Consider the following 288,358-nt stretch of genomic DNA (forward strand, 5'->3'; position numbering starts at 1 on the left):
ATTTGTAGCTCTGTAGCCTTCCAGAGACGTGTTGAGGAGGCCCGCGTTCATATATAATGCTAAGGATGGTTAATGTTAGTATAGTATGGACTGCCTTCAAGTTGATTCTGACTTATGGCAACCCTATGAACAGGGTTTTCATGGTAAGTGGTATTCAGAGGTGGTTTACTATTGCCTTCCTCTGTGGCTGAGAGGCAGTGACTGGCCCAAGGCCACCCAGTGAGCTTCATGGCTGTGTGGGGATTTGAACCCTGGTCTCCCAGGTCATAGTCCAACACTCTAGCCACTATTTTTATAAACCAACTACAAACCTTGATAAATGAAACACTTTTAACCATAGTTAATAAACCATAGCTGAGCTACTAGGCTGGGTTCACACATAATGGTAAACTATAGTTTAATAAACCATTGTTTAATAAATGAACCAATATTTAGTTTTATGTGTAAGCCATGCCAGCCTCAGTGCTGATCATTACTCTGTGTGCTGGCCTGAGCTGAAAAATAATTCAAAATCTTCCATAACTGCCTGGTCACTTAGCATTTTAATTTGTTACATGGGTGGATCCCCTGTTAGAGTTTGTTGTTTGAACATTCCTGGACTAGTCGCTTTATGGATATACAAAAGTGACAAAGCAAATTATTTCTTGAAACATCATTTGGACTCTGCTTTGAAACAGTGAGATCAGAATGGCTTGACTACAACCCACCAGGTCAGAGTGTTTGAAAAATAAATTCAGGGAATGAAGTAATGCTACCCATCAGACTGTAGGTGACAGTATTTGACTGGTTTTTTTTACACCTTCCAGTCTCTTGTGGCCGTGTAGGATCTTGCATTTCCGATATAATTTGTTTTTAGCTTTACCTGCACTTGAATATGCTGCAAACTGGTGTAATATGTAAGACAAAAGAGTAGTAAATCACAGTATTTAGAGATCAAAATTTAGAGATTTTATTGTAAAGGGTATAAGCAAATGAAACAAGGGCATCATAAATATAGTAACTCTCTGATGAGATCAGGAAATAAAAATGCAGTGGAAAATGCAGTTGAGGAACAACATTCCCCAGTTTTCAGAGTGTACTGTGTATACCCGAAGTGGGTTTTTTCTGCCAGCAGAAACAGCAGCAGTCAGTGCCAGTTGAATGCCCACAGCAGAGTTTGAGCCTGGACTCTCAACCCTAGCAAATATGGAGTATCTGTGCTCATGTGCAGAAGACCTTTATGTACTAGGATTACGAGGTTCCTGGCCTGAGAGTGATTCTGTATCTTTAGGAGAAGAGAAACAAACACATACAAAGGTAGTAGAATAATTATTTTTATTCATAAGATAGCGATGGTGGTCTCTCCGCTGGTAAGGGTGGTGGGGAGGGAGGCTGAGGCCACTACTCAGATCTTTGCATGTCAAACAAAGTGCACCCCCTCCACACCACCCTTACCAGCGGAGAGACCACCATCGCTATCTTATGAATAAAAATAATTATTCTACTACCTCTGTATGTGTTTGTTTATTTTTAATGTTGTTTTAGGCTACTTAGAGGTGCAGCAGCCAAGGCCAGCACCTTGTAGGTGTTTTTTTCAAAGTAACTGAAATGTAATTGTAGTGATTACTTTGGAGGAAAAGTAAAGTAATCAGTTACTTTCAGAGCAGTTGTAATTGTAACGGTAATTACTACTTTTTGGGGCCATGTAACTGTAACTGTAATTTATTACTTTTAAAAAGTAATCTTCCAAGCTTTGGTTTTTCTCATTACAATGTTGCAAGAACACCTGCACTTGGCTGACTTTCTATTCTCCTAGACACAGGATCAGTCTCAGGCCCTGAGCCTGGCAACCCTATTATGTACCCGTTGAATAGCTACAAGGATCCACAACAAATCTGGGATTATGGCCCAAGCCAAGGGCTCTCATATTAAAAGGCAAGGCTGCACAAAACCTTGACCCTTCTGCTTTTGGAAAGTAGGGGCACTGGATGAAGTCGGCTCAAATTGCTACCATCATGGACTATGGAGCAGTAGTCCAGGGCCCGACTGAGCAGGTGGGCCCCCATATTCAGCAGTCCTGGCTTATCACATTTTAAGGTAAGTGAAGAAACACACACTCCCCTTTAAAGATTATAATAGCATAGATCACAAAGAGTATCACCAGGTGACATCAAGAGGATGTCTGTGTGGTTAAGGAGTAGAGTCAAAGAAGCCATTAGAAGCAAGGAGACTTCCTTTAGAAAAATGAAAGTCTTGTGCAAATGTGAACAAAAAGGAACACAAACTTTGGCAAAAGAAATGCAAGCAGACAACAAGAGATGCTAAAACAGAATTTGAGGAGCATGTTGCTAAAAACATAAAGACCAACAAAAACAAATCTTTAAATCTTTAAATATGTTAGTAGCAGGAGACTGGCTAGGGATGTGGTTTGATGACAAATGTCCTGCCTGAACTAGAAGAACTCAGACTCAGACACAGCTGTGGTTTTTTCTTTTATTGAAGTAAGAGAAAGTGTCACTTCAGTGAGCTTCATGAATCTACCTACAGCTTACTCAGAACTCAGCATCTCTCTAGGACTAGCTAGGCACAACTTCGCTGCACTAAGACGTTGACTCAGCAACTACTCCCCCCCCCACTTAGCTTAAGTAGGGCTGGGCACCATACTTGCCTGTGCTAACTGTCACCATTGGGAGCACACACACAGGTGAAGACTCTGCCTCAACTGTGCCTGTTGAATTTCCCACCGCATTCGCCTCCTGGCATGAGGCAAAGGCAGAGCCCCCATCACTGTCCCATCTTCCCCCTCAGAGGGAGGAGGGCTGCCTGTGGGTGATGCGGGTGTAGGGAGAAGGGAAGCATCTGGCTGGAAAACAACCGGCTGGTCAGGTTGACTCTCCACAGGGACATCCAGAGCTGCTGTGGTTGAGCTGTCAAAGTCCAGAGCTGGGGCGCCTTCTGAGTCCAACTCCCCGTTCGGCTCCTCACCGACTCAAGCATCCCACTCTAAGTCCTCCTCCTTCTTCACTTTGTTCTTGTCAGACCACCCCTCTCCAGCAGGCTCACAACATCATCCCCCCTCCATGCTGATCCTCCACCCACCACGGAGGCTTGGGTTTGCCAGGGTATCCTTCATGGAATTCTCTTATCAACTCTGGTGCATGGGCGTCTGATGCCACCTCCCAGGATCTTTCCTCCAGCCCGAAACCCCTCCAGTAGATCAAATACTGCAACTTTCCTTGGTTCCAACAGGAGTCAAAGTTCTGCTCCACCTCATATTCCTCTTGCCTGTCAAAGGTCACTGGAAGCGGTGGGGCATCGGGCACCCGGTAGGGATTTGGTGGCTCCTCCAGGATTAGCAACAAATGGTGGAACACTGGGTGACTCTTCAAAGAGGAGGGCAAGTGTAGATGGAATGCTACGGGATTGATCTGTGCCTCTACTTCGAAGGGCCCCACCCTCCTAGCCTCTAGTTTGTGGCAAGGCGCATTCATTGGCAAATAGCATGTAGATAGCCATACTTTATCTCCCACATGTATCTCTGGGCTGGGCTGATGGTGCTGGTTGGCAACTCTCTTGTAGGCAGCCTTAACCCTTGTCAGTTACTCTTGTAACAGCTGCTACATTGCCTGCAACTCTTGCACAAACTCTGTTGTCGCAGGAACTGCCAGAGTGGAGTTAGGAGTGGGGAAAGTGTGAGGGTGGTAGCCAAAATTGGCAAAGAAGAGAGTCTGCTGGGTAGAGGCATGTCATCATCATCATCATCCTTTATTACGATCACAGGATCAGCCAGAGAGAAAGATATTTAAAAGTATCAGAATACAATATAAAAGTATAAACGTGTATACATGTATCACTTGTCAGAGGTAATTATTAACAAAATTAAAATGATAAAATGAGTAATCTTATAAAATGTAATTTCTTCAAACATACTTATTAATCTTAATACAGCAAGCACGTTTAAATAACTATTGGTGTCTTTATCATAAGATTGTAGTTCATATGAAATCTCAAAGAGCCTTAATACTGCACAAAATTATTTTAGATAACTTTTCTCCAGTTTATTACAGCTAGGGAGTACTTAGCCACCATTAAGGTAGAGGCATGTACAGAATTATTGTAGGCAAACTCTGCCAGGGGCTATAATGACACCCAATTATCCTGTTGAAAATTCACATAACACCGGAGATACTGCTCCAGGGTGGCATTCACTTTCTCTGTCTGCCCATCCATCTGGGGGTGGTGTGATGAAGACAGCCGTATTTCAATCTGTAGCAGCTGTAATGAGGCACGCCAGAACCAGGCAGTGAATTGGGTCCCCCAATCTGAGACTAGTCTGGTTGGGAGCCCATGCACACAGAAAACATGTTGAATAAACAACTGTGCAATCTCTCAGGCTGTCGGTATGCCGGCACACAGAATGAAATGGGCCATCTTGCTGAAGGCATCCACAACCCCCAGAACAGTAGTTTTCCCTGAGAGGTGGGTAGGTCTATGATAAAGTCTAGGGTCAACATCTGCCAGAGTCCCTTGGGCGTGGAGAGTGGCTCCAGTAGTTTGGCTGGTCATCCAGGGGCATGTTTGTCCCTCACACATGTGGGGCAAGATTGAACATATCTCTCAACATTGTGCTTTATTCTTGGCCACCAGAAATCACATGTGATGGCCTGCAGCGTTTTGAACACCCCAAAATGCCCCATGGTCGGGATGTCATGGCATTGCTGTAGGACTTTGGCTTGGATTTCCCCGGGCAACATGTACAAGGCCTCATAATGGTAAAGCAACCCCCCCCGGGAGAGGCCCGGAATCCAGTCCTGAGGAGGCTGCTTTAGCACTCACACCTGCTCCTGAGTGAAAGGATCTTGTTCCTGAGCACTGCACAGCTCCTCGATCCATGGATCAGGACTGGTCACCACCACCAGCTTGTCTAGGGGTATGATATGGTATAGTGGGGGCTCAGGACAGGTTTCACTGTACTCAAGTTTACAGGAAAGTGTATTGGCCCTGCGGTTTTGAGCCTGGGGAATGTAGTTGATGTGGAAATGAAACCTAGTGAAAAACTGGGCCCACCGCACTTGCCATTGGTTCAGCTTATGGGCCGATTGTAGGCTCTCGAGGTTCTGATGGTTGGTGCGGGCCTCCACCTCATGCTGGGCTCCTTCCAAAAGGTGTCACCAGGTCTTGAACACATCTCAGATAGCTAATAGCTCCTTCTACAGACAGTATAGTTCTGCTCTGAACTAGTTAGTTTTCGGGATAAATAAATGCAGGGAAGCAGTCCACCCCCTTTCTTGCTTGGTTGTAACCACATAACTCTGATGGCCATGTCTGAGGCATCAGAGTCCACCACGAAAGGTTGGTGCCGGTTGGTGTGCTGCAATATCAGTTCTGAGGAGAATAACTCTTTCAGGCACTCAAAGGCCATCTGGACTGCCTCACACCACTGAAACAGCCCTTGAGGCAGTCCGTCAGGGGGGCTGTCAAGTTGGAGAAAGCTGCGATGAACTGTCTATAGTAGTTGGCGAACCCGAGGAACTGTTGCAAGTCCTTTTTAATCTTAGGAGGGTGCCATGAGAGGACACACCACACCTTTCCAGGGTCCATCTCCACCCCTGCTGGTGTGATACAATAGCCTGGAGTGTCCAAAGTAGTTAGGTCAAACCCACACTTCTCCAGCTTAGCATACAGGTGATGCTCCCTCAGCCTCTGCAGCGCTGCCCTCACGTGCATCTCATGCTGTGCAGGGAGTCCGAGTAAATGAGGATGTTATCTAGATAAACAATCATAAAGTGATCTAGGTAGTCCTGAAAGATGTCATTCATAAAATGCTGGAAGACCACTGGCATGTTCATTAGTCCGAAAGAAATGACCAGGTACTCAAAATGACCAAACCGAGTCTTAAAAGCTGTTTTCCACTCATCGCCTTCTGAGATCCAGACCAGGTTATAGGCTCCTTGAGCTTAGTGTAGATTTTGGCTATGTGCAGTCACTCTAGCACAGCCTTTCCCAACCAGTTTGCCTCCAGATGTTGTTGGACCACAACTCCCATCATCCTCAGCCAGCATTGCCAATGGCTGAGGCTGATGAGAGTTGTGGTCCAACAACATCTGGAGGCACACCGGTTGGGAAAGGCTGCTCTAGCACCTCGTTGATAAGGGGGAGGGGATAGCTGTTGGGGATAGTGATTTTATTCAGCTTCTGGTAGTCATGACAAGGGCAAAGTTCCCCACTTTTCTTCTTGACAACACTAAAGGAGCCCCAGCAGGGGACTCTGGGAGACGAATGAACTGTTGCCGCAGGTTGACATGCAGGAAGTCTCTTACAGAAGCCAACTCTGGCTTGGACAATGAATGTATGTGCCCAAATGGAACTTGAGCCCCCGGGAGCAAGTCTATGGCACAGTCGTAGGGCCTATGTGGTGGCCAGAGCTTGGAAGATTACTTTTAAAAAGTAATAAATTACAGTTACAGTTACATGGCCCAAAAAAGTAGTAATTACTGTTACAATTAAAATTGCTCTGAAAGTAACTGATTACTTTACTTTTCCTCCAAAGTAATCACTACAATTACATTTCAGTTACTTTAAATAAGCCGCCTACAAGGTGCTGGCCTTGGCTGCTACACATCTAAGTAGCCTAAAACAACATTAAAAATAAACAAACACATACAGAGGTAGCAGAATAATTATTTTTATTCATAAGATAGCAGTGGTGGTCTCTCCACTGGTAAGGGTGGTGTGGAGGGAGGCTGAGGCCAGTACTCAGATCTTTGCAGCCAAACCAAGTGCACCCCCCCCTCAGCCAGCCAGCATAATCTCTCTCACTTAACCACCTCCCAGACCCTGCCCTGCCACCAACTAAGGGACACTGACTCAAGCAAACATTTCCCCCTCAGATTCAAAAAAGTTAAAATACTGCAAATGCAGCACAGTAGCCAGAGAGGGTGGTGGAGGTCACTTTGTGTGCCAAGTGCAAACACAGTATTCACACACGTCGTCATCTTTCATCTCCATAGTTCTTTATCTCCATTCTGCTGCTGCCTCCTTCTCCTCCTTTATCCATGTTCTTGACCTCCAGATCCTTTTCCCCTCCACTGCATTCTTCACCACCACTATCTGTTTTTTTAAATAATTGTTTTCTCCACTCCACCCTGTCTCACTCTCTGCCTCCTCCCTCGTCACCTCCTGCCTATCCACAGAGCATGAGGAAAGAGCAACACTGCACAGAAGCCCAGTTTGAGGCACATGATTTTCATCCACAAATCAGAGGAGCAGAAGACTTCCCCTGCTCCCCCCCCAAGTAATGCCCAAAAGTAATTCTGGAAACGTTACAATTACTCCACAAAAGTAGTAAAATTACTCCTAGTTCTATTACAATCAAAATGTAAAGGAATTACCCTCTCGTTACTCAAAAAAGTAATGAATTACAAGTAATTCGTTACTTGTAACTAGTTACTTCCAAGCTCTGGTGGTGGCAACTGGTCAGCCTCCTTCTTGGCAAAGACGTCCCGATAATCTTGGTACTTCATGGGCAGTGGAGCCTCCTCAGGCGGAGGCAGGGCGGCCACTGCCACTGTTGCTGCTGCCTCAGTAGGCTGGCAGTGCTGTTTGCAATAGTCCAACTGGAACATCACAGTGGCTTCCCCCCAAGAGATTGTAGGATCATGTTGCATCAACCAGGTCATCCCCAGCACCACCGGGAATTTGGGCAGAGTGGCTAGGTAGAAGGACAGTCGCTCTACATGCCCAGGTAGCTCCACCTGCAACCCAGCAGTTGCCTGGGTGTCTGCTCCTGATGCAGGGGCCATCTGTCTATGGTTTCCACAGACAGGGGAGTCTTGAGCATGGTTATTGGGATGCTGTGTTGTTTTAGCAAAGTTCAAGTCCATAAAGTTACTGGATGCCCCCAAATTGACCATGGCAAACAATTGGTTGCTTTGGCCTGAGGGCAAACCTATCTGGATTGGCAGGTGTAAAGTGGACTTTGGTGGGATAGATCTGACTTGAGGTCCCTGGCTTACAGTCGATCCCAGCTCATGCAGCTCTACAAGAGCTGGGATTTGGAGTTTTCCTGCACCAGGGTCTTCTCTGACTTGGAGGGGCATGCCTTTGCGAGGTGTCCTGCATTCACACAGTAGAGACACGACCCCTCTCTGCGATGCTTCTCCTTCTCCGCCTCTGTCAGTTGCAGCCGCACCCCCCATCTGCATCAGGAGACGACGTGCAAGCCCTGGACTGCTGCCTGGATTCGGTGGTGGGCTGGATGAGGACCAATAAACTGAGTTTGAATCCTAGCAAGATGGACGCACTGTGGGTTGGTGATTTCCAAGTTCGGATAACTGGTCAGTTGCTTGCTTTGAATGGGGTCATACTCCCTCTGAAAGAGCAGGTCCATAGTCTGGGGGTGCTCCTAGATCCATCTTTGTTACTAGAGGCCCAAGTGACCTGAGTGGCTAGGAATGCCTTTTACCAGCTTTGGCTGATAAGAAAGCTGTGGCCGTTTCTGGACCGGGATAGCTTGACCACTGTTGTCCACACACTGGTAACCTCCAGGCTGGATTACTGTAATGTGCTCTATGTGGGGCTGCCCTTGAGGTTGGTCCAAAAGTTGCAGCTAGTGCAAAATGCGGTGGCGAGACTACTCACTGGGGCAGGTTATTGCCAACATGTCACCCTGCTGCTGAAAAAACCACACTGGCTGCCCATTTGCTACTGGGCTAAGTTCAAGGTTCTAGTTTTGGTGTACAAAGCCCTATACAGCTTGGGACCATGATACCTGAAAGACCATCTGACCCCTTATATACCCAGTCGATCACTGCACTCTACAGGTGAGGGCCCCCTGCAGATACCAACTTATCAGGAGGTTCGTTCTGCACAACATAGAAAACAGACCTTTCGTGTGGCAGCACCTACTCTGTGGAATTCTCTCCCCTTAAATATTAGACAGGCTCCATCTCTGCTATCTTTTCAGCACCTATTGAAGACTTTCCTCTTTCAACAAGCCTTTTAAGTTGAGACCTATCCCAGTCTGCGTCTGTGTTGGAATTGCTTTTTAATATGTTTTTTTAAAAAACCTTTCCCCCCTAAACAATATGTTTTTTTAACCCTTTTTATTTAAGATGTTTTTAAAGCTTTTAAAAAAAATGTTTTTAAAGTTGTTTTGTTTTAATGTATTTTAAGGTCTGTTTTTATGATATTTTAAAGTGTTTTTAGTGCTTTTGTTTGCCACCCTGGGCTCCTGCTGGGAGGAAGGGCAGGATATAAATCGAATAATAAATAAAATAAATAAATCACTGCATCAGCACACTGTACGCACATGCCTACCATTTTAGGTGATAGCAGGCATGCATGCATGCTGATACAAGAGGTGGCACAACCGGGTGTATTTAAGTGCATGCATGTTGGGGCAGGGGCTCATTGCGGTCTGGTGCCAGCCCTGATTGCAGTGAAGCTGAATGAATTCTTTGTAACTGTCTTCACTGTGAAAGATATAGGGCAGATAGATTCCTGTGTCTGAACTAACTGTCATGGAAAGGGAGGCTGAGGAACTGAGACAAAAAGTGGTGACAAGAGATGAAGTTCTAGGCCTTGACAAAATTAGTTACTGTAAACCACCCAGAGAGCTTCGGCTATGGGGCGGTAAATAAGAATAATAAATAAATAAATAAAAATAAAAACTGACAAATCACCAGGTTCAGATGGCATTCACCTAAGAGTTGTAAAGATGCGAAACTAAAATTGCTCATCTTAAAACAAAAATATTTAACTTTCCCCCAAGAAAAGCCTCCATACCTGAGGACCAGAAAAGGGCCAATGTAACATCAATTTTTAAAAAGGGATCCAGGGGGGATCTTGAAAATTAGAGGCCAATTAGCTTAACATCTGTTCTGGGCAAATTGGTGGAAAGCTTTATTAAAGATTATTACTAAGCATATAGAAAAATATGTTTTCCTAAAGTAGAACCAGAATGACCTCTGCAAGGGTAAATCCTGTCTCACTAACTTATTGGAGTTCTTTGAGAGTGTCACCAAGCATATAGCTAGAGGTGATCCAGTTGACATAGTATACTTGGGCCACCTACACATGTACCCACTTGTAGCACAAAAATATAGTTTTTCTCAATACAACACAGGCTGTGTACATACGACATTTTATTCTAGAATCAATAGAGACTAAGTAGTTGTTTTTTATTAGGGTTGCCATATTGCCCGGTTAGCCGGGTTTTACCCGGATTTGTTGCATGCCACCCGGTGCCCGGCTAGCCCCTTAGGTGGCCCGGATTCTCACCTTTAATTTTTTTTAAAAATTAAGTTTCTAGGTGGTCCGGTTCTCGAGATATACATAAAAACGTCAGCCGCCCCCCCGACTGTTAAATCTTTCTTTAAACAGTACTGTATACAGTACTATAGCACTTCATAGCTTTAACCCCGCCCGTTCAGCATTGCAGCCAATCAGAGAAGCCAGGATTGTTTCAGTTTCATTGACCTGAGGCAGTGTCTAGAAAACAAAATGGTGGTTCACCCCCCCCCCCCGTTTATCTGAAAATCTCATAAATTGGGTAAGTATATACATTTCAGTTTCTTTTCCTCTTGTGTGCAGGAGTCAGATCTTGGGCAGTGTTTTAAAAACCTTCCCAATACTTGCTTTTGTGGGGGTAAAAGCATTGCTAATCCCATATGCCCAGAGTAAATCCCATTGAATTCAATAGGACTTATTTTTGAGTAGACATGGTTATGAATGTGCTGAAAATCAATGGGACTTTGGAGTGAATGTAAAAAAGAATTGTGTTTGTGTTCTCTTTCTCCCCCCCCCCTTCCAGGCCTATTTTAAAGCAAGTAGGCAGGGCTTACTTAGGTATTACAGTTTTTATTCTGTAGGAAGGTAATACTGATTTTTTTAAAACTAATACTGATTTTTCTGCAATGACCAACTGGTTTGACAATAAACTATTATATGGGCTGTATGTATTTATACATCTGCAGTGTGTGTGTGTGTGTGTGTGTGTGTATGGAGTCTTTCCAACACCCCTGTGAGGTAGGGTTGGAAACCAAGGCAGCTCACAACAAGAAATAAAGCCATTTAAAATCCAATAACCATAAAAACAAGTATAAACAGTTGCAAAACAGCGTCAAGTGGCATGATTCAGAATTTTGGGTTGTGTGAATGAAGTTGCTTATCACTTGAGGTTGCATTTCTGTCCCTGTTTGAGTAAGCCCAACTGAATACACTGGGACTTGCTTCTGAATAAATAAACCTAGGATTGCACTATAAATATCTTTACAGTTTGTGTAAATAATAAATATATTTGATAGTCACGCTTATATAAATATTTCTTCATTTATCATATTTTTGGTTTTTGGTTAGGAATCCTGACTGGTTGTGAGATGCTTCATTTTCTGCCTTACTCATAGGAATCTTGTTGCGGTTGGTATGGTGTTGCATTTAAGAAATCATGGTACGAAATGGCCTGAATCAGTATAAGGCAGATTCCTTGGTTCCTAAAAGTGGGAAGAGACTCAAGGGCCACAGTGACTCCAACATTTATTTATTTTTATTTACAACATTTATATACCGGTTTATTGTAAAAAATGTCAAAGCAATTTACAGAAAGAATTAAAACAATAAAATTATTGGCAAAAGCGTTAAGGACAGATACTTAAAAACATTCAAAATAATAAAACGAACAATGAGTTAAAAACAGATTTAAAAACACAATAGCTTCCACATGCCTGGAGAGGCTTTCCTCAAGAAAACTGATTTTAGCAGGTGCTGAAAAAAGGCGTCTGCCTAATGTCAATAGGCAAGGAGTTCCAAAGTGTAGGTGCTGCCACTTAACAGAACTCATCTCTTACAAGAGCAGAACAAGTACTATGTGGCACCCATAACATGGAAAGCACAGCTTGAACCTGGCCTGGTAGCAAATCAGCAACCAATGCAGATTTCAGAGCAGAGGTATTATGTGCTGATAGGATCTCACTCATGTCAGCAATTGTGCTGCAGCATTCTGCATTAACTGCAGTCCCCAGGTCAGGTTGTGCTGCATGGGGATTTCTGTGACCTTGGCTGACTAGGATTTTTTTAGTTTGGGTTTTTGCTTATGAATCCTGACTGGTTGTGGGATGCTGAGTTTTCTGCCTTACTCATAGGAATCTTGTGGTTGGTATGGTATTACATTTAGGAAAGTGATACTGCCTTTTGTGTTGTTTTTTTCCTGTTTGCATTTCACTTATCTTTAACCTCACTCCTTTACAGCCATAGAAGCAACAGCAGCATATGCAAGATAATTAACTCCCATTAGTGATAAGAACAAGAATTTATAATTATTATTTCAATTAAAACAAGAGGCTTATCAATACTTTGAAGAGGACCAGATATTTATTTTCTTTCTGAGCCCAGGACTGGGTCTTTCATGATGCCCGGTGGGGGGGGGAGCAGGAGAGTAGTTGATAAGACAGACATCCTGGCATTGATAATCTAATTAGCAAGGTATGTGTGGGGTTGTTGCACACTTCCAGGCCCAGTTTCATTTTGAGTATGGAGGTGGAACCTGTGTAGATGTGGTTGATCAAAGGGAGAAGAAATTTTGAGTTAAGCAAAGCTCTGCTTTTATAAAACCTAAGAAACATACAGATACTTTGAATGTCGGAGTGCCTGCACCAGTGGAATACTGGAGGAACTTGTAAAACTTGCTGCGACAGTATTTAGAACTGAGCATGTGGTGTGAAAGACTCCTTTTCCTAACATTTTGGCTTCTTGTTTTTCTCCACCCACCACATCTTTGAAATATATCGTATATTGGTCCTAGCAATGGGAGCTATATATCCACACCTGCCCAATGTTATTGTGGGTATACCAAGACTGCAATTATAACTTCTTTCTTCATTCACCTGGAGTACATGCAGGGAGGAAAAGGCATGAATAACCTAATCAAATGTGCGGGCAGCAGGATCTAGCATCAATCTAGATTGAAAGGAGCATGTTGAGGACCAGCATGAAACAATCTGGACTGAGAAAAACCAATTTTTTGTGCTATAAACAGATTAGTGTATACACAATCTGGATTGATTGTAGATCCTGCTGTTTAGACATGTGGGTGTGGTTACTTGATATGTGTTTGAAAACCCTTCCTTTGATTAGTATATATTACATGTTGAAAGCCCTCCCCCTGTGATCTTGGCCATTGAGCAGGTGTGGATACACTCCCCGCCTCACTCCCATTGCTGGGACTGCTGCCTAGATCTGTTTTCAATTCAAATGGACACAGAACCAGTCTGCAATGAGCTTTTACTGTCAGAACGAAACCAGTTTGTCAAGAAACGCTTTTCAGAGACAATAAATATGCAATAGGCCTAGACTGTGTGTGGATTAGGCAGCAAAAAAGAAAGAAAGAAAGAACTCAGCCTTCATTCATTATGGAATAAAATGTTGTTAATAATAGTAACCATAATTCCAGAGTCTAAAATAACCTAACTGCACCACTGGCTCTTTCTCAGCATAACATAGTTAGCTATTAAATATTTAGTTCCTCTTCTTCCATGCAAACAAGAGGGAGTGTATACAAAAATGTTCTGGGACTCACAAGGAATAATAGCTTGCCTCTCCTACTCCAGAAAGGATCAGAGTTCTGGGAAGTGCAAAAGCTCAAAATGAACATTCTGTCTTCAGCAGGGCTATTCAGAAGGGGGAAATATTTTCCAGGGCATCTGTAATGGGATCTGTAAAGGGCTTGTCCACCCCTACTAAGCCCTATCTCAAGCTTTCTCAGCCCCATATCCAAAATCAGGCATTTAGCACTCCCAGGAACTCTTTGTATACGTGAAAGAGGGAGACTAGATGAAATCTTTGTCCTTTTATCTGGGCTGCAGGCCAGCCCGAAAATATCTCTTGTACCACATCCAAAAACAAGCGGAAAAAATAGAAAAGCCAATAATTGTTCTTGTTTCCTTAGCTTGTTCAAGGTGGATGTCAGTGTGATGACTTGTGCTCCTAGAGGGACTTACTTCTTTCAAAGGTTTCCACCTCATCTTGCAAACCTACAATCTTGGTAAGTGATGCTGAATTTTGACTAGAACTTCTACTCTAAATTGCCTATTTTTATCTAGAAAGTTCGAAAAAAACCTCCCCTCCCTCCCCACATCGTCTTGGAAGGACTCCTTTGACCCCAACTGCATCAGCCCATAAAGAGTAGAATGAAGTCAGTCTCAACAAATCAATTACCCATGAGATAAGGAAAGCCTGTTTTAACAGTATGAAGCCTTCATTTGGGAGCTCCACCTCAGTTCCTGCACTTCTTATATTCTTGTTTACATGCATGGGTCAGTCCAAAATTTCCCCAGGGTTCAAAATAGTAAGGAAAGTTTGTAACACACCAGTCCCTGCTCTCCAGTGTTGTATTTCAGATTTTGAGGGATTCTTCTGATTTTTCCTTCTGACTTCTTGTATTTGAGAGAAGCCTCACAGTGGCTTTTCCATTTGTTCTCCCGACTTCTGTCCCAAGCGATCTGCAATATGTTTGTGGTTATTAAAGATCCCAGTACCAGCTTGGGTGTGTTTGGCAGAGGGAACAGCTCAGCCTTCTCTACCCCATGTGCAGAGCTTGGAAAAGTTACTTTTTTGAACTACAACTCCCATCAGCCCCATCTAGTGGCCATACTGGCTGGGGCTGATGAGAGTTGTAGTTCAAAAAAGTAACTTTTCCAAGCTCTGTCAAGCTTTGAAGCAGACTTCCTCCAGTGAAACAGAAAAAAACCCTCCACTAATCTTTATAAGGCAACATCCCTGCTTCATACTGGATTATTTGATACCAGATGGAATTTGACTTAATTACGCTGTCTGAGCAATGAGAACATGGAACTAACTGAGAGAGCCCCTTTAAATGGAAGACTAGTTGAAAAACTCTATGAGAAATAGAATTCAGGCTACTGCTGCTTTTTTTAAAAAAGAAATTGCCCTTTATTTTTATTCCTGATTTATTTAGGATGAAAATTAGAACAGAGTTTGGGGGAGGAGGGAAAGGAGGAACAGGATTCTGTGTTTGTGAGAACCTCACAGTTGTTTGGCAGCAAAGCTGGAAATTCAGGTTCTTTGACAGAATGTGTCTCTTGTGATTTCTGCATAGGGAGAATTTATCTTCTCTCAGAATGAAGTCACGATTCCAAAGCAAAAAGATTCCATGGAACTTGTGTCCCAGGACCCCCACACATGTTGCTTTGGCCTCCCTTCTCTATAGTTCACAACCCTATTGCACATGGTTTCCAAAAGATGAAAAGATGTGTTGTTGTTTTTCCTGAAGTTTCCAAAGGCACTGACATAATGAAGAGCATTTAGAGGACCATACAGGGATATTCTCTGTAGCTTCACAATCATAGCATTTCGCCCCGAAGAGTGCACCTGCAAGTTCCTTGTCATGTGGGGAAAAAATATTTGTATTGGTACCTACTTATGAGTAACACAGAAGTGGACCCTGAACCACACCACAATATTTTGTATAGCCAAATATATCTAACTCATAGAAAGACACAACTGATACAAATCCTCCCCGTGGTTAATTTTCACCTTGAAAATAGTTTACAAAGCACTTCTATGAACAAAAAGTTCACATGTGGGAGGCAGGCCTAGGGACTCAATGAAATTTATTATTGAGTGCTGAGATAGTGGGAGCTACTGAAGGGGCATAGGAAGGATGAAATGCTGATACAGTATTCATTAAGCGTCAGGCTAATAGGCTGCAATCCTATACACACTTACCTGGAAATAAGTCTACTTGAAGTCAATGGACTGCATTACTCATGTCTGACGTAGCAGTCATGTGTGTGTGAGTGGGGGGTAACTAATGAGGCCAGAAATGCTCTCTCTTTTCTCCATGGTGCTGTCAGGACAGGAATTTGGGGCAGGCATTCAGGGGCCCTTCTGAGCAGGAGGGACCCCAAAATGCAGCAGGGTTGGCATACCACATTTTTATAGTAAATGAATGACCATCTAAAGCCCCCCCTCAATAAGACCATTAAGTCCAGAGTCTGCCCCATTAACAACTAACTAGGTAGAACAACTAACTAGATTAACAATTATCTCGATACGACTAACTAGTTTCCTAAGCATGCCAGTAATGGGGGGTTTCCAGAAAAAAATAATTAGGGTAATTTGCATTGGTAAATTTGCATCAGAATATTTTCTTGTGCCTAGAGAGTGGTCTTGTTTAGAATGCTTATTGTTGTGTGCCACCCCAGTCTCTGAATTGTGTGAGACTTCCAGGGGCTCCTGTGCTTGCCCAGGGTTTAGTTTCCTTGGAAAAAAGGTCAGTGGAGACTGCTGTCTTTTTGAGGTATGGTTTATTCATACATATTCACAACCTGAGCTTAAGATGAAGGGGTTCAAAGCATTAATAGTCCAATCAATCTTGCTTTTCCATCAGGTTTGTAGGGAGGCACTCCAAAGCCATGGTGCAGAGAGCAGACTTCTCTGTGTGTCTTCCTAGTCTGCAGCTTCTCCAGACAAGATTAAAAACACAAGCCTCTCTTTGGGTGGGGGGTGGAGAAAGGGCCTCTCTCCTGAAAAGAGTTCCAATAACAACAGGATCTCTCTGGCCCCCAAACCATTCACCTGTCGATGGGCACTTGACAGACCCATTAGGTCACTTGGCCACTCTATTAGATTAACAAATGAAACTAGTCTGACCAGTGGAGCAGGCTTCTTGCTTGCATATCCCAACTTCAGATACAAGATCACAAGCTAGAAGGGGACCCAAATAAATAATCTATCTCAACTCTCACTCCCGTAACATTATTTTACTTGCATTTAATAAATGGAGCGAAAAACCTTGAAATTGCCAAACTTGCCTAATATTATATTTGCAGTTGGTATCCATTCATCATTACCAGTGAATTTACGAAACAGAAATTTTTCCACAAAAAAATAAATCATTGGTAAAATTTTGTACCTCACATCACTGATGCATGCTCATGCACAATCTTGTACTTCTAACACTGCATCCTTCACCAACCTGATGCTCTCCAGATTGTTTTGATTACAAATCGCATCAGCTATGCTTGCTGGGGCTGATGAAAATTGTAGTCAGTGGTGGCTGGTGCCTATAAGACCTGATGGGCCCGCTAAGAGGTCACGGGGGCATGGCCAAGTTGTTCTGGTTTCCTCCCCATCCTTCTTTGCAAAGATACTGTAGACATTTAAGCATTGCTGTTTTACAAATAGCACCTAACTAAACTTAGTAATGTCTTGATTTGGTTCAGAAGGGGTCCCTGCTGTCACAGTTGCTTCTCTGTTGTGAAAAAGTGGATATTTAAACATTGCAGTTTTATTAATATTTAGCACCTAAGTGTCTTATCTTCATTGAGAAGGGGTCTTTGGTGTCACAATTTCTAGTGTGAACTCATGCCATAATAACTGTACATCAGAGGTAAGCCCTCACTGAATTCCCTGGTAAGTATGCACAGGATTGCAGCCTGAATTGGTTAGTCTGAAAGGTGCCACACAGGACAGTTAACTAGGGGCCCCATACATTTCCAGATCTGTGAGAAAATATTATCCCTTCCTACCAAGTTATTCATTTCTACATCTTTCCAGAATGTGAAATAAATTCAGGGAAATTAGGTAGACTAGGACCTGGGAGACCAGAGTTAATTAAAATCACCATTCAGCTATGGAACTCACTGTGTGACCTAGAGCTAGTCACTCAGCCTAACCTACCTCATAGGCTTCTCGTGAGGATAACAAGGGAGAAAAGAGATCCATGAATGCTACCTTGAGCTCCTTGCAAGAAAGGGGGAGTGGATATATATGTAACTCTGACAAATAAGGAATATATATATATATATCCAGCCTGCTTATCCCTGATTTTGAATTGGAGTAGGGGTAGGGATGCAGGTTTGGAATCATGAAAAAATCCAACCTAAAAAACAAGCCCTGGTACAGTTTCCAAAATTGGGTCTCCTTTCTCCTAAAAAACAAGCCCTGGTACAGTTTCCAAAACTGGGTCTCCTTTCTCCTACAAAGGAACACATGAAATAAGTCTTGTGCTGTTTTAAAGACTAACACATTTATTATGCTATAAGCTTTAATGGGCTACAGTTCACTTCCTGCCTTGGGCCAGTTACCAACTCTCAGCCTTACAGCTTCTTAAAAACACACAAAAAACCTCACTTACTCCGCATCCCAGTCCTTCAAGCAAAAGCTGTTGCAGCAAAGAACACACATAAGAGAGGCAGGCTGGCATTTCTCCTCTTAATTGTTTCCCCATCCATCCCCCAAAATAAATGCAAATAAATGTTTTTAAAAATAGTCTCATATTAATTATAGAAAGACAAGACTGAGACACTCACACTATTTCCAGTGTTTGACTCTCAAAACCAGTGTATGATTCTAATATAGGCTAAGTGGGCTGCTCTTGAAGCAGCCTGGTCTCCTTCCTGACTCCTCCTCAATTTGCTACAGTGGCTGTGTTGCAAAGGCTTCATAACAACAGATGGAGTAGGAGCCTTCCTAAAAGGGCTGACAAGAAGGCAGACCAAGGGGAGGGACCTCTTTGCCATAGCCAGTGGCGTACCAAGTGTGAAGTGGTGGGAGCAGTTTGCCCTGGGTGCGGGCAATAAGGGGGTGCATTGTCTGTAGAGAATTTAAAAACAATAATAAAATCGACTAAAAGTCAGTCTGCTTTTTATTATCACCATACGCCAGCAATTCTAAACAATGTCAGTGATAAAATACTCCTCCCCCCAAAAATCTTTTGTTGGTCTAAGTTCTAAACAATTGCTGCGGTCACTGTTGAGTTTTAATAATATACATGTAATGTTAAAATTGGCACATTTTTACTCCTTATCCTTTAATAAACATTGTATTACAAGTTAATTCAGAGAACTCCCAGTTATACAGTCGGCCCCTGACACACGCAGACTCAGCTACACGCATTCATTTCGAGAGTAAGGTCATAACGGTTCGGAATGATTCGAGCTCGCTTTGAGCACAGTTCAGTTTTTGTCCTGCAGGAACTTGGAGGAAGTTGAAGTTGTTTGCAGTATTGTTGTGAAACCAGCAACTGGTTCATAATTATTCTGATTTTCGTGAAGAAATTTGAAGTGGGGTACCCGTACCAACATGAAACAACATCGACCCAGTGGAGCTCAACAAAGAAAAATTAAAAAAGCAAAACAGGAGGCGATTTAAACAATGTCTGGATCTATTTTGAAATATGTAATGCCTTCAACATCGCTTATAGTTAATGAAAATTCTAAAGAAATGCAAGCTGGCGCACCCAAAGCACCTATACAAGAAACAACACAAGATTCAGATGACACAGGGCTGAATGACGACAATGAATCATCTTCTATAAGCACTGACAATGAGGAAGAGAAAGGAAATGTTAGCAAGAGTCAACACTAACAGGATTAAAAAAATGGAGAAGAAAGAGACGCTAGTAAAGACCAAGACCAAGAATTACATCAAAGAAAAAATAGTGGCGGATATTAAAAAAGCAAAATACTTTGGAATTCTGTTTTGATAGCACTCCCGATGTTTCACACACTGATCAAATGTGTGAAGTGATCAGATACGTCCATATTGAAGATGGTAAAGTTGAAATAAAAGAATAATCCTTGGGCTTCTTTCCTATTTCTGGGAAGACTGCTGCAGAACTCACAGAAGAGATCTTGAAACAACTGGATAGTGATGGACTGGACATAAACCTCTGTTGTGGTCAAGGATATGACAACGCTGCAACTACGGCCAGTAATCATGGTGGTGTTCATGCAAAAATCAAAGAAATTAATCCCAAATCCTTATTTGTGCCTTGTGCAAATCATTCTCTGAACCTTTGCGGAGTTCACTCTTTTGGAAAAATTTCTTCATGTATGACGTGTTTTGGAACTTTGGAGAAAAATTATTCGTTCTTTTCAGTCTCACCTCATCGATGGAAAATGCTGCAGAATGTAGCTATAAAAGACTTTCCCAGACAAGATGCACCGGTCATTATGAAGCTGTGCGCACAGTAAAGACAAATTTTGAAAAGTTAATCTCAACTTTTGGAGTATTGCACGATCGAAAAGAAAATCTGGACACAAGAGGATCAGCTCAGATTTTGCTCTCTGCTGTATGCAATTTTTCTTTCCTGAGTTATCTTTTTTTCTTGTGTGAAGTTTTAGATGAGGTTAATCAGAGACAAAAATATTTGCATCCAGCCGGAAGCAGCCTTGAACAATGTACAGTGAAACTCCAAGCTTTAAAATTGTTCCTTGAAGATCGGCGCACAGAAATTGTGGAGAAGGCAATTAACTATGCAACAACAAAATGCAAGGAAATGGACATTTACATAGAAAAAAGAACCAAATTTCAAAGAAGAATGCCAGGAGAAACGACAAAAGATGCTGGTCTTACATTGCCAGAAGAAATCAAAAGGGCAATGTTTGGATGCCTTGATCGCTTTCACCAAGAACTGGACACTCGTTCTAAAGCAATGGATCAAATAATGTCAATGTTTGCTATCATTCAGCCATTTTCTCTGATTTTTGCAGAAGAAGAAAAACTTCAGAAGTTTTTACCAAATATAATAGAAATTTATGATGAATTTCCTGGTGAAGATATTTTAGTGGAAATGTTTCGACTGCGGAGACATTTGAAAGCCGCTAGAATCGATCCCGAAGAAACAAAGACATGGACAGTATTGCAATTTCTGGAATTTATTGTGACATGGGATTTTTATGAATCTCTGCCAAACTTATCTTCATGTTTAAGACTTTTCCTAACTATTTGTATATCTGTTGCTTCATGTGAAAGAAACTTTTCAAAATTAAAATTAATAAAAAGTGTTCGTCGATCAACTATGAGCGAAGATAGATTGACAAATCTGGCTATACTGTCTATTGAACATGAATATGCGAAGAATATCAATTCTGATAAAGTCATTGCCAAATTTGCAGAAGTTAAGGCTTGAAAACAGAAACTGTAATGTTATTATTCATTACTGCAACAGACCAATGTGTAGGTATAAGTTTTTTCCCCTTTTTTCAAAAAATACATTAATGTAATTAAAAAGTATTAATCCATTACTTTTTTCCTTTTTTGTACTGTAATATTTTTTATTTTTTTTACTGGCATGATTATATATACAAAGTTCAATAGAATAAAATTTTCACTGTCTGCATTTCTTTTCTGGCCATTATTATTATTCGTTTCATTTCATGATTATTACTGAAAATAATTTTGTCATATAGAGGAGGAGGGGTGTTAAAAAATGATCCATTCTGGATGTCAAATACGCTAGGTACACCACAGGCCATAGCTACACTTTTAGGATTGGCTGACTGGTGCAGACAGCTGATCAGCCAGAGAGAAATAATTTGATTGGCCAGAGAACAGTAGATTGACAGAAATGTTTGCAGAGCTTTTCTGAGTTCAAATAGAAATATAAAATGTGTGTGGACAAGAAAGAGTGTTTATGAAAGGTTGTGAATGAGTTGTGTTACACGAGATTGACAGTAGGTGGTGATAATAGGGCCTTGTCCTGGCCTTGATTCACCATTAAACATCAGTTGAAGAAGAAGAGTGGTTTTGAGATTTTGGGAGATTTTTTTTAATTGCTTGACATTCTCATTGGGAGGGCTTTGCTCTAGTAGCCCCAATGGGCCAGCCTCCACTGGTTGTAGTCCAAAACATCAGGAGACCATGTTGGTGAAGGCTGACTTAATGCGAGGATCCTGCGGAAGGGAACAGAATGTTCTTTTGAGGAGCACTGAGGTAGTATTTGAACTTTACTCACCTTCTTTCTTATTGTTAATTACTATTTGCAAGTCTGTTCAGCATCTTCATTATATAGTTTCCATCCTATGCTGAAGATGCATCTCTTTACCCTGGCCTTTGACACCTCAAATGTTCATTTTAAGAATCCATTCTATTCCAATGACTGTGATTTGTTTTCAACTATTTTTAATATTGAATTTTAAACTGTTGTAACTCTATCCTGGGACATTATGCTGAAGGGTGGTTAATAAATCAAATAAATAATAAATAAATAAATAAATAACGGTGGTGATGTTATCCACTTTATGCTGCTGCCTATGCACTGGTAAGCAACAGCCAGTGTTTTTTGCTCAGTGGATGGGCACTGCATTTAAGGAAAATAGGAAAAAAGCTAGCCCTTTATATTACAGACCTGCCAAAAATGTCTGCAGTGCTGGATAAATGGCAAATGTTCTATTTAAGGACACATTCTAAAACCTAAAATCTTATTTTCATCAGGCAATTTGAAGACCAGTAAAAATGGACAACGATTTACAGTCCTGAGATGGATTGATTCCATAAAGGAATCCACAGACCTGAATTTACAAGATCTGAACAGGGTGGTTCATGACAGATGCTATTGAAGATCGCTGATTCATAGGGTCGCCATAAGTCATGATCAACTTGAAAGTACATAACAACAACAGCAACAACAATTTACAGACATACGCTGAGTTACATCTACTTCTTTTGCTAATCTAAGAACATTCCTATGGCTTGTCACTGATGAACATGCCAAATGGGTTTGTGAACTATGGATGCCAGGACTAAAAGAGAGAAATTTTGGGACACAAACTTAGTGGGAATGTTTGGAGTCAGTACTTCATTTTGAGGGATGTTTTATTCTCCCTCCTTCAAATCAACGGAGGACACATTATGTTCAAGAGCTCTTCATTCCAGCTTTGTTGTTAAACATTTGTGAGGTTATGACATGGAGACTTCATTAACAAAAGAACAAAGGAAGAGCTTGCTGGATCAGGCCAGTGGTCCATCCAGCATCCTGTTCTCACAGCGGCTAACAAGATGCTAGTGGGAAGCCCACAAGCAGGACCTGAGTGCAAGAGCACTCTCCCCTCCTGCAGCTACCAGTAACTGATTTTCAGAAGCATACTGCATCTGACTATGGTAGCAGATCACAGCCATCATGGCTAGTAGCCACTGATAGCCTTATCCTCCATGAATTTGTTTAATCCTCTTTTAAAGCCATCCAAGTTGGTGGCCATCACTGCCTCTTGTGGGAGTGAATTCCATAGTTTAACCATGTGCTTCATGAAGAAGTACTTTCTTTTGTCTGTCCTGAATCTTCCAACATTCAGCTTTATTGAATGCCCACAAGTTCTAGTGTTATGAGATAGGGAGAAAAACTTTTCTATATCTACATTTTCCATGCCATGCAAAATTTTATACGCTTCTAACCTGTCGCCTCTGACTCGCCTCTTCTCTAAACTAAAAAGCCCCGAATGCTGCAACCTTTTCTCATAATGGAGTCACTCCATCCCCTTGATCATTCTGGTTGCCATTTTCTGAATGTTTTCCAACTTTACTGTTTTTGAGTTGAGGCAACCAGAATTGTACCAAATGTGGTTACAACATAGATTTATACAACGGCATTATGATAGCAGTTTTATTTTCAATACCTTCTTTTCCTCCCTGAAACTCAGTTCTCGTTTCCATCCTAACTAACGAGAAAAGAAATAAGATTGAAAATCTTTTCAAAATCCGACTCCATGTATCAGCCTCATACCTGGTGTTGCTTGGAATTTCTGAAAAGCAAAAAATCTGTGCAGTTTTGAAATCAGTGGTTAAAATTAGTGCAGTTTTGAAAGGTTTAATTCATCACGTTGTTGTTATATGCCTTCAAGTCGATTACGACTTATAGACAAAAACTTGCCCCTTGATCTCAGGAACCATCATTGGGTTATGATATCTTAAGAGGTGTCCAAAAGCATGGCAAACAGACAAACAACTGTATAATATATAATAGATATTGGCAATCTCAAATCCCCATACAGTTTTTTACAAGCTCTCCAGCAACCACACCTAGCCACTGCCTTCCCCCTGTTCGTGGTTGGGCTTGCTGCCCTGTTCCTTATCATGGTGGCTCCAAAATTATGGAACTCCCTTCCAGTGGACTTACTCCTTGCCTCTTCAACTGTGGCATTTAGGTGGGCCTTCCTTTTCATAGCTTTCTTTAACTGATATCATAAATAGCTTGTGTCTCCAGGGCAGCTTCTCATATTAATCTGTACATCTGTTGTGCTGTGGCCATTTTTCTTCTCCCCCCTCATCCTGCCGACGCATTCCTAATGCATAACAAATACTCTTCTTTTATACTGTTTTTCTGTTGTGCCTTGTCTCTTGCTCTTTTGTAAGCTGCTTTGTGAGAAAGTAGCTCTGAAAAATGGCTTTCAATATTTTAAACAAGCAAACAAGCTGGATGAGATGGCAGCAAGCCTTGCCTCTTAAAATGCAGATCTGTTCCAGTCATGTAGAAAGCAGGGTAAGCTTCTATTCTAATTGGGGTGAGCATTGTGCGGCACCTGTTGAGTCCCATACCTCAGCAGCTCCTCCCACTACCAACCATCAGTCTTCCCTTGATGTAGCTTCTACTCACCATTGCCACCTCCTCTTTGTCACCCTCTCTATTCCTGTGGTTTAAAGCAGCCTTTCCAAACTGGTGTGCCTCCAGATGTTGTTGGACCACAACTCCCATCAGCCTCAGCCATTGGCTGATGGGAGTTGTGGTCCAACAACATCTGGAGGCACACTGGTTGGGAAAGGCTGGTTTAGAGGGAGAAGGCAAGAAAGGGATGGATGGAAATGAAATGAAAAGAAGGAGCAAGAGCTAGGCCTCTGGTGGGGATCAGGGCTCATGAGCTGGGCAGTTGTCCGGGGCTCCAACCTGAGAGGAGTGCCTTGCTGAGCTGAAGGATGCGGCGCTGAGGTCAGTGGCTGTTTTTTTTTAATGTACTCTGCAGTGAGCTAGGGTGGCAAAAAGGAAGTGTCTAACTTTTTCCCCAAGCTCTACAGGTTGTTTGGGTACTAACTACAAATATGATCTTCCTTCAGTTACCTTGAAAGTATGTTTCTTTTTTAATTTCCATGCTGATAAGGGGGACGGACGCAGCTTTACTTTGAGGCAATGTTACCAATCACTTAGCACTTCAAATACTATAAACACTATATATAATAATAATAAAATTAAGCTGAAAGCTGTAAGAGGTCAGCTGGATACCTTTTTCATTTAAAACTTTTCTTTAATGATAAAAATAATAGATATTCTACAATAAATAATTCTTACCAAAAGAAAGGAATTGTTACAAAAATATTAAAAGTAAAAACTGTAATAGTTGAAGAGGGAGTATTGGAGCTCAGGGAGGACAGCTTGCAGCAGGAGCCATTTTTTGTGTGTGTTGAACATAATACACAATATAGGCCTACAACTCCATGGGGCTTACAACACCATGAGAGTCATCCTCTCAACACCCACACCACATGACAGAGATTTCATTGGGATCCTAGAACTGGAGCAGGACTACAAAGCAAAGTAACAAGTAAGAGTTAGCTCACTTTGGGCCCCTTTCATAGGCATTGCTGGGGAAAACCATGGGAGCAGCAGGGTCTGTTACACTGCTATGTTTTGCAAGGGCCGTACAGCTTGTGGGGGGGACTGGGACAATTTGCCATAGGCTCCCACAAAACAAGATCCCCCACCTCAATTTCTTTGCATGCAATTGGTCCCTGCCCTGACATCAGCCTGCCACACTGTTCACCAGAATTCTTGGCATTTTGTTTAAAGTTTTCATAAAAATGAGAAATGATGTATTAGAGTGCAAGATGATTCACTAATAGGTAAAACAACCCTTGTGATTTAAGAACGTACCTATAGCCAACAGATATTTCTATCAAACTTTAAAAAGCAGGGAAATTGGGCAGCTATAGTGAATGCACCAGGGAAGCAGGAGACCTGACCTCCTCTCTGAGATATTGGACTGCCCTACAAATTTGTCAAAATGCAAACACAATTTGGGTTGGTCTTTCACAGTCCAATCCACTTCCTGTGTAGCTTGGAAGAATTTGATAACATGTGCCTCTGAGCACATGTGACATCACTCCTGCGCCTTTCCTTGTGCCACAGAAAATTACTCTCCAGTGACACCTTGTTTGGAACTGTTCTTTTCAGTGCCTGCTGAAGACCTTCCTGTTTCAACAAACCTTTTAGGTAGAGACCTTATCCCAGTCTGCATCTGTGTTGGAATTGCTTTTTAAGATTTTTAAAGCTTTTTAAAAAAAAGATGTTTCTAAAGATGTTTTGTTTAATATATTTCAATGTCTGTTTTTATGATGCTTTATAGTGTTTTTAGTGTTTTTGTTTGCCGCCCTGGGCTCCTACTGAGAGGAAGGGCGGGATATGAATTTAATAAATAATAATAATAAGAGCGGTCAGGCAGGCTTATGATTGGTCCAGGCCAAGTAGCACCGGTTACAGAGCTTGTTGTAAGGACAGAAGGAAGGATTTATGGAGTAATTCTGTGGCAGAGCAGACGGCCTGTTCTTGTCACAGAAAGAACTCCAGGCCGGGCAGAGAAAGAGTTGATGGAGTTCCAAGCAAGGTGCCACTGGAGAGTAATTTTCTGTGGCACAGGGAAAGGCACAGGAGTGATGTGAGGCACGGTGTTAAGGAGGAATCCTTTCTAAGTGAGTAGTGGAGAAGGTCAGGAGCAGACCAGAACCAAAAGACCTGTGAGACTGAGCCCCAGGAAGCACTAAGAAGCTCTGCCACTAGGGGTTTGGAATATTTGGAATTTGGAAGAGGTACTCAGGAGAAGCACAACCTGATTCCTATACCCTCATCCCCATGTAAGAAACAAATGAAGCACATCTATCATTCTGTTTGATCCCAGGGCAAGGAGGAGCTGCAGGTGAGAATTCTCACATGTAGTTTGTGCGTGCAATAATTCTCACATGTGACTTCCAGCTTTGTACACACATGCATGGGTCCTTGTAGGGGGCAGCTGCAGGGTCCCTGACATCACACCTGCCCCAGGCCCTATAAACCCTCTGGCTGGCCATGCAAAGCTGACCATAGTGGATTGGAGGCTCTGAAGGCACTCTTCTCGCAGGGTGCTGTTTATCCTAGGGCTGGCTCTGGTAGGGATTGGGAGTGGGCGAAAGAGTGAGTGAGTGAGTGAGTGGGTGATGGCAGTAAGGTGGAGGGAACCCCCTGAGGTCATCTTATCCAATGGACTCCTCATAATCTGGAGCTGATCTTCATTTTTTTAAGAATGGTCAGTGAGGTGTACTGAACCCTCCCTCCTCCCGTTGTCACTTTTTACTCAGGTTCAGTTCTTTCAGAACCGGGGTGGTGGAGGTGGAGGAGGAGGGAAGAATCTCAGGAGAAGAAAGGGCAGCAGATGTAAAGAGGATCGTGTACCCCCTCAACTGAACATCCCTTTCCCTTTTGCACCAATACCACCCCTCCCTTATATATGTGACAGTTCAGCCTGAGATACTTTAAGGAGATGGGTCTGTTCGTCGATGTCATGCCCTTTTGAAAAAAATGGAGAGAGGAAAATATTTGCTTTCTGGTTGCAGATTTTAGTTATCCTGCTTTAGCACAGTCTACCCTTTCTTTAGCAACCGGAGCCTCGAAATAAATACAGATCTCTCTGGCTCAGTTGAGCGGTCCATCTAGTTTAATCATCTGTCTAGAGAGGAAAACAATTAGAAGCATGATTTACTTAAGAGCTCTGCTGCTGCTGCTGCAGTGCCTACTGCCCGCCAATGACTGTGCTAGCAGGTCAGATGAGCCTGTTCTTCTTTACCGGTCCTGCTGTCTGCCAGGCGATTGTCTCAGGTTTCCTTCCCCCCCACCCTTCAGTGTCAACTTGTGGTTTTAGATTTAAGGGGTTTGTTTTCCACTTCTCCATCAAAGAAGGTCTCTGAGGCAGCTGGAAAGAGCCGGACAGCAGCCAACACACCACAGGCATTGCACAGAATGAGCTTTAATTCTCACTAGCACCCTTTTCTGGACACGGTTTTGGAAGCCTTCCAACAACCTAACATGTTTGTCGTGGCCTGTCACCTCTGTTTTCTGCAGTAACCGAAGGAAGAGGGGAGAAGCTGCTTCATAGAAGGGGAACTACAGGCAGCATCCAAGGGAAACTGTACAGGAATCTAGTGGGAGAAAGAAGCCTGCAGCTGCACTGGGCTGGCACACCACACTCCCTGCTGCATTTTGCTTCCTGACAACAGCGGCAAAACTGTCAGCTTAAACGCTGCTCATCAGGTAAGAGGAAAACCGTCCAAAGAGAGTCCCAGCGAAGGCTTCAGGCCAAGAAGGGACTGAGTGAGAGAGGAATGGATGGAGTAGAGAAAGATGTAACTGCAGAAGGAGTTGTGGTTCTTCTAATATTTAGGTTACTACTGACTCTAACCAGAAAATGCCAAGATCATTCTGCATGTTGACATCAAGGCTATGAACTTGGGGTTCATAGTTGAGTAAGACTTCTCCTATTTTTATATATGCATATCATCTCCCCCGCCCCGGAGAGTATCAGGGAGTAAGAGCCCTGAGGTCAGGAAGGAAAAACTGCCCTTCTCTCCCATATCGTCAGCTGCAGCCCTGGAAATGATCATAACTGTTTACTGTAGATTTGCCTAGGAAAAGGAAGGCTTGATGGATGAGTTTTGCTTAGATGCTAATTTTCTGCTTTGCATCTTAGCTGCAACAGCAACATTACTCCTTACTTATTTATTCATTTATTTCAATTAATTTACTAAAGTAATGCATTTCAAAAATAATATGTTATTTATTCATTTCTTTTCATTACACCCACCTAGGATACAGTTTCTTCCAAGGTGGCTTACAAGTGAAATCAAAACACAGTTTTAAAAACAGACAGGCAATAAAACAATATCAAAGCATACAAATACGACAGGCTCATTCCCACAGGCCATTGGTGTTTATGGAGAGTGGGGATTGGGGTGGTAGTCCAGCTGAAGCCTGCTCCCCCCCCTCTCTCTCCCTCCTTCCCACAGGGCAGTTGGTGGTAGATGGCCCTGTAAGGTAAAAGGGACAGTTGAGCTGAAGCAGCCTAGGGTGTCTTCTTCACCTGCCTCCCTTCCTCACGCGTTCCTACCCAATTCTTGTGGCATCTCTTTTACCTTTGCAGCTGAGATAGCTTGTTGACTTGAAACACCTGAGTGTCTTCCATATAAGTACTGTGGGCATGCTGCATCCTTCTTGCTTCTTCACTTTTTGCTTGTGACATACCACAGCCGGAGGGTGCTTCCAGACAGGTGTTTACTGTGGGATCAACGCTCCTCATACATGCAAGGTTTTCTTTAAACATGATGTCATTGGCATCAAAATGCCAGCCTGTATTTCTCCTGCCCCTGCTGCCTTTAATGTGGATTTACCCGTTTTGTGAAAAATCTGGTAAGTTTATTTAGAAAACCGTCTTGCCAACAACCTATTTATGATATCTGAACAACTCTTGCAATATTAAGCCCTGGTCTGGAAGCACACTAAATGATAGAGTTCTAAAGGAGCTTCTTATGGGCTCTTTCTGGGAGAAAGGGTAGGATATAAATGTGATGATGATGATGTGCTGTTTATGTGCTTGGCATAACTCCTAAAGCATTGTCCTCTATTGCAGGCATGAACTGGGTGGTCACTGCACTATTTATTCCAGCTTCTGAAGTGATTTTATCTTGTCCCCAGTGGCTAAAATTTGTAATTGTGGTGTGCTAAAATATTTGTTCACAGTTTTATTCGTATATAAAATGATTTTTCTAGCATTGTGTGTGTGAAAGTGATACCACATGTTATTGTTAGATCTCTATTTGCATTTTGTAATACACTTACAGCTGTTTAGATGATGGTGATACTACCTAACGTATGTGCTGCCAAATTGCGAAGCCCTTTACTGCAACAATGGTGCTGATTTTAACATAGAGCCTCTCCTCTTATTGTTGGCTTGTGAATCAAAGTACAATTCTGTCCCTAAAGCCATTGTGTGGAAAACATTGTTGTTATGTTGCATCTGGCCACATCAAATATAACTGGCTAGGACAGGGATGTGCAAGCAGATCTTTGCCTCCCTGCCTCTCTCTGTCTTATTGTTTATTTTGCAAAATCCCTGCATTGAGATGCAATAGCTTCATGATTTGTATTTCCCACATTTACACGCTTTTTCTGTGGGATGGGGATAATAGAAACCTGCAGCATATCATCCCCTAACAGTCAAGACCAGGTGCTGTGCTTACCGAAGTTTGGTTTCCTTTGGAACAAGGAGTCTTATTGGCATTGTGTAATATTTGCACTTATTTACAAATATACAGGTCAAGAATAGGCAGAGGCTCAGATTAAACAATCCACCACTGCTCCCACATCAGTTCTCTAAGGAGATGCTTACAAAGACAAGACGCAGCTATCTCCATTCACTTCCAGATGACCTGCTTATGAACATTCATTCTGATTTGTTTGCAGGGAGATTGGATAACGTTGGCTATTTAATGAGCTTTAATTCTTATTTGTTTGTGGCGAGGTTATATGATGTTGTGTCAACGCAAGTGTTATCCCACACTTTCCAGTACATTTTCCTGTTTCTTTTGTTATTGTGAAGAATCTGACCTTTTTCGGAAGCAGGTTTGTCACACAAGACCCCCCCAATCCACTAGAATTGCACAACTTGAGTTTGCCAGTATGTGACTGAATCCCACTCCAAAATAGCAACAGTCTGGAAGCACCCTTTGTCATAGGCTGCTTTCACACATGGGGCTAATAGCGCTAGTTTAACGGATTAAAAAGGTAGCGCTTCATTCCGGATTTCAAGAATCCCTTTCACACTGCAGGACCTGTTATACTGGCATTTTGCGCAACAGTCTTTCATACAGGTCTTCACCTACCCGTTTGAGGCCTGTTCTTTCGGTGCGTGGAGGGGGGTTTGAAGGAGGCACGATCACGATTGCGATCAGCTGAGAGGCGTAATCGCGATCAGCTGAGAGGCGCAGCAGTGCAGCAGCAGAGGCTCTGGTTAAGCAGCAGCAGCATAGGCTGCTCTCCAGGAGCAGCTGGGATCGGCTTGGAGGCGCAGCGGTGGCAGTTGGTAAGGGTGGGAACGCACTGCATGCTGGGATGGCTGTCACGTGTGCAGCGGCAGTAGCGCAAAACTCCCGCAATCTTCCAGGTTCCCAGCCTGCTATCGGAATTTTTCAGGTATCATTTATTGCGGAATTTAGTGCTAAACTTCCACTACATTCCACCAGAATTCCGGAGCTACCCGTTATATCATGTGAAAGCTCAAATTTTATGCGCAAATTAACAGGAAATAAATTGTCAGAATAACGGAATAAAGTGCAGTGTGAAAGCACCCTTACTCTGTCTCAGACTCAGACTGCCCTTTGTTTCCTTCAGAGATACCTAGATCAGTAGTTCCCAAACTTTTTCCCGGACAGACCACTTGAAAATTGCTGAGAGCCTTCACAGACCACTTAATGGTATTTCTGTCTCTTGTAGCAATGGTAGAGGACCACAGTTAGGGAACCCCTGACCTGGAGTAGAGCATCCTCAGTCAGAAGTGGAGGATGGCTATTTCCTAGTCATTGTGGCATTTCCCTAACAAAGGGCCAGGGCCATTAAAGCAATGCCTGAGTGTGTTTCTGGCTCCAGTTACATTCTTCTCACCAAACATCCAATCTTTCAACAATATACTTTCAAGGCAGAGCCAGACTATTGCAGGTTTTGCCAGTATGTTTTCACACATTAACGTACCTCAGACTTGTCATGCAAATTCAGAGATCAGGTCCCTGCATAGGTGTTAAGATGAAAGCTATCTGAAATGGAATGCAATTTAATATGCCTTTGGAGACCAATACTGATATTTTATTAAATTGAAATTGATACATCAGGCAGTACTAATGAGTTCAAGGTAAAGGAACATGGTAGTGTTCCTAAAATAGTCTGCTATTATAGGCCTCAAGATTCTGTAGCGTATGAAATTATAACTGTTAAGCTAATGATTTAGAACAGCTGGTATAGCACAGTGGGCAGGAGAGCTTGGCCATGAGTCCAGAGTCTGTGAGTTCAAATCCCCGCTCATGTCTCCTGGGTGTCAAGGGCCAGCTAAAGATCACCCCACAGTGAGTGGCTCAGGGGTTACGTGCCCTGCCACCTGTGCAGCCATGGGCAAGCTGCAGAGTCCCAAGGAGCCCAGTTGCCCCCCAGCTGGCTGTTGCGGACAAGGAAGGGACTGGCTTGTGCAGCTGTGGCAAGCTGAGCAGGCCCTAGCCAGCTGGGAAGGACTAGCCTCAGAGGAAGGCAATGGTAAACCCCCTCTGAATACTGCTTACCATGAAAACCCTATTCATAGGGTCGCCATAAGTTGGGATCGACTTGAAGGCAGTCCATTTCCATTTTTTTCCAATGATTTAGAGCTAGGCAGACATGATCTACCTGATGACGTCTACAAATGATCCAATAAAAATTGCCACAGGTACAGCAAGTTTAAAAGTGCTGAAAATAGACACATTCACTCTTTTTATTCCAATTTTTAAACAGCCATACCCTATATTTCTTTCCCTTGTGGTAAAAACCACTCATGTGTGTGATTCAGACTTATCAAGGAAAGCAATTGTTAATTGATTTGGCAAAGTTCAGAGTTGTGGTTCAAATGTTATTAAAGTTTTCCTGTCCCATTTAAATCTATATAAAACACAAAGCCAAAAATGCCGAAACCAATAATAAAGATGTGTATACAAGCCACAATTTATAAATGCAAGACACTCGGACAGTAGTAAGTACAAAAATGCAAAACACAGATACTTGTGAACAAAACAATGTATAAATACAAAAGAAATAGATGAAAAGTGAAACAGGAATCTAAAGTATATCAGTAACGAGCTCTCCAAGATTGCCAAATCGTTTCACGCTTTCTCAAACAACAGAGGATGTAAGTACAAGGAATATGTCAAATGGCAGCTATCAATCTCTCAATACCTTAGTTTTATTTTAAAGCAGAAAATATTACACTATGCTCCATGGAAAATATAATGGACAAATGGATTATTAAAAAATATGTTTATCTGTGGATTAATACTGTTATATGCAATAACAGAATATAGAAATACCTGGTGGATTCAATCAAATCGGTACAGATAGTTGCAGTAGAACAGTTAATTCCTCCAATTGGTGCAAAAATGCAAATAACAAATTATTATCTGAATATTGTGAATTAACATATGAATTTGAATATTAAAGTCAAAAATACACACCTATAATCTACCAGTCAAAGTAACACCTGGCCCAGTCAGGGTGAATGTTTGAAAGCTATTTAGTGACAAAAAAAAAATCAAACTGAAGTTTTATAGGGAGTGTGCCAATTAATGACCATACATAGCTGAGATGGGTGGCATCTCTAAAGAACATTTAAAGGAACAGACTCATATACAAGGAAAAAATACAAAACATTTATAAAAACACAGATAAATCAATTGTATTATTTAAACCTTCAGAAGACATGGTGTTTAAAGTGTGAATGCCTCTCATTGTGTGAGTAATAAGTGGAAGGACATTTTTTTGTATGGACAGGAATGGATCTTTTCAGTTGCACAAAATAAGAAGTCAGAAGGCTCATGTTTGTTCTCCAAACAATGCTTTGTTAAACCAATGGCAGCAACTACTGACAAGATCAGGTAATGCACCTGCAGTTCAATTCTGAAGCAAAAACTCTACCAGTTCACCAGTGTTTGCAGGAGCTAACTAGTGAGTGCTGTGTGCAATGTGTATTACTTTAGTTATGGAGAATGACAGTGTTGTACAGTTGTTAAACAAGGAGTTGACAGCCCTTTTGGACCCATGGACACATTGGGAAACCTGAGGAACTGTTGTTGGCACCCACCCATGCACATGCATCACAACTACACCACAACCACAACTGAGGTCATACACCTTAGCTCACAAATCTTTTCTGTTATGTAGCAATGATTGGGAGGGTGGAATTTCAAACAAAGTGGTGTGCTGGAAGAGGGTGCTTAACCCTTCCACCTATCACGTCTTCTTAAACTTCAGCACAATACCATCCAGTCAGTTTTATTCCCACCGAACGTCTCTCACAGCTCTGGGTGTTTTATTTATTTTGTTTATTGAATATATATCCCTCCCCTTTTCCCAGAAGAAGCCGTGGGGGGAAACAAAAATACAAAAAAACCACTCTAAAAAGCTTTAAAACAAAAGACTTTAAAACATATCAAAACAAAACATCTTTAAAAACATATTAAAACAAAACATCTTTAAAAACATATTTTAAAAAAAGCTTTAAAAACAGCTGAAGAAGTAATTGCCCTGGTCACCCTGCTTGATGACCTACCCTGGGCATCAGACAGGGGAAGTGCATCCCTGTTGGTGCTGCTGGACCTCTTGATGGCCTTTGATACCATCGATCATGGTATCCTTCTGAGCCGTCTTGCTGGGATGGGTCTAGGAGGCACTGTTTTACAGTGGCTCCGTTCCTACCTGATGGACAGGACCCAGAAAGTGGTGCTGGGAGACTACTGCTCGACCCCCTGGCCATTGGCCTATGGGGTACCGCATAGGCCAACGGCCATTCTGTCTCCCATGTTCTTTAACATTTATATGAAACCGCTGGGTGAGATCATCAGGAGATTTGGAGTGTATTGTCATCAATATGCTGATGACACTCAACTCTATCTCTCCCTTCCATTTGATGGCAGGGTGGGAGTGCTTGTCCTAAACAGGTGCCTGGAGGCTGTGAAAGGCTGGATGTGGGCTAACAAACTGAAATTTAATCCAGACAAGATGGAAGTGTTGCTGGTTAAGGGGAAAACTGCCCCAGGGATAGGGTTGCAAGCTGTTCTGGATGGGGTTGCACTCCCCTTGAAAGAGCAGGTCCGCATTTTGAGAGTTTTTCTGGATCCTGCCCTGCTGCTGGAATACCAGGTGGCTGCGGTAGCCAGGAGTGCTTTTGGCCATCTCAAAATGGTCTACCAACTGTATCCGTTCCTGGAAGCAGCTGACTTGGCCACAGTGACACATGCATTGGTGACATCGAGGCTTGATTAGTGTAACGCATTCTATGTGGGGCTGCCTTTGAAAATGATTCGGAAACTACAGTTGGTCCAAAATGTAGCAGCCAGAATGTTAACTGGAGCACAGCGCAGGGACCATATCACCCCTGTGCTTTATCAACTCCACTGGCTCCCAATTTGTTTCCGAGCCCAATTCAGAGTGCTGGTTTTGACCTTTAAAGCCCTAAACGGCCTTGGACCAGTGTACTTAAGGGACTGCTTACATCCATATATTCCTACCCTGGATTTAAGATCATCTGCCTCTGGTCTCCTCTGCATGCCTGGAATGAAAGAAGATAGATTGACAGGCATGCGGGAGAGTGCCTTTTCAATTGTGGCTCCCAGACTCTGAAATTCCCTGCCCCAAGAAGCCCGCTTTTGCTCCCTCCCTGATGTTCTTCCGGAAATTTGTAAAAACTATTTTGTTCCAGAGAGCCTTTGGTTGGGACTGACAGGTCAGCCTGTCATTGTTTAACGTTTTTTATCTTTTATTTTTATCTTTTAAGTTCTTTTATTCCCACTCTCTTATATGTGTATGCACATATATACATGTATGTATGTTTATATGTGTGTGTATGCATAATGGATTTTAAGCATTTTAATTTTCTGTAATGTTTGTGTTTTTATTGTGTATTTTACTATATACGTGTGCTATTTTATTGTAGCCGCCCAGAGTGCCCTATTGTAGGGTAGAAGGGTGGGGTAGAAATATTTTAAATAAATAAATAATTCCAACACAGACACAGACTGGGATAAGGTCCTTAGAGGAAGGTCTTCAGTAGGCACTGAAAAGATAACAAATATGGTGCCTGTCTAATATTTAAGGGTAGGGAATTCCAAAGGGTAGGCGCCACCACACTAAAGTCCGCTTCCTATGTTGTGCAGAACAGATCTCCTGATAAGATGGTATCTGCAGGAGGCCCTCACCTGCAGAGCACAGTGATTGACTGGGTATATAAGGGATAAGACGGTCTTTCAGGTATCCTGGTCCCAAGCAGTATAAGGCTTTATACACCAAAACTAGGACCTTGAACTTAACCTGGTAGCTAATAGGTAGCCAGTGCAATTCTTTCAGCAGCAGGGTGACATGTTGGTGATACTCTGAGCCAGTGAGCAGTCTCACCATTGCATTTTGCACCAGCTACAGCTTCCGGACCAACCTCAAGGGTAGCCCCACATAGAGTGCATCACAGTAATCCAGCCTGGAGGTTACCAGTGCATGGACAACAGTGTTCAGGCTATCCTGATTCCATTACCAGGCAAAGCTGTTAAAAGGCACTCCTAGCCACTGAGATCACCTGGGCATCTAGCAACAAAGATGGATCCAGGAGCACCCCCAGACTACGAACCTGCCCTTTCAGAAGGAGTATGACCCCATCCAAAGCAGGCGACTGATCAATTATCTGAATTTGTGAACTACCAACCCACAGTGCCTCCATCTTGCTAGGATTCAGACTCAGTTTATTGGCCCTCATCCAGCCCATCACCAGGTCCAGGCACCGATCCAGGGTTTGCTTGGCCTCTCCTGATTCAGATGTTACAGAGAAATAGAGCTGGGTATCATCAGCATACTGCTAACACCTCACCCCATATCTCCTGATGACCACTCCCAAGGGCTTCATAAAGATGTTAAACAGCATGGAGGACAAGATGGTTCCCTATGGCACCCCACAGCACAACTGCCAGGGAGCCAAAAGACAATTACCCAATGCTATTCTCTGAAAATGACACTGGAGGTAGGATCAGAACCACTGTAAAACAGTGCCTCTGATACCCATCTCACCAAATCGACACAGAAGCATATAATGGTCAATGATATCAAAAGCCACTGAGAGATCAAGTAAGAATAACAGGGTCACACCAGCCCTGTCTTTCTCCCAATAAAGGTCATTGATACAGTAATCTATCCATTTTCCAGTGCATTTCCCCATCACTTCCCTTACCACAAAAAGTCGGGGGGGGGTGGAGGCAGATGGGTTGTATGAGAATGCCAAGTCCATTTTAATTATGCAACCTGAGTTAGATCCCATCCACTTGGATCACATCCACATAACAGTAATAATCTGGAAATGGCCTTTGTCTCTCGCTCCTTAACAGGAAGTAATCTTTTCCTCTTAAGCTTCATTATGGGAAGGACCATAGATCAGTGGTAAAGCATCTGCCTTGCATTTAGAAGGTCCAGGATTCCATTCCTGATGTCTCCAGGCAGGGCTAGGAAAAGTTCCTGCCTAAAATCCTGGAGACCTGCTGCCAGCCGAAGTAGACAATATTGAGCCAGATGGACCAATGGTATGGCTGCTTTCACACTGCACTTTATTCTGTTATTCTGATGATTTCTTACCTGGTAATTTGCGCATTATATTTGATCTTTCACATGACGGACAAGCTAGCTCCGGAATTCTAGTGGAATGTAGTGGAAGTTTAGCGGAAATTTCCATGATAAATGATACCAGAAATAATCCATTAGCAAGGCTGGGAACCCAGAAGGTCGCATGAGTTTTTCGCTACCTGCAGCTGTTGGAGAATTTTGTATTTCTCCTGTCGGTTCTTTGCTGGGGGTCCCTTAAATAATTATCTCTGAGACAGGCTTAAAGCAAAAAAGTAGGCCTTTATTAAAAAAATAAAACAAGCATATGCAAGGTCAGTCCCCCAGAACACATCCAGGAAGTATCCAAGAGGGACTGCAAAGAGGCACTGTGTGCAAGCTCCTTTTATAAAGTACAATTTCAGCATGTGACAATCATTTAACCAATCCCCCAAATTCTTTTCTATGTACCATAACAGTTTCTTCCCTCTTGAAATATTTCCAACCAACCAGATAATTTTATTAAAATGAATACATGTATACATACCTCCCATCTCCCATTGTGTTCATTGATGTCAACCTGTCCCCTTTGCTGATATTACCACTATTCAACTGTCATATATTACTGATGATTCTGTACTATGCATTTCATTCCCATCATGGTTTTCTGATCAGCCAAGCTGGGCAGGAACGTCCACAGGACATAAGACATAACGGCATGTTCCTTTAGACCAGCCTTTCCCAACCAGTGTGCCTCCAGATGCTGTTGGACCACAACTCCCATCAGCCTCAGCCAGCATTGCCAATGGCCAGGACAGATAGGAGCTGTGGTCCAACAACATCTGGAGGCACACTGGTTGGGAAAGGCTGCTTTAGACAATACCATGATGCAAGGTCAATTTTGATTCCTCTTAAAGTGACTGGAAAAGTCTATATGAACATTCCGCTTATTACTACACTGCTATAGAGAGATTCATTTTATATCACCATACTATAACCAAAAGCCACATAATATAAAGAATATAATATAAAGAATGATTAGGGAACACAGAAAAAGAAAAGGGGTAAATCTGAGCCAGCCACTTCTCCATAAAACACAGTAAAATGCAGAAAGGCAGCCCATCTCAAAATACCCCTTACCTCAAGAACACACTTAATGATTTTATGGAATACATCATGCCATTATAAAATCAGTATCAAGCAAAAATTTCTGTCTACTTAGATTTTTCCTTTATAAAGATTTCTTTTAGCTAAAGCATTTTTCTTTTCAATAGAAGAGCTCAGAAACCCCGGTTTCCAAGATCAAATAGTAAAAGTATATTAATCTTAAACAATACTAAATTAATGATCTTCCATCACGCTTTTAGCCCTCCTTGGCATGGAAAGGTGCTTAGAAATTTTGCAGAGAGGTAAGCTTGACCTCTCTGCTTTTCCCTACACACAGGCTTTGCTTTTAATGCCTGCTGTGTGTGAATAAGGGGGAAAAATCCATTTTTCCTTAATCAATTTCAGGGGCCCTAATTGTTTCTGTTGCATGGAACTGGTTGCCCAGTATTGGAAAGCTTAGTCACATTGGCAGATGCATCTATCAGTTTCAGTAGGGTCCAGATATGTGACATAGATATGCAATAGAAAACATGAGCTCAGGAACCACTGACAAGGGCTGGACAGGATAAAAAGATTTTGCCACTGAAAGCACTATTTTTAAAGGATTATGTCAGTTATCACTAATGGTATTTATCACTCCATCATCTGACTACATTTGTATCTTTGTTTGAAATCCCTGGGGTAAAACTGCCTGCTGAAGTAATGCTTTGGTACTTCAGTGCAGCTAAAGTCAAGCTCTCTTTCCATCTCTGCTGAATCACATGGCTAATGTCCCCATAGGTATTGCTGTCTGCTTCCAGTAAAGATCATCATTAGGTAACACTTCAAGGTGCTTGATTACAGAATATGTTCCATCATATTTGGGACCTGCCAAACAATCTAGGTAAATTGGAATGCTATGGGACATGTGTTAGGGTAATGGGGACTGAAAAGTACTACTGTTGAAGGCTAATTTAGATGTAACATGTCTAACAGTCTCCTGACTCTTTTCTGAAAGTAAAAACAAACACTGCTGCAACCAGGGGCAGAGAAACAGTGGGAGAAACGGAGATCATTTTGAGTGGGAAAATAGCTTCAGGGGACACAGTTAAGCAGCTCCTCCCCTACCATTCCTCCACTCCCTATTGTAGCCTCCTGTGCTGCTTTTAGTTTAAAAAACACCTGTGACTGTCATCCTAGTTTGTCTATTGTTTGTGATGTGGTGGAGGCAGTGGCATCTTCCCAGCAGCAGTGGTGCTGAACTCATTGAGACAGGGACGGGGTGAGGCAGCAGTAGAATTCAGGATTTGGGGGTCCTCTCTCGGTCTCTGGGTGAGTCACCCTAATTTCCGGACTCTTAGCTTTCAATTAAAAAAAAATAGCTTCCTAGGTGGTCTGGTTCAAGAGATATACACCAAAATGTTACAAACTCCCTCCCCCCCCCACAATTTCTGTTTGGCTGCTTAATCCACACCCTTTCAGGTTTTTAGCCAATAAGTGCAGTCAGGGTTGTGATTGATGAGGGATTTATTGAACTCCAGGCAAAAGCTAAAATGCATTGCTGAAAACAGTTTCCTTTTCCTGCTTGTCTGCACATCTGGAATTCAGTAAATTTATAACTTTCAGCAACATCAAGAGTACTTTCTCTGTGCAGGAGATCTGACTATATTGGGACTTGCTCCTGAGTAAACATGCATAGGATTGCACTAGAACAGAAGATCACAGTAAACAATTTCAGTTTTGATTATAATAAAAGTGTGCATGCAGGTTTTTTAATTACTTGCAAAAAACAGCATATTATACATTTTATCTCTCAAATAATTTTTGAACAGAAATTTTAAAAAGTGTACGTGCTACAATGCCATTACAATATATAAGAGCAGAACAAATACTATGTGGCACCTATACCATGGAAAGCACACCTTGAACTTGGCCTGGTAGAAAATCAACAACCAGTACAGATTTCAGAGCAGATGTATTATGTGCTGATAGGATCTCATTCATGTCAACAATTGTGCCACAGCATTCCTCACTAACTGCAGCCCCCATGTCAGGTTTTGCTGCATAGGGATTTCTGTGAACTTGGCTGCCTGGCTACCAGGTAGTTTTGGTTTTGGTTTTTGGTCAGGAATCCTGACTGGTTGCAGGATGCTGAGCTTTCTGTCTTACTCATAGGAATCTTGTTGTAGTTGGCATGGTATTGCATTTAGGAAATCATCACTGTCTTTTCTTTTTGTTTTTCTATTTGCATTTCATTTACCTCTGACCTCACTCCCTTACATCCATAGAAGCAATAGTGGTACCATGTGCTCAGCTCAACCCCCTTAAACCCCCTGATGATGCACCTTATTGTTTGCATGATGGTTTGTTTCTTGCCCAATAGTGGTAAAAGAAAATGCATGTACTGGGAAGTGGAGCTGCAATTGTTGTTGTTCCCAAGCTGCTGCCTGTGAAGGTAGACCAAACCATGTGTGTTTTCTCTCTGTCAATTACTACTCAGTGGAATTGGGTTGGCTGTCAGTTTATAGCAGCCCACAGAGTAGGCAGGAAAGGGTAGAGAATCTTCTTACTCTTACTCTTACTCATTTCTCAAACGTCTCTCTGCAGTGAAGGGTCAAATCTGTAAAGAAGTTTGGAGCAGCCACGTTAAAAGGGAGCAGGGCATTCCAGGCAGGGAGTTGCCAATCCTGCTTTGATATGGATATTGTTACAGAAGATCTCTGGTCAAGCCTTACCAACAGCACAATCCTAACCATATCCCATCAGAAATAAGTCCTGTTGGTTTCTTTGGGGCTTAGTCCCTTAGTAAATATGTTTAGAATTGCAGCCTTCAGGGGCATCCATCTTTACTCCTGAATGCTCCCATCTAACATCTCCACAACACTAGGCTCACTTCTTCCCACAATTGTCTTCTAGTGACTGGCTTGGCCTGGTCCGGCCCGAGGGCACTTAAACCCTTCTTGCCAAAAGCAACTATGCTAGATTAAATGTTCCCTACTCAGGCTCCTTAAACAGGTGAGAAGGAATATCCTGTCACTTCAGCTGGACCTGGGAACATGCTTATTTAGCTAAGATTTCTATCTTAATTTGCAGTCAGAGATTTTTGTGTGTGTGAGTGGTATGCGCCAAGCAACTGTAGTTGATGCTTAACATATCCAGCCCCCATGACATCACCAGGGCCCACTCCTGAAGTCTCAAGGTTTGGGATGCTTCTCACCTGGTAACCCTAAGTCCCAGGGCAGGTTACAACAATATAAACATACAATTATTAAAATCAGTTAAAATAGTTTATATTTGGAAGAACAGGGTGGGTCCTGAACACATATCTCAGGTATCAAAGGCCAGAGTAAAGAGGTGCATCTTCAGTATATGATGAAAACTATACATTAAATGTGCCAGATGCACCTCTGTGGGGAGGGAATTCCACAGCTTTGGTGCTGCCACAGGGAAGGCCCTCTCGGACTGCTAGCCCTGAATGGCAGAACTACCATGAGGGCCTCCTCTGTCAATCTTAACACCTGAGAGGTGTGTTAGGAAGTGGTGGCTGTTCTGCCACAGAATCTCCTCCAACCCATAGGATTGCACTGCTTGTTAGTTTCCAACAAGTTGTCTAAATCCATTTCACATGGAGATCAGAACATTTGCCTGTCCAATCCCCTACTCAGAGGGTGGAAGTTGGACTAGCCCTTTTTCATAAAATTGAGCATTTTACAGATGGGAGCACATTATTGACCTCAATGATATGTGTGAAGCAATGATACACAGGAAAGGTGTTTTTGTATGTGTGTCGCATTCACCTAGGTGTGTCTTTTGCATAGATCCTTAGTTAATTGGTCACAATGAAAACAATATTGCTGTTAAAATGTAAAGGGTGACTCATACGTTTTTAGTTTAAAATAATAGGCAATTCTGTACAATTTTTTTTAAAAAAACTGTTCTGTGTAGGCTTTAGTTAGTTTACTAATCTCATTAGATTTTGCTAATCTTATTTTGTGAATTTGTTAGATGTTAGATGGTCTCACTGAGTAAATAACTGCAATTTAACGAATTATGTAGAAATTAACCGTTCATGTCTCTGCTTCATTATGTGAATCTTATGTTTAGCTTACATAGTAAAATGCATTCATTACAGCTGCTACCATTCTTTCATTTGATCCCTTTGCAAGCCTAGAATTAGTGATGTTGAAAGTGTAGGTATTAGTCTTTTTTTGTACTTCATAATGATCCGAAATAGTTCCTCTTAAGTACCTTGAATTTGTGAGCTTCAATTTGGTTCAACATGCTTCAGTTTTAATGCAGCTTTTGAGTGGAATTGCGCTTGATGATAGCTTGGAAGTTTCTGCTGGCAAAGAATGTGTTAGCCCAACTCCCCATAGGAGTGAGTCACTGGAAGCTCATTATGGCAGTGCTTCATCATCTTTATTAGTTCCATTAGCCTTCCAGGCACAATTCAAAACTAAAAAAAAAAAAAAGCCATAAATCCCTTAAAGCCTTTGATCCAACATATTTAAGGGACTACATGTCTTCTATGTTACATCATGACGGTCTGGAAAAGTCATTTTGAACTGACCATTCATGTAAGGGCCAGATTGGATCTCTTTGTGTTGTTGCATTCTTAGGACTATTCCTGATGTAATGCCCAACTGCAGGGTCACATACTGTCTCCTTATAGTATATCATTTCCTGGCTTTTGCACATGAATTCTCTAAGTGGCCTTAATCATAGTTGAGCATTACAGTGGCACCAATCTTAACCAGGGTTAATAGTGGCCAGCATTTTTGTTAAATAGCAAACTTTGGTTCATGTTAAGCATAGGTATGATGGAAGCAGATGGAAGCCAAAAACATAGTGTAGAGAGAGCTTGAGGAATATTTTTGTACAAGAGAAGAGAAACCTAGAGAAGGGAATGCACATAGTCTGCTCCTGAACTCTTAATCATTGTTAAAAGATTAACATCTGCCCAGGCCCTCAATGGCTGTCACATAAGTATGGAACTCTCTTCCCATATGGTAGGGATAGCCACTGTGGTGCTTTCCAGGTGTTGCTTGACTACAACTCGCATCATCCCTGAGCGTTGGCCAGCCTCACTGGGGCTGATAGGAGTTGAAGTCCAACAAGACATCCCCATCCCTGCCATAGAGTTTTGCCAAATCCCATTCTCTTTTATAGGCAATGCTTTCGAACCTTAATGATCGGGGTGCATTTTAGGTCACCAGTGATCCACTACAGCAGGGATGAGGAACCTGTGGCTCTCCAGATGTTGCTGGACTATAATTCACATGATCTCTGTCCTTTGACATGCTGGCTAGGGCTGACGGGAGTTGGAGACCAACAACATCTGAAAGGCCACAGGTTTTCCAGCCCTGCACTACAGAGTCTGTAGGTACTTTTAAAATTAACTTCTGTATACTTACCAGTTCACATATGCAAACACACATCTGATGCTTTACTGGAACAGCAGCCTTGATGCAAATCTCAAAGCAGAATGTTTTCTTTTAGGATATAGGCAACCCAATGCACATCTCCTCAAAGGGACATGTTGGTGCAAGCTCATTCTGCTCACCAGAAGAGAAGCTTTATTAAGAATAATTTTCTACAAAGAAATAACTTTCTGAGGATGTCACATACCCATCACACATGGTAGTGCACATGTAGTTTTCCTACAGTACACAAAAGTGATATTCTTGTAAGAAATGTGAATGTTTGCTGTAGTTCCAAGGTTTAAATTTTATATAAGCTAAACTCCTTTAGCTAATTAAGAAGTGCCTTTATATCCTTTGATTACTGTACATTTTTTACCAGCATCTGGCAGTATGAATTGACTTCATTTAAAAGCATTGGGTTTAAGGTGTGAGGAGAAATATCTGCAATGGCCCATTCACACATACAAGTCATCAATTGATGGCTGTAGCTATCAAGCGGTTAATATGAATGTGTGTACTAGGGCTTAGTTATTTCCTATGCATGCTGAAAGGTGGACTTTTTCAGTTTTATGCAATTATCTAAACACACTTAGCACAAAGATTGCACTAGAATCCCAATACCAGTCATTTTGTTCATTTTCATGGTGTTCCTCCTGCTCAAGTTGCAGGTTTTGGGTTCTCTTTTGCAAATAGAAGAGGAAGGGCAAAGCAGAAAAGAAGCTGTTCTTGCCCTGTTTATTGTCTGGCTGGAAACAGTGGGCATCTTGTTTGAGAGTCTGTCCTACAGTTATTTACATTCTCTATCCGGCAGTGCACATGGCACCACATCTGTTTATACCACTTAAGGGTCTCAGCCTCCAGATTGTTTAAATGTCTATTTTAGATGCTTTTCAGACGTTCATTAAGCTGTGTGAGTTTTGCACTTCACTCGTTCAAGTTTAGGCAGGGGATGCTTTTATTTATTTTATTTATTATTTAATTTGTATCCTACCCAGCAGGAGCGCAAGGTGGCAAACAAAGCGCTAAAAACACTTTAAAACATCATAAAAACAGATCTTAAAATACATTAAAACAAAACAGCATTAAAAACATTAAAAAACAACTTTAAAAAAGGGTTAAAACATTATTAAAAAACATATTAAGCAATTCTAACACAGACACAGACTGGGATAGGTCTCAACCTAAAAGGCTTGTTGAAAGAGGAAAGTCTTCAAAAGGCGCCGAAAAGATAGCAGCGCTGGTGCCTGCCTAATATTCAAAGGGAGGGAATTCCACAGAGATGTTAAAAAATGCACTCTGTATGGTCTACATATATGTCATTTCCACTGAAACATATGCAACTGCTTGAAGAAAGCTATCTTGACTACTTCCCAGTCTACTACGATAGCTCTAAATTCAAACGATAATCAGCTGACCCACACCCTGGGTCTGAAGCAATTTTGGTATTCAATATTAAAATAAACAATCATAATACATTATAGAAAAAGAAGCTTCTAATTAGATCAACATATAAACTGACACATTATCTGCAGGTGTAACTAGCAACTCTTATGTAAGATCATATTTCTTTTTCTGTCTATTTCTTCCATAAAGCTAAACATACTATTCTCCTAATTTAGGACATGTTTTGTTGTGACTGGCAAGAGAACTAGCAGATTTCTCATGAGCCAGCCATTTATGTTAGAATAATGGCCCCTGGAGGAAACAGCTTTCCATGTTCACTATTGCTCCATTCCCACCACCATGTCAGTCCCAGTTTGAAAGTGTGAACAAATTGTGAAGCCAACTGTAGGAAGGTCTATGAGGTATCTCTTTTTCACCACCTTTCAGAGATTGTCCCAGATAATTGCCGGTGAAAACAAAGCATGCAAATCTGCTGAAAACTGGTCCTGTATAGGTTCTCTTTAAATTAATTCTAAGGACAACAGTTTTGTGAATTGCACCTAGTTAAGGAAAAGAAAATTAAATTTTCTTAACTAAATCCGTAAATTGGATCATATTTGCACGTAAAGTCCATGGCATCATCAATGTTAGGATAAGCAGATGCTTGTATCTTGCAGCCCATATTGTTGTGCTTTGTTCAAATAAAAACTAACATCATCAGCACCTCAAGCAGTTTTTGAAGAAATGGGTCAAGACTTCAAGAAATGAAGTCAAGGGATGATACCAACTCTTGTTGCAAAGGAAAGGTAGAACAGTCCAGGAAGATTCTTTGAACTTCTTTAGCTTTTCTTCATTGCCTCTCCCCATACCTACCTACCTGAGCCCTAAGAGCATCTCCAGAGGCTCTTCTGTGAGTGCTCCAGCAAGCTGAGTGGCCAAATGAGAAAGGCCCTACTCAGCACTGGCCCCTTGGCTATAGAATGCTCTCACCACTCACCTGGCACATTCTTTTTTTTTGGCATCTTAATTTAGCCAGGCTTTTTAAACACTGTACTTATAATATCTGGTATTATGTTGTGGTTATTATAACTGTAGAGTTCTTCAGTCTATGATTTTTAGACTCTCTGATTCAAAAATATTGTCTTTCCTTTTACAATGTTTAAAGTACTACTATACAGAATTTTGTTTATGTGGAATGAATCGTTGTAAACTGCTTTTATTATTTTTGTATGCTGCCCAGAGAATGATTGTTATTGGGCAACTATTAAACAGAGAGTTGTATTCAACTAATGTTTACTCAGAATAGATCCATAAAAAATTAGTGGCCATGACTAACTTAGGTTAATTAATAGCAGTGGATCTACTCTGATTAAACGTTGGTTGAATACAACCCACAAAAAAGAAATAAACACAGTAAAAGTATATGAAACACACACACAGTCTTCTTTCTGCTCAGTCACAATGCTAGCTCACCCAGCACAATCTACTCTGACTGCAGCACCAGCATCTCAGGTAGAGGTCCTTCCCCGGTTCTGTTACTTAAGATTATTTTAACTGGAAATTTATTTATTTATTATTTCTTTTATTATTTGATTCATATCCTGCCCTTCCTCCCAGCAGGAGCCCAGGGCGGCAAACAAAAGCACTAAAACACTTTAAAACATCATAAAAACAGACCTTAAAATACATTAAAACAAAACAACTTTAAAAACATTTTTTTAAAAGCTTTAAAAACATCTTAAATAAAAAGGGTTAAAAATATGTTGTTTTAAAAAAAAGTTGTTTTTTTTTTTTTTTAAACATATTAAAAGACAATTCTAACACAGATGCAGACTGGGATTGGTCTCAACTTAAAAGGCTTGTTGAAAGAGGAAAGTCTTCAATAGGTGCTGAAAAGAGATGGCGCCTGACTAATATTTAAGGGGAGGGAATTCCATAGTGTAGGTGCCACAACACTAAAGGTCTGTTTCCTGTGTTGTGCAGAACGGACCTGCTGATAAAATGGTATCTGCAGGACGCCCTCACCTTCAGAGTGCATTGATCGACTGGGTATATAAGGGGTAAGATGGTCTTTCAGGTATCCTGGTCCCGAGCTGTATAAGGCTTTGTACTAAAACCTTGAACTTGGCCTGGTAGCAAATGGACAGCCAGTGCAATTTTTTCAGCAGCCGAGTGACATGTTGGCAATACCCTGCCTCAGTGAGCAGTCTCGCCGCCGCATTTTGCACCAGCTGCAACTTCTGGACCAAGCTCAAGGGCAACCATACATAGAGCACATTACAGTAATCCAGCCTGGAGATTACCAGTGCGTGGACAACAGTGGTCAGCAGGCTATCCCAGTCCAGAAATGGCTGCAGCTGTCTTATCAGCTGAAGCTGGTAAAAGGCACTCCTAGCCATGGAGGCCTGGGCCTCTAGTGACAATGATGGATCCAGGAGCACCCCCAGACTATGAACCTGCTTTTTCAGAGGGAGTACGACCCCATCCAAAGTAGGCAACTGACCAATTATCTGAACTTGGGAATCACCAACCCACAGTGCTTCCCTCTTGCTAGGATTCAGACTCAGTTTATTGGCCCTCATCCAGCCCACCACCAAATCCAGGCACTGGTCCAGGGCTTGCATGGTTACTGAGACATAGAGCTGGGTATCGTCAGCATATTGCTGACACCTTGCCCCAAATCTCCTGATGACCACTCCCAAGGGCTTCATATAGATGTTAAACAGCATGGGTGACAAGATGGTACCCTGCGGTACTCCACAGCACAACTGCCAGGGGGCCGAAGACAGTCACCCAATGCTATTCTCTGAGAGCGACCTTGCAGATAGGATCGGAACCACTGTAAAACAGTGCCTCCAATACCCATCTCACCAAGTCGGCCCAGAAGAATACCATGTTCAATGGTATCAAAAGCCGCTGAGAGATCAAGTAAGAATAACAGGGTCACACTCCCCCTGTTCTTCTCCCAATAAAGGTCATCTATGAAGGTAATCAAGGCCAATTCAGTCCCATAACCAGGCCTGAATCCATACTGGGATGGGTCAAGATAATCTGTTTCATCCAAGGGTACTTGTAATTGCTGTGCCACAACCTTCTCAATCACCTTCCCTAAAAAGGGAGCATTTGCAACCGGACGGTAGTTGTCACAAACCAATGGGTCCAGGGGGGCTTTTTCAGGAGTGGTCAGAATATCGCCTCTTTCAAGGTGGCTGGAACCACTCCCTCCCACAATGATGCGTTGACCACACCCTGGATCCACCCTCGGCAAGCTTTAATAAGTCAAGAAGGGCAAGGGTCGAGAGGACACATTGCTGGCCGCATCATCGCAAGCACCTTGTCTACGTCATCAGGCCACATCAACTGAAACTGTTCCCAAGAAGTTGCAGCAGACGTTGCACTGGACAACTCATTGGGGACTACAGTAGATGTGGAGGGGGCATCAAGACTGCTACGGAGACGAGCAACTTTACCCTCAAAGTGCCTTGCAAACAATTCACAGTGGGCCTCTGAAGGGTCTAAAACTCCATTTCCTGGAGCTGATGTCAACAGACTCCTGACAATATGGAAAAGCTCCACTGGACAGCTACTTGAGGATGCGACTGAAGTAGAGAAATGGGCCTTCTTCGCCGCCACACAGTAGGCACAGTTATGATGTTTTACTCATGCCCGATCAGCCACACAGCATGTCTTTCGCTACTTGCACTCTAGTTGTTGTCCAGCCTGTTTCATTGTCCTTAGCTCACTGGTGTACCAAGGTGCAAACGGGGCTCCACAATGCCAGAGAGGGTGCTCAGGAGCAACCATGTCAAGAGCCCAATGCGCCTCACAAGGGCTTTAACAGGGTCACCTGCTCTATCTACTGGGAACTCCCCCAGGGCATTCAGGAATCCTGTGGATTCCATTAGGCTAGGGACTGAGCCTAGGTCTTCAGCTGATGGACAGTAAAGCCAAAATACCACATAGGGCTCTTTGCAAGTGGTGCTTTGAAGTCCAAACTTTGGGACTTGAGAGTGCCCAATCACCTGATATCAAATCTGGCCTGTGAGGTGAGATCTGAAAAGAACTGACCTGCAGAGCCAAAAAGGTTCTCCACCCCTTCATTGGGGTATTATACTTTAACAAATTAGGGGAAGGCTTAGGAGTAAAGATGGGATCTGGCTGCTGCCAATCCACTGCAAATACACCTAGTGCTTGCCCACCCACCTCTGCACTACAGAAGAGGAGGAGGCAGAAGAGGAGGGCCTACCCAGAGAGAACTATAGAGCTGAGGCTGTGGCAAGAGCCTTCCCAAGCAGGGCCAGACCATGGAGGAAGAAGAGGAGGCAGCACCCTGCGGGGCAAAATACAGGCTGCAGGCTGGGATGAGTTAAAAATCCGCTAATTCCAACCATGGGGGGGGGCTCCTCTCCTGTCTCCCTCTTCTCCATGGTGCATGTGTGGGCGGGCACAAGGTGGATTGGTGGTAGCAGGTGGATCTCATCTCTGCTTCATAGACTCAACAGGGGATGAATATCTGCCTCTGACCTACCCTCTCCTGAAGTCCCATCATCTTGAGTAATGTTTAGTAAAAGAAACACATGATGTGACATCATTGCATTCACCATTTTCCTCCCTACACTCAAATTCATTGATTGCAAGCTGTTGTTTGATATGCTTGTTTCCCTAATGCAAAGTACATGTACTACATCAGAGATATACAATGAAGATACATGTACTCCTTTACCAAATATAGTAGGGAGACAAGGGAGTGGTGAAGGTCAGCAGCCTCAGCCATATGTCCTTCCATTACATGAAGGCCCCTTTAAAGGAAGGGCAGGACACAAACTCAATGTAATAAATAATATGTAAACACATACATACTTACTTGCATAGGACTGGCCTGAATTTTGAACAAAGCTTAAATTACTCAAGATTCCCCACGCCCACATTGTAGGGTCTACAAAATCATAACGTCAAACAACTCATTACTAAGAAAATGTCAATTATTATGACATTTCACAAGAAACATACATGTTATAGCAACTGGTATTACAGTATAATTTCCATTGAGTGGGAAACAAGCATATCAGAAGGAAAAAAGTTTCCTGGCTCTGCTGTTACTCTGGCATGCTATACATTGTGATAACTTGCAGGTGCCAGAAAGAGTTTTAGGAGAGTGTCCAGTATACCAGATGCAACCACGCCTTAAAGAGACATAAAAAGATGAGCTATAAACTCTGAGGCTTGACTCTTTGTGCTAATAAAGATCTCATGACATGTTATAATAGAGATGGGTGTTAGTTCATCAGGAATTCTGGTTTGTTTAGTTACCGTTCTGACCTCTGCAGTATCACTGGATCAAATGGCTTTATGTGGGCTGATTCTCACATTACACCTTAAAGATATAAACATACTGTTACAGGGCACACTCCAGTATGAAAATATCTGAGAATTGACAGTGAGAAGTACAAGAGGCCAAACTGTCTCTGAGGGCTACCTCAGGCATTACTTTTATCAGCTTACTTGTGCATTTAATTATTCACACAAGTGGTCTAATTCATGTCTGTTCACAAGAGAAGGGTAGCATGTTATAGCATGGTAGGCAATGTGGTGCTATCTAGACTGGGTTGCCAGGTCAGAAGCATCCCAAACCCTGAGATTTTGGGGGTGGGCCCAAGTGATGTCATGGGATGGGTCCAAGTGATGTTATGGGGTGGGTCCAAGTGATGTCACAGGGCAGGTCCAAATGATGTCATTAAGCATGACACATTAAGCATCAACCACAGTTGCTTGGCACATACAATTCATACAAAAACATTTCTCTGATTGGAAATTAAGATAGAAATCTTAGCTAAAAGATGGAGCCTGGGTAGGGAACATTGAATCTAGCCAATTCGCTTCTGGCAAAAAGGGTTCAAGTGCCCTCAGGCCAGGCCAGGCCAGTCACCAGAAGGCCGTTGTAGGAAGAAAGGAGCCTAGTGTTGTGGAGATCTTATATGGGATCACTCAGGAGTAAAGATGGATGCCCCTGAAGAGCTGCAATTCTAAACACACTTACTAAGGGACTAAGCCTCATAGAACTCAATAGGACTTACTTCTCAGTAAATATGGTTTGGATTGTGTTGTTGGTAAAGTTTGACTAGGGATCCTCTGCAAAGATATCCATATCTAAGTAGGGTTGGCAACCCCCTGCCTGGAATGCCCTGCCCCTACCTTTTAACATCCAAATTTCTTTACGGATTTGACCCTTCACTTCAGAAAGAGATCTGAGTAATGAGTAAGAAGATTCTCTACCTTTTTCTGTCTCCCCTGTGGGCTGCTATAAATTCACTTCATCAGCCAACCCAATTCCAGTGAATATAATTGACAGAGAGAAAGCACACATGATTTGGTCTACTTTCATAGGCAGCAGCTTAGGAACAACAACAATTGCAGTCACGCTGCCCAGTATGTAAATTATCTTTTACCACTATTGGACAAGAAACATAAAACAAGGTGCATCATCAGTGGGTTTAAGAAGGTTGAGCGGAGCACATGGAACCACTGTTGTTGCTTCTATGGATGAAAGGGAGTGAGGATAAAGGTAAATGAAATGCAAATAGAAAAAGAAAAAGAAAAGACAGCGATGATTTCTTAAATGCAATACCATACCAACCACAACAAGATTCCTACGAGTAAGGCAGAAAACTAAGCATCCCACAACCAGTCAAGATTCCTAACCAAAAATGTGAAAAATGAAGAAATATTTGTATAAGCATGACCAACAAATATGTTTATTTTTTACACAACCTGTAAAGATATTTATAGTGCAATCCTACGTTTATTTATTCAGAAGCAAGTCCCAAAGTATTCAGTGGGGGTTACTCAAACAGGGACAGAACTGCAACCTCAAGTGATAAGCAACTTCATTCATGCAACCCAAAATTTAGAATCATGCCACTTTAAGTTGTTTTGCAACTGTTTATACTTGTTTTTGTGGTTATTGAATTTTAAAGGGATTTATTTCTTATTGTGAGCTGCCTTGGTTTCCAGACTGCAACCTTATCTCACAGGGTTATTGGAAAGATTCCCATACACCCACACACACATTGGATATGTAAGAATATATACAGCCCATATAATAGTTTATTGTCAAAACCAGTTGATCATTGCAGAACATAAAAAGAGTATTAGTTTCCTACATAATAAAAACAGTGATACTTAAGTAAACCCTGCCTAATTGCTTTAAAAATAGGATTGGAGGGGGAGAGAAAGATATACAACACAAACACAATTCTTTCCTATGTTCACTCAAAAGTCCCATCAATTTACAGCACAAACCTAACCATGTCTACTCAAAAGGAAGTCCTATTGAATTCAATGGGATTTACTCTGGGTATGTCTACACTGGAAAAGCAAGTACTGAATTAAAGCTGCATATTGGGAAGTTTGCAAACACTGCCCTCTTCAAAATTTAAACCTGTCTGACTCCTACACACAAGAGAGAGAAAGACTGAAAGCTTACTTATTCAATCTGTGAGATGTTCAGAAAAGCAGGACAAACCACATTTTCTGAGCCTTGAGCCAGTTAATGCCTCTCAGCCACAAAGGAAGGCAATGGTAAACCACCTCTGAATACCGCTTACCATGAAAACCCTATTCATAGGGTTGCCATAAGTCAGAATTGACATGAAAGCAGTCAATTCAATTTCACTCTATAGTTTTTTTTTGTTCTATAATTCCTTGTCAATCACAACCCTGACTTCTTATTGGCTAAAAACCTGAAAGGGCAGTTATTAGAGCAGAACTTAGAGCAACTAAGAAGTTGGGGGCAGCTGATGTTTTGGTGTATATCTCTGGAACCAGACCACCTAGAAACTTAATTTTTAAAAAAATGAAAGCTGAAAGTCCAGAAATTAAGGCGAGTTACCCAGAGACCTGGAGGGGACCCCCAAAAACCTGAGTCTCCGGCTGAAAAATGGAGATCTGCTAACCCTAATTTAGATGGACTTGAACTCCCATCAGCTGTCCTCAGCATGGTCAATAGTCAGGAATGATGGGAGTATTAGTCCAAAATATGTGGAAGTCACCAGGTTGGGGAAGGCTGCGTCAGAAGGAAACAATGTCCATTAGCTACTGGGTGCTGGTTTTGGTGTACAAAACCCTATGCAGCTTAAGACCAGGATACATTAAAGATTGTCTTACCCCTTATATATCCAGTCGACCACTGTGCTGTGCAGATGAGGGCCTCCTGCACATATCATCTCATTAGGAAGTCTGTTCCTTGCAACAAAGGAATCAGGCCTTTAGTGTAGTGGCACTTATCCTTTGGAATTCACTCCCCTTAAATATTAGACAGGTGCTGTCTCTGTTGTCTTTTCAGCACCTACTGAAGGCCTGCCTCTTTCAACAAGGCTTTTAAGTAGAGACCTTACCCATTTTGCATCTGTTTGGAATTAAACATAAGAACATAAGAAGAGCCTGCTGGATCAGGCCAGTGGCCCATCTAGTCCAGCATCCTGTTCTCACAGTGGCCAACCAGGTGCCTGGGGGAAGCCCGCAAGCAGGACCTGAGTGCAAGAACACTCTCCCCTCCTGAGGCTTCCGGCAACTGGTTTTCAGAAGCATGCTGCCTCTGACTAGGGTGGCAGAGCACAGCCATCATGGCTAGTAGCCATTGATAGCCCTGTCCTCCATGAATTTGTCTAATCTTCTTTTAAAGCCATCCAAGCTGGTGGCCATTACTGCATCTTGTGGGAGCAAATTCCATAGTTTAACTATGCGCTGAGTAAAGAAGTACTTCCTTTTGTCTGTCCTGAATCTTCCAACATTCAGCTTCTTTGAATGTCCACGAGTTCTAGTATTATGAGAGAGGGAGAAGAACTTTTCTCTATCCACTTTCTCAATGCCATGCATAATTTTATACACTTCTATCATGTCTCCTCTGACCCGCCTTTTCTCTAAACTAAAAAGCCCCAAATGCTGCAACCTTTCCTCGTAAGGGAGTCGCTCCATCCCCTTGATCATTCTGGTTGCCCTCTTCTGAACCTTTTCCAACTCTATAATATCCTTTTTGAGATGAGGCGACCAGAACTGTACACAGTATTCAAAATGCGGCCGCACCATAGATTTATACAACGGCATGATGATATCGGCTGTTTTATTTTCAATACCTTTCCTAATTATCGCTAGCATGGAATTTGCCTTTTTCACAGCTGCCGCACACTGGGTCGACATTTTCATCGTGCTGTCCACTACAACCCCGAGGTCTCTCTCCTGGTCGGTCACCGCCAGTTCAGACCCCATGAGCGTATATGTGAAGTTAAGATTTTTTGCTCCAATATGCATAATTTTACACTTGTTTATATTGAATTGCATTTGCCATTTTTCCGCCCATTCACTCAGTTTGGAGAGATCTTTTTGGAGCTCTTCCAATCCCTTTTTGTTTTAACAACCCTGAACAATTTAGTGTCGTCAGCAAACTTGGCCACTTCACTGCTCACTCCTAATTCTAGGTCATTAATGAACAAGTTGAAAAGTACAGGTCCCAATACTGATCCTTGAGGGACTCCACTTTCTACAGCCCTCCATTGGGAGAACTGTCCGTTTATTCCTACTCTCTGCTTTCTGCTTCTTAACCAATTCCTTATCCACAAGAGGACCTCTCCTCTTATTCCATGACTGCTAAGCTTCCTCAGAAGTCTTTGGTGAGGTACCTTGTCAAACGCTTTTTGAAAGTCTAAGTACACTATGTCCACTGGATCACCTCTATCTATATGCTTGTTGACACTCTCAAAGAATTCTAATAGGTTACTGAGACAGGACTTTCCCTTGCAGAAGCCATGGTGGCTCTGCTTCAGCAAGGCTTGTTCTTCTATGTGCTTAGTTAATCTAGCTTTAATAATACTTTCTACCAGTTTTCCAGGGACAGAAGTTAAGCTAACTGGCCTGTAATTTCCGGGATCCCCTCTGGATCCCTTTTTGAAGATTGGCGTTACATTTGCCACTTTCCAGTCCTCAGGCACGGAGGAGGACCCGAGGGACAAGTTACATATTTTAGTTAGCAGATCAGCAATTTCACCTTTGAGTTCTTTGAGAACTCTCGGGTGGATGCCATCCGGGCCCGGTGATTTGTCAGTTTTTATATTGTCCATTAAGCCTAGAACTTCCTCTCTCGTTACCACTATTTGTCTCAGTTCCTCAGAATCCCTTCCTGCAAATGTTAGTTCAGGTTCAGGGATCTGCCCTATATCTTCCACTGTGAAGACAGATGCAAAGAATTCATTTAGCTTCTCTGCAATCTCCTTATCGTTCTTTAGTACACCTTTGACTCCCTTATCATCCAAGGGTCCAATCGCCTCCCTAGATGGTCTTCTGCTTTGAATGTATTTATAGATTTTTTTGTTGTTGGTTTTTATGTTCTTAGCAATGTGCTCCTCAAATTCTTTTTTAGCATCCCTTATTGTCTTCTTGCATTTCTTTTGCCAGAGTTTGTGTTCTTTTTTATTTTCTTCATTCGGACAAGACTTCCATTTTCTGAAGGAAGACTTTTTGCCTCCAAGAGCTTCCTTGACTTTGCTCGTTAACCATGCTGGCATCTTCTTGGCCCTGGCGGTACCTTTTCTGATCTGCGGTATGCACTCCAGTTGAGCTTCTAATATAGTGTTTTTAAACAACTTCCGAGCATTTTCGAGAGATGTGACCCTCTGGACTTTGTTTTTCAGCTTTCTTTTTACCAATCCCCTCATTTTTGTGAAGTTTCCTCTTTTGAAGTCAAATGTGACCGTGTTGGATTTTCTTGGCAATTGGCCATTTACATGTATGTTTAATTTAATAGCACTGTGGTCACTGCTATTTTTAAAGACATTTTAAAATCTTGTTTTTAAAGACATTTTAAAAGATTTAAAAAAATTTTTTTTTAAGATGTTCTGTTTTTTAAAACATTGTTAAAGATGTTTTAAAGATTTTTTTAGTGTTTTATTGCCTGTTTGCCACCCTGGGCACCTTCTGGAAGGAAGGGTGGGATATAAATTTAATAACAATAATAACCGCAACAACAATTGACAACATACGAATTACTTGAAAAATTGACTTTATTTGCAGTGTTCTGGAATAATATCATGCTAAGATCTTGCCTTTTTTATTCCTGTAACAACTTAGTATTATACATATATGTGCATCTTTATTTATATATAATGCTATAGCATATTCCTTTTTTGAAAAAGTTCTCAGTAGGCTGGTTGACTGGCTGCGTAGTAAGCTGGCTTGCACATCCTACTAGCAGCTTTAGCATGACACAAGGAATAAGAGTGCAATCCAACTGCTATTTGCTCTGGGCTGAGGGGAGTTCTATATGGCAGGGTCCCAGGTTAGCCGGGCTTTGTCAACAGAAGCCCCACATCCTGGCTCAGCCACAGCAGAGCCATGACCGTGCTGGCTCACCTGGGGGTCCACTGGGGAAGCCCAACCTGGTGGGAGTCAGCGGAAGTCTGTGTAAGGCCTGAAAAAGGGGTGCTATGGGGGCATGATGGAGGAGGGGCTGTGGGGGGGAATTAGGCCACATCTTACTCATGTTCTGAGCACTCCTGCAGGTCCCAATCCAGACCAAAGTTACACCAAGAAAAAGGTTGGTCTAAGACATGAAGCTCACTGGGTGACCTTGGGCCAGTCACTGCCTCTCAGCCTCAGAGGAAGGCAATGGTAAACCCCCTCTGAATACCGCTTACCATGAAAACCCTATTCATAGGGTCGCCATGAGTCGAAATTACAGTGGAAGTCTATGGAGAGCACTTACTCCCCAGTATCAGTGTTTGTGAGAGCCAGCTTTTACTTTCTGGTTCCCACATGCAGCTCCCAACTGAGCCATGTTCAGTCGTCCAGGAGGCTCCCAAATGACAATTGGATGCAGTGGATCTTCCCTCTGGCTTCCCATGAGTTGGATTGCTCTGTAAGTTGCTCAGACTGAGGAGCCAGGGCCAGGTGACCAAACCATTATTTGGCAGGTTCTGATGAAACCACAGACTATGGTTTCTCACACACTGGGACTGGAAATTTCCAATCTTGGCATGTGAGGAGTAAAGGGAAGGAGAATGAAAAGAGAAGGAACATGAGCTCAAGGCTCTTAACTGTTTATTCTCATAACTGAATAACCTCATAGTCATGTGAGTATAGTAGCTGTACTGTGTAAAGAATAAGGTAATAGGAATAATCTACATTTCCCCCCAAAATATAAACTGCCTAATATCCAGCCTAGAATCTAAAGCTTATAAAGTATATTCTGGTCTTCAGAATGTTGCAGTGCATTCTTGCCCTCTAACTGGAGTGTTCTTCAGAATTTGAGCCAGCAATAAGTTGTTAGGGGCCCAAGACAATTCACTTACCCCACCTGCACTTTTCCCACTGACACTCAACCATCATAGATGATATTGAGCATTCTCAGTTCTTATTGGGCTGTTTTGTTTTGCTCCTTTCCACTATTATTGGAGCTCAGTAGCTCTAAAGTAGAAAAAAGGTTGGCAGTTGGGGTGAGACAGTTATAGAGCTATTCTGTGGAGGTTGGAGGGAAAAGCTCATGGCAGAGGAGCTACCATTTCCTAAGCCTTGCCAGATTCATGCCATCCGAGGTGTGAAGCCAGTCGACTTCAAAGGGGGATCTCATGGGGAATTTTCATATATCCATATATGATTTCTATATAGCCATATATATAAGTTAGAAAATATATTTTAAGAAATATAATGAGTAGGTAACTTCTAACAAAACAACAGGCCTGTGGTGTTCTTGAACTTTCAGGCACCCTAACTTAAGCAGAACCAGGTCTGTATATGATTAACATTTGATAAATCGTTATGTTGCTTAAGGCACTAGATGTGTAGAATATGTTTCCATAACAACAGGTGTTCCGGGAAGGCTTGGCTGATCAGAAACAATGGAATATGCTATGTGCTGGGTATGCATGGAAGACCAACCATAATAGTATAATGTTGTGCTTCGTCGTAACTGGTTTTAACTGGCCTTGAAGAACATCAGTCAAGGGGACAGCAGAAACAATAGTAACATTAGTCCAGTAGACAGAATATTGGAATAGGAAATATGCTTACGTATGATGGAAGCTTACCTGTACATGTGTTCATGCAACTAGATATTAGTTACCTAATATTATCTGATTGGTTTAGAAATACTGTAGGAGGGTTTAACCTTTATGTAATGCTTTAAGGAAATTGTATAATTGGTGAAATGATGTCACATGCTGTGCTTAGTAATGTATAAAAGATCTATGCAGACAGTGCCATGTTGCAGTCTTCGCCAGATGCTCTAGGGAAGCTGTCCTTGCGTACACTTATATAGAATAAAGGCGTTCTTTTGCCTGAAGCCTGTGTTCTCTAAATTCTTCAAGGGCCCCCAGTCCAAGAACCCAAAATTGTCACAAACCAATGGATCCAGGGGGGCTTTTACAGGAGTGGTTGAATCACCGCCTCTTTCAAGGCGGCTGGAACCACTCCCTCCCTCAATGATGCGTTGACCACACCTTGGATCCACTCGGTCAGACCCCCTCGGCAAGCTTTAATAAGCCAAGAAGGGCAAGGGTCGAGAAGACACTTTGCTGGCCGCATCATCGCAAGCACCTTGTCCACGTCATCAGGCCGCATCAACTGAAACCATTCCCAAGAAATTGCAGCAGACGTTGCACTGGACACCTCATTGGGGACTACAGTATATGTAGAGGGGGCATCAAGACTGCTATGGAGGCGAGCAACTTTACCCTCAAAGTGCCTGGGAAACAATTCACAGTGGGCCTCCGAAGAGTCTAAGGCTCCATTTCCTGGAGTTGATGTCAACAGACTCCTGACAATATGGAAAAGCTCCAATGGATGGCTACTTGAGGATGCAATGGAGGCAGAGAAGTGGGCCTTCTTCACCGCCCTCACCACCACACAGTAGGCACAGTTATGATGTTTTACTCGTGCCTGATTAGCCTCACAGGACGTCTTTTGCCACTTGCACTCTAGCCGTCGTCCAGCCTGTTTCATTGCCCTGAGCTCACTAGTGTACCAAGGTGCAAGCCGGACTCCACAGTGCCGGAGAGGGTGCTCGGGAGCAACCGTATCGAGAGCCTGATGCGCCTCGCTGTTCAACAGCATGACAAGGGCTTCAACAGGGTCACCTGCTCTATCTACTGGGAACTCCAGAGCAGCTTTGTGTCAAGTTATACTCTGGGGCTTTCTGCATGCACCCATGTTCTCTGCCACTGAACTACTGTTCTGCAGTAGCTATCAAAGTTCCCATGTGGGGAGACAGGCCTTGCAGAAAGAATGGATGAGGCTAAGTAAAATAGAAATAGCATAAGTCTTTTTGTGGGGAGAGAGGTCAAAGTAAAACCAACTTAAGTCTATACGTCCTTGGTTGCAAACTACCATAATAATTAATTTGAAGCATTTCTCTTACGTAAGTTCATGTTTACTTAGAAGCGTCTTCCTGTAGAAATATTTGTGTGTCTTGGAAGAGATAGCAAAGCTTTAGTCAACTGTTGGCTAAGTGAAAGAGACCTCCAATGGCACTGCATAATGTAGCTCCTTCTGAGTGTCAGGAGTTACATTTGTGACTTCTTTAGTTTCCCTGAGTGGTATGTCCTGCATGTGGTTACTGATAATTAGGTCTGAAATTCTGAGCCTACCCTGTCAGTCTTCGAGAAGTTGCTTAGGAACACCAGCTTGCAGGACAACAACATAACCCTTTCAATATATAAATAGCTTGGAGGGAGCCCTTCTCTGATATGCTGCTGACCCCATTCTGCCAACTGTTTTCTCATATTGGAGAGATTGCTGATTCACATTATTAAACCAGTTCTCTTGATCTGTATATCTGCATACCATAGTTAGGAATCTCTGGTAGCTATCGTAGTTTATGGGGTTTAAAGGAAAATGTTGTTATGATATCCATGTGGTCAGGGTTAGACATCTTCTGTGTGTTCAGCATAGAACCCAGCTCTGGAATCTCAAAAATCTAACAAAGCCTTATCAAAATCATTCCTTCTATCCCTCCCTGGCATGTGGGTCTAGCCAGCACTTTCTCTGGTCAAAAAAATTAACCATGTGCTCTTTGCACTGCCAGCCTTCCGCTCCCCCAGTTGTAAGAAAGCCCAAATGTTTATTAACTAGAATAATTTTCTTATTTACATGATTTATTCCAAGCACAGGATTTGGGGTTCCACAGAGTTTGATTCAGCTATTTTCCCCACACAACATTGTTTAGGCCAGTTTAATTGTAATGAAAAGCCAGATTCAGAGACTAGGACCACATTTACCCCATGCATTTGTTCCACTTTAAACAGTCATGGCTTCTCCAAAAGTTTGCAAAATGTGTTGAGAGTTAGGAAACCAGTATTCCCCTCACAGAGCTGCAATTCCCAGAGTTCTCTGGGAAGAGGAACTGACCCTTAAACAGGGCCGGCTGCAGGCATGCCAGGCCCTTGGGCACCAGCCTGGGCCCCTCCGCTCCTCTTCCACGATCTGCAGGACAGGAGCGTCTGAGCCTCCCTCCACCCCCCTGCTTCACCTACCTTTCTCTCTGCTGTTTTTTGCGGCTGCACGCAGTGTGTGCGCAGGGTTGCCATCAATCAAGATGGTGGCCGAGGTTTCCCTAAGGGGCTGAAGCCTCTGCCGCCATCTTGGCCGGATATAAATCAAATGATCAATAAATAAATAAATTTATAAGCTAGATGTCCTGCCCAGAGTGAGAATCATCAAACGGAGGCGAGACTGGAATTAATTCCTGTTTTATTAGAGTAACATTGAAGGCAAGGCGTCTCATAGATTTTGCTAACTAGCTCACTGTAATCCCTAACTAGGCTGCTCAAGCTTACTCTGAAGCATGTAAGGGGAGTTGATTCAGCACCCTCATCAGGGGGGCGCAGGCTTAAGTAGGAAAGGTTTTTGCTCATAATCTCTGACTCCTGCGCGGAACCTCGCTCTGGCCAAGCCTCTTTTCTCGGTGGCGCACATGAGGTGACAGAGGGCGCGCACACGTCTGCTCATCGGACAGTCTCGACTCCTCAGGTGCCGGCTCCATTGAAGGGGAAGGAGACATTTCTGGCAGGGAGGCGTTTGAAGGGCCAGACAAGGAATCCTGGGGTGGAGTTGGCGCGTGTGCAAGGTCTTGCTGCAACGGCTCTCCTGGGGCGCTTGGTAAGGGAGGGGTCTCCATGTGAGTGGGCAAATTTCCCATGGGAATCAGAGAGTGGTTGGTCATGTCTCCTCCCCCCAGATCTTCAGGAGTACCCTCCACATCTGACAACTCTCCCATCTGCAAAGGTGGGGGTGCATCCTTGAAGAGCTCCCCCCCCCAGTCACTCTGCACTGGGAAGGGGCCCTGGGTGTCCTCCACCTCCTGATCCAGGCTCCCCTGGGTCACCTGGGGCTCGACACTAGAGTCTTAAGATCTGGCTTTTACTGCAGGGAAAGTAAAGGATGAAGGAAGGGTAAAAAGTTATATGCAAAGTAGTAGTTTTGCTGTCCATGAGAGCTAGAGGTGAGCAAGATTAGGAAAACACAGGTGGGAGAGAGATAAGGGGAATGAAGCACAATAGCAATCTGTCCCAGTGAGGTGGGAATAGAATGGATGCACTGAAACCAAACTTTTGGTGTTTCACTGTAAGTGCTGCGTTCACCCTCATGGCTAGTTAGGTTTAGAGGCAGGGCTCACATAAAACATTTTTTGCTGCTTAAGGTGAAGGGCAAGATATTAAACCTTTTCAAAGCTTTCTAAAAATGTTTTTAAAGTTCTTTTCTTTTAATGTATTTTAATGTCTGTTTTTATGATGTTTTAAAGTGTTTTTAGTGCTTTTGTTTGCCGCCCTGAGCTCCTGCTGGGAGGAAGGACGGGATATAAATAAATAAATAAATAAATAAATAAATAAATAAATAAATAAATAAATAAATAAATAAATAAATAAATAAGATGGTGCCCCCCCAAGTCTACGTATAGAAGCTGATTGGATAGGTGGTTGAATCTTATTTATGCCCTCCACTGTACACGAGGGCAGCAAACTAGCTCAGAGAATGCAAAGTGGATCATGTGGCATGCATAGCTGTTTGTTCTACCCCCTCAGCATCTGCTGTCTGAAAACATATGATACCTCTGTTTAAAAGGGTGGGGAGAGGTTGCATTCTGGCTAAGCTCCTGTGCATAGTTGTAAGTTAAAGCCTTCTAAGCCTTCTAAGTGTATACAGCATTGAGCAAGCTCCTCGAAAACGTTTGAAGGGAGGGAGCAGAGCTTGGAAGATTACTTTTAAAAAGTAATAAATTACAGTTACAATTACTTGGCCCAGAAAAGTAGTAATTACTGTTACAATTGCAATTGCTCTGCAAGTAACTGATTACTTTACTTTTTCTCAAAAGCAATCACTACAATTACGTTTCAGTTACTTTTTAAAAAAAACTCCTACAAGGTGCTGGCCTTGGCTGCTGCACATCTAAGAAGCCTAAAACAATATTAAAAATAAACACACACACACACAGGGGGTAGTAGAATAAAAAATTGTATCCATAAGATTAACATAATGGCATAACAGAATCTCACATCCCCCCAAGCAATGAAGATACCCCAACTCTTGAAATCAAATTTTACACTTGAAATGCTTTTATAATATGTTTCTGTTATGTCTCAAAAGAACAAGATGCTCAAAGAGCATGTCAGACAAGGAATGTCTTTTTACAGTCATTACGTTGCCACCAGTACTGAACAGGCGTTCTACTGCGGCGCTTGAAGGCATGGCTGTGTTGTGCTGCAAAAAACACCACAGCACACATGGAAAGCCATGGAGTGATGACACTTCCCTGCTGGGAGACCTCAGGTACCTCACCAGTTCCTCCTCAGCAGTGTCCACTGCTGACTTCTTGCCCTGGGGCAGAAAGTTAAAGAAGTCATCTTCTAAGTCATCTCCTTCCTGGTCTTTATCTGAAGACTGATCACTGTCCTCATTAAGTACACCCATCTTTATTTCAGCTTTCAACAAGGCTTCCATTGTGTATCTAAGAAAGAGAGAGGATATGTTAACACATATATGTTAGGAAACTATCATCTGCTCTTCATTTCCTGATGCTTGTCATGTCCCCTGGTTCAGGATCCAGCCTGAGCCTGTGGATGATGACATGGAAGGTAGGAAGGTGACCAAGTCACCACACTCATGGGGCAGCACAGCAGACCCTTAAGGATTACCTGCAGCAACCCAAGGTTGTGATGAGGAGCCCCAGGAAGAAAAGGCCCAGCCCCTGCCTACCACCTTAAGCCCTCTGATGCCTCACTTGAGACAACATTTCCCTTAGAGTAATCCACCCAAAGGGCTTCCCTAATGTTCTTACTTGTTGGTATGGGTGGTGGCCTGACACAATTCCAGTCGATCTAGTTTGAAGCGAGGGTGTACGCAGGCTGCCAGAAGAAGCAGATCCCTGCCAGATCCCCACCTCTCAAGGGTTGTCTGCTGCTGCTTCAGCATTTTGGGAGGAGGGGTGTCATGCATTGGTTCAGGAAGGCCACGTCTCCTTGCCTTTATTGCTTCTTCAATTGCTCTCAGCTTCTCAGGGTGTGCCCTCTGAGGAAGAAGAACAAAGCATGAATCCAAGAAAAAATGGAAGAGGAACTTCACAATTTAAACATAAATAGACAATGGACACTCTTTGAGGACCAGCATGACAAAGGCTTGCCTCAAAATGTTTCTTCACATTGGATGAGGAGGAAACAGCTGATCTCAGATTTTTGATCCTTGGAAGGCAGTAATTGCATCGTACAACAACATTTTTCCCACTCTGGCTCACAAATGTACAAGCTTTCTCAAAGCCAAACCATGGTACTTGCTGTTCTGCAGATGTGGCTGTGGGCAACTGGCACTGCTTCATGCCCTCCTCCTCCTCGTGCACAGGGCCTCCTTTCTGAACCTCACTTTCTAGTTTTGCCTCCTCAGGATCAACAAGCTGTGACTCAAGTGGCCGCACTAACTGACTGCTGCTCTCAGCAGCAAAACCTGCAACAGGCATCTCTGTAATAAACAAGAGATAATGCTCCTATATGGGTGAACTTCAGCTGTGATGTGCCCCCATCTCTTCCCCATGCTGCAAGATCCCCCAGTCAGAGTGGAAGTAAGCAGGTTGATAGCACAATTAAAAGAGATCCTATTTGCTCACTGAATAACCCTGCCTGGGCCAGTCTAACCTATTATCTCACAGGGTTGTTGTGAGAACAAAATGAGACTAGGGTTCAAATCCCCACATAGCCATGAAGCTCACTGAGTGACGTTGGGCCAGTCACTGCCTCTCAGCCTCATGAAAACCCTATTCATAGGGTCACCATAAGTTGGAATCAACTTGAAGGCGGTACATATATTTTTTATTTTGAATATGATGATTATGATAATAAATATGCAGCATTTCAAATTAATTCTGTATGAGAAGCATTCCATGCCAAGCTTGGAAAACCAAGGATGAGGTATAAAATGTAGACAAAAATACTTTTGACAAAATGCCGTTTATATTTTATATATATGAGCCTGGGTAGGGAACATTTAATCTAGCCTACTTGCTTTCAGCAAGAAGGGTTAAGTGCCTTCAGGCTGGGGCAGTCACCAGAAGGCCACAGCAGAGACAAAGGAGCCTAGTGTTGTGGAGATGTTAGATGGGAGCTTTGGGGAGTAAAGATGGATGCCCCTGAAGGCTGCAATTCTAAACACACTTACTAAGGGATTAAGCCCCATAGAACTCAACAGGACTGACTTCTAAGTAGATATAGTTTGGACTGTGCTGTTGGTAAACCTTGACTAGGGTTCTTCTGCAAAGACATCCATATCCAAGCAGGGTTGGCAACCCCCTGCCTGGAATACCCTGCCCTTATCTTTTAATGTGGCTGCTCCAAATGTTTTTACAGATTTGACCCTTTACTTCAGAAAGAGGTCTGAAAAATGAGTAAGAGTAAAAAGTATCTTTTAAAATTGTTCTTTTCAATTCACTCTTGAATGAACATCATACCTAGGGCAGATCCACACCATTCCTTTAAAGCACATTCAACACCCATTTGAAGCACATGAATCCCACCACAGAATCATGGGAACTGCAGTTTGTTAAGAGTGGTGAGAACTATAACTGTGAGGGGGAAATGACACTTCCCAGAATTCTTTAGGGGAAGTCATGCGCTTTAAATGCGAGTTGGATGTGCTTTACACATATTGTGTGAATCCGCTTAATAAATTTTGTCTGCATGTAAATTGTTTTAATTAATTTTTCAAAATGAAAATAAGCTATAAAATGTAGTGGGTGACCATGGACTACTCACCATTTCTCAGCCTATCTGCCCCTCAGGATGAAAACAATGGAGAACCATGACTACCCCAAGGCATATGTGATGCGTCCTTCCCTGGCTCTCCCTGTCAGGTTCCTACCTGCTCGTGGTTACTGCCTGTCTCTAGGCACCACCAGGGACTCCACCAGTCCGGACCGCACTCTCTTATGGTTTACCTATCCGCTCTAGCACAGATCTCAACAGATCCCCCTGCTAGGCAACCACCAGTAACGTCCCAATACTAGTATTCCCAGAGACTCTGAATACTGGTATTGTTATTCTCTTCACCGCTGCCACCATTTGTTACAGTTCCCCTTCAGCCTTGGTCATTACCTTACCCTCCCTTCTGGTCTGTGAAACCCCAGCCAAGGATCAGGCCTTTGGTAAACCAAATTAAGTATTTATTACAGATAACAAAGCTAACAAGATTAACAAGATTTCTTCTTAAGGCACATAAGCATATGGTTTTACTCAATACTAATCCGAACTCCACCTCCCTCCTGGTAAACAACTCTCTAAACCCCACCAAGCAATCCACTCAGTTCTCTTCTCCCCCCTGATTCCACTCTCACTCTTCCTTTTATACATTCAGCCATTTTAAACACTCAGCCAATCATCTCGCATTCTACTGCCCATTCACTCCCCCTCCTCTTTCACTCCACTTACCATGTATCTTCTAAAACAACAACACTTACCATATATACATTAATATAGGAACATCACAGCATACTTAAAATGTAAAGGAAGTATTGTACAACCATAGTATGCAATTGGATACTTATAGGGACACAGCATGACAAAACTGGGTGGAAGTAAAAGTTCTACACTTAGGAAAAGGAAACCAAATGCACAGTTATAAGATGGGGGATACTTGGCTCAGCAGTACGACATGCAAGAAGGAACTTGGAATTGTTGTTGATCACAAGCTGAATATGAGCCAACAGTGTGATGTGGCTACAAAAAAGGCAAATGCTATATCAGGCTGCATTAACAGAAGTATAGTTTCCAAATCATGTGAAGTATTAGTTCCCCTCTATCCAGCACTGGTTAGGCCTCATCTTGAGTGCTGTGTCCAGTTCTGGTCTCTGCACTTCAAGAAGGATGCAGACAAACTGGAACAGGTTCAAAAGAGGGCAACAAGGATGATCAGGGGACTGGAAACAACGCCCTATGAGGAGAGACTGAAGGAACTGGGCATATTTAACCTGGAGAAGAGAAGACTGAGGGGAGATATGATAGCACTCTTCAAGTATTTGAAAGGTTGCCACACAGAGGAGGGACGGGATCTCTTCTCAATGATCCCAGAGTGCAGGACACAGAATAATGGGCTCAAGTTGCAAGAAGCCAGATTTCGACTGGACATCAGGAAAAGCTTCCTAACTGTTAGAGCCATACAACAATGGAACTAATTACTAGAGAGGTAGTGGGATCTCCGACACTGGAGGCATTCAAGAGGCAGCTGGACAGCCATCTGTCGGGAATGCTTTGATTTGGATTCCTGCATTGAGCAGGGGGTTGGACTTGATGGCCTTATAGGCCCCTTCCAACTCTACTATTCTATGATTCTATGAAAATATTTATATAAGCATGACTATCAAATATGTTTATTTATATAACCTGTAAAGATATTTATAGTGCAATCCTATGTTTGTTTACTCAGAAGCAAGTCCCAATGTATTCAATGGGGCTTACTCAACCAGGGAAAACTGCAGCCTCAAGTGATAAGGAACTTGTTCTTTTAACAAGTCCTTTAAGTTGAGAGCTTATCCCAGTCTGCGTCTGTGTTGAAATTGCTTTTTAATATGTTTTTAAATTTTTTCTTAAAAAAAATGTTTTTAAAGCTTTTAAAAATGTTTTTAAAGATGTTTTGTTTTAATATATTTTAAAGTCTGTTTTTATGATTTTTAAAGTGTTTTTAGTGCTTTTGTTTGCTGCCCTGGGCTCCTACTGGGAGGAAGGGTGGGATATAAATAAAATAATAAAAATAAATAAATAAACTTCATTCATTTTTTTAAAAAAATGAGTATTAGTTTCCTACATAATAAAAACTGTGATAAACCCTGCCTAATTTCTTTAAAAATAGGGTTGGAGGGAGAGAGATTTACAACACAAACACAAGTCTGCACTTTACTCACAATCATGAAAGGGTGGGGTTGCAGCCAGAGCTTTGAAAAGTTACTTTAAACTACAACTCCCATCAGCCCCAGCCAGCATGGCCACTGGATTGGGCTGATGGGAGTTGTAGCTAGAGCATGATCTGTTTAAAAAAAAGTTGTGCAGGGGGGGTTTACGTTTTGGTGTATATCTCGGGAATTAGACCACCTAGAAACTTTTTTTTTAAATTGAAGCGGAGAGTCCAGAGAGTAAGGGGTGGTAGCCAGAGAGCCGGAGCCCCCCCCCAAAACCAGAGACTCCAGCCGAAAACACACACACTGGGGCACACACACACACAAATCATCGTCACTCACCTCCACAGCTCTTCGCCAGTCTGCCTTCCTTGCCCTGGCTTTTTCCTCCGGCGTCCATTTTTTCCTCTCAGAGTCAGACGTTAGCAGGCTCCCCCTGCCTATTCATCTCTTCTATCGTGCCTCCTAACACAGATCACGAGGGAAGAGAGAGTCTGCGCAGAGGTCCAATCAGTGTGAGGCACATGTCTTGTGTTAACCAATCACAGCCAGGAGCTGACTTCCCCTTGTTCCCGCCCCCAAGTAACGTCCAACCTAACGTGGAAACGTTAAAGTTGAAGCTGAAAAGTAGGGAAATTACTAGTCATTCCGTTACTTGCCAAATGTAATGGAATTACCCACTCGTTATTTAAAATTGTAACGAATTAAAAGTAACTCGTTAAAAATAACGAGTTACTTCCAAGCTCTGGGAGGGAGGAGGAAGGAGTATGATAAGAATTAACTTATAGCTTGCACAAATTGCTTGCGGCGATTGCACGGTGCTATAAATTCTGCCAGCCCTTGCTTATCTGAAAGACTCCCCAGTCAAAAGAATAATTAAGTCAGCCAAGATTGTACATGAATGACATGAAAGAATAAACTTCGGTGGGCTTAGAGTAAGAAGCAAGAAGGTTGTGTGACTCATAAACTGTTAAAAACCCATGAAACCCTCTTCGCATTGCTCTGGAAGCTGACCATGCTGGTAACCGAATGTCAATAGTCTAGTGCGGTAGCGGAGAATGAACGTACAGAGGCCCTGCAACTGCTTGACTATAACTTTCACTCGAACACCCTTGAAATTTAAGGCTGACTTCCAAGGGAACTTTAGAAGTAAAAGTTTTAGAGAAATGGTGTTAACAAGAAAGGAATATAGGGACTTGGGAATCCCCCTTTCTCAGGATGTTCCTTTAAATGGGAGTGGCAACCAGATGAAAATCACCCAGTTCCTCATTAAGACGATGACAAGGGAAGAGAATCTTACCAAAAAGGATTGCACAGGCCTAGACTGGTCTTTGGATACTAAGGGCATCTTGTTGTTGTTATGTGCCTTCAAGTCGATTATGACTTATGGCGACCCTATGAAATCAGTGACCTCCAAGAGCATCTGTCATGAACCACCCTGCTCAGATCTTGTAAGTTCAGGTCTGTGGCTTCCTTTATGGAATCAATCCATCTCTTGTTTGGCCTTCCTCTTTTTCGACTCTGTTCTGTTTTTTCCAGCATTATTTTCTTCTCTAGTGAATCACATCTTCTCATGATGTGTCCAAAGTATGATAACCTCAGTTTCATCATTTTAGCTTCTTATGATAGTTCTGGTTTAATTTGTTCAAACACCCGATTATTTGTCTTTTTCGCAGTCCATGGTATCCGCAAAGCTCTCCTCCAGCACCGCATTTCAAATGCGTTGATATTTCTCTTATCTACTTTTTTCGTTGTCCAACTTTCACATCCATACATAGAGATTGGGAATACCATGGTCTGAATGATCCTGACTTTGGTGTTCAGTGATACATCTTTGCATTTGAGGACCTTTTCTAAGTCTCTCACAGCTGCCCTCCCCAGTCCTAGCCTTCTTCTGATTTCTTGACTTTTGTCTCCATTTTGGTTAATGATTGTGCCAAGGTATTGATAATCCTTGACAAGTTCAATGCCCTCGTTATCAACTGACTGTAAAGTCAAGGATGCTATGGATAACGATGCCTACTTTAATCTAGCATGTGAACTTTCACTGGCTCAGGCCGTGAACCAACCCAATCCTCTCTGCTTATCGTCACAAGCTATTTTACACAATCAGGAAAATGATTTGTCCCCCTAGTCAGAGGCGATCTGCCATAAAGTCGAGATAAATACGCAAGAGCGTCCTGAGAAACTGGATACAGTGAACACAGAGGAATTTCCAATTGAAGGCTGGCTATTTCTGATCTCTCAAGATATCGAACTCATTAAATCTTTTTTAGACAAAAGTAATAGTCTGCTAACTTCTCTTATTGAAATGTTAACAGCTGTAAAAGCGAAACAGCTGAGAGAGGAGTTGGGCATATTGCCAAGTCAAAACAAGCCCCATGTCAACCCTTCAAAGGCATCCAACTTGAAACTAACTGAAACCTCTAGGAACAGGAGTTCCACAATTTTAAAAAAGAGTAAAAAGAGTAAAAATATGAAGAACTATAAGTTCCCGAGTTATAAGAAAATGGAATACGGGAAACTCTTTAGGCACCTAGAAACTGAGCCCAGCCAGAGAGTTGTGAAACGGAGTACTGTTCACCGTTGCACTAGGGAAAGTAGTAAGGGTAAAGTTTCTTCACAGCCGATTAATGTGCTTAGTCCTCACTTGCAGTTGGCTCCTCATAGACTAGTACCTCTGCAGGATTTAAACGTACAGGACTTTCCGGTCAACATCCTGTCTAATGATATAATAGCTGCAAGGTGAAGGATTTCAAGGCTAAGAGCTGGAATCTAGTTTTGAATCGCAAAAAAAATGATGCTGTGCAACTACCCTAAGCCAAGGGGTCCGTTAACTCAAACAGAGCAGAAATTGTACCTCTTACACATCCTGAAGGAAGTTCTTCCGGGCATGTTCTCTTTACATGATTTAGTCCGGGTTGAATATTTGTATGTTCTCTATGTTTAAAGGACAAACCATAAAGCTGGATCACCTTGTGCCAATAACTATTTCAGCCCAGCCTACCTCACAGAGTTAAGGATAAAAAGGGAGAACCATAAATGTATGATGTCTTGAAAGGTGGCTTATAAATGCAAAAACAAAACAAAATAAAAATCTGAGATGTTTCCCTAGAAAGATACAGAGAAAGCTCTGATTGAAGAGATAATATTTAACACAGTAACTCCTCAAAATTTCTCCATTACAGGCAGAATGTGCCAAAGTCAGTACATTCCAGCTGTGCTATGTACTAGTGAATGCAGTTGCCATTCCTTACCCTTTCTTCCCATAATACCTGAGCATTGTGAAAAACTGGGTGGGATCTTATCAAAACCGCCAGGTATTTGGAATTATTATTCCAACAAACCTGTTCCCTTTCCTTCAGCTATCTTGCAAGGCTTTCAACTTTACCTTGAGCACCCTCTGCTGGAGACCAGTTCATTTGCTGCCAACCAACACAAACCCATGACTATTTTAGGAATGACACAATCTCAATCTTCTATCTTCTACTCAGCTGAGTCCACATGAGCCTTTTGGTGTATCTATTTAGCTCAGTGTCTCCCCAAGCTTTTCTGATCCACAAAATAATGAATAGGGAACAACACGCTGTTATATGAAGGGGGGGAATCATTCAGACATGCATGTTTAGTGCTTGAAGAATGCAATATAGAGTGATAATTTGCGTGTGTGAATGAGCCATCAAAGATTGACACAGTTTTCATATCACTTGATGTCACTTAAGCACAACATTTTTCAATGGAAGGAAGCAGTTCACACATTGAGCTCCAAGTCATGAAGTAATCAGATAACAAGTGGTGTGTGAATCAGCCCTAAATTTGTGGTTCAAAAAATAAAACCTATTAGAATGCAGAGTGATGCTTTTCTTTTCTCTCATGCTTCATTTCCGAGGGTGCTTCCAGTTTGTCCCTATTTTTGGTTGGGATTCAATCACATGCAAGCAAATTCAGGTTGCGTAATTGAATGGAAGGCCTTGCACAACAACTTCCATAAAGATCAGACTTTATGTGCTAAGGAAAGTGATGGAAAAATGCATTGGAAAGTGTGAGATAACACTTGCTTTGATGCATCATAATTTAGCCTCCCCGTAAACATAGAGTGAATGCTCATTAAATAGTTGAAGTCATATAATCAGGATAAATGCTCAATAAACAGGTTGGCTAGAACAGCACTAAATTATTTTTAAAAAATTTGGCACACTGTTGGCACATTGCTCATTTCCATACTGTTTATAAGAGAAGAAACTCTTACAGCCAATTTACCCATGTTTATGGAACTCAGGTGCAAAATCTGCTCAAGTTAAATATCAAAACACATACAAATACAAGTTTAATTAAATGGACACATTTCCTTGCAAAATACACAGAAGCAACAACTGGGAAAGAATCAGGGTTCACTTCAATGTTTGTGGCAAGAAAATCCAGCTATTTAAATGTGCATGAGCCATTCACAATTGATGGTGCTCACTGTGCATATATCTTATCATTTAAATATGGACACCTTTTACATTTGAAAGTGTGAATTGTCCCTTAAACCCTGGCAGTGGGGGCATGAATCAATTCAGAATGGGATGAAGAGCCCAAGGTTTTCAGAAATACACATATAGGCGATATTAGTCACCAGAAGTTGATGCCTCAGCTGTTAAGAGCCTGTGTATTTGTTTGTTATAACTGATTTCTTGGCAAAACCCTCCAGATTGTGTACTTTTCCTGGGATTAAGACAGGTAGGTATGACCCCGAGTATCGTTACATTTTGCAATCAGTTACTTGCTGTGCATGAAATAGCTTGAGTTGCTTGACAATAAGATTAGGCATTTGGATGAGGCCTTGAAATGTAGAGGTTGCATTTTAATTCTGTTCTCTGTTTGGCAGTACAGACTTTTATTTGTGATCAAGCATTTTCACTGATGTACTATAGTGAAGGAAGTGTGCACTAAATTTCTTAGCTCAATTGATCAGAGCTTGGAAAAGTTACTTTTTTGAACTACAACTCCCATCAGCCCAATCCAGTGCATGCTGGCTGGGGCTGATGGAAGTTGTAGTTTAAAAAAGTAACTTTTCCAAGCTCTGCATTTGATAGCCAACTCTGAAATATCCCTGTTGGGTCTCCCAGGATCTGGGTTTGCCTAATGGACTGCCTTCAAGTTGATTCCAACTTATGGCGACCCTGTGAATACGGTTTTCATGGTAAGCGGTATTCAAGGGTTCCCGGGCCATAGTCCAACACCTTAACCACTACACCACACTGGCTTTCATCTGGGTTTACAATCTCTCATATGTTCCAGATTGCCCTCACAGAATCTAAAGCCTCATGGAAAGAGACAAAGATTCTATAACTGTATGTATGGTGCAAAGTTCAGGAGACATGGGATTTTGTTCAGTACATTTATCTTTCTTTCTGCTAGTAAAAGTAGGAACTTATGGACTTGCTGCATATTATATGCAGACATCTGTAAGTCCCCTTTAAAAGAAAAAATAGTTTCAGGGGGAATTCTGAGCAGAGAAATGGCTCAGGGAAAGGAGTACTTAATCATTTCCTTACAAACTATTTCTGTTTTTACCATTATGGCCTGTATGTGTGTATATGTATGTAAGTCTAACGTAGACTTGGTGAGACCGCTCCTAAAAAAATCCTCCTTGGACCCTGATAATTTGGACAACTATAGGCCAGTAGCAAATGTCCCATTCCTGGGCAAGGTTCTAGAGCGTGTGGTCGCTCGCCAACTCCAGGCTCTCTTGGATGAAACTGATTATCTAGACCCATTTCAATCAGGCTTTCGGCCGGGGTTTGGTACAGAAATGGCCTTGGTCGCCCTGTATGATGACCTCTGTCGGGAGAAAGACAGAGGGAGTGTAACTCTGTTGGTTCTCCTTGATCTCTCTGCGGCGTTTGATACCATCGACCATGGTATCCTTCTGGAGCGACTTACGGATTTAGGAGTGGGAGGCACTGCTTGGCGGTGGCTCTGCTCCTATCTCGGGAATCGTCTCCAGAAGGTGATGCTGGGGGAACATTACTCGAGTCCCTGGGTACTCCAATATGGGGTCCCGCAGGGTTCAGTTCTGTCCCCCATGCTTTTTAATATCTATATGAGGCCGCTGGGTGAGGTCATCAGGAGTTTTGGAGTGCGTTTCCAGCAATATGCTGATGATACGCAGCTCTACTACTCCTTTTCATCTTCGTCAGGTGGGGCTGTTGATGTACTAGACCGCTGCCTGGCCGCGATAATGGGCTGGATGAGAGCTAATAAACTGAAACTCAGTCCTAACAAGACTGAGATGCTGTTGGTGGGAGGACCCTCTGCCCAGATGGTTGACGTTCGACCTGTCCTAGATGGGGTTACACTCCCCCTAAAGGAACAGGTACGTAGTTTGGGGGTCTTATTAGATCCGCTCCTGTCACTTGAGGCTCAGGTAGCCTCGGTGGCACGGAATGCATTCTACCAGCTCCGGCTGGTAGCCCAACTACGACCCTATTTGAGCAAGGAGCATCTTGCCTCAGTTATCCATGCTATGGTAACCTCTAGATTGGACTACTGTAATGCACTCTACGTGGGGCTACCTATGAAGACGGTTCGGAAACTTCAGCTAGTGCAAAATGCTGCAGCCAGAGTTCTCACTGGGACAAAGAAATTTGACCATATAACACCTGTCCTGGCGCAGCTGCACTGGCTACCGATATGTTTCCGGGCCAGATTCAAAGTGTTGGTTCTTACCTATAAAGCCCTAAACGGCATTGGACTGCAATACCTGATGGAGCGCCTCTCTCGCTATGTACCTACCCGTTCACTACGCTCGACGTCGAAGGCCCTTCTCCGGGTCCCAACCCATAAAGAGGCCCGGAGATCAACAACTAGATCTAGGGCCTTCTCGGTGGTGGCCCCCGAACTATGGAATGCCCTCCCAGACGAGATACGCCTGGCGCCTTCTCTGTTATCTTTTCGGCGCCAGGTAAAAACTTACCTTTTCGCCCAGGCTTTTTAAATTTTGTAAATTTTTAAATATTTTAATTTAACATTCTAAACTTAATATGATCTTAATTTATAAATCTCAATGGCAATTTTATTAATGTTTTATAATTGTACTATATATATATATTTTTTTCCACACTTGCTCATATTTTAATTGTGATTTTATTTGTTGTACACCGCCCTGAGAGCTTTCTGCTATAGGGCGGTCTAGAAATGTAATTAAATAAATAAATAAAATAAATAGATATGGGGGAATAGAGCACAGCATATATTCATGGGAGCAGATTTCTATTCTCAGAATGGGCTCTTTCACAACTGAAAAAGTGTGTGTATTCACAGGTTTCAATTATAAAGGCACCCAGACTATTTTTTATTTTATTTTTTGAAGGAGGCGTGGGCTAAAAGTACTGGCGGTGCAAGCTTATAATTTTGTCCAGTGTCATAGTGCTGAGAACCCTTCATTTACTCCTTTTCTTTTGTGTGTGTGTTTATGTGTGTGTTTGGTCAAGAGGATCAGGGGAAGAGGGTCACTTGGGCTTCTAGGAAAAAACACCCAGTTCCATAACCAAGACCAAAACACCAGCATGTTTTAAAGCAGACCAGTAGAAGCTGTTGGTTTTTGTACTTAATGCAGTAGCAGTTATTGTAAACTTTGTTACTTTACCTCTCTTTGTTCAGGCACAGATTCCTCCCTTCCATAGATTAGCTTGCAGAGTATGACTGCTTCCTTCCCAAACTCCTCTTGAAATCCACACCAGCTGGGGGCGAAAACAGGCCATTGGCACAAGTGTGTGCCCAGAGTGGATAAGAATAGATGGGGAACTTAAAAAAAATAAATCAGATATTTAAAATTTAAATCAGATTTTTATTTCTTTGTTTTAAAAAACAAAAACAAAATATTGTTTCTTTTAAAGAATAATGTGATGAATATTAAATAATCTGGACACAGGCACTTTAGTGACACTCAAAGTCAATTTATTTATATACCACATTTTACACCAATACATTTGTGCTCAAAGTGGTTAACAGAAAATAAGCAGTCTACAATAATAACCATACGTATAAACTATAGTGATAGTATAACTTCTGTTAACAGTACATAATGGACACTATAATATCACTATGATACTATTGATACATTAGTACTATACAGTAGGGCCCCACTCATACGGCAGGTTAGGTTCCAGACCCTCGCTGAAAAGCGGATCAGCTGTAGCGTGGAGGTCTGGAACCTAACCCACTGATCGCACCAGAGGAGGAGAAAATCAGATCTTCACCTCCTCCGGCGCGATCAGCTCGAGCGGGGGCATCTGATTGCGCCAGTAGAGGAGAAGATCAGCCATAGCATGCTACAGCTGATCTTCCCCTCCTCCAGCGCAATCAGCTAGAGTGTGGGAGTCTGACCGCCCCAGAGGAGGAGGAGATTAGCTGCAGCACGATATAGCTGATCTTCCATTCCTCTGGCAAGATCAGCTGGAGGGCGGGAGTCTGACCACCCCAAGGAGGAGAAGATCAGCTGTAGCATGCCAGATATATTAAGGAGGCCTTTCTATGAAAAAAAGAAGTTTGATCATTTTGCAAATATTAATATTTACACTCTACCGACCACACATAAGCATTTCATTTTCACTTCATGAAAATAAAATGCTATCATCTGCCAGTTAAGCTAAGCAAAGACTCTGCTTTGATTTATCAGTCATGGGCATTTCATTTTTGTTTGCTACTTTGTTTTTGTAAGGTTGGGGAGGAGACAGGATGAAACAGAAAAGACCAGTACTGGGAAGAAGAGATTATACATGTTTCCATCATGCAAGTTTCTATATTCCCACAGTTAACTTCTCAAACTGTCGTGACCTCTGATTGTAAGAGATACTCTATATGGGAATATTTGAAAGACATTCCCTTTGCAGGTAAAAAAGGAAACTCTGCAAACTGAGCAAGACAAAGAGATGAAAGTCCTGGTTGTAAGAAGGAAACAGTAGTGCAAATTGTAGAATCATAGAATAGTAGAGTTGGAAGGGGCCTATATGGCCATTGAGTCCAACCCCCTGCTCAATGCAGGAATCCTATTTAGAGCATTCCTGACAGGTGGCTACCTGACAGGTAGCTGCCTCTTGAAGGTCTCCAGTGTTGGAGAGCCCACCGCCTCCCTAGGGAATTGGTTCAACTGTCATACTGCTCTAACAGTTAGGAAGGTTTTTTTAATGTTCAGCCAAAATCTGGCTTCTTGTAACTTGAGCCCATTATTCTATGTTTCACACTGTGGGGTGATCAAGAAGAGATCCTGGCCCTCTTCTGTGTGACAACCTTTCAAGTACTTGAACAGTGCTATCATATCTTCCCTCAGTCTTCTCTTCTCAAGGCTAAACATGCCCTGTTTATTTTTATTTTTTTTTAAATTAATTTAATTTAACTTAATTTAATCCCGCCCTTCCTCCCAGCAGGAGCCCAGTCTCTCCTCATAGAGCTTTGTTTCCAGTCCCCTGATCATCCTCATTGCCCTCTGTGATGTTCCTGCTTATAGTGTAAATATGGTAAGTGCTGTTTATATAGAAGACATATGGTAAGTGGAGTGAAAGAGGAGGGGGGAGTACATGAGCAGTAGAATGCTGGATGATTGGCTGAGCGTTTGAATGGCTGGGAGTATAAATGGAAGAATGACAGTTGAATCTGGGTGGATGTTGGGAGTGTGGAGAAAGAGGGAGTTGGAGTTCTGATTAATAATAAGTCAAGTACAAAACAGGAATAGATGAAACCATACGCTTGTGAAACATTCTAAAACTAATCTTGTTATTTCTGATATTTAATAAATACTTATTTGGTTTACCAAAGGCCTGATCCTTGGCTGAGGGATATACATACCAGAAGGGAGGGCAAGGTAATTACCAAGGCTGAACAGAAACAGTATCTAATGGTGGCAGCGGTGAAGGGAGGAATAATAACAATTCAAGTATCCAGAGCAACCCAGAGTTGTATGCGTTATCTATAAAGATACAAGGGGGTTGGGAACAGCATAAGCACGCAGTCACAAAAGTAACCAGCTAGAGAGAGACTCAGGCAAAGTCTCTGGGAGTATTGGTTATAGGACGTGACTGGTGGTTCTGCCTAGCAGGGGGATCTAGTGAGATCTGTGCTAGAGCGGAGTGAGAAACCATATAAAGGACGGTCTGGACTGGTGGTATCCCTGGTGGTGCCTAGTGAAAGGCAGTAGCCACAAGCAGGTGGGAACCTGACAGGGAGAACCAGGGAAGGACGTCACACCCTCCTCTGACCCTTACCAGTTTGTCTGCATCTTTCTTAAAGTGCGATGTCCAAAACTGGATGCAATACTCAAGGCGAGGCCTAACAAGTGCCAAACAGAGGGGAAATAGTACTTCATGTGATTTGGAGATTATACTTCTGTTAATGCAGCCTAAAATAGCATTTGCCTTTTTTGTAGCCACATCACACTATTGGCTCATATTCATCTTGTGATCAACAACAATTCCAAGATCCTTCTTGCATGTAGTATTGCTGAGCCAAGTATCCCCCATCTTATAACTGTACTTGGTTTCTTTTTACTAGGCATAGAACCTTGCACTTATCCCTGTTAAATGTCATTCTGTTGTTTTCAGCCCAATGCTTCAGCCTATCAAGACCATTTGAATTTTGTTTCTGTCCTCCAGATTAGCTATTCCTCCCAGTTTTGTATCATCTGCAAATTTAATAATCATTCCCTGCACATCCTCATCCGAGTCATTAATAAAAATGTTGAAGAGCACTCACTGAACCCTGTGGTACCCCGCTCATTAACTCTCCCCAGTTTGAGAAGGAACCATTAATAAGCACTCTTTGAGTATGATTCTGTAGCCAACCTGATAGTTCCATCCAGCCCACATGTAGCTATCTTGCTAATCAGAATATCATGGGGCACTTTGTCAAAAGCTTTGCTGAAGTTGAGATATATTATGTCCACGGCATTCCCACAGTCTACCAAGGAGGTTACCTGATAAAAAAAATGAGATAAGATTAGTCTGGCAGGCTTCTAGTAGTCACTGCATTGTTTTCAAGGTGCTTACAGACTGACAGCTTTATAATCTGCTCCAGAATTTTCTCCAAGATTGCACAAAGAATAGACAGCGGTTCTGAGTGTTCTTCAGCCAGATCCTTCAATTTTCCAGGATGCAGGGGGGTTGTTTTAATCCAATACAATTATTTTATTTAACAGACTTCTGGAGATTGTAGATGGATGCTGCAAAGTTCTTTCAGAGAGACAGCTTTTCCAGTTCAGAAATAGTCTTGTGGGGCCAATATGGATATTTTTCTTCGTCCAACCTGCTTTCAGGAAATGCATCCTGCAAATTATCCATTGTCATCTGGTCAAAAAGAAGCAAGTTTCTTAGCAAGTTTCTAAGCTTTCTCATACTTGACAATACATTCTTTAGAGGCTTGCATTTATTTATTTATTTATTTATATCCCGCCCTTCCTCCTAGAAGGAGCCCATAGGAGCGTATAGGCAGCAACACTCTTGTTTGCCTCTTGTTCCTGGGCATCTCTTTTAGCTGTTTGGGTATCCACAGGCTCAAGAACCTTGAGTCTTGAGATTTTTCTCAAATTCATCCACCATGCCAGCTTTGGCAATTGAAGTGTTGTAAGGATCCCAATCTATGGCTGGGACAGTCTCTGGCAAAGAAGAGTATCACTGCATCTTTTCAGGGCGTTGAACATGGGTTTCTGATTGCGAGGCACTCCCTCAGCACATGCTATCCAGTCTTGCTTTCAGAGTAGCTCTGCAGCAAGCCACTGTTACTTTCTTCAGCAACCCTTCACAGCTGCTAACATACAAATGCTGTTACCAAGGTGGCAGTTATAGAGCTTTGAGGATGGAATGCTCAGAGGGCCTCCAGGTTCAGGCCATGTGGTGCCAGTGTGTCCAGAGAGTATATCCAAAAGTTCTCCCTTTTAGTCAATTCTCCTGGATCTGTTGGCATCTCTATAGCTGTTATAGAAAAGTCCAACTGGAGGACAGTCCAAACGTTACTTAGCTTCTGCAAATGAAGCCCCTCTGAGCATTCCATCCTCAAAGCTCTACAACTGCCACCTTGGTAACAACATTTGTGTGTTAGCAGCTGATGAAGGTAGAAGCTGAAACATTTTGGTAATACAATAAAAACCTCTGTTTTGTTAATCACAATTACGTGCATATATTTTTAGGTGATTAATGGAATCATTATAGGGATCCAGCTTGGGTGATATAATATAATACATAATTAGCATCACAAAAGATGCATATGCTAATTTATATTTTAATATTTACAAAGCATAGCATTTGGGCTATAAAGGTATCCAACAGAGCCAGAAAGAAACATCTGCTCCCTCTTAGTCATCTATCTTTCCAAATAGTGGTATTCACAGAATTAAGTCTCCTACTTTCAAAATAATAAAAGATTCAAACTTGCATACCATCTTTAATTCAAGTAGTCACCTTTCCTAGACCAGTATTAAAACTGTCCATTGTGTTCATCCTTGGGAAAATGGCCTTTGGTCCCACCCACTTCATTTTTTGTCCCTCAAAGAATTGACCAGAGAATCTGGGCCTTGGGCTGAAAAAGGTTACCCACCTCTGGTATAACCAGTACTAGAAAAAAAGTATTTTCTATAAACAGTGGGGAGGAGAGCCTGGCTGGGAGTCCAGAGTCTGAGTTCAAATCCCCGCTCGTGTCTCCTGGGTGTCAAGGGCCAGCTAAAGATCACCCCCACGGTGAGTGGCTCAGGGATTACATGTCCTGCCACCTGTGTAGCTGTGGGCAAGCTGCATAGTCCCAAGGAGCCCAGTTGCCCCCCAGCTGGCTGTTGCGGACAAGGAAGGGGCTGGCTTGTGCAGCTGTGGCAAGCTGAGCAGGCCCTAGCCAGCTGGGGAGGACTAGCCTCAGAGGAAGGCAATGGTAAACCCCCTCTGAATACTGCTTACCATGAAAACCCTATTCATAGGTAGCCTTAAGTCGGGATCGACTTGAAGGCAGTCCATTTCCATTTTCAATCATCTTTTAATCATACCTAAATAATAGACTTTGAGAGATCAAGTCTGCTTGTCCACATACTCATTTATATCACGAAAAGGTAGTTTTTCTCAATACAGAATTGTTCGTGCCCACCCTCAACTTGTTGCTTTCAATCAAGATTGATTACAGATACTGTCATTCAGACAGGTAGGTGTTTGAAAATCCCCCCTTGATTAGATTACGTGTTTGAAAACCCTCACCCTCACCCTTAACATCACTGGGCAAGTGTGGACACACATACGCTCCCCATTGCTGGCACCATCTACATCTGTTTTCAAATGTACACATTGCAATTTGTCAAGAAATATTTTTCAGGGGCAAAAAATATGCATCTAGATTGTCTGTGGATTAAGTAGAAAAAAAGAGAACTCACTCTCTGCTGATTCTAGAATAAAATGTGTATATACAGCCCAATTTTTATTTCTCTGTTAAAGTTCATTGTTTAAACCTTACCAAACGCATGTTAATGTCCCCTGCATTGTGCATCAATGTTCTGCTAATGCACAACAGTTCTGAGTCAAAGACAAGCTGAGACTCATTTCCTTGGCATGCAGGCCTCTAGTGCCAGCCCTAAGTCATTTTGCCCCACAAAATGATTTTCAAGGCACCAAGTATTTGGGGAACACCAAGGACCAAGTCACACAGACCATTGGAGTGTAGGTTTTATATGTGGTGGGGTCATCGGGGCCAGTTCCTGTGCAAGTTTGTGTTCTGTAAATTTGCATTAGCTTTAATGGACATTTCAGTGGGGAAAGGCTCTAGAAGACATTTCAGCTGTTACACCAAATCATGTTTTTAAAAGCAAAACCATGATTTGCTCTTTACATATGAATCCAGATTGCTCCACTTGCACAAGGTGCTTTTGCCTAATTTTTGTCTCACCTCCTGCAGCCCCTCACACCACATCCAGGGCTTTCCTGAAGGTCCCCTAATCCTCAGGTGAGGTTTCTTGGGGTTCAGAGATCTTTAGTGGGGACAGGGTCAAAAAGCCCTGTTATGAGAACATACTTGTACTTGCATGAATATGGATACAATCTAATACTTTTGGGGGTTTAAAAAAAATTTTTTTTTAGGAGAATCACAGAATTTTTATATCTTTTTTAATATAGGTGTAATCATATTCAAAACTGGTTGCCATAGAAGTATACAGTATTATGGTGTTTAGGAATTAATTGGCAAAAGCTAAAAGGAAGAAAGAGGATATCTCAGGTCGTTTGTTTCATATTAGGGTTACCAGGTTCAGGGCCTGAGACTGATCCTGTATCTTTAGGAGAAGAGAAAGTCAGCCAAGTGCAGGTGTTCTTGCAACACTGTAATGGGAAAAACCACAAGGTGGAATTCTCCCTTCCTCCTGCACAACTTTTAAAGATACAGAAGACCTCTTGGAGGCTGCTTGGAGACTGGGGTGGCATGCAACAATATGTATGTTTTATTTTCAGTTTAAAATCAATGAAGTCTTTTATGAGTAACAAATAAATTTGTTAAATAACAAAGACGTGTTAAAGTCATGTATACACATTCATAGAAACCTAGCATTCTAATGTCAATTAATATCAATCATCATAGTACATCCCCCTCAAGCAATTTAGTCCCTGAGTTTAATTATATCCCAATTATAAAGCTTCTATCTAAGAGCCACATGCTTACAAATGGATCATGAGCATGTCTTTAACAATCCTGTGAAAGTTATTAGCTGTCAGACTCTGAGCAGACATTAGCTCTGATTCCACCTTATATATTTGAAAAAATGATAAAAATAATGATTGACATTGTGTTGGTTTTTGTGATCAACACTGTCCAGTTTGCAATGAACTTGAAATGTTATAATGGAAATATTATTGAAATGAATGGTTGTTTATTTAGAATTTTCCCCTCATTGCAATGGATGGATTTGCATTTTATGACTTCATTGTTTGGGTGTCTAAATTAATAAAGGATGGGGGAGGGGGAATGAAGGCTGCTATTTTATGCACACTTACATAGGAGTAAACCTCATCTAACATAGTGGGACTTTCTTCTGAGTAAACATCCACAGGATTGTTCTCTCACTGGGGAACACTGCTCAGTTGAAGGAGCCCTGCGGTACCCCTCTCATTACCTCCCCCTAGTTTGAGAAGGAACCATTGATAAGCACTCTTTAAGTACGATTCTGTAGCCAGCTGTGGATCCACCTGAGAGTTGTTCTATCCAGCCCACATTTAGCTAACTTGCTAAACAGAATATCATGGGGCACAATCTTACCGTGCAATTTATTATTTTGCACAGACTAGCTCTAAGAGTGGGGATGCAGACTATTTTGGGGGTGAACTTTATTTTTCTAGAGAAACTGATCTTTCTATCTTGGGAAATTTCTTGAAAAGTACTGCCAAACATTAAGCTTCTTGAGCTTTATTCTTGTTTTTGACCCTGATGGTACAATGTTGAAATTAGCACCCCAAATTAATAGCAATCAATAACAAGACAACTCTATCTTTTTTTGAAAAAACAAAAATGCTGTTTATTTTTTTAAAATCTGTTGTAAGTTGCCTAGTGATCAACAAATGAAATAAATACATACATAAATAAATAATTATCACCTTAAAACATATACTAAAATAACAAACCAACATTTCTTCTGGAGAACTAAAGGGAGGTGGACTGTTGCATGTCTTCTGCATGGTCATTCTGAAGCCTCAGGACTATTGCAGAAAACACCCTTTTGTCTCCAGTTAATCCAATTGCTTTCCTTGTCTGGACTCTCAGCAGGATTGTAATTGAACATATCAGGGAATCTACATACAGAGTACTGCTCTCTGAGACATGCAGGTACCACAATGTGTAGGGTTTTAAAGGCTGACACCAGCACTTCAGAAGTTCATTTAGTAGCCAGGATGTTTCTCACAAACCTATTTGAATATGCTACCACCTGCTCACACCTCTTAAGAAGCAATCAAGCAGCATTCTGCAGCGTGTGATGCTTCCCGAGTATCTTCAAATGCAGCCCCAAATAAGAGTGTATTGTGATAGTCGGCCACAGAACTTACAAATACATTGATGAGAAAGCAAAACACACATATGCAATGTGAGAAATGAAAAATAGCTCCATTGACTCTTCCAGAGTGAAACTAGTCAGTAAAAGGTATCTAAACATAAAGCAGCCCATGTTATAGATCTGTATGATTTTTAAAACTGGTCGGTCTCAGAAACAGAACCCAGGCCTGGATATTCCATTAGCCTGACTTTGTGTCTCAAGCTCTTGGAGGTCGCTGATTCATAGAGTCACCATAAGTCGTAGTCTACTTGGAGGCACATAACAACAACAACAAATTTGCACTATTACACAAATAGTGTCATGCCTTGTGATGGCTTTATGATGGTTTTATTATGCTTTTTGTGGTGGTCTATTTTTTTTCTTTTGTATTTTTTGGTATTGATTGTTTTTAGCTGAATTTTACTGTTTTAACTTAGTAAACTGCCCAGATGACCTTGTTGACTGGACAATATATAAATGCTACATATAAATAAAGTAACATGACACAACATAGTATTGGATGGAGCCTTTCTGCATGTACAGCAGCAAAATCCACAAGATGGAATGCATCCCAGAGTGTGTCAACTCCTGAGTTCAGTGGATGAGGCCTAAATATGAGTGGCTGGTCTGCTGACCACAAACAACTGGGCATTTATATTTTCAGGCCCCAAATACGCAAAAAATGAGACAGGAAAAGGGACAGAATGATGTCTATAAATGGCATAGTGAAATAAACGCATTAAATGCCTCGCCTTGGTCCAGGGGAGATTTGTTGTTTCTGCTTTGGTCTATTTTTCTGACATATGGAGCAGGAGGAAATGGCTAACTACTTCTGTAGGAGGTGGTTCAGGACAGGATCTTTCTGCTAAGGAAGCCACACCTGCAGAAAGACACCAAACAAACCTGAGCTGTATTGTTTTTGTGGTCTGACATTTAGGCCTGTGTCATACAGAAAAAAAGAAAGAAAGGAGAGGTGGAGAAGGGGAAGGTGGTGTGATTATCTGGCCCCATTTAACCTCACAAGGTTGTCAATAAGGAATAAAATATTTTGTTTTTCTACAGTGACTTCTGTTCAAAACTATCACCGTTTCTCAACAGTTAAACTTGGATCTAAAATGTATTCAGATCACTTTGACAACACTTCCATGTGACATTTGCTGAATCATTAAAAAAACTCCAGCAAGAGAAGGTTAGAATCAGAATCATTTTTGGACATTGCTCGGGTATTCGCTCAATGTGGAGCGGTTTATACATTCTGAAGTAGATAGATATCAACATTGATTTGAATCCTAAGATAAGGTAATGTAAAGAGAGATCACAGGAGTAAATCTTGCCCCCCCCCATTCCTCCAAAGAGCTCAGGGTGACATATATCTTTCCTCACAACAACCTAGCAAGTTTAAGAGACAGTGATGGGCCTAAGGACACTATCATCCGCTTAGCTTTATAGTTGAGCATGGATCCTGAATCTGAATCTCCAGTTTAAGTACAGCATACTAACCACTATCCCACAACAGCTCTTTTGAGTATCAACATTTCTGAGTTTTCATCAAGGGGTCAAAACCATTCCATAACAGCCGAAGCTTAACCTTTTTCACGTTCTCAGGTATAGAGGCTACTGTGTGTATCAGAAGAACAGAATGACTATTTTTGTTGTGGTAGGTCTCTGCCCGCATGTTTGATGTTCTCTGTTGACCACGATGACTAATGACACTTTCCATTTTAACTAAAGGGACTCAAGCAATGATAACATCATTTGATGTGGCTTGGTTGGACACATGATTACTCAGAAAACAGTAAAGTCAGTCAACATTCTTTTGCCTCAGCTCAATAAGCCACAATTTATTTTTCTTCTGGAGCCTACAAATAATGTAAACTTCTTTCTACTAGAACTATTCCACAATCCCAGTTACTGTATCATCATTAAGTTACTCACCAGGCACAAACACTGCAAAGACCAGTTGGCCTGCCTCACCATTTCTTTTTCAGTTGTCCACGTAGAAGGAATTGGTCAGGCGGCTTTTTAGTTACACCCTACCATACATGCTCACAGATCCCTGAAGCAAAAGGTGCTGCCCGGTTTGATGTTTTCTTTTGACCTACTAATGAATCAATGGATTCATCTGACCGCTTCTAGTTCAGCAGCTTGATAGTGAGAGTCTTGCCAAGAGAATGCTAAGCTCCAGCAGACAATTCCTTTGTAGGAACCTTACTGGGACTCCATTGTCACTAGGTAAGCAGATGCCTTTCATGACTGTGGAGGAAAATCTTTGGTTTGATTCCACAGAAGGAGTTCATAGCAGAGGCTAGGGTGAAATGCTGCTAGAATGTTGTTCACCCAACAGAGGCTAATAACATTGAAATTAACTCTGAATACAGAAGCTAGCTCTCTGTGATTATTAACACAGCATGAATTGTCTAGTGGCTGTAAGATAACAGTATTTGCATCTTCTTTTTATAGAAGAGAGGAAGTGAACCATATGGCTGTTCACAAAGAAAAAGAGTTAACAATTATAGTCATTGCACTCTCCTATTACGTATTATCAGTAACTAAAGAAGGAGTATATTAATTAATCTTGAATTGCACAGATGTGCAGCCTGTTTCACAACTCACCAGGCAGAAATATTGCAAAGGCCAGGTGGTGTGCTTCATCAAAGGTCCTACTTTTGCTTTGCTCTTAATTAGACATGGCTAACCTGTGGTCTTCCAGATGCATGTTTTCAACTGGTGTGGGTTTAAAGAGCAGTTTGGGAAAGAAGGTTCTGGAAAGGGGTCATATTAGGGTTGCCAGGTCGGAACCATCCAAAAACCTGAGAAAATGGGGGCGGGCCCTAGTGACGTCATGGGGCGAGCCCTAGTGACGTCACGGGGCGGGCCCTAGTGACGTCATGGGGCGGGCCCTAGTGACATCATGGGGCGGGCCCTAGTGACGTCATGGGGCAGGCCCTAGTGACATCATGGGGCGGGCCCTAGTGACGTCATGGGGCAGGCCCTAGTGATGTTACGTGGCGGGCCCTAGTGACATCATGGGGCGGGCCCTAGTGATGTCATGAAGCATGATACATTGTATCAACCACGCTTGCGTGCAGCATACCATTCAAAAAAAATTTTCTGATTGGAAATTAAAATAGAAATCTTACCTAAAAGAGGTCCAGCTGAAGTGACAAGGTCATTCCTTCTCACCATCTTAGGGAGTATGGATGGAAAATGGAAATGGAATGCCTTCAAGTCAATCCCAACTTTTGGTGACCCTATGAATAGGGTTTTCATGGTAAGAGGTATTCAGAGGTGGTTTACCATTGCCTTCCTCTGACTTTGGACACATATACTTTGGACACATAATGAGAAGACATGATTCATTAGAAAAGACAATAATACTGGGGAAAACAGAAGGGAGTAGAAAAAGAGGAAGACCAAACAAGAGATGGATTGATTCCATAAAGGAAGCCACGGACCTGAACTTGCAAGATCTGAACAGGGTGGTTTATGACAGATGCTATCGGGGTCGCTGATTCATAGGGTCACCATAAGTTGAAATTGACTTGAAGGCACATTAACAACAACAACTGAATTAAAGATACAAAAAAAGAAAGTGGAAGGTGTTTTATTTTATTTTTTACAGCCTGGAGAAGTGGTAAGAGGTAAAGTCAGGAATGAATGCATTTTTTTAATGAACAAGATAGCATGTTGAACTATCTTGTAAAAATGAACTAAGAGTGCTTGCAGCAGCTATGCTAATGCAGAGTGAGCCAGTTGTTATCTGCATGGTGCTATGAAGTCAGTTGTATGTTAACTGTATGCTCATGCAACAGATGGTATAGCACAGTGGGGAGGAGAGCCTGGCTGGGAGTCCAGAGTCTATGAGTTCAAATCCCCACTCGTGTCTCCTGGATGTCAAGGGCCAGCTAAAGATCACCCCCACAGTGAGTGGCTCAGGGATTATGTGCCCTGCCACCTGTGGGCAAGGTGCATAGTCACAAGGAGCCGTTTCCCCCAGCTGGCAGTTGCGGACAAGGAAGGGACTGGCTTGTGCAGCTGTGGCAAGCTGAGCAGGCCCTAGCCAGGTGGGGAGTACTAGCCTTAGATGGTAAACCGCCTCTGAATACTGCTTACCATGAAATCCCTATTCATAGGGTAGCCATAAGTCGGAATCGACTTGAAGGCAGTCCATTTCCATTTCCATGCATATAATTAAACAGATGCAGTCAAGTTTTTGGACTTTATTGTGATTGCTGGCCAAGCAGGATAGGGCTCATGGGAGTTTTAGTACAATATCTGGAGGATGCTACTTTGGCTGCCTTTGGGATAATAGATGGCAGCCTTAAGTCTGAAATGGTGTTTGGAATTCTGTAGAGACCAGCCAGTACACATTATGTCATAAGGCCAATTCTTAACCATTTGGCTGTGGCAGTTACCTGAAATTGCTCTTTCGTGGGCTCTCACAAACACCACCAAGCTTTTCTTTTAAAACAGACCAGCTTGTTTAAGTACATACAAAGAATAAAAAAGGAAGTCAACTGACAAGAACAAGACACTTTTTTTCTAAGCAAAATTGATCAAAGAAAAAAAGTATGCTTGTGTGTGTGCCTGTGCGTTTGTGTGTAACACACACACACACACACACTTACATGTAGCATAGAATCACAGAGCTAGAAGGGGCCTTTTAGTCCTTCTAGTCTAAGCCCCTGCTGGAAGTCCAAAACCCAGAACAAGATCAGGTCTGTTCGCTTAAATTGCCACATTAGAGACTTAATGAGACAACACGAGTCAGTTTAATGGGAACTTTCCCACAACAGGGTGACCATATGCTTAGATCTGATAGACCTGAAGCAGTTGACAATTTAGGGCAGACTTCCCCAGCTTGGTGCCCTCCAGATGTTAGCTGGTGGCAGCTGTATGCCCAAAGATACCTGGAAGGCACCAGGTTGGGGAAGGCTGCTTTGGGGAGATGGGAAATGTGCAGAAAAATGGAACAATGGCACACATTCCTATTTGTTGTCATTTCAATCTCACTCCCACATCCTGTCAAGAAAAGACAATTACATGATGATTCTGTCTGTTTCCAGCAGTGCAATTATCCAGAGGAAATAGTAAGAAATTGAGGATTAGGGCCAAACTCTCTCTTTCTCTCTCCAGCCTCTCTCTCTTTCTCTCTCTCCAGCATCTCTCTCTTTCTCCAGCATCACTCTCTTTCTCTCTCTCTCTCTCTCTCTCTCTCTCTCCAGCATCTCTCTCTCTCTCTCTCAGCATCTCTCTCTTTCTCCAGCATCTCTCTCTTTCTCCAGCATCTCTTTCTCTCTCTCTCTCTCTCTCTCTCCAGCATCTCTCTCTTTCTCTCTCTCTCTCTCTCTCTCTCTCTCCCGCATCTCTCTCTTTCTCTCTCTCTCTTTCTCTCTCTCTCTTTCTCTCTCTCTCTTTCTCCAGCATCGCTCTCTTTCTCTCTCTCTCTCTCTCTCCAGCATCTCTCTCTTTCTCTCTCTCTCTCAGCATCTCTCTCTTTCTCCAGCATCTCTCTCTTTCTCTCTCTCTCTCTCTCCAGCATCTCTCTCTCTCTCTCTCCAGCATCTCTCTCTCTCTCTCTCTCTCTCTCTCAGCATCTCTCTCTTTCTCCAGCATCGCTCTCTTTCTCTCTCTCTCTCTCCAGCATCTCTCTCTTTCTCTCTCTCTCTCAGCATCTCTTTCTCCAGCATCTCTCTCTTTCTCCAGCATCGCTCTCTTTCTCTCTCTCTCTCTCTCCAGCATCGCTCTCTTTCTCCAGCATCTCTCTCTTTCTCCAGCATCTCTCTCTTTCTCTCTCTCCAGCATCTCTCTCTTTCTCCAGCCTCTCTTTCTCTCTCTCCAGCATCTCTCTCTTTCTCCAGCATCTCCCTCTTTCTCTCTCTCCAGCATCTCTCTCTTTCTCCAGCCTCTCTCTCTTTATCTCTCTTTCTCCAGCATCTCTCTCTTTCTCCAGCCTCTCTCTCTTTCTCTCTCTCTCTCCAGCCTGCTACCCACAGCAGCAGTGGACGCCGGACGGGGCCAGCTCCTTCTTAGCCCCGAGGACGCCCGGCCGCTTCACCCCTCGTGCTGTGGGCGCCGCTGGGCGGCAGTGGCCGCGATGCGCTCCCCAGCCAGAGATGCTGCCGCTGCCGCCGCCGTCGCCACTGCCGAGCTCCATCGCGACCACTCCCGCCCAGCGGCGCCCACAGCAGGAGGGAGAATGACAGCGCCGCGCTCGCCCGACTGGCCTTTTAAGCAGCGCCCGCCTCGTGCGCCCAGGGCCAGCCCCTCGTTGCTGCTCCCGCCCGCCCCTGTCCAAGACAGGCTGCTGCCTGGGAAGACAGAGCCCGGCCCCGGTGGCACCAGCTCTCCCTGCCTCAATGACAAAGGGCGGGAAGGCGGCCAATGAAAAGCCGGAGATCATCCAGTTTAAGCAAAGTATTGCCGGAGGCCGGAGACGGCCCTTTTTTCCCTGAAACTCCGGCCAAAAACCGGACACCTGGCAACCCTAGGTCATATTCTGCAAGCTAAACTGGAAGGGGGAATCTATATGCCTGAATGAAGAGGGACAAAATAATAGTGTTTACAGCAAGGGTGGAGAACCTGTGACCTTCCAAATGCTGTTGGACTCCAACTCCCATCAGCCCCAGCTAGCATTGCCAATAGTCAGGGATATTGGGAGTTGTAGGTCAACAATATCTAGAGGGCCACAAGTTCCCCATTCCTGCTCTAAATTGATAGGGCAACATTTAAAAAATCCTGAAAATGAGCAAAGTTCAGCTTTGACTATAAACATGCTTGATTAGGCCTCCTTTAAGCTATCCCAAATGAGTTTGAATTTTAATATAGTTGAGCAACTCTTTTGGCACCTCTTATTTTGGTTACAATTTACTGCAAGCGTTATCCATTTCTTCCTTAAACCACAAGCACCTCTAGATGCTCTTTGGCCCCTCTTGCTTTGATTGTGGCACTCTACAGTCTGGATGCTCTGTATTATGTGCAACTGGCCAAGCAATCTTAAGGTAGTGGCTCCTGCCATGGCAAATGAACCACCATTTTGGTTGGTGGGCTGATTTAAAATTTTTACATTTTCAGTGATGTGCCAGAGGAATGAGGGGCTTTGGCTCTTGTGGATCTAAGGCCTTCTACAAGCAGCTCCTGCTGTGTCCCACCATCAGTGACATCTATCCACTGGAGCTGCTGTATCCTAAAAACCCCTTTAGACAGCCTTTGGAGGACTTTAGAATTGTTGCCTAATAACTAGTTACGAATGGGGATCCGGTTTCAACATGTACTGCAGAGGACTGAATTGCATAACTTCTTGTCCTTTCTAACCTTAAAGTTATACTCTTCTGCAATTTTGAGTCAACTCTGTGTGTGTGTGTGTGTGTGTGTGTTGACATCATAAAGGTAGTGCTTTTTTGTACTGGAACCTTTTTCTCTCTTTTTTCTGCCCAGGGTAACCATTTTGTGCTGATGCTTTTCTCAAGGTATGAGTACTGGCACCTCATTGCATATAGGGTATGTAGTATAATGCTTTATCATCATAACAGCATTGACATGGAAAAAGTTCCACAGAAATGAATGGAAATTACCTCCAGTAAATGCATTTTGGACTGTAGAGTAAATACAGCTCTGTCATTATTGTAATACATATTACAAATGTATTGATTTGTATTCTGCCTGAATGAACTTCAAGGTTCTTCCAAGTCTGTGATTGTATTGTCTTATTAAAAACCACCAAGAGTTTTGGACCACCTTAAAGACTAACAAATGTATTATGTCATAAGCTTTTGTTGAATTCACCGGATGCATGAAGTGCTATCCTGAGTTTCAGATACATATAGTCATTGTTGGGGGCAGAACTGTAAACAGTGAGGTCAGAAGGAAACAAAATGCAGAAAAATACAGACAGTGATAATTACATTATTAACATGGCCATCCACAAAAAAACAGATATCCTAGCGTTGATAAGCCAATCATGTATAGGCTCAGTTTGCATGTAACACTAAGCCAAACAATGGCTTGGTCGTGAGCATGCGGGCTTCTGGATAAGAAATTGCAGCTGCTTTGGTCCTGCTGTTGCTGCTGCACTGCTCTGAGCTGAGCCATAGTTTGGCTTATAGTGTCATCAAAGCCAAGTTTGTGGTTTCTCTGCTCCAGGCAAACCACAAGCTATTCTTACAAACCTTTGTTATAGACCAAGGAGTGAGACAAACCATAAGCTTGGGTTTGGTTGACCCACTAAGCCAAACTATGGCTTAGCTCACAGCAGTGAAACAGCAGGAGGACCAAACCAGCCATTGTCTTCTCTCTAGGAGCTTGCATGCTCATGCTATGCTATGAGTTGGGTTAGTATTACGTGCAAACAGGCTCATAGTGTGACAAAAATCCTTTGTCTCTATTCAATCTGCATTGGATTAAAAGGTGTCAAACTTCCTTAATACACCATCAATGGAAGCATTCTCAAATGTGAGGAACATCTTAAGCATGCATGAGCATGTTGTCTTACAATATACAAAGACCATATGTTGCAGCGTCCACTTTATTCCTCCCACAAAATAGACCCCAGAGACATCTGGTTTGTATTGTGGATTGGCAATTACAGCCTTGCACATGAGACAATAAGTTTTGATTATGCAGCTAATATGGCATTTGTTTAATAATGGAGCCAGGCCACATAGAAAGAGAGTCCTTCCTGCTGACAACATTAAAGCTTTCCGGATTTGAATGTCTGGAATGGATGCAGATTTCAAAATAGATAGTGACATGGTATAATCTCTGCCAGTATGGATTAGTTTGATAAAAGTATGGTAAAGGTATACTGCTTTCACTGCTTTGCACAATTATATGGAATGAAAACTCTCGATAAAAAAATGTACAGGGTTAAAAAATCTTTTTTTTACAGTACAGTACTGCATTAAAATAAATCACCTGCGGAGTGTATTGAATTGGTTTTCAAAAAGGACTTGAAAAGCTCATTGGCTGCCACTGCAAAAGAAACCACATTCTTGGGCACTGCTGTGGCCCAAACCAAAATTGTATTACATAGGAACACAGGAGGCTGCCTTATACTGAATCAGAACATGAGTCCATCTGGCTCAGTAATGTCTGCACTGACTGGCAGTGGCTCTCCATAGATTCAGGCAGGAGTCTCTCCCAGCCCTGCCTGACAATACCAGAAACTGAACCTGGGACATGCAAAGCAGATAGTCTGCTACTGAGCTACCGTTACGGAGAGGACCATAATCAATAGCACTTCTCTAGCTGACTTGTACAGCCAACTTTAGATGAAGAAATAAAGGGGAAGATCTCTTTTCTTGGAAATGCAGATACAAATTATGTTCTCAGACCAATTTCTCAAACCCTGGCTGCCTTTTGGGTCCTTGGGAACAGCTGCAGTTCTCAGGGACAGGAGAAGTACCTAAGCATCTGGGTGCTTGCTTACTCTCTTCTCTGGGATGCTGTCTCTTGAGACAGCTGAAGTCCCTGGTAAGTGCTGCAAGGAATGGGACCCCCTGCCTGACCCTGTATCCAGAGAGAGGCTGTAGTCAATCTTGCAGCCTCTGGCATCATCTCCTGGCTGGGTCAGCGGGCATAAAAGCTTGGCTGCCCTTGCATGGTGAGTCTCCCACCAAAGGGGTGACACCAAAGAGAGTGGTCTGTTGGGGAGTCCCTTAGGGAATCTTGAGGCGAGGACACTACCCCTTCTATTTTTTTATTTAAAAAAAACCAATCTAAAGGAGATTGGTAGTGGGGAGGGCATCTGGTGCATGTGTAGTTCCTGTGCAGGGTGAGAGCCTGTCACTAGATGCCTTCAGAGTGCGAGACTGCAACTGGCAGAAGGCTGGCCTTACCTGGGTGTGAGATGGGGGGAGTAGATATGTCCTGAGTGAAAGATATTGCATGGGTTTGTTAGGTCCAAACCCAACACGCAAGCTGTCACTGTCTACTCAGCTCACATCCACCCGGGAGGGTGCGGAGTTGAGAGCAATAACCCACTGCCAGAGATCAAGAATTAAGTTGCCACAATTACCTTTGCAAAGGGGTCCCAAAACCAGAGCTTGGAAGATTACTTTTAAAAAGTAATAAATTACAGTTACAATTACTTGGCCCAAAAAAGTAGTAATTACCGTTACAATTGCAATTGCTCTGAAAATAACTGATTACTTTACTTTTTTTCAAAAGTAATCACTGCAATTACATTTCAGTTACTTTTTTAAAAAAACTCCTACAAGGTGCTGGCCTTGGCTGCTACACATCTAAGAAGCCTAAAACAATATTAAAAATAAACACACACACACAGGGGGTAGTAGAATAAAAAATTTTATCCATAAGATTAACATAATGGCATAACAGAATCTCACATCCCCCCAAGCAATGAAGATACCCCAACTCTTGAAATCAAATTTTACACTTGAAATGCTTTTATAATATGTTTCTGTTATGTCTCAAAAGAACAAGATGCTCAAAGAGCATGTCAGACAAGGAATGTCTTTTTACAGTCATTACGTTGCCACCAGTACTGAACAGGCGTTCTACTGCGGCGCTTGAAGGCATGGCTGTGTTGTGCTGCAAAAAACACCGCAGCACACGTGGAAAGCCATGGAGTGATGACACTTCCCTGCTGGGAGACCTCAGGTACCTCACCAGTTCCTCCTCAGCAGTGTCCACTGTTGACTTCTTGCCCTGGGGCAGAAAGTTAAAGAAGTCATCTGCTAAGTCATCTCCTTCCTGGTCTTTATCTGAAGACTGATCACTGTCCTCATTAAGTACACCCATCTTTATTTCAGCTTTCAACAAGGCTTCCATTGTGTATCTAAGAAAGAGAGAGGATATGTTAACACATATATGTTAGGAAACCATCATCTGCTCTTCATTTCCTGATGCTTGTCATGTCCCCTGGTTCAGGATCCAGCCTGAGCCTGTGGATGATGACATGGAAGGTAGGAAGGTGACCAAGTCACCACACTCATGGGGCAGCACAGCAGACCCTTAAGGATTACCTGCAGCAACCCAAGGTTGTGATGAGGAGCCCCAGGAAGAAAAGGCCCAGCCCCTGCCTACCACCTTAAGCCCTCTGATACTTGAGACATTTCCCTTGGAGTAATCCACCCAAAGGGCTTCCCTAATGTTCTTACTTGTTGGTATGGGTGGTGGCCTGACACGATTCCAGCCAATCTAGTTTGAAGCGAGGGTGTAGGCAGGCTGCCAGAAGAAGCCTCTTGTCCTCCCAGATAGCTGCAAACCGCTTTCTTAGGGCTTCGCGCACACCTCTCAGCAGCTGAAAACAGTATGTGTACCTCTCAGGTTTGTTTTCCAGTCCTTCTAACTTGCGGTCCAGATTGCAGAGCGTTGGTAGCAAATACCCCATGAACATGCCGTTCTCCCGTTGCAGGATATCTAGGGACTGGGCTAGTGGCTCCATAATCTCTGTGTATTCCTGTACCACTTCAATCTCAGCAACTGTGATCCTGGACAAGGAGCAGCGGTCCATTATGGCATGCATTTTTAGTGGCACAGTTGACAGGAGCTCATGTAGTTGCTTCAACGCATCAAAGGTGGAATTCCACCTGGTCTTATTCGGTACCTTCAGATACACACCACATTGCGCACGGATATGCTCAGCAATCTGGGCTGACTGGTTCTGCTTGGACCACAACTTGCTGCACTTTCCCATCAAGGAACGAAACTGTTTCTTGAAAGGACCAAGAAGACTACTTTTGGAGGAGTCAGAAAGCATGGCCTCTATGTCTTGTGTTGCCACAAGGTTGAGGGTGTGGCTAGCACATCTCTGGTGTGGTGGTAAAACAAAATCCTCTCCTGAGTCTGCAGCTTCTTCCTCTGCCTCAGGTCCTGTGTCCAGGATCTCACAGATAGGCACAAACTCCGCCTCAGCCTCCTCCTCCTCCTGGTTATCACCATCATCGTCACTGGTGCCTGCAGCTTCCACTGGTTCTTTGGCCATGAAAACTCTGAACACTTTCACAAAGTTGGAGCCATTGTCTGTAGTAGTGCACATAACTTTGTTGTGGATCCTGTACTGCACATGTACATCATGCACTGCTTTTGAAAGGACATCGTATGTGTGGCGCCCCTTCAGACGCTTACAAGCCAAGGCCCTGACCTCACGTTTCAGGGTAGTTGGGTTGATCCAGTGGGCTGTTACCCCAAAGTAACTCTTCTTGCCATTGGTCCAACAATCTGCAGTGGTTGCTATATATGCCACAGCACCCATTCGGTTTGCAAGAGTTTCTCTCATGTGGCATGCTCTCTTCTCAATTCTGTCTCTCAGAGTCTTGGCACATATGATGGTGAGATCTTTGGGGAGTCCAATGCGAACCAGATTAATGAATGATGGTTTGTCCACAGTCTGAAGTGGTAATGTCTCCTCTACAATGAAATCAATGATTCTCCTGTTGAGATTGCTCTGGGTGACAGGCTCCCTGCCAGATCCCCACCTCTCAAGGGTTGTCTGCTGCTGCTTCAGCATTCTGGGAGGAGGGGTGTCATGCATTGGTTCAGGAAGGCCACGTCTCCTTGCCTTTATTGCTTCTTCAATTGCTCTCAGCTACTCAGGGTGTGCCCTCTGAGGAAGAAGAACAAAGCATGAATCCAAGAAAAAATGGAAGACGAACTTCACAATTTAAACATAAATAGACAATGGACACTCTTTGAGGACCAGCATGACAAAGGCTTACCTCAAAATGTTTCTTCACATTGGATGAGGAGGAAACAGCTGATCTCAGATTTTTGATCCTTGGAAGGCAGTAATTGCATCGTACAACAACATTTTTCCCACTCTGGCTCACAAATGTACAAGCTTTCTCAAAGCCAAACCATGGTACTTGCTGTTCTGCAGATGTGGCTGTGGGCAACTGGCACTGCTTCATGCCCTCCTCCTCCTCGTGCACAGGGCCTCTTTTCTGAACCTCACTTTCTAGTTTTGCCTCCTCAGGATCAACAAGCTGTGACTCAAGTGGCCGCACTAACTGACTGCTGCTCTCAGCAGCAAGACCTGCAACAGGCATCTCTGTAATAAACAAGAGATAATGCTCCTATATGGGTGAACTTCAGCTGTGATGTGCCCCCATCTCTTCCCCATGCTGCAAGATCCCCCAGTCAGAGTGGAAGTAAGCAGGTCGATAGCACAATTAAAAGAGATCCTATTTGCATCATTTTTGCTCACTGAATAACCCTGCCTGGGCCAGTCTAACCTACTATCTCACAGGGTTGTTGTGAGAACAAAAATGAGACTAGGGTTCAAATCCTCACATAGCCATGAAGCTCACTGGGTGACCTTGGGCCAGTCACTGCCTCTCAGCCTCATGAAAACCCTATTCATAGGGTCACCATAAGTTGGAATCAACTTGAAGGCGGTACATATATTTTTTATTTTGAATATGATGATTATGATAATAAATATGCAGCATTTCAAATTAATTCTGTATGAGAAGCATTCCATGCCAAGCTTGGAAAACCAAGAATGAGGTATAAAATGTAGACAAAAATACTTTTGACAAAATGCCGTTTATCTTTTATATCTATATCTATAATTAGCAATACAGCCGAATGATGTATGTAAAGTATTTTTTCTTTCCCTTTTCTTTTTTATTAATATTTTAGTACTACTGCTAAAGTTCTGATGAAAGAATAAAGCATTCATTAGCCAAATTCAAATGATTAGAACACATCACATAAATTCCACTGAAGTTGGAGTTTTTGCCATAGAAAATGAAAAAAACATATAACCTATGATAGCCCAATAGACAATCAGAACTAATATAAAACCCTATTGCTTCTCATTTGCAAATCTTGCAAGATCTAAGGTAACTCTAGATCATGTGAGTTCAGGTGATGCATATTATGTACATTTGTATAGATATTAGCAGAGATTGTCAACAGTCTATCTCTCTCTGGGACTGGGAATCTCTCTCTTTCTCACAGAACATGAGTTTGAGAGCTGGGGGACTGAGAGGAGGAGCTGCAAGGACCCTACTTCTCACCTCATCTCTGCCAAGAACAAAAAAATCAGCCTTAAGCCATTTATTATACGCCTAATGATTTTTTATTTTTATTATTATTATTATTACTGAGACAGTTTTTGTCCCACATACAATTCAGTCTTGTGATTAAACAGGACAAAAATACAAATAAAAAGAAAGATGGAGTTCAAATAAATATACAATAAAAAGCTAGCCGGCATTTTAAAAGGCAGGAGTGCTCTGTCTGGATAAATACAGCACACAGGTATGCATGGGAACAAGGGGGAGAGTTCAAAAAGGGGGGGAAGGAAGAGAAGTAGGCCAGAGCTTGGAAAAGTTACTTTTTTGAACTACAGCTCCCATCAGCCTAATCCAGTGGCCATGTTGCCTAGGGCTGATGGGAGTTGTAGTTCAAAAAAGTAACTTTTCCAAGCTCTGGCCTACTTCTCTTCCTTCCCCCCCTTTTTGAACTCTCCCCCTTGTTCCCATGCATACCTAGGCAAGGAGAGGCAGTGGGGGGGGCAGAACGGGCGGCGGCGGGGAAATGCCACAGGGGGGTGGAAGGGGCCGCGGGGACACACACACACACACACACAAATCATCGTCACTCACCTCCACAGCTCTTCGCCATTCTGCTGCTGCCTTCTCCTCCGTTGTCCTTGCCCTGGCTTTTTCCTCCGGCATCCATTTTTTCCTCTCAAACGCTAGCAGGCCCTGCCTATTCACCTCTTCCCTCGTGCCTCCTAACACAGATCACGAGGGAAGAGAGAGTCTGCGCAGAGGTCCAATCAGTGTGAGGCACATGTCTTGTGTTAACCAATCACAGCCAGGAGCTGATTTCCCCTTGTTCCCGCCCCCAAGTAACGTCCAACCTAACGTGGAAACGTTAAAGTTGCAGCTGAAAAGTAGGGAAATTACTAGTCATTCCGTTACTTGCCAAATGTAATGGAATTACCCACTCGTTATTTAAAATTGTAACTAATTACAAGTAACTTGTTAAAAATAACAAGTTACTTCCAAGCTCTGCTGTTTCTTAAGTTGATTATTATAAAATCCCTTAGCTGTAAATACTTGGAAGCATTGGTCGTTTTTGTAATTTTAAGGCTTAGATTATTCAGGAACAAAGAGTATTCATTTTGCACTGCTTTTTTGGATCTTGTTGCACCATGAGTAGTCCAGTCTGACCTACTTTCACAGGGGAAACTTTGGTTTTTACATGAGAAAGAAGTGAGGAAGGACACTGCAGGAGTTAAGGACCTTCTAAATTTATCACAGACAGCTAATGCCAAAAGCAAAAACCTTAAAGCTGACCCAAGGCAGGCTGAAGGGCATTTGGGTGCAGAAACAAACAGTGCCTGGGACTGTCATCATATTATGGGAGTGTTTCAGATGCATACTGAAAATTTAGGTGTGTACAATTTAAGTGGATTAACGCACTCTGTTGCTGTAATGCAACAAATCAATTTAAAAAAAGACAGCCACGGGCTTTTGGGGATTAGGAAAGTGATGATGAAATGCACTCTAAAGTGTCAGATGGACAGGAAGACATATAAACACCTTGCAAGCAGATTTGGATGAATGCTTATCGTCGGGTAAATGCCTCATAAACAAATCAGAATGAACACTCAGTCAGGACCAGCTATTGCCTAACTTCCATGTAAGATTTGTGCAAGCAAATCAAGACAAATGCTGAATAAGTAAGTCAGCTGGAGGAGCCCTGCGGCAGCACTGACAACTCAGAGTACACCTGTGGAAAGCCTCTTGTATGCCTGCAAAAAGCTCCATGGACATAGATGTACCACTGGTGTGTAACCGATGGTAGGGTTTGAAAGGGTGTGTCTGGAGGTGGATTGTGGGAGGATCCCAATCCAAAGAATACCACCTCATTCCCCTGGCACCCCTGAAAAAAGGGGGGAAACTACACCAGCTGTTAGGGCTGGCATAGAGTTGTGTCATTCCTCTGGGGGTGTCAGGGAAACAAAGGGAACTTTGGAAGTGGTGCATCCATGCCCACCCTTGACACTTCCCACTGTCACCCCACTCCACCAGCCGAGCTTCCCCCGTGCAACTCTATGATGGCAGTGCTTTCTGCCAGTAGGCAGGTGGACTTCTGTGGCAGGTTGGCCTACTGACCTCACTCTGTTGCTCCCAGCAGAGCAGTATTTACATTGCTTTCTAAGGCCCCTCAGCTGGCTTTAAGGTGGGGTTAGGATTGCTCCCTTTCTGATGGACTTTCCCCCTTTCTTATGTGCTGATTAAATCCTTGCTTTGTTCCAAGTATCCATGGTATTTAGTCATGGCAAATCATGATCCATCGGTGGAAGATCTACAATCATATTTAGAAAGATGATCTGGGCTTTAGCTGCTCCTGTGGGATAAAATAAATGTCATTAAAATGGCTGCATTTCCTAAAATCAATTATCTCTTATGCAGGTTGCCAGTTACAATTCATAATATATATATTATGTAATATTTGAGGAAATGTTTAGACATTTACCTCTGATGAAGCCACAGCAGACCAATCACTGCATAGTCAAAATCACAGCAATAAATTTGTTTATACCATCTGCCTCTTGGTCAGTTCAGTAGGAGTTAAATCACCCCCATTTGGTTCAGTGCAGATTTTTGTATGGAGCAGACCAATACTAACAGGCTGGGGATCATTCATTCATTTTTGTTGCACCACCTACAGGGATTGGGCCCCTTGGGGGGATCTACATCTTTAGCTCCCCTGCCTCCAAAGCCTCCAGTGTCCTCCCAACCTGACCTGAAACACCCCATTGTGGGGCATACCACTGGCTACAGTGGGCATACAGCTCAACTGGGCAGAAGTTGGGCCTCTGCTGCAGCAGAACCCCCAATCAGTAGCACGCCTCTCTGTAGGCAGAGAGGCAACACATTGCATCCTAAGCCCACCTACCCTGTCCTCCTGGTCATCAACACTGGGGAAATAGGATGGCGGCCTAAAAATTGTATCCACTGAAGTCATCCTGTTAGAGTAAGGACTTATGTCTGTGCAATGGGACTTCCTGTTCCTCTCCCCACGTGTCCCCTGGCCCCCCAAATGTGTTCTGAGTATTTCCCCATCCTCCAGAGCAGATTTGGTGGATTCAGGAGGCACAGGGGAGAGAATGTGTTGTTCCGCAGGTGGAAGTTCTTGTGCTAACAAAGTGGATACAACTCAAAGAGTGCAATCCTAACCTCTGCTTAGCAGCAGTGCAGCTTGATGAAGCAGCACATTAGTGTGGCTTGCATTAGCCCAGGTGGAAGTGGGAAGCATGGAAAAATGCCTCTTCACTGCACCAGCTTCTAACCTGGCACAGCAAAGAGGCCCAGATCGGGCCCATTGCCATTGTGATGGCAGCAGGATCTGCACAGGATCAGCCCGATCTGGTACTGGCCCAGCCCTTGGCAGGGATGCCACCAGCAATAGCTTCTGTGTGCCTGCCATCTGAGTGGGCACATTGGGTTGTTCCTCACTGGAGAGACTTCCCTACTGACAGAGGAACTCCTCCACTGGCCAAGGCTGGCAGACACTTCCACTGTATCCAACCCCCACTCCAGCATAGCAGATCAGGGGTTTGGATAGCTCTGTGTGTCCTTTATAGGGTTTGGTAACACTATCTAATTATAGGAATGGTTCTTGGGGTCATTTATTGCATAACAGCATGGTGGGGATATGCTGAGATGTTGAATTATGACCCTTTGCATATTTCACCTCTCTAGCCTATAGGGAAACCCAGAGTTATTGATAGGTAAAGTCATTTATTTGTTTTGGGTAAATGCTGGAATCAATGTCCATGAGGACACATGAATGAGGAAGATACATCATTTGGTTTTGAAGAATTCTAAAGTAAATATGAACAAACTCCATAATCAAATTGGTGCTATATGCAATTATTTACTGAATGGAAAATTTGACCCAGAGGCATGAACAATCTCTGATGTGTTGCAAATTATTACTATAATAGTATATATTTCACATCTTAATAGAAATACAAACGTGTACATAAAGGCCTTAATCTATCTCTCTTGATAGGTTAAGGAAAACTTGGGTAAAAGATCCAGGAGTTAATATACAGTCAGCACTATAGACATGTGCTTTCAGGGACAATTCAGTTTATATAACTAGATATAAGATTTCAGATTAGTCCAGCAAAAAATTGCATTTAGATGCCTCAAATATAAGAAAATGTCTCACTTGATGAGTGTTGGCACTGCAATAAAGAGTAAGCTATATTAACACAGATATTTTAGAATTGCCCTGTATTTGGCAAAAGGTACTGTCAGTATTGTGCTTTCATTTTGAATATAATTTAAATTTAGTTTGAGTACAGTTTGTTTGCATTTTTGCCTGTAATCATGAGAGTCCTTCCAACGGTTTGGGGATTAAGCAAGGAACAGTCATTATCGTTGGATCATTCATTTTTAATTGCAACAAGACTCATTTGGAAGGCAAGGTATCCTCTGCTATGAATAACATGGATTATGGTGATGAATCTGTTGGCAAGACAAAAAAAGTAGTACTCCTTAGGCAGAATTTGTTTTTAATACAAATCTTGCATTGTCTGTATAGATTTCTGTAGTGTTCTGCTATGAACAATTTTCTTATTGTAATATGTATTTATAAGACACTAAAAACATAACAGCCCTGCTGGATCAGTCCAAAGACCCATCTGGTCCAGCATCCTGTTCTCACAGTGGCTATCCAGATGCCAATGGGAAATTTGCAAACAGGACATAAGAGCAATGACACTCCCCCGTGTGCTCCTCAGCAGTTGGTATTCAGAGGCATCTTGCCTCTGATACTGGAGGCTGAACATTTATCTTCCATAAATGTCTAATCCTCTTTCAAAGCCATCCAAGTTGGTGGTTGTCGCTACCTCTTGTGGGAGCAAACTCCATAGTTTACCTATGCACGATGTGGAGAAGCACTTTCTTTTGTTTGTCCTCAATCTTCCAACAGTCAGCTTCATCGGATGACCCTGGGTTCTAGCATTATGAGAGAGAGAGAAACCTTCTCTCTACCCACTTTCTTCACATCTTGCCTAATTTTTACAACTCTCACCCTTTTTCTAAGTTAAAAAGCCCCAGATGTTGTAACCTTGCCTTCTAGGAGAGATGCTCCAGCCCCTTGATTCTTTTGCTTGCCCTTTTCTTCAAATTACATCTGAAATGATAATAAATGACAGAAGCCACTGCGGTGAAGTTTTTAATTTTTTTTAAATAGTACTTTGATTTTTTATGGTGCAAAGATATGAGGTAACTCAGAATTATTATTATTGTTTTGTCCTCAAAGGCAGATCTGGCTAAATCAAAATTTAAGTCCAAGGTCCAATAGGATACGGCCTTAATACAGGGATAGGGAACCTATGCCCTCCAGATGTTGGTGGACTACAACTCCCATCATCCCTGACCATTGGCCAGGCTGGTGGGGGCTGATGGAAGTTTGAATCTAGCAATATCTGGAGGGCCACAGGTTCCCCCATCTCTGCCTTAGGAGACAGTAAGTAGGTAGTAACTTCTACCCTTGAGAAGAGTTCTTACCCTGCTAAGGTTTAATCTGATACCAGCATTTCTTTTGGAAGGTTTATGTCTCCATGTTCGATATTATGCCATTTATTTATTTTCTGTGATTCTTGTGCCACAGAAAGATATCATATATCAGGCAGACACAAATGCCTTCCTCGGCTGTTGCATAAGACCAATTGGTCTTCATTATCCCAAGGAAGATAGAGCCTGAAAACTGTTGTTCAGCTGTTCTTCTTACAACAAAGTTTTGGATGACCACATATGAGACCTGTTGAGACTTCACCTGAGGATTGAATTTTAATTCTCCACTGAGCTTCCCCAAGCAGGTTTCCTCAGGCAAGGTAAATTTGCCTCCTTTCAAGGGAAGAAAGTGTAGCCATATGAAACCTATCCACCAGGTGTCACTCTTGCAAACCAATTTGCAATTTTATTCAAGGGACAAAATTAGCAAACCAGTTGTAGGTCAATACTGAAAAGGTGAATTCAAACAACACATGGAACTGGTTGCCAGGTTGTTGCAAAAACATCATGGAAGAGGCAGAAAACTCATTTGTTATACTCAGTTTCACTTTTGTTGCCCCCACTGCACTCCAAGAGAGGTTGAACTAGCAGAGACTAAATAGGCAGGAAGATAAAACGACATCCAAAAGAAAGCACTGGTGGTTCAGCGCAGCATAAAATATATATCAGCATAAAATATATATCAACAAGTTTAGTTGTGGTAGTCATCACAGATAACTTTACTGGGTTGTCTGGGTTGTCTGTCAAGGACTAGGCACATATTCCATGCTACATTGAATTAATTATGGTGATCGGTTACCTCTTAACATGGTTTAATCGAATGCAAGTACATTCAAAAGGATTAAACAGCAAACGTGTACATTTTCACACTTTTTAAAAAGCATGCTTGTGAGTAAAGTAGGATCTTGAGTCCATAACTGGGAGATAATAATAATAATAAATATGAAGAAGAAGAAGCATTAATACAAAATTCAGTATTAAAAACAATTAAAACAAATTACAATCACAGGAACAGGGTGGGTCCTAAAAACATGTATCTCAAGTGCCAACGGCCAGGGTAAAAAGGTAACTTAACTTAAATACTCTTTCTCTCAAGTAATAAATACGCATCTTTGGAAGTTACTGAGATATGTCTTCTTCCTTTAGTAAAATTGGGGAAGGAAAGCCAAGCTGGGAGAAAGCTGGCCTCTACCATGTTCATTCACACAGTTTTAGGAAGTAGGGTATGATGCATTCTAATCAAAACTATCAAGAGGCTGGAACAACTCCCCTATGAGGAAAGGTCAGGGTTGGCCCCAGGCATGCCAGGGCCTTTGGGTATCAGCCTGCCCTGGGCCCCTCCGCGACCCACGGAACTTAAGCATCCGCGGACCCCAAGACAGGAGCTTCCATACCGCCCGCCATCCCACCGCCATCCCCACACTTCACCTACCTTTCCGTTGTTTTTTGCAGCACACGCAGGTTTGCCATCAATCAAGATGGCAGCCGAGGTTTCCCTAAGGGACTGAAGCCTCTGCCGCCATCTTTGTTGATGGCAGCAACGCACGAGTGTAGCACGCATGCATGCCATCAACCAAGATGGTGGCAGAGGCTTCAGCCCCTTAAGGAAACCTCAGCCGCCATCTTGATTGATGGCAAATCTGCACGCCGCAAAAAACAATGGAAAGGTAGGTAAAGCAGGGGGATAGTGGGAGATAGCGGTCTGCGGATGCTTCAGCGGATCGCGGAAGGAGAGCAGAGGGCCCCCCATAGCTCCAGGGGCCCTCAGGCCAGTGCCCCACCTGGCCGCCCTTTAGAACCGGCCCTGGGAAAGGTTACAACATTTCAGGCTTTTTCATTTTGAAAAAAAAAAAGGTAAGTAAAGACATGAGAGAAGTGTATAAAATTATGCATGGTGTGGGAAAAGTGGACAGAGAGATGTTTTTCTCCCTCATAATATTAGAATTCAGGGAAACCAAAGGGTGGGAGATTCAAGACAGACAAAAGGAAGTATTTCTTCACAAGCCACATAGGTTGCCTCTAGAGTACCAGTGTTTTATTGGAGGGATTCCAGAGCATAACAGGAAATTTAGGTTTGTGCTATTAAAGCAGATTAAACTGCTCTGTCACCCTAGTGCAACAAATCCACTTTTAAGAAAGAAGTGGGATTTTTGTGGTTAGGAAAGTGACAAAGAAATGCAATTAAAAGTGTGGAAGGAAGGAGTAACGGGAAGATGCATAAACACCTCACAAGCAAATCAGGATGAATGCAGGATGAATGCTTATTGTCATATAAACAAATTAGAATGAATGCTCAATAAAGAGTGGATATAATCTGTGTAAACTTTGTGCAAGCAAACCAGGATGAATGGTCAACAAACATGTCATCTGGAGGAGCCCATGGCTAAACATTGGCATTTGCTACCACAACATTTAATGATGGCCAACAACTTAGATGGTTTTAAACAGGGATTAGATTCATGGAGGATGGCTACATGCTGTCTCCATTATCTGAGGCAGTATGCCACTGAGGCTGGGGAGTTTGACCATATTAAGCCTGAATTTGGTCAGCTGCATTGCTATTGGTCTATTTCTGAGCCCAATTTAAAGTGCTGTTTTTAACCTTTAAAGCCCTGAAGAGCTTGGGATCAGATTCCCTAACAATTTCCTCCCCCATATCTACCTACCCAATACCTACCTACCCAAACGTTCAGCTCATCTTCAGAGGCCCTACTCTGAGCACCGCCACCATAGGAAGTGAGGCAGGTAACCACCAGGGGTTGGGCCTTTTAGGTAGTGATACAGCGGTTACAGAGGTGTCTTCTGAGGTACCTTCAACTGGTAGCATCTTAGTGGTCTTTTTTGGTTCCTAGTGAAGTCCGTTTTTGTTCACTCAAGCATTTTAAATAACATGCTTCATGGTCAGGCCCTTTTAGGTTCAAAGCCTGTGTTTCCAGTTATGCTTTTAGTATTTAATGTAGTATTTTAATTGCCCTGTTTGTTTGGTGAGCCACCCAGAGATCTTATGTTATGAGGCAGCTATATAAAAGCTCAGTTAATAAATAAGTATAGTGGCTGGTGGTTGTGGAGAGACAGCTGAGCAATAGGGAAAGCACATGAGGTGAAGAGGCAGAGTTTCATCCTCTTTTCTGCTCCCTCTCCATGGTTCCAAAAACGGTCTCCTCCCAACAGCTGTTATTGCATTGAGAGGGAAGCCTCCATTAGCACCAATAGAGGTTTCAGTGTTGGGGTGGGAGGGTGTTAAACTCTCCCTTTCCACCTTCTGCAGTCCTGCTACTGCTTGTAGCTGCTATTTACATTAAAGGTTTTAATTCACTTCACATCTGGCTTGGTCCTAAGGTCTTAGGGCAAGCTTACAAGAGCTGACTTGGAAGCTCTAATAGCCGGCCATTGTTACCAGAGGCAAACCGAGTCAAGCATAGTCTGGGGTTGGAGAGAGAAAACCTTTTTACAAACAGAAATATCTCTCTCTTCAATAGATGCTGGTGGGAAGGTCAAGAAGACTTCTGAATTGAGGCCTACTGATCCTGACAGCTGTGCACTTGTGAATCTTGATCATCTAGAAGAAGCAAGTGAGCTGGAAGTAGAGAAAGGAGAGGAAGGGAAGCGACAAATATGGGCAGAAAACTCACACACTCCAAACAGGGACTATGATATCTTTAAAGCACATAAGATAATTTGCTACTAAAGCATGTAAAAGAAATATGCTCCCACCCTCCAGCTTATTCTTCCACTGTAGATTTACAGTGTACTATTCACTTCTGTCCAATGTATTCTCTTATTTGCAACATTAGACTAGTACAAAGGTATCCATCTGATTTTATGGACCCTTTGTATTAAATATTGATATCCTGACAAGAGTGTCTGAGGCTGCTCTTTGCTTGTCAGGGTTAGTGCTCAACCACATAAACCTAAGAGTTTGTACTGATGTAATTACTTAAATGTCACTGTAACAGGAGGAATAGAGAAAAAGGTTTTGTTTTTATAAGACAACTGAAAGTGGAAGAGGTGGGGGGGGAGAAAATTAATATAGTACATATATTTCACTAATAGGCAAAAAACTCTTGTAGTTAAAGAATGTACCTATAGCTATTCTCAGCAAAATGGCACAGGATCTCATTTCTTACCTCTTGGATTCAAAAACAGAGAAATTCACTAATAGGCAAAAATACCCTTACAGTTTAAGAACATACCTACAGCCAACAGACATTTCTATCAAGCTTTAAAAAGCAGGGACATTTGACAGCTATAGTGAATGCACCAGGGGAGCAGGAGACCTGACCTCCTCTCTGAGATATTGGACTGCCCTACAAATTTGTAAAAATGCAAAGACAATTTGGGTTGGTCTTTCACAGTCCAAACCACTTCCTGTGTAGCTTGGAAGAATTTGGTGATTTGAGGAAGGGAGAGGAGAGGGGGAGGGGGAGGGAGAGGAGGTGGAAGGAAGGGGAGGGGGAAAGTCAGATTTGATCATTTGCATGTTTATTGAGTTCAGTGGGATTTTCTCCCATGCGATCATGTTTAGGATAGGTGAAACTGACCATGGGGGAGGAGAAGGGGGAGGGAGTAGGGAGGGAAGAAGGAGGAGGAGGGGAGAGCAGAGGGGGAGGAGGAGGGGAGAGCAGAGGGGGAGGAGGAGGGGAGAGCAGAGGGGGAGGAGGAGGGGAGAGCAGAGGGGGAGGAGGAAGAGAGGAGAGAGGGAGAGGGGAAAGGAGGGGAGAGATGGGAAGGAGGGGGAAGGAATGGGGAGAGGAGGGGGTGAAGGAAAGGGCAGGTTGTTGCATGCTTATTTTCAATGGGACTTACTCCTACGTAATCATGCTTAGGATAGGTGAAACTAACCTGGGGGAGGAGGAAGGGTAGGGGAGAGGAGGTAGGTGGAAGGGGAAGAGGGATGAGGGAGGGAGAGGAGGAGACTTGGTGGGTAATCTCACACTCAAATTTAAACCAAAGCTGTCCCTGGCCACATCCACATCAGACATTCCCAAACTTCTCCGGAAAGAGGGGCTTACTTTTAAACCATTCTGGTCTATAGAGCTCTATCAGGGAAATAGGAGTCTCCTAACAAGTCTCAGCACCCTTCACAAGCTACACTTCCCAGGTTTCTTTGGGGGAAACCATGCTGTTTCAAGTGGAATAAATATGTGGCATGGATGTGGCACCCAGATTAGCCAAGCCAAACAACTGTTAGTCTGACTTTTAGAACACTGACAATCGGCTCTTATTGAGCATGCCTGCACCATGACAGACTCCAATGTTAATTCACTAATAGGCAAAAAACCTTGCAGTTTAAGAACAGCTATTTCTATCAAACTTTAAAAAGCAGGGAAATTGGGCAGCTATAGGGAATGCACCAGGGGAGCAGGAGACCTGAACTCCTCTCAGACATATTGTACTGCCCTACAAATGGGTCAAAATGCAGACGCCATTTGGGTTGGTCTTTCACAGTCCAACCACTTGCTGTGTAGCTTGGAAGAATTTAGTAACATGTACCTCTGAGCTTATGGTGTGTGGTGGCAACACCTGCAATCTCCAAAGATAGAGAATTATATTGTTGTATGTTTGTTGATGTTCTTCTTAACTTTGCTTCTTTCCTGTGTTACTAATGTTTCTACAGAGAATCTAAACTAGAAAAGTTTATTTCCTTCATTATTCATCCTAGAAATCTGTGTCAAATTTATTTTTATTAATTTCAAAGCCTTTTTATTGGTCAATGTCATATGATGGTAAAGACAGTCTTTTGTGTTTCAAATTGGAGGTAATGTTCTATTTCTATTTTGGGTGCATTAACAGTTGACTCTGAAACTGCAGTTTGATGTAAAATCAGACTGATTCCAATATGTTGCTACTTCAGCAATGACTCTAGCTGTTGGAAAAAAGAGGATGCATGTTTTCAGCCTGCTATGTTTCAACCACTTTATTTAAGGCAAGGTGGGCATTGTCAATTAAAAATGTAGAGCACATCTAGAATTTTGCTAGAATATATTTCACCTCCCACTGTTTTATCTTGTGCAAACTGAGACACTCCTGAGGTCCACTGGAGACTATTCTGCAGTAGTGCCATTATTCCACAATTATATTTGGAGTTTTTTTAGTGTACATTTTGCAAAGTGTTGCTGTACTTCACATATTCACAGAAATAGAAAAAAAGAAAATGATTTCCTATAGGAAACTTCACTAAAATTGCAAGGGAAATCAGACGTATTCAAAACGACCATCTGAACTATATCAACTGTATTAATAATATTGCTTCCTCCCTGCTAAAACAAGATCAGCACAGCACATGTCTTCTTTCTATTATTTGGGCTGATTGCAGGTGTTGCCACCACTCACCATATGCTCAGAGGCACATGTTACCAAATTCTTCCAAGCTACACAGAATGTGGATTGGACTGTGAAAGACCAACCCAAATTGTGTTTGCATTTTGACCCATTTGTAGGGCAGTACAATATGTCAGAGAGGAGGTTAGGTCTCCTGCTCCCCTGGTGCATTCACTATAGCTGCCCAATTTCCCTGCTTTTTAAAGTTTGATAGAAATAGCTGTGGGCTATAGGTACATTCTTAAACCGCAAGGTTTTTTGCCTATTAGTGAATTTCCCTGCTTTTTAATCCAGGAGGTAAGAAATGGGATCCTGTGCAAGTTTGCTGAGAATGGATTGATCATTTGCATGCTTATTGAGTTCAATGGGATTTACTCCCCTGCAATCATGCTTAGGATAGGTGAAACTGACCACAGAGGATGGGGAGGGGAGGAGGAGAGAGGGGAGGAAACACAGAGGGGAGGACTGGGAGGGGAGCAGGTAGGAGGGGGAGGGTGGAGGACAGGTTTGACCATTTGCATGTTTATTGAGTTCAGTGCGATTTACTCCCATGCAATCATGCTTAGGTTAGGTAAAACTGACTGGGGGGGAGGGAGGGAGGGCTGGAGTGGGCAGTGGAGAAGGAAGAAGGAAGAGGGGAGGGGAGGAAGAAGGGAGAGGAGAAGGGAAGGAGGGGAAAAGGCAGGTCTGATCATTTGCATGCTTATTGAGTTGGATGGGATTTACTCCTATGCAATCTTGGTTAGGATAGGAAAAACTGACCATGGGGGAGGAGGAGGAGGAGTGGGAAGGAGTGTATTAGAGGGGGGCAAAGGAAGGAGGGAGAGGACAAGTATGATCGTTTGCATGCTTATAGAGTTCAATGGTATTTACTTCCGTGCAATCATGCTTAAGATAGGTAAAACTGACCATGGGGAGGAGGAAGAGGAGGGGGAAGGGGAAGGTGGGGACTGGGAGGGGAGGGGGAGGGGGGCGAAGGAAGGAGGAGGGAAGGGGCAAGAGGGAGGGGATAGGAGGGAGGAGAAGGGAGGGAGGGTTTGATTATTTGCATACTTTTTGAGTTCAATGGGATTTATTTCTATGCAATCATGTTTGAAAATGGAAATGGACTGCCTTCAAGTCAATCCCCACCTATGGCGACCCTTTGAATAGGGTTTTCATGGTAAGCGGTGTTCAGAGGTGGTTTCACCATTGACTTCCTCTGAGGCTGAGAGGCAGTGACTGGCCCAAGGTCACCCAATCAGCTTCATGGCTGTGTGGGGATTCGAACCCTGGTCTCCCAGGTCATAGTCCAGCACTGACCCAGGGAAGGGGCAGGGAGGGGAGGGGTAGGAGATTGGGTGGGTGAGCACTGAGCAGAAGGGAAGCCCCTTTCCTTTCCAAAAGGAAAACACTGTGAACAGTATCATTCTTTTTCAGGCTTTCCCCTACCTTTTTATTCTACAGCAGGCACATGTAGCTTCCCACCCACATTTAAACCAAAGCTTTCCCTGGCCACATCCACACCAGGCCTTTATTTCACTTTGGACAGTCATGGCTTCTCTCAAAGATCCTGGGAAGTGTAGTTAGTGAACGATGGTGAGAGTTGCTAGGAGATGCCTTGTTCCCCTCACAGACCTTCAGTCAGAGTGGCTGACTGTTAAACCAGTCTGGCCACTGGAGCTCTCTCAGTGGAACAGGAGTCTCCTCTCAGCACCCTTCACAAACTACACTTCCCAGGATTCTCTGAGGGAAGCCATGACTGTCTCATGTGAAATCAAAGTCTGGTGTGGGTGTGGCCCCCTGATTAGGCAAGCCCAGCAGCTGTGAGTCTGGCTTTTAGAATTCTGACAGTTGGTTCTTACTGAGCATGCCCTGCATTATCATAGGCTGCCAGCCAAAATTTATTAAATTAATTAAAACTCAGCCAGGCATTTTTTTTAACTTTTAAACTGCAGAAGATGAAGGTCAGAGTATGGGGCAAGGTCAGTATTAGGATTGCAGGTACTCTGTGAACATGGCTGATTTTTAATGAATTTCAACAGATTATGAGAACTCTGACAGAAAAAAGTCCAAAAGGGCTCTGGGTTTTTTTTCTCTCTTCTTAGACTTTGAACTCTCTATTCTCTCTGTTTTGTGTATCACCATGAAAATTGAGAGGGTTGTTAAGCAATTTTTCTGAGTTCAGAACTATAAGTTTTGTAAGGTTTTGTTTTGAAATGAGCTTATGGGAAGCATCAGAATGGCATGGGGGTATTTTCAATTTAACATTGCGGAATGTGAAAAACCCACGCTGGCTACAGTATATAGCCACTCTTGTGGCTGTATAATTTTTTTAATTAATTAAAAATTAGCCATGCATTTTTTAAACTTTTAAACTGCAGAAATGAAGATCAGGATATGGGGCAAGGTCAGTAATAGGATTACATGCACTCTGTGAACATGACTGATTTTTAATTAATTTCAACAAATTATGGGACACTGACAGAAAAAAGTCCAATGGGGTCTGGTTAATTTTCTCTTGTTTTAGACTTTGAACTTTGGATTCTCTCTGAGTGTTCTGTGTATCACCTTGAAAACTTAGAGGGTTGTTAAGGAAGAGTTTCTGAGTTCAGGACTATGTTTTGTAAGATTTTGTTTTGAAATGTGCTTATCAGGGGCATCACTACCGGGGTGTGGAGGGTGCAACCCGCACCCGGGTGTCACCATGAGGGGGGTGACACCCAGAGCTGCCCCGTGCTGTTGCCCAGCAAGGCTGCTCCAACTCCTCCTCGGAGGCGGGCTCGCAGGCAAGACCGGGAGCAGCGTCGGCGGGGCGAGGGAGGCGTGCCGGCGTTCCCAGGCCTTCTCCGGCTGGGTGCCCCTCCGGCGTGCGCCCTCCCAGGGGCATGGATGGGGTGGCTGGCCTAGAGTGTGTGCGCATGCGCACACGCAAGCCCTGCCACCTCGTCCATGCCCCTGGGAGGGCGCAGGCCGGAGGTCTGCACCCCCCACCACTCCCACTAGTGACGCCGCTGGTGCTTATGGGAAGCAGCAGAATGGCATGGGGGTATTTTCAATTTAACATGGGGAATGTAAAAAATATATGCTGGCTATAGCATATAGCCCCTCTTGTATAATATATATTTTAGGAATAACATGAAAAATAGTTCTTTAAAAGATCCCTCAGGTTTAATACCTGACCCCCCACCACAAAATGATTTAAAACAGATGAAAAGTAGAATACAATGTAACCAAAGAACAGGAAACAAGTCTTAGGTGTGTGTTTTTTAAAAAAAATATTTTTAACAAACCAAAGAGAGAGAAAAAACATTTGTTAAGCAACAGTACATCGTGTGGTACATTATACTTTTGGATTTGACAGATATGGTAAAAAATAATGTCCTTATAAAGGTTTTTACTATTTCAACCCAACATATAACAAGTCTTAGTTGTGAATGTAATTTTAAACAATCAAACAGCCATGGACTAAAGTTACATTTGAGGTCAGATCCCTACTCAGGGGCACATTCTAGCTTTAATTTTTAAATACAATACACTATGCTGACATGCTACAAATAAGTTCAGAAAAAGAAATTGCTTCAGCTTTCAGAAGTTTGAGAAATGCAGGTTTTATATATTTATTCATTAAATTTGTATCCCGCTTTCCTCCTACAAGGAGCCCTGGGTGTCAAACAAAAATACTAAAAACACTCTAAAACACCTTAACAACAACAGACTTTAAAACACATTAAAACAAAGCAGCTTTAAAAACACATTAAAACAAAACATCTTTAAAAATATATTTAAAAAAAAGCTTTAGAAACATCTAAAAAAGTAATTCCAACACAGATGCAGACTGGGATAAGGTCATTACTTAAAAGGCTTGTTGAAAGAGGCGCTGAAAAGATAACAGAGCCTGTCTAATATTTAAGGGCAGGGAATTCCAGAGTGTCGGTGCCACAGCACTAAAGGTCCATTTCTCATGTTGTGTGGAACAGACCTCCTGATAAGATGGTATCTGCAGGAGGCCCTCACCTGCAGAGTGCAGTGATTCACTGGATATATAAGGGGTAAGATGATCTTTCAGGTATCCTGATCCCAAGCTGCATAAAACTTTGTACACCAAAACCAGAATCTTGAACTTGGCTCGGTAGCTAATGGGCAGTCAGTGCAATTCGTTCAGCAGCAAGGTGACATAGTGGCAATACCTTGCCCCAGTGAACAGCTTTGCACCAGCTGCAGCTTCTGGACCAACCTCAAGGGCAGCCCCACATAGAGCACATTACAATAATACAACCTGGAGGTTACCAGTGCATGGACAACAGTGGTCAGGCTATCCTGGTCCAGAAACAGCTGCAGTTGCCTTACCAGCCGAAGCCGGTAAAAGGCACTCCTAGCCACGGAGGTCACCTGGGCCTCTAGTGACTAAGATAGATCCAGGAGCACCCCCAGACTACAGACCTGCTGTTTCACGCAACTGACCAATTATCCGAACTCGGGAACAACAAACCCACAGTGCCTCCGTCTTACTAGGATTCAGTTTATTATCCATCATCCAGCCCACCACCGAGTCCAGGCACTGGTCCAAGGCTTGCATGGCTTCTCCCAATACAGATGTTACAGAGAAATACAGCTGGGTATCATCAGTGTACATTTGACACCTCAACCAAATCTCCTGATGACTGCTCCCAAACGCTTCATATAGATGTTACACAACATTGGGGACAAGATGGTATCCTGTGGCACTCCACAGCACAACTGCCAGGGGCCAAAAGATAATCACCAAATATTATCTGAAAACGACCCTGCAGGTAGGATCGGAACAACTGTAAAATAGTGCCTCCAATATCCATCTCACCAAGTCACCCCAGAAGGATACCATGGTCAATGGTATCAAAAGCTCCTCAGAGATCTAGTAAGAATAACAGGGTCACACTCCCTCTGTCCTTCTTGCGATAAAGGTCATCCATCAGGGCAACTAAGGCCGATTCAGTCCTGAATTCAGGTCTGAACCCTGGTTAGAATGGGTCTGTTTTATCTAAAAGTACTTGCAATTGCTGCACCACAACCCTCTCAATCACCTTCCCTAAAAAAAGGAGTATTTGTGACTGGGTGGAAGTTGTCATAAACCAATGGGTCCAGGGTGGGCTTTTTCAGGAGCGGTCAGATCACCGCCTCTTTCAGGATGGCTGGGACCACTCCCTCCTGCAAAGACGCATTGACCACACCCTGGATCCCCTCTTTCATATCCCCTTGGCAAGCTTTAATAAGCCAAGAAGGGCAAGGGTGGAGATGACATGTTGCTGGCTGCATTGTCACAAGCACCTTGTGCACATCATCAGACCACATCAACTGAAACTGATCCCAAGAAGTTGCAGCAGATGTTGCACTTCACACCTCACTGGGAACTACAGTATAGGGTTTTAAACAGACAAGAACTGGGGTGTGTGTGGCAGTGATAGAGCACACTGGAATACAAGAGAATGTTAGGGAGATGGTTGTCTTTCTTGCCCTTTCCTACCACCTTCATTCTGCTATGCTAGGTCCTCTGTTTCACACAAATATTCATGGATTGGTCTTCATATTAGGGATCAATGGATCCCCTCTGTCCTGCTCTATGATTGTTCTCACATTCCAATAGCCACTGGGTGTCATCCCTTTTTGACCAGTTGGAATTGATTATTTGGCAATGTCAATAATGGATTATGCACATGTTCCTCCACATTACATGTATAATATATGTATTATGACTTGTGTAATAACATTGCATCAATAATATTAGGCTGCAGTCCTATACTCACTTACTCACTGAACTCAATGGGACATACTTCCAAGCAGACATGTTTAGGATTGCATGATGTGTAATCATTTTTTTAAAAAAAATCCAAGTCTGCATTGTGGGAAGAAAAAAAATTGGGTTCTATCCCACATTCCCCCCGCCCCCCAAAAACCTGTTCTGGTTTTTCTCCAACTCTCCAGAGCAGATTTGGGAAATGAAAAGAGAGAGGAAGGGGAGGAAGTCCTGCTGTGCAGGAGGAAGTCCTTGCAGCAACAGGATAACTTCTTGGATACAGTTAAAGACCAATGTTGGTCTTGTAAATTAAACTTTTAACATCAGGATTTTTTTAAAAAAAATCCAGGTTTTAAGTGTGAAAAAGAAAGGTATTTTTTTTAAAAAATTAAGCAATTGTATGATTCTGAATAAAGACAGTAAAACATTTTACTTTAAATTAACCATATCTGATAAGTAGAACCTCAGAAATTGGAGACAAATCTGGCAGAGGCAGATTCCATTAGCTTCCCTGTTTTAGATGTGCATCTGGCAGTAATGTTTTAATGATGCAATAAAAAGTTCTGGATAATCCTGCACTATTAATCTGTGCCATTTTATAGCCTCAAAACATTAATCATTTGTTTGATCAACAACAAAATAATAAAATAATGGACCATGCATTTGGAATTGTATTCTGAGTTTCTGAAGCCCTTTAATTATAGTCACATTAATCAACATTCCTAATGCTGCTGGATCTCATTAAGGCCGCAATCCTGTGCCTACCTGCTTAAGGAATAAGTTGGGGTAGCCACTTATGGATCACCAAAAAAAGAGAAGATTCACTAATAGGCAAAAAACCTTGCGGCTTAAGAATGTACTTATAGCCAACAGACATTTCTGTCAAACTGGAAAAAGTTTGGGGACTGAGAGTTGCCCAGTTGTATGAAAGAGACTTCCTGATGGGCCTGGGCTGTGACACAGTAGATGATCTCCTTAAGGATGGAAGGAACATTACATACAAATGGTACATGGTAGTGAGCTGTCATTAGACATCACAATATGATTTTCCTGTTGGAGACTGGCCAGGGATTCATGGGGGTCTTTGGCCAGTCAAAATTCACAGCCAGGTGATGGAGGTGTACCTTGTGGGAAAAGGTGGAGGAGTTTTCTAGGAAATGTAAGTTTAGATTTCATCCAGTTACCCAGGGAATGAGTTGATGGAGACTGTTCCTTGGTTGCTATCAAGAATTAATTAATGCTAAATAAGGGTGTCTATTTGCATGAGATATGGCAGAGATTCCTGGGACTAACTAGGCTTGCATTTACATGATATGTTATGCATATCAGTTACTGTGGGTAAATTACCCTATAATGGGGAATCTTTGGGAGCAACCTCTCAGCTTCTCCTTATGGGAGCATACCTAGCTTCAGTTACATCTAAATACACAATACTAAGCGTACGACTGCTCTGACTCCTGCACAATGGTATTATACTCATTGCTCAGAACAAAGCCAAAATATGCATATCGTTTCAGGGGAATGTGGAGAGTTCCAGTTCAACTGAGCCACTGAGGGCCACTGAGCTCAATGTGAATTATTTCCAGGCAACTTTGTGTTGAAAGTTAACTTAATAAATGAGGAGAGCTTGAAACTGAGACAGGATGCAAGTGACTAAAATCAGTGGGTGAAACTGCAACCCAAATTGCCCTGAGATGCCTATGCATTAGTGCTCTCATTCATTACTTCCCTATCCAAGCCAAGACCAAAAGTCTTTCCTTAGAGGATGTTTCGTTTTGGACCATTTCAACTTTGATGTGGAGCTCTGGAGAGAGATGTCATCTTGGATGAAGTCTCCTGGTTCTCTCCAAGCTTTTCAATCATTAAGAGGTTAGGCCTCTAACCAGAAAAATAAGACCCCTTATGTTGTCTTTGGTTTGTCTCCTCTCTCTCTTGCACGCATGCACACGCGCACGCACGCACACACTTTCATTCCCGTAAAACCCAACATCTCTGTGCCAAAAGTATAATAGCAGGCTCATGAGGAGAGCTGTATGTAGAATACCAACAACACAGTCATAAAAGTATGAGAACAGTGTTCACGTCTAGCACAGCAGGACAATGGGGGTGGAAAATAGTATTCATTCAAGTTCTTTTGTGGAGTCAAAGGCTGCTGGCAAGCAAGGATAGGTTCTAAAATAGTGTAGAATCTTACAGGGAGTAAAGTAATGTGGAATTAACTAAATCATTTCCAAATGTGCCACAGAGTTCTGCTAAAATGATCCAGAGAAGCACTTGGATCATTTGACCATTGAACACATAAAGGAAGCATCCTGGCCCAGCCCTCCTTATTTTAACAAATGTAATGAATAGATCTAGGCTCTTTTTTATTTTATTTGTACTAGATGATGGGGTGATGAGAGAAGGGGTTGTAAGGTGCAAAGAAAAGCACCTATGATATATGAATAGTATCTTCTATGCCCTGCAATCACTAGATGGTTTGCTGTGACACAAGAGTTGAACAGATCATACAAGGGGGTAGAACTGAGCCTGTCAATATATGCCCTACTTTTTATTTTTGTGTTCTTGTGTCTCTCCATTCACCTCAGCAAGTTCTCAAGAAGAAATAGGGTATAGCTTTCATCAATCTCATTTTTGACAGGTCCCCATCAGCCAATAGGAATCAAGAACACCTCAGCCAATAGGAAGCAAGAACAGCCCTCTATGTCCCACCTCCTAGCCCTGCTCCCTTTTGATATTAATTTAATACAAAATTATAGGCCCTGCCCCTTTTTATATAAAAGTTATAGGCCCCACCCCTTTTATATCAAACTAATAGGCCCTGCCCTATAATTGAATATAAAATAATAGGCCCTTTTTTTTGTATATCAAATAATTATTAATTTAATATAAACTGATAGGCCCCACCCAATTTTAAAATTCCCCTGGGTTTTTCCCATCCCCCACACACCCTGTATGGTACTCAATAAGAGCCTGGGATGGTGTTCTCAGTTCCCTCTGGGAGGACCATGTGCTTTGAGCCACCCATGGCATCTCTCGCCCAGCTATCTTTATTTTTTGGGGGTGGCTCTAAGCAGAAACCACATTAAAGCCTGGCTTGTAGACTGAGAGGCTTACAAGCTGCATAAAACAGCTGTTTCAGAAGCAGATGGGACAGCAAGAACAATTAACTAATACCACCCTGCTTAACTAATACCAGAGCCAAGGCAGTTTTCCCCAAATGAGAGAGGTTAGGGGTTCAAGCTTACTTGGAAACAGCCCCTTAGACTTTGCCCTGTTGTGTAACTCAAATGAGGAGGATGCAGCACACATGTTCAGAGGCACCTTTTATGATGATGATGGATTGTTGCAAAGCAGTTAAAAACAAACAACCAGTGATTTTGTGAAACCTTAAAGGTTAGCACATTATATATGTATTATATTGCTACATATGGGAAGAAGAGGGTTTGTGAAAAGCTACACAGAACTTCAGTAATTATTCCTTCCAGTTAAATGACACTGAAGCAAACCTCAGAGGGGAAAAATTAGCATTTTAAAATGCTCATTCTATAGCCTTGCTGCCTGCCTGCCATCTTATATTACTGCTACCCATGTGCACCTTTCATGGCAGGGATTTTGTAATGCCCACACAGATACTGATAATAAATAACAGTGCTGAGATGTTATCCCCATGCACAAAAGAGCATTTCTCTTACTGCAGCTCAGAAGAGGCTTGGCAAACAGCCACAGAAAACAATGGAGCGTCCATGTCCAGAGGCAAGCTATCTCTGCATTAAAGTAATGGGAACAGAGTGTGCATGTGGGCATGCACAAAGTACTTGCCCTTTTTTATTTTTTGCAAACTCTGTGTCAAATTTTAGATAGCGATTATTTATAAGTCACTTTCCCCCAACCTGTGTTTTTGATTATATTATTTTATGGTGCAGCCCCCACTCACAGGAAAAAAAAGTTCAATTTTAAAAATGGACATTCAGTAGCCAGAGAATGCAGTAATTATTGAACTATTGCCTTAATATCCCATGCAAGTAAAGTAATGCTCAAGATTCTACAACAAAGGCTCTTACCATTTATGGAGTGAGAAATGCCAGACGTCCAAGCTGGATTTAGAAAGGGAAGAGGCACCAGAGATCATATCGCAAACATACGTTGGATAATGGAATGGAGCAAGGAATTTCAGAAGAAAATCACTCTGTGCTTTATAGACTACAGCAAAGCATTTGACTGTGTAGATCATGAAAAACTATGGAATGCTTTAAAAGAAACAGGGGTGCCACAGCATCTGATTGCCCTGATGCGCAACCTATACTCTGGACAAGAGGCTACTTTAAGGACAGAATATGGAGAAACCAATTGGTTCCCCATCGGAAAGGGTGTGAGACGGGTGTATTTTATCACCCTATTTGTTTAATCTGTATGCAGAACATATCATACGGAAAGCGGGATTGGACCAAGATGAAGGAGGTGTGAAAATTGGAGGGAGAAACAATTTAAGATATGCAGACAATACCATACTCTTAGCAGAAACCAGTAATGATTTGAAATGAATGCTGCTGAAAGTTACAGGAAAGCACAAAAGCAGGACTACAGCTGAATGTCAAAAAGACTAAAGTAATGACAACAGAAGATTTATGTAACTTTACAGTTTACAATGAGGACATTGAACTTGTCAAGGATTATCAATACCTCGGCACAGTCATTAACCAAAATGGAGACCATAGTCAAGAAATCAGAAGAAGGCTAGGACTGGGTAGGGCAGCTGTGAGAGGACTAGAAAAGGTCCTCAAATGCGATGATGTATCACTGAACACCAAAGTCAGGATCATTCAGACCATGGTATTCCCGATCTCTATGTATGGATGTGAAAGTTGGACAATGAAAAAAGTGGATAAGAGAAATATCAACTCATTTGAAATGTGGTGTTGGAGGAGAGCTTTGCACATACCATGGACTGCGAAAAAGACAAATTATTGGGTGTTAGAACAAATTAAACCAGAACTATCACTAGAAGCTAACATGATGAAACTGAGGTTATTATAGTTTGGACACATCATGAGAAGACCTGATTCACTAGAGAAGACGATAATGCTGGGAAAAACAGAAGGGAGTAGAAAAAGAGGAAGGCCAAACAAGAGATGGATTGATTCCATAAAGAAAGCTACAGACCTGAACTTACAGGATCTGAACAGGGTGGTTCATGACAGATGCTCTTGGAGGTCACTGATTCATACGGTCACCATAAGCCGTAATCGACTTGAAGGCACATAACAACAACAACAACAAGCCTTGGTGCCTTCTTGCCATCTTATAATCCTGCTACCCATCTGCACCTCTGCAGCAAAGAAATGTTGAATGTGTTAAAGACTCAGGATGGCATCTTTGAGACTTAATTCAGATCCAAGGAGTTTTCTAACCTCACCACCACCTTTCCTGCATGGAATGGGACATATTGCTTCTAATCCGTCTTTATTTCAATGGTGACCGTGTCAATGTGATGTCTGTTCAGGGGCAAGTAATGTGATTTGTCATAAGAAATTATTGTACATTCATGAATTTCTCCTCGCACTGGTACACAACGCAGTAAGGGCACAAAGAAGTCTCCCACTATCTGTTGTTCTACAATATCCGTATACAGGAACAGCAAGTATACTGTATTCTTTTAATATGCTGTTTCCAGCATAATTCCAATATGCAGGCTAACTCAGCATCAGCTGAAAAGGTATAAATCTCAGGGCCTCTAAATTTCACTTCACCAACCGCTGGATTGTAAAACAGTGCAATCTCAGGAGCTTGATTGGCTGATAGTATAGCGTCATTCATGTGTATTAATAGATACACAATGTCTGTGTAATAGTCCCTTCTCACTTCAAATTTCCATTTCTTCAGACCCTCAGCCAATTCAAAGTGTGCATTTTCAGTGAGTGTATACCAGCTGCATTTCCCAGTCCCACTGCAAATCCTGGCTAGTTGTATTGTACTGTAAAGACATTATTTGTGTTTTGAGGAAACATTCCCATACTGGCATTGCTAGGAAGTGTGATGTAAAAAACCCAGTCACCCACAGTGCTCAGGTTCATCAGTGTCTGCTGCAGACACCCAACTATTACATTTTTCAGGCCACCCTAGCCACTTTACCAGGTGGTATTTTTTCTTTCTCTTGGTCGAGTGGGTATCATTTTTTTAACTGTGATACGCTCTATCCTCATTACCCTTCTTCTTTTGCAGTTCCTCTGGGTAGAAGCTCCACAGCACTACTTCCCAGGGCCGGTTCTGCTCCCCTTCTGCGCTCCCCTTCTCCCACCTACCTGTCTCCTGCCTTTTAGCATTGCCCTTAATGAAGATGGCAGCTGAGGTTTCCCTAAGGTGCTGAAGCCCCTGCCGCTATCTTAGTTGATGGCAGAGATATGCATGTGTAGCATGCGTGCGTGCTATCAACCAAGATGGTGGCGGAGGCTTCATCCCCTTAGGGAAACCATGTCCGCCATCTTGGTTAATAGCAATGCTAAAAGGCAGGAGACAGGTAGGTGGGGCGAGGGAATGGTGGGCAGGCAGAATCTCCTGCCCTGCTATCCGCAGCTGTTGCCGCAGATCACGGAAGGGGAAGCGGAGACAGGTAGGTGGGGGGGCGTGGGGGGATGGGGAGCAGAGACAGGTAGGTGGGGGATGTGGGGGGGGCACACGCACACACACACATGCACACGCTGGGGCCCGGGGCAAGCTGATGCCCAATGGCCCCTGCATGCCTGGGGCCGGCCCTGCTACTTCCCCATCATAATCTTTTAGTTGGTAAGCAGGGCTCTTCCTTCTTGTGAAGACCTCTGTTGCCTATGAAAATTTCATGTGAAATATCCCTTCATATGTTTTTTCAAAAACACCTTTACTTTTTGACACCCTCACGATCCCCTTCTTTGAAGGCCTCTCTTGCCTCCTTTACTTGAAAATAGAGGCCATACACTCTTCTCCAGATCTGCAGAGTGTTGGAAACAGTCACATCTACAGGCCAGGTCTGTATGGTTCTATGAAAACTGTGGTTGTAACTTTGAATCAATGCAGGCAGCACATCGATTTAAGTATTGTTGGCTGCAAAATATCTCCATATCCGTGACTTCAAAGTCCTGTTAAATCTCTCCACAACTGAAGGGTCAAAAAATGTTGAATTCCATACTGTTTTAACAATTGGCTCACTTTCTTATTTAAAAATGGTTTCCCCCAATGTGTTTGCAGTTTCTAAGGTGCTTTCTCCCCCCTCAAAAATAGTCTTAAAGGCCTTGAACACCTCTGCTCCCGCTTTATCCTTCAGAGCTACAGGCACACTTTGAAAGAGAAGGCTGGACCATGAGGATAAGTGTGTGGTTGTCATTATATTGGGCTATGAACTGCATATCTACCAAATCCGCCTGCCGTTGCAAATTGATATCTGAAACAACCGTTTTATTTCTTTTGAAATGGATCGTTGCTGCTTTATGCAAGGTGTACGCCTCTTGGTCGACAAGCCATTCTTTTACATGCTTTCTGGTTAGAGTTTTGTGGTAGCGTGAAGCTTCTCTAAAGAGGGGTTCCACTTCTCCAAAATTCCCTGCAGATCCTGGGTTATAATATACGCTTTTCAATAAGGCCTCGTAGAAGGCATCCTGCTAAACAAAGACACTACCCAGCAGTAGAGGGGAGGGAAGAAATGCATGGCTCAAAGCACATTATCCTCCCAGAGGGAACTCAGAACACACCAGAGACTCCAGGGTGGGGGAAGGGAATCAACAATAAAAAGGGACGGGGTCTATAAATTAATATCAAAAGGGCGGGCCAATAATTTTATGTTAAATAATAGGGTGTGGCTTATAATTTTGTATTAAATAACTTTATATCGAAAGGGCATGGCCTATTCTATATTAAATAAATGTTACGTTGATATCAAAGGGGCAGGGCTTCCTATTGGCTGAGGCATTCTCAATTCCTGTTGGCTGATGGGACCTGTCAAAAATTAGATTGATGAAAGCTATACCCTATTTCTTCTGTCTCATAAAATCTGTCTTCAAGACAGAAAGAAACGAAACACTTTGTCACTCTGTTGAACTGTCTGGATTGCTGCCTCTGGTCCAGCTATAAGAGGGTATCTCATCCACTGCGTGAGGAGAATCAAACACAATAGGCTTCAGTGCTGGCCACATCACTTTCAGTGTGTGCCCACAAAAAGCAGGGTACTCTTTCAGCAGAGCTTGGCTAGAGGAACATCCTCTGATTGTCTCAAGCTGCTCCTCTTCAATACCTTCAAAGGAGAACTTCTGCTTAGAAACACCTTTCTGTCTGCCCCAGCTGATTCCTCAGAAGTAAAAATGATTTCCAGTATTACCGCATAAAGTAACACATTTCCCAGTTCCTTTCAACCATTCCAGTGATTTGTGATTGCTTTGGCAGGAGGTGCTGCTATCCAAAGCCTAATTAAAACAGCAGAGAGCAGAGTGCCCCTTGTTTATTTTGCAGATATGGCATGATTTTCAGACAAGTACAGAGGTGAATAGTTTGTGGAAACAGCAATGAAAACATTTCCCTGTTCTTCTGCTTTTCTGGTAACCTCGAATTAGGTAGGGGTAAGCAACCTGTGCCCTTGGCCTTATTTCATGCAGGTGGGCAAGGAGGGGAAAAAGAGGGGCCAGAAACAGAGAAACTGCAGAAAGAGAAAAGGTGGTGGCCCCATGCACTGTTGACTCCAGCCCCACCCACTGCCCCGATGCAGTCCCTGACAGGTTGCAGCCCTTGGAGGGAACATAGCCCTCAAGAGAGGGGGAAAATGTTGCCTACCCCTGCAATACATGGACTTGTTACTCAAATGAATCTGTCACTTTTGCTTTCTCTCAGATTCTCATTTTTCCAATCTTTCTTTGTAGGTTTGCAAATTTTTTGGTGAAAATTTGCATGCATTTTTGTGTGCATTTCTTCCATACATGCATTTTGCATGCAATTTTGCCTAGGATACGCATTTTGGCAAGCAGTTTGTTTTCTTTAATATACATATTGCTGTGTGCACTTTTCACAAACATGTGCTTTTTTTGTTTTTACAAATTCTTTGATTGGAAAACTGCATCACAAAATTTAAAGAGTTGTAAATTCTGAAGGAGAGCCATCTTTCAGTTTGTGTATTGGTACAGGAATTGCACATTTCCAAATGAATTCCTCCCTATTCCTATTCATGACAAAGCCTTCTCAGGTGAGGTACCCCAACTCTGGAAAACTGTATTCAAAGAGGTTTGCCTACTGCTGTGTCTGATATCTTTTTGGTACCAGGTGAAGTGCCCAGAACTTTTTGTTTTTTAAGCTCTTATAGTGCAATCCCCTATGTATGTTTATTGGGCTTAATCCCATGAAAGTGAACAGGATTGCCACCTGATGTGTTATTTTCATCTGTGTTTCATGTTTTACTTTTATTTGATTGATTTTTGGTTTATTAGATTTTATTGAACTTCTGCTAGCTTTTCCAAGAAGCTATAGCTGGAAGAGTGGTGTATGTGTATGTGACATTTACAAATTCGCACTTTTATTTGTTGAGTGGACCAAACTTGAACAGCCAGCATGTTCTGTGGCTGATTTCACAGACCATCAGGCGAGTTTACAGATAAAAGAATCCCCACCAGATTCATTGTAGGCAGCTTTCCCTCCAATGAATATGCAATGGTAGTCAAAGCATTGTACACATTGCTGCTATTATTGTTCTGGGGCTACTGAATTTCTCTTACAGGACTGAAGCCCAGACACCCAGACGGTGCAAGAGATGGCTGAAGGAGAAATAACAACATTCATAGCCCTGAAAGAAAAGTTTGATCTCCCAATGGGAAATTACAAAAAGCCCAAACTCCTTTACTGCAGCAACGGAGGCCATTTCTTGAGGATACTTCCTGATGGCAAAGTGGATGGCACAATGGATCGAAATGACAGATACAGTAAGATTCTCTTTGTCTTTTATCAGTGGTTGTCAAACTTCCTACCTTAAGGAAGCCCTTTCCATGTTGATCTATTTGCTAAGGAACCTGTGATCATTTGCTATTGACCCTAACTGTGTGGCAAAGGATCCTGGGGGCACATTCTAGAATGCACTGTTGGGGTCATACTATCCTGTGAGAATGTACGCTAGAACATGCTGATCACTAAATCTCATTCTCCTCTATATGGCAATGTAGCAAACACTGATGTTTAGAGCATGCGAAAGATTTCCCATCTATCTGTCTATTCACTAATAGACAAAAAACTTTGCGGCTTAAGAACGTACCTATAGCCCACAGATATTTCTATCAAACTTTAAAAAGCAGGGAAATTGGGCAGCTATAGTGAATGCCCCAGGGGAGCAGGAGACCTGACCTCCTCTCTGAGATATTGTACTGCCCTACAAATTTGTCAAAATGCAAACACCATTTGGGTTGGTCTTCCACAGTCCAATCCACTTGCTGTGTAGCTTGGAAGAATTTAGTAACATGTGCCTCTGAGCATATGGCAGCCTTTCCCAACTAGTGGGCCACCAGAAGTTGTTGGACCACAATTCCCATCTTTCCTGACCATTGGCAATGCTGGCTGAGGCTGATGGGAGTTGTGGTCCAACAACATCTAGTGGCCCACTAGTTGGGAAAGGCTGGCATATGGTGAGTGATAGCAACGTCCAAAGATGGAGAATTATTATAGTTTGTTGGTGTTCTTCTTACTTTGCTTATTTCCCTCATTATTCATCCTAGAAATCTGTGTCAAATTTATTTTTATTAATTTCAAAGCCTTTTTATTGGTCAATGTCATGTGATGGTAAAGACAGCCTTTTGTGTTTCAAATTGGAGGTAATGTTTTGTTTCTATTTTTGCATTAACAGTTGAATCTGAAACTGCAGTTTGATGTAAAATCAAACTGATTCCAATATGTTGCTACTTCAGCAATGACTCTAGCTGTTGGAAAAAAGAGGATGCATGTTTTCAGCCTGCTATGTTTCAACCACTTTATTTAAGGCAAGGTGGGCATGGTCAATTAAAAACATAGAGCACATCTAGAATTTTGCTAGAATATATTTCAGCTCCCACTGTTTTATCTTGTGCAAATTGAGACACTCCTGAGGTCCACTGGAGACTATTCTGCAGTAGTGCCATTATTCCACAATTATGTTTGGAGTTTTTTTAGTGTACATTTTGCAAAGTGTTGCTGTACTTCACATATTCACAGAAATAGAAAAAAAGAAAATGATTTCCTATAGGAAACTTCACTAAAATTGCAAAGTAAATCACAGACATATTTAAAGTGACCATCTGAACTACATCAACTGTCTTAATAATGTTGCTTCCTCCCTGCTAAAACAAGATCAGCACAGCACATGTCTTCTTTCTGTTATTTGGGCTGATTGCAGGTGTTGCCACCACTCACCATATGCTCAGAGGCACATGTTACCAAATTTTTCCAAGCTACACAGAATGTGGATTGGACTGTGAAAGACTAGCCCAAATTGTGTTTGCATTTTAACAAATTTGTAGGGCAGTACAATATCTCAGAGAGCTCAGGTCTCTAGCTCCTCTGGGGCATTCCCTATAGCTGCCCAATTTTGCTGCTTTTTAAAGTTGGATAGAAATATCTGTGGGCCATAGGTACTTTCTTAAACCACAAGGTTTTTTGCCTATTAGTGAATTTCCCTGCTTTTTAATCCGGGAGATAAGAAATGGGATCCTGTGCAAGTTTGCTGAGAATGGATTGATCATTTGCATGCTTGTTGAGTTCAGTGGGATTTACACCCTTGCAATCATGCTTAGGATAGGTGAAACTGACCACAGGGGATGGGGAGGGGAGAAGAAGGAGGAAGGAGGGGAGGAAAGGCAGAGGGGATGACTGGGATGGGAGCAGGCAGGAGGGGGAGGGGAGAAGGACAGGTTTGATCATTTGCATGTTTATTGAGTTCAGTGCGATTTACTCCCATGCAATCATGTTTAGGATAGTGTGTAATTTATTTATTATTTATTTATTTCGTTCAATTTATATACCGTCCATAGCAAAATAGCTCTCAGGGCGGTGAACAACAAGAGTAAAATACAGTACATCATAATGATAAAATCACAAAAACATATACTAGACACAAACAGGAAAACAAAACATCACTAAACTAAAGACAAAATACATTAAAAAATTGAAAATTATAGAATTAAAATAGTTAAAATGCCTGGGAGCATAAAAAGGTCTTTACCTGGCGCCGAAAAGATAGTAATGTAGGCGCCAGGCGTACCTCTTCAGGGAGGCTATTCCACAGCTCGGGGGCCACCACAGAAAAGGCCCTAGATCTAGTAACCACCCTCCGGGCTTCATGATGGGTTGGTACATGGAGGAGGGCCTTAGATGCAGAATGAAGTGAGCGGGTAGGTAAAGTGGCCCGTTGTTTAACCCATGATATTGTGTCTGCGTCTTATTTCACCCCTGGGTCACAACCCCGCTTCGCACCCGGGACTTACCGGGTTGCGGGGCGTGTTTGCAGCCCGGGTGAATCCGGAGCCTTCATGTTTGAAGAGGGATACGTTAGGATAGGTAAAACTGACTGGGGGGGAGGAAGGGAGGGCTGGAGTGGGCAGGGGAGGAGGAAGAAGGAAGAAGGGAGGGGAGGAGGAAGGGGGAGGAGAGGGGAAGGAGGGGAAAAGCAGATCTGATCATTTGCATGCTTATTGAGTTCAATGGGATTTACTCCTACACAATCATGGTTAGGCTAGGAAAAACTGACCATGGGGGAGGAGGAGTGGGAGTAGGAAAGGGAAGGAGCGTATTGGAGGAGGGCAAAGGAAGGGGGAGGGGAGGGCAGGTTTGATCATTTGCATGCTTATAGAGTTCAGTGGTATTTACTCCCGTGCAATCATGCTTAAGACAGGTAAAACTGACCATGGGGAGGAGGAAGAGGAAGGAGGTAATTGGAAGGGGATGGGGAGGGGGGGAGGGGCAAAGGAAAGGGGAGAGGAGGGGCAAGAGGGAGGGGCTAGGAGGGAAGAGAAGGGAAAGTGGATTTGATCATTTGTATACTTGTTGAGTTCAATGGGATTTATTTCTGTGCAATAATGTTTGGAAATGGAAATGGACTGTCTTCAAGTTGACTGGACTTATGGCAACCCTTTAGGGTTTTCATGGTAGATTGTATTCAGAGGTGGTTTTACCATTGACTTTCTCTGAGGCTGAGAGGCAGTGACTTGCCCAAGGCCACCCAGTGAGCTTCATGGCTGTGTGGGGATTCGAACCCTGGTCTCCCAGGTCATAGTCCAACACTGACCTGGGAGAGGGGAGGTGGAGGGGAGGAGATTGGGTGGGCAGGCACTGGGCTGAAGGGAAACCCCTTTCCTTTCCAAAAGGAAAACATTGTGAACAGTATCATTGCTTTTCAGCGTTTCCCCCACCTTTTTATTCTCCAGCAGGCACATGTAGCCTCCCACCCAAATTTAAACCAAAGCTGTCCCTGGCCACATCCGCACCATACCTTTATTTAACTTTGGACAGTCATGGCTTCTCTCAAAGTATCCTAGGAAGTGTAGTTAGTGAAGGGTGCTGAGAGTTTCTAGGAGATGCCCTGTTCCCCTCACAGACCTTCAGTCAGAGTGGCTGACTGTTAAACCAGTCTGGCCACTGGAGCTCTGTCAGTGGAATAGGAGTCTCCTCTCAGCACCCTTCACAAACTACACTTCCCAGGATTCTCTGAGGGAAGCCATGACTGTCTCACTGAAATAAAAGTCTGGTGTGGGTGTGGCCCTCTGATTAGGCAGGCCCAGCAGCTGTGAGTCTGGCTTTTAGAACACTGACAGTTGGTTCTTACTGAGCATTCCCGACACTATCATTGGGTTCAAGCCAAAATTTCTTAAATTAATTAAAAATCAGCCAGGCATTTTTTTTAACTTTTAAACTACAGAAGATGAAGGTCAGAGTATGGGGTAAGGTCAGTAATAGGATTACAGGTACTCTGTGAACATGGCTGATTTTTAATTAATTTCAACAGATTATGAGAACTCTGACAGAAAGAAGTCCAACAGGGCTCTGGGGTGTTTTTCTCTCTTTTTAGACTTCGAACTCTCTATTCTCTCTGACTGTTTTGTGTATCGCCATGAAAATTGAGAGGGTTGTTAAACAAGCATTTCTGAGTTCAGGACTATAAGTTTTGTAAGGTTTTGTTTTGAAATGAGCTTATGGGAAGCATCAGAATGGCATGGGGGTATTTTCAATTTAACATTGTGGAATGTGAAAAATCCACGCTGGCTATAGCATACAGCTACTCTCGTGGCTGTATAATCTACCTACTTATATATATACTAGGGCAGCATTTCCCAACTAGTGGGCCACCATATGTTGTTGGACCACAATTCCCATCTTTCCTGACCATTGGCAATGCTGGCTGAGGCTGATGGGAGTTGTGGTCCAACAACGTCTGGTGGCCCACTAGTTGGGAAAGGCTGTACTAGGGGCTTTGCCCCTGCGTGCTTTGCACACAAAGATCCCCCCAAACACACATACACACATACACAGCTCCACCACTCAAGACTCCCAAACAGATACACCCAACCAGGAGCTGCCATACATATACGGACTCCCCCCCAACTCCCAAACTTACACACACACAAACTCCCAAACACACACACAGTAGGTACCCCAGACACATATACAGGGACACATTTTCTCTCTCTCTCTCTCTCTCTCTCTCTCCCTCTCACTCACTCACTCACTCACTCACTCACACACACACACACACATACAGAGTCTCAAAATGCCCCCCACAGCCAGACAACTCCCAACATGTCCCCACCCCAGGAAAATCTCAAAACACCCCCCAGGTAATTCCCACCCACCCCCAGCAACTCCCAAAACAGCTCCCCAGGCACTCACTACCGCCCCATTTAGGCATCTTACCAGCTTCCCACTTTCCCAGGCTGCCATCACCCCACCTCAACTGCTTCTCTGCCTTCCATGTTGTCGCTGACACCTGCTCGCTGATCCCCCCCTGCTTGGTAGCCCACCCACTATCCTTGCTTCCTTCACTCCCTCACCTTGCTTGCCTGGAATCCTGCTACCACCCCTTCCCCCCATATGCGACAGCTTAGAAAAATATTATATGGTAAGATGGATATGTTTTAATGTATGTGTAAATTACACAAACACATGCATATTTAACGTGTGCATATTTGTGTGTTTGTGTAAGTTAAACCATTAAATACAACATCTCCCTAAAATACAAATTTTAGCCAGATCCACAGAATGTAGCAGTTGAAAACCAAATAGAAGCATCGTCAGGAGACACTAGTTCCATTTGTGTGATCAGTGAACATGTGCAGCAGGAGGACAGACAGCAGGGTCTGCCCATACATGCATCTATTGGACTTCTCACTGGAGTTCCTGCAATGCAGAAGATGCTCTTTCCGTGCAGTTGGAAATCCTGCAATTGGGAACAGAACCTTCTGTGTGTACAGTTGTTGTCCTCCTCCTATACACATTCATTGACCAGACAATCTGAGATTCAATAAACTAAAGGGGGATTATAAGGGGGATGTTTACACTGCACATTGCAGTCTATAAATTCTTCTCCTGTCTCTTTCCATGGACCTCAGTCAGAAGGTAGTATTCACATAAGTTGTTTTGTAATAGCAAAGTCATTTTGTAATAACCAATCCACGCCTCTCCCATGCATCTCCCCAACAGTATCCAGTAAAAGAAATGTGTGGAGTGGAATCACTTTCTTTAGCATTTTCCCACCCCCTTCAAATGATGAAATACCGCACATTTCTTTTACAGGAAATTTTATTAGGGGAGGTGCAGATCCATGGCAACCACACATCCCTTGTGACGTCTGGCTCTGGGCCCTTGGTATTTTTCAGCAGCTTTACCATAAAAATCTCCGGCAAGTACTAGTGGTCTTGATTTTATAGCCCTATCTCTGCTTATTTTAACCAGAGACATTAATAACTGCTCCTCCATCTTGGTCCATATAGATAATTACATTTTCAATTCCAAAGCACAGAGAAAATGGTGAACTTAAAGAAAATGATGTCATGTAGCCCAAACCACTGGGGAAATTGTGAACTTACCTATGCCTCATTTGTTCCAGGGCTCAGGTTCAAAATCAGTTTGAGTCCTGGAATATGGAAAAGGATAAATAAAAGTGTCTGAGAGTGTCTTCAATTTGCCACTCCCAGTAACTGAATATATATATATCCCAGTAACTAATCTATATGTATAAAACTGTCCTCACGCCATCATACCACCGGTGGGGGCATGGTGTGGCGGCAAAGACTACTGGGCAAGCAGGTGGGCTATCTGGTGGTGGCAGCAGCCGCAGAGAGGGATATCCGTTTTCATTTGTTTCAAGTGGGGACCTTCTGCAAGTAAGCAGTTCTCTAGAGTAACTTAAGGTGCTGTGAATAAGGAATGCATTTTATTGCTGTTTGGTATAGGATGTGTTCTGAGACCAGATTCATTTTCCTTTTTCCTTTGCACAGCAGTTCATAGCAGATTCCTGAGGGAGCAGAATCTGCTGAAATGTTTATTCTGTGCTTTAGCATTATGGAAAGAGGAAGTGGGAAGGATGAAAAATGCATGGTAGCCAACACTTTTCTCCTTAGAACATGAACAGCTTATTCTATTACCAGAGTTCAATGCTTGTTCCTTGTACCCTGTTTTATAAAGAATGTCCTAAGCCGACAAAATGGAGGCATTAAGACAGACTTTATCCATGATCAATTAAGAGTGGCAGTTTCCCAATCTTTTGACTTTTATGCATGTCCAAACTATTAGGAGCTATTTTCATCATGGATTGGATCATGGAAGTATTTTAACAAAGTACCTGTTTCCTATTAACTTACTGTGGAAGATGAGCCTAGCTTTTTGTTAAATTATATATGCTAGTCCATAATCAATGACACTGCAAGGTAGAAAAAATGGGTCTCACCCAAGGATGGGAAACAATTTTCCTCATGCTGCCTGATGAATCCACTCATCCATTTAGCATCACAGTGGAGCAGCCTTCTCTAACTGGATGCCCTCTGGATGTTTTGAACTACAACACCCATCATGGTGCAATGGTTAGAGTGTTGGACTAGGATCTGGGAGACCAGTGTTCAAATCTTCACTCACCTGTAAAGCTCAGTGTGTAACCTTGGGCTAGTCACTATGTCTCAGCCTAACCTACCTCACAGGGATGTTGTGAGGATAAAAATGGGGAGGCGGAGAACCATGTGCACCATCTTGTGCTGCTCAGAGGAAAGGAGGGATATAAAAGTAATAAATAACTAAAAATCCCTGATGGTTTGCTGTAGCCTTAGTCCAAAACATCTGAAAGAAACCAGATTGGGGAAGGCTGCTGCATCATTTTTTATTGACAGAGAAATGACTATTTTCTTTACGGATCACATATACAAATGTGTGGCTTATTGCTCAGTTCTAACATCTTAAAGTGCTATCCTGGTCTCAAAATGCTTGGAAGATTTGTTGGAATCCCTTGTCACAGGAAATTGGCAAGCGAGATTGGGCAACTGTTATAGGAAGATGAACTAGTACAATAAGGTTCTTAGTCTGAAGGTGCTCCTGGATCCATCTTTGTCGCTAGAGGCCCAGGTGACCTTCATGGCTAGGAGTGCCTTTTACCAGCTTCAGCTGCTAAGACAGCTGCTGCCGTTTGTGGACCAGGATAGTCTGACCACTGTTGTCCACCCACTGGTAACCTCCAGGCTGGATTACTGTAATGCGCTCTATGTGGGGCTGCCCTTGAGGTTGGTCTGGAAGCTGCAGCTGCTGCAAACTACGGTGGCGAGACTGCTCACTGGGACATGGTATCAGCATCATGTCACCCCGCTGCTGAAAGAATTGCACTGGCTGCTCATTTGCTACCGACCAAGTTCAAGGTTTCAGATTTGGTGTACAAAGCCCTATACTGCTTGGGACCAGGATACCTGAAATACCATTTTACCCCTTATATACCCAGTCGATCACTGCATTCTGCAGGTGAGGGCCTCCTCCAGATACCATCTTATCAGCAGGTCCGTTCTGCACAACATAGGAAACGGACCTCTAGTGTGGCGGCACCTACCCTGTGGAATTCCCTCCCCTTGAATATTAGGCAGGCACCATCTCTGTTATCTTTTCGGCGCCTATTGAAGACTTTCCTCTTTCAACAAGCCTTTTAAGTTAAGATCTATCCCAGTCTGTGTCTGAGTTGGAATTGCTTTTAATATGTTTTTTAAATCTTTTTTCCCTAAACAATTTTTTTAACCTTTTTTATTTAAGATGTTTTTTAAGCTTTTTTAAAGAATGTTTTTAAAGTTGTTTTGTTTTAATGTATTTTAAGGTCTGTTTTTATGATATTTTAAAGTGTTTTTACTGCTTTTGTTTGCTGCCCTGGGCTCCTGCTGGGAGGAAGGGCGGGATATAAATTAAATAATAAATAAATAAGCTCCGCTGTTGTGATGGTCCAGATCTGACATGCATAGGGCTCCACTATGCACTGGAACACATACTGACAATGCACTGATTTCACAGTAGGAGACTTTTTTCCTGTTCTGTGTGTACACTGTGCTACTGAGCGCTTACTGGAATATAGCTGGACTCCCTGCTGCGGGATACGCTGGCAGGACTGAGTTAGATGGACTCTCCACATTCTAAGAAAAGCACTTCTTTTTTTAAGGAAAGCCACAGGAATATGTGGTTTCCTTCCCCTGCCCCAACTTTGCTCTCTGGTTTGTTTCTGAAGTCAGTTTATGGTAGAGGTTTAATTATAAATGCCATTTACACACTCACACTCATGCACACTCTCATCAGTGGACTGAACAAAGATGATCTCATCCTGAGTAAACATAGCAGACGGGAAGTCTCTAACCTAGAGTAAACTGGCATGCAACCTTTCAGAAACACTGTTCGAGCAGTGGAGGTAGGAAAGCAAATAAGAAGGGAAATCTGCAGAAGGCACAAGTGTGCCTGCAGTTTCCAAGGAACACGCAAAAGGCAAGATGCAGGAGGAGACATACGCTTTGAAAGACATTTAAGAGGGGACTGACCTCTGTATTTACTAACACATAGGTAGCACCAGGCTTTGGGGGGTCCTTGGGCAAGACACCATCAGTGTCCCCCCTCTCTGAGTGGGTCCACATTACCATCATCATCACTGGCCTTCCTGTGGGAATGTGAGACTTGTCAGGTGCCCATTGATGCTAACCCTTTGCATAAGTTAGGATCCTAAGAGCTGTTTAAATAGTAGTGGATATCACATGGGGCTTGGGTTTGCGCTGTTTGAAAAACACAGCCATCCCTGTATAATGAGAATCACAGAGTTGGAAGGGACCTGGAGATCAACTGGTCCAACTTGCTGTTTAGTGCATGGTCTTCATAATGGCATAATGCTTTCCAAACTTAGCAGACTATCAAAGGCAGTTATATGGCACAGAAGAGATGTCTGCTGCTCAAAATAAAGAAATCAATAGATCCCACTGGGCATGCCTTTGGCAGGTCTTTGGGAGTCAGAGAAAAGGTTTTCTTTTGATAGCAAAACAAAAAACAACTGGTTGGAACTTTTTTACTATTAATCCAACTCATTGCTGAGATATTAAGGTTTTTTTTTCCAGGGAACGTGCTGTGTTAGTCAAAAAATTTATGTACAAAGTTCCCTTCATTAGATGCATTGAATGTCATTCTGAGTTGGCAGATATATATACACAGTGAGATATACATCTATATAGATTAGAAAGATATGCAGGGGTGTGTGTTGGGGGGGTTGACAGAGCATTGTTTAGAGAAGGGCTGGGGAGCCTTTGGCCCTCCAGATGTTGTTGGACTCCAACTCCCATCAGCCCCGGCCATCATGGAATGATGGGAATTGTAGTTCAACAACATCTGGAGGGCCAAAGGTTCCCCAGCCCTGGTTTAGAGTAAAGGAAGCCAGATTTCAGGCTTGTGGGATCTACTGTTGTGTTCTACTAGATCTCTAAGAGCCACACTGGAAACAGGTGCAAAAGATATGCACTCAGGTTTTAAAAAACATGGGGCATCTGAGCAGCTGCTGAGAACAGCAATTCTGTTATTTTGAGAAGCAAAATTGAGCTGAGCCTTTCCACAGAAAAATCTATTCTTGATGACTCTAAGCTTTCTGCATTTCAGCAGACTAATTCTGTTGCTACTGTTGTTAAACAATTGGAAGTTGGAAATCCTTACTGATCTACAGCAAATCATCCAGAGTGCCCACCTTTGTGCCCACCTCTGGTTTAAACGTCCAGTGGTAGCTGGTGCCCACTGGGACTGGGAAGGAAAGAAGAAAGCAGGGAGACCAACAGGCCACAGAGCCAGAGCCAAGGGCAATTCAGGAACTTTTCAGCATGACAATACAAACCACAAACAAGAGGGGTTGCATAGTCATGGTGTTAAATTCCCAAAACACATGGGAAATCACTTCATACAAATGTTCAAATCAGGTGCTAAGCATGAGAGGCCTAGAACTGAGAACTAATATGGCAATGGAGAAAAAAAGCTAGATTCATAGTCACCTTTCCAGCTTCAGAGCCTTGACTCTGGACAGGGCCGATTCATTTATACTATGTGTCCATTGTGATTGAAGTCACATTTAGAAATGCAAGAATAAGAGGAGAGCCAGTGACAGAATCCACATTCAAATCCAGAAAACTAGTGCAGTGTTATAAGGCAGCCTTCCCCAACCTGGTGCCCTTCAGATGTTTTGGACTATAACTGGCTGCGGCTAATGGGAGTTATAGTAAGAACATAAAAAGAGCTTGCTGGATCAGGCCAGCATTCTGTTCTCACAGTGGCCAACCAGATGCCTGTGGGAAGCCCACAAGCAGGACCTGACCGCAAGAGCACTCTCCCCTCCTGAGATTTCCAGGGGCCGGTATTCAGAAGCATGCTGCCTCCTACCATGGGGTCAAAGCATAGCCTTGATAGCCTTATGCTTCATGAATTTGTCTGATCCTCTTTTAAAGCCATCCAAGTTGGTGGCCATCACTGCCTCCTGTGGGAGCGAATTCCATAGTTTAACTACGCACTGCATGAAGAAGTACTTTCTTTTGTCTGTCCTGAATCTTCCAACATTTAGCTTTGTTGGATGAGCTCTGGTGTTGTGAGAGAGGGAGAAAAGCTTTTCTCTACCCACTTTCTCCATCCAAAACATCTGGAGGTCCTCAGGTTGCAGAAGGCTGATACCATTAGCTGATGAAAGTTCACCATACTAAATTTCACTCTGAAGTGGAAAAACTTTTGTCTAGCTTAGACATATGTAATTTCTCAGGTCCCTTCAGCCTTTGCTGAAACTATCTAGAATGGTCCCAGTATCATTCTACCAGATTTCAGAGTCCATCTACACTGTAAAGTCTTGAGAAGGCTTGTTTCCATTGCCTTGGGAACATAATAAATCAGTGGTGCAATTAGATAATTTTAGACTCAGGACTAAGGTCACATCCCCAGTTGTGTAGTGGCAAATTAGAAGTGCAGGGTCCCTTCATAATAGTCACACCACGGCCCTCACAGCCACATCCCCTTCTAAGATTATTTTATTTATTTCGAATTTATATCCTGGTCTTCCTCCTGATCAAGCCCAGGATGGCAATACAATAAAATTGTATTTTATTCAATAAAAATAAGCTTTCAGTCTCTGTGATTGATAAGTGAGTTAGTCGGATACCAGGAATCCTCACGGTCCTAAAGAGCTGCTGTTTTCCCCTCGTCTGCACTTAGCTAGTGGCTTCTGTCTCCTTGTAATCTTCATTTGAGATCAATGCTGATGAAAGTTGAAGAGGAAAGCACAAAAGCAGGACTACAGCCGAACATCAAAGTCTAAAGTAATGACAACAGAAGATTTATGTAACTTTAAAGTTGACAATGAGGACACTGAACTTGTCAAGAATTATCAATACCTCGGCAAAATCATTAACCAAAATGGAGACAATCGTCAAGAAATCAGAAGGCGGCTAGGACTGGGGAGAGCAGCTATGGTGAGGGAGTAGTGCTCCCCTTCTGCAGCAGGCTCCCTGCCACGGATCGCAGGGAGAGAGCTACCCACCAGCCCACACCTGCTCGCTTGCCCTCCGCCACCTCCCTTGCTCCTCCCCCCTTTCCCGCTTGCCCTCCCCCTGCCTGTTCACTTGCTTGCTAGCCCTCCACCACCTCCTTCGCTCATCCTCCCCTTGCCCGCTCGCCCTCCCCATCTGTTTGCTTGCTCGCTAGCCCTCCGCCGCCTCCCTTGCTCATCCCCCTTGCCCGCTCACCCTCCCCCCTGCCTGTTCGCTCGTGCACTGGCTCGCCCTCCACCACCTCCCTCGCTCATCCCCCCCTTGCCCACTCGTCCTCCTGCCTGCCTGTTCGCTTGCTCGCTCGCCCTCCGCTGCCTCTCTCGACAATAAAATGGTGCCGGATGCCCTTCTTGGACTCAGCTGCTGAGCACATTGTCAGAGCTTGGAAACATTCCTTTTTTGAACTACAACTCCCATCAGCCCAACTGTAGTTTAAAAAAGGAATGTTTCCAAGCTCTGACGACGCACTCAGTAGCTGAGTCCGAGAAGGGCATCAGGCACCATCAATTTGTGCACTCAGCGTCTCTCTGTATTCTGGCAATTTTCCACCACAAAAATGGAACAAGTGCCGAACATATGGAACATGGATACAGTTCAAAACCGCCGCATTAGTGAAGTGCCGAGAAGCGAAGTGCTGGAAAGCGGGGTCCTACTGTAAATCTTAAGTCACTTTCAACCCACTCCATCTGAAATACAGTGCCTGATTGTGCACTGAATGTAGCATTACCAACCTAAGATCAGCAAGTGAAAGGCCTACTGTAACATAAATCTGCCTCCCCAACAGAAACATCCTGACTCACACCCAATAAGTATATGGTTTTCAGTCTTTTTCTCTCTTGTGTGCAAAAGTCAAACAAGTTTAAATTTTCCTGGGCTGTTGAAGATGGCAGGGCTTTGAAAACTTTCCATATGAAGCTTTAATCCAATACTCGCTTTTCTGGGAGTAAAGCTACAATGCTAATCCCACATCCCTGGAGTAAATCCCATTGAATTCAATAGGACTTACTTTTGAGTACACATGGTTAGGATTGTGCTGTAAATTAATGGGACTTTTGAGTGAACATAACACAGAATTGTCTTTGTGTTGTAAATCTGTCTCTCCCCCTCCAATCCTATTTTTAAAGCAATTAGGCAGGGCTTAAATAGGTATCACTGCTTTTATTATGTAGGAAACTAATACTGATTGTATTTTTTTTTAAAAAAATGTTGTGTAATGACCAACTGGTTTTGACAATAAACTATTATATGTGGTGTATGTATTTTTACATCTCCAGAGAGAGAGGGGGGGGGAGTCTTTCCAACAACCTTGTGAGCAGAGCTTGGAAGATTACTTTTAAAAAGTAATAAATTACAGTTACATGCCCCCCCAAAAGTAGTAATTACCGTTACAATTGCAATTGCTCTGAAAGTAACTGATTACTTTTACTCAAAAGTAATTGCTACAATTACATTTTGGTTACTTTAAAAAATGCCTACAAGGTGCTGGCCTTGGCTGCTGCACATCTAAGTAGCCTAACACGACATTAAAAATAAGCACAGAGGGTAGTAGAATATTTTTTTTATCCGTAAGATTAACAGAATGGCATAACAGAATCTCACGTCCCCTCTCCCCACCCCCAGCAATGATGATACCCCAACATACATATTTTTGTATATATATATATATTGCCTTCAGCTCTTTTCTCCTTCCACTCCTGTCAATTTTTAAACAATTGTTTTCTCCACACCGTCTTGCTCCACCTCCTCCCTCGTTGCCTCCTAAGCACCCATAGAGCATGAAGGAAGAACAACACTGCATAGAAGCCCAATTTGAAGCACATGATTTTTATTCACAAATCAGAGGAGCAGAATACTTCCCCTGCTCCCCCCCAAAAAAGTAATGCACAAAAGTAATGCTGGAAACATTACAATTACTCCTCAAAAGTAATGAAGTTACTACTCATTCTATTACCAGCAAAATGTAATGAAGTTACCCACTCATTACTCAAAAAATAAATTACTTGTAACTAGTTACTTCCAAGCTCTGCTTGTGAGGTAGGGTCGCAGACTAGAAACCAAGGGACCTCACAATAAGAAATAAATACCTTTAACATCCAATAACCATAAAAACAAGTATAAACAGTTGCAAAACAGCTTAAAGTGGCATGATTCTGAATTTTGGGATGGGTGAGTGAAGTTTCTTATCACTTGAGATAGCAGTTCTGTGCACGCTTCCCTGTTTGAGTAACCCCCATTGAATACATTGGGACTTGCTTCTGAGTAAACAAACATAGGATTTCACTACAAATACCTTTACAGGTTGTGTAAATAATAAACATCTTTGACAATCATGCTTATAAAAATATTTCTTCATTTAAAGCACATGACTTCACCTAAAGAATCCTGGGAAATGTAATTTCCCCCTCACAGTTATATTTTCTACCACTCTTAACAAACTACAGTTCCCATGATTCTGTGGTGTGATTCATATGCTTCAAATGGGTGTTGAATATGCTTTAAATGAATGGTGTTGATCTGCCATAGGTATGATGTGCATTCATTGGTGAATTGAAAAGAACCATTTTAAAAGATACTTTTTTAAAACAGGGGAAGGGTTGTAGCTCAGTGGTAAGGCATATGCTTTGCATGCAAAGGTCCAAAATTCAATTTCTGGAAAAGACTGTTACCTGGAATCCTGGAGAGCCAATGCTAGCCCATGTCATCAGTACATAACTAGATGGTGCCAAATAGTCTTAGTCAGTATAAGGCAGATTCCTTTTTTCCTAAAAGTGGGAAGAGACCCAAGGGCCACAGATACTCTAAAATGTATTTATTTTATTTACAACATTTATATATTCTTTTATTGTAAAAAATCTCAAAGCAGTTAACCGAAGAAATTAAAAAATAAAATCATTGGCAAAACCAGTTAAAGACAGATATTTAAAAACATTCAAAATAATAAAACCAACAATGAATTAAAAACAGATAAAAAACATAATAGCTTCTACATGCCTGGGTAGATTTGCTAAACAAAAATGTTTTTAGCAGGTGCAGAAAAGACTATAATGAAGGCATCAGCCTAACGTCAACAGGCAGGGAGTTCTAAACGTAGGTACTGCCACAGTAAAGGACTGATTTCTTACAAAAGCAGAACAAGTACTGTGTGGCACCCATAACATGGAAAGCACACCTTGAACTTGGCCTGGTAGCAAATTGGAAACCAATGTTAATTTCAGAGCAGAGGTATTATATGCTGACAGGGTCTCATGTCAACAATTGTAGCACAGCATTCTGCACTAACTTCAGCCCCCAGGTCAGATTGTGCTGCATGGGGATTTCTGTTACCTTGGCTGACTGGCTACCAGGATTTTTTTAGTTTTGATTTTTGGTTAGGAATTCTGACTGGTTGTGGGATGCTGAGTGTTCTTCCTTATTCATAGGAATTTTGTTGTGGTTGGTATGGTATTGCATTTAGGAAATCATCACCGTCTTTTCTTTTTCTTTTTGCATTTCATTTACCTTTAACCTCACTCCCTTACATCCATAGAAGCAACAACAGTGGTTCTATGTACTCAGCTTAACCCCCTTAAACCCACTGATGATGCACCTTGTTGTTTGCATGACGGTTTGTTTCTTGCCCAAGAGTGGTAAAAGAGAATTCATGTACTGAGAAGTGTGGCTGCAATTGTTGTTGTTCCCAAGCTGCTGCCTGTGAAGATAGACCAAACCATGTGTGTTTTCTCTCTGCCCATTATTACTCACTGGAATTGGGTTGGCTGTCAAAATGAGTTTATAGGAGTCCACAGAGTAGGCAGGAAAGGGTAGAGAATCTTCTTACTCATTTCTCAAACTTCTTTATGAAGTGAAGGATCAAATCTGTAAAGACGTTTGGAGCAGCCATGTTAAAAGGTAGGGGCTGGGCATTCCAGGCAGGGGGTTGCCAACCCTGCTTGGATATGGATAACTTTGTAGAGGATCCCTAGTCAAGCTTTACCAATAGCATAATCCAAACCATATCTACTCAGAAGTAAGTCCTATTGAGTTCTACAGGGCTTAGTCCCTTAGTGTGTTTAGAATTGCAGCCCTCAGCCCTTTACTCCTGAGTGCTCCCATCTAACATCTCCACAACACTAGGCTTCTTTCTTCCAACAATGGCCTTCTGGTGACTGGCCTGGCCTGAGGGCACTTAAACCCTTCTTGCTGACAGCAAGTAGGCTAGATTAAATGTTCTCTACCCAGGCACCATCTTTTAGCTAAGATTTCTTAATTTTCAATCAGAGAAATGTTTTTATTTGAAATGTATGCTCCAAGCAACTGTGGTTGATGCTTAATGTATTATACTTAATGACATCACTCGGGCCCGCCCCTGTGATATCACTAGGGCCCACCCCTGAAATCTCAGGGTTTGGGATGCTTCTGACCTGGCAACTCTAACACACACAGACACACCCCTCCCCCAATTTTTTTTTATCTCCTACCCTCCCTAATTCCTGGTTTGGGCCAAAACCACACATCCCCCCCTTTGGCTTTTTTTTTTTTAAAGAGAGAGTTAGCAATACACTTTCTCCCACTTACCTGGTAGTAAGCCCCACTGAACGCAATGGGACTTCCTTCTGAGTAAGCATGCACAGGAATAGGCTGTAAGGCTACCATCCAAGGCACATTTACTTAGGAGTAATGTTCCATTGAACAAAAGCTCTCACACACATACATGTACGGTCTCTCTAAAACTGCTCCCTGGGGCAAAGGAAAGGAAGCACTTGCTGGCAAACAACAGCATCTTCACCATGCAGTGACCCATCCACTGCTCCGTACTTCCCTTCACAACCTTTTTTAAAAGCAAGTCCCAATCACTCCCTTAAAGCTTGCCACTGGCTGGCAGCCTGAACTTGCAGTGATCATAATAAAGTAAGTACCTGGGCTTGGCTGTCCACCCTCCTCTCTATGTAAACTTCTATCTCTCAGGTCCTTATGACTCTCTCTTCCCCACAACAAACAATGGTAGGAGTCGATCAGTGTGCAAGGAGAATCCATACTGACTGCTTATTGGCTGTAGTGATTGCTCACCTCGCTGGATTCAAGGCTCTCTTTCCCAAGGCAACCAGAAAATGTGCATGCTTGGCACTGCAACTTGCTTGGCTGTAGAGACAGAGGAACTCTAGGAGGGGACTGGGAAGGTGCTTCAAAATGTGGTATGCCAGCCTTGCTGCATTTTGGGGCTCACCTGCTCAGTGGTGCCCTGGACCTCTGCCCCAAAGCCCTGCCTTGACAGAACCAATGTATGAAATACCTTGCTGGATCCAACCAAGATCTATCCAATATGTACTGAAGCATTTTGTTTCAAAGTGGCCAATCTGTAGAGTATGGATGGGTACTCGCAAGCAGAGCCTTTCCTTCCTGTTTATTCCAATCATCTAGTGTTGAGGGGTATACTGCTTATGCAGACAGAGCTTCCATTTAGCTATCATTGTTAGCAGCTGCTGATAGTCCTCTCCCCATGAATTTGTCTACTCCTTTCAAAATGCCATATAACCTAGCAGCCATTGCCACATCTTATGGCAGCAAAAGATTTTCCAGGCCTTCCCAATATCCAGTTGTGTTGTAACAGTGACGGATTCCTATCCCCTAATAGGTCAGGACGCTGTAAGAAGAGCTATGAGCTAGGAAAAGCATTAGTTTCATGTGAAACTGACACACACAAACCTCCCACCATGCATCACTGGCTCACTAGAGTCCTCTTACATTTTTTCTGGAAAAACTTTGCGTGTAGCCAATGTTGCTTTCTAAAGGGTGTATGTTTACTAGTCTGTGCCAGAAATGAGCTTAGTGTAAATGAGCTATTAAACTTGGACATCCTGATGAAAAAATATTTACAGAGGAAACTCCTTAAACGGTTATGTGCCAGCAGAATAACCTTAGTTACAAAGGACAAGTCATAGGCTGATGACGTAAGTAAACTTGGGTGGAAGTAAACTTTCCACAACCTGCTGAGCTAATCTTTGTCATGACATTTGTACATAGCTAGTAATAGATATTCATTTATTTATAAAAATATTTGCATACCGCTATTCATAAAAGTAGCCCTGACTCTTCTTAAGCAAGCAGAGCCCATTTACATTGATGGATGAACACAAGCAGCACTGTTGTTGGGTGTTTTTTTTAAGTGATAAGCAGATCATCCTCCAACTCACAGTAAAACCACAAAAATAGGGAGTGGGCCTCTTTAATGAGGCATGGCTTGTAACTAGGGGGAAACATAATCACTTAAGATGCTATCCTGAACATACCTGGGAGAAGGTCATGTTGAACTGAGTAAGACTTACTTCAGAGTAGATATTTCAGGTAGCTCTAATACTGGATGGTAGATCAGGATCAGTGGCACCACTGCTATCTTTTAGATTTAGGGTCCTGTCAGCTTCAGGGGGCGGGGCAGTAACGAAGCAGCCGGCAGTTAGTTAGGCAATAAATCAGTCAAGGCCAGGCAGATAACGGAGGCCGGCTGGCAGAACAAAGGCTTGACAAACTAACCAGTAGCAGTGTCCCAGAGCGTCATCCAGGTAGGGAAGCCGAGTTCGGGAAGCCGAGTTCAGGAAGCCGAGTTCGGGAAGCCGAGTTCGGGAAGCCGAGTTCGGGAAGCCGAGTTCGGGAAGCCGAGTTCGGGAAGCCGAGTTCGGGAAGCCAAGGGTCCAGTCTGAAGGTCTAGAGGCTAGCAACGGCGTTACACACGAGGAGTCACAACCGCCGTTGTAGTCAGCAGTCTGCCGCAGCCATGAACTGCCTTTTATAACAGACTCCCTAAGCCAGGTGCCCGTGATTAGTCTCCCAGCTGCTCAGAGCTGCTTGTTCTTAAACGACCCGGCCTCTTCCTTCGTTGCTGTGCTACTCGCTGGCGTCTCCTTTCTGCAGTGGGGAGGGGAGCCTCCTGTTCATGCCCAGAATCCCATTGAGGGGCTTCAGCCAGGTCCTGGACATTCTCCAGCTGGGGAAGAGCCAGAGTTGTGTCCTCAGGGGTTCCACTAGTTCCTTCTCTTGGGTCTGCCAACTCTGCCTCTTCCTCTTCCTCCGAGTACTCTGAAGGGGCTATGACAGGTCCCTTTTTAAGAGAAGTAAAAAAATGGGGGATAGAGAGTAGGGAAAGAAAGTTAGAAGTAGTAGAAGACAGAGAAGGTGAAAGATGGACATATGGTAAAATAAAACAACAACCCCAAATTACCAGTTGGAGTTTATTTATTCTATTGTTTAATTAATAAAATAAAATATTGGTTTAATAATTTTTGTATAAATAATGTCAGCTTTCCCCCTGCCTTTATTTATATTACATAATATCCTCTCTCTTTTTCTTTTGGTGTTTGTTTCGAGCTGCCAATGCGCAGCCAATGTTTTCTCAAAGACAAAGTCATTAGAGAATTCAGTGCCTACTTTTAGCATGTACGATAGACATTTTTTAAAAATAAATAAATAACATAAGTATGAATTAAGAATCATTGCCCCAACCTCCCATAGGAAAAAGCTCTTGTTTTTATAAACTGTTGTTGGCTGTAACATTTACATCTACTTAACTGTGCACTCAGAGCTACTGTACAGCCCAACTGATCCTGGAGGATTGTCAGCTTCTCCTTCAGCTGGAGGACGGTTCATCTGATGGACTCATTTAAATGTAACATAACAAAATAATGCCCTGCTCTTAGAAGAATCTCTGGCATTGGTGCATACAGGACTTTTGTCCTGGCACACTGTGAAATTTGTTTTACTTTTACTTGGGGGAGGGGGGACTGAGGCTGCTCATATTTAAGGGCAGGTATTAAATGTAGATGGCTGGTTAAAGCTAAATTCCAGAAATGTGGAAGGAATCAAACCAGAAGACTGAATGGTCCCCTCCGATTTAGATTTTATGAAACCATGGAAAAGAAGGAAACAGTGATATTTTAAATGACTTCTATTTACAAAAATGAATAACAATCTGTACTTCAGAGCTGGAGTTCCCAACATGATGCCTGTGGCACCACTGCACTCTCAGACACCTTCCTCAGTCCCCTGCCTCTCTCATTAAAAAAAAATGGTTTGGGTGGGTTTGCTTTTTGGGAGATGGCCTGCTTTTTTTGGTCTGTTTCATTTGTTTTGATGTGTGTGTAGCTATTTTAGTATCTAGCCCTTTTATCCATGAGATATTAGTGATTCTTGAGGACTTTATTAATCACACCCAGTCAAGTTCTCAGTCTAATTCTTTCCGCCTGTTTTGCTCCTCCTTCCCAGCTTTTCCCCAACTTACTGGGTCCTGCTCAGGACAAGCTTCTTAAACACGAACCTATGGTTAGCAGAATATGACAGCTGTTGTTTTACCTGTTTGGGGGAGGAGGGGCTTTCTGAGCATCACCATATTTCTTTCTGTGAAATGGGTATTTTGTGCTACCTGTGTCAGTTTCTTAAGATTTCCAAATGTACCCCTGGTCCTAAAATGGTAAGGGACCCTGGTTAAAAAAAAAGTTGTATAACATGCCAAAATATTTTTTATATGAGAGAAGTGGGGATTATATAGCTTTAGTGGAAACACTGGGGTAAGGAACAGCTAGGAAAATGTCTTGCAGAAAGGAGCACCCAAGTTGAGATGAGTGAGAATTCTGCTGAGTTTGGATTTACCAACGGATTTTTCAACTATCCACATATTCTCCATCTTTGTGAAGCAATCCTATTTGCTCTGAACGTCAATGTCTTTCCCCCAACGCCAGATATTTTCCCCTTTAATGTTCCCTTGAATATATTGTTCTTTTATTGATTTTACTCACAGAACAGTACAGCAGTACAGATCTCTTTCTCTGCCACCCCCTCCCCCCGAATAATCCAAGCTCCAAGCAGGAAGAAGCCAGAAAAGCCTATAATAGAAATTAAAAGGTAAGCCTAGCCCTAGTGAGTCCTTAACGGGAGTGAGACTCTATCTAGTCTTGCCTTCTAATCTCTGTAGTGTCAACCCATTAAATGATTAAAGGCAAGCCTATAGAGACTAGAGAGTCTTGCCCATGTTAAGGACTCTAGGCTCTGTCAGGGGAATAGGAGTTGCCTAAAAACTCTCAGTACGCTTCACAAACTACACTTCTCAGAATTATTTGGGAGAAGCCATGACTGTTTTAAGTGGAATAAATGTCTGGCATGGGTACAGCCACTTGATTAGCCAAGCCAAACAGCTGTGAGTCTGGCTTTTAGAACACTGACAGTTGGTTCTTACTGAGCATGCCTGTACTATTATAGAGTTCAATGTTAAATTTCTTAAATTAATTAAAAATCAGCCATGTATTTTTTTTACTTTTAAACTGCAAAATATGAAGTTAGAGTGTGGGGCAAAGTCAGTAATAGGATTACAGGTACTCTGTGAACATGACTGATTTTTAATTAATTTCAACAAATTATAAGAACACTGACAGAAAAAAGTCCAACGGGGTCTGGATTTTTTCTCATTTTATTGTTGTTGTTGTTGTTATTGTTATTATTAATTACACTTTTATAGCGCCCCATAGCCGAAGATCTCTGGACGGTTTACAACATAAAAGCAATATACCATCACATTTGGTACAATTGATAGTAAAAGAAAACAAATATATCACATTTTAAATAAACATAACTGAACAATAAATCACAGGCAATATACATATCTTTAAAAACAAAATATAACAATTATAAAAATATCTACACAAAAATAAAATAAAACCATACATCACATTATAAAACACAAACCGAACAATAAATCTCAAACAATATACAGTTCATCAAAAGCGGGGGGGGGGGAATAAAAAAAAGAATAACAATGGTAAAATATGTCTAATAACAGTTATAAAATATGTCTCAAACAAAGTTCTCTACTGTCCCGTTGTGCTTCTCCCCACCTAATCACCATCTTCTATAACCAGTAGGACTATAAACAGTTTTACAGTTTGAACTCTCAATTCTCTCTGATTGTTTTGTCTATCGTCATGAAAACTTAAGAGGGTTGTTAAGCAAGCATTTCTGAGTTCAGGACTTTAAGTTTTGTAAGGTTTTGTTTTGAAATGAGCTTATGAGAAGCAGCAGAATGGCATGGGGATATTTTCAATTTAACATTGCAGAATGCGAAAAATCCATACTAGCTATAGTATACAGCTGCTCTCGTGGCTGTATAATTAAGCCAACCAAAATATAACAAAGCAGGTGAGATGATAACCATAGCAAAGGGGGTGGGGGTGGGGAGAAACAATTGGTTGATGTTCAAGCCATGGAGTCTACCTTTGGTCACAGTCCTAAAATGGAATGGGGAGGAGATAGCAGACTTTCACATGAGGTCATCTATATGCTATGCAGGTATCAGTTTGCACCAAAGTCTGTTGGGAACAAGAAGCATAAAAATGGCTTATCCCCCATCTCTGAAAACACAAGAACTAGCTGTTATCCAGTTCTGTCTCCATCCTTAGGTGAACCACACAGGTTCCTTGGTAGATGGAAAACAGAAATCATGAGAAACTTGGAAGTCTTTATATTAGTAAAGTCAGAAATTAATTTTAGGTGGTGTGAAAGGGAAAAAGCCAATAGAAGCCAAATTGGGCTGCTTTGCCTAGGACTTGGAGGTCCTGTCTTCACAGAATAAAGTCCTTTCAACTGCTAGATAAACCTACCCCGTGTTAGGTATTCACCTAATATGTAGTTTAGAATTTTCTTGTGGGCCAACATAGCCACTTTTACTTATTGATTATTTACTTATGTATTTATATTATTAAATTTATATCCCACCCTTTCTCCCAAAGGAGCGCAGGGCAGCAAACAACAAGCAATACAACATCATAAAAACAATTCCATTAAAGATGTAGAATGGGAAAGATCTCTACTTAAAGGTTTGTTGGAAGGGGAAGGTCTTCAGTAGATACTGGTGGCACCTAATATTTAAGGGGAGGGAATTCCAAAGGATAGGTGCCACAACATGAAAGGCCTGATTCCTATATTGTGTGGAATAGACCTCCTGATGACATGGTATTTGCAGGAGGCCCTCACCTGCAGAGTGCTTCAGAGCTTCAAAAAGTTACTTTTTTGAACTACAACTCATCAGCCCAATCCATTGGCCATGCTGGCTGGGGCTGATGGGAGTTGTAGTTCAAAAAAGTAACTTTTCCAAGCTCTGGCTGTGATTGAGTGTCTATGTAAGGAGTGAGACAATGTCATTATCATTCCTTATATTTCCAGTATTGAGGATGCGAGTGCCATTGTTTATCTAGCCAAAACAGCATTGCCCATGAAAAAGGAGGAGTCAGCAGGTTTTGGGAAGGTCCAAAATTTGCAGATACACTTGTTACTTTTGTAAAACAGAAAGCCCTAAAAGGATGAACACCACACTCTTTAATAAAAAAAAAACAGCCCAGTGTGGACTGAGCATGTTCCATGGGCTTAGAATGGTGTTTGGGGGGGGCTGGGGGGGACATAGTATCAAAGAGAAGGGGGAAAGGAATAGTGACTGGAATCCTGAACAGGGAGCACTCCATACTGCAACATTTTGTCTCAGGTATCATTTGTTACATTTATACCCCATTTTTCCTCCAAGGAGCTTAGAGCAGCAAGAATGTGGTTCCTTAGCAGTCTCCTATACAAACCGCTTATCAGGCCAGACTTGCTTGGCTTCAGCAGCAGAATGACATAATATGTCTTTGGACATTCTGTGCCTTCCTACTATTATTATTATTATTCTGTTTTTCTGTCATAGTTCAATTGCTGCTAAGTGCAGAAAATGTGGGTGAAGTGTATATAAAGAGTACTGAGTCTGGAGAGTACTTGGCTATGGATGCCAATGGACGTTTATATGGCTCGGTAAGTATGAGGTTTCTGTGGGACTGGGCATGGGAGAGGTTTTGAGGTTTGCAGAAATCTTTTAGCACGGCAGCTACACGAGCAGCAAATAGATGCTGTTTGTTGTTTTTGCAGCTGGATTGTAACTTTTTGCCCATCTTTATTTCTGGAAAAATAAATAAAATAACTAGAAGGAATGTTCCAAAATACTTTCAGATATTGGATTACATATTTGGAAGCAACAATGCTTCTTCCTTCAGCAGCCAATTCACCATTAGGGACACCGAGCCAAATTTAACCCTAGGATAAACAAACATCAGAGATGCTGCATATACTACTCAGGCTACTACTCAGGCAGTAGCCTGGAGTGGTGGTAGGACATGTTGTCAGCCTTGAAAGAGAATGGGCTGAGAAGAAACACAACCCTGCAGAAGAGCAGATAGGTGGAGCCAATAGCTTAGTGTTGCCACCTTGGGCCAAGTGTGATGGATTGCTCTTGGGGAAGGAGTGCAGCTCAGTTGTAGAGCATGTGCTTTGCATGTAGAAGGTCCTAGGTTCAATTCCTGGCATCTGCAGGTAGCGCTGGGAATGTCCGCCTGAAACCCAGGAGAGCCGCTGCCGGTCAGTTCTGAGCCAGATGAACCAATGGTCTGACTCAGTCTAAGGCAGCTTCCTGTGTGCCATCCAGGCTTGCCCACCATGTGGATCCCCATGTGGTAGGAGAAGGGTGTTTCCAGACTCCCTGGGATGGGATTCAGTCACATCCCAGCAAATTCAGGCTGTGCAATTAAAGCTGATTTAGAGCTCTTGTGAAACAAACCCGCTTTCCCCCAGAAGTTCAGACTTTTTCCAGTATGGAAAGTGACAGGGAAATGCACTGAAACATGTGAGATCACACTTCCTTGAAACGTGTGAGATCACATCGTCTACTCTTCCCACAAACACATCAGGAAGAATGCTCCTTAAACAGGTGTCTGGAAGCAAGCAACTCTTCCACAGACTCAATAATACAGTCACAGGGCTGTAGTCCTCCTCTGAGTAGACCCCCTAAAATTAATGAACCTAAGTTAGACATGGCTTCAGTGAGTCTACTTAGGACTAGTGTGGAATACCACCCACCATCACCACTATACTAAATAAGCTGTTTAATTTTTTTAAATAGCCAGTCATTGTAATGATGCTTCTGTATTGCTTTTATGTTGCTGTACACTGCCCTGATGTTTTGTGAGAAGGTGGTATATTATTTTATAAATAAATAACCTTCAGTGCTGAATGCACTACACTCTTTTTCTTCAGCAGTTGCCAACGGAAGAGTGCTTGTTCCTGGAGAGGATAGAAGAGAACCATTACAATACTTACACGTCAAAGATGCACACAGATAAGAAGTGGTTTGTCGGCTTGAAGAAGAATGGAAAAAGCAAGCTGGGACCACGGACTCATTATGGTCAAAAGGCAATACTTTTCCTTCCCCTGCCGGTTTCACCTGATTAGATTGTTTCCCCACATATCAAAATACATTCCTGAGAATTAAGCAACCAGGAACCTTTTCTTTTTGCTTTGATTCTCTGTCATGCTGGGATATGAAAAAGATGTGGGGCAACAGGTGCGAGATGCAAAATGCAAGCTGATTCCATAAAATGTGCATGTAATACAAACATGATCCACAGGCATCTCAAAGTATTGTCTCCAAAATGAATTAAACCAATTGTAGTCATAAATTGGGACATATCTCGGGGTTTAGCTCCTATAGCCATATACATTACAAAGTGTCCCTTTTCTGAAACCTGTATTTAGACAATATGATCTAACTATCAGACATCTTTTCATAATCCTTGTGTATCACATGGAAGCATTATAAATAATACTGAAACTATCCTATTATTTAAAAAAAAATGCTGTGCACTTATAGGACCAAGATAACTAATCCTTGCTTCTTCAAGTAATATTGCTCTGGTTCTTGATAATATCTATGTAATATATATTTATTTGTTTAGTAAGAATGTATACATTCTAAATTGTTCAACAACTATAGACAATCAATATTGTATATTATAACATACATACACACCAGGAACCATAAGAAGTCCAGAAGATCTTGAACATTTTGGTAATTAAGGGTGGACAACTATTGTCCATCCTTGCAAAACACAGGGAACCTTATGTAATTTGCAGATCATAGCTAGAGCCTGGGTTTCTTAAACTTCTTTAATTCCATTTATTTCCATGATTTTGAAGGAGAGTGGGCCTATTGAGTGTCATCACTCTAGATCATTATAGGGGCTGTGCAGATGCATTGCCTAACACATGAAGAGGAGAGCAAAACCATGCATATTGGCTCTGACCCCCTACCTACAGGCATTCAGCATCACTTCTGAAAGAGCCTACTTATGGACACTCTGTGCATGCATAAGCTCTATGCTGAGGGAGGGGACAAGACCAATGATCCCATTCCCTTGCATATGTGCATTCAACCAACACTGAACATAACATCTGCACAGTCCTAGAGTGGTTTGGGGATAGCCCTATAAATTGACCAGTTGCAAAATGACAGATGAATCACTTTCTTCCAGAGGTATTAGTGTCTGTATTATTTTACTACATTTCAAAAGCTGCTTGATCAGCCATATGCTTAGCATGCCACAATTTTTAGTTCCAAGAAGAGGCAAACTATATCTTACTAAGTTGAGGAACTCATTCCCCACCAAGATGCATCTGGAAACCTCACTGTACAGCTTTAGGCAAATGTTGACGATGTACCCCTTTACCCTGGCCTTTGACACTTGAGACATATATTTTAGGACCCACCATATTTTGTGATTCTAGTTGTTTTTAATTGTTTTTAACACTGTATTTTAAGGTTGTTGTAACCAGCCTGGGACCTCTGGGTGAAGGATGGACAATAAATGCTAATAATAATAATAGTAATAATAATAATAATAATTGCTGTTCTAATTTCTGGACTGCCTAGTTTTCACTTTCATTTCAATAACAGCAAAGCATGCAGATTAATTTCTGCTTAAATATTCTGTCTTTACTGAGTCCGTCAAATCAAAGCTTTTGTGAAATACTAATTAGCCATCAAACCGTTTTCTTTTGTATCTCTCCATGGATAGAGACACACTTGTAGTTGTGCTGGCCTCAGTGCTTTTCCACCTCTGTTTTCTGAAGCCAGAGACACACAACACTAGTCAAATTCTGCCCCTTTTTACTCCAAAACCTGGCAAAATGCTGCTCCAGTGCATTGCTCTGTGAAATCAGCTTCACACAGAGATCGTTTGGTAGATCAACTTGTTCCCATTCTGTGGTGTGAAATGAAAACGCTTCACTTTAGGTAGGGCAGAGACCAGGGCCGGCACCAGAGGGCAGCCAGGTTGGGCCCTGGCCGAGGGCCCCTGCTTAGCGTAGGAGGGTAGCGCTCCCATTCCACAATCCACAGCAGCATTGGCTCCTGACACTACTGCGGATCACAGAGAAGAAGCTCCCAGGCACCCCAACCTCCCCAATATAGTCAGTGCAGGCTTCAATAAGCCTGCATGCATGCCCCACCTACCTCTCCCATCCCTGTAAATGGCGTGCATGCTGTCTGTGCATGCCTGCCATCAACTAAGATGGCAACGGGGGCTTCCCTAAGGGAAGGCAGGCATGCGCACAAAATGCAGACATCATTCACAGGGACAGGAGATGTAGGTGGGACACTCGGGCAGGCGTATTAGCCCCACACAGCCTGTATAGGGGGGTTGGACTAGTGCGCTGTGTGCCCAGGACAGGCTGGTGCCCAAGGGCCCAGTCATGCCTGCACTGGCCCTGGCAGAGATAGTGATTGGCCCAGCGCTTTGCTGTGGGTGGTCTGAGATTAGTAGCGGGGAAGGGAAGTATGTCCAGCCATGGGCAAAAGCATTTTAAACATGTCTTAAGCCGAAGCCAAAGAAAATTGTCCAGCTGCTTCTGAAGCAGCTAGTGTGTCTGCAGCCCATATTTGGCACTACCAAGAGACACCCCAATACATCCTCACTGTCAGTTTCTCAGCCTCGTACCTGTCATTACTGGAACCAAATCACCCTTGGTTCCAGAACAAACATGGATATGGGACACCTAGGAACTATCTGCTCCAAACACCACTGCAGGTTTATGAATCCTTCCCAGGCCAATTTACTAATAATATTCCTCAATAAATGAAATACTGACATTTCTGCAGTGATATGTTGTTTTCTCATGTCTCATTATTTGTTGGTTTGGGACAGGGCTGGGATTGTATAAACAACAGCCTGGGCAGAGGCGATAGCAAGAAATGGCTTTGCCAAATTCACAGAAAATAGGTCGGTCCTCAGTGGCTACTATTGATATTAATGAAGAAAGTACCATCACATTCAGTGATAAGATGCTGGAGACAAAACAAAGAACAGTTGCCCATTGCCATCCTTGCCTGGTTGTGAACTTCCCATGGGCTCCTCATTAGCCACTTTTAGAGACAAAACGCTACCGGGTGGATATTTGGTCTGATACAGCAAGGAAATACTCTGATTTTAATGGGATAAAAGCCATAGGAACCAGTGTTAATAAACCCACCCCCGAAAAACTGGAGTATTTCCACCCTTCTTTGAAAGCGCCCCAGTCTTGTGTCCCCCGAATTTGCCTTTCTAACTGCAAAGTTTCCAAATTGCAAGCTGGGTGTTCCCAGGCACAGATGTCTCAAGGCTGCGAGGTAAAGGGCATGTTACAAGAGAAAGCCTTTTGTTATCATTAGCCTGATATTTGTGATCAGGAAGGATTTCAGATCAGACTATGGGGATCATAGTCTGGGTCATGGCTTAGTGGTAGAGCATCTGCTTTACATGCAGAAAGTCCCAGGCTCAATCCCCGGCACCTCCAGGTAGGACTGGCAGAGAGTCCCTGCCTGAAACCCTGGACTGCTGCTGCCAGCTGGTGTCGACACTGCACTAGATGGACCAATGACCTAACCCAGTATAGGGCAGTCTCTTATGTTTCTGTCCTAAGCATGATCAAAGCCCACCCACCCAGTCTCTCCAAAAGAAAAATGTGTCAGGGTGCAAGTCCAGTTTACTTAACATCCTGTCTCTTCTAGCCTTAGCATGTGGGAGATATTTCCAGGATAGTGGTTAAAGAAAGGGTATGTTGTTATTTCTTGGACAGAGAACAATTCAGGAAATCCATTCCTGCCCCAAGATAGAAACTTTTCCTCAGAAAACCAGAGTCTACAAGAAGTGTGCCTGTGCTTCACAAGGCGCTGTCTTATTTGCTTGAAAGTTATTTTCTCCAGTGTGTGTGTGTATGGGTGTAGAGATTTTTCTTTCTTTCTGCAAAATACAACTTAGCAGTCCTACATTGCTTCAAACACTCCATTTGTCAAATGAGAACAGTGTTTCTTTCCCACCATTCTGATGTATAATTCTGTTTGTAAACTCTGGCCAAATATGACTCTGCTTGCTCCTTCTCTACAAATCCCCCTTCCCTATTCCCAGTGATCATCCTCTTTTGGGATTAAAAGTTGCTGCTGAAATTTCCAGCTGTCTCTTAAGTGTCTTTGCTCCACCTGGCCCATTGAAAACTCTAGTCTGATGTAATTCACCTAAAAAGAGCTTCTCTGTTCCTCAATAATATATAAACTCCTGGGATGGGAATTGACTCTGTCTGTAGCCAAACAACTCATCATACTTCTATACTTCTTCAGATAACTGGGGGAGGGGGAGGATTGTGCTCACATTAGTTCCACCCTAGAGGCCCAGGTGACCTCAGTGGCTAGGAGTGCCTTTTACTAGCTTTGGCTGATAAGACAGCTGTGGCCTTTCTGGACCGGGATAGCCTGACCACTGTTGTCCACGCACTGATAAACTCCAGGCTGGATTACTGTAATGTAGGGCTACCCTTGAGCTTGGTCTGGAAACTGCAGCTGGTGCAAAATGCGGTGATGAGACTGCTCACTGGGGCAGGGTATTGCCAACATGTCACCCCCCTGCTGAAAGAATTGCACTGCTACCTATTAGCTACCTGGCTAAGTTCAAGGTTTTAGCTTTGGGTCTATAAAGCCCTATACAGCTTGGGACCAGGATACCTGAAAGACTGTCTTATCCTTTATACCCAGTCGATCACTGCGTTCTGCAGATGAGGGCCTCCTGCAGATACCATCTTATCAGGAGGTCCGTTCTGCATAACATAGGAAACGGACCTTTAGTGTGGCAGCACCTACCTTGTGGAATTCCCTCCCCTTAAATATTAGACAGGCACCATCTCTGTTATCTTTTCGGCACCTACTGAAGACCTTCCTCTTTCAGCAAGCCTTTTAAGAAGAGACCTTATCCCAGTCTGCGTTTGTGTTGGAACTGCTTCTTAATATGTTTTAAACCTTTTTTTAAAATAGATGTTTTTAAAGCTTTTAAAAAAATGTTTTTAAATATGTTTTGTATTGATATGTTTGTAATGGTTGTTTTATTTTAATATATTTTAAAGTCTGTTTTATGATATGCTAACGTTTTTAGTGCTTTTGTTTGCTGCCCTGGGTTCCTACTAGGAAAAGGGCTATATATAAATCTAATAAATAAATAATAAATCCCAGGGCCAGCCAAACTCTGCTGCAGGTAGCTTTACCACAGGAAGTTCTAACAGAAATAGGTGAGGCATTACAGTAATGTGGTGGCAAATTCAGAGGTGCAGGGTCCCTTCATGTTAAGTCACAGCCCCTCCCCTCCCCCCTTTTTGCTGTGGGGTTGTTAATGCCTTCTCCCACAACAACAGACATCCCTAGAAGCCAATAAGCATGAAAGAGAATGTTAGCTACTGAGAAGAGTCTTCTCAGTGGCTGACTTGCCTCCTTTCACTCTGATTAGCTCCAATCAGCAGGAAAGGGCAAGGAAGCATGTTAGACAACTCTTCTCAGTGGCTAACACACTCCTTTTTCTTGCTGATTGGCTTGTAGGATGCTGGAGACATAGGGGCCCTGCTTCCAAAAAAGTAAGGGGTCCAAGAACCCCCAAGACCCTGGATGACTACACCTCTGATAAATATCTGGCTTTTCTGGGTTAATATTGAAAGGAAGTTTATCTGAATTTTTCCTAATGGTATGTGGAGAAATAAACAGTGCAAATCCTATGCATTGTCTACTCAGAATTTAAGTCTTGCTCACTTCAATGAGTCTTGCTCCCAGGTAAGTGTGTATAGGATTGCAGCCAAAGTCTAACAGGTTTCTTAAAACAGCCAGCGGCTGTATCCCTATCCTTCAAAAGCCTTTCCCAGAGCAGCAATATTGTGCTATATTGTACAATAGTACAACATAAATAATCCAAAATGCAATTAAAATGCAATTAAACAGGGATGGGGAACCTGTGGCCCTCCACAATATTGTTGGATTACAACTCCCATCATCCCTGACCAATGGCCATGCTGACACAGTATTTCCAACGACTTCAAGAAGGCCACAGGATCCCCTTTCCCTGCAATAAATCAACAATAAAATCAAACAGCAAGAGCAGCATAAAAAAAAGATAACAGAATGAAAACACACAGCTATATGTATATATGACAAAAATAGGACACAGATTCAAGTAAAATGTGCACATACTAATTTATATGTACGGGTGCAATTTTAGAGACAATTCCTATAGTGACCTGGGTGCCTTTCTCAGTCTGCTGTCCATGTGCTGTTGTTTACCAACTTCAAGCCCCCTGGTACTCTCCCTTCTTATGCTTTATCCCTTTAATGTAGACTAGGACCAGACAGCCCTTCATTCAGAGGACTGTCCTCTGTAAAGTAGGACTTGTGGCCACTATGAGCCCACATTATCTGCTCTAATATCTAATTCCAGTCACAGCCAGGCCAGAAGTCCTAGATACATAGCTATCTTGCCATATTGTCATTACTACGAGGAAACTCAATTAACTAAACATGCATGCACCAATCCCAACTGACAGCATTATGTACATATTTGGCTGTTTAAACTCAGATAATATTTGCACCCAAGTTCAAAAAAAAAGAGGCAGGAAATGACAGTAAAGTCTACAAACTGAAGATGAACTAATAAAGCCATGTCTAGATTGCACCACTTCAAATTACAAGTGCATTGAGGGAATGTGTCATGGGCAAAAGCTTCTTTATGAAAATAAATCCCTAAACAAAGAAAACTAGTATGTCGGAGAAGGCTAGATTAGAACCCATTCCCTGACCTCTACAGTTTTCATATACACAGTTTTGCTTTGTTTATATGAAGGAACATTCAATCAGGTACTCCTCTACCTGGGGCTGAAAATAATCCAAAATCTGGTTTATTACCTGATCTGTGGTTTGTCAGAATAAAGGGCTGAGACTACTTTATTCTAACTAGATCAAGGCAATACATGAATGCACACTCTAAGCACATTTTTTAAATGCTTAAACCTGGGTGCGGGGTAGATCACACCATTCATCAGTGCAATGATTTTGCAAAGAGGTAGATTATCCTTTTTCATCAACACATTTAAAGTTTTTGATTGTATGTATATTCATCTGTCTATTCTGCAGGCATTTATTCAAATGTCTGTTTTGTAACCCTGTTGCATATAAGCCAGTCTTCATGTAAAGTATTCAGCATTTGACTCCACACTTGATTTACCTGAGTTAGGTCCATGTCCTCTACTCTGGTTCCCCAATTGCTGACTTTTGATGGATAACAGCTGGAAATCCTGGGATTAAAAGAAATACATGTACACAGTTGCAGCCACTTTCACAAAGGACCAAACTGTGCACGAATGCACAGAGGCAACTCTAACTACAACAAGAAAAAGGGAAATGAGAAAAACATGAGATACCTCAGATGTCCTTGCTATTCTGGAAATTAAAAGACTGTCTTTCTGAAAAGGTGATACAGTAGTACAGTTTTGGAACATAGCATGAGGAACTGATAGAACTAGTTTATAGGCCATCTACAGCTAACTGGTATATATAGACAGGTTTTGCCACCGTAAAACACACACACACCCCTCTTTCAAAGCAATAGGTTGTCAATTGGGTGCAAACAAAAATGTGTGCACAGGTGATTGGAACTTCTAATTAAATCTGAAAGCTGGAAAAACGGTAATATCAGATTTAGTTCTGCTGTTTCCCAGCACCTCATTAACCTCAGGGCATTCCTTTCATTAGACATCTGAAGCCTAGCTATTACTAACCTCACATGTATACTTGATACCCAACTGGGGGGAAATGTTGACACTTGTGCCTGAAAAATAATCCTCAGTAATTGCTCCAGATGGATGAACAGGAGAGAACAGCAATGCCAGCTAAAGTTATAGGCCACAAATTATCCAACACTGACTTAAGCCTGCCTACTAAACCCATTGAGTTCAATAGGCTTAAGCCTGCTTAAATGTGTTGGATTGTGGCCATAAAACAGTTTTAAGGAGTTTATCCCTCTTCCTGCTTAGGGCGAGAGATGAAGAATGACAAAACCTTCCCTTTAAAAAAACTGATTTAATACATTATCAAAACTTTTACGATTACGATAGATAATGGTGAGCACAGGCAGGATAGTTCTCAACCTACTATTTTCTTATGGGTGTAGGAGGAGCTAGGGAGCAAAAGTTCTACAAGTACGGGGGGGGGGGAGATGAACTGGGCTGCATAACGCAGGATGTTTGGAATGCAAAACTCTTGCAGAGAGGTTAATACATCCTCCCACAGCCCCAGGGTACAGAGGGCCCCTCAGTGCAATAAAGAAAAGCTGGCTGGAGGTATAAACTCCAGCTCTAAAACCCAGGACAAGCTGGTAACTGAATAATGAGGCTGAAGAAACAATCTGTAGAAAAGGAATGCAGAAATAGAATTACTGGGTCCTAGACTGAAAGAACTTCAAATGGATTTGCATTCCCTTTATAGGAGGGGAGATGGTGGAATTTCACTCATATCAGATATGTGCAGCTGGACACAAAAATATCTACATAAATGGAGGATGGACAGAAAGAGAACAAAAGAAGAGCCTGCTGGATCAGGCCAATGGCCCATCTAGTCCAACATCCTGTTGTCACAGTGGCCAACCAGATGCTTACAGGAAGCTCACAAGCTGAGCATTCTCTCCTCCTGTGGTTCCCAGCAACTGGTATTCCGGACATAAGACACTCAGTTAACATTTGTTCAGCTTAGAGGTTTTCTACAATCAAATGGCATATAAATTTTGTTAAATAAGTAAGATAAAAACATGGGAGGCCATCTAAGGGCAATTAAAATTGGAGCCTATGTTTCTCTTTCTCCGAATTAAGCCTTAGGACCTAACCTAAACTCTTAGTTTGGAATGGGAAGTTTGTTTATCTTAGCTGCCCTTGAGCACTAGTTCAATAAAAGATGTGGGTTACCAACTATTTTCTGGTAGGGTTTCTGTGCCTTTAACAGCTGCACACCAAGCAGAAAATCAGCACCTGATTTGTTCCCTGCCATAGGGATGCAGTAGGATCCAGCTGCTGAATTGCTCTGCTTCTCATGCAACTGTTAAAGGCACAGGAGCCCTTCCAGACAATAGCTGGCAACTCTAAGAATGACCTCTATAGGACTGCTCAGATGACTACCTCACACGCCGTTCAGTGAACATGTGAGGCCCACAAGCCATACCTAGGTGACCCTGTGTTTGGCCTCCCAGCAGGGTTCCTGTTCTCCTGGAGGTTCCCTACACCTGCAACCTTTTTCACACAGATAATATGTGTGTGGTTGCCTGAGAGTGTGGCTTGTGAGTATGTCCATACTGAGGGGCGCAGTTTGTGGTATACTGCATTTTAGCACATGAGTGTGTTCATCCCTTATCCGTATGACATATCTGGAACTAATGGTGTGGAAGCAGGCTGTTAACTAGTCTATTTCTTTATGTACATATTTTGCCATGATAAAGGATGATGATGATAGTTACATCTCAAGTGATCACGGCATAAATTATTCACTATGATGACAAATTCCATTGTAATTCCATTGCAATGTTTCAATCATAGCACATTTCTTAGTGGGCTCTCGTAGTCAACAAAATAATCCTGGAAGACTGGCAAGATAGAGTTTTCCAAGCGATATATACTGGCTAACGGACAAGCGGGTAAAGTGAAAATGTGTTTCAAGCTCTTCAAGAAAATGTTTTGAGGGTGGAAAAGAGAGACAGCTGTCTCACTGATCAAGACTAGCAATAACACATAAACATAAGAGGTGATTCTTGGTCCATGGAAGACATAGTCTGAGGTATGGTGGTCTACATGTTACAGTCACCACACTGAGATGTCACCTGCATGGCTGATCTAGATGTTATGATGGTTGTGTAAACTGCTAACATCCAGATCAGCCCCAAAAGAAACTAGAAAGGGGCTGCCTATACCTTCCCTGGAGAAGCCGGTGAGTATAGCAGGAAAACAGAGGCAGGGGGGAGTTCCTCATCTAGTTCTACAGCTTCTGTTTCCTGACACATACAATATAAAGGCTCTAGGAAGCAAACAGAGTTAGTGCACTCCCATTTCTCTTCATCACACCTGACCTTTATAGGTTCACAGCCTACTGCTCCCCCAAAGCAGGAAGCAAGAATCCTCTTGTTTCTTTTCAACCAGACTTTGGAAGAGTTAGAAGCCAGTATATAGTCTCAGCTGTCAGGAAGAAAGAAAATTAAACAGACTCAAAGACCGCATGCAGAAAATCTTGGAGGAGACCAAGCATTGGGTCAGTGCTTGCATTCATTTTCCCTTGACACACCACATATTTCCTGTGGCCTGTAATATTCCCTTAGTGTACTTCCACAATCTACCACAATCTCCCAGGTTTCCTCTCATAATGTTCACACTCTTCTCTCAGTACTTCTCTCAATGCCTATCAGCCTTTTTCATCCAATCTCTACTTGGTGCTGCAACCTCTCTCTTTTACCTATATTTCCATTAACTTCCCTCACTCCATTTTCCCCAACCTCTCTATTTTGCAGAATCTTTCCCCAGTCTTCCTTCTCCACAACGACCTTTACCCAATATTCTATTGTTCTTGCATCTGTGATATTCAGGCCTTTACTTTCAGCCTTCCCTTCCCCACAATTATCTCTCTCCAGCTCTCTTCCATGATATCACAGCAGCTTGGCTAATGGTTAGGGAAAGAGATTGCAAATTGATAGGTAACACCCAAACTGTTGCCACAAACTGGTTAAATGGAGGATACCACAGCACCAGAAAACCAGAGTGAGAGAATCTTTCAGATCTGAAAATGTATTAAGTGACAAGCTGGGTGCTTAGAACAATGAGGTTTGAAAATGAAGAATGTCTGGAGGGCTACACATCAAACACACACAATTAATTCCTATCCAAGTAATTAGCTGTGGTCCCCATGTAATATTTGTACCATTCTGTGGACTCTGTGAACAAAGACCCCGCACGAGTTAGACTTTGATCAATCAGACTTTAAAAAAACCAAACAGTTCACATTTCCACTCCCAGTTCTGACTGAAGGTGCTCCTGTCATCTTTCCACTTGCAGGACAGGTAGATTAATTAGATTATAGTGAAGGTAAACATTATATTCAGAAAAATATTATTCAGACACCACATGTATCCACTAATCCTAAAGCAAGAAACTGGCCCTAGAGAGAGGATTTTAAGGCAACAAAATCTGTGTTGCCAGATTGTGTTTGTTGCTTCTGTAGAAGGATGGCCACGTGTGCTATGTTACAGAGGACAGTGCTCTATTTTAAGGGCTGCCAGAGGACATACCTCTGCTTAAATAAGTCTTCTATTTGAAGGGCTCACTGGTTCAAGGCCTGTTGAAAGATCAAAAACCGTAAGAAGGGAGAGCAGGGGCCTTTTGAAGTTGCCCATCTGCGGTTAGCAACAGGGCACCAGACTGACCAGGCATGCAAGTCATCTCTGGCCTTACCCACTATGGGGAGAGGTATTGCATTTCTGTATAAATTATAGAAATAATTTCTCTTGTTGGATAATGGATTTCTCTTTTTTTGAAGTGTGTAATTGGATACCCTGTTCTCTGGTCTGAGGAGGAACAGCATGAGAAAGCTCACAAATGATTTCCCACCCCACCCTGTTCATGAAGAAGTTTTAATTTTATGTATGTGTGTGTATCCCCAATACATGTATGTGTGTCTGATTATGTGGGTGTATGGCTGCCACTAGTTAAAAAAGAATGCCAGTTTGGAGATAATAACTGCCATGTGTCCATGTTACCAATATACAGAGAATAGCATCCTGGATGGAAGAATGCGGATCAGCCAACTTCTAAATTCTGGTATGTAACATCCAGTTAGAGCCAGTGTAGTGTAGTGGTTAAGGTGTTGGACTACGACCTGGGAGACCAGGGTTTGAATCCCCACACAGCCATGAAGCTCACGGAGTGACCTTGGGCCAGTCACTGCCTCTCAGCCTCAGAGGAAGGCAATGGTAAACCTGCTCTGAATACCGCTTACCGTGAAAACCCTATTCATAGGGTCGCCATAAGTCGGAATTGACTTGAAGGCAGTCCATCATCATCAACATCCAGTTACTCTGAGCCTTTCCAATGATGTGGTTTTTGCAAAGAGAATGACCCATGGATGCTAATTGCCCAGAAGACATCACTCCAGCAAATGTCGCTTGGTGTGGATAGATAATAGTCTCCCAGCATTCAGCCCACAAAACTGAACAGAGAGATTCTGCAATCCCTCCATGTTAGCCTCTGCATGCTGTGTGGAAAGTGCTCACAGAAGCGTTGGGGACATAGGTTGGTGATGATGATAATGTCACTGTGGCAAGGAACAAGATTATAGCATTTAGGAACTTTTAAAAGCCTCTCCACCCCACCCCTGGAAGCTGACACACATTCTCTCACCCAATGAGTGCTTGAAGCTGCTTCTCTCCTTTGTGTCTTAGCATAAGTGGGGCCCTAAAATACAGACACATCATAGCATTAAAACCAGAGTGGAAATTGATGGCAAAAGAGAAGAACATCCTCCCCACACACACACCAGCCTACAAACACACACACAAATCTCTCATCTACATAAAACCCCTAACACAACATAAAACCCCTGACAAAAGCAAAGCAAATGTTGTAAGGAGCTGGTGGTATGTGGGGGGAAATGGAAAGTAGTTTTCTTTAGCAGATAAAATAGGATGATTGTCTCTGGACTGGGTTTATTTGACCTTCTAACTTTCAGCCAAACAACATTTTCCTATTAAAGCCTTCCTGCTCAGCAAGATTAGGGGGCCCTGAAGCCCACCCTCAGTGCCAAGGCTTGAAATCCATTCAAAGTGATTTAGGAAGTTGCTGCTGCCTGAGGGTGCCATCAGGAGCAGGAAAGAGCCTATTAAGCACAGGGGAGGGAAGAATTGCTTCCTCTAAAATGAGAACACAAGAATGCAAGCAGGAGGCTACTTAACAAAGTGGCCTGATGGGCCTATGTCAGTCTGATAAGGGCATGGGAGTGACATGCCTCCTTCTTATCACAGAGGAAGAAGCCTGTGATCCTGCAGTTGATTCTCTCAAAACGTTCTGGCAAACTAAAGTAGGAAGCTGCCCTTCACTTTCTAGTAACTATGCTTTATTTAGGTTTACCTTGTTGGGAGTGGGAAACTCTGTCACACACATGGCAATGCGGAATCTGCATCTCATAGGATTCTAGCTCATGGCAAGATGAACAGATGAAGCTACAGTAAATAAAGCTGCATGGGGTGTGTGTGAGTTGTTTTGTAGCCCAGAATATTGGGAATTCAAAGAAGCTGTTTTTATACTGTTCAGTTCAGTTTTATTACGGTCATAGACCCATATAGGTATTGGATAAAATACAAAGAGCAACATTGTACAAAGGTAAAATGAATAAAAATATAAAACAAGTAAAGATTGGTTAATTAATAAGCATGAAAGTAAAACATAGGGATGAGAGACTCTCATTATGTGTCAAACTTGTTTTGACGCTTATATTGAGCAACATAGAGAAATTTGGCCACCAACTCGGTTTGAGATCTGTTAGAACCACTCAGGAGGTAGATTATCAAACGTTCAGGGGGTAAATTGGGAAATTTCGTTATAAGTGGGGTGATATATTGGTATCGTTCCTGTTGATAAAAGGGACAGGCAAACAAGACATGGGCGAGGGTTTCCAGAGCATTCGTTTTACACGGGCAAAAACGTTGATCGTGTGGAATACCGTAGTATCTACCATCCATAAGTGCCGAGTCCAGACAATTAAATCTGGCTTTTGAGAAGGCGTGTCGGAATTTGGGTGTTGTTAGGTATTCAAGATATAAAGGATATTTTGACGGATTTAAAGGCAGTTTGTGATGTAGGGGAGAGCAAGTTTTGAGGGCTGCAGTAGTAGAAATTTGTCGGTCTAAATCTTTGAGTCTGGTACGAATGGAGAGACTGGCTGACTTAGAATCTAATAGGGTTAACTGTTTTAAGGAGAAGCCTAATCGGGGAAGTTTTTCGTGATAGGATTTCATCCATGAGGAGAAGTAAGGATCATCCCAAAGGGAAGTTAAGTACCCAGGGGGACAGTTATAGGAGAGTTTAATCCAATAGTTAAAGGCAATTGTCCAAGCTTGGCATTCAATCGATGGTACACATGCTTCCAATCTAAGGGCTGCATTCGGAACAGATCTTGGCAACCCAAAGATTTGCCTGAGAAAAATTGATAGAACAGCCTCTATGTGGGGTTTGTAAGCCAAGATCCATAAAGGGGCACCAAACAGTAATTGAGGGATAATCTTGGATTGAAAGACTTGTATTGCTGCAGGGATGTAGTGCCCACCTTTGATGTAAAAATAACGTAAGATGTTCTTGGATGTGGTACGAGCAGTACACACCGCCCCATGAATATGTGGGGCCCAGGAGAGGGTAGAATGGAAGAGAATGCCTAAGTATTTATAGGAGGAGACTTGAGCAATTTCTTGCCCTTTAATTGTCCAATGAGAAAGTTTACGGCTCTTGGAAAAAGCTACAATTTTAGTTTTGTTATAATTGATAACTAAGTGATTTTCCAAACAGTAGGACATAAACACTTTCAGCAATCGTTTGAGGCCTACTTTGGAGTAGGATAGAAGGGCTGCGTCGTCCGCATAAAGCAGGACAGGGCATCTGTGCAGACCGATTCTGGGTGAGTGAAAATCTGGAGAAAGACAGTTGGATCTTAGATCATTCAGGAATAAGTTAAAGAGAAGGGGAGCCAGTACACAGCCTTGCCTAACCCCTTTCGTTGTGAAGATGGTATTGGTCAGTTCCCCGTTTCGGCCACAACGGACCCTAAGGGAAGTGTTCAGATGTAAGTTGTAAATAAGGAGCAATAGTCTTTTGTCTATTGTAGTATTTGCCATTTTTGACCATAGGAATTCCCTGGAGATGGAATCAAAGGTGGATTTTAGATCTACAAAGGCTGTGTATAATCCGCTTCCCACCTGATTCCTGTATTTTTCTGCTAGGTGATATAAAACAATGCAGTGATCTAAGACAGAGCGTCCGCGTCTAAATCCTGTTTGTTCCCATCCTAGAATGTTCTCATCCTCAATCCAGGATGAGAGTTTATTTTTTAAGTAGCTGGTGTATAATTTCCCTGTAACTGAAAGGAGTCTAATTGGGCGGTAGTTATTAGGGTCGTCTCTGGGACCTTTTTTATGGATAGGAATGATTATGGCTTCCCTCCAAGCTTGGGGAATTAAGCCCGTGTTGTTGATAAGGGTAAATAGGTTGGCCAAAATAGGAGCCCACCAATCCTTGTGGTTCTTCAATAACTCAGGAGGTATATTGTCGATTCCTGGTGCTTTGGCAGATTTTAATTTAATAATTAAATCGGCTATTTCTTCCTGAGAAACAGGGGGCCATAATATTGTGTTTGAGAGGTCAAAGGTGAAAGGGTAATATGAAGAAGAATGCAAAGTATCATGTTGTATAATAGTATAATAATGTTCCCATATATGGGCAGGGATATTACATGGCGCAAAATAGGCAGGTCTCGTTATGCCTGAAATAATAGACCAGAAACCTTTAGAGTTTTTGGTTTTGGAGGCCAGCACTAGGGCTTTCCAGCCCTCCATTTGAGCTTGTCGTTTTTTGGTGGCTAGAATCGTCTTATATTTCTTTTTTGCTATGTAGTATTCCGGGGGGAGGTTGCTACTATTACGTTGTCGGTAGCATGTATATACCAGATTTAGTTCCTTTTTAGCGGTTCTGCACTCTTGATCAAACCAGATAGGCAAGCCAGCTCTGGGGTTTGCCCTGTTGTTATTCGAATTGGGAGCTAATATCAGATTTAGTGACTCTATCAAGGATTCATATGTGATTAGGGCTGTTGGGATATTTGAGGTATTTTTTAAGTGCTGCTGGATGAGTTTAGCAGGAGGTGAAGCGATAAATGCAGCTATCTTAGAAGCTATTAGTGGGGTCCAAGTTTGTCTTTTGTGTGTGAGTTGGGCTGTATTGGATCCCGGTTGATGTTTCATCGGTAATCTAGTTCTCTCATTTAGCTGGATTGAAAAAGTTAGCGGGAGGTGATCGCTGTCAAGTCTCGTTCCCACGGAAAAGTTAACAATGGCATATAATAGATGGTGAGGGATGATAACATAATCTATGACACTGCCACCTCTGCTGGATAAGAAGGTATATTCAGCACATGCATCCCATGGTTTTAGACCGTTAAGAATGTTAAGACTACGGTTTCCTAATAGACGAGTTAAGCATATGCCCGGGTAGTTTACCTTGTGGTCTTTAGAAGCCCTGTCAGGTAAATGAGCATATTGATCGTTATCCTCCCCACCCCACAATTTCGAGGCCATAAGGGTGTCATTATTAGGGCCCATTCTAGCATTGAAATCACCCATTATGATTAGGAAGGCTTTAGGATGACTTGCCTCCAACTTTGTTATATAAGCCTCTAATTCGTCCCATTTTTTATCAACTTCAGCCCTTGAGGTTAATGGAGGCATATAAACGTTAATTAATAACAATTCTAAAGTAGGCAAGGACAACAGAAGAGACACAGCAATGTTCGTACAAGGGGAGATATTGTACAGGTGTGCAGTCAAGGCGGTAGATATTAAGATTGCCAATCCGCCTTTGGCTCTGCCTTTACTGTCCCCATCAGGGGGATTAGCTGGAAGATCAACCGTATAGTAGCCATCGATGAGTAAAGAGTGTGTGTACCATGTCAGTTTTTATACTGTTAGACCAGTAGTCCATTTATTTATTTATTAGTTGCCCATCTGGCTGGCTGTCCAGATACTCTGGGTGACGTACAAAATAAAAACATACAGATACATTAAAACATTAAAAATCTCAGCAATAGTAATAAAACCTAACCCACACCAAAAGCCTGCCTGAAGAGCCAGGTCTTCAAGGCCTGGCGGAAGCTCATCATAGAGGGGGCGTGGCAGAGATCATTTGGGAGGGAATTCCACAAAGTGGGGGCCACAATTGAAAAAGCCCTCTCCCTAGTCCTCACCAGTCTATCTAGCTCAATGTTATCTACATTGACTGGCAGCAGCTCTCTAGGATTTCAGACGGGGATTTTTCTAGTCCTACCTGGAGATGCCAGGGATTGCAATAATAATAATGCAAGAACATAGATGTTTGATGAGAAGCCTGAGGTCACATGGAAAGAACCACGCCAGAAGGTTTCTCCTCACACAGTTTATATAACTGGAGTGAAGTGGGATGGGTCCATGAGGGGGTAACCTCCAGGCCTCCCATAGGCATCTGGGTGGCCACAGGATACTCAACTAGATGAATTTTTGGCACGACCCAGCAGGGCTCTTATGTACTTATTTTATTTCTCCAAGTTCCACTCTAGAAAGCAAATTAAAATGAGAACTCTGGGATAGTTTCATCCTCTTGCACAGGAGTGGTAAACCTTCTCTTGCAGACAAAAAGGCATGTGGATGTATTACACAGGAGTAACTCACATGCTGCCTATTCTGGGTAACCCTCATAGAAGTATCTGCTTACCTTTGGCTGCAATTGTATACACTCTTACTTGTGAGTAAGTTATACTGAAATAGGGGCTGGATCTAACATCAACTCAAAGATGTTACCTTGTTTCTTAAGGGGAGTGCAACCCTGCCCAGAACAAATTGAATCTCACCTCCTCATTCAAATGATGCATTCACTAGCAAAATCTTGGATGGCATCTTTTTCTGGACTGACTTCAGTTTATTAGCCCTCATCCAATCCATTTTTGGCTCCAGCCATCTGTCCAGAACTGTCCAATACTGACTCGAATAAGCATGAGAAATAAAAAAAATGTATGTGTTAATAGCATACTCGTGACACCTTATCTCAGATCCCCATGACTTCATTCAGCAGTTTCATGTAGATATACAGCATAGGGAACAATATAGAACCCTGCAGAACCCTATATAACACAAATGCTAAGATGGAGAGCCATAGTCCTTAAGCAATAGTCCCTAAGCAGTACCTTACCAACTTGCCTGGTAAGACTGGAGCTGCCAGAGCATAATGCTCCCAGTTCCCATTCCAGACAGATGGTGCAGAAGGATACCATGGCCAATGGTGCTGAAAGACACTGAAATATCCAGGACAATTAGCAGGGTTGCACTTCCCAGGTCCTTCCCCCAGTATACAGTGACCAAGGCAGTTTCAGTGCCAATCTCAGACTTAAACCCAGATTAAAATAAATCCAGATAATCAGTGTCATCTAAGAACGTCTGGACTTGTACAGCCATCACTCACTTGAGCACCTTCTCAAAAACAGAAGATTTCCAAAAGATATGCAGGTCAGGTTCCCTAACTCCCACCTCATCTTGCAAGATAGCAAACAAGTCTCCAGCATGAATCCATGAGCAGTTTCCTGTGCTGCAAACACAATTTTTCTAAATGAAGCCAAGCTGATGGTGTTTCATCATGTTGTCATAGCTGAGTATACTTCAGAATGCAACATAACACTGATATAGTGTTAACATCCATTAATATTTGATATGCTTTCTACATGAGGATTATATTTTGTATAGTAGTTTTATTACTTTACTGGAAGCCTGCAGTCAAAAGTATGGATTTCTTTTGTTCCCTTTGAATAGTTGTTAATAACAATAACAATATCATCTTCTTCATCCTTACATATTATACTTTACTAGAGGTCTGCATTCTAAATCTGGTTGTTATTTCGGCTCATTGTGTGACTATCTCATCTCAACTCTGCAGTTCCTAGCTCTCTTCACTGTCTGTCCTCTCTTGCAGTTTTCCTTCCCCTCTGAGATGTCTAACTTGCTTCTCCTCTTCATTCCTGTGACCAGTTTCTCTCCTGTCCTACCTTCCTTCCCCACCCTCCCCACATTCCTTGGCCTACTGACTTCTTGGCATGCTTTTTACCTCCTATCCTCAGATTCTAGGGAGCTTCCAGCAAAGCAGGAGCACCATCACCACCACAACTCACAGTCCAGGAGGACCCTGTGAGCTGCACATCATTTTGATGTGCCCACAATGCCATGACGTAGCACTGCTCTGGGGTAGGGGTACCCAGTGTGGTGCCCTCCAGATATAGATGGACTCCACCTTCCATCAGCCCCAGCCAGCATGGCTCGTTCAGGGATGATGGGACTTGCAGTCCAACAACATCTGGAGGGCACTACTTTGGCTATCCCTGCTCTGGGGTTTTGTGGGAACATCATAATGCATGATAATGCTCACCCACTGCTGCCACTGCTCAATTTATTTCCCCATGGACTGGGGAAATGTGGATGGGCCCTTGACAATTGCCCACCATGCCAGATACTGCTGCTGGTTCTGGCAGGGCCAGTTTCTCTTCTGATAGAGCTGTGGGGGGTAGTAGAGGAGGTTTTTATTTCCTCTCACTATTTTCCTTTTCCTTTTTTTAAACAGCACTATTTTGCTATTTATAGAACTAATATTTTGCCATAAAAAAATAATGCAGAGAAGCCAGTAATTAAAGCCTCACCCACCCACCCACCTACCCATTTCACTCCACTCCACTCCACAGGAAGAGAAAATGACAATGGGGCAAGTTAGAGAAACTATTCAAAGGGCAAATTGGAGGTGAGGGTGGGGCTATCCATCACTATTCCCCCAGCTGGATCCATACACACATACACACAAAATAAGCAGGAGGTGAAGCTACAAACAGGAGGCTTGGCATTAAAAAGGGACATACGTATGAGTAGACCCTATGGAAAGATCTTGGCCATAGGGGAGGGCATTGTTGTGTGATATAGCTGCAAGAGCTGTTCCAGTTTCATCCATTTTAATTCCACTTCCAGCTAAACGGAGGAAAGCATCGCCTCAGCTGCACAAAAGGACTCTGCTGTGGAATCGCCCAAGGGCAACACAACCACTCACTGCCAGAGGTTCAGTTACTACCATTAGTACCAAATCCCACAGTACACTGCAGTACAAGCCCTTTTCAGACAGTGGAAACTATTGCATTATTAGCATCTCCAGGGTTTCTGCCAAAAGGTAAAGGGGGTCATGTTCTCCATAGCTGTTCCTGGTGGCTGCACATATGCCTGTCCCACAAACATACACACAGAGCGCAGTTTCACATGTGATGAAGCAGCAAACACTCAGCAGGGAGCTGCTGCTATTCCCAACTGCTTGGTGAGTGTATCTGCATAACATGTGCAAGCATGCACATATCTGTCTTGATCATAATGTACATTTTTACACATACATGTAAAACATTTTAGAGGCCTGCCTTAAAAATGTAAGGGGGGGAGGGGCACAAAGTCACCGTGGCTTCCAGCATTTACTGGAACGGAAAATCATTTATATTTTTGAAGTAAAGCAATGAGACCAATCCAGAAGGGGGCAGTATAGAGGCAGGCTGCAGCCCTGAAAAACCCCTTTAGATGTTTTTGTACTCTAAATGCTTAACATCTCAGAAATTCTGAAGCCTTTGGACTAAGCCCAGAAGAGGGTGCTGCCTACTTCCAAGATGTGACAGTCACAGCACGGGGAAATTTATATGCTGCAACGTTTACCACCTGCAGTACAGCTAGCTGGTACATAAATAGAAGGCTTCCTTCTCAATACTCGTTGTAAAGGAAACGCTCCACACCCCCAGGCAAACAGCAAATCCACTAAGCAAATCTCTCTGTCAAGGAAGCTAAACTACTCTGGTGCACTCTTCCATCTGTTTTGGATGGCAGGCAAAGAGAACTGGAAGAGGAAATGACACATATACTTAGATTTGCTGTTAACAGCTTTTGCTGCAGCTCAGATGGAAACAAATAAAAAGGGAAAGCTACATTTCAAACAGCAAGCATGTGATGGTATAGCAATCAAGAGATGCTGGGCAGTAACTGGAAATGGCAAAGAAAGCACCACAGCAAGGATGGGGGCCCGTGTGGCGGCTGGTGCCCATTGGGAGTGGGAGGGCAGAAGGCAGGGAGATCAACAGAAGGTGGCGCCAGCACCAATGACTGTTGGAGGCAAATAATTGTCCCTAACCTTCTGAGTTAGATGCAACACTGAGACCAAGGAGGAAGGAGCTGGTAGGCAGTACCACCCAGGTTGAAAGGAAGAAGGCAAGCAGGTGTGGACTGCCCAATTTGCCCTAATGCACCAACCTCCAAGATGGGCTCGAGGTGTTGTTAGATTCAAACTCCCATCAGCCCCAGCCAGCAAAGCCAATGATCAAGGATGCTAAAACATATCCCAGATACAGTTGGGAAGGATGAAAAGCTGGTAACCTTACAGAGAATAGAGTTTCCTCTTTGTCGCTTGCAGCAGGTCAATACAATGGAGCAAGTCAGAGGCATTTTGTACTATAATCTAGAAATGGCATGTTGGGGGGAGGTAGTGATGGCATCCTACCATGATGGTGCTATGAGCTCTCTCTCTCCACCACCCTCAAGGAATACTTTTCAAATTATATGCTTCCCAGACTTTGAAGCTCCTTTTATTGTGTCGCTTTCTGCTTGCTAATGAGCAAGTGCACACATTATGGTGAAAATAAATTGACCCCCAATCGCTAATTTCCGCTGCACTATTGGGTCAACAGAAATGTCTGAGAGACAAAGACAGCGGCCCTGATATGTCGCTAAAGAATCCAAGAGGAGGTTAAATGGACACTGAATTCACGCAAGATTTCTTGGAGATATTCAGAAATGATATGACACAAGATTGGGAGAAAACAATACAACCACTTCAACAGGAAGGAAAAGGTCTGTCTACCCAAATGAAAGATGCTACCCAGATAGCTTACAGAAGTGAAACAGCAGAAGCACAGAAATGGCATGGTCTTCTTTTCCCTAACATACAACACAGAAAGGACTGCGGCAATATACTCTGGTATTCCTAGTTGAATCTGTTCCTTCTAACCCCTCAACTATGTTTCTGTAATGATGGATACAAACAAGACATAGCCTTCCCTAATGCACAGAAACCTCATTTATCTGGGATTTTTTTTATAAATACACACTATTTTGTTAGGGCTGTGAGACCTTTTCAGCCAAATCATATGCATGAAGTAAGTCCCACTGAGTTCCATGGGTCTTTCTCCCAAGTAAATGTGCATAACTATCTTCGATCAATAGCTTCGGTTGATGAAATGGAAAGGGAAATTTTTAGAGTTTTAAAGAAGAGATCACGGTTAGTGATGGAATTATACCAAGCCCATCTTGCGCAGTATTACCTACAATGTAGACTCTACATTGATTGACTCAGTTTCTCCAGAGTTTCAGGTGGGAGGCTTACTTGGAGATGCCAGGAACTGAACCTGGAACCTTCTGCATTTAAAACATGTTTTACTCCTAAACTACAGGCAAAGTTTTGTTCATTAAACTGTATATTATATCACATTTCCTTCAACAGCAGCACAATCTTATACACAAGCATGTTCCACTAAGTGCAGTGAGAATTACTTCCAGGTAAGGGGCTATAGGACTGCAGTTTATGTTGGAAGTGGGGAGGGTGCTTTACTGTGGTTTTGGCACAGATGAATTTGTTTAAATTTAAATTCAATTAATAAATGCAAATGGTTAGTCAATTATAATTAATCAGTTGTCAGCTTTCATTCCTACATATACACAGAACTTTAGAAATATTTCATAAAAAGTACATTTCAGCAAGAGGGTGAGCAGAATTTTGAACTAATAGATATATCCACACAACCTTGTTGTTGATGTTGTTATGTGCCTCCAAGTCGACTACTACTTATGGCGACCCTATGAATCAGTGACCTCCAAGAGCATCTGTCATGAACCACCCTGTTCAGATCTTGTAAGTTCAGGTCTGTGGCTTCCTTTATGGAATCAATCCATCTCCTGTTTGGCCTTCCTCTTTTTCTACTTCCTTCTGTTTTTCCAAGCATTATTATCTTTTCTAATGAATCATGTCTTCTCATTATGTGTCCAAAGTATGATAACTTCAGTTTCATCATTTTAGCTTCCAGTGATAGTTCTGGTTTAATTTGTTCTAACACCCAATTATTTGTCTTTTTCGCAGTCCATGGTATGCGCAAAGCTCTCCTCCAGCACCACGTTTCAAATGAGTTGATTTTTCTCTTATCCACTTTTTTCACTGTCCAACTTTCACATCCATTCATAGAGATTGGGAATACCATGGTCTGAATGATCCTGACTTTAGTGTTCAGTGATACATCTTTGCATTTGAGGACCTTTTCTAGTTCTCTCACAGCTGCCCTCCCCAGTCCTAGCCAGGTGCATACTCACTCATTCACACACGTTTAAGTGTTCCATCTACCCAGTTCATATGTCTCCCTCTCCTACACATTATTCTTTCATAGGAATATAAAAGGAGCTCTGCTGAGTCAATCAAAGGCCCATTTAATCCAGCATCCTGTTCTGCACTGTGGACAACCAGATGCCTATGGGAAACCCACAAGCGGAACCTGATTGCAATAGCACTCTCCCTGCTTGTGATTCCCAGGAACCAGTATTTATATCCAGTTCTCATTCCAGCGTCTTCTTTCAGTGATAGCAATGGGTTTGTGAGAACATATTCCTTCATTTGTTCATTTAATTGATTAGCTGCCATTTATCAGCCAAACTGCAAGAGTGACACAACACAGTTAAAAAAACATTTTGGGGGATCCTGGCCCTGGCCCTAGTGAACGTATCAGTTAGGCTTCAATCCTATACACAGCTGTAAAGGAGTCCCACTGACTTGCTTCTAAGTAGGCACACATAGGATTTTGCTGTGAATGTCATATTCTCTTCTCTTTTACTTTCATATTGTGCATTTCAATTGTGCTTTCTGCTCTAAAGCAAATCTTCCAATAATACCTTTCCTGTTCATAGCTAGATATCATATGTCTTAAATTCAACACACCAAAGTTTTCCTGAATGTCTTCAATCCCAGCATTTCCCATTTTGGTAATCCTTAGTTATCCTGCTCAGGGTATTATTCAACGCAATGAGAATCTCACAGGAGTGTAATTCTAGCTATGATTGATAACTGCAGATGTAAAGTTTTGCAAAACTTGTTTTTAGCTGATTTTGATTTATTTGAATGCAGCTACATAGCAGGGAGGGAAAATAAATGTCAAACCTCAACTTGCTAAGATTTGAGATATGAGGCAGACACTGCATTGCATCTGTGTAACACCAAACTCTGTGGGAAATATGTAGCACTGAGTCTCTCAGGAGTCAGTTGGACTTTGGATGTTGTCTCTAACAAATGTCGCTGGCTTCCCACTCCACCTGGAATATTAAAATGTGTGGCGAAAGAGAGTAAGGCCATTCAAACCTAACACAAGACCACAGTTCAGCACTATGGGAATGAGCCTTGTGTTCGAGCCCTCTCCCTTCCCCTCTCTCTAGCATTTGCTTCCTGAAACTAACTAAGGACAAACTATAATTAGTTTTTAAGCCAGTGGTCCAACTTCAAACCATGGTTTACTGTCCTGGCTAAACTATTGTTAAAACTAATTGAGGTTACTAGATTGGAAACAATGACAAACTGCAGATAGTTGCAAACAGAAGTAGATGCTTCCAATGTCCTCCTGACAGCCATGCTGCAGAAAGAGATGGGAATGGGAGCATTCAAGTACTTCTTCAGGTACATCCATAGCAAAAGACAGAGAAAAGAAACGGTGGCACAGCTACTCAATGAGGATGGCAAAATGATAACAGATGACAAAGAAAAGGCAGAAGTGCTCAATTCCTACTTTGGCTCAGTTTTCTTCCAAAAGAGGGTGTATGAACCTCCAAGCAAATGTGAAATATAAGTTAGCTTGAGATTGATAGGCAAATGGTCAAGGAATAACTAATTACTTTGAATTAGCACAAATTTCTAGGGCCCAGTGAACTGCATCCTACAGTAATGAAGGAACTGGCGGAAGAGCTCTCAGAACCACTGTCTGTTATCTTTGCAAAATTGTGGAGGATGGGGGAAGGGCCAGATGACTAGAGGGGAGCCAATGTTCCCATCTTCTAAAGGGGCAAAAAGGAGCAACCCTGGGAACTACAACCAGTCAGTCTGACATCAATCCCTTGGAAAATTCTGGAGCAGATTATAAAGCGGCCAATCTGTAAAACTATTAGAAGTGTGACAACAGCAACTCCCATTTTGTTCTCTTTGCATGGGGACAAAGATAGAGAGAGACTCCTCCTAGCTGGCTAGACTGCCACTGACTTGTATTCTTCTTTTTCTATTTGTTTTCCTTCCTTGTAAACTGACATATCTCAAGGAGCTGTTCTCACCTCTGACTCACCTTCCTGTCTACTCTCTCTGCTGACCACCAAAGGAGAAGGAGCCATGTTCTCTTTGTCTCCTCTCCTCTAACATGAGGGGCAATGTCCAAGCGTGGTCACTACATCCTCCAACTTAGCTAGATAGAAGCAAAATCTTTCCTATCTAGTATGTATTTCTATTAATAAAGTAGTATTTTCTTATTTTGAAACCAAGTCTTAAGTCTCAGCGATTCAAAGCAAGGTAAAAACTTGCTTTCTCTCAGGTAAAATCACACCCACACCGCAGAGAGCACTGAGCAAGCTACACCAAGCTAAACTCTGCTAATTTACTAAAATTCTAACTAGTTTACCAGCCATTAGAGCCAACAAAAACAATGCAGTGATAACTAGAAGCCAACACTGATTTTTCAAGAACAAATCGTGCCAGACTAACCTCATCTCATTTTTTGATTGGGTAACCCCTTGGTAGACTGTGAGACCGGAACCAAAGCCCTATGACGAGAGACTGAAAGAACTGGGCAAGTTTAGCCTTTCGAAAAGAAGACTGAGGGGAGATATGATAGCACTTCAAGTACCTGAAAGGTTGCCACACAGAGGAAGGCCAGGGTGTCTTCTCAATCATCCCAGAGTGCAGGACATGGAATAATGGGCTCAAGTTATAGGAAGCCAGAATTCAGGTGAACATCAGGAAAAACGTCCTAACTGGTAACTAAGTGGTACGACAATGGAACCAATTACCTAGGGAGGTGGTGGGCTCTCCAACACTGGAGGCATTCAAAGAGGCAGCTGGACAGCCACCTGTTGGGTATGCTTTAACTTGGATTCCTGCATTGAGCAAGGGGTCAGACTGGATGGCATAATAGGCCCCTTCCAACCCTACTATTCTATGATTCTGCCCTTTTGGTAGCCCTCAGCTCAGATTTTATACAAGCAGAGGAACTCCCAGTTATAGCCAAGAGTAATAACATCCCACAAAAGAAATTTGGGGTAAAGTGTGAGGGAGCAACCACTAAATACCAGAGTAACCCAACAGAGTGGGATGGCCTTTTGTAATGAGTTTACCTGCTTATGGCTTCATGACCATTCCCGGCTCTCACTGCTTAGGGGTTTTTAGTAACACAGCTTGTTACATGAAACTCTGTTTCCCACATTAGCTGAAATATATACGAATGACAAACAGACAGACAGACAGACGAGCACGCATCCACACACACACACACGGCGCTCAAGGCATTATGAACTGGAATTTTCCAGGATATGAACCCTCAAATATCCACATCCGCTCTTACTATGTTTCCTGACTGGAGGATTTATGCAATTGCCCTTCTGGGAACAGAACATTCACCTTTCTTCTTCTCCTCCCCCATCTCCCCGTCTTCTCTGTGGACATCCCATCCCTATCAACCTCACAGGAAATAATCAGTGCTCACATTCTATGCACAATCTTATCATAAACCCCCACCCCTTGCTAAAATATAGTTTTAATTCACAGGCATGCACATGAAATCATCTGCATCACCATCATCATCCATATTTATATAGTATTTTAAAGAAATAAGAAAAGCCCAGCTGGATCAGTCCAAAGGCCTATCTAGCCCAGATAGATGACACAGGCAGGACGTGGGGGCAATAATGTTCTCCTGATATTTAGTGGCATGAATTATAAGATAGGCCAGTGTTATCATCTGATGGAAGAGATTGGAAGCTGAGGGTCAGAGAAAGTGGCTTGCGTAAGGTCACCAGTAAGATCATAGCAGATGCATGCAACATTTGAACTGGGGACTTTCTGATTTGTAACTCAGTCTTGTAGCCATTGGGCTATAGCCATGCTTGAAATACACTGGAATGTCTAAAGCTAACATAGGAAAGATTCATTGTCAATGAATCAAATATTTTCTGACATTTTGAGATATTAGGAAAAGTTAAGTCATCATTTAATAAACAAACTCTACTACTCATTTTTAGGAGGAAAAGACATTATTTTTCATTTTACATTCACTTCTGAACATGCCAGAACAATAATAGCTTCAAAAATAAGTAAGGGGGGCCTTACCTTTCACACCCTCCAATTAAAAATGCCCCCACCAAGCTTTAGCTGACTCATCAGTTGATTAAACTTATAAAAGCTTACAGCTGTCATGAGCCCTTCTGGGGGAGGGTGGACTGATGAGAACGAAGCGGAGGAGGAGGAGGACTTAGAGCGGGTTGCTCAAACTGGTCAGGGGCCGAGCAGGGAGTTGGACTCAGAAGGCGCCCCAGTTCTGGACTCTGACAGCTCAATCCCAGCAGCTCCGGATATCCCTGTGGAGAGTCAACCTGACCAGCCAGTTGTTTTCCAGCCAGATGCTTCCCTTCTCCCTGCACCCACATCACCCACAGGCAGCCCTCCTCCCTGTGAGGAGGAAGGCAGGGTGGTGGTGAGAGCTCTGCCTTTGCTTCGTGCTAGGAGGTGAATGTGGCAGGAAATTCAACAGGCACAGTTGAGGCAGAGTCTTCACCTGCGCATGCGCTCCCAACAGTGACAGTTAGCACAGACAAGTAGGGTGCCCGCCCAGCCTTACTTAAGTTGAGTGAGGGGGGGAGAGTAGTTGCTGAGTCAAGATCTTAGTGCAGCGAAGTTGTGCCTAGCTAGTCCTAGAGAGATGCTGAGGTCTGAGTAAGCTGCAGATAGATTCATGAAGCACACTGAATCAAAACTTTCTCCTACTTCAATAAAAGAAAAAACAACAGCCATGTCTGAGTCTGAGTTCTTCAAGTTCGGGCAGGACAACAGCTCTGCCTGCCTGCCTTGCTTATAGACATGCATCCTTTTAAGCCAGCACAGATGCAGAAAATCAGAACTAGTTCAAAAAACCAAATGTCTGGTGTCTTTTGTTATGCCTTCTTCTTCTTCTTCTTCTTCTTCTTCTTCTTATTATTATTATTATTATTATTATTATTATTATTATTATTAGAAAGCTTTATATAACACTCTTCAACGAAGCTTCCAGGACAGAAAACAAAAAAGAAAACAAAATGCACAGATGAAAAATAATAAATGACAGCATGTTTTTAAATAAAGTTAAAAAGCCTAATAGAATAAAAACACTTGCCATGTGCTAAAAAGATAAGAAAGTCAGTGTCAGACAGACCTCTCTGGACATGAAATTCTACAAATAGGGTGCCACCACTGAGAAGGCTCTGTCTGTCTGTCTATCTCTCTGGTTGCCAATCCCCTCAGATAGTGGGGACACCTGGAGGAGAGACTGCAAATATGGCCTTGATGTATGAGCAGGTTGGTATGCTTTTGGTGTCATAAGCCATATAGTAACAGGACTTTAAAGTTAAGAACTAGTCAGAGCTTGGAAGTAACTAGTTACAAGTAACAAATTACTTGTAATTTACTACTTTTTTGAGTAACTAGTGGGTAACTTCATTACATTTTGCTGGTAATAGAACAAGTAGTAACTTCATTACTTTTGAGGAGTAATTGTAATGTTTCTAGTATTACTTTTGCGCATTACTTGGGGGGGAGCAGGGGAAGTCTTCTGCTCTTCTGATTTGTGAATAAAAACCATGTGCTTCAAATTGGGCTTCTGTGCAGCCTTGTTCTTCCTTCATGCTCTATGGGTGCTTAGGAGGCGATGAGGGAGGAGGTGGAGAGCGAGACGGGGTGGAGAAAACAATTGTTTAAAAGTTGACAGGAGTGGAAGGAGAAAAGAGCTGGAGGCAATATATATATACAAAAAATGTGTGTTGGGGTATCATCATTGTTGGGGGTGGGGTGAGGGGATGTGAGATTCTGTTATGCCATTCTGCTAATCTTATGGATAAAAAAAAAATATTCTACTACCCTCTGTGTGTGTGTGCTTATTTTTAATGTTGTTTTAGGCTACTAAGATGTGCAGCAGCCAAGGCCAGCACCTTGTAGGCATTTTTTTTAAAAAAGTAACCAAAATGTAATTGTAGCAATTACCTTTGAGTAAAAGTAAAGCAATCAGTTACTTTCAGAGCAATTGCAATTGTAACAGCAATTACTACTTTTGGGGGGCCATGTAACTGTAACTGTAATTTATTACTTTTTAAAAGTAATACCCCAAGCTCTGGAACTAGTACTTTGAATTGGCCTTGGAAATAGACTAGAAGCCAGTGAAATTCTTTCAGTCCCAGTGAGATATGTTCCTACTCACCCATCCCTGTAAACAGGCTGGGAGCTGTAGATTGAACTAACTGCAGTTTCTAAACACTGTTCAAATATGTACAACTTAACAGTCAGCTCTAGATATAACCAGAATATGGATAACTGCCATTAGATGTGTTTGTTTCTAGTTGGAGCACTTCTGTGCCTTAAAACAATGGTTTTTAGACTTTCTACCTTTAAGGAATCCCCCCCAAAATCTGTGGCCTACTGAAGAACCCCTCAACTTTGCAGTAAAACCTGAGATCTGTACAAGAGGCCAAACTGTAGATAATCCTGCGTTAAAGGAGACTGCAGATTTGCCAAATTCTGCTAAATGTACTAAGAGGAACAAGGTACACCAAGATAACATATTTTTGAATTCAGGCCCCCATGCCTTACAAGTCCCCTTTCTTTCCGCTCCCTGCATATGCCCTTCTCCCATTTTGATTTACAATGCAAAAACTCAGCACTCTCAGACAACCAAAGTAGTCCCATTTCCTTTCTTTTGAGGATGGGGGTGGGGGGAGAGTCATACATCCCCAGATACCCAAGTAAGGGGGAGGCTGCTTCTAAAAGCAGACTCATAAATAAAACAGGATTTCAAATCCAGATCAAATTAGTGAGGTCTGTGCAAACACAAGAGGTAGTAGCTCTGTCAAATCACTCCTAGTACAAGCTGTCATTCCCCAGTGAACACAGTCAGTTGGGCCTCTCTACACTGCCTTCCTTCCAAGTTTGCTTAGGAAGCACTACTCCCACCACAGCGTTTTGTATTTCAGACATATCCTAGGTCTCTTGGGGATCACAGCATTCGAGCTCCCCTCCAATTTGCCCTTCCTAAACCACTTGAATCTCATTTATCCTGCAACTGATTTGGGGGTGGGAGTGTGGATCCATCTGGATATTATTAAAAATATGTTTTCAATGCATTGAGGCTGCTGGCAACAGACTCGTTCCTCACTTCCTCTGTCCTGGACATCTGAGGCTTAAGAACTGATTTTTGCAAGGAATTTGGAATATTAGTTGATTAAAAGCAACAGTCAGCATTTTTCAGGTGTTGAGGCTTTGTGGGTTCAGTTCATGGCCCCCAAGGACTTAGTTGCCATCTCCTGTTTTTTCCCTTGCTTAGGCTGACAGCTCTAGGAATAAAGGAAGTTGCCTTATACCGTGCCAGATTGTTAGTCCATCTAGTTCAGTATTGTCTACACTCACTGGCAGTGGCTCTTAGGGATGGGTAAGCATTTCGATTCAGTGCGCGTTTCAAGTAGAATTTATCAAATTCGCAATTTCCAAAACAATATGAGAACCGAAACACAGCCAGCCTTCAAAATTTGCATTTATTAAAATTTTGGGATGCAGTTCACCAAGTAAACAGCATTTACAAAAATGCATATATTAGGGGAAAGTGTGCATAAAAATGAATACGAGTGAAAATAACATGCAAAAAGGCATGAAATGATGAGAAATGGCTGGCAAAAATGTGTACCTTTGTCAAAGCTGCCTACAAAAATGGGTTCATTTGGAGAAATTTGCACTAAAATGGTGGAGAATTTTCATGAGGATTTAAAAATAAATAAATCCACAGATCGCTGTAGAAATGTAGAGAACTGAATTTAACACTGGAAAAATGAGAAACCGAGAGAACCGAAACAGACAGATCTTTCCATCCCTAGCGGCTCTCCAGGGTTTCAACAAGGAGTCTTTCCCACACCTAGCTGGAGATGTCAAGGGATTGAACCTGCTGGGAGTTTAGACCTGCTGCATGCAAGGCAGATGCTCTCCCACTGAGCTATGGCCCTTCCCCCTTCTGTAGTTCGAGCATAAACCGGTTAAAAAGAAAGATCCTATAAATGACACAAACCCTGATTAGCTGCATAGGGCCATTACATTCAAGTGTCTTCATATGATAGCCATTTACACATTGCCAAAAAAGGAGGAAGTTCTCTCTCTGTCTCTCTCTCTGTCTCTCTCTCTGTCTCTCTCTCTCTCTCTCTCTCTCTCTCTCTCTCTCTCTCTCTCACACACACACACACACACACACACACACACACACCAAAAAGAGGATAAAAGTGGCTACAGATGGACATAAAATTTAAAAGTGCTAATTTATATGTATAGATACAAATTTAGAAATAATTATTGTAGGTTAAATAAAAATAAAATCCGTCTCACCATCGTGGGGAAGACTGTGAGTGGGTGACCTGTGGACCTCCTCCATCTGCTGTGTAGGTGCCAGCTGTGGATGAAATGTGACAAAATTTGGAACCCCCAAAAGAAGCTGGAAGAAAAGCAAAAATGGGGTAGATCGTGTGTGGGGAACTTCGGTCCTACATATGTTGTTGAACTACAGCTCCCATCATCCCTGGCCAATGGCCACACATGTCAGGGTTGATGGAAGTTGGAGTCCAACAACATCTGGAGAGTCAAAAGTTCCCTACTCCTGGGATAGATAAAAGGGATATTATTGTAACATTTTTCACACCCTAATGATTGTTCTTCAGCAAAATGAAGATTCAGCATGTAGATATGCTGCCTCTTCCTTATATATGCTGTGGAATGGGCAACTTCACTTGAAGCCGTGATTCTTCCTTCTTATGTTTCTTTCTCTTTAAACCAGATTCGGACAGGCCCGTCCTTCAAACAGAGGATGCCATCGAACTGAAGAACAACAAGCTTTCAAATGGAGGGCTTTCCTTTGTACAAGGAAAGGAGACATGGCCAACCTATGTGTTCTCTTCCCACTCTTTGAAATTAATTAGTAACAGCCATTCTCCTTAGTAAGTAGGACCCAAACTCCTTAACAGCTAGTGTGTGATGGAAGCAAGAGAATTGTGAAGATAATTATAGCCCTGAAGTGCTTATCTAATTTCTCTTCCATTCCTGCCTTCCTATGAAAAGAAGTAGAATCTTGTATGCCTGGCATCCTATGTTTTAAAAGTCAGTTCCTTGCTTCTTTCTCTTGATCATGCTCTAAGGTTGGAAGTGGGGAAAATGAGGGCAGGAAACTTATTTCTATTTCATATGGTGACACCAGCCTGGGTAATAGTGTTCAGAGCAAAAACAGCATAGAATGCCTTTTCTCCACCCTATACCCTACTTCTCCAGGCCTTACGTTGTATCTCAGGTGCCTAGTAGCTGCCCACCTTGGATGACAGCCTCCCCTGCCATTCATCCTGATGGGCATTTCAGGCATATATGTACAGTGGAAGAATACAGACTAAGAATACCTTTCTGATAATGGTAGTCACTATAAAAAGAGTAGGAGATGCAGTGGAAAGAGTGGGCTCTGTCATTTAAAGACAGATAAGCCCTCCTGCTTGTCAATTTATATGTTACACTGAGCCTTTAAGACACAAGAAACGTTGATCTCTCCAACATCTAATTAGAAGATAGGGAGGGGGGAATAACTGTATTCTGTTGCCTAGTGACTCATTCTAGATATCAGTGTGGCATTTATCTGGAAGAACAAGACAGACACACACACACACGTACACACACAAATATTTAACTCTTTTGCACCCTGGCTACCTAACCAATTGTTTATTCACTTCACTTATTATTCAGTATCTCTGAAGAACATGGCACTGATTGCTGGCTTCAGGCAATTGGGCTTGTTTTTAGCAAATAGATGAATTCTTTATACCAGAGGTATTTCTGACACTTTTTACGCCTTGAGCATTCCTACTCCACTGCATGACCAACATTCTAATCTGCATGAAAGTAATAGGCATTATCCTATTATTTGGATTAATGGTTTTGGTGCTGATGATCTGGCTGGGTTTCAGAGGGTTGGCACAGGTAGCTTTCAAGTCCCCTTCATTGCTACACTTTTTGATTCACATGGAAATGATATCTTCACTCTTCAAAGAAGAAGCTCTCTAACTGCCTTTTGCTGAATCAGAGACCTTGAGGTCTTAAGTTTCCTGTAATGTGACTGTACACACACCAGGGGAAAACATACACCTTGCACTGATCTCCTTCAAAATGACTGAATTGGGGGGGGGGTGTTCTTTATATCCTTTGTTACATAGACTATTCACACAAAGAGGAAATTACACTTTTTATGACAGACACAAGGACTTTTATTATTAGTTTAAATAATAACTTCTTCCGTCACTCATGCTTTCTTCTACATTCATCAATAGAATGTCTTTTCCTCCTCCCCTTCTGCAATAATTTGCAACTACCAGCAGGGGAATACAACCACCCCCACCACCCCTGCAGGTTTCATAAATTTTAACCTCTTCTACTTATCCATTGCATCTCACTCCTAAGTATGGCTTAAAAGCTCTTAAAATGTTTCTAACTTAATGCTAGATTAGTGTGCTTTTATGTGATGGATTACACTAGTTTAAAACACATCAACTACTACTAATGGCTTGTGTTTTCTTCAGATTTGCAAAAACTGTTCTATCATTTAACTTTGTAAGGAATATCAGATCAACAATTCCTTATTTCTGGGATCTCCAACTTTTGTTTTGGAGGTGACCCTAGCCTCCAAATAGTGGTCCAGGGAGGGCCAAAAGTGTATTTTGCTACACAAATTGATATCTCAGGCCATCCAGCAATGAGAACTTCACAACTACAGATCACATACATTCAGGCACAGCAAAAAGATATATTTATCATGCCTATATTTTAGAAAAATATATATTTCAAAACTTTTGGGGGGGAAATCCATATTTTGCTTATAAGCAAGATTTCTATTACCTCTTGTTTAAAATTTGGGAGAACTGCCAGGGGTTACATAAAATTGCTTTGGAGGATCAGAATCAGTTGGCCTGGCAGGCTCCCAGTTAACACACACCTGTTCTAGATCCTGCTTCTCTCTTTAAAAAATAGGCAGTTAACATTTGTCTTTCTCCAATATTTTGGGGTGATTTTGGTTCTAACCTTCCATGAATTTTTAACAAGAGGTGTTGGATTTTAAAAAAACCAAAACACTTTAATTAGCTTATGTAGCATCTAGCCATACATTGTATCAGATCTTGCGGACTTGAATTTATTGAGGGGAGCCAATATTCTTTCCCCAGTTTCCTTCCTATGGGTTTCCACCCTTTCTTTGTATTAAACTTTGCTCATCATCTGCTCACAATTCACCACCAATGCAGACAAAATAGCTGAGCGATTCTTTCATTGTGCATCCTATGAGTAATACAACCACCCTACTGAGTGTCAAACCTGCCATTGCCTCCTCCTCTCTTTTCATTCTTACATATGAGTAGGGCCCCTTATTGTTACTAGCATCCCTCACTAGTTGTGTAACTCACTCTTTGACTTTTACATTTTCTTCCTCTGCATTCATGATGCTTTCTTTTTTCACACCTTATCAGTGACACATCCTTCTCTACAATATCTCTTTTAAAATTCTCTTTTGTCTTTGGAACCTGAAAGGCTTTTTTGTCTAGCATCTCTGCTTTTATTTGCCTTTTCCTGATGTTAGTTTGCAATCTTGTATAATCTATACAAAACTGTCATTGCTCATGGGTTCATCCTTCTTGTAACTTCTTGCACACTTACGACCTTACCCCAAATCAGCTGCAAAATGACATCTACTCCTGTTCACTATCCAGTCAACAGTATAACTATCTCAACTAGGGTTGCCAGGTTTCCAATTTTCACCCAGAGACTCTGGTCTTTGGGGGTCCTCCTTCCTGGATCTCTGGGTGAGTCACCTTAATCTCCAGGCTCTTAGCTTTCATTTTTTTAAAAATTAAGTTTCTAGGTCTGGTACAAAAGATATAAACCAAAATGTCACACACACACACCCCGCAATTTCTGTTAGTACTGGCTGTTCTAATCCCTGCCCTTTCAGGTTTTTAACCAATAAAGTGAAGTCAGGGTTGTGATTGACAATATTTGTTGACCATCCCCCAGGCAATACCTAAACCCCACTTCAAGTTCTGAGAACAGATTCCTTTTCCTGCTTGTGTCGCGTAAGGAATTCAGTAAATATATAGCTTTTAGGAACATAAAGAATACTTTCAGGATTGGAACTTGCTTCTGAATAAACATGCATAGGGTTGCACTACAACAGAAGAGCACAGCAGCATCTTGGTGGGCATACACAGTAAACAGTATGTATATAAGCAATAGGAGTGTACATGCAGGGTTTTGTTTTAAAATTATTTGCAAAAATTGCATATTATACATTTTATCTCTCAAATAATTTTTGAACAGAAGTTTTAAAAGGTGTACATGCAGTGTTATACTTTTCTAATCAAGGAGTTAAACAAGTTGAAATTTTACTGGACTGTTGAAGAGGGCAGTTTATTTGTCTTATTTATAACCTGTTTTGAAAACCTTCCTAATATGAAGCTTTTCTGGGAGTAAAGCTGCAATGCAAATTTCTCATACCTGGGAGTTAATCCCACTGAATTCAGTAGGACTTACTTTTGAGTAGACATGGTTAGGATTGTGCTGAAAATCAATGGGACTTTTGAGTGACCATAAAAAAGGATTGTGTTGTAAATCTTTCTCTCCCCCTCTGATCCTTTAAAAAAAAAAAGGAGTTAGGCAGGGCTTACTTAGGTGTCTCTGCTTTTATTTGGCAGGAAACTAATACTTTAAACAATGTTCTGCAATGGCCAACTGGTTTTGACAATAAACTATTATATGGGATGTATGTATTTTTACATCTCCAGTGTGTGTGCATATGGAATATTTCCAACAACCCTGTGAGGTAAGGTTGCCGACATCTCACAACAAGAAATAAATCCATTTAAAATCCAATTACCATAAAACAAGAATAAAACAGTTGCAAAACAGCTTGAAGTGGCATGGTTCTGAATTTTGGGTTGGGTGAGTGATCCTTATCACTTGAGGCTGCAGTTCTGTGCACGCTTCCCTGTTTGAGTAAGCCCCATTGAACACATTGGGACTTGCTTCTGAGTAACATGCATAGGATTGCACTATAAATATATTTATAGATTGTGTAAATAATAAACATTGTTGACAGTCATGCTTATACAAATATTTCCTCATACTATGTCGTGATATGTATCTAATTTCACATTATGGTTGTAAATTATTATTTCCTCTACATTTTAATTGTGCCGTTGTTTCTTGGGGTGGTCATGGTCCCCCTTTGTTGTTTTCACCCTGAGGGGCAGATCAGGCTGAGAGATGTTGCATAGCCCATAGTTACCCAATAAACATTGTAGCTTATTTCCATGTTAAAATTTAATTAAAATGATTTATATGCACGCAGTTTATGAAGTAATGCAGAGCCACATAATACATTTAAAGCACATCCAACTCGCATTTAAAGTGCATGACTTCTTCCAAAGAATTCTGAAGTGTAGTTTCTCCCTCACAGTTATAGTTCCCACCACCCTTAACCAGAGCTTGGAAAATTACTTTTAAAATGGAATAAATTACAATTACTGTTAAATGACCCCAACAAGGAATAAATTACGATTACAGTTGTTCTGAAAGGAATTGATTACTTTACCATTACTCAAAATCACTACAATTACACTTAAGTTACTTTAAAAAAATTAGAGTGCCTCCAAGATGCTGGTCTTGGCTGTGGCACACCTAAGTTGCCTAAAACAACACTAAAATTAAACACACAGAGACAGAGGTGGTAGAATAATTCTTTTTATCCGTAAAATAGTAGTGGTGGTTTCTCCGCTGGTAAGGAAGGTGGGGAGGGAGGCAGAAGTCACTACTCAGATCTTTGCACGTCAAACCAAGTGCAAAACCCACACACATGCACTCAGCCACCAAGCATAATCTCTGTCCTGTACCACCTTCTGGACCGTGCCCTGCCACCAACTAAGGGACACCCACCCAAGCAAACATTTTCCCCTGAGATGCAAAAAAGTTAAAACACTGCAAATGCAGCAAAGTAGCCAGGAAGAGTGGTGAAGGCCGCTTTGTGTGCCAAGTGCAAACACAGTATTCACACACACACACACACATATACATATGCTGTTATCTTTCACCTCCACAGTTCTTTATCTCCATTCTGCTGCTGCCTCCTTCTCCTCCTTTATCTGTGTTCTTGCCCTCCAGCTCCTTTCTCCCTCCACTCTATTCTTCTCCACCACCATCCATTTTTTAAACAATTGTTTTCTCCACTCTACCCCCTTCTCACTCTCCACTCCCTCCCTTGTCACCTCCTACCCACCCACAGAGCATGAGGGAAGAGAGATGCTGCATAGAAGCCCAGTTTGAGGCACATGATTTTCATCCACAAATCAGAGGAACAGAAGATTTCCCCTGCTCCCAAAATAATGTCCGAAAGTAATGCTGGAAACATTACAATTACTCCTCAAAAGTAATAACATTGCTCCTCATTCTATTACATCAAAATGTAAAGGAATTACCCACTCATTCCCCCAAAAAGTAATGATTGACAAGTAATTCATTTTTTGTAACTAATTACTTCCAAGCTCTGCCCTTAACAAACTATAGTTCCCATCATTCACTGGTGGGATTCAGGTGCTTCAAATCTATGTCAAATGTGCTTTAAATGTATGGTGTGGATCTGCCCTAGGTATGCTGTGCATTTATTAGTGAACTGAAAAGAACAATTTTAAAATATACTTTTTTAAATAGGGTAAGTGCTGTAGCTCAGTGGTAGGGCACATTCTTTGCTTGCAAAGGTCCAAAATTCAATCTCTGGAAAAGACTCTTGCCTGGACTCCTGGAGAGTCAGTGCTAGTCCATGTCATCAGTACTGAGCTAGATGGTACCAAATGGCATGACTTGGTTTATGGCAGATTCCTTTGTGCCTTAAAGAGAAAAGAGATCCAAGGTCCACAATGACTCCAAAATTTATTTATGTATTTTATTTACAACATTTATATACTATTGTAGAAAAACTCAAAATGTTTTATAAAATGAATTAAGACAATAAAATTATTGGCAAAAACAGTTAAAAACAGGTATTTTTAAAAATTCAAAATAATAAAACCAACAATGAGTTAAAAACATATAAGAATACAATAGCTTCTGCATGCCTGAATAGGCTTGCCAAATGATTTTAGCAGGTGCCAAAATGACTACAATGAAGCACCTGCCTAAAGTAAATACCCAGGGAGTTCCAAAGCATAGGTGCTGCCACACTAAAGGACTGATTTCTTACAAGAGCAGAACAAGCACTGTGTGGCACCTGTAACATGGAAAGTACACCTTGAACCTGGCCTGGTAGCAAATCAGCAACCAGTGCAGATTTCAGAGGAGAAGTATTATATGCTGATATGGTCTCACTCATGTCAGCAATCGTGCCACAGCATTCTGTACTAACTGCAGCCCCTGGGTCGGGTTGTGCTGCATGGGGATTTCTGTGACCTTGGCTGACTGTCTGCTAGGTTTTTTTTTTAGTTTTGGTTTGGAACCCTGATTGGTTGTGGGATGCTGAGTTTTCTGTCTTACTCATAGGAACCTTGTTGTGGTTGGTATGGCATTGCATTTAGGAAATCACCACTGTCTTTTGTTTTTCTCTTTCTACTTGCATTTCATTTGCCTCTGACCTCACTCCCTTACATCAATCGAAGCAACAACAGTGGTTCCGTGCACTCAGCTCAACCCCCTTAAACCCACTGATGATGCACCTTGTTTGCATAATGGTTTGTTTCTTGCCCAATAGTGGTAAAAGAAAATTCACATCCTGAGAAGTGCGGCTTCAATTGCTGTTGTTCCCAATCTACAGCCTGTGAAGGTAGACCAAACCATGTGTGTTTTCTCTCTGTCAGTTATTACTCACTGGAATTGGGTTGGCTGTCCAAGCAACTTTATAGCAACCCAAAGAGTAGGCAGGAAAGAGTAGAAAATTTTCTTAACTCTTACTCATTTCTCAAACCTCTCTCTGCAGTGAAGGGTCAAGTCTGTAAAGACGTTTGGAGCAGCCACATGAAAAGGGTGTTGCAAACCCTGCTTTGATATGGATATGGTTGCAGATGATTCCTAGTAAACCCTTACCAACAGCACAATCCTAACAATATCTGCTAAGAAGAAAGTCCTATTGAGTTCTATGGGGCTTAGTCCCTTAGTAAGTCTCTTTAGAGTTGCAGCCTTCAGAGGCATCCTCTTTACTCCTGAGTGCTCCCATTTAACATCTCTGCAACATTAGGCTTTCTTCCTGTAATGGCCTTCTGGTGACTGCCCTGCCCTGAGGGTACTTAAACCCTTCTTGCCAGAAGGAAGTAGGCTAGATTAAAGGTTCCTTACCCAGGTTCCCTAAGCAGGTGAGAAGGAAAGATCCCATCACTTCAGCTGGACCTGGAAACACTCTCATTTAGCCAAGATTTCTATCTTAATTTCCAATCAGAGATTTTTTGTTTGTTTGAGTGGTGTGCTCCAAGCAACTGTGGTTGACGCTGAATGTATCATGCTTAATGACATCACCAGGGCCTACCCCATGACATCATCAGTCCCCCATGACATTACTAGGGCCCACCCCTGAAATCTCAGGGTTTGGATTACCTGACCTGGCAACCCTTATCTCAACACATTACCTTTTATTTATGTATCTTATTACATGTGTATTCAATGTCTTTTCCCCCACAAGAGGCTCAAGACCTTCATTTCTCGTAGTTCTTAAAAATTCCAGAAACTCATAGAGTCCTAAAAGATGTTAAAGATAGAAAGGTTTAAAAACCTTGGGAAAATAAAAAGGTCTTTACTTAGTGCCAAAGAGACCAGATTACAGGTGCCAAGTGAGTCTCTCTGGAGAGGGTATTTTATAACTGGGGTGCCACAGCCAAGAAGACCCTTTCTCCTAGTAGCCACCCACTGCACCTCATTTGGTGGGGGCACCCTTATTGGTAGATTAGGCTGAGAGAACATACAGGGCTGGCCCAAAGAATTTTGCTACCTGAAACAGAACCTTAAATAGTTCCTCACAGCCCTAAGTCAAGGAGCATAGTATTCAAGGCCAGTCAAGTTATTTTGGCACCTAAAGCACCTGTCCCTGGCAGGAAAAATGCAACAGTAATAAATTAACAGTGCAATCTGACAATGTCTACTCAGAAGTAAGTTTGGTTGAGTTCAATGGGACTTACTCTGAAGTACGTGCATATAGGATTGGAGCCTCAATAGCTAACAACTTGCTGCCTTTTCATGAAATCCAAAATCACCTGCCTGAAGCCCTGATCTTTCTGTGCCTAATGATAGGGCTGGAGAGACAATATATTGCATTTCTGCCTTGTAAAAAAAAGAAATACATGTGATATGGTCTATCATTGTTTTAAATGCCTGCCTTATGCATTGTCATTATGGATACAAGAATACTCCACTCTTAAATATGCTTTTAGGGGGCAGTGATTCAAAAAAGAGTTTATTCCTGAGTCCTGTGCACAACATCTGAAAGGTTAACAAGCCACCTTGTTTTTATCCATGCTCTGTGGAGGTAGAAACAGTGTTTGTTAATTTATTTATTTATTGTTTGATTTATATCCCACGCTTCCTCCCAGCAGGAGCCCAGCAGTGTTGTCAATGCCATGTAAACAGTCCAAAAGGCATTTTCAAAGGAGATTAATTAGCGGGGGAAATGCATTTGTTATCACACCCACATTCATGTTCATACACTCACTGTCACTGGCACAAATACCAGATTTGAACAGTAATCCATTAAAATTGCCATATTATATCCAAAGCAGAAGATAATGCTTCATTAACAAAAGAAGAATAAGATGAATTAGCGGCATGTACAGTTCATGGTGAAAGGAGAACAGCATTTCCTATGCAGAAACAATGAGAAATATTCACAAGGCAACATAGAATTCTGGAAACTATTTGGTAAGGGTGCTAGAACTGCAGTTCTGTGACTGATAAACTACAGTTCCAGGATTCTTTGGGGGAAGCCATCTGAAAGAGTCCCATTCATAGTAGGGTTGCCAGGCTCAGGGCCTGAGACTGATCCTGTATCTTTAGGAGAAGAGAAAGTCAGCCAAGTGCAGGTGTTCTTGAAAAACTGTAATGGGAAAAACCACAAAGTGGAATTCTCCCTTCCCCCTGCACAACTTTTAAAGATACAGAAGGCCCAGCCTCCAAGAGGTCTTCCGTATCTTTAAAAGTAGTGCAGGGGGGAGGGAGAATTCCACCTTGTGGTTTTTCCCATCACAGTGTTGCAAGAACACCTGCACTTGGCTGACTTTCTCTTCTCCTACAGATACAGGATCAGTCTCAGGCCCTGAACCTGGTAACCCTAGTTCATAGGTAGATAGCAATCTTAATTTCAAAGATATGCAGGTCCAATTTTGAATCTGGTAGGTAAATTCAGGCTGCAATTCTAAGCAAATGTATCCTGTGAAAGACCAACCCAAATTGTGTTTGCATTTTGACAAATTTGTAGGGAAGTCCAATAACTCAGAGAGGAGGTCAGGTCTCCTGCTCCCCTGGTGCATTCACTATAGCTGCCCAATTTCCCTGCTTTTTAAAGTTTGATAGAAATAGCTGTGGGCTATAGGTACATTCTTAAACCGCAAGGTTTTTTGCCTATTATTGAATTTTTATGTGATTAACGGAATCCTTATAGGGATCCAGAGCAAATTTGAGTGAAGTTCTGTTTATTGCTTTCAAAACTGTATGTATGTATGTATGTACGTATGTATGTTGAACTACAACTCCCATCATCCCTAACCATTGACCATACTGGCTGGGGCTGATGGGAGTTGGGGTCCAACAACAACAAATCTGTATGGTCCCAGGTTCCTCAGCATTCCTAAGGCTGGCTTTGGCAATGCATGTTCAAATATTAGTCCCCATTTCCCTGACTACCAAGATCTGAGCTGAGGAAACAGTTCATCTTGGAGGTCCTTATTGAGTACTATGAATGGATTCAAAAAGAGGAGGGGGTGGAATAGGGGATTTAGGCTCTGACATCACCTGTGTTGTTTTTGGCCACTACTTTATAAACCATTGCTTCCTGCTCTGCATTTTATTTATCTCGCATGTTTATCTTCCAATACACTTTATTCTGAAGGATGTTAATATGCATTTCTTTTGAGGCTTTTACATCCCATTGAGACAAACCTTAAATATATCAACTATTGTTGCATGTTTCTAACCTTTTTTGGGAAAAAAGGGACTGGCTTCTTTGGCCTATACAAGAACAAAAGAGATTAATCAAAAACATGTAGCACTCCTCCAGTGTTTAGGTTTTGTTTTCTGCTGAATTCTCCAATTCAGATTGTCTTATAATCCTTCAGTGAACAAATAGGTCTGAATCCATTTGGTTAGTGCTTTTTGAACAGTATCTGAAAAGTTCTAAGGTTCCTTGGAAGCTAATCAAGAGTTTCTCAATGATAAGTTCAGTAATGGCAGATCACATTCCTTGCAAGACACCTTACTCTGCTGATCTCTTCCACTGCAATGCACCCCTGAACAAGAGTGTTGGGAATATTCCAAGACACACTATTAATTCGCATTAGCCAAGAGCGGAGCCCCAGAGATCCTGGCCAGTGCTCTACATGAACTGAGGGTGTGCCCTAAAACATCCCTCAGAATCCTGTACAATATGCAGGATTTCTGCTGCAGTCAGGTATTCCAAACTTCCTCAGCAGGGAAGCTGATATTAAAAGAGATCCCAAAGAGCAGAAACATTACATAGGTTATAGAGCAAACACATTACATTAATTGCAATTAATGCCATTGCAGGGAATGGAGTTGTCAGCAAGACTGGAACAATGAAACTCACAGATGGGAATTTTGCACTTTTCATCCCATCATAATCTCAATAAAAGTCCCTCTCCCCAAAGTTGCTGTTAGTCCCAGGAAGCTTCATTTAAGTCACAACTGTGGCAGGGTGAAAAGGGTTAAATGTGTCATGGTCTGCTTCCCCCAGCTGCTATTTAATTTATTTTTTAAAAAATCTTGCATGTAAATTGTTTATATTCAATTAATATCTGGCCCTAATTCCTTAATGCAAGGTGTTCAAAACTATGTCCATATTCACTCATAGGCAAAAAACCTTGTGGTTTAGGAACTATAGCCCACAGATATTTCTATCAAACTTTAAAAAGCAGGGAAACTGGGCAGCTATAGTGCATGCATCAGGGGAGCAGGAGGCCTGACCTTCTTTCTGAGATATTGTACTGCCCTACAAATTTGTCAAAATGCAAACACCATTTGGGTTGGTCTTTCACAGTCCAATCCACTTCTTGTGTACCTTGGAATAATTTGGTAACATGTGCCTCTGAGCATATGGGGCACATATTTGAGCCTTTATTTCACTTTGGACAGTCATGGCTTCTCTCAAAGAATCCTGGGAAGTGTAGTTAGTAAAGGGCGCTGAGAGTTGCTAGGAGGAGCCCTTTTCCCATCACAGAGCTTCAATCAGAGCAGCTGACTGTCAAACCACTCTGGCCACTCTGTCAGGAGAATAGGAATCTCCTCTCAGCACCCTTCACAAACTACACTTCCCAGGATTCTTTGGGGGAAGCCATGACTGTCTCATGTGAAATCAAAGTCTGGTGTGGGTGTGGCCCCCCTGTTTAGGCAAGCCCAGCAGCTGTGAGTCTGGCTTTTAGAACACTGTCAGTTGGTTCTTACTGAGCATTCCCGACACTATCATTGGGTTCAAGCCAAAATTTCTTAAATTAATTAAAAATCAGCCAGGCATTTTTTTTAACTTTTAAACTACAGAAGATGAAGGTCAGAGTATGGGGTAAGGTCAGTAATAGGATTACAGGTACTCTGTGAACATGGCTGATTTTTAATTAATTTCAACAGATTATGAGAACTCTGACAGAAAGAAGTCCAACAGGGCTCTGGGGTGTTTTTCTCTCTTTTTAGACTTCGAACTCTCTATTCTCTCTGACTGTTTTGTGTATCACCATGAAAATTGAGAGGGTTGTTAAACAAGCGTTTCTGAGTTCAGGACTATAAGTTTTGTAAGGTTTTGTTTTGAAATGAGTTTATGGGAAGCATCAGAAAGGCATGGGGGTATTTTCAATTTAACATTGCAGAATGTGGCTGTGTAACTCTCGTGGCTGTATAATTCTAGTTTCATAAACATCCATTTACTAAACCAGAATGTTTGTAAGACCTCTTTCAGTGATGTTCCAAATGACTATAAAATAATATTATGGGTTTGGGGGTTGAGACAGATGATTTCTTTGGGTCCCCTTCAAGTCTGTGATCTTGTATCTGGAAGCTGGGATATGCAAGAAAGAAACCTGCTCCACTGGTCAGACTAGTTTCATTTGTTAAGCTAGTCTGCGAGCTAATGGGTTTGTCAAGTGGCCACCATCAGCATATGTAAGAATATAGCACAGACAGATCCTGTGGCTATTGGAACTCTTTCTGGAGAGAGACCCTTCTCCCTCCCCCCCAATCCTGGAGCCAAAGAGAGGCTTGTGTTTTTAGTCTAGTGTGGAGAAATTGGGAACTAGCAAGACACACACAGAGAGAGGGGACAAGCATGCTAGCTCACTCCCGTCACCATTCTAGTTGTTCTCCGCAACTGAGAGATGAACGTCTGAAGCAGAGAGTTCCCTATACTCATGGAGACTCTCCACACATTTTAGAAATCTGGTTTACCAGGGTTCCAAAACATGCGGAGAGTCTCTATTAATACAGCTTTCCACTTCAGAAGCTTGCCCTCCAACTCAAGGGGGTGCACAGAACAGAAACAGGAGGGGACAAAGCTAGAACTTCCCCTTGCATGTTTACTTAACACAGAACAAGTACAGCTGCAGGGGCTTAGATTATCAAGTCAGCTCTATTTAGATATTAATTCCCAGAATTTATTAAGCCTCCTGAAAACTCACCAGGCATATGGGATTTTGTCCATGCCCCTCTAAAAGTCCTATACACAGCGGCGTCACTAGCAGGAGTGCGGGTGGGTGTGTGCGGACCTCTGATGCATGCCCTCCCAGGTGCATGGATGGGGGTGGCTGGTCTTGTCTGCACGCGCGCGCACACACACACTCACCATGCGCTCCAGGCTGGCAGTGGGAGGCCTGTCCCGGCTTCACCGCCAGCGAGCAGGCGCCTGCTTTTGGTCTCGCCCGCCTGCCACCGAGGAGGAGTTGGCGTGGGGCAACGGCGTGGGGTGGGGAGGGGTGGCTCTGGGTGTCACCCCCCTCAGGGTGTCACCCGGGTGCGGTCCGCACCCTCCGCATCCCGGTAGTGACGCCCCTGCCTGTACAGCACATGTAGGTTTATGTACCGACTTTGTGGGGAAAGGAGTATGTCAAGTAACTCCAAGTGAAGCCATGTTTTCCTTCAACTCTCATGAGAATTTCCCAGATCAGAAACAGGCAAACACAGATACATGTCCTCCTGATAGCCCTGTTAATCAAATGGTATTGTCTTCTGATAAGCCAGTTCAGATTCTGACTAACATAGGCTCCACCCCACAAACTTCCCCCACAATCCAACAGGTCCTGTCCTGGCTCTTCTCCTGAACAGCCATGTTTAATCCTGGTTCTGCCTGACTTAGCTCGCCCTCTGTGCCCCCACCTAGGAGACCCTTGGTTTTGAAAATCAATAAAAAGTTAGCAATCCCACACCCAGCACTACGGAACAGCTTCTGTCCTGTTCAAAACTTTCAGCTATGCTTTTTTATTTATGCTTTTATTAAATAAGTTTTTAAGTTTTATAATAATGTTCATAATGCATTCTAATATAAATACAATGAAAACCAAATGAAAGGGAAAGGGGGAAGAGAATGGGAAGGAAGGACACTGGACAGGGGTATAGAAGGAAATTTAAACAATATGATACATAAGAACATAGAACATAAGAAGAGCCTGCTGGATCAGGCCAGTGGCCCATCTAGTCCAGCATCCTGTTCTCACAGTGGCCAACCAGGTGCCTGGGGGAAGCCCACAAGCAGGATCTGAGTACAAGAACACTCTCCCCTCCTGAGGCTTCCAGCAACTGGTTTTCAGAAACATGCTGCCTCTGACTAGGGTGGCACAGCACAGCCATCACGGCTAGTAGCCATTGATAGCCCTGTCCTCCATGAATTTGTCTAATCTTCTTTTAAAGCCATCCAAGCTGGTGGCCATTACTGCATCTTGTGGGAGCAAATTCCATAGTTTAAGACTGACATATCACCAGGTGAAGCAAAGATACAAGCAGATTTACATGTAAATTTATACAATTCAGTTCTCTTGGCCTAAATATTTGGCAATATGTTGACCATATTTTCAGAAATGTGTCCATATGTCCTTATCATTTTTATCCCTTTGTATACTCAAGCCCCTAAAGTTAAATCCTCACCTTCTTACACCTGAAGCTATCTTTGCTAACTCAGTTAAATCCCACTAAGTTTAGGGGGCTGCACCCCCATGCACATCTCCTAAATCTGCTCTAGAAGGTTGGGAAAAAACCCAGAATATATTTAGGTGGAATGCAGGGGCATCTGGGCAGAGGAAAGGGTGAGAAAGTCCCACTGTACAGGCAGAAGTCCTTGCACTAACAGGATGACTTCTTTAGATACAAACCCCAGTAGGATTTATTCCCAATAAGTGTGCATAGGATTGCAGCCTTAGTCAATGTTGCCCTTAGTGTTTCCTAGAGTCAATGTGGCATAGAGGGCAGAATGTTAGACTAGGAGAGCAGGATTCAAATCCCCACTGGCTGGTTATGAAGTTCCCCGGTCCATCATTAGGTCTCAATTTGACACACCTCACAGAGTTGTTGTGAGGATAAAAATCATGCAGAAGTGTACTATACATGTTGCCCTGAGCTCCATGGAGCAAGGGCCGGATAACATTAATGTCATTAACAGAACTGCAGACCTGGAGTCAGTGGGACTTCGTTACATGTAAACATGTTTAGGAGCAGATTGCAAAGCATATCTTGAGACTGACATCAAGGAAGGGATTATACAGAAATGTTAGAAGCTCAAAGAGTAAATTTCCCTTAGAAGCTAGATTACACAGTATATCCAAGGGCTGTATACTAATCCTCAATGAGGCCACTCTCCCTTTGGTTTTCCCCGTTGAAATTACAGCAGTGCCTCCTTGTGCTTTGCCAGCAGCGACCAAGAGTGCTTTGTAGGACTAATGCATTCTGAGTCCCACTTGACCCAGAGGGAGCCCTCCACATGCCTGCGTTTCACCCAGACTTCAATCTCCATGTGGTCCAACAAATGTTAATACCGGAGCCATGGGTCTGCAACAGCACTTCCTATGAGACATAGCACCAAGTACCACTGCTACTCTGCCCAGAAACAATAAAAAGTGAACAAAAATTGATCTCATGTTTCAAAACCACAGACATAAATTTGGGTTTGGCTAGGGTCTGTGTTTCCTTTGGGCTCCTCTGTATCACATATGAAACATGTTTTAAAACCATTTGAAAAGCCACTTCAGCATATTATATGGAGTGGTGTGCATCAAGCAGTTCAACAGGCACATTGCCATTCTATCCCCTCCATTGACAAGTGCTTCCACCTTGCGGTTTCATGGTTGCCTTAACTATACAGTTTTGTCTTGTGTGCTTGTTAATCTCCAGGAACTATAATGCTAGCATGTAGCATATCGTCTGTGGCAGTGTTATGTTTACCATGAACATTGTGTCCGAGACCCATAAAATAATAGTAGAGTTCTGCTCAAGTGCTGGTAAAATCTTCTTTGAAACTTTGTCTGTTTCATTTTGGACATCACAAGACAAGGAGGATGTTGGCAAAATCAGAAAAGCTCTCTGATGTTGCAATCTAGAAGAAATTTCATAGGAAATTTGGCCAAATGAGTTGGCTAAGTCTGAAAACATAAGAAGAGATTATTAAGGACAGACAGAGTTGCCATTTTCAGTTAGTTAAAGAAATGCAAGAAGAAAACAGAGACTGATTACAGCTGGTCCAGAATGAGGCAACCTATGGTATTAATCGTGACAAGCTTCATGCCAGTTTTACATCTTCATTGGCTTCAGTTGGTTTCTGGGCCCAATTCAAAGCTCTACTTTTGATCTTTAAAGCCAAAATGGTCTGGACTGAGGATTCTTCTCACATCTTCCTGAGATCCCCTGCTCTCCATTTCCCCACCATCTGATGTACAGAAGGTGATTACTCAAGACCTTCTCAGTAATGGCACTGGGATTATGGATCTCATTCTCCAGGGAGGAGCACTACAATCTTGTCTTTGGAGGAAGCCATGGCACAACACTAGAACTTGGGGACATCCAATGAAGCTGAATGTTGGAAGATTCAGGATAGACAAAAGAAAGTACTCTTTCACGTAGCACATGGTTAAACAGTGGGATTTGCTCCTCCAAGAAGGGGTAACAGCCACCAAATGGGGTGGCTTTAAAAGAGGAATAGACAAATTCATAGAAGATAAGGCTATCAATGGCTACTAGCCATGATGGCTATTTTCTATCTCCACTGTATGCCCCTGAGTTTAGGCTTCCCAAAGGCATCTGACTGACCACTGTGAGAACAGGATGCTGGACTAGATGGGCCACTGTCCTGATCCATCAAGCTCTTCTTATGTTCTTCTCAGTAATGGCACTGGGATTATGGATCTCATTCTCCAGGGAGGAGCACTACAATCTTGTCTTTGGAGGAAGCCATGGCACAACACTAGAACTTGGGGACATCCAATGAAGCTGAATGTTGGAAGATTCAGGATAGACAAAAGAAAGTACTCTTTCACGTAGCACATGGTTAAACAGTGGGATTTGCTCCTCCAAGAAGGGGTAACAGCCACCAAATGGGGTGGCTTTAAAAGAGGAATAGACAAATTCATAGAAGATAAGGCTATCAATGGCTACTAGCCATGATGGCTATTTTCTATCTCCACTGTATGCCCCTGAGTTTAGGCTTCCCAAAGGCATCTGACTGACCACTGTGAGAACAGGATGCTGGACTAGATGGGCCACTGTCCTGATCCATCAAGCTCTTCTTATGTTCTAAAATTAAATTAAATCCAATTAATTAAATTGGCACAAATCTGATATACATTTGTAGTTCTTGGTCTACATCGCTCATATGGTTCCTTCCATGACATATTTTGGGTCGCAGCACATACCTCAGGTCATTTATGTTCAATAAATGCAATATTCTAATTAAAAAAGAGGAAAGGGCTGTAGCTCAGTGGTAGAGCACATGCTTTGCATACAGAAGGACTTAGGTTCAATCCCCAGCATCTCCAAGTAGAGCCTGAGGAAGACCCTGCCTGAAACCCTGGACTGCCAGTCAGAGTTGACAGTACTGAGCTAGATGGACCAATGGTCCAATTCAGTGTAAAGCAGCTTTCTATATTCCTATAGAAACTTGGTTTCAATCATTTGCCTTTTAATTCCCCATTAGGAAGATATATGAAGAATATATTAGTATGTTTAAAACTGTTTCTCACAAAAAGAAAAGTTGTTAATTCCCCTCCCCCTTTAAGCATGGTTTCTTTTTTTTTCTATACAGCCAGGGTGGCCAATCAGCCATATGGACTGATAAATAGCTTAAGATAGCATTTAGGTGAACATCCATTTGGGGATTGTGTGTGCGTGTACATGTTTTCTTCAATGCTCCCTCCCTCTAAGTTGTTCCCAGGGGATTTCCATCATTCCCTTGAAGAGGCAGCTGGCTATCATTTTACGAGGCAGGAAGCAGCAAAGGAGGAAAGAACGCAGACAAATTACCAAAGGACAAGGCAAATTAGGTGCTGTGAATACATGTGGCATTTAAAAGTGTCTCCTCTGGTTTGAGCAATTCTTTGTACCTTTCAGCTGAGGCACAGCCTGGGATTGCAGATGTATGTCCAGTTGTATATATAACAAAAAAGGTCATTTTATGCAATGCTTCCCAAATATTTCCAAACAAATTTGTGGCCTCTCTCGTCCAAATTCTGTAGGACTCTTCCAGATGATGGAAAAGGCAAAAATCTGTTAGTGCTAAATACAGGGCGAAGGCATACCTAGCCAAGCAAAGGTCAGCTGTTCCATTCAGGATGTGACCCCCCCCGTGTGGGAGGGGGACGTATTTGTCATGCTGAAAGGAGATCAGCTGGTTGTCCTCCCCCTCCTCCCCATTTAAAGAGAGTGTGTATTCATTTTGAAACAGTGTAGTTCTACTGGAGTACTATACTGGTGAGAAGTTGGCCTCAGGAAAAAAAATCAACAAAATCCCTTTGTCATTCTTCTATCACTTTTCAGCTTGAAGGTCCATAAAGCAGTGCATATAAATAAACACATGATGATTATGATGATGATGGACTGCCTTCAAGTCGATTCCGAATTATGGTGACCCTATGAATAGGGTTTTTATGGTAAGCGGTATTCAGAGGGGGTTTACCATTGCCTTCTTCTGAAGCTGAGAGGCAGTGACTGCCCAAGCTCACCCAATGAGCTTCATGGCTGTGTGGGGATTCGAACCCTGGGTCCCAGGTCGTAGTCCAACACCTTAACCCAGCCTTTTCCAACCAGTGTGCCTCCAGATGTTGTTGGACCACAACTCCCATCAACCTCAGCCAGCATTGCCAATGGTCAGGAAAGATGGGAATTGTGGTCCAACAACATCTGGAGGCACACTGGTTGGGAAAGGCTGCCTTAACCACTACAGCACACTGGCTCTCAAAATAAACACAACATAAAGCAAAATACAATCTATAAGATCAGAACAAGGACATGCCCACATGGCTTTTGCCTATGTCACTGATGATCAGTGATGTCACTGGCATTAACCAATAGCTGCTTTTGACACACATAAACACAGCCGCTGTCCATACAGTATTCCCAGTGGAACTGCTGACGGAGGGGAATAATTTTATTTTCCAGGTGACAGCAGTTTGAATGCTGGGAAACTGCCACTTTGGTTCTGTAAAGGGCTCTGCATTTCCTGCACAGTTAACCAAATATCTAAAAAGGCTTCTCTTGACTAGGGAATAAACTATGGGAAAGCCAGTTACTGTCTACTACTGCTCTTCATGTGTGGATCTGAAAATGCTTTATTTTTATACAGATGAGCGGAACCTTCTGATAAAGTCTTATTGTTAGTTAAGGCTCACCCCCAGTCACTGCTTTGATGTCGTAGCTTAGCCCTAGAAGAAATAATGAAGAGGCCCTCAAGTGTCCACAGAGCAGAGCTACTCCTTTTGGGAAAGGGTGAGTGATGGGTACCTCAGTGGTGGTAGGACCTGTGTTTTACATACATCGGGTCCCAGGTCCACTCTTGGCATCTCCACTTAAAATATCCACTTAAAATATCTCAGAGAGTTGGACTGAAAGCTTCAAACCTTTGTCAGATAGATGTTTCATATGCTCTACATTTCCACACATTTCAGTTTTGTCAGTATTGCCAAAACCACATATTTAGAATATGCAGAAGCCATCAGCACTGCTGGATTTTTTCTTCCTTTTCTTTTTAATTTTTAGAAGGAATGTTTGCATGAGGCAGATTTTACAGCTAATGAAAATTTCTTTCTAAGTTCCTGTTCCAAACTTGTTTGCCTAAGCTACAGCCCAGTAGGGAAAAGATCCAGCCAAGTGGTTTGTTCACCTACCAGACAGAACATTTGCAAGAGGATAAAGGTATGGGACAGAAGAGAAGGAAGGAAAGGCGGCAGAGTATCTGTTTAATGTCAGGATTCAGCTGGAGCTGGAAATGAGGGTCACTGGATAATTCTGTGAAGTTGCAGGCCTATAAGAGCAGACCTCCTGAAGTTCCCTTGTCTGATCTCTTCTGGTGCAATAGACGAAAGAAAATGTGTCCTACCATAAAATAGGAGTGGGTAACTCTTGCCTAATTTCAAAAGCCCTCTGTAAGCAGTCAGTTCAGATCTCTGGCAAGACTAATATGTCCTCCCTCCCACCCAATAGCATGCTGCATGGGAGAAAGAATGGCAGTCATAAAGAGAATGGGAAGGGGCTGGCAGAAAGAGAAGGGGGTGGATCCACCCAGTTTTGGTTCTAACTAGGGATGTAAAAAGGCATAGTTGTCTGTCCTATCCTGTGCATTCATCACATGCAGCTCTGTTTCCATTCAAATGCAGTTTGTTTTCCACCCTATTTGTCTTGCTGTCTGCTGTGTAATTAATTACATAAACTATTTAAGTTTTGTTGTCATCACGTTATTCCACCCCATTCATTTCAATGCAAATAAAACAATGCAAATGGGGGGAAATGTAATCAATGATGTATCGTTTGCAGACTGAAAGCGACAACTGCTCATATTCGCTGGACAGATATCCGTTCTGAATGTGGGATGATAAGTGAACGTAGGCAATTTCTGCTGCCATTTCTGGTTTTGTTGGAATTCTCCAACATTTCTAATGCAGCCCCTGCCAGAGAGGCTTGCCAAAGAGAATTCAGCCCTCAATAGAAGGTGGTCCATTGTTGCAACAAGGCAACATGGTATAGTCCACTTGAGCTGACAGTTTCAAGAGAGGGCATGGTTTTCCTGCCTCCTATCCATTATTTCTGTGGATCATTAAAGTTTGTATTTGCTTCGTTTCTACCCCACCCTTTATCCATAAGAGGTCAGGGTGGCATACAACATAAAAAATTACAATTTAGTTAAGAATGACGCAAGAAAATAAAACATCATATAAACACTAGTCAAAAGCACAGTCTAGATAAAATTCCTGGACTATGTGATATCTTCATTTCCCCCCAAAGGCCTGGAAAAACAAATATGTCTTCAATTGATGTTGAAATGATAGTAATGAAGGGAACAGTCATATTTTCACAAGGAGAGAATTCCATAGTTGGGGTGCCACCACAGTGTAAAATGGGCCCACCAGTGGTGGCTTGTGCTCATTGGGGCTGGTAGGGCATAAGGCAGGAGGCCAACAGGAGCCAGAGTCAACTAACTCTAGTTTTGTCTCCATCTTACTTTCTGCTGAGTTCTACAAATACAGCACTGAGACTAAAGAGGAGGAAGCTGACAGCCAGTGCCACCCTCTGGACTGGTTGTAACTAAGAAGACAGCTGGGGGCTGGCTGAGGTTGGTGGAGCAGTGCTCTTTTGCCCTAATGAACCAGTCTCCACTGTGGCCCACAAGCAGAACATCCCTCGCATATCTTAAAGATTGAAGTGACAGGTAGTTGGGTTGAAATTCAGGGCCATAAAATCAAGAGGCCTATAAGGCCATCAAAGTCAACCCCATGCCACTTCTTATGAAATGTACTGAATTTCTGAACTTTTCACAGATACCAGAGTGCAAAATGTATGTGCACCATGACAGTCTGTGAATGTCATATGCATATTTAAATTGCAGGTTTCTTCAGCAAAATGTGTTGTACACAAAACCAGAGTCTGATCCTCTTCCAAGCATGCCTTTGTGCAGTATGACAAGAGCCATGATTTAGACATATGAGCAAGATTGACAATTGATGTCACATGTATTTTTCTACTCAGGTTATCTCTAATTTCTGCACCAAGAGAGTGACAGTCTGAACCTCTTTGCCACTCTGAAGTAGTATGGCTAAAAACACCTTCACCATCATTCACTGGCACCAGATTCAATTATAATTAAAAGAAACACCTCACAAAGATTTAGTGATTACCAACATGAACTCTTGGAAATAAAATAAGAGTATTAACTTGAGGAAATCAAGAGCTGAATGAATTACATCTAGCATGAAAATGATTTGGATTAAAGAGGCAGGTTTGCTGCTGCTTAGTGACTGCAGTCCAAATCCTTCAATATCCTGATGTTCATTGGTAAAGACTAGAACATCTCAGCGAAGCCAGATCTTTATAAGGTGACAAATCTGAACCAGGAGGTGCTTGGTGACAAGAGGAATAAAAGAAAACAAGACTTCAGGGGAAAAGGCTTTCCTTTCCAAGTGGAGCAGCAGCAAAGCATGTGTGTCTTGAAAAACAGTGCAGAAATTCCCAGGGACTGTTTATCATGATTTCTTATATTTTGGAAATCCCCAAAAAGGTATCTTGCTGGGTGACATTCCAATATATATTCATTTGTGACCAGTCCTATTCTCTTAGTATCACAGAACAGACTGTGAAGTCCAGTGTTGTTGTTTTTCAACACAACGCAATCCTGTATGTGTCTACTAGGAAGTAAACCCCACTGAGTTCAGTGAAATGTACTCCCCAGTAAGTTGGGATAAAAGGGTCTATCAGTTTCAGTTCTCTCAGTTTCTCATTTTTCCAATCTTAAATTCAGTTCTTCACATTTTTGCAGCAATTTGCATTTTTTCTGAAAAAAATCTTCATGAAAATTCTTCAGCATTTTAATGTGAATTTCTCCCAATACATATATTTTTGTATGCAGTTTTGACTAATGTACACATCTTTGCAAGCAATTTCCCTAATATAATGCATTTTAATGTTATTGTCACTAATAATTGCATTTTATGCACACTTTCCCCTAATATACACATTTTTGTAAACACTGTTTGATTGGAGAACTGCATCGCAAAGTTCAGAAAAGTGTGGATTTCAAAGGATGGCTGGGTTTCGGTTCTCATGTTATTTCTGAAAGTACGAATTTGGTAGAGTCACCATTAAATGAAAACTGAATCTCATTTCTCCCCATCCCGACCAGTAAGTGTCTATAGGACTGCAGCCTAAAACACTGGTCCTGACTACAGCTCATATTATTTGAAGCACCCAAGGAATTCCAGTGCAGAAACTGGTAAAAATGTGGGTAAAGATTTAAGATCATTCAAGCTACTTCTTTGACTAGATTGACTTCATCATTAATAATCCAGTCCAGATTTTCAGCTGAGCTGGCTACTTCAGTGACATATGAATTGGGCCTAACAATAAATCAAAATATGTTAATTGTTAACCTCTTATTTTGGCTTTCAATGGCTTTAATATCCATCACCCTCTTCAATGAAACCAAAAATGTATGCATTTAAAAAATACATTATGGCACTGTGGTTTCTGTTTATTTCCTGTCTAGAAGTCCTTCCAAGCTTTTGATCAAATTCCAATCAAATACATGGGCTTATATACTTTTTTCTGACTATGATGTACTTTTAACATATAGGATATAGTTAGTGAGCTTGTCCTAAGGTTGTTTTACTCTAGCTGCCTCACAGGCATGATATGCTAAGGATTCTTATCAGTGAGTCTCTTTATTCCTTTATTTATTGCAAAATAAAATGCCAAGAAATAATGCATATTATGTATCAAAACAAAAGGAATAATTTGGTGTAGTACAGAAGAGTGTTGGGTTTGGAACAGCAACACTGGGGGTGCTTCCAGATAGGGAGTTTATATCACAAATAAATATCTGATCTTTCTTTGTGCATGTTTGCCCTGTTATTTTCCACAAATATCGGTTTTTTTCAGACATGGATATTGATTGCTGTTCCATTGCTTAGTTGCAATCCACACTAGTGGGTGGAGCTTGAGAAAATATATTTGGATTGTGTCTTTCTGTCCCTCCCGTTAGTCATTCTTCCTCTACCCACCACTACCTTTTCCTGTTCTGAGTATGTGTGTAGGTATTTCTGTTCCTGTCTGTGTGCAACCCCAAACATTACCAGTCTTAGACTGCAATCCTATACACAGTTACCTGGTGGAGTAAGTCCCATTGAGCTTAATAGGCTTACTCCTGTATATACATGTATAGGATTGCACTATTAATTATCATGTTTCACAATGGGCAAAATGGAAGTTTCTGTTTTTGTATGAGGGACAATATCCATTTCCATTTGCTTTGTTTTAAATTTTTAATGCACAACCAAAGAGACAAAGAGCAAAGCAAAGAATAAATATCCGGGGATGTTCACCAAAAAATCTTCTCTGGGCCAAGACAAATCAGACACCCCAGAAAATGATAAGGTGTCCTCTATGCTATGCCAGCGCTTATGGCCAGTGCTTATGATCTACGTGGATTTTAAAATTTTTGTATTGGTCTTCCCTGTTACTTTGTTATAGCTCAATTTTTATTGTTTTTAAAAGCCATTGATGTTGGTGACAGAAATACTAGTGGCAGGGTCAACAATGATTTCTTGAAGAAGATGTAATTTCATAGATGACACTCCAAAGTATGCATGGATGGCATCTCATAGAACACACTCTCCCAGATGCATGGAAATATGACATGTGTTGCCCCAAATCATCTTTTAGGATGGTCACTCCAGTTTATATTCTTTCCTCTATATATTAGCTATTTTTCTAATACATATATGCCCTTGTCTGTACTACATATACAAAAGAAGCTCTGAACTGGGTGGGAACCCTCTCCTGCATGCATGGATGTATGACTTGTAGTGCCCAAAACATGTTTTGGGGTGGGAACCTGCAGTTCCTTATATACATTCTACATTGCTTGTTATGCGTAGATGCACATATCCGTTTCGTGTGTCCACAAGAAAATCCATTCAAGGCAGGTGTGATGTTCCTATATATTAGTGTATATATGGTAAGTGCTGGTTGTTTAGAGTATACATGGTAAGTAGTGAAAGAGGAGGGGGAGTGAATGGGCAATAGAATGCTTGATGATTGGCTGAACGTGAAAAATGGCTGACAGTATAAATGAAAGGATGACAGGTAAATCTGGGGGAATGTGAGGTGGTGAATTGTGGAATCTGGGGGGAGAAGAGAAAGAGTGGATTGCTTGGTGGGGTTTGAGAGAGTTGTTTGCCAGGAGAGCGTGAAGAAGGAGGGAGGTGGAGTTCGGATTAGTATTGAGTAAAACCATATGCTTATGTGCCTTAAGAAGAAATCTTGTTAATCTTGTTAGCTTTGTTATCTTTAATAAATACTTAATTTGGTTTACCAAAGGCCTGATCCTTGGCTGGGGTTTCACAGACCAGAAGGGAGGGTAAGGTAATGACCAAGGCTGAAGGGGAACTGTAACAAATGGTGGCAGCGGTGAAGAGAATAACAATACCAGTATTCAGAGTCTCTGGGAATACTAGTATTAGGACGTGACTGGTGGTTGCCTAGCAGGGGGATCTGTTGAGATCTGTGCTAGAGCGGATAGGTAAACCATAAGAGAGTGCGGTCCGGACTGGTGGAGTCCCTGGTGGTGCCTAGTGACAGGCAGTAGCCACGCGCAGGTAGGAACCTGACAGGGAGAGCCAGGGAAGGACGCATCACAGCAGGATGCAGTGGTATCTTGTTGAGGACACTCTCCCCTTTGCTCAGGTGAATGATGTTTCATGGCTTGCAGGAGATTTTGGAGTGGTCACTCCATATTACATATTTTTCTCTACTTACTCTTCATTTTAGTTCTGCCCAGATGACCTTATCAGTGCCCTGCACCCAGCAGAAACTATAGGCCAGATGGGAAGTACTGGCATCTTGTAGAGGCCACCCTCCCCCTTCCTGGGATGTATGATTTGTCCTGGCAGCAGGGGTGTAGTTGTACAGGGGTTCAGGGAGTCCTAGACCCCTTACTTTTTTGGGAGCAGGGTCCCTATGTCTCCAGCATCATATGAGCTGATCAGCATGAAAGGGGTGTGTGTTAGCCACTGAGAAGAGTCTTCTAATATGCTTCCTTGTGCTTTGCTGCTGATTGGAGCCAATCAGAGTGAAAGGAAGTGAGTCACCCACTGAGAAGACTCTTTTCAGTAGCTAATACTCTCCCCTTTCATACTGATTGTCTCCTAGGGACATCAGTTGTTGTGGGAGAAGGCATAACAAGGACCTCATTCTCAACCCAGAAGCAAAATAAGGGGGGAGGGGGGTCTGGCTGTGGCTGAGACTATCCTGAAGGGACCCTGCACTTTGTCAGCTCTACACTGCGTCAGCAGTGCCGGTGGGGGGCTGGAAATTCCTGGGTGGTTGGCAGGGAAGCAAAGTCCTTAGCCGGCAGTCTGGTCATAAATCTGCCAGGTCTAGGAGGAGGGGAGCTGATAAGGGCCAGGCTTGTCCGAAGCGTACTTGCCGAGTCAGGAGTCCAGAAGTGAGGTCAGTAGAGGTCCGGGATCAAGTGCCAAGGGGTCAGTCCGAAAGAGGGTGCCAGGAAACTAGGAACACACAAGCCACGCCTGACATTGCAGTCAGCAACAAGCTGCAGCCAAGGTGTGCCTTATAAAGAGCAAGGTTGACAGCAGGTGTGAGTCCTCAGCGTTTGGGCCTTAAGGAGACAGGCCTGCCTCTCTTCTGCCTGACCTTCTGCTGTCTACGTTCTGCAGGTGAGGGGGGAGTATCCTGTTCACTGTCTGTGTCTGGCTGCAGGGACTCTGCTGTATCTGGGGTGCTCTGCAGCTGAGGGGGAGAAGGAGCTGGATTCTCAGGAGGCTCCTCCATGTGTCCTTCTGAGTCTGCTGCTCCTGGGTCTGCTGCTGTTACTCCCGAGTCGTCCTCATCTGAGGAGTCCTCTGACGGGGCCATGACACTATCCCCCGCCCCACGACCAACCCTCCGCCTCCCGCCGGGGCCCGGCTTATCCGGGTAGCGCTGGTGGAAGCGCCGGACCAGACGAGGGGCATGCACCTGCGTCGCCTCTTCCCACGAACGTTCCTCAGGGCCGTACCCCTGCCAGTCTATGAGGTACTGGAGGCGGCCACGATGCCTCCGGGAGTCCAGGATCTGTGCCACTTCGAATTCCTCTTCCCTGTTGACTTGTATCGGTGGTGCGGGCCGTGGTTGACTACCCAAGGGGTGAGGCGGGAGAGCGGGAGTCAGCAGTGATCTATGGAAGACAGGGTGAATGCGGAAGGAGGCAGGGAGTTGGAGCCGGAACGCCACCGGGTTAATGTGCTGGGTGTTCCGGAAGGGACCTACGTTCCGAGCCTCCAGCTTGTGAGACAGCCGTTGTGAACGCAGAAATTTGGTCGAGAGCCATACCCGGTCCCCTACCTTCAGCGGCGGGCCTGGTTGACGGTGGCGATCAGCAAAGCGCTTATACGTGTCCTTGGCCTGCTCCAGCTGCTCCTTCAGGACTGCCTGCAGGGCCTGCAACTCCTGCAGCATGACATCCGCAGCGGGGACCGGCGACGGGGGTCGCACTGAGGGGAAGAATCGGGGGTGGTAGCCGTAGGAGGCAAAGAACGGGGTCTGGCGCGTGGAGGCATGCACGGAGTTATTATATGCGAACTCCGCCAGCGGTAACAGATCCACCCAATTGTCCTGTTGGAAGCAGGTGTAACACCGCAGGTATTGTTCGACGGTGGCGTTGGTACGTTCTGTTTGTCCATCTGATTGAGGGTGGTGGGCAGAGGACAAGTGGATCTGGACATGCAGGGCCCGAAACAGGGCCTGCCAGAACCGGGCGGTGAACTGGGCTCCTCGGTCAGAGATCAGGTGGTCGGGGAGGCCGTGTAACCGGAAAACCTGGGTCAAAAACAGTTGTGCAGTTTCTGGGGCAGAGGGTAGTCCGGCACAGGGGAGGAAATGGGCCATCTTGGTGAACAGGTCTACGACTACGAGGATGGTGGTCATTCCCCGGGAGGCTGGCAAGTCCGTGATAAAATCCAGGGAGACCGAGCGCCAGGGCCCTGGGGGGGTAGGCAGTGGGAGCAGGAGCCCCGGGGGCTTGCCGGGGTGGCTCTTGGCTCGCTGGCAGGTATCACAGGCCGCTACATAGTCCTTGACATCCACTTGGACCCAGGGCCACCAGAAATCCCGTAGGACCAGGTGGAGGGTTTTATACGTTCCAAAATGCCCTGCAGGCTGGCTGTCATGGCAGAGGTGGAGCACCTCTCCCCGCAGAGCTCCCGGGGGAACGTACAACCGGTTACGGTGGTATAAGAGGCCCTGATGCAAGGAAAAGGGGCTGTCCCAGGCGGCCGTCCCGGACTGGAGCTTTCGCTGCTGGGCCAGGGCATAGGGGTCCTTTTGCTGTTGCTCCTGCACCCGGTCCAGGAGGGGTTGTGGTTGGTGGGTAGCGGCGAAGTTCTCTGGGCAGAGGATTGGGTGAAGGGGGCGATCGACCTGCTCGGCTCAGTATTCCGGCTTGCGAGAAAGCGCATCTGCTAGGGTGTTTCGGCGGCCAGGGAGGTAGGTGACCGTGAACTGGAACCGGGAGAAAAACAGGGACCACCGGATCTGGCGTTGGTTCAGCCGTCGGGCGCTTTGCAGGTGCTCCAGGTTTCGGTGGTCCGTTCGTACCTGGACCGGATGGCGTGCCCCTTCCAGGAGATGACGCCAGGTCTCGAAAGCTACTTTGATGGCCAGTAACTCCTTCTCCCAAATGGTGTAGTTCTGTTCCGAAGCGTTGAGTTTCCGGGAGTGGAACGCACAGGGGAGCAGGGACTGCTTGCTCCCCACCGGCTGAAGTAGGACCGCTGCCACTGCCTTATCAGATGCATCGGCCTCCACTATGTAAGGTCGGGTAGGGTCGGGTTGCTGGAGGATGGGTTCAGATGTAAGGGTGTGTTGGAGGCGCCGGAAGGCCTGTTGAGCGGCCTCCGTCCAAACAAACTTCTCTTTGCCTCGAAGCAGGTCTGAGATGGGCGTGGTGAGTTCGGAGAAGTGGGAGATGAACCGGCGGTAATAGTTGGTGAAGCCCAAGAAGCGTTGCACATCTTTGGGGCTTCGCGGAGCTGCCCAGTGGAGGATGGTCTCAATTTTGGCGGGGTCCATCTGGATACCCGAGGGCGAGATCCGATGGCCTAGGAAATCCACGGTCGTGAGGTCAAAGGCGCATTTTTCGAGCTTGGCGAAGAGGCAGTGCTCCCGCAGGTGCTGCAGCACCGCTCGAACGTGCTCCTTATGTTCCGAGGGGTTCCGCGAGTAGATCAGGATGTCATCCAAGTAGATCACCAGGAAGCGGTCTAGGAGGAACCGGAAGATGTCGTTCATGAAGTGCTGGAAGACGGCAGGGACGTTGCACAAGCCAAACGGCATCACGGTGTACTCAAAGTGCCCATAACGGGTGCGGAAGGCCATCTTCCACTCATCGCCCTCCCGCATACGCACCAGGTTGTAGGCCCCTCGCAGGTCTAGTTTGGTGAAAATGCGAGCGCCCCGCAGCCGCTCTAACAGTTCTGGGATCAGGGGCAAAGGGTAGCGATTCCGAACTGTAATCTGGTTGAGGGCGCGGTAGTCATTGCACAGCCGGAGTTCCCCACATTTCTTTTTGACAAAGAGGACAGGGGCAGCTGCAGGGGATGTGGAAGGGCGAATGAACCCTCGGCGCAGGTTCTTGTCTAGGAACTCTCTGAGGGCTGCCAGTTCGGGTTCTGACAGGGAGTAAAGCCGGCCCACAGGAATCTTGGTTCCGGGTAGCAGATCAATGGGACAGTCATAAGGACGATGGGGCGGCAACTGGTCTGCCTCTTGCTTCCCAAACACATCCGCGAACTCCCGGTACTGCTCTGGTAAGGGCTCGAGTGCGGAGCTTGCCTCCCGGGTCATCAGGATGTGCTCCTTTGGCCTCCAGCAGTTGGCTTGGCAATAGGGGGATCCGAGGGTCAGCCGGCCCGTGGACCACTGGATGATGGGGTCATGCCGCTGGAGCCATGCCAGGCCCAGCACGACCGGGAAGTGGGGTGCGGCAGCCAGGTAGAACTGGAGGCTTTCCTGGTGCTCCCCCAGGGCCACGTCGAGCGGCACTGTCTCCTGTACTACAGGGCCCGAGGCGAGAAGCCGGCCATCAATAGTCTCCACCAGGAGGGGGCGGCAAATGGGTTGACTAGGAACCCGGTGGGGCTTGGCAAAGGACACGTCCATAAAATTGCTGGTGGATCCCGAGTCCAGCATGGCGGGTACTTGTAGGGTCCCCGTTCCGGGGACTGTCAGTGCGATCAACACGGTCAGATGCTTGGGCGGTGAGGAACTGAGGTGGCAGGCCCCTTGAACCACGAGGTTGCCCCGGCTCAGGGGCCTGTGAAGGCCGGGGCATGGACGTTTCCCGAGGCAGGGGCTGTGGGTCGTTTCGCGGAACACTGGGCTGCAAAATGTCCCGGGGCCCCGCAATACAGGCAGAGGCCCTGTTGCCGGCGTCAGCAGCTTTTCGGCTGCAGAGAGATGTGGCCGAGCCCCTCCCAGCTGCATCGGTTCTGCCGGGGGTGTAGGGTCCTTGCCGACAGGCTCCGAGGGCCCAGCCACTGGGGCTGATGCTCTGTAGACTGGCCGGGGTCGGTTGGCAGCACGCCTGCTTTCCAGCCTCCTATCAATCTGGAGACACAGGCGTATGAGGGCGTGCAGGGTTCCAGGGCGCTCCACCCTAGCTAGCTCATCCAGAAGATCATCCGACAACCCCTCCTGAAATTGGTCCATGAGAGCTGCTTCGTTCCAGCCCAGGTTTTGTTGTAATAAACGAAAGTCTGTTACATATTCCCCCAAGGGGCGTCGGCCTTGCCGCAGCAGGCGTATGCGGCGGTTGGCTGTAGCTGATTTGACTGGGTCCTCGAACATAGCCTTCAGTTCTCTGGTGAAGGCGGCTAAGTCGTTGAGCACGGGGCTCCGCTCAAGGAGTAGGAGCGTGGCCCATCTAGCTGCGGTCCCGGTGCACAGGTTAATCAAGAATCCCACCCGGGTCTTATCATCTGGGAAGGTCTCTGGTCGTAACTCCATGAAGAGCTGGGCCTGGGCCAAGAAGGCTGGGAGCTGGTCGGAAGCCCCAGTAAATTTCTCTGGGAGAGTCACAGGGCACTTGGCTCTCCCTGTAGGGGGAGGGGGTGGGGCTGCTGCTAGCTGGGTTTGCAAGCCTTGGACGGCCAACAACAGCTGGTCTACTTGTGAGCGCAGGAGCAAGTTTTCCTGCTGGAGTTGCTCCATGGTCAGCACTTCCCCACTCCCTCGTTTGCCTGCTTTGTTTAGGCTGACTGCAAACTGTCAGCTCTACACTGCGTCAGCAGTGCCGGTGGGGGGCTGGAAATTCCTGGGTGGTTGGCAGGGAAGCAAAGTCCTTAGCCGGCAGTCTGGTCATAAATCTGCCAGGTCTAGGAGGAGGGGAGCTGATAAGGGCCAGGCTTGTCCGAAGCGTACTTGCCGAGTCAGGAGTCCAGAAGTGAGGTCAGTAGAGGTCCGGGATCAAGTGCCAAGGGGTCAGTCCGAAAGAGGGTGCCAGGAAACTAGGAACACACAAGCCACGCCTGACATTGCAGTCAGCAACAAGCTGCAGCCAAGGTGTGCCTTATAAAGAGCAAGGTTGACAGCAGGTGTGAGTCCTCAGCGTTTGGGCCTTAAGGAGACAGGCCTGCCTCTCTTCTGCCTGACCTTCTGCTGTCTACGTTCTGCAGGTGAGGGGGGAGTATCCTGTTCACTGTCTGTGTCTGGCTGCAGGGACTCTGCTGTATCTGGGGTGCTCTGCAGCTGAGGGGGAGAAGGAGCTGGATTCTCAGGAGGCTCCTCCATGTGTCCTTCCGAGTCTGCTGCTCCTGGGTCTGCTGCTGTTACTCCCGAGTCGTCCTCATCTGAGGAGTCCTCTGACGGGGCCATGACACACTTCTGAATTTGCCACTACACTACTGCCTGGCAGAGTATAGATTTTTGGGAGGGCACCCCCAGTTTCTTATTGTTTTCTGCATATTTATGTCGCTTTGGGTTGTGCATAGATTCCCTTATCCCTGCCCTGCACCCAGAAAAAGCTCTGGGCCAGGCGGGACGCATTTGCATGTCATAGAGGACACCATCCCCTTCCCTGGGGTGTATGAGTTGTCCTGGCCCAGAACAGACTGTGGGGTGGGCACACCCAGTTACTTATTTTTTTATGATTTTATGACATCATTATGCATTTATGAGCATTTCAGAAGCCTGATAATTTTGATTGAATAAATTTGTTGTTATTCTTGATGTGGAGAGTCCCCAGATCACAGCAATATATGATACAAGGTACCCCAACATATATTTTGGGGTTCAGAGACATGTTAACTTTGGCTTAGAGTTGCTGTAGCTGGAACTTGTCTTTTTTTAGTGTTTTTAACTTTCAACCAAATAAGGAACTGGGAACTAGGACCCAACTTCAGTGTTGTTATGTTATCTGAGACTGATGGGAGTTGTAGTCCAACAACACCTGGAGGGCACTATGCTGAAGACCCAATTAGATTAACACAACTCCCTTCCCACCTACCCATCTGTTTCAAACACATCCAGAAAAGTATGCCTCTTAAATTCTATGTCTGACAGTTCGTTCCTTTCAGAGGTAAACATTAATCAGCAATCCTATCTATTTATCCATTTAACTCAATGAGGCGTAATTTGGAGTAGACATATAAAGGACTGGACTTCACCAGAATACATTTTAGCATTTCAGGGGCTATACTTTATTAATGCTGTACCAACTACAACTACCAACTGCCGTTTATGTACATATATTGTCTCAGTCTAAGCTACCTCACAGGGTTGTTGCAAAGATAAACGGGGGAAGGGAATGGTAATGGTCATGGCATTCACAAATCAAAATAAATCTGGGGAGGGGGGCACACAAGTAATAAGATGTATAACAGATAGAATGTTAACAGGTGAAGCTTTCCCCATAATTGTATTTTCATATAAAAAAAGGCTAACTCCATTTAATTTCTACCTGCTCCACAGCTGTCCATAAGAGCCTGTTCTCCTGCAATGCCACCCCTAAACCATGCAAAGAATTCAAGTAAAAAAACCAACAACCACAGAATTTGGGTAACTTTTTTTTAAAAAAAGAACATCCGCAACAGTATGAAATACGCCATTTTCAGGCAAAAGGAAGTTATGAGACAGTAGACATAAAACCCACACACAAAGTCTTGACAAAGAGCAACAAAAATACTCTGAGCATGAGTATTTTCACGTTTAAAATTTTTACTCATTGTTTTTGCTTATTTATTGCCTTGGGCCAGTCCCTAACTCTCAGCCTAACCTACCTCACAGGGTTGTTGTGAAGATACAGAAGGCAGAATTAACATGGGAAAAAGAAAACTAAGGCTGCAATACAATACATGTCTACTCAGAAGTAAGCTTTATTGGGTTCAATGGGACTTACTCCCAGGTAAGCATGTACACAATACACACTTGCCTGGGAGTAAGTCCCATTAAACCAAATGGGACTTACTTCTGAGTAGACAAGTACTGGATTGCAGGTTAGTCCTTGTATTTCATGCATCAAATTGTACTTGCCTTAACCAGAATAAAGCATCTTTGTATTATAAGGGGTCATATTTTTTCTCTCCCCCCCCCCCGCAAATTGGTACAGCTGCAACCAGACCTTATCTTGCCTAATTATATCCTATACCCAATTTGACTTACCTGGGAGTAAGTTCCATTAAACATAAAGAGACTTACTTCTGAGTAGACTTGTATATATTGTACTGCAAGTTAGCTATACAATAATTTTTAACAAGTGCCTGTTTGAAACTCTTTGCATTTGCCATGGGAAGGAGGATTTGCACAAAAGAACTTCCAGGGAATATCTCCCTCACAAGATGAAGATGCATCCTACTTGTTAGGAAGAACTGGAAGCAGCAGCTCTTTAGGACCCTGGCTGCTTGCTGCTGCAACTTCTGCCTTTTGGCTCCATCTCTCTTCTGGTAAGAGAGGAGAGGTGGGGAGGGAGGCAGAAGCCACCTTGAGCTTTGTGCAACACACACACACGTACGTCCTCGTCACTCACCTCCGCAGCCATTTCTTTTATTTTAAACAGCATTTCCGTATTTTGGATGTTGTTTGGTTCGTTATTGTTTGTTTTTTATTATTATTATTTATTGTATTTATTGTATTTATATATTGTGCTTGTTTTTATCTTTTTGTACACCGCCCAGAGAGCCTTCGGGCTTAGGGCGGTATATAAATTAAACTAAATAAATAAATAAATAAATAAATAAATAAATTCATGTCCATTTTTCTGCTGCCTCCTTGCCTTCCAGCTCTTTTCTCCCTCCACTCCTGTCCATTTTTAAACAATTGTTTTCTCCACCCCATTTCGCTCTCCACCTCCTCCCTTGTTGCCTCCCAAGCATCCATAGAGCACCAGGGAAGAGCAACGCTGCACAGAAGTCCAATTTGGAGCACATGATTTTTATCCACAAATCAGAGAAGCAGAAGACTTCCCCTGCTCCCCTCCCCAAATAACGCCCAAAAGTAACTCTGGAAATGTTATAGTTACAGCTCAAAAGTAATGAAGTTACTACTCGTTCTATTACCAGCAAAATGTAATGAAGTTACCCACTCATTACTCAAAAAAGTAATAAACTACAAGTAATTCGTTATTTGTGTAACTAGTTACTTCCAAGCTCTGCACTGGACTTAGTTGTATCTGAATGGAGGCAGGAGTTTCCACTTGTTCTCTCCGTGTTTAAGAGGCAATAAAGTTCTTGCCTAGCTTCCTGACTGATGTGTGCTCTAAAATTTCCATGACACTGGGTGGCCAGTCACTATATCAGAGTATGTCCACATGGCAGTTTATTGTGGACTTGGTGCATGAGGCCCATGCATGCAAGTTTTTTGTAGCATCCACATATTATCCTCATTAAATGTCATCCCATCCCCCCTTTCATCCTGATTTATCATTTCTGCAATTCTTTGTTTCTGTTCTTTTACTTATCGAATTTTCCATGGAAACGGTAAACCCAGATTAAATGGGTTTTAATAATATGGGACAGCACCTTGACAATGACTATGCAAAGCTTGCATGCATGAGCAGCGTCATGTCCATATGGAACCACCCTCTCTCAATCTACTTCATAGATTGATTGATTGATTGATTAAACTTGTATACCGCCCCATAGCTGAAGCTCTCTGGGCGGTTTACAATAACTAAAAACAAATACAATTTAAAATACATCTTTTAAAAACAATTTAAAACACAATTTAAAATGTTAAAACAATATAAAACACATGCTAAAATGCCTGGGAGAAGAGGAAAGTCTTGACCTGACGTCGAAAAGATAACAGTGTTGGTGCCAGGCACACCTCGTCAGAGAGATCATTCCATAATGCAGTACCTCCCACTCCCAACTCAGCCAGTCTGCCCAGAAGGATACCATGGCCGATGGTATCGAAAGCCGCTGAGAGATCAAGGAGAATCAACAGAGTCAAACTCCCCCTGTCTCTCTCCTGAGAAAGGTCATCATACGGGGCGACCAAGGCTGTTTCTGTGCCAAAACCAGGCCTGAAACCCGACTGAAATGGATCCAGATAATCGGTCTCATCCAAGAGTGTCTGGAGCTGGCTGCAAACAAATTGCCTTTATAGGTAAGAAATAAAAACATAGTAATGATCAGGTAAAATGTCCGTAACACAATTTTGTCACTGATGATAGAGGCAGAGTGACAACCTTTCCCAACTACCCTTCCTTTTTGAAGCTGACAATCAGGATCATATTCTTTCCATTCCCCAAATCTCTTTGGCAGAACCTCTAGACAGGAAAAAAACTACCATGCAATTTTCTCACACACAGAAAAGAAAGGCAGAGCACAATTCATTTTTTACACAGGCAAATAGCGTTGTAGAGAACAGACATTATTGTCAACATTGTAATCATAGTTTGTAGTCTATAATCCTGCAAAAGAAAACTGTGCTGTACCACCAAAAGCCAAAATCTGCCAGGCGGTTGTTGAAGGTTATGTTCCCTAAAGTATAATTTAAGTTCCTCTCCATAAAGGTTATTATGAGTAATAAGAGTAACTGCAACTGTGGCTTTAGAAAGTGTTTTTACCAGCCAGTGCTAGAAAGGATATTTTAGAGGTTGTGTTGCTTAACTTGTGGTTTGCTTCCTTGGCTAGCTGGTATATAGTAAGTGCATTTTTGTTGGCATCTGGCTTTAACTCTCCATCTTAATTTATTAAAATTGAATATATATATATATACCTGGAAGAATTCCACAGACTACAAAAAATGTTCCTCTTGAAAACTAGTTACCAGTTAATGATAATTCCACTTTGGGCAGGAAGGAAGGGTTTAGACTTGATGTCCCCGGGTGAATCAAGGGAATGTTAATCACAGACTTTTCTCTGTTACTCAAGACCAATTTACAATCTAGGTTCCTATAGGAAACACTCAAATTCCATGAGGATGTTTAAGAATCTTTCCTCAGAAGAATGATACATTTATAAACCTCAGGTACATTTTAGAGTATTGCAAGAAAGAAAGATGATTCAAAGCCAGCACATTCTGCTAAATTCTCCTATATATATATTGTATTTTATGTATTTTAATTGAATTTTATGTATTTTAATGTTTTTGTGAATTTACTGTTTACAATTTTATTATGTATGTGTTTGATTTCATTTGTGTAAGCCACCCTAAGTGCCCTATTATAGGGTAGAAGGGCAGGCTAGAAATAGTTTAAATAAATAAATAAATAAAAATTCTTTTAAAATAATGTTTAATTTATAATACTGAAATATTCTGAAGAGTGAGAGACAGCCCTTGCAAAGGCAGATTGTACCTCCTGGCTGCTTCACACACAATGTTATGGAGATCCTGAAGTTAATCTGTGAAGGCAAAACTTTAAGTGAGTGCTCATGATGGAGCATTTATAAAATAAATACAAACTTTCAATCAACATGCCGGCCCATATTTTTCCCATTTAATCCGGATTTACCCTATAAGGGGGAAATCTGATTTAATAAAAGCCGTTGCCAACAACCCATTTGCAATATGAAGGCCCACCTGGAAGAACCCTAGTGCAGAAATATACAATCATCCCGGTTTGCCCTGAGGAATCTGTCTCCAGCAATATGGCAGCAAAATTTGAAGATCTGATCCATCTCTAGGATTGTCTAGATAACAGCTAAGGAACACATATTTTCCATCACGACCTGAAGCAAGTCACAGACTTTATAGTTTGTAGAGAGTGATCCTTGTTAATCATGGCAAAGGGGTGATAGCAGGGCTAGACTTGCCATGCACTCTATGAAGTCATTCCCCTTCTACCATGGGAGATGGGTAAACAAGTTGATACAGATAAAGCCAGCTGACTATGGCCTCCATTGTGAAGACACTTAAACTTAGTTAGATGTAATGACAAACCACGGATTGCCATTAGGTTCATGACCTGAGCTACAATGAGCCTTGGGCTTGTGGCGCTCTGTCTTTCCCTTTTCTTTACCTACAAAGCGAAGATATGCTTCTGTGAGTGATTTGCAACAAACCGCAGGTTCCTGTTTTTTTTCTGAATAAGATAAACATTTGCTGACAGAGTATCAAACCAGGCTCAGATCAGGATCAGATGGTTTGTACAAATTATAGTTGTTCACAAAACAGGATCTGATCCTAGTTCGACATCCTGGTTTGTTTTTTAAAAAAAACCTACTTGTACAAGCCACAATTTCCCATATTCACACAAAACAAGAAACTGTGGTTTGTTGCAAACCACTAATAGAAGCATCCCTTCTTCCCATTGGCACATGAAAGATGAGGGAGCATGCAGTTTCAAGGCTTGCCCTGGCTTTGCATATTATAACAAACTATGGTTTGGCTTTACATCTGATACAAATGAATGTATTTTCCTCTGAATGAAGGAATAGTTGATGACATTTTGTTTGCATCCATTCATTTTAGGATTTAAAAGACATGATAGCCATCATGCTTAAAAGAAGGTTTTCAAATCATGATAGGATAATGCAGTCTCAGTGGAGGAAACATGATAGATTTAGTGAAACACCATCTGTAGTACTGTTTGAACATTTCATTTGTCCTACCCTCATAGGGCTGTTTTTTCTGTTCAGAAATATTTTGATGGCAGAGCAGTGGTGTAAAATACAGCATTTCAAAATATACTTTATTGGTAGGAAGTATTGATAGCATAAGGGATATGCTATCATTTAAAGTTTGAAATTATAGTTTTCCCTTGAACAGATAGAAACAAAGTACAGTGATGCAGGAGCCGATGTCTGTGTTTGGTTACTTTCTAACTGGCATTATTGTGTATGATCTAAACTTATCAAGTCTTGGTAAATGTGAACTGGTTAGTGCAGGCATGTGTGTGTGTTTAAGTGAAAGATCCCAATGGGTGAAGATTGATGGTCAGTGTGAAGAAGAATGAGAGAGACACACAAACTGTATAATTTCTGTTATAATCAGGGTAGCTCAAAACCCCCAAGAATTAACTGATAATAATTGCAAGTTTTTAAGCTCAACAGTCAAATTCAATAAAATGGGCAGATGATTCTGTAAAATGGATGAGACAGGAACACGGAAGTAAGATAAAATGTAAATGAGCCGGAAATTATAAAATGCATAAAGCTCCACTCCCTAAGGGAACAGCTGTGTATGCTAATCCCTCCTGGGCTGCTCCTTTTGGATATCCCTTCCTTCCTTCCTCCGGCCCTCTCTAATAGCTCCCTTGTTCCTCATGGACAAAACGAGCCCTTTGTGGCTCCTCTCAGAACAACATTAAAAACAGGAATAGGGAAATTGTAAACAGGAGGCTTTTGGCCTACAGGCCAAGGCACACACAGGCCTCTGAGGCCTACTTCATGCTAAGCAAAGAAACAGATCTTTGTTGCTAAAGGGATTAGGACTGCAGGATTTCTGAGGCACTGTTAAGGCATTCAGCTGGCCTGAAGTACGGGCTTTGTTAAGAGATACCTCCATTATATATCTGTGAGCGGAAATCATTCGTTTTCTTTATACAATCTGAGTAATGTGATATTGTTGGACTATTGAACAGCCCTGGTGAAGCAGGGCCCGATCTAGTGAAGTGGTACATGTTTTATCAGCTAAATGGATGGCTGTATAATTAGCCTAACTGACTTTATTTTTTATTTTTTTAAAAAAAGAAAGAAATAGGAGCCTCTCATTAGTTCTTAACTGATGTACTAAAGAGCAACTTGTGAGGAGATAACATGGCAAGCTAAATCATGCATGAGTGTCAGAAAAATTGATATGGGCAAAAAAATTAATTAAAATACATGGTACAACCTACAAAAGTTCTAATCAGTCATGAAATTTGCTGACCTGAAACTGGCCAGGGCAATCTGTAAATCTTACAGTTGTTGGTCTCCCAGGTCTGCCAGGAGTATGATGGAGCTTGTCTGCCTGCAGAATAGAGGGGAGAGGAACAAAATAGTGGATTGCTTTTTGTCTGAAACTCATTGCTCCAAAATTGCCATTGATGCACATTGCACTCATATTTTGTAGCCTTTGCTCAGAAGCGTAGCAATGTTCAAACCACTATTTGAATTAATTAATGCCAAATTTTAAAGGTAATGGCCAAGTTGTAAATATCATACAAAGTAGAAATTGAGGAAGGGCACCCTCTTCTAGGGCTGTGCACTGGATTTGGCTGAGGCCCTAGCCCTGAGCCAAATTGGGCCTATTTGAAGGCATTTGGGCCTCAGTCTAGTAAGACTGAAATAGCCCCAGATCTCTACAGGTCAGGTTGGGCGGCCCAGAGTGATCAGAGGCTATCACGGGGCACAGTGTTGGGCAAAAAGGAAAGTCAGGCATGTGCAAGAAGAAGGAGGTTGAGCAGAAAAGACACCTCTTTGCGGGAGAAGTTAGGTGCTTTCCTGCCTGACCTCTTCTTCCCACGAGGCGTCCCCAAGCCCCACATGGTATCCAAGTCCCTTTCTTAGTGAGTGGCTTTCCTGCATTTAGAGAAGCCGCTCACAAAGGTGCAAGAGCCAGCAGGATGGAATCCTTCTGCTGATCAGCTGGTAAGCAGGAGGATTCATCCTGGTGGTGCCTGTTTCTGCTGCTTCACGGGTGGCTTTCCTGTGTGCAGAGCTTGGAAGATTACTTTTAAAAAGTAATATATTACAGTTACATGGCCCTCCAAAGGTAGTAATTACCGTTACAATTACAATTGCTCTGAAAGTAACTGATTACTTTACTTTTACTCAAAAGTAATTGCTACAATTACATTTTAGTTACTTTTTTTAAAAAATGCCTACAAGGTACTAGCCTTGGCTGCTGCACATCTAAGTAGCCTAAAACAACATTAAAAATAAGCACACACACACACAGAGTGTAGTAGAATTTTTTTTATCCATAAGATTAAAAGAATGGCATAACAGAATCTCACATCCCCTCACCCCACCCCAGCAATGATGATACCCCAACACACATATTTTTTGTATATATATATATTGCTTCCAGCTCTTTTCTCCTTCCACTCCTGTCAACTTTTAAACAATTGTTTTCTCCACCCCGTCTCGCTCTCCACCTACTCCCTCATCGCCTCCTAAGCACCCATGGAGCATGAAGGAAGAACAAGGCTGCACAGAAGACCAATTAGAAGCACACGATTTTTATTCACAAATCAGAAGACTTCCCCTGCTCCCCCCCAAGTAATGCGCAAAAGTAATGCTGGAAACATTACAATTACTCCTCAAAAGTAATGAAGTTACTACTCATTCTGTCACCAGCAAAATGTAATGAAGTTACTCACTCGTTACTGAAAAAAGTAATAAATTACAAGTAATTCATTACTTGTAACTAGTTACTTCCAAACTCTGCCTGTGTGCTAGGGTTAGCAGATGTCTGGTTTTTGGCCGGATACTCTGGCTTTTGGGGGTTCTCTCCTGGTCTTCGGGTGAGTCAGCTTAATCTCCAGACTCTCAGTTTTCTTTTTTTTAAAAAAAGTTTCTACGTGGTCTGGTTCTCGAGATATACAGTAAAACATCAGCCACCCCCTGCAACTTCTGTGAAATGATCTCTTAGCTGACTGCTCTACCCCGCCCTTCCAGGTTTGTAGTCAATAAGTGAAGTCAGGGCTGTGATTGACAAGGGATTTCTGGGTCTCCAGGCAGTCCTTAGACTCCACTGTAAAGGTAGAAAATGATTGATTTTTCCTGTTTATCTGAAAATCTCATAAATTGAGTAAGTTTATAGCTTTCAACAGTACCAAAAGTCTTTTTTTCTCTTGTGTTCACAAGTCAAACAAATTTAAATTTTCCTGGACTGTTGAAGATGGCAGTGTTTTAAAAACCTTCCCAATATGAAGCTTTAATCCATTACTCGCTTTTCTGGGAATAAAGCTGCTATGCTAATCCCACATACCTGGAGTAAACCCCATTGAATTCAATAGAACTTACTTTTGAGTAGACATGGTTAGGATTGTGCTGTAAATTAATGGGACTTTTGAGTGAGCATAGTAAAGAACAGTGTTTGTGTTGTAAATCTTTCTCTTCTCCTCCAATCCTATTTTTTAAGCAATTAGGGAGAGTTTAGATAGATATCACTGCTTTTATTATGTAGGAAACTAATACTGATTTTTAAAAAAATGTTCTGCAATGGGCCTGGCAACCAAGAGGTCTTCTGTATCTTTAAAAGTTGTGCAGGGGGGAGGGAGAATTCCACCTTGTGGTTTTTCCCATTACAATGTTGCAAGAACAACTGCACTTGGTTGACTTTCTCTTCTCCTAAAGATACAGGATCAGTCTCAGGCCCTGAACCTGGCAACCCTATCTCCAGTGTGGATGTGGGTGTGGGTGTAGTGAAAGAAGTTTGGAGAACCCATGTTGAAAGGTACGGGCAGGGCATTGCAGGCAGGGGTTTGCCAACCCTGCTTGGATATGGGAATCTTTGCAGAGGATCTCTAGTCAAGCTTTACCAACAGCACAGTCGAAACCATATCTACTCAGAAGTAAGTCCTATTGAGTTCTATGGGGCTTAGTAAGTGTGTTTAAAATTGCAGCCTTCAGGAGCATCCATCTTTACTGTCCACAACACTAGGCTCCTTTCTTCCTACAATGGCCTTCTGGTGACTTGGCTGGCCTGAGGGTACTTAAATCCTTCTTGCCACAATCAAGTAGGCTACATTAAATGTTCCCTACCCAGGCTCTATCTTTTCGCTAAGATTTCTGTAGTGTATTGGCCCTCCAGGCTTGCCATACCAAGAACTGCTGAGTCAGTACCAGGCTGTGGCAGTTTCAGTTCCAGGCCTCCCTTACAAGCAGCACCATGCTGTGGGCCTTGTTCTCTGTATATAATTAGTCATAGTAAAGTTCTTGTTATTGTTTAGATCCTCTGTGTGGCCTCTTCCTTCATGATACTTTTCACTGGTGACGAGGATGGGATTCTGTGAGGCACACAGAGTGTTTTCTTCATGCATTAGAGGCTGAAAGGGAGAGAACATTTCTCCTTAGACTGGATTAAGACATCAGCTTGGGCCTTGTGGAAACCACTGCAAAGCACTCCAGGTCAGTGTGTATCTTGTGGAATATAGCCACCCAAGGGCATCTTGAAGAATTTAACCCTGCATGTCCCAGCAAGTGGGAAAGTTATGCAGCCAGGCTGGAGTTTTCTTGGCAGCAAATGGCATTACAGAGTCAGAGAAGAAGCGTGCTGTGTTACTCAGTGTCTGTGGGCTGGACATTTTTCACCTACACCAGGCCCTCCTAGCACCAGCAAAACTTGCTAATACATCTTATGAGGATATTCTGAATGCTTTACAAGGAAATTTTTCTCCAAAACTGTCTGAAAGAGCACAACGTAATTCTTTCTACAAACAAAATCAGGGCCCAACAGAGAGTGTGTCACTGTATGTTGCTGAACTTAGACGCATGATGAAACACTGCAATTTCCCAAACCTTGAGGAGATGCTGCGTGATCGCCTGGTCTGTGGGTTGCATGATGATGGCCTGCAAAAACGTCTGTTTGCAAAAGGACAGCTCACGTTCAAGACTGTATTAGAGGAAGCTGTGGCTGCAGAAGCAGAAGCAGCAAGCAACCGAGAAGTGCACTTGGCAAGAAACTCACCCTGTTCAGAAACCCAGCTGGCTAAAGATTCAAATCAACAACTTCTAGAGATCCACAGGCTGCAGTGCAAATGTTCATCAACCAGAGTAGGTGCTGCAGGACCTCTGAGATCCAGACAAGGTTCTCCAGTGAAATATAAGAGCTGTGGCGGATCCCAGGATCCTGCCGTTTCAGAGGTGCACAGTGTCGGTATTGTCAAAAAGTTGGGCATATTGAGCAAGTATGCCAAGCCAAAGCAGAAGCAGCCACCCCCAGAAGTGTGGTGGAAGGGAAAACACCATCAAGGACACAAAGCAGTACCAGACACACTGTACAGAAGTTTTCCACATATGACAATGCAGAGGAGGTGATTAACCACATCAAGCCAGGATTGCAGTACTCCACCAATGTGAAGAAGGTGAAGGTGACAGTCACCATCCAGGGCACTCCATGCACTATAGAAGTTGATTCGGGCTCAGGTTATACTATCATCTCATCAGAAACCTAACAGCAAATATTTCCTTTTGGGGGACCACAAACTGTCCCTTTCCACTCCAAATTTACTGATTACCAGGGAAATCAAGTTCCAATAAAGGGCGTCTGTGAAGTTGAGGTGCATTACCAAACTTTCCATGGAACTTTACAGTTATTGGTTGCTCAAGGGCATAGCACCAGTCTCCTTGGCTTAGACTGGTTTGAGCCATTGGGCATTGCTCTCATGGGGGTCTACCAGATTGTTGAATCATTATGGGATAGCATCCTAAATGATTTCAAAGCTGTTTTTGATAAAGGTCTTGGGAAATATAAGGGGCCTCCTACTGTGGCCCCCATCCATATGAAATCCTGTTGTATTCAGTTTGCACTGCGAGCAAAGATTGATGCTGAATTTGATTGCCTCATAGAGCAAGGCATCTTGGAGCCAGTGACACACCCTACATGGGAGACACCCATTGTCACCCCATTGAAGGCCAATGGCGACATCCACAGTTGTGATGACTACAAGTGCACTATCAATAAAGCCCTGCATGCATATCCATATCCAATCCCAGTGGTGAGTCATCTTTTGGCATCACTTTCACAAGGAAATTTTTTTGCGAAGTTTGACCTGGCCCAGGCCTATCAGCAACTGTCTGCGGATGATGCTACTGCCGATGCTCAGACTATCACAACTCATCATGGAGCATTCAGAGTGAAACACCTCCAGTTTGGTGTTTCAGTGGCCCCTGGAACTTTTCAGAGCTTAATGGAGGACATTCTCAAAGGAGTACCAGATACCATACCATATTTTGATGATGTCTTGGTTGCTGGCAACTCCATTGCTGAACTTGCCTCACGGGTGTGGGATGTACTGCACTGTTTTGCTGTTGCTGGTCTCCGGGTTAAGCATGAGAAATGTGTATTTGATGTTTCCCAAATTGAATTCCTTGGATACAGTATTGATGCCACATGCATTCGGCCTACCCCGGAAAAATTTAAAGCAATTCATGAAGCTCCAGTGCCCAGTAATAAACAGGAACTCCAAGCCTTCTTGGGACTCTTGAATTTCTATCACATCTTCTTGAAACATAAGGCTACAGTGGCAGAACCATTGCCTTCTTGACAAGCATGCTGCATGGCAGTGGACAGCCCAGCATGATAAGGCTTTCCGTGATGTAAAACACCTGATATCGTCTGACAGTGTCTTGGTGCACTATGATGAACGGAAGGCCTTGATTCTCATGTATGATGCATCTCCATATGGTATTGGAGCTGTCCTGAGCCACCAACTTGAGGACTCTCGTGAGGTGCCTATTGCTTTCTACTCCAGAACAATGTCTTCAACAGAACGGAATTATGCCCAAATTGATAAGGAGGTCCTGGCTATTGTGGCTAGCCTAAAAAAATTCCATGACTATGTCTATGGTCGACCATTCACTATTGCTACTGACCACAAGCCATTGGGATTGTTTGCCCCTAACCAGCAGACACCGCAAATATTATCTCCACGCATGTTGTGGTGGGCAATTTTCCTGAACGTATGACCTTCTGCTGGGGTTGATGAAACTCCTCCACTGGACGTGCTGTTGTTAGAGTTGTTACTAGAACCACCCCTCCATGCCTGGAATATTGCCATGTGTCGTCCAAGGACCCAGTTCTTGCCCATGTTCTCAACTGGGTGTGGAGGGGATGGCCATTAGGGAAGCTTGAGGAGAAATTCAGACCATTTGTATCCAAACAACATGAACTATCAGCGCACAAGGGATGCCTCGTGGGGAAATAGAGTTGTCATTCCTACTGTGTTAAGACATCGGGTGTTGGAGGCCCTACATGTCGGACACCCTGGTATAGTGCGAATGAAGGCTCTGGGGAACAGCTATGTATGGTGGCCCAAGATGGTCAGCGAGATTGAAAAATGCATCAAGAGATGTGAGAAGTGTCAGGTTTCGAGACCAGCTCTACCACATGCCCCAGTGCACCCATGGGAATCGACAAAAACGCCATGGTCATGGCTTCATATCGACTTTGTAGGCCCCTTCCAGGGCCAAACTTTCTTGATTGTTGTTAATTCATACTCCAAATGGTTAGAAGTGGTTCCGGTATCGTAAGTGACATCTTGTATTGTTATCAAGACTTTGTGCAGGCTTTTCACAACACTTGGGTTGCCAAACACCATTGTCTCCGACAATGGGCCCAGTTCGCATCTGTAGAATTCCGCGCATTCTTGGATAATGGACTGATTTGGCATGTCACTTCAGCCTCTTTTCATCCAGCAACCAATGGCCAGGCCGAGAGGATGGTCAGGACAACAAAGGATGCATTGAAACAGATTGATTGGGACCAACTCCTTCAAAAAATTTTTCCTGACACAATACATCACACCTTGTGCCACAACTGGAAGGAGCCCAGTTGAGCTATTAATGAACAGATGACTAACAACTCTGCTTGATCGGTTGCATCCTGACTTGACTGAGGACCGACCAAGGAAGTCCATTGCAGTTCAAGAACCTGCACGGGTGTTCACCCCAGGTGAACCTGTATGTCAGGAACTATGGTGCTGGTGAAACGTGAATTCCTGCCACTGTGACCCAAGCCACGGGCCCATTGTCCTACAGGGATCAAACACCAGACAGCCATGTGTTACGTTGACATGTGGACCAGATGAGAGGACAAAGCCCACCTCCATCAGTTCTCTCTGAGGATGCTGGAAATACTCAAGGGGAAAGAGAAAATGAGTCAGTGGCTGCTCCTGAACAAGAACAGTTGCACCTGGACTCTGAAGTGGACCAGCATCAACTAGAGCCAAATGGGGAACTAGGGGATGCACTATCAACTTCAATGCAAAATGGTTGTCAATCGAACTGCACCAGGGCTCGTCCCAAGTATCTTCAGGACTATGAGATCTAGGGGGGAGGGGTGTAGTGTATTGGCCCTCCAGGCTTGCCATATCAGGAACTGCTGAGTCAGCCCCAGGCTGTGGCAGTTTCAGTTCCAGGTCTGCCTTACAAGCAGCACCATGCTGTGGGCCTTGTTCTCTGTATATAATTAGTTATAGTAAAGTTCTTGTTATTGTTTAGATCCTCTGTGTGGCCTCTTCCTTCATGATACTTTTCAATTTCTATCTTAATTTCCAATCAGTGAAATCTTTTTGTTTGAATTGTATGCTCCAAGCAACTGTGGTTGATGCTTAATGTATCATGCTTAATTACATCACTTGTGCCCGCCCCTGTGACATCACTAGGGCCCACCCCTGAAATCTCAGGCTTTGGGATGCTTCTGACCTGGCAACCTTACTGTGAGCAGAGAAGCTGCTTGTGAAAAAGCAGTGACCACCACCTACTCTGAAAGGGGGGGAGGAGGAGGCACAGCATCTTCTTCCCTGCCCCCCTCCTGATCATATTTTTAAACCCTATTGTAAGTTAAAATAGGGTTTAAAAAACCCATAGTCCCAGCCACCAAATGGCTTTGGGGATGGATCTGGGGTGGGTGGTCCCCTAGTCAGGACAGAGTGGATTGGCCTTCCTCAGGGCCTACAGATCAGGGCCACAGGGTGGATGAGGAGGGCTCTGTACAGCCCTATCCTTTTCCAAACATTAGAGCTCCCTCTCACATGTTTCAGCTCCTACTTGCGCAAGTACCATACTATTGAAATCCCATGCAGTCATAAAACGGTTGCTCACACACAGTTCTCTTACTCTCTTCTGGAAGACAGATTTTCAGCTGATGCATCACAATTCTCTTGCTGTAGTGTCAAGCCTGACCTTGTCACTTGTAGAATTTATCTTTATTTTTTCCTAACTACAGGCAACCAGGCAAATGCCAGCTGCAAGGCAGTTAATACTTTTTCAGGCAATCATCACAATCACATCTTCTCAAACACTCTGTTGCTATCAAAGTTTTCATGTTCAGCCTCCAATCAGGTAATACACTGGTTCTGTCCAATAAAGCTTTAAATGGTTTGGGAGCAGGGCACCAAGGCACCAAAGGACAACCTCCCCCCCCCCAAAACCTGCCTGGACATTCAGAGTGGCCTCTGAGACCTTGCCCTGAGGCTCCACTCTAGCCTAAAGTAACATGGGTGGTGACCAATGAGAGGGCCTTTTCTGTTATGCCACTAGGGTTGCCAGGTCTCTGGTTTTCACACAGAGACTCCATTTTTTTGGGAGTTCTTTCCTGGTCTCCAATTGAGTCACCCCAATCACAGGACTCTTAGCTTTCATTTTTTTTAAAAAAATTAAGTTTCTAGATGGTCTGGTTCAAGAGGTATATACCAAAATGTCAGCCCTGGCAACTTCTGTTAGTACCGGCTGCTCTAATCCCCACCCTTTCAGGTTTTTAGCTAATAAGTGAAGTCAGGATAGTGATTTACAAGATTTGCTGACCTCCAGGCAATAGCTAGAACCCATTGCAAATCATGAAAAGTTAACTTTTCCTGCTTGTCTGCACATCAGGAATTCAGTAAATTTATAGCTTTAGCAGCATCAAGAATACGTTCTCTGTGCATCTAGAACAGAAGATCACAGCAGGATCTTGGTAGGTATACACAGTAAACAATTTCAGTTAGGTTTATAATACAAGTGTATATGCAGGGTTTTTTTTACTACTTGCAAAAATAACACATACATTTTATATTTCAAATAATTTTTGAACAGAAATTTGAAAAAGTACATATGCTGCATCTTACAATGCTATTACAATGTGGTATACTTTTCTAATTATAAGGAGTTGAACAAGTGTAAATTTCTCTGGGCTGTTGAAGAGGGCAGTTCATTTGTCTAATTTATAGACTGTTCTGAAAATCTTCCCAGTATGAAGCTTTAAATCCCATACTCACTTTTCTGGGAGGAAAGCTGCAATGCTATTCCCATATATCTGGGAGGAAACCCCATTGAATTCAGTAGGACTTACTTTTGAGTAGACATGGTTAGGATTGTGGTGTAAATCAATGGGACCTTTGAGTGAACATAGCAAAGGATTGTGTTTGTATTGCAAATCTTTCTCTCCCCCTGTAATCCTATTTTTTAAAGCAATTGGGCAGGGCTTACCTAGATGTCACTAATTTTATTTTATTTTTAAAAAACATTCTGCAATGGCCAACTGGTTTTGACAATAAACTATTATGTGGGGTATGTGTATTTTTACATCTCCAGTGTGTGTATATATGGAATCTTTCCAACAACCCTGTGAGGTCAGGTTGGAAACCAAGGCAGCTTGCAACAAGAAATAAAGCCATTTAAAAACCGATAACTGTAAAACAAGAATAAAACAGTTGCAAAACAGTCAAAGTGGAATGGTTCTGAATTCTGGGTTGAGTGAGTGAAGTTCCTTATCACTTAAGGTTGCAGTCCTGTGCATGTTTCCCTGTTTGAGTAAGCCCCATTTAATACATTGGGACTTGCTCCTGAATAAACATGCATAGGGTTGCACTATAAGCATATTTACAGGATGTGTAAATAATCATTCATTCATTCATTCATTATTTGATTTATATCCCACCCTTCCTCCTAGTAGGAGCACAGGGCGGCAAAAAGCACTAAAAACACTTTAAAACATCACAGAAACAGACTTTAAAATATATTAAAACAAAACATATTTAAAAACATTTTTTTAAAAAAAGCATTAAAACATCTTTTAAAAAAAGGGTTAAAATATCTATTTTCTTTTTTTTAAAGGTTAAAAACATATTAAAAAGCAATTCCAACCCAGATGCAGACTGGGATAAGGTCTCAACTTAAAAGTCTTATTGAAAGAGGAAGGTCTTCAGTAGGCACCGAAAATATAACAGAGATGGCGCCGTTCAATTAACAATTTAAGGGGAGGGAATTCCAAAGGGTAGGTCCCACTACACTAAAGATGCATTTCCTATGTTGTGCAGAATGGACCTCCTGATAAGATGGTATCTGCAGGAGGCCCTCACCTGCAGAGCTCAGTGATCACCTGGGTATATAAGGAATAAGACGGTCTTTCAGGTATCCTGGTCCCAAGCTGTATAGGGCTTTGTGTACCAAAATGAGAACCTTGACCTTAACCTGGTAGCTAATAGGTAGCCAGTGCAATTCTTTCAGCAGCAGGGTGACATGTTGGTGATACTCTGCCCCAGTGAGCAGTCTTGCCGCTGCATTTTGCACCAGCTGCAGCTTCTGGACCAACCTCAAGGGCAGCCCCACATAGAGCGCATTACAATAATCCAGCCTGGAGGTTACCAGTGCATGGACAACAATGGTCAGGCTATCCCGGTCCAGAAACAGGGGAAGGGGCTGTAGCTCAGTGGAAGGGCACATGCTTTGCATGCAAAGGTCCAAAATCCAATATCTGGAAAAGACTATTGCCTGGAATCCTGAAGAGCCTGTGCTAGTCCATGTCATCAGTACTGAGCTACATAGTACCAAATGGCCTGAGTAAGTGTAAGGCAGATTCCTTTGCTCCTAAAAAAGAAACAGACCCAAGGGCCACAGTGACTCTGAAATATATTTATGTATTTTACTTAGAACATTTATATACCACTTTACTGCAAAAAAAAACCCTCAAAGCGGTTTTCAGAAAGAATTAAAACAATAAAATTATTGGCAAAAATTGTTAAAAACAGGTATTTTAAAACATTCAGAATAATAAAACCAACCAATAAAAAGCATAATACCTTCTATATGCCTGGATAGGCTTACCTTAAAAAAAATTAGCAGGTGCCAAAAAGAGTGCAGTGAAAACACTTGCCTGATGTCAATCGGCAGGGAGTTCCTAAATGTAGGTGCTGCTACACTAAAGGATCCATTTCTTACAAGAGCGGAACAACTACTATGTGGCACCCATAACATGGAAAGCACACCTTGAATTTGGCCTGGTAGCAAATCAACAACCAGAGCAGATTTCATAGCAGAGGTATTATGTGCTGACAGGGTCTCACTCATGTCAGCAATCGTGCCACAGCATTCTGTACTAACTGCAGCCCCTGGGTCAGGTTGTGCTGCATGGGGATTTCTGTGACCTTGGCTGACTGGCTGCCAGGATTTTTTAATTTTGGTTTTTGGTTAGGAACCCTGACTGATTGTGGGATGCTGAGTTTTCTGTCTTATTCATAGGAATCTTGCTGTGGTTGGTATGGTATTGCATTTAGGAAATCACCACTGTCTTTTGTTTTTCTCTTTCTGTTTGCCTCTGACCTCATTCTCTTACATCCATTGAAGCAACAACAATGGTTTTGTGCACTCAGCTCAACCCCCTTAAACCTACTGATGATGCACCTTGTTGTTTGCGTGATGGTTAGTTTCTTGCCCAATACTGGTAAAAGAGAATTCACATACTGGGAAGTGTGACTGCAATTGCTGTTGCTCCCAAGCTATTGCTCGTGAAGGTAGATCAAACCATGTATGTTTTTCCTCTGTCAGTTATTACTCACTGGAATTGGATTGGCTGTCAAAATGTTATAGCAGCCCACAGGGTAGGCAGGAAAGGGTAGAGAATGTTCTTAACTCTTACTCATTTCTCATACCTCTCTCTGCAATGAAGGGTCAAGTCTGTAAAGAAGTTTGGAGCAGCCATGTTAAAAGGCAGGCAGGGCATTCCAGTCACGGGGTTGCCAACCTTGCTTTGATATGGATATCTTTGCAGAGGAAGCCTAATCAAGCCTTACCAACAGCACAATCCTAACCATACCTACTCAGAAGAAAGTCCTATTGAATTCTATGGGGCTTAGTCCCTTAGTAAGTGTGTTTAGAATTGCAGCCTTCAGGGGCATCCATCTTTACTCCTGAGTGCTCCCATCTAACATCTCCACAACGCTAGCCTCTCCTCTTCCTACAATGGCCTTCTGGTGACTGGCCTGGCAGAGCACTTAAACCATTCTTGCCAGAATGAAGTAAGCTAGATTAAATGTTCCCTACCCAGGCTCTCTAAACAGGGGAGAAGAAATGATCCTGTCACTTCAGCTGGACCAGGGAATACCCTCATTTAGCTAAGATTTCTATCTTAATTTCCAATCAGACATTTTTTTGTTTGAGTAGTGTGCTCCAAGCAACTGTGGTTGATGCATAATGTATCATGCTTAATGACATCACTAGAGCACATCCGGTAAATCACTAAGGCCCACCCCATGACATCACTAGGGCCTGCCCCTGAAGTCTCAGAGTTTGGGATGCTTCTGACCTGGCAATCATATATGCCACCTCATTTTTGGGATTCCTTTCCCAGGATGTTAGCCTGGTACTGTGTGTTCTGTTTTCAGCACCAGGTACCTTTATCCAGGTCTTTTAGTTGTTTGTGTTTTTATGCTGGAATTAGATCTGTTATTTGCTCTATTATTGAAATTCACTGTGTATTATTGTTTTATCTTTGTAAGCCATTCTAAGAGCTTTGGCAGATACAGCCCTTCAAAGTTATGGGACTCCAACTCCCCATCCGTCCCAAACAGTATGGCCAAATGGTGAAGGTTGATGGGAGTTACAGTTCAACAACATCTAGAGGGCTACAGATTCTCCACGACTGGGCTAATAAATAATTTAAGTAAATAAATAATTGTGAATCTCAGCCCAGATAATTGCACTGAACCATATGTTCCAGTCTTTGGGTCAAATTCAAATTGTGCCTTTCTGTTCACAAAAAGGTTTTGATGTGGCAAATGTCTCCCCTGATGGAAAAAGAGCAGAAGCCATTTTTGGCAATATCCCTATCCCCAAAAAATCTACTTGAGAATGTTTGCACCCTCTAGAACAGCATATAAATTGTATAAGGGCTGCAGGAGAAAGAGAGAACTGACAAAAATTAACCCCCTTCCTCTTCTGCAAGTGGAGGTGTCCACTGGATCAATAGACCTTCCACAAATGGATTCAACCCATGGTGAATAAAGGCTGTGATCAAAGAAGCCTCATGCTGAGGTGAGAGAGGGAATGCTAACCCTGTTACAAGACAAAACAATGGGGATGCATTCCCTGGTCTCCTGAAAGACTACAATCATAAAGAACTGGAAAGAAAACATGAAGTAGGCATCAACTGGAATGTAAGCAGGAAGGGGGCGCTGCCTGGGCAACCTACAGTAGAGGCATCCTTTGGAATTCAACAGGATGCCTTGAAGTGGAGCTGGGAAGAAGTAAGAAATCTAGGTATGATTTAATTTGGTCTGAGGCCAGAGTAGGAGCCCTTGGGCAAAAAGGAGAGAACACAAGTTGGATCCTTCCCCTTCTCCATTTCCTCTAATCATGGTTGTCTTTATTATGCCACACACCCACAGGAGGCCCCTATTCCCATCACAGTGCTACAATTTCCAGAGCGGTTTAACAATCAACCCCCTCTTCCCAGGGATCTCTAGGAATTGTAGCTCTGTGAGGGGAATAGGGGTCTCCCAAGGTTGGCTCTAAAGTGCGGTGTAGTTGGGCCCTGGCCGAGGGCCCCATGGGACCCCTGAAGGGCCCCTCTTTAGGGTGTGGGAGTAGCGCTCCCCTTCCGCAATCTGCAGCAGAATTGCTGCCGCAGATAGCACCACCCGCCCGTCCGTTCCCTCGCTCCACCTACCTTTCCTGTGTTTTGCGGCTGTGCGCACAGTGGTGCCCTTAACCAAGATGGCGCCTGAGGTTTCCCTAAGAGGCTGAAGCGTCCACCACCACCTTGGTTGATGGTAGCCCTGCGTGTGTGTAGTACGCATGTGTGCCATCAACCAAAATCAGCCCCTTAGGGAAACCTCAGCCGCCATCTTGGTTAAGGCAGCGCTGTGCGTGCAGCCACAAAACACAGGACAGAAAGATGAGCGGAATGAGGGAACGGAGGGAACAGGTGGGCAGGTAGTGCGATCCACGGCAGCATGTGCCAGGGGCAGGGGCAGACTGGAGCCCAAGGACCCTGGCATGCCTGGAGCCGGCCCTGGGGTCTCCAAATCATTCTTAGCACCCTTAAACTACAGTTCCCAAGATTCTTGGGCATAGGAAGCCATGACTGTCTATAGTGGCAGGATACTGCTTTAAATGTATAGCACAGACAGGATCTTAGAGAACCTTAAATTTTGGCATCCAGCTGAAGAAATTAAGCATTTAATCATGGGTGCTATACTGTTAGACAGGACATTGAAACTGAATTTATTTTTACCAATCAGTATTTATTGATGGTTTTATTTATGCTTTTATTGATTGTATTGTAATGTTATGTTTTTATGTTGAATACTGCCTTGCTGTACTTTCACAAAAGTACAATCTATAAATAATATAAAAATCAAACAAAGAAATTCAGTTAATTTTAAAGATGGTTGTGTTTTTATCACAATTTGAATAGTTCTTGTGTGTACAACATTATGCACTCTTCACCTGTTTCTGAATAACATAATCTGTGCCATTGGAGCCAATCCACAAATTCCATATCTACAAACAACCCTCTCTTTTATTGGCTAGAGAAGTGAAGGTTGTAGATTCATCTTAGGAATGAGGCAAAGAAGGACACTTTTAATTCATATTGCATGACATCCAGTGTTAGTCATACTCAGAGTAGATCAGATTATATCAATTGATTTAAGTCTACTCTGAGTATGAGTAGTGTTGGATATCACCCATTGATTTCAGTGGGACACAAACATATGGGAGTTAACTTTGGCTTAGGTTTAAAATCTTAATCTGTTTTACTGTGATGAAAGAGAATATAAACAGAACAGGAAAATATTAAAACATCATTACTGAGCTACAGTTTTCTTAAAAGGAAACATATTATTTCAATGATTATAATAGATGGAAGCTGGCAGCATTCTGATTGTTTTCAGAAAGGTGCATTTCACACTTGTGGCACTGAGTTTAGGAACGGCAGACAGATCTGCAGCAATTCTAGTTAAGTATGTAGTACCAGCACTCATTTTACTGTAATCAGTCCTTTATTTCAAACACACTTTTCGATTACTTTCTACTCTGGTAAAAAGTGCATTTTGAATTTATTAGGATTTTTGTCCCTCAAGACTTCTCAGCATCCTACTCCATCCCCATTCTTGAACTGCAGAAAAGAAATCCCTTCTGAGAAACACATTTGCAAAAATAATTTTCTATAATTAGAATCATAGAATAGTAGAGTTGGAAGGGGCCTAACAGGGCCATCGAGTCCAACCTCCTGCTCAATGCAGGAATCCAAATAAAAGCATTCCCGACAGATGGCTGTCCAGCTGCCTCTTGAAGGCCTCCAGTGTTGGAGAGCCCACTACCTCTCTAGGTAATTGGTTCCATTGTCGTATTGCTCTAACAGTTAGGAAGTTTTTTCTGATGTCCAGTTGAAATCTGGCTTCCTGCAACTTGAGCCCATTATTCCATGTCCTGCACTCTGGGACAATCAAGAAGAGATCCCAGCCCTCCTCTGTTTGACAACCTTTCATGTACTTGAAGACTGGTATCATATCTACCCTTAGTCTTCTCTTCTCCAGGCTAAACATGCCCTGTTCTTTCAGTCTCTCCTCATAGGGCTTTGTTTCCAGTCCCCTGATCATCCTTGTTGCCCTCCGATGAACTTGTTCCAGTTTGTCTGCATCCTTCTTGAAGTGCGGAGACCAGAACTGGAAGCAGTACTCATGATGAGGCCTAACCAGTGCTGAATAGAGGGGAACTAACACTTCACGCGATTTGGAGACTATACTTCTGTTAATGCAGCCTAATATAGCATTTGCCTTTTTTGTAGCCACATCGCACTGTTGGCTCATACTCAGCTTGTGATCAATGACAATTCCAAGATCCTTCTCACATTATTATTATTATTATTATTATTATTATTATTATTATTATTATTACATTTGTATACCGCCCCATAGCTGAAAGCTGAAGGTTGTTTCTTAGCACTTACTATATGCCTCTGCTATGCAAGGCTATGGCGGCTTTAGATTTGAATGATGTTGTTACAGAACAGGCACCTTCTACCTCCAGAGGAGCATCTGTCCTTCCGGAAACAAAGTCTACCGATAAGGTCATTAAGGTACCATCACTGCTCAGACAAATAGTGACATCTGAATGGGACTCACCACTTCAGTCTACCAAGTCAATGACGTATGCTAAGAAACTATACTTGTTGGAGCCAGAGTTTATGGAGCAGCTGAAAACTCCAGACATTGATTCTCCAATTTCTGCCTTAGTTTCTAGAAACTTCCTTTTAAGAGAAGGGGATGCTCAATTGAAAGATCTTACAGAATGAAAGTTAGATATGGCACTTAAAAAGGTCCATGAAGCGTCAGCCTTGTCGGTACATGCATCTATAGCAGCATCTGTGTTTTCACGGGCTGCATTATTGTGGTTAGATGAAGTTTTGGAAAATCCAGATCAAGACCAAGACAGACTTAGGAAAACAATTTTGAAGGTATCAAGGACACAGGCTTTCATTGCAGATGCAACAATGGATGCTACTCAATTCGCAGCTAGAGCCATGGCTGCTGAAGTTGTAGCTAGGCGTATTTTGTGGCTTCGTCATTGGGAGACGGATGTTTCTTCTCGCACGGTGCTGGCGACAGAACCATATGCAGGCAAGAAATTATTTGGTGAAAATGTGCTCAGTGAAGTACTAGTTGAAACAAGAGACAAGAAGGCAATGCCAGTAACAAGTAAAAGACGAGATGACAGGCGACCTTTTTGCCGTTTTCAGCCATACCAGTCCTTTCGTCCATCTAGGTTTGGAGGAAGGGGGCGAGATTTCTGTGTTAACAGACAAGTTTGGGGTCGTCCAAGATTCCAGTTGCGCAACCAACAACAATCAGCAGCGCGAAATACATTCTCAGCTACCCACAGAGGTGGAAGGCAACAAAGACAATTCTGACTTATTGCAGATACCAGTGGGAGGCCGCCTGCTGAAATTTGCACACATTTGGCAGATGACAACATCAGACCGCTGGGTAAAGAATGCTCTACAGTATGGGTATCAGATAGAGTTTCAGGCTACGCCTCCAAACAGATTTCGCAAAGATAATAGACAGCAGTTCTGAGAGTTCTTCAGCCAGTTTCTTCAGTACTCTAGGATGCAGTTTATCAGGTCCTGCTGATTTGAACTCGTTCAAAGCAATTAGGTATTCCTTGACCGTTTGTCTATCAATCTTAAGCTCCAATCCTGACCCTTCTACTGTTTCCCTGTTTCCCGGGAGGGTCATAGACCCTTTTTTGGTAGAAGACTGAGCCAAAGTAGCAATTGAGCACTTCCACCTTTTCTTTGTCATCTGTTGTCATTTTGTCATCCTCGTTGAGTAGCTGTGCCACCATTTCCTTTCTCTGTCTTTTACTATGGACGTACCTGAAGAAAGCTTTTTGTTGCTTTTAGCATCTCTCGCTAACCTCAACTCATTCTCAGCTTTAGCCTTCCTGGCGCCATCCCTGCAATTCCGTGATACCTGCCTGTACTCTTCCTTTGTGGCCTGGCTTTTTTTCCACTTCCTGTCTGTGTCCTCTTTTGTTTTCAGGTCAGCTCTAAGCTTTTTGTGTAGCCACATTGGCTTCTTCTGCTGTTACCCCTCTTTTTTCCTTGTTGGAATTGCTTGCCATTGTGCTTTTAGAATTTCCTTTTTTAGAAACTCCCACCCATCTTGGACTCCTTTTCTCATTAGGGTGGCTTGCCATGGAACTGTACTTACAATTGTTCTGAGTTGATTAAAATCAGCTTTCCTGAAGTCCAGGGTGCACGTATGGCTACTCTCAGCTTTTGCTTCTGTTAAAATCAACAATTCAAGTATGGTGTGGTCACTTTCCCCCAGAGTTCCCGTAACTGCCACTTCATCCACCAAATCATCTCTATTGGTTAGAATCGAGTCTAGGATAGCTGATCTTTTGGTTGCTTCCTCCACTTTCTGTAGGAGAAAGTTATCTCCAACACAAGTCAAAAATTTATTGGAGGGGCCATGTTTGGCAGAATTTGTCTTCCAACAGATATCAGGATAATTGAAGCCCCCCTTTACTACTACATCATGCCTCCTTGAAACATTGGCAATTTGCTTTTCAAAAGTTACATTCTCATCTTCTCCTTGATTGGGTGACCAGTAGTAGACTCCAAGCATCACATTCCTTTTATTACTTGCCCCATTAATTTCAATCCAGATAGTCTTGGTGGAGCTACCAAGCTCATCTTCCTGTATTTCTGTGCAGGGATATATATTTTTAACATATAGCATGACTCCACCTCCCTTTTTATTCCTTCTGTTCTTTTTGAACAAGTTATATCCTTCAATTGCTGTATTCCAGTCATGGGAGTTGTCCCACCAAGTTTCAGTTATACCTATCAAGTTGTAATTGCCCTCCTGTATTAAGAGTTCAAGTTCATCCTGCTTGTTTCCCATGCTCTGCGCATTAGTTACAAATGGCAGAGGACATGGTTCTATCTTTAGGTAATGTTGATTGTAAATCAGATTGTCTGCAGGTGCACACTCTCCACTAGTCCAACATGCTAGTCTGAGGGTTCATCTACATGGTGATTTACTGGGTGTTTGGTGGTACCCACATCTCCATTTAATTCGCATGGTTCATATGACATTACTGGCAAACAGAAGGTATCACGCAGTTTCCCCCCTGTAAATCAGTACTAACCCAGTCCACTCATAATACGAAAAGTTTAGAACAATACTGTTCTACTCTGCTCCGCACGTCTTTGCAGACAGTTTGCTTCAATGGTTTTTAGTGGGCAGGTGAATCATCACTTTCAGCTATTCCCCTTTCTCCGCCCACTAACTCTCCCATAAATTCCACTTTGTTTCTGGTGGTTTATCTAACAACTTTCAACTGCTCTGTCCTCCCCCCTTCAGTATGCTGCAGCCCTCCCTTCTTTCCTCCTTTTCTCCCCGAGTAAACTTCCTTCACTCCTTGTACCTAGTGATGGGAATTGCCGTTGGATTTTATCATTCTTTCTCATATTTTCTATCCTTGTGGAGAGAAGTTTGAAGTAACATCTCTCCACCCTAATTTTTTTTCTAAAAAATCCAGAGGGGATTTAAAAATATATCAATAGTGAGAAAATGAGAAAATATCAATATTGATATTGATATTTTGAGAAAATGTTGATATTGATATTTTGAGAAAATATCAATATTAGTATTGATATTGATATTTTATTTAAAATATCAATATTATATTGATTTGCTATTCCAACAGGGAAAAATTAACTCAGAAAAAGCAAGGGGCAGTGGAGAAAGGGGGCAGATGGCCCCACTTCTTTTCAACTGCCAAACTTCAGGAAGTTGTGGGGGCAAGGAGGGAGTGGAAATATTGTGCAAGTCAAAAATATTTGCACATGCCCAGTAACTGAACAACCAGAGGGAGTAACAATCTAAAATTAGAGGGTAGGCCCACAAGGAAACAGCAACACTAATCCTTCCCAGATGAACACCTACTTGTGTGAATGGAAAACAACGGATTTGAAGCTACCATTGAGCACAAAGTGTGGACCTTGGAAATCTATATAGCAGTATATTTGCTACAATGAAATGCTCCCATGTGGATAAGCCCTGAGTCTTGACACATGAGAGCTGTCCCAAATTTATACACTATAACAGCTTAAAATAAAGGCCATTAACTAATTTTATGTACCTATGTCAATAGACATGGTAAAAGTCTATTTATATCTGTTTGTAATTTTAAAACAAAAACAATATGGAAGAATTAAAAGAGTCGCACAAACCAAATCAACTTGGATCTTTAGTCTCATGGGAGATGGGGGGAGAGAGTTATGTGTTATAATTCTATTGCAAAAGCTGTTCCTCAGATCACAGAAACTTCTATGCAATGCATAACGGCAAGATAATTAATATAATAAAGACCACAAAGTTAAATTGATTTAATTACTAAGACTGATCAATTTAAAAAAATGGCTTCATTCCTATATACACACTGGCAGTAAGTTCTATTGCACTCAGTGCGACTCATTTCTGAGTAGACACGTTTAGGATGGCACTGTTTATACCCTCATTAATTGGGCAGTAGATTTTTTTTTTAATTGTTTAAATACAAGCACTTATAAAAACTGCCATCTTGAAAGAGGCATTATTCTCTCACAACACAGAAGGAGGATGCCTGCTATAAAACAGGCGGTCATCATCTGAAAAGGAAGAAATCATGCTTCTTTCAGTACTCTTTTTACCCATATGCAAGTTTATGCAAATTTAATAGATAGATCAGTCAAGTAATTGGCTCAAACTCATATGATTAAATTGACTAACATTTCTTTAATCAGGTACAGTACATCTTTCACCAATCTGATGCCCTCCAGAGCTGCACTGCCTGGTGATGATCAAAGTTATAGTTCAAATCGTCTTAAGGGCACTAGGTTGGCGAAGGCTGCACTAGTATATTGATTCCTGTATTCAAACCCAAAATCACAATTTACTTTGGCATCTCAGTTTTTGCTGAAAATATTATATCAGCATTATGCTGGTATATTTTGTAAGTGAAGAAAATTAAGAGTTGTATTTTTCATCTATGGTTAAATTATTCCTCCTTTTGTTAAATCTGGAATTCAGTTAAGTTTATAAGATATGGGAGAGACTATGAAGGTCCCAGCATTTGATTCAGACAGAAGGGAGACAGTGAGCATAGAATACTGTGTTTGTTTATTACATTTATATCCTGTCTTTGGCTGCTGGTAATGTGTAGTCTTATTTATGCATTTATTTTCAGCCTTTCTTCCAAAGAGCTGAAGACATGGTTCTCCTCCCCATTTTACTTTCACAAACAACCCAAAGAGGTAGGTTAGGCTAAGGGATAGTGACTGGGGCAAAGTCACTCAGGGAGCTTCGCAGCTGAGTGGGAATTTGAATATGGGCCTCTTCAGTCCAAAACCCTAACCACTATGCCCTACTGTCTTCTGTTGTTGTTATGTGCCTTCAAGTTGATTTCGACTTATGGCGACCCTATGAATCAGCAACCTCCAATAGCATCTGTTATAAACCACCCTGTTCAGAACTTGCAAGTTCAGGTCTGTGGCTTCCTGTATGGAATCAACCCATCTCTTGTTTGGCCTTCCTCTTTTTCTGCTCCCTTCTGCTCCAGACTCAGATGCATCCAGACTCAGAGGAAGGAGATGGTAAACCACCTCTGAATACCTCTTACTATGAAAACCCTATGAACAGAGTATCCAAAATGCAACTGCCTTCTACTTAGGTTTAGTAAGGGCAGTAAGTGCTATGCTTATACACTGTTATACCAATGCAAGAAGGATTAGAGAAGAAACTAGAAAGCTGCCCCAAAAATCTGAAGCACTAAACTTATAATGTCTGATTTTGCCTTTTCCATTAGTGACTGCTGGATGCAGAGCTGGCCCCAGCCATGCTGGGGCCCTTGGGCACCAGCCTGCCCTGGGCCCTGGCACCCGCTTGCACACACGCCCCACCTACCTACCAGGTGGGCAGAGGAGCGGGAGGTCAGGTGGGTGAGGGGGCAGGACGGCAGGCAAGTGAGTGAGCAGGGGGTGGGCAAGCAGGTGGGGAGAGGGTGAGCGGGATCGTGGGCAAGCGAGCGGGGGCAGGGAGAGGGTGAGTGAGCAGGGGTGGGGGAGGGTGAGTGAGTGGGGGGCGGGGGGAGGGTGAGCGAGTGGGGGGAGAGGGTGAGCCAGAGCAGGCAGGGGAGGGCGAGCGAGGGAGCGGGCGGGGGAGGGTGAGCAAGTGGGTAGGGGCCGGCTGGCCAGCAAGCAAGCAGGCAGGCAGCTCCCTCCCTGTGATCCATGGCAGAAGGGGGCGCTACTCCCCCACCAAAATGAGGGGCCCTCAAGCCGGCGGGCAGGTCGTCAAGTGAGAAAGTGAGCAAGCAAACGGGCGGGGTGGGTGGGACAGTGGGCAATCAAGCTGGTGAGACAGCGAGCGGGCGGGCGGGCGGGCGGGCAGGCAAACGAGGGAGCCAGCAGGAGCGGAGGGTGAGCAGACGGGCGTGGGCAAGCTGGTAAGTGGGCGGGCAGCTCCCCCCCTGCAATCCTCAGCAGGGAGCCTGCCATGGAAGGGTAGAGGTACTCCACCACCATAACGAGGGGCCCTTCAGGAGCCCCTGTGGGTGATGGGGCCCTCAGCCAGGGCCCCATCTGGCCGCCCTTTGGAGCTGGCCCTGACTGGATGAACACTGAATGCTGTGACGACTTTCCAGCCTACAGCAAACCAGCAAATCAATGAATCAGTTAATCAATCATAATAAGGTACTGCCCATTTAAACATAAGACAAAGCTCCAGTCTACTTATTTTCACTCACAAGAGTCAAGCAGAACCCAGTCTGGGCAAACCATAGCAATGACTGCATGTTTCATTGCAGCCAAGCACTTTACCTCAGCCCACCAGGGATTTTTCTGTACTTTACATAAAACAATGTAGTAGCCTGTTTGTTCATGAATGCCACAGCTACTCTCAGACAAAGCATTAACAGGACCAGAAGAGGACCAGAGTGTGCAGGACCAGAAGAGGAGCAGGATGTAAAGTGCAGGATGATCTAAATCAGTGGTGGGGAATTGCTGGCCCTCCAGATATTTGTTAGACTCCAACTACTACAGCCAGCATGGTCAACAGTCACAGTCAGGCATAATGGGAGTTACAGTCAAGCTACATCTGAACACCAAACCCCAAAGAACAGTTAATTGTAACTCAAAAGCTTGTATCCATTTTGAGCTGGGTTATTGTCTCATTTCCTTACCACTATTTCTCAGCTGCAAAAACCTCTAGGAAATCATATTGTTCACAGGGTGCAGTGCTACTAAAACTAAGCTTCCAGGGGTCTCATCTTCATATAACTGGTTTCAGGTGTTCATCCTTAAAATCTAAGGCCTCATGGACCAAGAAGACAAAAAGCCACTTTCATATGCTGCAGTACTTGTCCTACATTCACTTACTCTTGCTTAAGTCCCTTTGAAATAAGTGGGACTCCCACATACACAATGCAATCAATTTCAAGAAGCTCATATTTTGCAACATCATCACATTCTAGAATGTGGTATGTGCAAAATTATTTTTAACAAGAACAACTTCTCTTTCACTTCTCTCAGGTTGCGATTTTCAACAAGTAGGCCCTATATCAACAGCAGCAGAAGCAACAATTAGGGCCATAGCTGAAGTTCAAGCATTGAATCTTCAAGTTTAAATACAGTTTCCAAACCGCGTGACATACTAGTTTCCCTCTATTCAGTACTGGTTAGGCCTCATCTTGAGTACTGCGTCCAGTTCTGTACATTGCACTTTAAGAAGGATGCAGACAAACTGGAATAGTTTCAGAGGAGGGCAACAAGGATGGTCAGGGCATGGTTAGCCTTGAGAAGAGAAGATGGAGGGGAGATATGATACCACATTTCAGGTACTTGAAAGATTGCCACACAGAGGACAGCCAGGATCTCTTCTCAATCATCCCAGAGTGCAGGACATGAAATAATGGGCTCAAGTTACAGGAAGCCAGATTTCGGCTGAACATCAGAAAAAACTTCCTGTTACAGCCATACAACAGTGGAATCAATTACCTAGAGAGCTGGTGGGCTCTCCAACTCTGGAGGCATTCAAGAGGCAGCTGGAGAGCCACCTGTCGAGCATGCTTCAATTTGGATTCCTGCACTGAGCAGGGGGTTGGACTCGATGGCCTTATAGGCCCCTTCCAATGCTACTATTCTGATTCTATGAATCAATAAAGTGATTAGAACCTTTTGCCAGTTGGCTGTGAGTACAGCCCAAAACAGCACAGACACTGCTTGCCTGCCATCCTGTACTGAAATCTCTACATGCAAAAATGGTAGGGAAGGGAAACCAACTCTATTTTCCTTGCCTTGATTATACATGAACAGAAAGCCCTTTACTGTGAACACTTTTAATTTTGGCACTGAAAGTGTTACAGAAAACACACCATCAAGATCCTTTGAGGCTTTAATTTTTTTCTTCCTTCCCATCTTCCTTTGATTTTTTTTATCCCCCTTTCTTAATGTCCTTTGAACTTATAAAAAAGCACTTTGAAGACATGTCATAAAACAGTTTTTTAAATTCATGATCTTCCCTTTGATGAACTTGCCATTTCATATGAACTGCAACCTCAACAGGATGTGAAAACCAGAAGAGTTGAAAGCTGACACCAACAGAAGAAAAAGAAGAAAGGACAAAAATGAAAATAAAAACTTGACCATCTTATTTGTCAATAAGAAGCTTAAGAGAAATGCAGTACACAATCCTTTCCCCCCCACCACCACCTTTTGGGGGAATTTACACAGCCTTTTTCTGATCACAGAAGATGCCTTCTGGGAAATCAGACCATGCCCTGTCCAGTATTGTCTGCTTTCTGCAGTAGCTCTCCTGGGTCTCAAGCGGAGGTCTTTCCTGGACTTACGTAAGATCTTTTCAATTGGAGATGCCAGGGACTGAACCTAGGTTAAATGTAAAATATACATTTAACCACCACTATGTTATATTAAACAGTCCAACATATAGGACCTAAAAACGGATAGGATCTAACATATAAGATCTAAAATGTCATTCTGAAGTGGGTAGGTGGGTTTTGGGATTATGAACACAGTGGCATCTGAAGAGATAAATAACTACATGTGACAGCAAGAGCTGTGACTGGATCTCTCATTGTCTTTCAAAACGTTTAAAAGGGGAGGGAATCTTATCAGACTCATCGTCATCATCTATTACCCTCCCTTCACTCAAAGATCCCAGAGTGGCTTACAACAATTTTAAAATACGACATTAAAAACAATTTAAAAACAAGCTAAACACCCGAAAGAGCATGGGTGCTAAAAGAACCTCTCAGGTGTCAAAGGCCAAGGTAAAGATGTGTGTCTTCAGCTTTTAGCTAAAACTGAACAGTGAAGTTGCCAGACACGCCTCAGTGCGGAGGGAATTCCACAATCTAGGGACCGCAACAGAAAATGCCCTCTCTGGGGTCACCACCCCTGAGCTTTTTAAGGTGGCAGAACTACTGAAAGAGCCCCCTCTGCTGATCTCAGCACCCAAGAGGTTTGTAGGGAAGGAGGCAGCCTTTCCCCAGTGCCATTTCCCTAATGAAAATGGCCACCCCAGCAATGATATTTGCCCTAGCATTCCTCTATGCTACCTGTCCTGCATGTTCTGCTCGATAAGGAAAATAGCAGCATTGAAGTGGCAGTTTCATCAAGGAAATGAAGGAGGAAGGCTGAATCGCTCTTCTCTCTGCACTATGGTCCCAATTGGATTTGCTCCCCTTCCACCATCCACAGCTACAACTCAGCTTTTGAAAACACTGTGCAATTCAATAACGTATCTCCCACTATCACATCTTCTGTGGCCCAATGGCCATATTCTACCAAAATATGGTTAATGGCTATTCTAGGATGACTATTTTGACTGTAAGTTTTCGAAGTAGTACTGTATTCTCATGATTCAAATTGCCAGCATCTGCCCCGTTATGGAAATATGCAGAGATACTCAGCATCTGAGCTGTGTGTATACCAGTGCCTGTATTTTCCTAAGTAGCAGGCTTTTACTAACTAACTAACTAAGTTGGAGGTGCAATGCCCAGACTTGGGTATTGCCCTCATGGCTCAGGAGAGAGAGCAAAGACAAAGATGTCTCCTCTCTCCTTGGACAGTCAAAGAAAAAGACAAAGGAAGAAGGGGCAGATAACCTTCCCTGAGCATATCAGTTTACAATGGAAGGAAGGAAGGTAGAGAACAGCACAGGTAAAGGTAGGCAAGCCTAACCAGCTGGAGGACCCTAACTCTATCTTCCTTCTGGAATACAAACAAAAGAACCCAAACAGGAGTCGCTCTTGCCCCACTTACAACACAGAACAATCACAAGTTCGACAAGTGAAGCTTTCCCCATCACTGAGATGGAAGTTTGAGTGGGAAAACTTCACCTCTTTTTTGCCTCTCATTCAGTTTTGTAAGGCCCTGTTAGAAAAGTGGGAAATTACCAGCATCATTAAGATTCAATTTTTTAAAAGGGGAGGGGTGTAGCAATCAAGTCTCTCCAATCAAGCGCAAGACCCTAGACCAGGATGGGGAACCTGCAGCTCTTCCAACGTTTTTGGACTCCAGCTCCCATCAGCCCCAGCTATCATGGCCAATGGTCAAAGTTAATGGAAGTTGTACTACAGGGAAATTTGGAGGAGCACAGCTTGCCCCTCCCTACCCTTAAAAAGATCAGGTTTCTAGAATGAGGGTACTCTTCCTGGATTAGCCTCTTTGGCAAGGAGCATCTTTCATCAGCTTAGCTTTGATCATCATCAGCTTGTCCTAGTCAGAGAGAGCTTGGGCTCTTGCATCCACATTCTGGTAGCATCTAGAATGTTTTACTGTATGTGTTGTACACAGGGCTGTCTTTGAAGACTGTTCAGAAACTTCAGTTCAAAATACAGTCACTGTTTACTGGGATTAGTCAGTGGGAACAAATCTCACTGATACTGAAAAAAATTCCCTGACTTCTGAGTCCATTTCCAAGAAAATTTTAAAGTGCTATTGCTTACCTTTAAAGCCTTTTATGGCTTAGGACTTGGCTACCTGTAGGAACACTTGTTCCCATAACAATCTGCCCATGTACTAAACTCTTCTGCAAAGTCTGTCCTCGAGGACAGAGGACCTGAATAGATATCCAGTGGACTGCCTTTGCCTGCACAGGCCTAGGTGACCATGACAATCATTGGAGGAGGCCCTGTGGCTTGTGCCGTGGCCAGTGGATTGCCGACCTGTGATATTGTGGAAATGGGCCTTCTCCACAGTGGCACCAACGCTCTGGAATATCCTACCCTGTGTTATTCAAGAGGCATCACCTGTGGTGTGTTTCAGACACCTTTAAAAGTATATTTGTTTATTTGGGCTTTCCTTGATTGTTGAAAAGCTTTTTCAGATTGCACTGCTCAATACTATGATTTAGTGTTGTACTGAGTTGTATCCAATGGGGCGTTAAGTCCCTCATCAGTGCAAGGATTTCTGCTTGCATAATGGGACTTCCCTCTCCTCCCCTCACATGCCCCCTAAATCTGTTCTACAGGTGCCTTCAACCCTCCAGAGCAGATATGGAGAGGGGCACATGCGGGGAGAGAGGGGAAGTCCAGCTGCACATGCAGTAATCCTTATTCTAACAGAACAAGTTAGCAGAATACCACCTGCTGTATTTTTATTTTATGTATCCTTAAGCTGGTTAGAAGAAACAATACAATCATAAAAGCACAAAGCTAGAGGGTTTTTTAAAAATGTTAAGTGGTGTATAAATAAATACATTTGAGGTAACATGGATGGTGACCAGCAGCAGTGTAGTGGCAAATTCAGAAGTGTAGGGTCCCTTCATGTTAGTCACAGGCACATACAGGCCTTTTTTGCTGTTGAGTTGAGAATGAGATCCTTGTTGATGCCTTCTCCCACAACAACAGACATCCCTAGGAGCCAATACGCATGAGAGAAGAGAGTGTTAGTTACTGAGAAGAGTCTTCTCAGTGGCTGACTCACCTCCTTTCACTCTGATTGACTCCAGTCAGCATGAAAATACAAGGAAGCATGGTAGAAGACTCTTGCTTTCATGCTGATTGGCTCGCAGGAAGCTGGAGACATAGGGACCCTGCTCCCAAAAAGTAAAGGGTCTAAAATCCCCCAAGATCCTGGATGACTACACCCCCTGTGACCAGAGAGAAAGAGAGCCTTTTCAGCAGTGGCATTAGTGGAATTACCTCTCCAGAGGGGCCTGCCTGGCAGCAACATTGTTATCCTTTTGCCACCACAGTACCAGGCAAAATATGTTTTCATTCTCCTAGGCTTTTATTTTTATAAGAATATTTCTAAACTGCCAACTCATGCAATTTCCAAACCAGCTTTAAGGATCACCCCAGATAGAGCACACTGCAATGGTCCAGTGTAGAGGTTTCCAAGACCTGCACCACTGTGGCCAAGCTATCCCTGTCAAAGAACGACTTTAGCTAGTGTACCAGCTAAAGTCACCTGTGCCTCCAGTGACAGTGATGAATCTAAGAGTACTCACAAACTACATACCTACTCTTTTCAGGGAGAGTGCAGCCCCATCAAGAACAGGCAATCTGCCAATTTCCCAAACATGGGAACTGCTCACCCATAGGGCTTCTGTCTTACCAGGATTCAGCTTCAGTTTGTTGGCCCTCATCCAGCCCATCACTGATTCCAGACATTGGTCCAGGCATTGCACAGCCCAGCCTGATTCAGATGTTTCAGAGAAGTAGAGTTGAGTGTCATCAGCATACTAGTGACACTTTGCTCCAAGTCTCCTAATGACCTTTCCCAGCACCTTCATGTATATATTAAAAAGTACTGGGGACAAGTTGGTACCCTGAGGATCCCCACACTACAAATGCCAGGGAGTCAACAGTCACCCAAAGCCACTCTGTGAGTTGCCTTGCAGATAGGAATGGAACCACTGCAATATAGGGCTGCCAATTTCCATCCTTCAGAGCTTGTCCAAGAGGATACCATGATTTATGGTATTGAATGCCACTGAGAGGTCAAGTAACAGCAGCTGGATTGTACTCTCCTATCCCTCTCCCAATATAGGTCATCCATTAGGGTGACCAAGGCTGATTTGATGCTGAAACCTGACCTAAAGCTAGATGAAATGGGTCAAGATCATTGGTATTGTCTGATAATGTTTGCAGTTGCACGGCCACTACTCTCTCCATCACCTTGCCCCCCCCCAAAAAAAGATTATTAGCAACTGGCTGATAATTATTCAGCATAGTTTGATCTAAAGTTGTCTTCTTTAGGAGCAGTCATATAACAACCTCTTTCAAAGCCAGAAGCATCTCTTCTTCTTGTAAAAAAACTTTTACCAGTGCTGAATCCACACAGTCAAACCTGCCCAACTAGCTTTAGGCATCTTCAGCCAAGAAGGGCAAGAATCAAGAATGCGTGTGGATGAACATATACTAGCAAGCACATTCTTTGTCCACATTCTTGGGCCACATCAACTGAAGCTGATCCTACAAGACTTGGTTAGATGAAGTAATGGACATCTCATCTGGACTTGCTATAATAACAGCGTCTTGGTCATTACAAAGTCGAGCAATTTTACCCTCAAAGTACCTCACAAACAGGTCACAGCAGACACCTTAAGATTCAGTGCTTCATTGACTGAAGCAGATGTCAAAAGACTTGGACAACCTTAAAAGCTCCACTGGATAGCTACTTGAGGATGAGTTGGAGATAGAGCAATGTGCCTTCTTTCCTGCCCACACTGCTGTGCAGTAAGTGCAGTTACGTATTCATACATATGTTTAGTCAGCTTGACTCTCAGACATGCACCATTTGCACTCTAGCCAGTGTCCGACCTCTTTAAAAGCCCTCAGTTGCTTGGAATATCAAGATGCTGAACAGGTTCCACAGGAGGGGGTGCTTAGGAGTGATCATATCAATAGCCCGCCTCATCTCACCATTTCACAGCAAGAGCTTCAACAAGATTTCCAGCTCTATCCACTAGAAACTCCCTCAGAGAATTCAGAAATCCACTGGATTTCATCAGTCTTTGAGGGTGGATCCAGATAGGTCCCCTCACACTTGCAGGGAGGCGTGTTAGAAGCTATCATTCCAAAGCTCACCAAGAAATGGTCTGACCATGACAATGGGGGTAGCATCCACTCCTCCCATTCAAACCAACCTCTTCAAAACTTGGGACAAAGACCAAATCAAGGGTATGCCCTGCTTTCTGTGTTGGGCCAATTATAACCTGAGATTGGGAGCAGTGACCACAGTGCTATTAAATTAAACATACATGTAACTGGCCAATTGCCAAAAAAATCCAACATGGTCACATTTGACTTCAAAAGAGGAAACTTCACAAAAATGAGGGGATTGGTAAAAAGAAAGCTGAAAAACAAAGTCCAGAGGGTCACATCACTCGAAAATGCTTGGAAGTTGTTTAAAAACACTATATTAGAAGCTCAACTGGAGTGCATACCGCAGATCAGAAAAGGTACCGCCAGGGCCAAGAAGATGCCAGCATGGTTAACGAGCAAAGTCAAGGAAGCTCTTAGAGGCAAAAAGTCTTCCTTCAAAAAATGGAAGTCTTGTCCAAATGAAGAAAATAAAAAAGAACACAAACTCTGGCAAAAGAAATGCAAGAAGGCAATAAGGGATGCTAAAAAAGAATTTGAGGAGCACATTGCTAAGAACATAAAAACCAACAACAAAAAATTCTATAAATACATTCAAAGCAGGAGACCATCTAGGGAGACAATTGGACCCTTGGATGATAAGGGAGTCAAAGGTGTACTAAAGAACGATAAGGAGATTGCAGAGAAGCTAAATGAATTCTTTGCATCTGTCTTCACAGTGGAAGATATAGGGCAGATCCCTGAACCTGAACTAACATTTGCAGGAAGGGATTCTGAGGAACTGAGACAAATAGTGGTAACGAGAGAGGAAGTTCTAGGCTTAATGGACAATATAAAAACTGACAAATCACCGGGCCCGGATGGCATCCACCCGAGAGTTCTCAAAGAACTTAAATGTGAAATTGCTGATCTGCTAACTAAAATATGTAACTTGTCCCTCGGGTCCTCCTCCGTGCCTGAGGACTGGAAAGTGGCAAATGTAACGCCAATCTTCAAAAAGGGATCCAGAGGGGATCCCGGAAATTACAGGCCAGTTAGCTTAACTTCTGTCCCTGGAAAACTGGTAGAAAGTATTATTAAAGCTAGATTAACTAAGCACATAGAAGAACAAGCCTTGCTGAAGCAGAGCCACCATGGCTTCTGCAAGGGAAAGTCCTGTCTCAGTAACCTATTAGAATTCTTTGAGAGTGTCAACAAGCATATAGATAGAGGTGATCCAGTGGACATAGTGTACTTAGACTTTCAAAAAGCGTTTGACAAGGTACCTCACCAAAGGTTTCTGAGGAAGCTTAGCAGTCATGGAATAAGAGGAGAGGTCCTCTTGTGGATAAGGAATTGGTTAAGAAGCAGAAAGCAGAGAGTAGGAATAAACGGACAGTTCTCCCAATGGAGGGCTGTAGAAAGTGGAGTCCCTCAAGGATCGGTATTGGGACCTGTACTTTTCAACTTGTTCATTAATGACCTAGAATTAGGAGTGAGCAGTGAAGTGGCCAAGTTTGCTGATGACACTAAATTGTTCAGGGTTGTTAAAACAAAAAGGGATTGCGAAGAGCTCCAAAAAGACCTCTCCAAACTGAGTGAATGGGCAGAAAAATGGCAAATGCAATTCAATATAAACAAGTGTAAAATTATGCATATTGGAGCAAAAAATCTGAATTTCACATATACGCTCATGGGGTCTGAACTGGCGGTGACCGACCAGGAGAGAGACCTCGGGGTTGTAGTGGACAGCACGATGAAAATGTCGACCCAGTGTGCGGCAGCTGTGAAAAAGGCAAATTCCATGCTAGCGATAATTAGGAAAGGTATTGAAAATAAAACAGCCGATATCATCATGCCATTGTATAAATCTATGGTGCGGCCGCATTTGGAATACTGTGTACAGTTCTGGTCGCCTCATCTCAAAAAGGATATTATAGAGTTGGAAAAGGTTCAGAAGAGGGCAACCAGAATGATCAAGGGGATGGAGCGACTCCCTTACGAGGAAAGGTTGCAGCATTTGGGGCTTTTTAGTTTAGAGAAAAGGCGGGTCAGAGGAGACATGATAGAAGTGTATACAATTATGCATGGCATTGAGAAAGTGGATAGAGAAAAGTTCTTCTCCCTCTCTCATAATACTAGAACTCGTGGACATTCAAAGAAGCTGAATGTTGGAAGATTCAGGACAGACAAAAGGAAGTACTTCTTTACTCAGCGCATAGTTAAACTATGGAATTTGCTCCCACAAGATGCAGTAATGGCCACCAGCTTGGACGGCTTTAAAAGAAGATTAGACAAATTCATGGAGGACAGGGCTATCAATGGCTACTAGCCATGATGGCTGTGCTCTGCCACCCTAGTCAGAGGCAGCATGCTTCTGAAAACCAGTTGCCGGAAGCCTCAGGACGGGAGAGTGTTCTTGCACTCGGGTCCTGCTTGCGGGCTTCCCCCAGGCACCTGGTTGGCCACTGTGAGAACAGGATGCTGGACTAGATGGGCCACTGGCCTGATCCAGCAGGCTCTTCTTATGTTCTTATGACAGCCCCATGGTTGCCATGAAGTCCTGAACTGACCTGTCAAAGGCAGTCTCAATATGAATGTTAAAATCACCCAGGATTTCAGAACACCGCAGCTGAGAACATATCCACCAGCTTGGCAAGGTGGGTGATAAACCAACAGCATCCCCAGCCTGTCTCTATGTCCCAGCACCAGATGCAGGCCCTCCAGGCCCATCTCCAGGCCAAAGAGAAAGGAGCTTCCTGGTGAGCAAGATGGTTGTCCTATGCACTACAGCTACTTCCCCATCGCGCCTCCACAGCTTAGGTTGATGCTGCACAGAGTACCCAAGGTGGACAAATTTCAGTCAGATCTACTCCATCTAGTTCACCCCAGGTCTCTATAAGGCATGCCAGGTTGGCCCCCTCATCTATAATTAAAATCATGGGTGAAGTCTCATTATGGGCCAAGCTCAGAGTTTGGAAAAGTTACTTTTTTGAACTACAACTCCCATCAGCCCCAGCCAGCATGGCCACTGGATTGGGCTGATGGGAGTTGTAGTTCAAAAAAGTAACTTTTCCAAGCTCTGGCCAAGCTAGGGTTAAATAACAGCACCACAAAATCAGGAGGCACAGTGGAATAGCAACCAGAAACCTGTGGACAAGAGAAGGGTTTGATACAGGGGATGGCATGCAAGCTGCCATACCCTCATATATCACAATGACCCCTCCCTCCCTTTTGCCAACTCTCCCACTGCCTCCCATTATTATCAGGCCAGTAGAATGAGGCACCCTTCTTCCCCAATAGAAATATTGCCTAGGCACATATTAACAACTTATATATATCAGCATAAAAGAAATTGTTGGATATCCATTTAACATCAAAGTATAAGACTCTGAAGGCACATCTTATTTAAAACAAGTTACAATAGCTGAAGGACTGAGTTAAATTCTAAGTCATATCACAGAGCCAAAGTACAATGCATGTACAATACATGATACATCAACCATCAGACGTTATGGATGGTTCTCTCCTGCTTTCTTTGACTCCTCCCCCCACTCTAGCAGAGCTGAGGAGCCCTAAGTGCTATGAAACCTGGCTTTTTATACACTTTCTTGTCTAAGGGAAGTTGTGTTCCCTTGGTCTTATCTGGTTTTTGCTACTTCTCATCAAGCTCTCATCAGATGTTCCAGATGAGTCTTTCTTCTCAACTAGTCTGCTTGACCTCTCCATATAAGGGTTTCCTCTTACTTCATATTATCGGTTTACATGACACACTGGCTGTCTGCCCAGACCTGTTATCTTGCACCATATTCAACTTCATGAGAAAATAATGCCTTGTCTATTCCAGTTGTTTCTTGGGAAAATTACAGCTTTAGTCAGAAAAAGGAGGAAAAGGGGGTGGCAGTTTCAAACTACTGCTTTACTGTTTGGCTCTTGTACATACAGAAAACTTTATACACTATGTCAGTAATTCTTAAGCATTTTCTAAGTGAATCTAAGCATATGTAAATGATTTCAGCATATTATATGCACATTTTAAGCCATGATCTGGAGCTTCCCATTACAGTACCATCACTCCATATTCCAACAGGGTTCATAAATCTAGTTTGACAATGCAGAGAGCATTAATTAGAAGCCCTTACTGTTCTTTGAGGACAAGGAAACTTTTAAGTTTCTCCCCAGGAATTTACAACTACTTTTTTGCTTACACTGAGTCTATGTTTCCTCTTTAGTTTCTCTGAAACATGTACTGCTTTTCAGAGTCTAAACCAAGCTTAACTAAGACCAACATCCCTTTTGCATTGTTTTCTCTTCCCAAATCCACCCACCTCTCCATCTGTCATCAAGCTACTGCTTTCAGAGTACTACTGTCAGTCTAATTTAGATTGAAAGTATCTCACAGTGGGGCTTCTTTCCCCCCACACTTTAACTTCCCTCCTTGGTTGCCAAGCACAATAAAAGGTGCCATAGAAATAAGAGATAAAATAATCATGAGGAGGAAGTAGCAACAGCATGCTTGGTGAAAAGGATGGAGTATCTAGGTGGGAAATTATATAATAATTACAGGAAAGCTTCCCCATCTGTAATGACTGAGCATTTCACATTGTCTCGTTTCCTGGCAACTGAAGACAATGCAGAAAGCTAGTGAGGTTGGATAGTATTATGAACATCCTAGTTGAAACTTACCTGGCGTGGGCATGGAACCATCCCCATTGTGTTTGGCCTACATGTTAGACCTATCAAAAAATTAAGCATGCCATATGATCAGGGAAAAAGATAATCCTGTTTTTGGTTAGAACTATTAAAGATGGAGAGTCATCAGCCTGAATCGTTATTCTTGCAGTTCAGTCCTGTGCTTGTTTACTCAAAAGTAAGTCCACAGAATTCAATGAGATTTACCAGTAAGTGTGCATAGGATTGCAGCCTGCTGGACTTAGTCCCTCTATTATGGCACCTGAATAAATTAGCAAACAGTAGCCCATAATGTTTAAGTGAAACAAATCTGCTTGGCTGCAAACAGTGGGTGGTATTTAATGCTATTCCTACTCAGAAGTAAGTCCACAGAATTCAATGAGATTTACCAGTAAGTGTGCATAGGACTGCAGCCTGCTGGACCTAGTCCCTCTATTATGGCACGTGAATAAATTAGCAAACAATAACTCATAATGTTTAAGTGAAACAGACATGCTTGGCTGCAAACAGTGGGTGGTATTCAGTGCTAGTTTTACTCAGAGCAGGCCCATTGAAGTTAATAGAGAAGACTAACGTAACCCCATTAATTGCAGTGGGTCTACTCTGAGTAGGACTTAGTTGAATGCAACCTTGCACTAATTGTACACGTCCCTCTGTATTTTATAAAGATCAAATGTAATTAAAGTTGCCATTTTTATTTCTGGCAAGGCTCCTGTACCTTTAACAGCTGCATGACAAGCAGAAATTCAACAGCCAACACTTTTCCCATGACTTTCTCTCCATCTCAGGAAAAGCATAATTCAGCTGCTGAATTTCTGCATGGTTATGCAGCTGTTAAATGGCACAGGAACCCTGCCAGAATAATTTTATTTAAAAAACTGCAATCCTAAACACCAGAGAGATGAAGTAAATAGCACTCCCATCTAATCATGCTTCCTATCTGATGATCCAGATAGTGTAGCCTTCCCATGACACTCAAGTGTCTAATTAGGAAGCATTTCCAAGTAGAGTTTGCTGTTCTTTTTGACAAAGAGCCCATGACTTTAACCTCTGTACAATAGGCAGAAATTAGCAGGGGCAGATTTGCCAAGAAAGACTGGATTTCTACCTGTTGTCATACAGCTGGCAGGGGAGAGAAAAGAGACAACTTTATCATTAGCTGGCAATCCAGGACCGGCTCTACCATTAGGCAGAATGAGGCAGGAGAGGCTAGAGGCGTTATCCTCCAGGGTGTTAGAAGCAGCAGCAGCAGCAATGTCTGCTTGTTTTCTGGACTCTCTGGCAGTCCCTCCTAACTGCCTTCTCCAACTTATCACATGTGGTGCCATTGGTAAAGGAAACCTGACTCAGTGAGCAGGCACAGAGGCTGCTAGCTCAGATCATGTGGCCTACCCCGGCCTCACACTCCAGCAAGCATTTTTCACTTGCATGTGTTCCTCTGCTCACACCACGCACACTGGTGGTGGCAGTGTTATCTTGCAATGTTTGCTTAAGTGGGCAGCGAATAGGTGCCAGGTGCAGCAGTAAGCAAGCAGTGACAAAATGTTGGAGGACAGAGCTATGTGTGCATTTGTGTGTGTGACACATGACTGCTACACCCCCTAAACTAGCCTGCTGACCTCAGGCGTGGTGGAGGATGCTGTATCATTACCAGCGTTGAAGTAAATTCCACTGCCAGTATGGTCAGCTAGCTTCTATATGTAGTCAGCTTCACCTCAGGCTGCACAATGTCTCAGTCCAGACCTGGCTAAGGCATCAACGATATCCTTAAGCAAGGCAACCACAACTAAACCCATGTCAGTGGGTACTTCTGAACTTTAAACTCTTGAACAGGCAGGCTGAGAAAGCAAAATACAAAGAGCCTGGTGGAGTTCCATACCTTTATATTTTTTAAAAAATATTCCTTATCTATCTTTCATCCAAATATTTCAGGATACTGTATAAAAGTGAGGGAAATTATTCATACACCACATAAATAGCATGTGAACATCAGCAAACAGATATAAAAACAAAACAAACACCAAGATAAGAGGAAGACTTAAAGAGCAGAGCAAGGCAAATCCAACTATAGAAATCATCTAAAATGCCTGGGCAAATAGGAAAATCTTGAGAGGCTCTAAAATTCGTGTTTATTCAGGGGTCAGCTAGCTACACATGGCAGTTTAAAAATTCTCCATGTGTTGACTTTCTCACAAGCAGCTGACTTTCTCACAAGCAGTACAGGTGACTTGTATTCAGATACAGAGTATCATGTGAACACCCTTTTAACCTGGTACTAAAAGGACTGTAGTGTTGGTACCAAATATGCCCTTCTTGGGAGGGCAATCCAAAGTCAGGGCACCATCACAGAAAAGACCCTTTCCTTTGTGAATGCATAAAGAAGGTACTTGGAGAAGAGTCTCCGCGGAAGATCTTAATTTGTGGGCAGATCTTGAACATTAATACCAAAGGTTACTAATCCACTTAGCACAATCCACATTGTGGTTTTCTTTGGTAACTCCCATTCTTTCCTGTTGTGGAAATGAAATTGTACAATAAAAGCTATAGATATTCAGAATTGTTTAATTCTAGTTGCCCATTTCTTTAAAATTGCTTTAACTGCTCCTCCATAGTCACAATCCCATTTGTTCTTATAAGGCTTGCACAGGAGAACTTCTTGGTGAATTGTGCCCCAAAGTCATTACAAATTCAGAAAGATCTCTCTTCCCTCGCCTCCACATCTTTCCAACACACATTTACAGATAAAGTGAGGAATATGCATTAGCAATTGTAACTATGTAACCAAAGGATGGCAAATTTAATTAGTTTTAATTAGTTAATGCTGAAAACAATAGTGTGACATTCTGTTTGTGACTTTTAAGCATGTGGCCATCCAGGACTGATGCGAAAGGCTGGTATTCCTCTGCTGTAATTGTACCATTCAGGAGCAAGTCTCTATGACACACCTCTTTCTACCGCATAGCTCCTGATACAGAAGCTAATTCACATTTCCAGTAAAAGACTTGTGTTTATTTAAATAAAATAACACAGTAATTGTCACTACAGTTGAAAGAACTAAAGTTGGAAAGACATTCCTCTGATTACTGCACTTCCTGGCACCTGCCTCTCAGAGAGATTTGTTCTGGCACACAGGAATGAAAACAAAGCAAAACACAAAACTGACTTGATAAATGAGAGGGATATAAAAGGAGGGGGAGGTGATTTGTGACTCTCACCAAAGATACAGAGAGAAGAGAAGAAGGCAGTTGTTGTTTCAGGTGTCCTCCTGGGAAACTGTTTTCTTAGAAACAGGAAAGGCCTCATGCTCCTGAAATGCCTTTGGATGTCAACAGAAAAAGCCTCCAGCATACCATCTTCTTCTCATCCCCATCCTATTGTATTTCTTGAAGTCACCATAGTACAAGAGAGAACAGACCCATAGAAGGCAGGTGGGTGGGTGGAAGGCAATCACCCCATTTCTTGTGGCTAAACCACTTATGTTCTCCCAACTGCTGAAGAACTGGACTGGGAGCTACACTAGTCTTTTAGAGGATGAACAGTCTACTCCTCGGCATGTTTACTAAGGTGGCCACTTACACAGCACAAAAAAAGAGGATACAGATTTGCATAAAATTGCATGTGTAAATACGTGCAAATTTAGAAAGAATAACTATACTTTAAATAGTAATACAACACATCTCACCATTGTGGGGAAGATTGTGACCAGAGTGATCTGTGTGCCTGCTTAGTCTGCTGTCCAGGTGCTAAGTGTCGATGGGCAACACTTCTGCTCTCCCTTCGTAAGGTGCTTTATATTTACACCAAACTTGGAACCCCTTCAAACAGAGAATACCTTCAAATAGAGGACTGTCACCCTAATGTCTGTGGAAACGTCCCACTGTGTTCAGTGGGGGAGGGGGATACTCCCATAGGATTTCAGCCTCAGTCAAGGCGGAAATCATGGTTGTGGAAGGTGCCTCCACCTAACTTTGGCCAATTCTCGCTCTCCCCCAGCAACCTGTTATGCCGCATCCCACACTGTACAGGAGGATCCCACAACCTTCTGGAAAAGATTTTCATGGGCACAGGATGTAGTACTGTGGAGGAGGAGATGCGAAAATATTTTTCCGCAAGCTTCCTTCCACTAATCATTTTTGGGATACAACCCTTTGTTTTTATATTGTAAATGACTTTGAGGATGCCAACTTGGAAGTGTGTTATAAATATTTCTAAGTAAGTAAAATAATGAGAAATATTATCTTCCAGAAATTACTTGTGCAGCATCCCAATTTTATCCAGGTTTATTCAGGAGTGTCCCATTAATTTCAATGGTATCTGCTCCAGAGTGAAAGCACCCAGGATTGCAGCCTTACATTTCTCAGCAGAATTGTAAGGCCCTGATTTCAGAGACACTGTCAGCATCTATATCTGTCCTACACCTACAAATAGGGGCAAAATCATTGCTGGTGGTTTTTGATGAATTTTCTTGATCAAATCAAAAGTAAGAAAACAAAGTCTTAAAGCAAGCCGGCAGTTACTTATAAACCATGGTGAGATTCCCCAGATCAGAAGCAAGAAGTCAAGCTCTGACCTTTAGCTGGTTTTCCTTTCGTTCTACTTCTGTAGTTTTTGGAGAGACAAAAATGTCATTCTGCTTCTACAAGCCAAAAATCCAGTCTACCCTCAAATCCAACACTTCTCTGATTGTGATGCAAGAATGCCAATTAGGTCCACATAAATTCGTTTTGCTTAGGAAAGCCTCTCTCACACATATATGCTGGAGTTGATTCCTTATTGCAGGTTCCGGAAAAAGCAACTTCAGCCCAAATAGGACATTCCTGGACCAGCACTGTGAACCTTTTGTGTACTTGTTGTTTCAGGTGTCCAGTATCACAGCCCCCATTCGGGACAGGAAGTGTCCCATGTCACACTGTTTTGTCCTCTTGTAGTCTGATATCAAAGGATCAGCTAGCCAGTTCCTGTGATCAGTAGATGGGAGTTTGGTTACTCTCCCATCCCATCCCACCCCCCACCTCGGCTGTTACGGCTGTGAATGTGCCTGGCTGCCAAACATGGAACAAGACAAGGCTTTATTTAAGAGGCTTCCTTCATTTTCTTGAGAGACGGGGCGGGGGGGGAATACAAATCTTTCCATTAAAACTCTAAGCCCAGCTTTGAAGCCTGTCCAATGAAGGAATGATAAGACTGTGCAGTGGAAGGAATGGAAAATGTCTGCACAATTCCTCCTTTTTAAAAAATCAACGTCAGTATGCACACCTAATTTAATTTTCTTCACTCTAGCTACTTCCTTATGCACTCCAAAGGCTGCAACTCACTGCCTCCCCTTTTAAAAAATCTCCTAGTGGATTTTCATCACAGTCAAGAAGCAGATGTCTGAATGGGCAAACTGAATGCTGTAAAATTTAAATCAACCAAAACAATAACGGGATGCTTTAAAAAAGAGTTAAGATTCATATTTAATGCACTAAATTAAAAATAGAACATAATTTAATGTAAATATTTTATAGAACCATAAAACTGGCATAAATTCACTAGTAACCTTCTACTTACAACTTCAAATCCATGCCCATACATAATAAAATGCAAAATGTGGCCAAACGTGTTTCGACAGATGTCTTCCTCAGTGGCCTTGTAATTGATAAGAATACACTACAGTGGGCAAAAACAAGAATGTATCCAAAGCTCATGGTCAGTGCCTCTGCGTTTCCTAAGTCAGCTATTTAGGAAGGATACTATAATGTCACTTGTTGTTGTTGTGTGCCTTCAAGTCAATTAGGACTTATGGCAACCCTATGAATCAGTGACCTCCAAGAGCATCTGTCATGAACCACCCTGTTCAGATCTTGTAAGTTCAGGTCTGTGGCTTCCTTTATGGAATCAATCCATCTCTTGTTTGGCCTTCCTCTTTTTCAACTCCCTTCTGTTTTTCCCAGCATTATTGTCTTTTCTAACAAATCATGTCTTCTCATTATGTGTCCAAAGTATGATAACCTCAGTTTCATCATTTTAGCTTCTAGTGACAGTTCTGGTTTAATTTGTTCTAACACCCAATTATTTGTCTTTTTCGCAGTCCATGGTATCCGCAAAGCTCTCCTCCAACACCACATTTCAAATGAGTTGATTTTTCTCTTATCCGCTTTTTTCACTGTCCAACTTTCACATCCATACATAGAGATTGGAAATACCATGGTCTGAATGATCCTGACTTTAGTGTTCAATGATACATCTTTGCATTTGAGGACCTTTTCTAGTTCTCTCATAGCTGCCCTCCCCAGTCCTAGCCTTCTTCTGATTTCTTGACTATTGTCTCCATTTTGGTTAGTTACTGTGCCGAGGTATTGATAATCCCTGACCAGAGCTTGCAAAAGTTACTTTTTTGAACTACAACTCCCATCATCCCAATCCAGTGGCCATGCTGGCTGGGGCTGATGGGAGTTGTAGTTCAAAAAAGCAACTTTTCCAAGCTCTGTCCTTGACAAGTTCAATGTTCTCATTGTCAACTTTAAAGTTACATAAATCTTCTGTTGTCATTACTTTAGTCTTCTTGATCTTCAGCTGTAGTCCTGCTTTTGTGCTTTCCACTTTAACTTTCATCAGCATTTGTTTCAAATCATGATTGATTTCTGCTAGTAGTATGGTATCATCTGCATATCTTAAATTATTGATATTTCTCCCTCCAATTTTCACGCCTCCTTCATCTTGGTCCAATCCTGCTTTCCGTATGATATGTTCTGCGTATAGATTAAACAAATAGGGTGATAAAATACACCCGTCTCACATCCTTTCCGATTGGGAACCTATCAGTTTCTCCATATTCTGTCCTTACAGTAGCCTCTTGTCCAGAGTATAGGTTGTGTATCAGGACAATCACATGCTGTGGCACCCCCATTTCTTTTAAAGCATTTCATAGTTTTTCATGATCTACACAATCAAAGGCTTTGATGTAATCTATAAAGCACAGGGTGATTTTATTCTGAAATTCCTTGGTCCGTTCCATTATTCAACCTATGTTTGCGATATGGTCTCTGATGTTTCTTCCCTTTCTAAATCCAGCTTGGACGTCTGGCATTTCTCCCTCCATATATGGTAAGAGCCTTTGTTGTAGAATCTTGAGCATTACTTTACTTGCATGGGATATTAAGGCAATAATTCGATAATGAGTGCATTCCCTGGGGTCCCCTTTCTTTGGAATTGAGATGAAGGCTTCCAGTCTGTGGAACATTGTTTTCTTTTCCCTATTTGTTGACAAATTTTTGTCAAAATTTGGACAGATTCCATCTCAGTAGCTTGGATCAACTCCATTGGTATGCCATCTGTTCCTGGTGATTGGTTTCTTCCAAGTATTTTAAGAGCAGCTTTCACCTCACATTCTAAAATTTCTGGTTCTTCATCATACGGTTCCTCCATGAATGAATGTCATCCTTGCATTTCTTTTATAGAATTCTTCAATGTATTGCTTCCATCTTCCTTTTATTTTATCTCAGTCAATCAGTGTGTTCCCTTGTTGATTATTCAACATCCCTACTCTTGGTTTAAATTTCCCTTCCATTTCTCTAATCTTTTGGAATAGGGCTCTTCTTCTTCCCTTTTAGTTGTCCTCTTCTGTTTCTATACAATAACTATTGTAATAGTTATCTTTTTCCCTACGTACTAGTCGCTGTATTGTTGCATTTAGGGTTCTAGCCGTGTTTCTATCTCCTTTTGCTTTTGCTTTCCTTCTCTCTTTAACCACTGTAAGAGCTTCATCAGTCATCCATTGAGGTCTTTCTCTCTTTTAAACTAGAGGTATTGTCTTTTTGCATTCTTCCCTGATAATGTCTCTGATTTCACTCCATAGTTCTTCTGGTTCTCTGTCAACTAAGTTTAAAGCCTCAAATCTGTTCCTTATTTGATATTTATATTCTTCTGGGATGTTATTTAAATTGTATTTTAGCATTATGATTGCTTTGTTGTTCTTCTGTAGCTTTACTTTGAGTTCATGATCTGTACTGCAGTCTGTTCCTGGTTTTGTTTTTGCAGAAAGTATGGAACTTCTCCATCTTCTGCTACCAATTATATAATCAATTTAATTTCTATATTGACCATTTGGTGATGCCCACGTGTACAGTTGTCTTTTCGGTTTCTCAAAAAATGTGTTTGCAAGAAACAAATTATTGGCTTCACAGAATTCAATAAGTTTTTCTCCTGCTTCATTTTCTATCTCCTAAGCCCCATTCTCCCACAATTCCTAGTTCTTCTGTTTTCCCTTCTTTTGCATTCCAGTCCCCCATGATTATCAGCACATCTTGTTTTGGTGTGTGATCAATTTCTTCCTGTACTTCTGCGTAATATCTCTCCAGTTCCTCTTCTCCTGCATTTGCCATTGGAGCGTAGACTTGGATGATAGTTATATTAATAGTTTTCCCTTTTTAATCTCACTGATATCACTCACTCACACCTTTCATTATAGCTCCTAATTGCTTTTGCTACATCATTTCTCACTATTAAAGCAACCCTGTTTCTTCTTAATTTCTCATTTCCTGCATAAAATATTTTGTAGTTGCCTGATTGAAAATGTCCCATTCCTGTCCATTTTAATTCACTCATGTAAAGTATTGTAATGTTGATACACTCCATTTCTTGCTTGACAATTTCTAACTTTCCCTGGTTCATGCTTCTCACATTCCATGTTCCTATTGTGTGCGTTGTACAACTTCGGACTCTCCTTTCGCATCTGTGCTCATCAGCCTCTGGGCTTCCTTTCGGCTTTGACCCAGCTGCGTCATTAGTCATAGCGCTACTCGTACTTGTCCTTTGTTCTTCCCCAGTAGCTCGGGGAGTGCCTTCTGACCTGGGGGTCTCCTCTTCCAGCACTATGTCGTGTGGCATTTTGGATACTCTGTTCATAGAGTTTTTGTGGTAAGAGGTATTCAGAGGTGGTTTACCATTGCCTTCTTCTGAGTTTGGATGCATCTTAGTCTGGTGTCTCAGCTTTGACCATTCCGCCTTGGGTGACCCTGCTAGGAGTTTAGCCTCTTGGTCTAGACTCCTGATGGCATTGCTCTCAGCTTCTTCAACACTCTCACACCCCCTCACCATGTTAAAGTGTGCATCCTTGAGGGAGATAATGTCACTTACATGATATTGTATTAATGATGATATTATTTTCATAAATGGGGGCTGATAATTTTGAAATTCAAAGAATTAAAATATCTGCACAAAAATATTTTATAATCAAATTGTAATATAATGCAATAATAATAACAACAATAAAGCAAGGAAAAATTCTGGAGCAGATTATAAAGCAGTCAATCTGTAAGCACCTTGAAGACAATGTAGTGATTACTAGGAGCCAACATGGATTTATGAAAAACAAATCCTGCCAAACTAATCTTATCTCATTTTTGATCGGGTAACCTTCCTGGTAGACTGTGGGAATGCTGTGGACGTAATATATCTCCACTTCAGCAAAGCTTTTGATGAAGTGCCCCATGATATTTTGATTAGCAAGCTAGCTAAATGTGGGCTGGATGGAACAACTATCAGGTGGATCCACAGTTGGCTCCAGAATGATACTCAAAGAGTGCTTAACAATGGTTCCTTCTCAAACTGGGCGGAAGTAATGAGTGAGGTACCACAGGACTCGGTCCTGGGCTCAGTGCTTTTCAACATTTTTATTAACAACTTGGATGAGGAGGTACAGAGCATGCTTATCAAATTTGCAGATGATACAATATTGGGGGGCACAGCTAATACCATGGAAGACAGAAACAAAATTCAAAGGGATCTTGATAGGTTGAAGCTTTGGGCTGAAAACAACAGAATGACATTCAACAGGGATAAATGCAAAGTTCTACACTTAGGAAAAAGAAACCAAATGCACAGTTGTAAGATGGGGGATACTAGGCTCAGCAATACGACATATGAGAAGGATCTTGGAATTGTCGTTGATCACAAACTGAATATGAGCCAACAGTGTGATGTGGCTGCAAAAAAGGCAAATGCTATATTAGGCTGCATTAACAGAAGTATAGTCTCCAAATCGCGTGAAGTGTTAGTTCCCCTCTATTCAGCACTGGTTAGGCCTCATCTTGAGTACTGCATCCAGTTCTGGTCTCCGCATGCAGACCAGACAAACTGGATGCAGACAAACTGGAACAGGTTCAGAGGAAGGCAACAAGGATGATCAGGGGACTGGAAACAAAGCCCTATGAGGAGAGACTGAAAGAACTGGGCATGTTTAGCCTGGAGAAGAGAAGACTAAGGGGAGATATGATAGCACTCTTCAAGTACATGAAAGGTTGTCAAACAGAGAAGGACCGGGATCTCTGCTCGATCATCCCAGAGTGCAGGACACGGAATAATGGGCTCAAGTTGCAGGAAGTCAGATTTCAACTGAACATCAGGAAAAACTTCGTAACTGTTAGAGCCATACGAGAATGGAACCAATTACCTAGAGAGGTAGTGGGCTCTCTGACACTGGAGGCATTCAAGAGGCAGCTGGACAGCCATCCATTTGATTTGGATTCCTGCATTGAGCAGGGGGTTGGACTTGATGGCCTTATAGGCCCCTTCCAACTCTTCTATTCTATGATTCTATGATTTCTCCATTAACGCCCACCATTTCTTCCTATTGACATATTTCGGAAGCAATGAATTTCAACCAACATTAAATGTCCTCATGGGCATATTGCTGTATTTTCGATGCCTTTTCGGTTAGATTCATATAGGCATATTCACTACTAAGCCTACAAATGAAAAACAGCCATTGAGGAAGACATCTGTCAAAATGCATTTGGCCAAATTTTATATTTTATTATGTATGGGCATTGATTTGAAGCCGTATATAGAAGTTTAGTAGTGAGTTTATGTGGGTTTTATGGTTCTATCAAATATCTATATTAAAGTATGTTCTATTTTTAATTCACTGCATTGAATGGGAAAACTGTACATCAGTGGTGTTTACTAAAAACTGAAGGCATGCAAAAAAAAAATTTCTATCCCCAGTCCACCCACCCTTTCCCAGTATGAAAAAGGCCCTGGAACAAGGAGATGTCCCAGCAGCGAGGTAGCACAGCCCTCCAAGCACCTCCTACAGGAGAAGACAGGATCTTGAAAGAAGCTAGAAGATTACCCTTCCAGGTCCCAACAGGATAGAAGCTCAACATCAGCCCCATCCTTTGTCTTCCATGGATTGGTAGGGAGGAATCAGCATCTCTGGCTCATCTTCATTCACCACAAGCTTCCTTCCCTTTGCCCCAATCCAGATATGGGCAGGACCTGGTAAACATGAGAAGCTGTTAGAATACTGTAGGTTTGAGACAGGACATACTCTATGTTTCGCACCCATGTCTTCCAATGAACCCTTGTACTATGGAGAGTCTCCAACGGATAGTCCAGTTTATTTATCTAACAATGAGATAAATCCTGTGGCAAAAATCCTAAAATCTCACTACCTTATTAGTGAAATGTGCATATTATTATTATTATTATATCCCACCCTTCCTCTAAAGGAGCCCATGACAGTAGAGATATCAATACTAAAACAATGCAATTAAAACTTCTAAAAACAGTTAAAAACAACCTCCCAAAAACAGCTAAAAACTCCCAAAATAAGACTCTCACTCTCAGTTAAGAAAAAAAAGCTGCTGTTGACTGATGATACCAAACTAGACTCATATACAATATAGATTGAATTTTGAAAACATCTCTTTTTTCTAACACTACTACATTTTAGTATATTGCAAGCTGGTCATTTGTACTGTTTTTTATAGTTCTGCATGTTTGCTGGTAATATGGCTTTATCCATGATAGCGCTTCCACACAATGACAATATTAGAGGACAATCCAAGACCCTGTCCAGCAGCAGTGGAGTTGCGTAAGGCAGTCTAGCCACCTTCACATGCATACCCTTGCTGCTCACGCCAGCTTGGGGGGGGGGGCACAGGCAGAAGGGAGGGGAAAGGCCTTTTTGCTGCTCCAGCTCCCAGACTAGGGCAGGGAAGGGGCCCATGACAGGCCTGTTGCCATCACATGCCAGCAGTAGAGCCAGTTCAGGATCCAGTAGATCCTGTGCTAGCCTAGCTCCCACAACCCCATTTCAGGGGCTTCCACTGGCTACCACTGGTGGAGTTACCAGTGGTGGTAGCTTCCACCCATGTACTGCTTGGGAAACCTGCAGGTTTTTTTCCCCCTTTTTCCCCTTTTTCTTCTTGCTCCCAAAAGGCTTTGGCGCACTTCAACCCTGATAGCCTGCATAACACCTAAATAGACTCATTTGAATGTCTGCTATCTCCTCCTCCATTTCACCTTAAGACTGTGAATATAAAAACACAAGAAGAGCCTGCTAGATCAAGTCAATGGCCCATCTGGTCCACCATCCTGTTCTCACAGCGGCCAACCAGTTGCCCATGGGAAACCCACAAGCAGGACCTGAGTGCAAACAGCACTCTCCCCTCCTGTGGTTTTGGAAGCATACCGCCTCCGCCTATGGAGGCAGAGCACAGCCATCATGGAGAGACCCCACCGCTTCAACAGCACCCACAAAACATTTTTTTCTTCTCCCCATTGGGCAGTATTCAACTACAGTTTTGCGCTAGCGCAAGGGAATTTCCCCCCTCTCCTCCCTTGTGTGTGCCCTACATTGTCCTTAGTTCTGCTCGGGAGGGTTGGGGGGAAACCCAGAATAGATTTAAGGGGCACACGAGGGTAAAAGTGGGGGTGATCGTTCCATTGCACAAGGAGAAATCCTTGCACTGACAGAACGATAATATGGATTTTGGAATTTTCTTATGGGTCAGCATGGCTACCTTTACTTTTATAGCTGTCAGATGACCCTCACAGCCCATGGACTGTGAACATGCTGGTCTTACATAGGAACAGAACCTGCATACAGAATGATACTGAATTATACAGAAATGTACTGAGTGAGAAAATTGGTCCATCTAGCTCTGTATTGTTTACACTGACTGGCAGCAGCTCTCCAGGATTTCAGACAGTATCTTTCCTAACTTTTCCTGAACACGCCAAGAACTGAACCTGGACCTTTCTGCATGCAAAGCACATAAGCTCTATCACTGAGTTAATGAATAGCTCATTAGATTTTTGTAAATTGGAAACTTGAATGAATGGGATGGAGCACAGGATAGCTATTCTCAAATTAGAAAAGTGAACTAAATAGTAAAATAGAGGTTTACGATTGTGAAAAGTACAAAATAACACACACACACGCACACACACACACAAACACTAGGTTATTTTTTAAAAAAAAAAATCTGGCTCAGAGCCACTTCAGTTATTATAATTTCCTGCCTAAATATTAATCTTCATGTAGAAAAAAAAGAGTGTCCTCCAAAATCATTTGAAGTGCAGCCTGGGTATTCTTTTGCAAGAACTGTGCAAGCCACAGTGACTGCCCAGCTAACATAGGGAAAGAGATTCCAGAGCAGAAGCGCTCATGCTGCCCTCCAGGCAATACAGGGAAAACCTTTTGTCCAGCATTGAGATGGATCCCCATTTAGGAAATTGTCGTGTTGGCTGTGGCCTCCACTGTTATGAACACCAAAATTGCTCAAGGAAATTAGTTTAGCAAGTTTAGTATTCAGTGGAAGAACTAGATCCAAGCACTTTACAGAGCCTAGAATTCAGCCTCAAGAATGTGCTGATTAAATTAGGTCAACTCAATTTCACTGGCCAGTTTTGAAAACAGGCCATTCATTTTCCTTTCTTTTATAAAATCCTCCTATTTACAATTGTACTTAAAAAAAAAAGCCATATTGCATAGTTGTCATTATCACCAGAACCCCTCTTCATATTTTGTATGTCCTCTCATGTGCTCTGGGCAAACCAGTTTCGCAAACGTTCATCATGTTCTGTGTTGGGAGACCAGGAAGGGGGGTGATGACATTTTTCAGGCTGAGGTCCACATTCCCTCAGGGCTAACTTTCCTTGCCAAGTGGGCCAATGCAAAAAAGTGGGCGAGGCTACCCACCCACCCTGTCATATTCACATATATCCCCATTCGTTCATACATGTACACAACTCTCCTCCCCCCACCCCCAGCAGTTAGGCGTGGGGAAAAATCACTGGAGCTTTTTCCAAATCTAGTTGCAGGACTTGGATGTTTGTATGATCCAGGTCTGTAGGTGGGGGGAGGGAATAGGAGGGCCAGCCCCCCTAAGCCCTCCTTTTTACAAATAAATAAATGTATTACAGGAAAAGCACCCCCTACTTTTTTTTGTCTCCCTCCCCACTGAACATTTAAGCTGGCTATGAGCCTGTTCTGATCTCCATGCAGATCGAAGCGCATGGGAAGGGGGACATTAATTATTCCCTCTCCAGCTGCAACTGTCACAAAGATCACCTCCTATGCATCAATAAGCCTGGAAAACAGCTTTCTGCCGATTCCAATGAGAGGCTGCTTTCCAGCCCAATTGCCATACAGGGGTTGCTGAGGGGTTAGTTAGTCCTGCTCTAAGCTAGTACTACTTAGCTCACTGGGATCTATTGGATAGTTTCCATGAAACGTGACAAGACTGCCTACTACAACTGATATACACAATTCTTGGAGCACTTTTGGCCCTAAAATTTAGTATGTAAATCTAGGGAAATTTAATCAATATATGTGTGTGCCTCTCTTTAAAAAGAGCAACTTATCTCCATGGGAGGAACTTTGACAAGACCAGAACTATATTTGTCACATCTTCAAATTCCATGGGACTAAAGGCAGCACTTGCAATAAGGATTTTTTTTCCACTGCAGAAGGGACCCTTCCTTCCCTCCACCCTTTAACCAAATTAGCTAGGTCAGGGCTACTGTCACCAGAAATCCCTTGTGCTGCTCCAGAAAATAATGGTATTTGCATACCTTTAGTTCTAGTCTAGAAGAAATAAATGCTATTTCAGACCAATGACCGTCGTCAAGAACAAACTGAAGGCATGCCCCCAAAAATCCTCAGAACTCTGATCCTACAAAGAACATCACTTTATTCATATTTTGGTGAGACTTCAGTGTCTCCATTTTATTTATTTATTATTTGATTTATATCCCGCCCTTCCTCCCAGCAGGAGCCCATTTTAAATTAATAGTTTTGATTTCCCCTTTTTAAAAAGTCTGCCAACCCCTGTATTAACACATATACCGAGTGAAAGAGTAATCCAGTTCTATAACAACTGAAAATAGTAGCAGGGACTTCAAAATTATAGGATGAATTTCCTTGGTTGCAAGGCTGACAAAAGTTTTCAGTACTGCTGCTTTCCACCACTGTATCTCACAGTATTAATCTAGCCAACCTGATTAAAGGCAGCTTCCCTCTCTGTGTCCAGATGCAAGGTCTGAGACCTTTTTCCCTCAAGTTGCCAGTTTTCACTAGCCCAGTGCCCTAAATCCAGCCTTCAGCCATTTTCTTTCAGAGTGAGAAAAACAGCACCAGCTCAAACTGCTTGGATCAAACTCTTGACATTTGGCAACACTAAATTTATTTGAAACCTCTCAACCCAGCTTACTGCTGAACACACAGCATGAACAGGGGCAAAACCACATGGTGGACAGGAAAGCAAAGCAAGTTGCTCTTTGGAATTTAAAGCCCACTTAAATTCCTGGTCCCCCTCTCCTTTGCACTTTGTGCAGCTGTTTCATTTAACACCCTGAGAATTAGTCACCCTGCTTTGCTCCACTCCCCCTCCCGGCTCCACCCCCCGATCATCTATTGCAATGATAGCCAGGTGCAGACTAGAACTGCTCTGGAGTTGCTCAGCTCTACAAATGTGGCCATGTGGGCTAAGCTGGGATCTGGGCTGGTCTTCAGAAGGCAAGCGCATTGCAAAAAGACATTAGGTCAAGTTAAAAGTGGTGCAAACACCTGGGACTCCTGAACAAAGAGCTGAAAGAAAAAATACATATATCTGTCAGCCTGAAACAACACTCCTGTAGGTCTGTGTACAAAACCTTGAGAAAACTCTGTCAGAGCTGCTGCAAGGGTCAGCTATAATTAGCAATGTTTTAAAGAAACAGAATCAACTGTAATTTCACAGGCAGGAGAAGGACACCATAGACAGAGTGACATATCTGCAACCTCTGTGTTAAGGCTGCAATCCTATAAAAACTAAGGCCAGAAATGCACATTGCAATACATAACCATGGGACAAAAGCTTGCCATTTGGGAAGGGTATAATTTTGAACTGGGACACCATCATGGGGAGGGGATGCTTAATCCTCCCCTCCTAGTGGCTTCTCTACTCTTAGTTACTCTGTACCAAAGCTACTTTACCTAACAAAAGGCTCTTGCAGTATGTAGTTGCATCATGATTGAAGAAAGCACTCTTATGCTGGGGTCCTGCTTGCAGGCTTCCCATAGGCATCTGGTTGGCCACTGTAAGAACAGGATGGTGGACTAGATGACCTTTTGTTCTAATCCGGCAGGGCTCTTCTTATTTTCTTATGAATGCTCTCCCCAGCTAGGCCTGCCTGGCACAGACTGTCATCTTTTCAGCACCAGCCAGGTCAAGACGTTCCTCTACTTCCAGGCATTTGTTAGGATGGGATGTTTGCTTCTATACCTTTTGAGTCTATTGTTTCTGATGTTTGGTCTGCTGTGATAGTGTGGTTATGATATTGTTTATACTATGTTGGATTAGTGCCTTGTCTGAATTTTTGTATTTTTTAATCTGCTGTAAAACACCTTGAGTCTCTTTTCAAAATAGGCATTTAAGAAATCTAGGAAACTAAACTATAAAGAGAGAAGATGACTTACAGCAAATATGGAGCAATCCAAGATGCCACAAAGATATCTCTGCTTTTGTGTGAGAGAGTGTATTTAATGCATAAAACAAATAAGAACATGCAGAATAGTGGACTTTCTTCCATATAACACACAACAAATAAATAAATAAACAAATAAAGGCCCTGAATTGGCTGTTACTGGAAATAGGACACAGACCTAAACATTAAACTATGAGAAAGAGAGAGACACACAAAGTGGTGGGAATGGATGGTGGGGGAATGGTATATGTGACTGGAACAAAGGGGGTGGGAGGTGGGTGAGAAACAGGTAACGAACGAGTGATTGTGCACTAGGGTTGCCAGATCTCTGGTTTTCACGCGGAGACCCTGGATTTTTGGGGTTCTCTCTGGATCTCCAGGTGAGTCACCTTAATCTCCAGACTCTCCGCTTTAATTTTAAAAAGTTTCTAGAGATACACACCAAAACATCAGCCTCCATCTCCACAACATCTGTTAAATCAGCTTGTAGTTGGCTGCTCTAACCCTGCCCCTTCAGGTTTATGGCCAATAAGAGAAATCAGCGTTGTGGACAAGGCAGTGCCTAGACCCCATTGCAAGGCCAGAAACCTGTTGTTTTTTCCTACTTATCTGCAAATCTCATAAATTGAGTAAGTATATAGCTTTCAGGTTTTTTCTCTCTTGTTTGCAAGAGTCAAACAAGTTTAAATTTTCCTGGGCTGTTGAAGTGGGCAGTGTTTTGAAAACCTTGCTAATATGAAGCTTTAATCCTACATTTGCTTTTCTGGGAACAATGGCCTTCTGGTGACTGGCCTGGCCTGAGGGCACTTATACCCTTTTTGCCAGAAGCGAATTGGCTAGATTCAGTGTTCCCTACCCAGGCTCCATCTTTTAGCTAAGATTTCTAGCTTAATTTCCAATCAGAGAAATGTTTTCGTTTGAATTGTATGCACCAAGCAACTGTGGTTGATGCTTAATGTATCATGCTTAATGACATAATGACATAACTAGGACCCACTCTGTGGCATCACTAGGGCCTGCCCCTGTGACATCACTCGGGCCCATCCCATGACATCACTAGGGCCTGCCCCTGAAATCTCAGGGTTTGGGATGCTTCTGACCTGGCAACCCTATAATGTGCATGAGTGTGGATGGATGGATGGATGAGTGGACTGTGTGTGAGAAAGAAAGAAAGAAAGAAAGAAAGAAAGAAAGAAAGAAAGAAAGAAAGAAAGAAAGAAAGAAAGAAAGAAAGAAAGAAAGAAAGAAAGAAAGAAAGAAAGAAAGAAAGAAGTCTCCTACTTACTCACATTTGTCTCTGGCCATGCCTGCTTTTGGTCCACCCAGCACTAGGGCTGCCAGGTCAGAAGCATCCCAAACCCTGAGATTTTGGGGGCGGGCCTGAGTGATGTCATGGGGTGGATCCAAGTGATGTCATTAAGCATGATACATTAAGCATCAACCACAGTTGCCTGGCACATACAATTCATACAAAAACATTTATCTGATTGGAAATTAAGATAGAAATCTTAGCTAAAAGATGGAGCCTGGGTAGGGAACATTGAATCTAGCCAATTCGCTTCTGGCAAAAAGGGTTCAAGTGCCCTCAGGCCAGGCCAGTCACCAGAAGGCCATTGTAGGAAGAAAGGAACCTAGTGCTGTGGAGAAGAGCTGCAATTCAAAACACACTTACTAAGGGACTAAGCCTCATAGAACTCAGTAGGACTTACTTCTCAGTAGACATGGTTTGGATTGTGTTGTTGGTAAAGCTTGACTAGGGATCCTCTGCAAAGATATCCATATCTAAGTAGGGTTGACAACCCCTTGCCTGGAATGCCCTGCCCCTACCTTTTAACATCCAAATTTCTTTACGGATTTGACCCTTCACTTCAGAAAGAGGTCTGAGTAATGAGTAAGAAGATTCTCTACCCTTTTCTGTCTCCCCTGTGGGCTGCTATGAACTGACTTCATCAGCCAGCCCAATTCCAATGAACATAATTGACAGAGAAAAAGCACACATGATTTGGTCCACCTTCATAGGCAGCAGATTGGGAACAACAACAATTGCAGCCACGCTGTCCAGTATGTGAATTTTCTTTTACCGCTATTGGACAAGAAACAACAAGGTCCATCATCAGTGGGTTTAAGAAGGTAGAGTGGAGCGCATGGAACCACTGTTGTTGTTTCTATGGATGAAAGGGAGTGAGGATAAAGGTAAATGAAATGCAAATAGAAAAAGAAAAAGAAAAGACAGCAATGATTTTTTAAATGCAATACCATACCAAACACAAGAAGATTCCTATGAGTAAGGCAGAAAACTAAGCATCTCGCAATCAGTCAGGATTCCTAACCAAAACCCAAAAATATGAAAAATGAAGAAATATTTCTATATACATGACTATCAAATATATTTATTATTTACACAACCTGTAAAGATATTTATAGTGCAATCCTACGTTTATTTATTCAGAAGCAAATCCCAATGTATTCAGTGGGGCTTACTCAAACAGGGACAGAACTGCAACCTCAAGTGGTAAGCAACTTCATTCACGCAACCCAAAATTCAGAATCATGCCACTTTAAGCTGTTTTGCAACTGTTTATACTTGTTTTTGTGTAGAGTGGTAAGCGGCGGTAACGCAGCCAAAGCTCTGCTCACGGCCGGAGTTCGATTCCAATGGAAGGAGGAAGTCGAATCTCCGGTAAAAGGGGTCAAGGTCCACTCAGCCTTCCATCCATCCGTGGTCGGTAAAATGAGTACCCGGCATACTCTGGTGGGTAAAGAAAGGCCAGGGAAGGAACTGGCAATCCCACCCCATATATACGGTCTGCCTAGTAAACGTTGCAAGACGTCACCTTAAGAGTCGGAAATGACTTGCACTATAAGTGCAGGGACACCTTTACCTTTTTATTTCTTATTGTGAGCTGCTTTGGTTTCCAGACTGCAACCCTATCTCACAGGTTGTTGGAAAGATTCCTATATACATACACTCACTGGAGATATAAAAATACATACACGACATATAATAGTTTATTGCCAAAACCAGTTGATCATTGCAGAAAATTAAAAAAATAATAAAATCAGTATTAGTTTCCTACGTAATAAAAATAGTGATACCTAAGTAAGCCCTGCCTAATTGCTTTAAAAATAGGATTGGAGGGGGAGAGAAAGATATACAACACAAACACAATTCTTTCCTATGTTCACTCAAAAGTCCCATCCATTCACAGCACAATCCTAACCATGTCTACTCAAAAGGAAGTCCTGTTGAATTCAATGGGGTTTACTCTGGGTATGTTTACTCTGGAAAAGCAAGTGCTGGATTATTATTACAAAAATCATTAAAAACAAGTATACAAATTTAAACTATTAAAACCCATAAAAACAGATAAGCAAGTTAAAAACACGTTATTCAAATGCTGTTAAAATGCCTGGGAGAAGAGGAAAGAGAATTAAAGCTTCTATTTGGGAAGTTTGCAAAACACTGCCCTCTTCAAAATTTAAACCCGTCTGACTCCTTCACACAAAAGACTAAAAGACTGAAAGTTTACTTATTCAATCTGTGAGTTGTTCAGAAGAGCAGGAAAAAGCACGTTTCTGAGCCTTAGGCCAGTCACCGCCTCTCATCCTCAGAGGCAAAGCCCCTCTGAATACCGCTTACCATGACAACATTGTTCATAGGGTCACCATAAGTCAGAATAGACTTGAAGGCAGACAATTCAATTTGACTCTATTATTCTTTGGCTCTATAATTCCTTGTCAATAACAATCCTGATTTCTTATTGGCTAAAATCCTGAAAGGGCAGGGATTAGAGCAGAACTTAGAGCAACTAAGAAGTTGGGGGGGGGGCTGACGTTTTGGTGTATATCTCTGGAACCAGACCACCTAGAAACTTATTTTTTTTAATGAAAGCTGAAAGTCCGGAGATTAAGGTGAGTCACCCAGAGACCCCGAGGGGACCCCCAAAAACCAGAGTCTCCGGCTGAAAAATTGAGGTCTTATAACCCTACCCAGCACTGGTATTCAGACCCTACGGAGAAAAGATTAGCCAGCCATGGTCTAATGGGGCCCACTTGTCTTTTACACAACAGTTCTTTATCAAGACTGATATGAACAACTTAAAACCAAAACACTTCCTAGATGAGTGAAGGAAACAAATTGACAGAAGGTTGTGTATGATAAAGAATCTTCATGCTTCTCATGAGTTACTGTTTTCTAGGTTGCTGTGGCCAAATATCAGGAAATTTCTACCATTGTTCTCACGTTCCTGAACATTTTTCAGAGCGCAGACAAATTATTCTAGTTATCTTATGTTTGACGACATATAAGCTCTGAATATACATTCTTCTTTAAGAACTTAACATACTGTATACTGTAACATGGGGGGAAAGTTGGATTTTTTTATTTAGTTAACATATATTAGTATGTATTTATTCTTTTCATATCTGTTCTTAACGATATAAGTTGTGTTGAGTTTTCAATTTGAAAAAAGTGACTTAATAGTAATAATAATAATAATAATAATATATGGAAAGTACCAAAGACAGAACTCTTTTACTGGCATAAATGCCTGTTACTTAAATCATTCAGAAAGTTAAAGAAGTGGGTGATTCAGAACATGAACAACAATTTCAGTTCTGTGCTAATCACATGTCAAAAAATATTATTAAAGAATACAGTTCTAAACACAGAGACCCCACAACACAATTCAGTCAATAACAAGACCAATGTAAACAAAATACCCATACATACATGCATGCATAATCATAACATATACATGTATCGATATCATGAAACCATAACAGAGCACCGGTTATGGTCGGCTGAATACAGCTGATCACTGTTATGGATAGCTGACGTCTGGGCCGTTACTGATACCAAACCATATTTAGGATCAAGTTTAAAAAGGAAGCATTAAGTAAAAGTCTTCCATTTAGAACAATTTATTTTCAAAACGTTTAAAGGTTCTAAAGTATTCAAAACATGCAAACTTGTAAGGAACACTCCTGAACCATCTACTTCTCCTCCAGTGTGGTAGATTGTTCTGTTAGTAATTTACACAGGATGGAGACTCAGATGCAGCTGAGCCATATAGCTGCTGGCTGGCATCCATAGGCTGGCATCCTGCACCTCTGAATCCAGGGCAGTGTGGCCACTTAAACACTGCCAAAAAAGAAAAAAAATGCATCACTAAAAAAAAAGACGAAAGGGAACAGAAATTGGCATTAAATGTGCCTACGTTAATTACATGTGTGGATGTAATTTTAGAAATGATTATGATAATTTAAACAGAAATACAGGATATGTCACCACTGTGGGAAAAACCATGACCTGTGATCTGCATGGCTTCTCAGCCTGCTATCCTGGTGCTAGCTACTGATAGGCAACTTCAAGGCCGCTGCTGCTCTCCCTTCTTAGGGTTCTTTATCTTTGAACCATACTTATACCAGGCAAGCCTATGGAAAAGAGCTGTCCTCTTGACAGCTTTTCAAATAGGGGACTGTCCTCTGTAAAGTAGTACACATGGCTACCTTAATCTAGGGAGAGCAGGGACATTGTCAATATAGTGATGGGTATTCTAAATCCACCTCAACTTTTGATTGTCCCATGCAAAATGTGTGTGTGTCTATGAGAGACAGAGAGAGAGAGAGAGCTTGTATACACATATGCATGTTTGAAAGATGCGTATGTACTGCACAGAGATGGAGCAATGTGCCTAGTACCAAAGACAACAGGAATGTAAACATGTCTTAGGCCAATTATGGAAAGTGTTTTGGCAGAGTGAAAACCGTGGCACAAAGAACTACTCTATTCTACTCTATATTATTTCAAGCTATGGCCTTCATTCAATATAGCACTTACAACTAGACAGTCCAGTCCAGCTCTTTCCTTTAAAGGTGGCTTCTCCAGTTTGGCAGGCATCAGGCAGGCAATAAAATGACTTTATGTTTGAGGACACTGTCAAATTAAATAAGCAACTAAAGACGAAATCTCTCTCTCTCTCATACGCCATGCCTACGCACAGTTCTTTTACTGATTCCCTTGTACTTTGCCTGAGAGGAAAGGCAATTTTGCTCCATTTGAAAAGAAAAGCTACTGAAGCCAGCCCCACAGCTCTGTCTTGGCAGGCTACCAAGCAGGCAGCAGTCTGGGAGCCACACATTTCCCCACCACCACCATCACCTTCATCACATAAACTAAATTAATTTTTTTAAAAATGCACAAAACAGGTGGACAAAAATGAAGACTTTGTTATTAAGATTCAGAAGCAAGGGAGCTAGGTAAGAAAAATGTGTAATTAAAAAAGTTATGTACAGCTCAGGCAAAACATACTTTTTGAAGGTGGCTTCTCCCTGGCTATTCTCGCTTTCCATGAGAAGACTCCTTGTTTACTTGCTTTTCAGCTGTTCCAGCTTAGCCTGAGCAATTCTTCCCCCTCCCCCTTTTTTCTTTTTTGTTCAGCGTTCACAGTGCTCCTTGTTCTGATCTGTTATCCATAACATTTGGTTCCAGACCACGTGGCTCACTGACTTCCAAAAGCCTGCCTTGAAAACTGAAGAAAATGCTTTTTCGTTTACACTTTCATTTACATCAAGCCATTCAAAAAGGCTTGTTTTTGCATCTTACTGAGCTCCCATGAGAATTAATTCCAAGTACGAACAATTCTCTTGGGGGGGGAACCAGTTTTTTTTTCAGGTGTTTCTTTGACCACAGCCATCAAGTACCAAATGATGACAGAACGTGCTTATCAATACTGGGTAATTCCTTGTAATAAGCACCCTTAAAAAGTATCACAGCGTTCCACACCAGTTCACCATTGCCCTCTAATTTTCAGCCCAGAAGAGACTTGTGCTGGAGAACAAAGACCTCCGTAACAATGGACCATTCCATTGTTAGCAGGTGGAGAAGGAGAAAACTGGTAATTATGGTATTAAAACATTGTGAAGCACTCCTGGAATGAACTAAAAACAACCCCCTTCATCATTACCAAATGGCTAGTTGCCCTCTGCAGTCGTATTCACCTCTGAAATGTTGTATGAAAGCTATTTCTATAATGGTTTACTATTAGCCATTGACCGACTCAACCCACAGCAGTAGATCAGGTTTCGGATTCTGAATTAATTGCTCAGGTTAGATTCAGGCTACTATGCCATTCATGTGATTACAATTATAATCATAGCCCAGTTTCTTAAACCTTTCCACCTGTGGAGGAATAGTCACATAAGTCAAACATAACTTGGTTTGCTGAGATGTCTGTTCCATGTTATTTTCCCACAGTGCCACACGGTAAATATCAGTAATTACAAGAACAAGGCAAACCATTGAGAAAACATTAGCTTTAAGATATACCAACAATCAACTTTACCAAGTGGAACCACATTAGGAGGAAAAGTCAATATATAAGAATGACCGAGAAAAGTTGCTTAATTGTAGGTTTTCTCCCTCCCTATGGAAAACATTTAAAATCTAACTCCACTGCAGAGAAAGCTCACTTATGAAGACATTAACACCATGTGAACAGGGGGTGCTAACTGGCCATCAGAATCCACCAGTGTTGTCTCCCAGTTCAGAAGGTAGTGAGGGCCACCAACTTGGAAGGATTTTAAAGAGGATGACATTCAGGGGGGGGGGAAGCTATCAATGGCTACTAGCCCTGATGGCTATGCTCTGCCTCCATAAGAAGAAGTAGTATCCTTCTAAATACTAGTTTCTAGAAACCGCGAGGGTAGGGAAGAGTGCTCTTTGCACTCAGGTCCTGCTTGCGGGTTTCTCATGGGCAACTGTTGGCCACTGTGAGAACAGGCTGCAGGACTAGATGGGCCACTGGCCAGACCCAGCAGGGCTCCTCTTAAGTCATCTTATAGTTTTTAACTGTGTTGCATTTGAAATTGTGTTAATATTTTAAAACGATGAGATTGGTTTATAAATGATTTCATTGTTGATATTATTGTTAAATCATTGTGAGATGTTTTATAGGAAGCAATTCATAAATTGAATAAAATAAATAAAATAATTTGGTAGGGACTATGCCATTCAAACAGGGATGGGAAACTTCTGCCCTAATTCGGTCTGTCAGACCTCGCTACCCATCACCTGGCACTCTCCCAGATCATGCCCTCTCCTCACCCACCTCATCACTGGGCACTCTCTGGTTTGTTTGGGTACTGCAACAAACTGGAACAGGTTCCTATCTCCATTGTCTCCATCTATCTAAGTATACTTACAATGAAAGTAAGGCCTATCCTCGCCCTTGTGATTCGAGAGTAGGGTTGCCAGGTTCAGGGCCTGAGACTGATCCTGTATCTTTAGGAGAAGAGAAAGTCAGCCAAGTGCAGGTGTTCTTGCAACACTGTAATGGGAAAAAATATAAATTTAATAAATAATAAATAATAATAATAAAAACCACAAGGTGGAATTCTCCCTTTCCCCTGCACAACTTTTAAAGATACAGAAGAACTTGGTTGCCAGGCCTGGCCTCCAAGAGTTCTTCTGTATCTTTAAAAGTTGTGGTGTAGTAGTTAAGGTGTTGGATTAGTGTGGTGTAGTGGTTAAGGTGTTGGATTAGGACCTGGGAGACCAGGGTTCGAATCCCCACACAGCCATGAAGCTCACTGGGTGATCTTGGGCCAGTCACTGCCTCTCAGCCTCAGAGGAAGGCAATGGTAAACCCCCTCTGAATACCACTTACCATGAAAATCCTATTCATACGGTCGCCATAAGTCAGAATTGACTTGAAGGCAGTCCATTTCCATTTTCATTACTCCAGAGGATTTAAAAGCACAACCTAGAGTATGAGCAATCCCCAAACACACGTGTGCACATGGGAATAATGTTAAAGGATAAAAAGTAGACGAGCTATTTTTAAATTGTACATTCCAACAGACTTATGTTACATTTCAGGTATAGGAGGTACAAGAATCAGACCGTCAGTATGAAAACAGCCTCATCTGCAGATCAGCAGGGCTTTTCCACATTGCTTTTCTTGTTCCTCCTGTCTTATGGTATGAGCAAAGGCAGTACTTAGGGGGGAAAGCTGCAATGATTTCTTTTCCATTCTGCTTGCCTTGTTAATCTTTCACAAGACAGAGGCTAAGAGCCTCCCCACTCAATTACTGTTATAACACTGGGGGTTGGATTAACTGACCTCTTGAGATCCCATCCAACAGTTCTGTGATTGCAGTCTGCTAAACAGGTTGAATCAGAAAGTGTGCTGGTGATTACATTAATACCCCTAGCAACTCTCCCTTGTTATGGAAATTGGATTGCAGCTAAATGGCCACAAATAACTAGAGAAAGGGCAAAGACTGTTCTAGAAAGGGGAGTTGCCTTTCCTTCCCCCGCCCCCAAGCTGGGGTTGATGTAAGCATGGAGTCTGTCAATGAAAGGGAGAATGAAACTTTGTTGGTTTTATTGCTTTTAAATTGTTTTAATTTCTGTTCTTATGCTGATTTAGATTTTTCTTGCTGTTATTATTTTTTCTTGCTGGTTTTAGTGTTTTTACTGTGTTGAATATTTGTAATGTTTCAGTAAACCACCCAGAGAACTAAGTTATATGGGTGGCATACAAATAGAATAAATAAATAGACTGACAATTGTAAAGGTAGAATTGCTACATGCTAGTTAAAACTCTACTACATGAGTCTGGTTATCATAGAATTGGAAGGAATCCTAGAGTGCCTAAAGCCCCCTACAATTTATGGTTCTATGACTGTAAAAATTCAGAGTAAGGCTGTTGTCTCAGGAACCCCAACCTAAACACAGTAGGACTTGCTTCTAAATAAACATGTATGGGTCATATTGGTTGTATGGAGCATTGGGTTCAGCACAGAGTTATCATCATTAATTTCCATCATACACTGCTATGGTCTTTGGAAGAGATGTAGGCCTGATATGTGAAAAGCTCCCTTTTCAATAGTGAAATAGAATAACAGAATAGTAGAGTGGGAAGGGGCCTACTCCCTGCTCAATGCAGGAATCCAAGTTAAAGCATACCCAACAGATGATTGTCCAGCTGCCTCTTGAATGTCTCCAGTGTTGGAGAGCCCACCACCGCCCTAGGTAATTGGGTCCATTATCACATCACTCCAACAGTTAGGACGTTTTTCCTGAAATCTGGCTTCCTGTAGCTTGAGCCCATTATTCTGCATCCTGCAGTCTGGGATGATCAGGAAGAGATCCTGGCCCTTCTCTGTGTGACAGCCTTTCAAGTACTTGAAGGGTGCTATGTGACGTCCTTCCCCAGCACCACCTGTGAAGCTCTCACTTGTGGCTACTAGCAGACAGGAACTTCAGGTTTATTCTTACCCTTTACAGAATCTCAGCACAGATCTCCCTAGATCCCACTGCTAGGCAGCACCACCAGTCACTTTCTGTAACCCAAACTCCCAGAGACTTTGCCTAAGTCTCTCTATAGCTTGTTACTTTGTGACTGTGTGCCTATGCTGTTCCCAACCCCCTTGTATCTTTATATTTAAAGCATACAACTCTGGGTTGCTGTGGATACGTGACTTGTTACAATCTCTCCCTTCACCACTGCCACCATTAGATACAGTTTCTGTTCAGCCTTGGTAATTACCTTGCCCTCCCTTCTGGTCTGTATATTTCCCCAGCTAAGGATCAGGCCTTTGGTAAACCAAATAAGTATTTATTAAATATCAGAAATAACAAGATTACTTAAGGAATGTTTCACAAGCGTATGGTTTCATCTATATTCTGTTAGGTACTTAACTTCTTACTAATTGCCTCAGAACTCCGACTCACTCTCAGTACCACCAAACCTCAAACCTCCAACCTCTCTCTCAACCTCTCAATTCACCACCTCCTTACACCTTCTAATCACCACCTCCCAGATTCAACTGTCATTCTTCCATTTATACTCCCAGCCATTCAAACGCTCAGCCAATCATCCAGCATTCTACTGCTCATATACTCCCCCCTCCTCTTTCACTCTACTTACCATATATCTTCTATATAACCAGCACTTACCATATTTACAATATAATCAGGAACATCACATGCTATCATATCACCCCTCAGTCTTCTCTTCTCAAGGCTAAATATACCCAGTTCTTTCAGTCTCTCCCCATGGGGTTTCCAGTCCCCTGATCATCTCTGTTGCCCTCCTCTGACCCTGTTCCAGTTTGTCTGCATTCTTCTTAAAGTGCAGTGTCCAGAACTGAACACAGTACTCAAGATGAGGCATAACCATTGAGAAACAGAGGAGAACTAATACTTTACATGATTTGGAAAGTATATTTCTGTTATGCAGCCTAAAAAAGCATTTGCCTTTGTTGAAGCCACATTGCACTGTTTGCTCATATTCAGCTTTTGATCAACAATAAGCTCCTGCTGGAGGAAGGGCGGAATATAAATCAAATAATAAATAAATAGATAAACAATTCCAAGGTCCTTCTCGCATGTAGTATTGCTGAGCCAAGTATCTCCCCATCTTATGAAATATATCAGTTTACATGTAAGGAAAACAGATAGAAAAAGAAGAGTACAGGTCAGTGGCAGTATAGCCAGCTAAGGAGGACTATCTCTCTCTGCATGCAAAGAGAACAAAATAGGAGTTGCTGTTGTCACACTTCTAACAGTTTTACAGACTGACCACTTTATAATCCGCTCCAGAATTTTCTCAGGGATTGATGTCAGACTGACTGGTTTGTAGTTCCCAGGTTCCTCTTTTTTTGCCCCTTCTGAAGATAGGGACAGCATTAGCCGTCCTCCAGTCATCCGGCCTTTCACCCATCCTCCATGATTTCGCAAAGATAATTAGACAGTGGCTCTGAGAATTATTTGGCCAGTTCCATCATTACTCTAGGATACAGTTCATCAAGCCCTGATCTGAACTTGTTCAAAGTAATTAGGTATTCCTTGACTTTTTGTCTATCAATCTCAAGCTGCAATCCTGCCCCTTCAACTTGTACTTCATGTTTGCTTGGAGGGTCATACACCCTCTTTTGGGAGAACACTGAGCCAAAGCAGGAATTGAGCACTTCTGCCTTTTGTCATCTGTTATCATTTTGCCATCCTCATTAAGTAGCTGAGCTACCATTTATTTTCTCTTTCTTATACTATGGATTAGGGTTGCGAGGTCAGAAGCATCCCCAAACCTGAGATTTTAGGGGCGGGCCCGAGTGATGTCATGGGGTGGGCCCAAGTGATGTCATTAAGCATGATACATTAAGCATCAATCACAGTTGCTTGGAGCATACAATAAAAAAAATCTGATTGGAAATTAAGCTAGAAATCTTAGCTAAAAGATGGAGCCTGGGTAGGGAACATTTAATCTAGCCTACTTGCTTTCGGCAAGAAGGGTTTAAGTGCCTTCAGGCCAAGCCAGTCACCAGAAGGTCACTGTAGGAACAAAGGAGCCAAGTGTTGTGGAGATGTTAGATGGGAGCATTCGGGAGTAAAGATGGATGCCCCTGAAGGCTGCAATTCTAAACACACTTACTAAGGGACTAAGCCCCATAGAACTCAACAGGACTTACTTCTGAGTAGATATAGTTTGGATTGTACTGTTGGTAAACCTTGACTAGGGATCCTCTGCAAAGACATCCATATCCAGGCAGGGTTGGCAGCCCCCTGCCTGGAATGCCCTGCCCTTATCTTTTAATGTGGCTGCTCCAAATTTCTTTACAGATTTGACCCTTCACTTCAGAAAGAGGTCTGAGAAATGAGTAAGAGTAAGAAGATTCTCTACCCTTTCTGTCTACCCTGTGGGCTGCTATAAACTCACGTTGACAGCCAAACCAATTCCAGTGAGCAATAATGGACAGAGAGAAAACACACATGGTTTGGTCTACCTTCACAGGCAGCAGCTTGGGAACAACAACTGCAGCCACACTTTCAAATATGTGAATTCTCTTTTACCACTATTGGGCAAGAAACAAACTGCCATGCAACCAACAAGGTGCATCATTAATGGGTTTTATGGGGTTGAGCTCAGCACATGCAACCACTGCTGTTGCTTCTATGGATGTAAGGGAGTGAGGTTAAAGGTAAATGAAATACAAACAAAAAATGAAAAACAAAATACAGTGATGCTTTCCTAAATGCAATACCATACCAAACACAAGATTCCTATGAGTAAGGCAGACAATGTAGCATCCCACAACCAGTCAACCGAAAACCAAAACTAAAAAAATCCTTGCAGCCAGTCAGTTAATGCAGAATGCTGCGGCATGATTGCTGGCATGAATGAGATCCTATCAGCACATAATACCTCTGCTCTGAAATCTGCATTGGTTGCTGATTTGCTACCAGGCCAAGTTCAAGCTGCGCTTTCCATGTTATGGGTGCCACACAGTACTTGTAAGAAATCAGTCCTGTAAAGTGGCAGCATTTTGGAACTCTGTTCATAGGGTTTTCGAGGTAAGAGGTATTCAGAGGTGGTTTACCATTGCCTTCCTCTAACTTTGGACACATACCATATTTTGGACACATAATGAGAATACATGATTCACTAGAAAAGACAATACAGAAAAACAGAAGGGAGTAGAAAAAGAGGAGGGCCAAACAAGAGATGGCTTGATTCCATAAAGGAAGCCACAGACCTGAACTTACAAGATCTGAACAGGGTGGTTCATGACAGATGCTCTTGGAGGTCACTGATTCATATTGTCGCCATAAGTCAAAATTGACTTATTTATTTTATTTATTTATTTTATTAGATTTATATACCGCCCGACTAGCATTAGCCCTCTGGGCGGTGAACAACAGAATATAAAAATACAAAACATCTCAGATCTCATAATAAATACAGCATAAACATATATAAAACAAGAAATCAAAAACAATTACAACAAAATTTAAAACTAAAACGAGTTACATATTAAAACGCCATAGCAAAGAGGCAAGTCTTAACCTGGCGCCGAAAGGAGAGCAATGTCGGCGCCATACGCACCTCTTCGGGGAGACTGTTCCACAGTTCGGGGGCCACCACTGAGAAGGCCCTAGATCTTGTCACCGTCCTCCAAGCCTCCCTATAAGACGGAACTTGGAGGAGGGCCTTCGATGTGGAGCGTAGTGTATGAGCAGGTTCATATCGGGAGAGGCGTTCCGATAGGTATTGTGGTCCCATGCCGTATAGGGCTTTATAGGTCAAAACCAACACTTTGTATCTAGCCCAGAAGCATATTGGCAGCCAGTGCAAGTGAGTCCGAACAGGTGTTATGTGTTCCGACTGCCTGGTCCCCGTTATTAATCTGGCCGCCGCATTTTGGACAAGCTGTAGTTTCCGAACTGTCTTCAAAGGCAGCCCTACGTAGAGCGCATTGCAGTAGTCCAGTCGTGAGGTTACCAGAGCATGTACGACTGATGTTAGGTCCTCCCTGCTCAGATAGGGACGTAGTTGGGCTAGCAGCCGAAGGTGGTAGAAAGCATTCCGTGCCACCGATGCCACTTGGGCCTCAAGTGACAGGGAAGGATCTAAAAGAACCCCCAGACTACGAACCCAGTCCTTTAGGGGGAGTGTAACCCCATCCAGGACAGGGTGTATATCCACCATCTGATCCGGGAAACCGTTCACCAGCAGCATCTCAGTCTTGTCTGGATTGAGCCTCAGTTTGTTAGCTCTCATCCAGTCCATTATCGCAGTCAGGCAACAGTTCAGCACATCGACAGCCTCACCTGAGGAAGATGAAAAGGAGAAATAGAGCTGCGTGTCATCAGCGTACTGGTGGCAATGCACTCCATAGCTCCTGATGACCGCACTCAACGGCTTCATATAGATGTTGAAAAGCATGGGAGACAGAACCGAACCCTGCGGGACTCCACATTGCAGAACCCACGGTGTCGAGCAATGTTCCCCAAGCACAACCCTCTGGAGACGACCCGCTAAGTAGGAGCGGAACCACTGCCAAACAGTACCCCCGACTCCCAACTCCGCAAGCCTCTCCAGAAGGATACCATGGTTGATGGTATCAAAAGCCGCCGAGAGATCAAGGAGGATCAACAGAGTTACACTTGAAGGCACATAACACAACGATGAAGTGGCAGCACCTATGCTTTGGAACTCCTTGCCTATTGACATTAGGCAGACGCCTCTTTTCAGCACCTGCTAAAATCATTTTTGTTTAGGCAAGCCTATCCAGGCATGTAGAAGCTATTGTGTTCTTAAATCTGTTTTTAACTCATTGTTGGATTTATTAATTTGAATGTTTTTCAATACATGTCTTTAACTGTTTTTGCCAATAATTTTATTGTTTTAATTCTTTCTGTAAACCGCTTTGAGATTTTTTACAATAAAGCAGTATATAACTGTTGCAAATAAAATACATAAATAAATTTTGGAGTCACGGCTTTTAAAAATGTTTTTAAAGATGTTTTGTTTTAATATATTTTAAAGTCTGTTTTTATGATTTTTAAAGTGTTTTTAGTGCTTTTGTTTGCCGACCTGGGCTCCTACGGAGGGGAAGGGCAGGATATAAATCAAATAATAAATAAAAATAAATAAATAAACTTCATTCACCCAACCCAAAATTCAGAATCATGCCACTTTAAACTGTTTTGCAACTGTTTATACTTGTTTTATGGTTATTGGTTTTAAAGGGATTTATTTCTTATTGTGAGCTGCCTTGTTTTCCAATCACCAACCCTACCTCACAGGGTTGTTGGAAAGACTACACACACACACACACACACACACACACTTGTAAATATACACCCCATATAATAGTTTATTGTCAAACCATTTGGTCGTTGCACAACATTTTTTTAAAAATCAGTATTAGTTTCCTACATAATAAAAAATGTGATACCTAGGTAAACCCTGCCTGATTGCTTTAAAAATAGGATTGGAGGGAAAAGGGAAAGATTTACAACACAAACACAATTCTTTGTTATGTTTACTCAAAAGTCCCATTAATTTACATCACAATCCTAACCATGTCTACTCAAAAGTCAGTCCTAATGAATTCAATGGGGTTTACTCCAGGTACATAGGATTAGCATTGCTTTACTCCCAGAAAAGCAAGTATTCGATTAAATACTTTCATATTGCCAAGATTTTCAAAGCACTGCCCTCTCTAATAGCCCAGGGTCTGACTCTTGCACACAAGAGAAAAAAAAACTTTAAGCCATATTCTTACTTACTCAAACTAAAGA

General features: G+C 42.7%; 1 protein-coding gene, 1 long non-coding RNA gene and 1 pseudogene across 12 annotated transcripts; 1 reads left to right on the top strand and 2 right to left on the bottom strand.

The window, feature by feature from the left end:
• The first annotated feature begins 13,929 nt into the window (after positions 1 to 13,929).
• FGF1 (fibroblast growth factor 1) lies at positions 13,930 to 154,354 on the top strand. Of its 11 annotated transcripts, none has more exons than XM_061616991.1 (8): positions 27,691 to 28,045; positions 76,864 to 76,953; positions 90,909 to 90,971; positions 106,468 to 106,560; positions 124,789 to 124,990; positions 147,829 to 147,915; positions 148,776 to 148,879; positions 150,155 to 154,354. In XM_061616991.1, exons 5-8 carry the CDS (start codon positions 124,822 to 124,824, stop codon positions 150,347 to 150,349), a joined length of 555 nt encoding a protein of 184 aa, XP_061472975.1. In that variant the 5' UTR covers positions 27,691 to 28,045; positions 76,864 to 76,953; positions 90,909 to 90,971; positions 106,468 to 106,560; positions 124,789 to 124,821; the 3' UTR covers positions 150,350 to 154,354. The 11 variants fall into 11 exon arrangements, with proteins under 11 accessions (XP_061472977.1, XP_061472978.1, XP_061472979.1 ...); XM_061616992.1 differs by having other exon boundaries at positions 90,909 to 90,940; XM_061616993.1 differs by lacking the exons at positions 76,864 to 76,953; positions 90,909 to 90,971; positions 106,468 to 106,560 and adding an exon at positions 13,930 to 14,017 and having other exon boundaries at positions 27,857 to 28,045.
• Positions 78,664 to 80,947, bottom strand: LOC133378774 (ATP synthase subunit d, mitochondrial-like; annotated as a pseudogene).
• On the bottom strand, positions 150,075 to 157,742 carry LOC133380204 (uncharacterized). Its single transcript, XR_009761383.1, has 3 exons — positions 157,655 to 157,742; positions 157,459 to 157,528; positions 150,075 to 150,181 (listed from the first exon to the last, which is right to left on the bottom strand). It is a non-coding gene; the product is annotated as an uncharacterized LOC133380204 (long non-coding RNA).
• Positions 157,743 to 288,358: the final 130,616 nt, after the last annotated feature.

This window comes from Rhineura floridana, chromosome 3 (assembly GCF_030035675.1).
Source record: "Rhineura floridana isolate rRhiFlo1 chromosome 3, rRhiFlo1.hap2, whole genome shotgun sequence".
NCBI classification, from domain to species: domain Eukaryota; kingdom Metazoa; phylum Chordata; class Lepidosauria; order Squamata; family Rhineuridae; genus Rhineura; species Rhineura floridana.

What these genes read in the sequence shown, in the direction of transcription:
- FGF1 (XM_061616993.1), top strand. Translation starts at nt 124,822, where the DNA reads ATGGCTGAAGGAGAAATAACAACATTCATAGCCCTGAAAGAAAAGTTT. An exon ending in GGATCGAAATGACAGATACA is followed by an intron (nt 124,991 to 147,828) that starts GTAAGATTCTCT and finishes TTTCTCCCAAAG; the next exon opens with GAGCGCAGGGCAGCAAACAA. An exon ending in GGAAAGATCTCTACTTAAAG is followed by an intron (nt 147,916 to 148,775) that starts GTTTGTTGGAAG and finishes TTTCTGTCATAG; the next exon opens with TTCAATTGCTGCTAAGTGCA.